The sequence below is a fragment of the Tachypleus tridentatus genome, chromosome 9 (assembly GCF_004210375.1).
Source record: "Tachypleus tridentatus isolate NWPU-2018 chromosome 9, ASM421037v1, whole genome shotgun sequence".
NCBI lineage: Eukaryota > Metazoa > Arthropoda > Merostomata > Xiphosura > Limulidae > Tachypleus > Tachypleus tridentatus.
The window spans coordinates 93,120,458-93,365,590 of NC_134833.1; the positions used below are offsets into that span (position 1 = coordinate 93,120,458).

A 245,133-nucleotide genomic window follows, 5' to 3' on the forward strand; every position below is an offset into this window, starting at 1 on the left:
ATGTCGATTACACCATTCAGTCTCCAGGACGAGGCCAATAGCTGTGGCTATTCTCGAGAGTGAAAAAAATCCAACAACGCTCTGCTGGAGTTTGACCTGTTTCTCTTTCAGAATCACATCAAGTGGTATTTTCATGGTAATGCAAGTACGCAAAAAGAGATCAACCAAACCCCCTATTTCTGTGCCGTAAAAAAATATTTCTACTTAGTTCATGTTCATGTGAATGTTCGAAATCTGTTGTCCAACAGTGGAATAACTACCTGAGATGTACACATACCAAATATTAAGTGTTCTAGCTTTAATGCATAATCATTATGACACTGCTATCAACATTTAAACTGTATGTAAGTTATTTATGAAAACTACCTCAGAAGAATAGAATAACCTAATAAGTGATTTCACTAGTGCATACATACACGTTGTGACACTTACTATTATACATTTATTTTAATATCGAGGTTTGTGTCAGTTAAATATATATTTAGAAATGCATGTAGCATATATTGTTAAACGTGTATTGCGAAACAGAATCTATTCCCTAAAACTGAAGGTTCTCGAGTGTAGAATCAACAATATACGTTATACGAAAGCACTAAAGTATCGTCAGTATTGTTATGCAAGTGGAATTTCTAGAAATTCGCCTAACGCTTATAAAAAGTAACCAACGCAACGTGCCAGGAGACAGTACACACTGTTGTATTGCTAAAGTTGGTATACTATAAACCTCGGAAATTATAACCGTGATTAACGCTTATCAATTAGGAACTTCAGATATTCATCATGAACATTTTTAGATTTCAAACTGTTTAATTTTAGCGAACTAACACCAGAAATTAGTAGTTTTACAAAGACATTATATAACTTCAGCGGTGAACAATTCACATGTGATCAGCGAAAAATTAACTACTTGAGTGAAATGTACTGATATAAACTCCAAATTTCTCAGCTAATCGTGAAACCTAAATATATCCAGTTCAAAACCAGATAAAAGACCCGGTATTGTTTGTAAAACTTTTGTATATGCATCATTATTTGCAATAACCGTTATTATAAATGGTATTATTGTTTGTATATTAAAATAAATTTGTATCAACCTTGTTAGCAAATATCATACATCTAATACGTATCGAAATTCAATTAACTTCTACGTCCAAATTACAATTGTACTCAGTTTTAGGCTAGTTGCTTTAAAGATTGGGGACACGGAAATTTATTGCATTTTATTATATCAATCAGTTTTCTATTATTACTTCACTTCTTAAGGCACCGCTGCTTCTTCATTATTATTACTACAGACATTGTACCATTTTATTTCGTTTGAGTAGCTTATTCTTTGAATAAATTAATCGCCGTTATCAGTTTTCATATGTCTTCGCTAGGTGTCGTTATCTTCCATTGGTTGCTTTGGAATGGTTTCGTTTGTCTTTTCATTCATCTTGCCTTGTGAATAGGTGTGTGTTCGTGTAATGCTGATACGTATGTTTGTGTGACTTCGGCTGTTTCCGGTATTGGTAAGAGAAGCTTTGTTTTATGGCTCCTTTAATGGTTCGTAGCTGTATTTTTGTTGAATTTCGTGCAAAGTTATACGAGGGCTATTAACGCTAGTCGTTCCTAAATTTGGAGCGATATATTAGAGGGGATGCAACTATTCAACACTGACAATTATTTCAGATCATATAATAAGGGTTGATTATCACTACACCAAACACACGACACCAAAGTATGCAGCGTTACAAGGAGCCTCAGGCCTACCACAGTTTGGTACTCAACCCCTAGTCTGCATGCGAAGCTACACGAGGACTATCTGCGCGAGCTCTCCCGAATTTCGCAGTATAAGACTAGAGGGAAGGCAGTTAGTCATCACCACCCACCACCAGCTCTTGGGCTACTTTTACCAACGAATAGTGCAATTGATAGTCACATAATAATGCATGTTTAGTGTGACAGGGATTCGAATCCTCGACCCTCGGATTACGAGTCAAGCGCCCTAGCCTCGTGTAGTTGTAAGGCCTATGGATCTTCATCCTGCTACCACTAGTTATATTGATTTAAAATGTTTCCAATAATGATCGACGATTTCTCAAAATTTCCGAAACACGTTAGTTTATTCGCGAAGATGAGTTGGGAAGTTTCCACATGGGGGAAAAAAAATCCACTTCAAATTTTCCAAAATAAACAATCATGTCAAGAAACGTATGTATGCTACATATAACCCTTCAGTGGAACGGGGTCATCTCTGAACTTACGGACAACACCAGAAATCGGGTTTTGAAACCCGTGGTGTACAGAGCACAGATAGCTTATTGTGTAGCTTAGTGCTTAATTACAAATAACCAACCAACTTCTTATAAAAATGCGTACTTACATCATGAAACGTGTTTACAGTATTGTGCTTTTAGCAATTTATTAAACTTGTACATTACCATTAAAAAGTAAAACATTTCATTACCAGCAGCTCTTCGAGGCAGTTATAAGTAAACTACCATACAGCCCGTCAAAAATAAAGGGGCGAGTAAACTAACCCCATCCCATAATTTTTAATTTACTGGTAAACTTAATGACAAAAATTCATAAAATAGTCTGATAAAAATTCTCAATACAAGTCAACAAATGTGATATGTCCTTTCACTTATGACTCCTCACACTTCATAGCTAACTGAAGTGAATACATTTTACGTGAATTCCTTTGCGAGTCAATGAAAATTAAGATCATTTATTAAATGAATTCGAAGAATAAATATTGTTAAAATCTGTTAGATTAACAACATCTAATACATAGAAAAGCAGTCTGTTGTCGTAACATTATGTACCATGAATGGATTTTATGACATATCGCTTAGCAACAAAAGTAACCTAATATTATTGTTATTAGGTTTATTAATAACTCAGTTATTAATACTGAAATAATGAAAGTATAAAATGAAATATGTAGACATCAAAATTGGAAAAACCTTTATCGATTTCTTAGTCGTCGTCGATTAAAGCTGGTAATATAAAATGGCTTAATTAAGAAACGATTTTAGTTTAAAATTGAATCGATAATTTTACTTTTATGATAAATTTAATGCATGTCTCAAGACTAGGTGATCCCACACTACGTTTTAGTATAATTCAGGCTTATCATATCAAGACGTACAAGGTTTTACAACTCCCTTCACTGAAATCGTGTTATAGGCAGACAGTTTCTTAACTGTTCTATTTAGATAAACGTATTTTAGCTTTCATTATGACCCCTATTTCAAGAAATCAAACGTGACGTAACACACACTGGCTTTTATGTTATATAGATCGTCATCAATACCTCTCCAGAGTTTATAGTTAACAAGCTTAGTTGGGATCCATGACACGGTTACTAAGGCTTCCACGATACACTGATGTAAAAAGTAAAACTGAAAAGTATAAAAGGCCTAATGAAATCCCACCATAATTAGTAAAAATCCAAGTCCTTGCCGCTATGTTTTGACAGATCATTTTATTTACGAATATTTTATTACTTTCCTTATTTTACTTCGTACTGGTAACGAAAGTATGTTTAATTAATAAATATACTGACGAAATACTAAACAATTGTCTGTCGTTATGTTTGACTGTCAAGTCTACACTGATAATTTTAGGCACGATTCAGAAAACTCAATAGCTAATAACGACATTAAACCTGAAGCATGTATATTACATACAGCAGCCTGTTCATGCTCTATCTGGTACACGTTTTTGTAATGTCATTTGTTGGATAGAAGCTCAATTTTTTTAACGTTCAAAACCACGAATTGAATTTGTAAAACCTGTAACAGCTGCCATATTGTTAAACTCTCCAACATTATACATGTACTTGAACGTAAAGAGTGAAAATCATGTGATTAGCATGTAGCTTATATCCAGCGAACGATTTATCAGAGAATGATTTTAGCAGCTTCTGTCGACCAGTTACAACATTAAATTCTCCGTATATCGAATTTGGGTTTCGATGCAGAAATCAGTTATTCGTGAATTAAGCCTATAGTTCAGCTAATTACATAGAATTTGTAGACGAACAAGACACTAAGCTGACAGGGTTTTGCATTTTCTTATCCTTTTACCAAATAACCCAAAATAATTCACTCAATATTACACACAAAGGATTGATTCCAAAATATAATAGAGATCGCATTTCGTTGATGGAGTCAACCCTTTATATTAGTGCTGTGTTTAGAATGTAACATAAGTCTCCAAGCTTTAATTTTTGTTTCTGTTAAACACTACACATCTTTGGAGCCAATTTAAATATAAATTGAAGGGCAACTTTTTACAATAAATTAACATGCATCTTTAAAACGAATCAATGTACGTCACAGTAAATTAACATTATTTTCTGTCGTTAAAACATAACTTCAGATGTATCTAGTCTCAATTTTGTTATAATTGTATGGTTAAAAATCTTAACTTGCCTTCTATAGTTCCTAAAGAGGTCAGTTTATTGTATTACAAACAGTAATATTTCCAGCTTAAAAAAACTAAAAGCAACTTCAATATACAGTGAAAATAAAAGCTGTTTTTCTGTATTACAAAACTTTCTTCATAAAGCTGAAGATCACAGGTTTCTAATTTAGAAGAGCTTCTAAAGTACTTCAGAACCACAAGTGGTCGTCATTTCTTTTACAAATTCCTTTTACCTTCAATCTTCCTGTTCTGAAGAATTACAGATATTCCTAAATATGATACACAAAAAAATAATTTTAGAAAACACAAGTTTTGTTACTTCAAGATTAGAGTATTTATAACATCAAATATCAATATAAATTTACCTCATTAGATGTATTAGAAAACTAAAAGTGTTATTAAATACTATATATTAGATAAGTAGCAAAGTAGATAAATAATCCAACTCTGCTTATAAGCAATTAAGAATAGTGTATATAGTTGAAGTGAAAAATAAAAGCTTTCAGTTATAAAAAATAACCTTCATACCTAACTCTTAACTAGAACTGTTATAAAATTCTTGGTGCAGAAGGAAGATGTTTCAGGACCATTACTAAAAATGGCAATTAATTGATTACAAGGTTCCATGTTTTATTATTCAGAAATCAACCTATGCCTGATGTTTAAAGTTTGTATATTCCACTGGCTTTGCAAGAATATAATGGGCATACTTTCATGTTTCTAAACTATACTTTATTACAAATGAAATGTCTAAATGAATAGCTGTGAAATATCTAAGAATTTTCCCAAGAAAATAAATATCTTGCATTTAAATGAAGTAACTTAGTGTATGAAATAATGATATAAACATGAAATATATATATTAAAACATAACTATAATTTTCAAAGAGGATGTGTGGCACAGATTCAGTAAAATTATTCATTGTTAAACTTCAAATAAATTGTCAGATAAGGTATTGATACATCTTGTTAGAATACTAGGGAGAACCTTCAGTTTTAAAGTTTTATAAGTAAAAAGAAACATACATGAAATGAATGACGGAGATAAAAGATAAAGTTGACATACATCAAGGATTACAGTTTACTTGGACCTTTCTCTCATCTTCCTCCTCTTGCGCTTCAACCTCCTCATACGTTTTTTACGCCACTATAAAACATAACTTTCGTTTCAAAAGGTTTTATACAAGAAAATAACCAGATCCAAATAGCTATACTACCATAGTTACACATTACTGTAAGAGTTTAAAAGAAGGTATTTGATATCTAAAATATTTACAGAGCTGAGTTACAACAGGAAAGAGCTACAAGACTCCTGGACATTTCCTCAGTGACAAAAACAAATCTATCCAAAGTTATGCATTTTTTTTAGTTACACTAAAATAGCTTTACTGTACTTTGCCATAAAATTATGAAATTTTATTTTCTAATTCCTTTTACACGTTAAAACCAATGATAAAAATTAAATGAAATTGTCAGTAACGTAGAAACTAATGTTACTGAACTGTATATGGTTAAAGATACTTTACACACCAAGATCAAGGTTTTAAAATGACAACAGTTAAACAAATTATCCTCAATGATGCAGACTAGCTGCATTTCACTTCCAAACTAGGGAGGATAAGCACAGATACCTTTCATATAAGATAATTTTCAGTATTTAAACTTGAATATGTATTTTCTATAATCATTCTAAGAAAAGATGTAAAATAATTTGCATATGTTGTCATATGTAAAGATTTTTTCCCATTGTCAATGGGAGATACAAAAACAGAACTGCATCATAAAAAAGCTGCTTTTACTTGTGTTGTTTATGTAAAGAAGTAGGAATTGTAAATCACTTTCTACCGAATTACAAACAGCAACACAATTGGGTATTGTTGAGGTAACTGATCAAGCAACAGCAGCATAAGAGTAAACTGATTTTACAGAGGATTTCTAAATATCAAAGTTATACACTTATAAGTATTCAATTCTTCAGTTTCAGAGGGGAGGCAGACACCCTAAAATACTTGGAACTTTGAATTAGCTCTCTTACAGTGGCAAAATACTGAGTGGAAGGTGCAAGTGAACCTGACATGAATCTTTCTCATCACTACTCAGATATGGACAAACTGGAAAAAAAAAATATTATTGCAAAGCTAAATATTCTAAAATAGGGTAATATGGAAAGGGTAAACAAATGGAAGTTAACCACATATGCTGAAACACAGGCATTATTTGAAGATTATGGTTGAAGATCATGTTTTACATGTTATGGTTGGCTGAAAGGACTTTTTGCTTGATCCACACTCAACTTTTAGAAGTTTCTGAACATTCCACAGAGAGTTAGAAGGCCACTAATAGAAACTTACAGCAGGCTGCAAAATCCAAGTATTTTTGGATCTGGAGTTGGAGAAAAGGGTAAATACCCTCATACATCACAGCTTGTGAGGAATTTAAATGGAGAAGGCCCTAAAAGAATTGCAATCCATAGGTTTCAGCTGACCAGGGGATATCAAACAGGTTGTAGTTTGAAATCATATGTAAAAAATTTCTTTGTCACCTTGCCCTATGAAATTTATAAAACATATCCAATACACATGGTCACAGACAAGTTTGTTTGTTTTTTTGTCAAAAACACTTGAGCAGTTTCACCCATAGCATTGCAATAACACTGCATTTAACTTAATGCCTATACACAAAAATTAACATGCATAAACATCTAGCACCTTGCATGCTAATATCCTATTTACAAATAACAGCAGATAGGTAGGTTTCTGTGTAGAGGATTCATGCTGAGTACAGCATCATCATAACAGTTTGATTTCATGAATATATTAACCCTTTCTTGTTGGGTGATAGATCAAAGGCCATGTCATCATGTTTGTTGATTTATATTCGAAATTTTACTGAACTACTATTTTATGAATTCATGTCAATAAATTTGGAATCAAACTGAAGATTATAACCCAAACTTTAATATGATATCCAGATTAATTTCTTAATTTGAAAGTAAATATTAAAAGAACACATCTAAATATAGATTTCAGTAAGTTATGTGGTATGTTAAAATACAGCACTGTTTAAAATTTGATATTTGTGATTTCAAAATACTAAGTCTCTAGTTTTTGTAAAAATTAGGAACTTAAACTGCCAATATTGACAAGCTGGAATATAAAATAAGAATCTCCCATCTTTCTGTTTTGCTGAAATATGTTTTAGGAACTGAATCAAACAGTGGTCCTGTTCACCTCTTTCTATTCTGGAAATCGTCCCTTATATACACTTCAGTATAACCAAACAACAGCTTAGAATGTCCCCTTGTGGTTTTTTTCAGCCATTTTAATTGTGAAAAGGCTACCATGTTCTTTCAAACCAAGATTTCAAGAAATTGTGTCTTTAGACTGCTTGAAGTTTTTTTTTTTTTTTTAAATCTAAATGCAGCCCAGTTTCTAAGCTTAATAAAATTATAGTGGAATTCTGATATCAGCATGGTAATGATTTTTTGGTTATTCAACTATATACATATAAAACCTAAAATTTTATATCCTCTACATGCAATATTTTAATAAGAGGTTCAGCAATATATGTTCAGTAGCAAATGAGTTTAAAGGTCATAGTTAGAAAAGATAGTTGTTTGCTTTACTTATTTATTTCTATGTATTTTAAGAAAAAATAAGTATTACTATTCAGAAATAAGTTGACAATCCACATAATGTATAATAATTGAAATATAACTCAATATTACAATACTAGTCTACTAAAACACAGCTAAGACAGGGAAGATTAGAGGCCAGTCTTATGTTGGATATACATGAGTAACATGTGCACCACATCAATGCAAGTTGTATGTAAGGTAGGCATGTCTGGTAGATCAATATAATAAAAATATATAATGCCATGAGACTTAAGCTACTTAGACTAAACATTTGTATTTTCATGTTATAATATATAGTCATTTTAGCATGAGAAAAAGCATACTTTATTTCCTAATTTCTCTAATGGTCATGAGATTGGTCAACTGACAGACCCTATGTAGTTAGGATACAGAAAATTTCATTATATTTTAAAATATAGTCTTACTGAAAACAAACATTTGAAATTATTTAATAGGTTTGAGTTTACACAAATATTAGATTTTTGGGATGAAGAAGAGATATTTTCAAAAACAAATCTATGAAAATATTTCATTAAAAAAAGACTGTGTATAAAAATTATAATCTCTACTAAACATCTACCAAATGTTTAATAAATATATACACATGCTATATCAAAAGTTTTAATGCAAATACTTAACATGTGCAAATGTGTAGACAAACTCATGAATATTATACCAAGCCCATAATGAAAAGGTAAATGGATCAGAATTGTGACATGAGACATTTTCTTAAAGAAAGGATGAAAAATGACATATAAACACTAAGAAATAGATTTAAAATATTAAGGAAAGTAAGTTTTAATAACAAGACTAAGGAGATTATGAAATTTCAAAGCAAGAATATTTTCATATTTTAAAATTTAAATAACTAATTAGTATTAGCCATTGTTACATTTATATTTATGTCACTGATTCAAAATACTCCTCTCCATTTTATTTTTTACCTTTTACAAAACAAACAATATCACCTTGATGCAATAACAAACCATGTGTATTAGTTCTTTCCTTCATTTGCTAAAATCACACAATAAATAATGCTGTTTAAACTGAAGGAACATTTGACAAATTGAAAAGCTTGATTTTTTTATAAATGCTTTTCCTTAGCAAATTGTTAAAAATATTTAATAAGATTACCTCAACTGTAAAATAGTAAAGACTACTTTTGTCCAGCGACATTAAGACAAAACAAACATGCAAGACTGTACAAATGAATATTTATGGGGGAAACTTCTCAGTAAGATGTAATGATTTGTAAACATTTTATCTTTTAAAAAAAATATCAAAAAATTTTATGATCCTTTTTATGTACAAATACTGTTTCCTTAATGAAACCCTTGCTGAAAACTGTCATGATGAACTTATAGAAAATATCAACTGTTTTAATGCTTGAAACTACTTCATTAAAAGAAAATTGTCTTTATTTAAAAGACAGAAGAAATGCATTAAAGGAATGACATCCATCATAGTTGTGTCATACATTTCATTGGTGGATCCACAATTTGAAAAGGTGAACATAAATAGGTCATGAAACTAAAAGAAGTAAATGCACTTGTCAATTAGATAGTTGGAGGTAATCCAATACCCAAAACCCTCCCCAATGATTTAAGTGGAAAACTTTTTCTGAAAAATTACATTACTAAATTTTTTTTAAGTCAGCATATCTTAAAACTTTTATACAAAACTATGCTATCATGATATATCTGTAAAATGCAATGGCTCTTACAGTATCTGAAGAAATCCCCTTTGCAACAAGTCTCTGAAGTGAAATGAGTATTCAATAAATTGCTTGTTAAAAAAATGAAGGATTACTACAAATTGAATGTATTCAAACTAGATTAATGCCTCTACTAGGCATGCCAACTCACTGTTAAGACTTTCCTTCTTTAGTTTGTGATTTAAATCAGCAAGACATAAAAGAAACAGTTAATACATTATTTAAATTTTAAGATATTAAGATTTCAGGAGTTGCTGGCTTTTAGGATAGTGTCAATGCTTTAAAAATAATTGATTTCTTCAAGGAAGTTGGAGAAATAAAAAAACAGATGGCTTTTAAATATAATAAATGGTGGTAATACATAAGAGTTATCATAATTAAAGTACGATTTTGATGGGAATAACCTTATAAGAAAAAAAAAATTATGGTTTTCTGCTTGATTAGTCTCTTATGCCACCAAAATAATGTGACGTCAGTGGAAAAGAAAAGTTTAACTCTTAAATAGTGGGAATGTTGTAGGTAGCAGCATCAATTAATGATGGCCGCCATTTAAGGGTTAAATATGTTATACAGTACAAGACACTGATTAAGCCACATTGAGTATTATTTTCACTCTTGGGCTTCTTAATTTAAGAAGGTTATTGCATTGTTGAAGGGTTAATAATAAGAGTGATATTAAGGCAATATTAGATATGAAGGTTGTCATACAATGACAGTTTAAGATATCAAATTTTGTTTTCTTTTGAAAAACAGTAGATCTAATTGACGTGATTAAGAAAAATGGTTTGAAATCCCTTGTAAATCAGTTATTTATATTTTGGATAGAAGGTTCATGGTGCTAATTTTTCATAACTGCTATGTTAAACAGTTTAACAGAGGTGGGTAGTATGGGCATTAAAACTTTTAAATTAAAATAAATTACAGAATGTTTTAACCTTCTTAATTCATTCTAATACCCATACCAACCATCTTATTACTTTGAGTTTCTTGTCATCGTTAATACATCAGGTTATAAATTAGTGTTCAGAAACTAAAATACTGCTTTTACTTAATACAAGTAAAGGGTTTACTTTCATATTTACAATTTTTAACTCTGTATTTAAGGTTGTTGAAGTACAAATCAACTGTGATAACCAAGAGAGATATTACAGTAAATCATTGTTACTTTTAGTTTTAATTTTCAGAGGCAAAATAGATTTATAAAAGTTTTTACAAACTTACTTGCATATTAAATATTTATGCATTAAACTTTCTATTTTATAAATTTCTCTGAAGTGGTGTTTATAGTAAGCACACTTTTAAATTATTTGTGGTATTTGAAGTGATCTGGATATTTCAATAAAACCTTCCTAATTATTACATACAATATTAACCACGGTATTTTGCATTTAGGTTTTTCTTCTGAATTTTTATTTTCCTTTAACTTCTATTACATGTCATTCTTTGAAGAAATAGAAACTAATTCTTGAGTTCTTACAACTTCATAATAACTGTTGGAGTCTAAGCACCATAATTTTTTTTTGTTATGTATAATCCTGTTACTTTTACTTATACAATTCAACTTAAACGAAGGATGACATGAAATAAGACAAAATAAAAGATGCACTGTCAAATGTTTACAAAGTATTCAACACGCCTAACACAGTAACACTAATAGTACACCGCATTTCGAAATTGGCGTTAAAAACATCATAAAACAAAATTTATTTTAAAACAATTACGATTTACAAGTTTATGAACGCTAATAAACTTTTAACTGTTACCTTTAATATTAACTTTTCTAAAATTACACTATGTAATTTGAAAAGAAACATTTTCTGATTTAGCACAAACTATTCACATTGCAATAGAAATACAATATTGTAAATTACAAGTAAGACACCACAAGCATGCCTACTCTCCACTATAATTATTTTGTATTTTCACTGTTATTATTATGACAAATTCTATATTTCGGTAAAACTTTTGTAATTACAATATTAACAAAGGAAATTACATAATCACAACAGTTAAAGTAATAATATTAATTATGGTTATTGTTATTAAAATTTATATTCTTACCTTCGCTCTCATTATCAAACGTCAACGCTGCGAAAAAGAAGTAAAATATGATTAAAAGTTGCGATATTAATGCTTAGAAACGTTGATGAACAAAGATTTATTTATTAACAATTTACAATATCAACCTCAAAATACTTTCATAACTTACCCCAACACCTAACGAAATAAAGAGAACTCAAAAACTCTACGAACGCGATTTTACGAGAACGAATCTCCTTTATCATCACCAGGGAAACAATAAATGTAATATAACATTTTTTGTACACTTTCAAAGTTACAGAATATTTTGCTGAAATAATACCAACATTCAATGTATTTTTGTTAAAAAAATTAGTAAAATTATTTTTATTAAACGATTGAAGTTAGTTTTAATGCTTTTTCAAATAAATGGCATCAGAAATACTGCTTCTGAATTTATTTTTATTTTTCCATGTGTAAACACTTCTGAAAGATTTTAAATGGTGGACTGTTTTATCACCAATAAGAAAAAGTAATTTACACAATAGCTTTGTTTGTTTTGGAATTTCGCGCAAAACTACACGAAGGCTATCTTTGCTAGCCGTCTTTAATTTAGCAGTATAAGACTAGAGGGAAGGCAGCTAATCATCACCACCCACCGCCAACTCTTGGGCTACTCTTTTACCAACGAATAGTGGGATTGACCGTCACATTATAACACCCGATGGCTGAAAGGGCGAGCATGTTTGATGCGACCGGTATTTTAATTCGCGACCCTTAGATTACGAGTCGAACGCCTTAACCCACTTGGCCATGCCAGGCCTTTACACCATAGAGAGTTATATATATACATATATTTCTTTACAGTAAAAACAAATGTATTATTGTGCTCTTAAAAATACATCAAATTGTGTTACCACTATCGAAAAACAAAAACAGATTATAAGTTGAACGGAAGTTACTACAACCAAACCTAAACAAAGACAAACTCCTATAAAAGCTCTTTAGTAAGGCGTGTTTGTTACAGATTAATTGGTAAAAGTAGTGCAAAGTACAATCCACTCAATTATAACTAAAGCATTTTATGTCTTCGTATCTCCCAATGCCAGCTTTAAATCTGCAATGCTTTTCTTCTGTAAATTTTAACATCTTACCACGTATTTTAGTAGTGGGCCTGGCATGGCCAAGTCGTTAAGGCACTTAACTCGTAATCTGAGGGTCGCTTGTTCAAATTTCAGTCGCACCAAACGTGTTCGTACTCTCAGCCCAGGGGCGTTATAACGTACTGTCAATCTCACTACTAATTTGTAAAAGAGTAGCGGTGGGTAGTGATGACTAGCTGCCTTCCTTCTAGCTATACACTGCTAAATTAGGGACTAGCGGCTAGCGCAAAATTCAAAAACGCATCAAAATTTATTTTAGTGGTTATCGTATTTACACACACATACACACGTAAAACTTACCAATAGGGACACTTCATAACTCTTTTTTTAATATTGTTAACAGGATCCATATGTGCAGTTTTGCTCGTTTGATATTTATTCCGGTGCCTCATTTTGTATTTACTGTCTGTATATCCAGTCAAACACATACACATTCAGCATTAACGAAATCATTCAAAAGCATAGTATAGGTCTTTCTAGATGGATAGAACAATAGGAACAAAGTAGCAGAAGACAACAAAAAGGTGCTTCTGTCACGAATAATATAATAGAAAAGTCAAATGGAAGTTTTAAGCACCGTCTGTGGATTAACATCTGAATACTTTAAAGCGTTTAAGGAACTAAGGTCAAACAGGAATGATTAAACCAGGACATGATAATCATTATCACTAAAACCATCTACATTTTTTCTTCCCTTCACAAGATCATATATTTATGTGAAAACACTGAAACGAAAGTCGTTATTAAAGGAAAAGTGTCAAGGCTTTTCATGTTATATTAGTGCTTATTTATTATATCTTCTCACCTCCTCCACTGGTAATTTGACAACTCATACACTGCTTCTATTCTCGTTTGTTACTGGAAGTTCCACCTCTGGTGCTATAATGGACGAGTGATGCACAGAGAGTTTCTGGTCATAGACTGTGTTTCGAAGTAAACTCTATTCCCAATGTGCGCTCGGCCTCAATATCAATTACTCGTATATCATATTGTGTAAAGCTTTCTACTGAGAAACTTTTAACATTCGTGTTGCTGGGATTTTATGACTACCTGCTTTTTGCATCAATCCATTTTCTTGCTTCGTCTCTGAAGATAATGTTCTAGTTTTTATTATCGGATCAAACCCACTATCGATAGCTATAAAACCAATATGTACCCAAGTGTTACAAGGTTTCTTATCAATGATCTCCCCTTCCTATAGCTCAGCTGTGAGTCTGAGAGTTCGAACTTTTAAAAATTGGATTTCGACGCTAGTGACGGGCACAACATCAGTTTTGTGCGTAATGTCAAATAAACATACTTTCCTGAAATCGACAATTAAATAAGAAAAGAACAATTGAAAATTAAACAATTTTAGTTTCCCTTCCCCTTGTGACTTAGCGGCAAGTCTGAGAGTATATAATACAAAAATCAGTTTTCGATACCAGTAATGAACAAAGCACAAATACTCCATTGTGTAGTTTCTTGCTTAATAGCAAATAAAAAAACTAAGAAATCCATTTTTTTCGGGTTCGAATGTCCGTCGCATCAAACATGCTCGCCCTTTTGGCCATTGGGACGTTATGATGTAACGATCAATCCCACTATTCGTTGGACAAGAGTAGCCCAAGAGTTGGCGGTGGGTGGTGATGACTAGCTGCTTTCCCTCTCGCCTTACATTGCTAAATTCGGGAGGGCTAGCGCAGATAGCCCGATAGTAGCTTTGCGCGAAATTAAAAAAAAACAAACCTTTAAATTCAGCATATTCCTGTTTTCCGATTTCTGTTTAGTTTTTATTGTTTCGTTGATTTATTTGGGATTTAGAACTTAGTCCTCACAACATATTCTTTTTAATTTATTATTATCCATTAATAGGTTAGTTTTAGATGTAATATTCATGTTTTTCACACACGCAATAGTTCCTCTTATTTGACATAACTTGTGACTAGTTTATGTTTTTACGACTTTTGTCTACAGTTCTTGAAATCATTTTCTTTCAATCTGCAAGTAAGTGAAATTCTTGTAAAAATATTCTGCGTAGCACTGTTAATTTAGACGTATTAGCGAACTTTAGCTGTGCTATCTTAAATAACTTTAAGTTGAACATGTAAACTTATCTTTTTCGTTGTAACTAAATTTACTGATATTTGCTATCGTTTTTTATTTAACAAAATAATCCAAAGAAAACCTGCTAAAAATACAAACAAAGATATCAGTATCAATAAAACGAATGTGATAACGAATTCATCCAAATGGTCGAAGTGACTTTGAGTGGACATCAACAGAAAATTTATGATGACGTCGAGATTAATATCTGGATTACTAGATTAACAACAAAGTAGAAAGATGTTTTTAAGTTTCTTATATGGACTTCTAACTGCTACGATTAAAAGCGTTACAGAATATTTAGTAAGTGTTTAAGATAATTATAAGAGCCTTCGTCAGCTACACTTTTAATTTTGGGAACAATAATAGAAAAGAAAGACGAACTCAGTAACACTAAATTAAATAATATGGAAGTTTTGATAAATTATAAGCAAATCTCTCTATATGCTTGGAAAAATTATTTTGTTTGAAGTGAGCTTTAATGTGATGGATCGTAAATCGTTTAAAATGCTACAGCAGTACTATTTGCTTTGTTAAAACTTTTAAAAATAGCTGCATTTTAATCTGTTATATAATACACTTATATTAATATCTTGAATCTCCTTCCTACATAGAAATATACAGACAGTGAATAAATAAATATAGTCTAATGTAAATTCGTGAGACATAAAGAAAATCGCAGCCACAATACAAACATCCAATACCGAGGCACAAATCTTAAGATTGATCGTCCTCCAGTGGCACAGCGGCATGTCTGCGGACTTACAACACTAAAATATGGGTTTCGATACCCGTGTTGGGTAGAGCACAGATAGCCCATTGTGTAGCTTTGTGCTCAGTTGCAAGCAATCAGTTAATAAGCTGGGTCATTATGTAACGTGTCCTGCTTTTTAGAAATGTTTGTGAAAATAAGACCCAGATTGAGTTGGGTTTATCCAGTTTAGTCATAATTTCACCAGCTGCATTATAAAAATCAACTGAACAGATGTGGGTGCTCCAGCCCAGAACGTTCCACATCTTTACCATCTTTCGCTGTTTGCAACCAGATGTGGAAAAGTGGTTGCTCATAGGAATAAATAAAATAGAAATAACAAAAATAAAGCAGCAAAAAGTAATAGAATACATCGCCAACCGTCCTTGAAGTTAAAATTACAGCCCCCAGTATGATGTTCAAACATGTTTTGTTTTTGAATTTCGCACAAAGCTACTCGAGGACTATCTGTGCTCGCCGTCCCTAATTTAGCAGTGTGAGACTAAAGCTAGTCATCATCACCCACCGCCAACTCTTGGGTTACTCTTTTACCAACGAATAGCGGGATTGATCGTTACATCATAACGCCCCAACGGCTGAAAGAGCGAGCTTGTTAGGCGCAACGTGGATGCGAACCCGCGACCCTCAGGCCTTAACACACTTGGCTATGCCGAACCGCTATTCAAACATAAATAACAAGATGTTATAGTATTACCCTCTTAGACCCGACTAATATTATAAATGTGTATAGTTCCTATCCTCCACCGTTACATGTTTTATCTAGATATTCAATAGTTATAAAGAGATCTACATAGTAGCAGGTCTTGTGTAAGGAAGGTGATAAAACCACCACTTCTTTAATCTACCCATACACGATATGAAATGTCCAATAAGTAATTCGAATTATTTTCTCTACAATACATTTTATAAATAATTTTATTGTAAAATTATACGCACATTATGTAATTACATGCACAAAGTGTTATTACATATAATTATACAGAAAATGATTTAAAATATTTAATTAACGTTTTCTCCTCGAACAAATTACAAATAAATTTATGTACTAACATTTTAATATTAAATATTAAGAAATGCGTATTATTAAAAGTTCTACAACACCTAGGAAGATGTGATTACATAATGTTTTGTATTGCATTTAATGGTTTGTTTGTTTGTTTGTTTTAGAATTTTGCGCAAAGCTACTCGAGGGCTATCTGCGCTAGCTGTCCCTAATTTAGCAGTGTAAGACTAGAGGTAAGGCAGCTAGTTATCACTACCTACCGCCAACTTTTGGGCTACTCTTTTACCAACGAATAGTGGGATTGACTGTAACATTATAACGCCCCCACGGCTGAAAGGGCGAGCCGTTTGGTGCGACGGGGATTCGAACCCGCGACCCTTAGATTACGAGTCGAACGCCTTAACCCACCTAGCCATGCCTGGCCACCTGAATGTAATATTAGCACCCTTCGGTATACATATCATTTGTTTATGTATGTACTCACCAAAATAAATATCATTATATATAGATAAAAACTGAAAATATTTTTTACTTTATTAAAAGTAAATTTTTTTTTCTATTTCTACGGGTAAATTTATAAATTTGTCTATTAAAGAATTTATCATTATTACCAAATCATTAAGAGGTATAGATTTAAACAGCCTAGTAAAATCATATGGTTCAGTTGTATCTGCTAATAGTCTTTCAATTAAATTTTCTAAAGTTTTAAGAACAAGCTCAATGTTTTTAATTTTTCACAGATCATGTTAATTACTCTTTTGTAATCTAAGGAATAACTGATTCAGCAATTTACTCAATAAAGCTTCAGGTTGTTTTGATTTAGTACTTACTGAACTAGAAATAAATCGAATGTAATAGATTTATGTGATTTAGGTGTCGCATATAAACATGATAATTCTACAAATGGATTTTTTGTAAATCAATTTTTTATAGTTTTTTTCAACAAGTTGTTAATAATATTTTCTTTAGACTTATTTTGTAATTTAAAAGTCTGTGTTCTATTTAGTTCATCTATATGTATAAAGACGAAATGAGCGTTTGTTTGCACCCTAATCCTTCCGAACCGTCTGCGCCAATCTCAACCAAAATTTGTACGTAAACACTGTGAATTATGGGTAATGCCCTAAAGGGACCAAAAATGGAATTAACCTATTTATAATTTGTAGATCCTGTTGGCAAATTATTCCTAGCTTATTTAGTCAATCTCAAATAATCTTAGACAATGATGAATATTTTAAACGCATTAAAAGTCAAAGTAAGAAAGTTGTTGGATTGTTTCTCAAACAACCATGCTTTTCTCGTGAGATATAGAGTGTTAAAGGGTTGGATTACTTCAGAATCTTTACATACTGGTAGATGGAAAGCAAACTGAAAGTGTTGTTTATGAAGAAGCTTTGTTATAATTTTAAAATAAAGTTTATGCTGAAGTTATTACTTTTAATATGTGAAATCTGTTAAACTTATGCTGTCGTAATTAAGCCTAAATATTCCACGTCAGATGACGAGTATGTCAGATGATTAGTTATAAGTTACAGATGAAGCCAAAATTACAGTTGGCCTTATCGATAGGTACAATAATATATTTCTCTTGTATTTTAGTTTTAAATTAAATAAAAAGAATTTAAATCTATTGGATATTTGATTAATTTAATAAAAGATCATTTTTTATCCTATTAGTAATATAATATCCCCATTCTAAAACTCAATTTGAAGGATAATGTTTAGAACAATTAATTATTTACCTTTTTCTTTATTGAATTTAGGATATTTACTTTCTTATATTGTGTATTTATTCTTTAGTGAACATCTTTCATTATGATTTCGTTTATAAATTGTCATAATTATATACAAATTTCCAGTAATAATATGCTTTTGAAAATAATTTGAGTAGCACTCGCATGGTAAATTATTCACATTATTAATATCGAAATTATTTAAAAAGTCTTTATAATGATATATATAAGTGGCCTTATTGGAATTTTATATTTAAATCTGATAATAGGTTTTAAGTATTTTAAAGGAAAATATTTCGTATTAAGAATCGTGCACAATTTTAGAAATTTGTAAGTTCAGAAATTAAGTGTTTAACATTATTATGTTGAAAATTAAATATAATTACAGATTTTTCTAATACTTTCAACTTTGAAGTGTTTAGTTTTTACATAGTTTTGTAAAAACAACTACAACTCTTAATAATAGTATAAGTAATCTAAATCTGTACATAAATCAATAAAATTAACCTAATTTATTTTTTAACCTTTCCCTTTTGTTTTTCTTTTTTGTCGGTTTATTGCGAATACTACCTAACTAAAATATATTACCAATTTAGTTAATATTATTTAAACTTATAGCAGTAGTACCATTATAATTTTAATTAAAAACATAAGAATATAAAGTTTTATATTTTATAATAAAACAATTTTCCTTTTCTAACTTATTTGTATCTGTACCAACGATTTCCGATATTATAATTACTAGTGAAGTGAAAGGGTGAATTGTGAAATGTTCTAATTCAACAGTATTTACCGCATTATTTTTACTTTGAGATCTATTCAGAGTCATGCAAATATGTAGAGGATCAGAAGTTTGTCCACATTTTGCATATGGCGTATATGTATATAACATGTTAATTAGTAAATAAATGATTTTAATTTACAAATGGAATAGTTATAAGTAATTGAATGAAAAAAAAAACTAGTCAAAAAGTAATGCTCAAACAAATGCTTTAATTTTTAAAATTAATTTTGCTTTCCTTGTGAGCAACCACCTACCCACATCTGGCTGCAGGTAGCGAAAGGTGGCAAAGACTGGGGACGTTGCAGGCTGGAATACCTACACTGCTGGCCAAAATTTTAAGGCCAATGAACGTAAAGAAAAAATATGCTTTGAGTTGTTGAACTCAACCACTTATTTGAGTAGAGCTTCGAAAGAGGAATATAAGAAAACGGAAAAAAAACAAATATTTTTATCATTTAATAGGGAAAATGTGACCACTATGAAATTAGCCGTAAATACTAGCTGGTCAAAAGTTTAAGACCATACCAAAAAGAAGTCCTAAACATGCTCGTACTCTCAGCCCAGGGGCGTTATAACGTTACTGTCAATCTCACTACTAATTTGTAAAAGAGTAGCGGTGGGTAGTGATGACTAGCTGCCTTCCTTCTAGCTATACACTGCTAAATTAGGGACTAGCGGCTAGCGCAAAATTCAAAAACGCATCAAAATTTATTTTAGTGGTTATCGTATTTACACACACATACACACGTAAAAGTTACCAATAGGGACACTTCATAACTCTTTTTTTAATATTATTAACAGGATCCATATGTGCAGTTTTGCTCGTTTGATATTTATTCCGGTGCCTCATTTTGTATTTACTGTCTGTATATCCAGTCAAACACATACACATTCAGCATTAACGAAATCATTCAAAAGCATAGTATAGGTCTTTCTAGATGGATAGAACAATAGGAACAAAGTAGCAGAAGACAACAAAAAGGTGCTTCTGTCACGAATAATATAATAGAAAAGTCAAATGGAAGTTTTAAGCACCGTCTGTGGATTAACATCTGAATACTTTAAAGCGCTTAAGGAACTAAGGTCAAACAGGAATGATTAAACCAGGACATGATAATCATTATCACTAAAACCATCTACATTTTTTCTTCCCTTCACAAGATCATATATTTATGTGAAAACACTGAAACGAAAGTCGTTATTAAAGGAAAAGTGTCAAGGCTTTTCATGTTATATTAGTGCTTATTTATTATATCTTCTCACCTCCTCCACTGGTAATTTGACAACTCATACACTGCTTCTATTCTCGTTTGTTACTGGAAGTTCCACCTCTGGTGCTATAATGGACGAGTGATGCACAGAGAGTTTCTGGTCATAGACTGTGTTTCGAAGTAAACTCTATTCCCAATGTGCGCTCGGCCTCAATATCAATTACTCGTATATCATATTGTGTAAAGCTTTCTACTGAGAAACTTTTAACATTCGTGTTGCTGGGATTTTATGACTACCTGCTTTTTGCATCAATCCATTTTCTTGCTTCGTCTCTGAAGATAATGTTCTAGTTTTTATTATCGGATCAAACCCACTATCGATAGCTATAAAACCAATATGTACCCAAGTGTTACAAGGTTTCTTATCAATGATCTCCCCTTCCTATAGTTCAGCTGTGAGTCTGAGAGTTCGAACTTTTAAAAATTGGATTTCGACGCTAGTGACGGGCACAACATCAGTTTTGTGCGTAATGTCAAATAAACATACTTTCCTGAAATCGACAATTAAATAAGAAAAGAACAATTGAAAATTAAACACTTTTAGTTTCCTTAGCAAAGTTTAACCGAGCTGTTTCGTGATGTGGGAGGAGGCGTGGCCTTTGAACACGTTTACGGTTTTTAAAGTCTTTTTTTCGTAGATGCCATCTTATTGTTCTTGAGGTGCATTCTGCATCCGTAAGGGCTTTAATCTGGTTCGACGATCGGCTGGTGTCTTGTCGGACAACCCGTTGAATCCTCCTTCTCAAGGCCAGAGAAAGTTTCTTGGGCCAATCACTTGAAATTATCGTTCTGTATTTCTCAGGGTCTTTTAAAAAATTTGCAACAGCAGTTTTACTATGCCCAATCTCATCAGCGATGGCACGTTGAGAAACGCTTCGTTTTAGTATGGTCTTAAACTTTTGACTAGCTTGTATTTAGGCTAATTTCATAGTGTTCACATGTTTCCTATTAAATGCTAAAAATGTTTTTTAAAATTTTTTCTCTTTTCTTATTTTCATCTTTCGAAGCTCTACTCAAATAAGTGATTGAGTCTAACAACGCAAAATGCATATTTTTTCTTTATGTTCATTGGCCTTAAGATTTTAGCCAGCACTGTATGCCTGATTAATTTTTTTTTCTTAATCATATGAGGCCATGGAAATTGTGGTCAAACCGATAGATGGCGTACCCCAAATACAATTCAGGTCTAAAACCCGAGACTCATAACATAATGACCGACCTTATGATTTATGTCCCGGTGCTGGATGTTTGTGTTGTGGCCGAGACCACAAGCCTCGTCTAGCATCTCAGGTAATTTCACCATGACCCATACTAACAATAACATTCATTTCTGTATTAATTCAAATACTTAGAAAAATGTATTTGTCCAGCCTTTCATTGGTTAAAGTTTAGACAACATTGCTCTATATATTTGACCATCTGATATATACGTTAAACGTGTGGCCAGGACATTTTATTAAAAGTGAATTCACTTAATAAATTATCACCTACTGGTAGCAAATATATCTTGATAAATATTTAAAAAATGACAAGTTAAAATTAACCAACTACTGTATGCATATATAATATATATATATATATATATATATTTATGTAAACTGATTGAATTGCTTCTAGTATGAGGGTCAATATATTTTATTTCATCTTTCTCTAGATAGTAATATAAACTCGATTCTTTGTTTGAAGTTAAGCACAGAGTTACACAATGGACCATTTGTGCTTTGCCCGTCACGGGTATCGAAACCCGGTTTCTCTCTTGTAAGTCCACATTCATACCGCTGTGCCACAGGAGCAAAAGTTGTTGCAAAATTATAATTGTCTGTTGGGCGCAAAGCTACACAATACCGAAACCCGGGTTTCAGCGATGTGAGCCTTCAGTATTGCCGCTGAAATTCTGGGGGTTAAAATGACAATAGAATGTTAAACATTAGCTTACGGAAAAAAATTTGGTATTATGCACACGAAGACGGAAAGAAGCAAACAAAAATGTAATTGCGTTTAATATACATTGTCATATGTTTAAACAGTATAGTTATTTGGGCCAAAATATCAAAATCAAAGCAGTTAACAAGTACATTTTTCAAAAGAAGAATGTTCTTCATAAGTTAGTTTTTAGGTATCAATACTAAGCGACTGATAATTCAAGAGAATTAAAAAGTGAGTAACTGTTTCTTATCATTAACTCATCTAAAATTATGCTTTTATTATCACTAAACAAAACTGAAGAGAATTATCCATTAGGATAGCTGTTGGAAGCAAATAATTTATTATGGCTAATGAAATGAATACCGTTATTATCGAAATTGAAAACTTAAGTCAGACAAATTAAACACTCTTTTTTATGTTGATGGAATAAAGGATATCTTTTTGTTTTAAGATCTTTAAATAAGGAATTGAAGTGACATTAAAATAATAATCTCTATTTGCACCACATATTCAAGCAGAATAGATGAAAGGAAAAAAAACTGAACCAAAATAACTTGATTTGCTGTAAATTAAACTGTTCTTACTTACTAAACAATAAACGATCTAAGTTACACTCAAAGTAATTTTTCGTTACACGAAAAATCAACTGAAACAATAATGTATTGAAAGAAATGTCCCATACCTGTACCTGAAGACTTAAAATGCATATAAGTTTATTATTTTAAAAATAAATGACGTATACACGATTTAAGCATAACGTGTTTATTTTTGTGTGTATATATATACACACACACATTATATATACACGTTTTTATATAAAAAGTGGCTTTTAAACCAGTAGAATGAAAAAACAAAACAAGCAAACTAGTTCAGGTCTTTTTTGATCATATTCATACATTATTTATATATTTTGTGCTGATTTATATGCATTCATTTATAGTTATATTTATTGCGCTCCATTCTGAGACTAATGAGCAGTCTTACTCTATAAGAATTAAAAATAAGGAAGAATATACCTGAGTTTATTATATAAATAATATAAAATAAGAAATGTAAGCTGTACAAATATGCTCGCCCTTTCAGCCGCAGGTGTACTCTAGTGCGAGAGTTAATCCCACTATTCGTTGGTGAAAGAGTACCCCCAAGAGATGGCGGTGGGTGGTGATGACTAGCTGACTTCTCTCTCTAGAGTTTCACTGCTAAGTTAGAGACTGGTAGCGCAAATAGTACTTCCATGGCTTTACAAGAAATTGAAACCAAATCAAACTGTAACGCCTTTGATACGTTTAACTTTGGAATTATCCATATCTAACTAAACTCTCTTCGAACAAAGATATAAATATGTTATAACCACATAGAACTTGTTTTAACAAAAGGCATGAAACATAAATTATATTGTATGAACAGAAGTAATTTCTTGATAGTGAAAAAATAATCTGTTAAACACTCAAACCCCAAGTGGTACAGAGCTATATTTTTGGATTTACAGAATTAGAAACCAGGTTTTGATATCCCTGGTGGACAGGCCCGGCATGGCCAGATGGATAAGACACTCGACTCGTAATCTGAGGGTCACGTGTTCGAATTCCCGTCACACCAAACATGTTCGCCTTTTCAGCCGTGAGGGCGTTATACTGTGACGGTCAATTCCACTATTCGTTGATAAAAGAGTAGCCCAAGAGTTGGTGCTGAGTGGTGATGACTATCTGTTTTCCCTCTAGTCTTACACTGCAATATTAGGGACTGCTAGCGCAGATAGCCGTCGTGTAGCTTTGCGAACGAAATTCAAAACAAACCAAACCAGAGCACAAATATTCCACTGTGTAGATTTGTGCTTAATTACAAATAAACAAAGTAAATTTAACTGGTAATAATGAATTGTAAGGAATTGAAAGTTAGTGAAGTTTATTGTTTGTTTGTTTTGAATTTCGCGCAAAGCTACTCGAGAGCTATCTGCTAATTTAGCAGTGTAAGACTAGAGGGAAGGCAGCTAGTTATCACCACCCACCGTCAACTCTTGGGCTACTTTTTTACCAACGAATAGTTGGATTGACCGTCACATTATAACGCCCCCACGGCTGAAATGGCGAGCATGTTTGGTGCGACCGGGATTCGAACCCATGAATTACGAGTCGAACGCTTTAACACGCTTGGCCATGTAGGGCCAGTGGAGTTTATTTTGAGAAGTAGAATATTATGACTTTCTATATTTTAATCAATTATTTTACAAAGTAAAACAAGTGGTTACTTTTTTACACAAAGAAATATTGCCGACTTTCATCAACTACTAGTTTCAATAAAATGTGTTCGATAGTTTATTAACCATTATTTGGAACAACATAATTTAGTATATATGTTACTTACCTAAACATTATTAATCTTATATTCTTTCGAGACATCATGTATTGAAACAAAATGTTTAATTAACTTTCCATATGAGGTTTCCAGTTTCTTGTGTATATAGTATTTTCCTGATTTATCTCATATTCCGAGTAATGAACGCTTGTAGATTTTCTACATTAATCCCAGTATTTATTTAGTTTGCTAAAAATAAAATAATAAATCTCTGTTGGTTGTACTGCAAATTAATACGAATTATTTTCAATGATTTGCATTTTAATGAGAAATTTTCAGCTGCTTAAACGGAATTATACCTCATGGTGGAGAACCATGTATAATTAAACTTCATGATAGAAATTCATACTGAAAGAGAATGGACGTTAAAAGCTGGGAAAGAGTATTATTTCATATGTTTTGAAACTGTCTTACAACAATTGTTTAAATATCAGACGTGGAAAGACAGGTGTACAACTTTAGAACATGTTAATATTTTTTAATGTTACAAGACTTTAGTCCAAGAAGAAAGTAATAAGTAAGAACGAAAGTCAACCAGGCTTTGAAAGTTTTTAAAAAAACGTAAGGATGTCATAATCACTAAACCAGAAAAGCAATGAGGTCTAAAGTTTAAATAAAGTAGATTACCCAAACAAGTCGACTTCCTAATGTTCGCAAATGGGAAGCTCAGTAGACCTTATTATTTACAGTAAAGGCACCTGTAATCAACAGTTAGGAAAATTTTTATCCTGTTTTCTAAAGTTTACACAGAATGAATATTTGGTTAACGATAGTAGTAAGCTCCTTACTTCATCAACCAAAGAATGTCATTTCACGCTCATTAGCTACCTGAGGGGATAGAGGAGTGATGCTATCGAACATGATGAGGTCATAGTTCCAGGTTGTGCCACTAGGTGACGCGTCATTAGGAGCTAGTTGCTAGGTCGCTATCAAAGGAGGCCATGATGTTTAAAGTTGCCACCAGGGGCACGTTATTGTGCCGGTATGGTGCCAAAAGTTATTCCGAGAGGGACATGACACTAGGCCATCATGACAGGCGGCCATGATGGATTATTACACAATAGTAACACGAAGTTGATAATGTGTTTCTGAGCAGCCAATACTCATATAATACATGCTTTAACATGAATATAATTAAGCATTAATTTGATAGTTAATTAATTCATTTATAATTATTTCCTTCTAAAGAGAACGCTTAACTAATTAAGTTAATTATTTATAATTAGTTAATCAATTCATTAAATCATCATCCAAAGGACACTTATAGATTTCAGTTTTAAATACATCATCATAAAAAGCACACTTACGGAATTCAATTTTAAATACATCATTATAAAAAGGACTCTTAACACTAATTTGTCATAAAAGAGTGCTTATCATTAAACAATTTACATTTCCTCACCATTTAATTTAAACAGTCCTGAAAGGACAATATCTTAACTAAAACTTACACAATCAAGGTTTCAGTAGTAATTTATTATTCAGTTACCTTTCCTGTCCTAAAAGGACTATATCTTACTCAATCAAGTAATTATAGGTTTACAGTAGCATAAACATAAAATTTTATTAATTTTCTGAACCTTGCAAAGCGATCTACGTTAACGTCTGTTTGGGACGTATTTACATTAAAACTTCAGTTAATTACCATTATTTTAATAACTGTCTATTTTAACAAATCAGAAGGTATTACTTGACCATCCATAAAACAGAGTACATATTCCTTGGCTGCCATGACAGGCATTCATGGTACATAACTACAAGTCGTTCATAGAGAGGATATCCTGTATTAATTAAAATTTGTACTTTTACTAGTTTATTTGTAATAATGTAACATGTTAATATCTGTTTAAATGAGATCACAATTTGCATTTTTATTACATATGATTAATTATTATTTTATAACAATAACACTTACCATAAACCTTTGAGGACCACATTAGTTTGTGTGTTTTCTTATAGCAAAGCCACATCGGGCTATTTGCTGAGTCTACCGAGGGGAATCGAACCCCTAGTTTAGCCTTGTAAATCCATAGACTTACCGCTGTATCAGCAGGTGGCGACCACATTAGTGATGTAACATGCTCAAAACACAGTTTCAATTATAATCTATAAAGTATCTGAGTTTTTCTAACTGGCATCATATAGTCATGAAACACATATATACAAATTTCTACATGTCGTTTCTCCACTTTGTAATACAATTCACAACTAACAAACATGTATGATCTCAAATGGATATCAAACTTGTTAAACCTAGATACTGTTTAACTTTACTTCATACACACACATTCTAAACACAGACTTTTAAGAATTACAAAGGCCATCAAATGGTCACACAAATAGAATTCGCAAACTTACTACAAAAATACTGACGCCATTACCGTCTCCACTTCAAACAATCTAAGAACAGAGGATTGTCACAGTTTGAAGTGTTTGTTATTCAAGGCCACTGACCTTCTTGCTTAAGAAATATAAAATTTATAAAACCATTGGATCCGAATGAGCAATTCTGTTTCACGATAACTGGCTAGCTAGTCCAAGGATCATAAATTATAAACGAAACGAAAAAAGAGTATGGGTAACATGAATTATACAACTCAGTGTGGATCATATGTTATCATACATATAGAACATCAGTTACTATGATCATTTTACAAGATTAATAATAAACTTTACAAAAGGTTAGTATTTACTTTTACAGATCTCTAAATATATTCCGTTAGACTATAATTATAGTCTTTATCTATCTATACATAACATATTTAATAATGAACTCTACATATATATATATACCATACTTTAATTAGTTTTATTGAAATGTAAAAGTCAGCAAACATAACGTTTAAATGATTATTTTATTACTCAGCATAGTTTATTATATACTGTACCGTAAAACTATTGAATATTTCAGTTTATTTAGAATAAAATGAAAGCTCTATTATACTTAAATGTGAGACATTTACAACACATTTACGGAAAAAGTTTATATACTGTTGCTATCTATGCATTTACCATGTAATTAAAATATATGATTCACTTTACAATACTGTAAATAAGTGGTGACACATATGACTTAAATACAAATTTTGTATCTAATTAAACTGTACATTTCTAAACTGTAATTATCAATGATGAAACATTGTCTCTATCTATGTCAGTTAATTACATAGTAGTACAAAATACTAATTCTATATTCTCAGTATTTGAGGGGCTAATGTACAATTATTGCATACTGTGTCCAGCGTAAGGCAAATGGTCAAAGTGTATCAATCGGCTTACAACAATTTTGCAAAATGAAATATTGATTATACATGAGTATGTGAGATTTCTTTATCACTTTAAATGTCTCATGTTTAGAAACATTAATGCTATATATGTATTACAAGAAAATTTAAAATAATTAAAATGGCCAGTTTTGTTTTTTTCTAACAGCAGTAGTAAGTTCATTTTACGATATTTTTAAAAATCGAAGATAAGAGAAATGTTTTGTTTACATAAACATTTCTATCAGGATTTTTTGCACAAAAAACAGTCATAACAATTACACAAAGAATGTATTAATTTTCTAAATAGAATGCTAGAAACTGGGTTTCGATACCCGTGGAGGGCAAAGAGCCGATATTCCACGGTTTAGCTTTGTGTTTAACTACAAACAAACAATTGTCTAAAATATCTTGAGGTATGCCAATAATCATGTTAATTATAGAAAAAATACTCTTTTTACCTTTGTCATTTATCTAGTAATTCATTTTTGCTACAACTAAATTAATAAAAGGATGACTTACTTAAAAGTTCACAAAACATTGAAATTAACTTATAGACCCATACGATATTGAACTTGTGTCAAAGATGATCATGCAACGATCATATCTGTAAACTAATGTTGTAAGCAAAGGATGATGTCATCATTTTCTCAACACGTTATCAATGATTAGAAAGAAGAATCTATCATTATCTTAGGGATCGTTACATATTGATACTTCAAATAGCAATTTTATCATTTCCTGTAGATTATTCCCTTTAAGTTTAGATCATACCATACAAATCAAAATTCGAAGCAATCTTTCCATGTCATTGAAAGCCATTAAATAAGAATCAAATGCAAAGTTCTGCTTGATCAGTAACATTTCAATCAAACTTTGGCTCTGCTATGTCCCTAGGTGGTCGTCACTTGGTCATTGATACATAACAGTTGAAGGTAAATATGTTTTTGTGTTTAATAACTACTCGAAATACTTGTTTCTTCATATTGTTGGCCCAGCATGGCCAGGTGGTTAAGGCACTCGACTCGTAGTAATCCGAGGGTCGCGGGTTCGAATTCCCGTCACACCAAACATGCTCACCCTTTCAGCCGTGGGGAGGTTACATTGTGACGGTCAACCCCATTATTCGTTGGTAAAAGAGTAGTCTAAGAGTTGGCGGTGGATAGTGATGACTAGCTGCCTTTCACCTAGCCTTACACTGCAAAATTAGGGACGGCTAGCGCAGATAGCCCTCGTGTAGCTGTGCGCGAAATTCAAAACAAACCAAACCAAACCAAATAACATTGTTAATGATATACAAAAATCACCACAATACCGAAAATTAGTTGACACTTATAATCGCAAAAGAACCTTTAGTTATAAATCAAGTATTATTTTTCGACTATTTCAAAAGAGTTATACATTGTACTGTTTGTAATTAAGCACAAAGCTGTACAATGGGCTATCTGTGCTTTGCCCACCATGAGTATCGAAACCCGTTTTAAGTACGCAGAGATCTCGCTGTGTCAATGGAAGGGGTCAAATTTTGAAAGTTGCACTCCTTTAGTCTTTAATAAATAAAATCTACTCAAAACCTTGATATATCGAGCGTTTAAAATATCAGGAAAATCGAAGCGTTTTGAAGCAAGAAGTTGAGAACATTAAACAAAACTTAGATAAATCTGTTTCTGTTGTCTTCGTAAATAGGAAAATTAACACAAAAGCTGAAAAACTAAATACAAAATATATCTTCATGCAAGGTTTTCCGAAGAAAACTCACTTTAATCATACCTTAATTAGCCACTAATTCATACATGATTAAAGAAAAAAATTATCAAACAGTTACAACAACAACTTCAGTTTAAATGCATATTTAAAACAAGGATTAAGGTAAAAGGATTTTCAATTTTAAATACAAACAACATCTATTGAATAACTTGCTAGTGGTGTATCAGGGTCGTGAGGAGCGATAAGGATAGTCAGGTCATGGCGTGACCACTTTTTTAAGGTAGGTGTAGCTACAACTTATGTATTAAAAATTGCTTCTTTTAATTCAATACATTATTTCATGTGTATGCAGGAGCTGTAATTAAAATGGCAAATAATTTAATCCCATAGCATTAAATTTTCAAATATGTTTCTGGTGGGCGTGCTTAATCCCTAGAAATAGCATGCTTTGCACACATTGTGTGTCACACTGATTAGGCTTGACCACTTCAAACCTGCTTCCCACGGCGATACTGCATGACCGAAGAGCCACAAAGTATACATTAGATTAACCACTACAAGGCTATACGTTGAATAAATGAACACTGTTACTCCAAAACCTACAATACCAATAGTGTTATCTACTCTTGTCTATACGACTGTAACAATGTGCTTACGTCCAGCATCATTCGTGTCATCCTTCATTGTAGGGAAAAATTCCACTTTTGACCGTTGTAATTTCGTGTTATTGAACTAAGAATATCAGGACTTAACCAGAAGATTAATTTATCTTTATCTTTAATTGTAAAGTAATAATAATAATAAACAGAGCACGAATTTCATTTGTTGAAGGGAAAACGAAAATGTTCATAAAGAGCCTACTGATGGATTCATTTATCCATCCATCTGTCTTTATTAAAACTAAAACCATTTGTCCTTCAAACTTAAAACTAAGGCCATTTTAATACATTTCGCGAATGTTCCAAATACGTAAGTTTTTAATTTTTAATTTCACTTTGAGGAATTATTTTCAGATTGATTTTTTTAGTAATTAAGAATTGCATTGAAATTAAATTGTACTTTTAGAGCATTCAAGATGACTTGCTATAATTATTTTTTTAAGTTGTGAAAACTTTAATGTATCTCAGTTGTTCAGCTCTGTTGGCTTCGTTCGTTTAGAGCTACGTATATAGCTTTAAAAAATTCGACAAAGCTGAATATTTCATTCTTCATTGAATTTTATTATAAGGGTAGAAGAGACTAAGGTTTAGATAAGGACGTTCTTTATTTTTGTTATTATATTAAGTAAGCTTCAACGTAGAATTTCGCTCACTCCACAAGTATTTTTCATCAGTGGTAAGTCATATTATTGCAGGGTCACGTGTTAAATACAAGAGGAAGGTTTGTAAGTATTGTCACTCTCAATGTTCTTATCAGTGCTTAAAATTATTCACGCTTTCCCAGCAGGCCTAAAGAATGTTCTGAAACTGATAATATTCCTTCCGTTGTAGGAGTATTCTAACATGCAATTAATGTGGCAGAGAGCAAAAGATAAGATCGTATTCTAGATAGAAATAAGAGATTCGCCGTAAATTTCGGAATGTTATTCAGATTAACGACCACAAGTGACGTTTCGTACCAGAACGTTTGTACTATATTAGCGATATCGAAAATTATACATTACTGCGGCTTTATCTAGATTTTCAAACTGGTTCTTTTGCAGTTATAAGTATTTCTCCAAGAAATTAATCCTTATTTTAAAGGAAAAATCAGAAATTCAGCCAAACTTATCGCAGTTGGATACGGCAAGTAAATAATATTTTAGTTTTTTTAATCGAATCAACTACTGCTACTAACTTTGATGTTTGAAATTAATTTCAAGTTGCACGTTCCTGCATTCGTTGGGCCATCGAAAAGTAACAACCTGATGTTCCTGCATATATCTCATTGACCTAGTAAGAGGGTTACGTTTATAAAAATACCTAATGTCTAATATAACATTTTGTGTGTGGTGAACTTTCGTGTTGTGTTTTATTTTGTGATGTTCTATTGTGGAATTAAATTATGACTGTTACAATTACCACAACTATTATTATTATTATTATTGTTAAACGTTTGTCATATTAATTACAGGGGATGCGTTTTTAAATAATCAGGTTAGATTTTAACTCCCCACGAAAATCAGCATATTTTATTCAGTCCTCTAGTGAAATAAATTTGATAAATGATGTTTTATTTCATATGCTCCCTTAACATTACTTGCTAATGAATCTTACATCGATTTTTCTAGGGATCATAAGGCGATGACTGGATCATTTAATTTCTTAGCGATTTTTAAAATGAAAGTTTTGTTTGAAAATCTTGACATCATTCACTATTACTTAATTTTCAAAATAGCGCGGATGCAGTAGAGCTAATAACGCAGCGTAAGTATTCGTTGCAGGTAAGATGTAAAAAAATAATAATTATAATAGGAAACAAAAGCTGGTTGCTGTTTGGCCATTGGCCTTTCGAAGTTGACCATGCAGATGGCTAACAGGTTACTATTGACTATATGAATGGCCAGTTGGCTGCTTATTACCAGTTATCAATTCGAAAGGACAATGTCCAACTGTCAGTCAAGTTTTGTTCCCTATTACAATGAATATTTGATCTAGTTATTATGATACGAGTCAAAGCAACCCTAAAATATCACCAGTGCCTTACAACAGCTCTCTAGTTAAATACATGGTGAAACATGATATATACACCACTTACAAACAATGTAAACATGGTACATAACCCACTTATAAACAAAGGAAACAAGATCCCTAAGCCAGTTACAAACAATATAAACATGGTACATAACCCACTTGTAAACAATGGAAACATGACCCCTAAGTCAGTTACAAACAATGTAAACATTGTAGGTAACCAACATATACACAGTGGAAACATGACCCCTAAGCCAGTTACAAACAATGTAAACATGGTAGGTAACCAACATATACACAGTGGAAACATGACCCCTAAGCCAGTTACAAACAATGTAAACATGGTAGGTAACCAACATATACACAGTGGAAACATGACATCTGAACCATTTGCAAACAATGTAAACAGACGATACGTAATCCACTTTATGAAGTGAATATCCGAGAATTCGAAGTTGCTGGCTATTCTTTATATTTGAACTGGTTTGGGAAAACAATCAACGAAGTTTGCACTGAACTACTTGTTGGTGGTTTCCTGTTTTAACATGTGAATTACTGTTGGCGACTTCCTATTTAAATACGTGAACTACGGTTGGCAATTTACTATTGTATTAAATGGATTACATTAAGTGATTACCTATTCTAGCAAAAAAAATAAAGTTGTTAATTTCCTACAGTAGCAGATGGATTAAAGTTGACAGTCTCTTTTTCTAAGAGATGAATTACAGACAGTGATGTGTTATTGTAAATGACAGATTGTGGTGTGATTAAATGTGCAACGAATAATTACAGTAACCCGTTTTAGGACTAAAAATGTGTGTTAATTCAGTTTTTCCAACACTCTGAACCGTAAAGGAAGAATATATAAAATATTCAGCCACTGTGAGAAGATTGGATTTATACATCTTAATAGAAAATGCTTTACACTTTCCAACAGGAAGTATTTTACACTCCCTAACAGGAAGTACTTTACTATAGTTTGCAAACGTTGCGTCTACGTAAACTCTATTGGATTTTTATATGATTAAAATATATTTGTAAAATATGTATAGCCTTGATAAATGATCAGCTTTGTGAATCCAACAAGTGACATCAATAGATATCACCTTAGAAAAACTAATGTTAATTATTTACCCATCTGCTTTAATCGTTGTACTATTTTAAAGTCTCAGGGAACTGAACACATTGTTGGGTTCAGTTCCCTAAGACTTTAGAAATGTCCAATGATTAAAGTCTGAGGGAAGTGAACACATTGTTGTGTACTTATGAATAAACGCGACCACTTTAATACACTGCATACAAAGTAGTGTTGTTTGAGGAAGGAAAAAAGGTTATACGTTTGAAAAGAACTAAATATTAGAGTAGTTATCCAGCTTGTGCTGTGATACTCTCGCTTTCCTTGATATACTATCGAGGACACTACAGAGAGCCTTCATGATTCTTCCTATTTCGAGTATCCCCAAAAGAAACTTTGATCATACTTCCTGACTCAGGATTAGTGAGTTTTGGTGAAGAAACAACTAGAAAGATAAAAAAATCTCTTAAACCTCTCTATCATGATGAAATCATAAAGATTGCATGACTTGTAACTAAACGACACGAGTTGCTAAAAGTTTACTCAAGGGAGAAAACTTTCTTAAAATTTTGCTGGTCGTTAAATAAGATGTATATGAAAGTCTTAAGTTTCATAAAATATTTATCAAAGTACCTAAAGATTTCATATACAAACATATACACACATTCCTGGTCGTTAAGCGCTGGTGCACACGTACCTCCGTTGAGATTGAAAAAATCCAATAACATTGGAAAGTTTTACACGTAAGTCAGAAATTCTGTCACGCTTAAACAAATCTGAATAGCATGCAAATATTTGTTTTAGTTTCCAGATTATATGTTTGGTTTGCTTGTTTCAGATTTTTGCGCAAGATATATAGGGTATATCTGCGCTAGCCGCCCAAAAATTTGAACAGAAAGACAGAGCAAGGGCAGCTAGTCAACAGCACTCACCCCTAACTCTTGAGAGCTACTCTAATTCAATATTGGAATTTGAACGTCACATTTGCAACATACCCAAAATATGAAGGTAGTTTTTATGCCTTAAAGGGGAGTAAATCATAATCCCTCAAGTCTACAGCCTGGTATGAGAATGAGAGAGATCGAAACATTGTTTGATTTCGGCGAAGTTTTTATCGTTATTACAATTTGAAGGCCAAGTTTCGACCAAAAAGGATATAGAGAGGTTTTCATTCTTAAGTCGCAACAAAAATTGCTTTTTGTTGTTTCTCAGCTAATCTTTGTCTAATGTGAAATAAAATATATCAATATACTTCGCCGTTTCCCCCAGTGGCTCAGCGGTATGTTTGCGGACTTACACCGCTAACAATCGGGTTTCGATACCCGTGGTGGGCAGAGCACAGATAACTTTGTGCTTAATTCAAAACAACAACGACAACAACAATATACTTCAGTAGAATACTTTGAAAAAACTCAGTTTTTAGATTTTGCGTTATCATCACGTTTCTTCACGTTTTTCTAAGCTTCTTATAAAATAATTCCGTTGTTTTGACTAAAGATGGCATTTCATTTTAATAAATTAAATTAATCGTATTTACTTCTAAATGTATAGTCCTTTATGTGTCATTAATAACTAAAATATTTAGAGTATTTAGATGACATATGACATGTGATCATAATTCATCATCCATTGTTATTCAACGGAACGACTTGTTATTTCTTTCTTTTCTTTTATCACTAAAATGTAAGGAAATTCACTGAAGAAAATATGTCACAGACAATATATACGTACAAGTCAAATAGACAAACTGTTTATATTACACCACTAAACGAGGTCTACTTTGTCTATTCGATTCATTCTTCTAAGCAACATGGCCCGGCATGGCCAGGTGGTTAAGGTACTCGTCACACCAAACATGCTTGCCATTTCAGCCGTGGGGGCGTTATAAAGTGACGGTCAATCCCACTATTTGTTGGTAAAAGAGTAGCCCAAGAGTTGGCGGTTGGTGTTGATGACTATCTTCCTCTTATCTAGTTTTATACTGCTTAATTAGGGACGTCTAGCGCAGATAGCCCTCGAGTAGCTTTGCGCGAAATTTAAAACAAAATAAATCTAAGCAACACTGACGAGCCGTTAATTCGGTGAAACTAGTCTGTTGCAGCGGGAGTAGCAAATAAATTAGACCTGTAGAGAATCTTTTTTTATAGTGAAATTCACGTTGCAATAATAAACTGTACTTAAAATAAGGAAATAACGTGTTGCGAATGTCTTATCACACTAGAAAAGGAGTTTTATGTTATCTGTGGGAAGTGCGAATTTCGAAGTACATGCTAACAGAATAATCTCCCCAGAAAAGCATCATTTTTTGAAATCTCAATCATTCTGTTCTTTTTAACTCAAAATAAATATTAACACACGTGCTCACATTTGATTGTAACAGTCTGTAACAAATTAGTCGTACTTTTATTTTGTAAGCGTTGTCACTTTACTCTTTATTTTTAACGTTTTAATTATGACTTCTTTAACAAATTTGCTGAACATATATGTAAAAGTATTTTAAAATATCCGTATTTTTACTATAAGTATCCGATAAAATTAATGTATGTATTCTTAAGTTGATTTTGATTATATTTTATGTTTTTACTGTAACCAGCCGTTACACTTTTATTGTACGTAACTGTAGCATTATAATGCCTTTTTAACTGTGACTAGCCGTTATACCTCTACTGTAATTATAGCTGTATGTTGCTATTATTATAACTTGTGGTCCAGCCACATTTATTTATATAAAAATATAAATTTTTATTGTTTCTTAGAGACATTAAATAATTGACCTGTCAATCATGGATATAAGATATATTTAATTCATGTCATCTCATAACAAATCTGGTACGTGCGAGAAACTCTCTTAGAGCGCATGTGACACACTATGATAACAAATGTGCGAACGAACCTAGTTATGAGTGAGTTATATTTTCTCAGAGCGTATGTGACTGAATATCTGTTTATCATTAAAACAAAGTTCCCGATGAAATTTGTACCAAACTCTAATGTGTGTTTTCGAGAAACTCTATGAAATGTATTAAGTTTTTGGTAAAATGTGTGTTATCACATAAGTTTTCAGACCTTTTATCAGACTGTGTTTAGATCAACTAAACCTAATAACGTGTATTTAAATCACTTATGATATGTATGACAAACTTTGTGACAACGTGAGTGACAAACTTTCTGTTTATATGCTTGACAGACTAGTTGATCAAATATATCACAATACTTTAACAACAGGTGCTGCAAACTGTGTGACAATATACATGCATATGTGTAACAGATTCTCCAATAACATGCGACATTAGTTTGCTGTGAATATGACAAACTTTCTTATTACATATGTTTTGCAATCATTTTGATACTAAATGTAACATATTCTCTAATGGCCTGTGTGACAAACTCTCTGTTAATAAAGCGTTTCTTTTGTGACAAAAACTGTTGAGAGTAGAAGCTAGTTTTCTGATAACATTGCAGCTAATTATTTGATCATACGTGTGACAAACGGCATGTTAGCGTGTATGCAACTTCAAGATATATTAATGTCACCTTATCATGTCCACAATGAAAGATGTTTAATGATAAAGCGGAAAATAAAATAAACAAATTTCAGAAATGGTTTGTTTCGGATATTTACGTAAAGCTAAATAAAGGCCTATCACTGCTAGCCACATTTCGTTTTGAACTGATAGACTAAATTACTAAAAGGTTTGGTCTGTTTTGAATTTTCGCGCAAAGCTACACGAGGACCATCTGCGCTAGCCGTTACTAATTTAGCAGTGTAAAACTAGAGAAAAGACAGCTAGTCATCACCACTCACCGCCAACTCTTGGGTTACGTTTTTACCAACGAATAATGGGATTGACCGTAACATTGTAACGCCCACACGTTGAAAGGGCAAGCATGTTTGGTGTGACGGGGATTCGAACATGCGACCCTCAGATTACGAGTCGAGTGCCTTATCCATCTGGCCATGCCGGGCTAAGACTGAAAGGAAGGCAGATAGTCAAAAGTATCCACCATCAACTCTTTAAGTATTCTAATGGAATAGCGGGATTTAATTATTATCTTATAACAAACGAATGGTCCGAAAATGCGGAACGAGATATTTTCTTCGATGTACAGGGACGTGAACCGTGGATCCTCACATCCAAAGCCCTTCACGCTAAGCATTAGACTTCGTCCCGCCCTGTCTCAGAAATACATTTCGCCAAAACTATTGCGACCATAAATGACGTAATGTTTATTTATTAGCTGTTTTTTTTAAGTGGTAGAATCTGACCTGTAACAAAGACATTATTAAAATGTCATTTTTCCGTTTCCCCAATGATTATACTTTGCACGCCTTATTTATATAGAGTATGCTAATATTTACTATTCTGATTGATGGTGTCAATAACATTAAAAAATATTTGAGTAAATTTTCCTTATCTTAATTACGCACTCGCAGAAATATTCTCTAGGTAAACTTCTACGACAGAAGAGAATGTGTTACAAATATGCAAGTCATTTTGACATAATAACACATTTTGTTGGTGGTTTCTGTCACGAAGAATCATAACAAAGATTACAGCATGTTTCTAACGGATACAATGACGATAAAAAATACCTCATAGTTTACTGCTTCAATATAAGCACTCCTAAAAAATGCCGTTAGTACAAAGTTTTATGTCGAATGTGATATAAATACAGTTATTTTCTTTTCCTTTTAGTTCACCACGTAACGTCATTAAGTTCCGGATATGAGACGCTCGGCGTACCGGAACTTCTAACAACCAGATTCTTTACGAATAGCATTTCGATCTTTTGAAAAGTCAGTAAGTTAAGTTTAATGTCTATCTTTGCCCAAGTGCGAATTAAATGAGTAAATGTCGGTAGCTTAAACTTGTAAAGAGCGTCAAATGGTTAGACGAAGGTATTACTGTGTAACAAATCATAACTTCTTGTAAAGAGCGTCAAATGGTTAGACGAAGGTATTACTGTGTAACAAATCATAACTTCTTGTAAAGAGCGTCAAATGGTTAGACGAAGGTATTACTGTGTAACAAATCATAACTTCTTGTAAAGAGCGTCAAATGGTTAGACGAAGGTATTACTGTGTAACAAATCATAACTTCTTGTAAAGAGCGTCAAATGGTTAGACGAAGGTATTACTGTGTAACAAATCATAACTTCTTGTAAAGAGCGTCAAATGGTTAGACGAAGGTATTACTGTGTAACAAATCATAACTTCTTGTAAAGAGCGTCAAATGGTTAGACGAAGGTATTACTGTGTAACAAATGATAGACGAAGGTATTACTGTGTAACAAATCATAACTTCTTGTAAAGAGCGTCAAATGGTTAGACGAAGGTATTACTGTGTAACAAATCATAACTTCTTGTAAAGAGCGTCAAATGGTTAGACGAAGGTATTACTGTGTAACAAATCATAACTTCAAACAAGTGATATTACACCACTCAGAAACAAATATTGTGTGTCGCAATCACTCGAGAAAAACAACAGATCTCATTACAAAGGTTTACCTAAGGTTTTGCTTTAATTTCACAAGTAATTTTATTGTAGTTTTAATATTAAATATGTTTTGTATACTTTTGAGACTTTCGAAACTTATTCTAGAATCAAGATGGTCGTTATGAAGCGAAGCCCAATTTTTGTCTTTACACACATTTTGCAAACTCTCTTTGTTAATTTGAAGATGACCTAGAAAGTCGAAACGTTGTTCTCTGCTTATCAATAAAAGTGTTAATACCCATACCAGCCGTTCTGAGATACATTTTTATTTTAAGTGGGTTTCTCGTCATCAAGAGTGAGATTGACCATTACATAATAACGTCCCCGTGGCTGAAAGTGCGAACATGTTTGATGGGATGGAAATTTGATCCCATGGCCCTCAGATTGCGACACGGGGACAGCGGAACGGTTTTCGTCAGTGTTATTTTCCATTCAAGTCTACTCCCTGTTGAACAGCTTTTTCATATTAGTGTAACTAAACTGCTCAAAAAAAAATTAAAGGAACAAGTACGTTTTATTATGTAATTTATCTCAGTGTTCCAAATGTGATAATATTTTTATTTTGTCAGGTAATTTGCTTCATTTCTGTTCCATCTGTATCCATTTTTTAATGTTGTGATGAACGGTAAAATATGGAGAAATAAAATTTAAAAAAATGACCAATGTCACTACAACTGATATCCCATATGAAACAATACTTTAAACAGTTTACATGCGTTTATTCAAGAAATGTTTGAAACATTCAATATCTAGTGTGACCTCCACGGGCCGTGACACACTCCTAACACCGACTTGGCACACTTCGAATCAGTCTATCGATGTTATCTTGGGGTATGGCAACCCACTCGTCTACCCGGGCTTGTCGGAGTTACTATACGTTCTGAGGAGGGTGCTGGCGTTCACTAACACGCCTCGACAACATATCCCAACAATGTTCAATCGGATTTAAATCTGTAGATCTGGCGGGCCACTCAAAAGTCTCTATTCCTTCCTCGTCAAGGAAGTCCATACACAGTCTGGCGACGTGGACTCGCGCGTTAACCTGCATGAGAATGAACCCATTGCCGACAGCACCGGCAAAAAACCTCACAATGGGTTCCAGAATTTCGTCTCTATATCGTCGTGCATTCAGAGCACCCCTGTCGAGTCCGTGCGGCCACCCAAGCATATGCCTGCCCAGACCATTACAGAACCACCTTCATAAGCGTCAACTTGCACAATGTTACAGGCGGAAAAATCGCTCTCCTCGTCGTCTCCACACTCTCGCACGTCCATCATCACGTGACATAGTGAATCTGCTCTCGTCTGTTCACAAGACGGTGGCCCATTGACGAAGTTCCCAGTCCATGTGCTGACGAGCAAACTCCAACCTGGCTGCACGTTGTCGCACTGTCAGAATAACGCCTCTTGCAGGCCGTCTGGCCCTAAGGTGTCCTTCGTGCAGACGATTGCGAATTGTATGGGTCGACACACGGGTTCTAGTGGAATGCTGAAGGCATTTCGCTGTAACCGAGTCGTAGCTACCTGTCCCGCAGAGCGGTAGTCACGATGTAACGGTCCTCTCTGGCTGTTGTGCAGCGATGACGGCCTTGACCTGGCTTCCTGCCATAAGAGTTCGTCTCCTAATAGCGTCACCAAAGTCGAATGATGACGTTTTGTGACACACCGACGTGTTGTGCCACCCTCCTTTTGGTCTAGCCATCCTCCAGCATCTGGACCGTTCTGGCCACCTCGTTTTCTGTCAGATGGCGCCTGACTGCTTGGGTACACAAGATGTAGGTACACATGACAAAACGAGCCACAAAAGATCCATGTTGGTGTTTGTTTCGAGAATTAATGAGGAATGCATAGTTTCACGTAACAGGTTTATTTTTATATACAGTACCTTCAGTTGTATTCTCCTTGAGTGAGGTAAGTATTAAAGTTGCTTCAAACTTCACTCGTAAGCTTAAAAACACACTTGTAGACGAACGGATATGTTTTTCATACATAAATTTAGTTATGACAAAAGTATACCAAAATATGTACTTTTTCCTTTATTCTTTCAGCAGTATATGCTATTTAACCTACAGATCTGGGTTTTCTGGAAAGAAAGCTCAAAAACAGGAAGGTTCATGACGATTAGAAATATTGATGTACGCAACAAACTAGTAAGAAGAGGTAAAGTTGAAATTTTATTTCGTCAGGTTTTTGATCTTAACGGTTTATTATGTGCGGAACTAACTGTAAATTTTAATGACGTAAAAGGAAATATTTTTGTCTTGAATATTTATGAATTATTTAAAGAAAAATTAGATCGTTATTTACTTTGTTTAAATCTATCACAAAATGTTTATTTCTTATTTTCAGTTTTAATGCTACTTCAATTAAATCAAAAACGAGATATTTAATATTGAATGATTTTGATAAGGGCGGGGGTGAAGTTGTAAATAATTACTGCTTACTTCATTAGGGTTTTATAGACACTATCATTCTCTAGCAATAGTGTATGGGTTGAGGTTGCGTGTTTAATATTACTTATGTAGAAATTATGAGTGTATTTCTTTTTTCCTTATTTTTTTAAAATTGGATTTCATACATTGAATTCTCTTAATTACATTTTTAATCGAATTAGGGTTAACTGGAGATGTAACTATATATAGATGAATACACAAATATCGTGTAATCCACATAAAGGATCAATACCAAACTTACATGCAGACGAGCTTCATTATTTTTAAGTGTCCTCTTTAGATCAAGTCATATGATGAAGTGATATATTTAATATTTTTATATGTTTTGTAATTAATTTCATTCAGTGCTTGTCTTGTAATAAATAGCTGTTTATCATCAAACCTGATAAAACATTTGAAACATAACTTTGGCCCAACAGTTAGTGTGTTCGAACTGTGTATCCAAGGTTACATATTTCGCTGCCCTTTGCTTCAAAAGTACTTTCTGATTAGATATCATGAGAGCACTATAAGAATGAACGTCAAATCGTAGTATTGCGTCGATCAGACAAAAGTAGCCAAAGAAATGCGGTGGTTTCTTTTGGTTAACAGTCTTCCGTTGTGTCTATTAGTTCATAGTTAAATAGCGTATTGTAGTTTAACTTTTATCTTTACCTTTCACCTTGAAAGTTGAAACTATATGTCAAAGTAAGATTCGTCTTCATCTCTAAACTTACCACAAGGCAGTAAAACTAAAACTGCCTGTTGACACTCGTAGCTCACCTATATCTACTTAGAAACTCGGAGCGTAGGCTTATATATTTACATACTGAGGTATTTTAATGGATTTATATATTTTATTTCTCAAAATGTAGATAAAATGAACAAAGTCTGACTAATTTTTGAAATCAGTACATTATATTACCCTGAATCAATTGCGTTTTATTCATTAGCAAATGTTTTGTTATCCAGTGTTAACTGCATGTGCAAAGTTCTGAGATGTTGTACTTGCAACCTGCGAAGCTACTGTAGATGCGATTAGGATGAACATTTTTGACAGTCCTGGTTGAGACAAATCCATCTGTCTAGTTCCAAGATACTGTAACGACATTTGAAAATAGTTTTGGTTCTAACAAAGACAGTAGTGGTAGTAGCCTTCCACCAGAACAAGAGATTAGGAATAAGGTCTCCAACTTCAAAAAGACAACGAAGAAAGGTCGCATAATTTAGTTTGAGAAACAAAAAAGAAGCTAATCAATTCGTGTATGTGACCTTTGCTGAAAATGTGGTGAAGCCGCTCCAAAACCTCGCGTCTCTTTGACTACACATAACTCCCGAAACCTTCAAAAAACAATTTTCAGAATTTCTTGTTCCTTGCATTGCCGTGCTATAAACACTACTTTGTCTCTGATTGATGGAGAGATATGTGTTAATATATTTTTTTTTATTTTCATTATGAACAATTAAACTTAAATATAAAACTACACAGTTGGGTAGCTCTGCTCTGCTAATTACGTGAATCGAACCTTGATTCTTAGTATCATAAGCTCTCAGAACTACCGGGAGGAGCATTTTGGTTGTTGTTTGCATTATGACGTTAAAATAATTGTTGTTAACTTTCAAATATGAAAATCGTTCAGAATTATCAATTTAATTGTATTTTATCAAGTTCAGTTCTGTTTAGAAATGTTTAATTTACCACACATTACTGTTGTTCACACTTTGTTAGCTCATTCATTCGATATCTGTAGAGACAGAAACATTTCAATGAAAGCTTTGTAACAGTTATCAGATATGTACCTCTTGTGCATCCAGAACCTCATAGACAGGAAGTTTGTTCTCTAACGAAACACGAAATCTGTCGTCCTAACCTAATAAAACGTCATTAACTTGGGTAAACATTTAGACCAACATGAGGGAAGTGCTTCATTAACGATGTATCATAGATAAATTGAAGTTGAAAGGAAAGATCTGCTAAGTAAACGAACAAGTCATTTGTTACGACCTCTTACAGCGACATGTTGGCTGGCTTCGTCCCAATAGCCGTGAACGGATCGATTTCTCAGACACTACAAGCTTGTCGATCAGTTGGAGTAATTACGTTCGCAGTCAGCGTTTGTAGTCAAGCTGTCTTTATACACCAGTTTCTTTCTTATTCTTCAACACTGTCGTGAGTGTTCGAGAAATACGGATACAATAGACATCATGACTCCAAAGAAATATCGTGTAACTCAGCTTTCTTTTCAAGCAGATGAGGTTGGGTTTGACGAGACAGTTGCTCGGGTATCGCTCAGTTTTCCTTATCTTTTGAGACTTAATTAAGATGCCCCATTTTCTTAGTTGTACGTCTTGGACACTATAGCAGATAAGCCACAACGTCAGAATACGTGAACTCGAGCTCTAACCATCCATGTATGGATCTAATGTGATGTTATAAAACGCTATACTATTTCCAGATGTTTTTTCCTCAAAATGTTCTCATCCAGGGGTGTCATTTACTATGGGTAATGAAAGTAGTTACCCCAGGCTTTGGTTTATTTGCACCTCCAGACGTTGTAAGATATAATCACATTGCGAGATGATCAAAATGAAATACAGAGAATGTTCAAAATGTTAACACAATTTTTTCCCCTTTTCTCCCTAGAAGTGTTTTTCTGAAATGGCGCCACTGTCTTTAGCTATACTTAGAACTTGGTATGCCTGGAGTTTTTTATACTATACTGTGTTGTTTATTCATTTAATGTTTAAGAACTTTTGCTTTAAAATTAATATCTTTTGTTATAATACTTCTAGCTTAATACGTTTTATAGAAAGTGAACTTATTGTTTCCACATTCCGAGTTTAATTAACTTTCATTCTCAGAGTGCAGTAAAACTAATTAATAAAGTAAAACACCTTTAGTCTAACGTCATGTTTCATAATGCTAAGCTTTCCCACAGTTACTTTTATCTGTTCATATTCGTTTTAGACTTTTCTGTGGTTTGTTAATGTCATTACACACACATAAGCTGTACTCATTACGTCACATACACAAAGTGTTACGTTGACTGTTTAGGATTTTACAATATAGATATCGATGTCAACTTTACTCATACAAAGCAAGCCATTCTCTTGTCACGACATAGTTCACTCTATAAATCTATCAGTTCTACATCGATTGAAAGTTCGGTTTATTATTTTGCTCTGTTACGTGTCATAATTTCAACTAGCCGGGAATTTTAATTTGAAATTACAAGTTAACTGACTATCGATATGTGTCAAATTTATGATATTTGCCAACAAGCTTTATACGCATAAATTTCTTCATTAATACTAATATATTATAATCATGGGTATTACAAATAATGATTTATATACAAACGTTTTACAAACTTACAAACACTACCCAGTCTTCTATCTGGTCTGGAACTGAATATTTTATCGACTGTTCACGATGAGCGAATTAATTCTACATTGATAGACAAGTAAACTTCACTTTAATGGAAACTAGGTAGCTTCTACACACGTGAGCTGTTTCCCCTGAAGTTACGCAATGTCTTCGCAGAAATACTAAAGTACGAAGTTAATTCTCTAAAGCTGAACCGTTTGTAATGTTCAAAATCTATAAACGTTCCTGGTCAAATATCTGTAGTCTTCCGATTAATAAGTTTATCACAGTTTTAGCTTTCGAGATTTTTATTATACTAACTGCAGCAAACAAACAACATATAACTGTTTCTTCGCGTATTGCGATTAATAAACTTTCGAGGTTCTCGAAAATTAAGTTGGCAATAATACTGGCAGTCTTTTGTATTTTACACATACGCATAGTACATTGTTGATTCTGACGCTCGAGAATCTTCTACAAATTTAGAGAATAGGCGGTAATTTCGCAATACACTTTTAATAATACAAGTTACATGCATTTCTAAATATATACTTAACTAAAACAACCATCGTTATTAAAATAAAAAGTCCTGAAGAGTAGCTTTCATTGCAAAAGGCTCCGTTGTAAGTTTGTCAAGTCCAAAGCACATCACTTAACTCTTAAGGTTTTCCATAATTTCGTTAGTGTATGAGAGTGGCAGCTTCCAACTGCTCTCTTCAAAAGTCATATTGCAAAGAGATCCGACGATTTAACTGGAATTGATTCGTATGAAAAAGCATGAAAAGTAGTTTCATACTCCAGCTGCGTTTGGTCTGAGACAGTTGAGTAGCTTCTATACATGCGACTTGTGTCGCTCTTATCAAACTTAGATCGTACCTGATTATATTGCGTACACGGAAGGCTTTGCTACTGAACTTTGTGTTTATGGATATTTACCTGTCTAAGACGTCGCGCTTTGTTTACCATAGCTTGAGTACGATTTTTTGCAGGTCAATTTCTAGACGGTCCTGGATTAATAAGTTGTTACATACATTTTTTTGTTTTCTAATGCCATTAAGTGTAAGGAATATCCTCGTTTTTGAAATTCTAAATGCCCGATCTGAACATAACTTTATAATTTGAATGTATGAATATTTTGCATTGAAGAGAGCTATTGTTACATTATTTCCCAAACCAGTCAATTATGGATGGCATCACACTACATTTCGTTATTCCGCTATTTTATATCAATTTTGAATTATACATGATTCGATGATTTTCGTATTCAAAAGTTATTTAACATGCGTCAAATCTCTGTATTTTACTGTACAATGTAGAAAGTGTTTACTGTTTTGAGGGGAAGAAAAAAGAAGATAACTTACATTATCCGGTAGAAGTGAACAAACACTTTCTATTTATTGTGTGATAGGTGTGAACATATATTTCACATTTCTTGCGAGTATAAAAAACTTACACTTTCTGTTATTTATGCGGTAGATTGGACCATATGTTCTCTGTTCATTATCCGATAAATGTGAACACATATTTTCTGTTCATTACGTGGTAAGTATAAATATACTTGTTCAGGTAACAAATTTGTGTTCACATTTTACTTAAACGTGGAAGCAACTCAGAAATTATGGTAACATATATTTTTGTTCTTAACCCTAGGAACAGATTCGCCACAAGTAATCTCCAAAAGATTGTATTCGTATGAATACAACCCCTAAATATTATAGTAAAAATATTTCCAGAAGCTGATAGCTGTATCGAGGCATTCCCACAAGTTGATAACCTTACAAGTTAGTCCCGGGGATAGTAATCGTGCAAAGAATTCCAAGAAGATGATAATGTAGCAATACATTCCCAAAATAAAATAACTGTATCAACAGATTTACAGAAAATGATATCAAGACATTTTCATAATTTATCAGATCTATCAAGACATCTCCAGAAAATAATAAGCGTCAGGAAGGAATGATAATCGAATATTTAGAAATATGCAACTAAAAACATACCAGAGAAGTACCGTAAACCTGTGAAACTAAATTTCAAAAACAAAACTCAAGAGTAAATATCTCACCTCAATACTGCACAAATATATACATTCAGCAAGTACCTCAATATTCGTTTCTACCTTCTGCTTGGTACGGTACGTTTTCAAATGGATTTGACTGTATTTCTCTGATTAACTCACTGGAGGGTTACAATAAGTAATTTACAGATGCGTCTTAACAATGATTATATTGCACCGGAATGGATAATAGAATTAATTGAAACTATTCAAATTGCTCCTCACTTTGATTAGAATGTAGAATCACTCCTGGAAATAAAGCTTTACGCGTCTTCTCCTAATACTAAAGTTATTAGAAAAGACTTAAAACGTCGTTTGAATATTTTATACAAAACTAGGTTAAACGAGTTTTTTTCCCCTCAGTTTATCATTAACATTCTCCACCTGTCTTTCCACCGAGAAACACGAAATCGATCACAACTGATTATTTTAGGCAGTATCCTCTAGCTGCTACAGAGTTCTGAATCTATGTGTACTTACACAAAATAGAGTTGTCTGTTCCTTACTGTCTGTTTGGTGTCATAAAGTGTTGTGAGGAACTGGTTCAGATAATATCGACGAACATTAACTGAGAAACTCGGGTGACCCTTTGAGAGGTCAAGATTATAAGGAGAATTAATCTATATTACTTTTATTGGCTTCATACCACCAATGAAGGATAATGTTGGTTGTAAAATACTTCAGTTCGTTTCCAAACAAAATCGACTTTGAATTTCGCGGTAGCACAGAAACATAAGTATTGAATAAATAGTCCAATTGCCAAGGTTCATAGGAGTGAAAGAAGGCAGGCTGCATCACTATTTATTACACCTTAATAATCGGAATAAATGCTTCATAATCTGATAAAAGCAACTTTTCCACAACTACAAATTAGAAAGACAATTAAAATGAACATCAACAAAACAAATTTTTATGTCAAAAACTCATTAAGATAACATAAAAATTAACACTCAGACACTCACTTGCCGTCGGGACCAATCAGAACGTGAAACGATCTAATCGTTGATGTTGTGATGGTTAGTAGTCTATGTGATTACGTTTACTTTCTTTGTAATTAAGCTAAAAGCTACATAATGGACTATTTGTACTCTGCCCATCACGGGTATTGAAACCCAAACTTTATCGTTCTAAGACCGCAAAAATTCATCTGTGCCATTGTGGGCTTAAAGAAATAATACTTAAATCACCTGTGTGTGTGTTTCAGTATAGCAAAGCCACATTAAGCTATCTGCTGTGTCATCGAGGGGAATCGAGCCTCTGATTTTAGCATTGTAAGTCCAAAGACTTACCATTGTCCTAACGGTGAACATATGATGGCGTTAAGTGTGAATATAATTTTGCTATTACAAGACACGGCCAGGTGGTTAGGGCGCTTGACTCGCAGTCTGAAGGTCGTAAGATTGAACTCCCATCCAACCAAATATGTTTCTTTTTCAGTCGTGGGATGTTATATGTTACGACCAATTCCAAGTTAAAATCAATAAGCAGTTAATATCATTTTAAAATAAGGAGTACATGTTTCGACGTGTCACACATAACCTTCAGGGGCTACGTTGGAAACGATAAATTTCACATTTAAATTTTCTTAAATATCACGTGACTTGTCTGTAATTTGGCATAAACATATCCACCGACTTTTGTTAATATAAATGTAAAATGTAGACATTTTTTTGTACATCTGTATGATATGATTCTTAGTGTAGTGGCATAAAAACAGAAAAATGTTTCCTATAAATAGGTATTTCTAAAGTTCCTGTTCATTCCTTTTTTACCAGTACAACTAAAAAAGGCAAACTATCATTTTCTCCAATTTCACGAGTAAATTGTATAGGATGTTGTATACTATTCAAATAGTTAGCAAATTCTGTTAATGCCTGAATACCATACTTACACAGCAAGAATGTATCCTCTACATACCTTATCCAAATACCTGGCTGTCTCTTATTCAGCAGTGAGAGACTAGAGGGAAGGCAGCTAGTCATCATCACTCATCGTCAACTATTTGGCTAGTCTTTTAGCAATGAATAATCGGATTGACTACCACATTATAACGCTCCCACGGCTGAAAAGACGAACATGTTTGATGGGATAGGAATTTGAACCCTCGACCCATAGATTTCGAGTCGAACGCCCGAACCCTCTGAGCATTCCATGTACGCTAGAATGTTGGGTTTCCAAAGTCAGAAGTAGAAACGATTTTCTTTGAAGCTTTATAAGTAACTAAAAAGTTAGTAGTTAATTATATCTTCATTTCATAAGATAAGGTATTGATCAAAATAATATATCAGTCGATATTTTTGTTTTTTGGCTCAATTGATTATCTTTGAAGCTTTATAAGCAACTGAGAAGTTATAGTTGATTATAAACGAGCTTCCTTTTCAAGCTTTCGGTGTTAATACTGTAACTTTAAAGCATAAATATTATTAGACGAAACAGTTCTATTTAGCTGTAAATTTTATATATTACGTTGTGTCTCATCGTCTAGTCATAAAGTTATGCTATTGTTTAAACAAAATGTTATAATAAAGTCACTACTGATTCATCATATGCGTTTTAATAACGTCATATTATTGTATTCAGCAAATTGTTCTTTATCGTGAAGTAATACTGCTGATTCAACAAATATGTTTTAATAAAGTTACACTATTGACTAAACAAACTAATTCTCATAATTACTTTTAAGACCATTTAATTTTAAGGAAAGAAATTATTTTAATTTAGCCACTCAATAGTTTTTAAGATTGGAAGATAAACATGCAAAGTCTATGTAAACCGAATAAACAGATTTCAGACTAAAGGTATTGAACCTTGGTTGAAGGGCTATTATTAGGAGATATACTTTTATTACATTATTGAGAACAACAGTACTATCCTACAGGAACATTTGGTAGTGTTTTTAATACCGATGTTTAAATATGGAGGAATTACGACAGTTTAAAAAGTTTGAAATCAGCTATTCTGAGGACTATCACCTTGCCTTTCTAATTCTCGTGTTATTCAGAAGTTAAAACTAATATAATGTTGATTAAGTTGTTCTGTGAAGTATAGTTTCTTAAATTCAGGTTTATATACCTACCTATATCCTAAGCATGTTTACTTATTGATTAACATAGCACTTTGTCAAAGCTTCTAAAGTTACAGTCCAATCACTTAAATGGCATTGTTATGTATGAGTCCATGACGTTGAGTGTATTGGTAATACTGGACTGCAGTGAAAGATTGGATCATTACTTCTCTTTGAAATCTTTACTGAAACTGGGAAGTAGACATAACAGATACTGAAAGAGAGATGACGTAAGCGAAGAACTAGCAATGATGTAAAACAACTAAATTAAATGATGCTGTGCTAGTGATGAACTAACTGATGTTATGAAGACAAGTTACTGATCAATATTGTTTAGGCAATGTATTAAGTAAAGAAATAAATGCCAGTTGTCGCTAAAAGTTTTGATAGTTGTAATCTCACTTCTGTGCGAAACATTTCTTCTTAACATTGATGACAAAAAGTGTTGGAAAAAAACGTCAGGTGAATAACAATAAAAAACAACTTTTAAGAAGAAAAATGAATTGTGATGTTTCTTCGTTTCATGTCGTAAGTATCAGTTTTATTTGGTTAATTGAGAGCTAAATCTATACACCTGAATAATGACATCATTAAGATCGTTTTGCATTGGAGAAAGTCTTGCCCGAAGATGACCAATATTCATAAGAATAAATCAGAAACGAACACCCCATATCAAAAAATGAAATACTAAAACCATTAAGACTCTAAATTGCGAATTAGAGCTTCTATATTTACTGAATGTCATATCCATGTTTCTTCGCGCTTTTTAGGCCTTTTTTATTGAATATAAATGTTTTCTTCTATTTTGTGTAAAACTATTCGTCACAATGAACTATTTATGGTTAATGTTTTCGAATCGTTTAACTCTCAAAATAAATATATTTTTACTTTCGTATTTACCACTTTATCATATTTTAAGGTAGCATGTTGAACGTAGATTGAAGGAATTCACACTGAATTGTGTGCAGACCTCAAGTGTGTCAAGATAAAAAGTCACAAATTGGGCGTTTTGATGTTTCTTAGGATTTCCTAAATAAGTTGAATAAATGAAAGTTATAAAGGATTCGGAGGAAAGAATAATTCCATTTGAATATACTGAGTATCAAACTTACCTCTAACTCATATTTAACTCGTTTTCAGAAAGATGATAAAGCGAGAGATTACAAAGGTGCTAAAAAATGTTATACTGTCTCAAGGTGAGAACGAAGAAAATTAACAAGTACGTACTAATGGTAATAATGGTTTTGATTATGTCACAATTAATCACTAATACATGCAATTTCAAATTACTCAAATATTTAAAATTTCTTTGGCCTAAAACGTGTTTATTTCGGTTACAAGAGAATTTGTTCACGTTGTAGAATAGAATTTCGCTTCATTCGTGAGCCGGGTGTGGCTTATTGGTTAGCTGCCTTGAATATTAACATGAAGGGTTTGTGGGTCACGAAGAGTTGCCGAAATAAACTAATTCGGCACTTCGTGATGACGAGAACCCACTTGAACTAAAAATGTATTATAAAGACAGCTAGTATGGGTATTAAAACTTTAACTAAAATAAACTACAGAATAACGTTTCAACATTCTTAGGTCATTTTCATAATTTTTCACTTAAGAATAGTGAATGCGTTATACGAGTAACGGTCAGGCCCCTCTATTCAATGAGATAATTTTAACCAAACAACCAACGTTGTGTACTGTTCTCTCTAATCTGTTAGTTCAAAACTAGGGACAGCTATGCACAGACAACCTTTGTTTCGGTTTATAAGAAAACTATAAAACAAACAAACACGAAAACAAGCTATTCGCGTTGTACTGAGTTAAAGCAGCGGAACGTGACACTGTAAATTAACCATATCCACCCGTATTCATACAACGCTGCACAGAAGATTTAAATAACTTATGTGCTATGTTTTGTCGCTCTATTTCTATGTCAAAATGTGTTATACAATGTAAATTTTTCCCTTTAAAAACTTTATTTTTACTTGATTACTCGTTGTTAGTAGATTCTCAATTTACAAGTAAAATATAGCAAGAAAAGAATTAGCGTTGTATGTAGACTCATTAGGAAGATTACATTTTTCATCGTCTTACATTGACATGTTGCTTTCCATCAAGTCGTTTGAATAATTAACAAACATCAAAATACTGCAGCTCGGAATGTATAATTTCAACTTTAACAAATGTTTGCATGGCAGACCGCAGATGTCAGAGAGAGAGAGAAATATCAATGTTCTGTAATTACAAGACAATTATTTTCACGAAGCTATGTTTCTAATTGTGGAGGATGAAACGAAATGAGAAACGAAAAAAAAAAGTTAACTGTTATGAGATAATAGGAACTGATGTGAAAAATCGAAATTACGTGTAGTTGATGACTTGGATCATTCGATTTATTATTATAATGACATACATTATCTAGCAATGTGCACATGAATATTTCTTTGAAAAGAACCTCAATCCTCACAACTCATCCATATCAAATGTCGTCACAACTTTTAATGAGCAATTTATTTCGTCCACGTAGCTTTTGTTTCTACATTTCTAAAATTATTTGAAGACATAATAATTGATATGGAAGTCGATCCACTCGGTTGAGGAACCTTTATCAAAGAATTACAAAAGAACAATAAAAGCTCAAATAACTTTCAACTGAACAACTGACAAAGAAATTTAAAGGGAACTGACAGCGAAGTACAATATCAACTGAAGTTAAGTAGGGCGAATTCTTCAAGCACATACCAGGATTGTTAAAATATTTTGACAGTTTGCTTAATAAATAAAAAAGTTGTTTTCTAAATTGAATTCATTAAATTAGTCTTAAACTAATTAACTACTTTTTACGCTACGTATTGTTTTTCAGGAATGTCATTGCATGCTAGTACAAATTTTCTGTCTTTCTTAATTATATAGAATTAGGGGAAAAGATATAATTTTAACATTTTATTGTTAAAATGTAAAACAAGGTTTGCCAAAATACATATGTAAAGTGCAGCAAGTATCTGTGAAAATTATTGTTTTTTACACACAACGACAAATTGACGACGGTGATCAATAATGACTAGTACATCAAGAATTGAAGCCACGCTTTATATTTGATTACTGTGAAGGATGTATTCACACATGATGATGAACGATGTACCTAGTACAACAAGAGCTCAGACTACAATTTACATTTAATGATGAACGGTGTGTTAAGTACAACAAGAGCTCAGACTACAAGTTACGCTTAATGATTGAACGGCGTGATAAGTACAAGAGCTCAGACTGCAATTTATACTTAACGATGAAAGATGTGGTAAGTACAAGAGGAGCTCAGACAACAATTTACGCTTAATGATGACCGATGTGTTAAGTACAAGAATAGTTCAAACTACAATTTGCGCTTAATGATGAGCGGTGTGATAAGTACAATAAGAGCTCAGACTGCAATTTATACTTAACGATGAAAGATGTGATGAGTACAAGAGAAGCTTAGACTACAATTTACATCTGATGACCCTATAAAGAAATGAAAGTAGATGTCATTTGAATTATTATGATAAATGTGTTGTTATACCAAACAAAAATAATTCTGTTTTTTTATATCTGTATTATTTTCTGATTTTAAACCAACTAAAAAGAGTTTAATTAGTTGTCCAGGATTTGTATTGCGTATTGTTATAAACAAAGTTGATCTTAACCCTAAAAATAACATTTTATTTATAATATTCTTTTTTACTTAGATTTAGTAACGGGAGTGACCAGTTGGTTAACGTGCCTACAGGATGAATCCGAGAATTTGCGGTTCGTCATTCATTGCTGCAAAAAGGTGTGCCTTACTTTGGAGTCCTGAGTGTGCTATAATAGTAATGGTAAAATATCCGTATTCGGTCGGAAAGAGTAGCCAAAGAGTTGGCGGTAGGTGCTGCTGGCTAACATCCTTCTCGCTAGTCTATTAGTTGAAAATTAGGGATATTTAGCACTATCATAGTGTTATTGTTTTGAATACTTCTGACCTTTTATATCGAAATCTACGTTTTGGGCCTTACTGTGATTTTCAGAAATGGTCCCTTGTTTAATATGTGCTGTGGTTTATAAAGTTTCATGTTCCATCTATTTAATTCCTCATACATGAGTTTTATTCCTTTTTACTTCTCAACACAGAGGTTTGCTGAAATATGTTTTAGTTTCTAATATTAAGGGGTTATAAACCCCATATACTGAAGTAGTTGCGCCCGGGTTTACTGTGTATATGTTGATCGGCGGAAGGCTGTGCCACGCTACTATAGCGTATCGTAGCAATCGAGCGCCAAGTGCCGGCGTGCGCACATGTATACATTGAGTATAAGCTCGAGATTTGAGACTGCTGCAGAGTCGACAAGGGTGTATTAGACTAAAGATTTCGATGTGACTTCCCGATTCCGCTAGGAAGGAAAGAAGGGAAGGCTTCTAAACACTACACTTCAGGCAGAAGCAGTGGACATATAAAAGGTGAGTACTAACTTCATACTTCAAATCAAATATAATTAGAAACGATTAAGGTCATATATTTTACGTTTCAAATCATGTGGAACTTTTAGCTCTAAAGTCTTACCATGTTACAGGAACCATATTCACATCTTCTACACGTTTTCCATGTCCAACGCCCCCCTCAAGTACAGCGGTAAGTCTGCGGATTTACAACGCTAAAATTAGGGGTTCGATTCCCCTTGGTGAGCTTCGTAGATAGCTTGATGTGGCTTTGCTATAATAAAAACCCACACACACATAAAAATGGCCTTGCATAGCCAGGTGGTAAAGGCACTCGGCTCGTATCCCCTAACTCCAAATATGCTCGTCCTTTCAGCCGTGGGAGCGTTATAATGTTACGATCAATCCCACTATTCGTTCGTAAAAGAGTAGCTGCCTTCCCTCTAATCCTACACTGCAAAATTAGGGACGGCTAGCGCAGATAGTCCTGGTATAGCTTTGCGCGAAATTCAAAACAAACCATGCGCAACATTAAAAGTATGAAGTAAAACATGTAAGTTCAAGAAGTCTCGATAGAAACGAATAAAAAAAACCTATAGCTGGAGCGCTTTATGAGGTAGACTTTTCGAAAGCGTTCGGATTATAGGGCTTTTATTCATTTCAAAAGTATAAAGAATGTATCTAGGCACACAGAAAACAACTTAGATCAACATTAAATCACGAGTTTTCTTCGATTAATGAGTAGATTTTAAGACTATAAAAGCACCTAGTGCGTGGGAAGAATATAGTAATCTGTTGCTTTCCAATATTTACAAACAGACAGTGGTGTAAAAAGTCATAAGATTAATTTTGATAAATTATAATAAATCAAAAACGAAAAGTAAAACCAGTTTCAACAATTTCGTACTTGGTTTATTAGATTATTATTCTGTTTGTAAATTTTGGCTTTAATATCGAGTGACATTTTTGCCGAGAAAAACGACAAAAAGCGTTTATTCTTAAGATGAATTATATTCATATAGTAAGTCGAGGAATACACTGTGTAAGCAAGAGCTTGAATACTTCAAAAATGGCTTTATTAAACCATGAAGAAAAACGGTATTCACCAAAAACAAATTAGAAAACTGAAGGATTACTTTTCCCAAAATCATCTTGGCAAAAAAAAAAAGTGAGTTGTGCTTAAAATCTCGACCGCAGAAAGGTAAAAAAAAGTGTCATTTTCTAAAATCAGATTAAACACTCTGGAAGAGTAGAATGAGTCAAAAACTGGAATGTAAAATAAAGAAGGATACTATTTCACAGACTGTGTTGAAAATTGAAGATAGGTAGTGTTCTCAAAAGTTGGACTGAAAAGTAGAATAAGGAAGACGTATCTTGAAGCCGGTCTGCAGTTGTTTTCTTATAGACGTTGTTATCTTGTGACTTGTACTTTCTTATAGACAATATGTAGATTATAAGCTACTGATAGTTTTATGGTACTGTTGTTTTGAAAATTGTCTTGGTGTTTCCTTAGAGACTAGGGGGAATATAAGTACTTAATATTTTTATGGTATATTGTTATATTGAAAACAATGAATATATTCCCCTACACAGACACTATGTGGAACATAAACACTTGACGTCTCTATGGTATATTGTTGTATCGAAAACTATGAATATATTCCCCTTTACAGACACTATGTGGAACATAAAAACTTGACATCTCTATGGTATATTGTTGTATCGAAAACTATGAATATATTCCCCTTTACAGACACTATGTGGAACATAAACACTTGACATCTCTATGGTATATTGTTGTATCGAAAACTATGAATATATTCCCCTTTACAGACACTATGTGGAACATAAACACTTGACATCTCTATGGTATATTGTTGTATTGAAAACTATGAATACGAGGTCTGTTCAAAAAATACGCGGACTGTTTGATTTGAGCGGCTCCAGTTGGTTCCAGGGGAATCCGCTTGGTGTCTCTAGGTTCGCACAGATCAGCTGATTACGACGCCATTTCCCGATTGCAGATATCTTCATTTGTGTATTAGCTACGCGGTTTTAAGTGAAGTGCGATTTTTTCGTTTGGCGGATTTCAGAATGAATGACCTGAAGGAGCAACGACTTGCTGTGAAATTTTGTGTTAAACTTGGAACATCTGCGACTGAAACTTTTGCTATGCTTAATACGGCTTACGGTGATGTTGCTATGAAGCGTACGGCATGTTTCAAGTGGCATGAACGTTTTAAGGATGGTCGACAGTCCATTGAAGATGATGAGCGTCCTGGACGTCCTTCCACGTCAACTGACGACCCACACGTCGGCAAAATCAACACTCTGGTGCGGGAAAATCGACGTCTGACTGTCAGTGAGCTTGCTGAAGAGTGTGGGATATCAGTTGGATCTTGTTACGAGATTTTGACCGAAAAATTGAAGATGCACCGCGTTGCTGCGAAATTTGTGCTTCAGAACTCGTGAGTTTTTGGCCAAACACTCGATCACTGTTCTTTCCCACCCCCCTACTCACCTGACCTTGCTCCTTGCGATTTTTTCTTGTTCCCCAAACTCAAAAGACCCTTGAAAGGAAGAAGATTTGAGACGATTCCCGAGATTAAGGCAAATGCGACGAAGAAGCTGGAAGACATTACAAAAGAAGCGTACCAGGACTGTTTCAACAAGTGGAAACAACGTTGGGATAAGTGTGTGCGTTGGAGAGGAGAGTACTTTGAAGGGGTTCCAGACCTGTAACTTCTAAATAAAGTACATTTTGTTTTATGACGTCAGTCCGCGTATTTTTTGAACAACCCTCGTATATTCCCCCTTATAGACACTATGTGGAATATATAATAAACTGTGATCTTATTTATCCTTACAGAAACCATGTGAAACATAAGCATTTGACACCATATACTGTAAAACATCAATTTGATACATTTATGGCATATTATTGTAGTGAAAAACTATAACTTGGTTTTCTCTTATACACGCTATATGGAATAAAATAGGCTGCAATTACTTTAGGAAAAATTATTTAATTTAGTTCTCTATAGAATCGACGTTCGGTAAGAAAGATAAGTTGTTATATCCAGGGGCGTAGATTTTTTACACCCGATGGGGGGTGGGATGATTTTTGCAACCAGTTATGTGGACTGTTCAATTTGCAAATTGGTAATCTCTGATTACATGAACCTGAAAGCTGTAAACATGCAGTCACAGAGTAATCTTGTTGCCACGATACTTGGATGTATACTTAGGCCTACTGACTGACACGAAGTTACGAACTATAACTTAGATCAAAAACTTAGAAGCACGCCTATATTATAGATGTACATTTCGGCGACTGAAAAAGCCTACATCTAGGCCTAATTATGTAATTCGATTGGTAAGAACACGAGAATCACAAGAACAAATACACAATTTATAGGCCTGTGATGCAATAAAATAATTCAACAGACCAAATTGTAGGGGGGGATGATTTTATGCACCTAAAATGGAGAGGGGAATGTATACCCTCCATACCCCCCGGGATCTACGCCACTGGTAAAATCCACATACATAAAATGTTGTCTTTTTTAAAACATAAATGTTTTGGTCAACGTTACTCCTCTATAAGTAACATTTTTACAATAAACCCAAGTTTGGTGCTTGAAAGAGTGATGAACAATGATGAAGAGTTTGGTGCTCAAACAGAGTGATGAACAATGAGTTTTTCATGTTCCTTGTTAAAGTATGAAACATCTGTCATAACTTTTTGTATAAAAAGAATATTAGACTTCACGTCTAGAAGAAAGTTAACTCTGGTACTGGGTTTACGAAGACTTAATTATGATTTCGCGCGATTTTGAGGCTTAACTTTATGATACCGAGTTATGTAAAGGTTTAATTATGGCATTCATTTATGTAAATGTTTCATTTTGTTGCGGCGTGATGAAAAGGCTAAAGTTTAGTGCTCTGATGTAAAAGGTGTAACGCTGGGATAGCTCTACGTGAACAGTCGTAAGGTTTGTTTTTGAATTTCACGCAAAGTTACACGAGGGCTACTTGCGCTAGCCGTCCTTAATTTAGCAGTGTAAGACTAGAGGGAAGGCAGCTAGTCATCACCACCCACCGCCACTTCTTGGGCTACTTTTTTACCAACGAATAGTGGGATTGACAGTTACATTATAACGCCCCCACTGCTGAAGTGGCGAGCATGTTTGGTGCGACCGGGACGCGAACCCGCAGATTACGAGTCGAGTGCCTTAACCACCTGACCATGCCGGGCTCTGTAGTAAAGTATTTAAAAGTTTAATACGGGATGGATGTCTAATGCAAGTATGGCCCAGATAGTCTGGTTGCTTTGCGCCATAAAACACCAATCCATCAAATGCAAGTATTTCACCATATTCTGAAAGTTTAGTATTGTTGTTCTTTTCTCAGGGATGTTTAGTTGAAAACGAAACACCAGATTGTAAAAGATTAATTGTAGTTGAGTTTATATGGAAAACCGCTATACACTATTTAAATCATTATTTTCTGAAAGATCATTTTTATTTTTAACTGCTGTATTCACTTCTTCATCTTCCTGTGTTGGTTTTTCCGCCAGAGCTAAAAGTTTGTTTTTATATTTCGTAAACTACGTTGTGTCATTGTGAGTTGAACGTTTCACGTTATTTTTTTCACTCTTGGACTTTACTAGAATTTCGGTTTCGTGCAATAAAGCAGATATAAAACAATATTGGATAAGTCGAAATCAGTCGTTGGATTTTCTTTTTATTTGCGAAAAACAAAACTAAAAACCTGAGTAATCTAAGACCTTAGAAGAAATTAGAAAATGAAAAAATCCATCCTCTTGGTAAGCATTTTTAAAACTTTAAACTGCAAGAGAAATACGTGTTTGTTTTTAAAGCAAAACGTTTGAAGCATGTTCTGTGTTTTTACAAGAAATTATCCGTTTTGACAAGATCTTATCCATCCAGGAGAGACTTAGCGGAACTAAATAATAAAGATAAGCTTTCCTAGTTGCGAGACTTAACTGTAACTACTAACTATGAGGCCCGGCATGGCCAGGTGGTTAAGGCGCTCGGCACGTAACCCGATGGTCACGGCTTCAAATCCCCGTCACACCAAACATGCTCGCTCTTTTAGCCGTGGGGGCATTATAATGTGACGATCAATCCCACTATTCGTTGGTAAAAGAGTAGCCCAAGAGTTGGCGGTGGGGTGATGACTAGCTGCCTTCCCTCTAGTCTTACACTGCTAAATTAAGGAGAGCTAGCGCAGATAGACATCGTGTGGCTTTACGCGAAATTCAAAACAAACCAAAACTAACTACGATTCATTGTGACGAAATCTTATCCATCCAGGAGAGACTTGACGGAACTAAATAATAACGATAAGCCTTCCTAAAAGTTGCGAGATTTGACGATAAATTTTAACTCTGATCCGTTGAGCGATGTTATTAAAGATGTGTTGTCCAAGAAATGACGAAGCAGCGTCAGTGTTGTCTGACATGCCTTGCTCGCCACAGATCGTTCTTCTGTGTGTATTAAAGACACGATACAACAAAAACAAAAATTGAGGTCAGTTTCTCGCAGCCTGTAATACGAATCGATGTAAGTTTAAAATGTTTAATGACAAAAACGATACATTTTTAACTCTTCTAGGCTTTCATGCTCAAATGTGTTTTTCCTCGACTAATACGTCTCTTTGAAATATTTTTTGATTGGTAATATTTTGATATTCCTCTATCTGTGTTGTTAATATACGTATAAATTAATTGGTAGTTTTTTCATCGTCTGCTATGTAATTTATTAAAATATATACAACAGAGTTATTAATTATTTTCCACCTCTTATTTTTCATATTGTTAAAACTGGTTTATCATCTGTTCAGAAAATAAACAATTAAATTTCAACTCAACGTTTTATTTTATTTTATTAATTTTTTATTTATTTATTTCAGCCCTCCCTCAGCATTACAACGCTAGAAACCTGAGTTTGATACTCGTGGTGGGCAGAACACAGGTAGCTCATTGCTGAGTTTTGTGCTTAATTTTAAACAAAAAACGTTTCTTATTTCAACACACTTAAGACGATAAATCCAGGTTGTTGTTTAGATTACTATTTCTTTGAACTTCGAATAATGAGCTTTTTTTCAAAAATATTATTTCACTAGTAGTAATATATTTCATTGTGCTATTCCTACAGATATTTTTCTGTTATGAGGGGACTGGCGTGGTGGTTAAAGCGCTCGACTCGTAATCTGAAGGTCGCGGCTTCGAATCCCCATCACACCAAACATACTCGTCCTTTCAGCCGTGGAAGCGTTTTAATGTGATAGTCACTCCCATTATTCGTTGATAAAAGAATAGTCCCAGCGTTGGAGGTGGGTGATGGTGACTAGCTGCCTTCACTCTAGTCGTACACTGCTAAATTAGGACGGCTGGCCGAGATAGCTCTCGTGTAGTTTTGCGTAAAATTAAAAAAACAAACAAAACTTTTTTGAGGATTGACATTGCAACTTCAGAGGATAAATATTACTCATCAATCCTCACTGTCCTTTTGTGGTGACCTCTTTTATCTTTTATTCCTCTTTCTTTTCTTTTATTAGGAGCAATGACCTTCCTACATCTGGTCGTAGACTCAAGATTATAGTTTTACGTGAATGACGTTGCGAGCTCAAGCATCCACATCTTTTCCTAATATTGTTTGTTCTGAGATTAATTCTATTCCAAGTTTGAGACTTGTGAATAGAGGTTAAGCCTGATAGGCGATGTATTTCCACAGGATTTTTCTATGAGCGTTAATGCTGCAGACACATTTCTTAGTTTATTTGTTTTTATCTTATGTGCAGCGTGTTTTATAAAATAGCATCCGCTGTAGTAAGTTGCTTTTATTTCATACTTTCTATACGTACCTTTCAAATAAATTAAAAATAAAGATATTTACATTCAACTGTAAAACGATGTTTCATCTTATTATATTTTCAGGGCATAAGTATAATATAGCGGATATAACGAGACGAAAGATTTTCTAAGGTTACAACTGTATAATCCTATACTGTTTAGGCTACTGTGTTATTTATAGAGAAAAAATATTAGTTTCAACTTTATTAGTTTTAGTCGACGTTTTCTTGCGTGCGTTAATGACGTCATCTAATTGCTCGAGCTCATGCAATATGCTTATTTTGTGTTTTACACGAATAGGACGACAAAAAGCATAAGAACAGCTCCTTGATAATTTCGATGGAAATTAATCGAGGTAGTTGTATTATATATTGTAGAAATTCGACGGAAAAGGCATTAGTCAAGAACGAGCTTTCGTGTATAGACTAAAGTCACGCCTCTTTTTTCCAAAACCACATGTATGCTCGTGTCCTCGGTATATTAAATTTAATGTATCGAAAGTTAAGCAAAAAAAAACATGAAGATAAACAATTATTTTTTTCATTATCGAAGTAATGGTATAATGGAAGCTGAACGTGTGATTAGTGACAAGTACGGCTGAGCATAACTCACCTTCTGTTAAACTTACTACTTCTAAACACAAATAAATTAGTTCTTAAATCAAAAAAAAGTTATAAATATATAGTGAAAACTATCAATGGTATTACAACTTATAAAGGTTGAAACTATGCTTAGGAAGTAAGTTGAGTTGTTTATAAACAATATAAACATGAATGGTCACATACCACACCGAGTATATAGTTATTTTGTTGTTTAACTCTCGTGGCTTTACAATAAATTTGACATAAGGCTTATCATTGGTTGAATTCTCGCTTGCAACAAAGTTAAAATAAGACTTAGTATTGGTTAAGTTCTTGCAATATACAGTTCTTAAACGAATCAACATTTTAAAGAATACAAGTATTCGTTCTCAACTCCATTTATTATTTATATCTTATGCAACAATTTTAGTAAAAAACATCACTAGTGGTTAAATCTTCAATTGCATGTATATATAAATAAACTTGTATATTTTATACTATTATTTATACAGTGTGAGAAGGTACTAAATAGGTCGAGTATGTTACATTAAAACGATTTGGAACCTCATCATGTCGTTATAGTTTATGTCGTCATGACCGATCATGTTCTATCCGACAACCATGTGTCTTGAAAATAGCCCTGCAGCATACCATCCATTGTAAGAGTCTCCCTCATCAGGCTGTTGTGTCAAAGCACACCATTCTTCTCTTCATGCTTTCCATGATTAACCTAGTGGCGGTTTTCAAGTGTTTGTTCCAACAGTTTGATCACATAGATTTCCATAAGCGTCATGTCCAGCGATTTGACCAATGTCTATTTATATGGTATAGTAAGAAAACATGTTTTATTCTCCACTTTATTCAGTAAGCAATTTCGTCTTAACTTTTATATTAATTCTTGTGACTCTTAACTTGTCTCTGACGTAACCAGTGACGATCACGAATCCCTTATAAAAGGTTTCACGACTTAACATGTGTCACTTTTATAAATCATTTTTACCCATTGTTGGTAGGAAATGATAGGAAACTTGTACACATCTGCTACCTCTAGTGTCACCATATACTGCCGTTTCGCTGGTCACACAATGTTATTACAGTTGGTCTCCCTTCTCAGATGTGTTGTAGAAACAGCTTTTGGAATTTGGATCACTGTTACAGACGAAGATAGTTTTTCTTTATGGAAAGCTTTTGCCACCGACTCTTGTATTTGTGGATTCTCACCTGTTATAAGACACCACGCTTTCCTTATCACAGCTGGGGCGTATGACTTGTTGCAGGCGTCTCTCTGAATGATCTTGGTATTCCGTTCTTTTTCTTCCCAACATCATCAAATACAAGGAATACCATCGTCTTGGCAATTTTAAATCACTAATATGAACACACTCTTATGATACGAGTGTATGAATATTTTGCCTATAAAGTTAGTAACATACTCTTCACTAACGTTATCAATTTTCAGTGTGACGACAAAACGTAGTTCTAATACACGGCGTTTTTATATCAGCTGTACTTGTTACGCAACTTACTGATTTATATCTTTAAAATCGGTTTAATGTAACGTATTCAACCATTTGTATCTGTATATATTAGGGAGAAAGAATAAAAGATGAATATACATGTGTATGTGTGTATCTTGTAAAATATTTACCTACGGATCTCCATTAGAAGTGAATTTCGACAGAGTGTATAACAGCACTTACCTGTCAAACTTTTAAGAAATCAGTACAGGCGTGATACATATCGCTCTTGGAAACTATGAGTCACTTCTCGTCAAGTCCAATCACGTTATATTTGGCCAATTATTGTATACGCTAATAGGAACCTACGTACAGGCTTAAACCAATTAAACTTGTAGTTTTGTTAAATTCATAAAAACTAATATTGACTTATGTTGTAAACTTACGGATCACCGTTATCGATCATAATGGACGGATTAGAGGCTGGCGCGCGCAACGTTTTACTTACCAAGAAATTTACATACTTGACTGAAAAGTAAGCTGACTTTATATACTAGACATAAAATTATTTCAAATGGTGTACACGTTCATGACATAAATCGATAAATAGGAAATTCTCTGCCATAATTCATTGATTCATCACTTGGGTAATCTAGTTTTCAAAGACACTTTCGGTCGTAGTCCCGATAATACCTCTCAAGGTTTGTCTAATTTAGTAATTCCAGGTTCGTCTTAAGTCCATATACGACGGTAACAATATAAGGTAACGTTTGTGAGAGTAGTTTTAATTCAGCAAATAAGTTATCAAGTACCTTAAACATTATGGCTATAAGGAGAAATTATCTACATTACTCGCATCCACATGTCTAAATATCATATCAATTAACACTAATTTTCAATGTATCTAACATTGTTAATTAATTAAAGTAGCATATGTTTAACATATTTATCGCAAGTAACATTAAGATATCCATACGGCTTCCATATCTATCGATCATTTCATTTCTACTAGTCAGCACAATTAACACTAATGCATTCAGGTATATCCTAATTAGTTGGCGTAGCAAGTGAGAAACTTTAAAGATTCTACACTTATATATTTATTAACATACAAAACTGCACAGTGACTTTCCGAACACACTGTACTTTATAACAGAAAATTTAATAGAGGCAAATAGTCTTCTTACAATTTTAAGTATTATGAAACTTTCTTATTACCACCTCGAATAAATGAATCTTTTCACATTTATTGAAAGTGAAGTCGTTGAAAGGAAACGAGGAATTACTGATAACGAGAGTGTATATTTATAATTAAACATATTACATGTTATTACTCATTAGTTTGTAAAAAAAAACACACAAAAAACACTAGTGATCTTGAGGTCTAACTGCAAAGTATTCTTTTCTTACAAAACATTTATGGTATAGCTGTTTGAATATCTCCAAATTTTCTAGTTTTAAAAGACCTTTCTGTTGCATATTAAAGAAAGGCATACCTTTGTACCATATGAATTTCTAGTGAACTGATAACAAACAAACCTGAAGTTGCACTATTAAATAATTATATGTGTACTAGCGTGTAACCCGCAAAAATGATTGGACAAGTACTACCCGTACCTTAACCTCATAACTATTAACTAATTGAAATAAATAAATTTTGCGAAACCAAACTTAACCAACAAAGAGGCAGAAAAGTGCAGTCGAGGCAGTCAGGTATCGGCAAGTTTTTGTAAGCCAGTCAAAACTAATAATTCATGAGGTATTCATAGAATAATTACTGGTGAAAATCAATTAGCTTAACAACTTCTGATTTATAAAATCGCCAGTGCCTTTTGGTAAGCGCAGATAGCCCTCGAGTAGCTATGCGCGAAATTCAAAACAAACAAACAAAGCCTTTTGGTGACGCTACGTTCCAACAATGGATTTAATATAATGTCGCTTAGCAACAAAAATATAATCTAGTATTGTTGTTAGTCTATGTACTGAACCATAAAATGAAATGTATAGACAAAAACCAGAACAATATTTGTCGTTTTCTTAATTCAGAATTTCTGCTGGTTAAAGAGGTTCGTTTTTCTTTTAAAAAAAAAAGTTTTACTTTCGTGATAAATTTTACGTACTTGGCTCTAGGCTAGATGATCCTACACAACTTTCGGCTTATTATACCAATACACACTACACTTATAAGGATTCTCGACACCAGGGGCGTAGATTTTTTACATCCGATGGGGGGATGATTTTTGCAACCACTTATGTGGATTGTTCAATTTGCAAATTGGGAATCTCTGATTACGTGAACCTGAAAGCTGTAAACATGCAGTCACAGAGTAAACTTGTTGCCACGATACTTCAAGGTTTCCATGTAGGTTTGTATAAGTGAGATGTTGTGAATAGTTTTCAAAATGTTAATAGAATAAAGACAAATGTATCACAAATTAACTGCCACATGAATTTATTCCTGCACACTGCACAGTATAAAAGATGGCCATAATACTTGACAAGGTTACTAATAACTTTTATTGCATGAATTACGTTTTCAAATATAAATAGCATTAGTAATTACCCTTGATAAGTTTATATCTACTGAAAAACTGTTCATATTGTTTGATAAAAATAATTAAAATGTCTTTGCGAACTCTTGAAAATTACACATCAATACAATGTAGCACATAATTATTCATACTTTTCATTGAAGTAAGATTCATTTAGTCCTCTAGTCTACATGCTCCCAAACGTAGACCTCCTTTGTGATGATCTGTTTATGAATTCTTTCAAAAGCTCTTCTATATTTATCTTGTCGACTTCATCTTTGTGAGTGTGACAAACTGCCACATGGTTGAGGCGGCACTGAGACATAGTTGACCTTAACCACGTCTTCAACCGTCTTAATGCAGAAAAAGCTGCGTTCACATTCGCAGCTGGATACTGGACATACAAGCAAAATTTTCATGGGAAGAAACACTTCACTAAACATCTGCTGGCTTGTTTTATGCATTTTACAGTAAGTATCCTTCGCACCTTTCAGAGATACTGCTTTTATTGTTCCTTTGAACATGGGCAACTGAAACTCGAGCCGTTGTGCAGAGATTTCTGGATAGAAGTTTATAACCGAGTTGTCAATCTTGCCAGATGTGATCAAGTGCCAGATATTGCCTCAAGTCATTGTTGTCTGCATTGAATCTAGTGGTCAGATGATCTATGACTGTGTCCACAAATTCAAAATATTGGCTTCTGTAATAATCTCTAGCTGTTGCAGAATGGTGTGCTGAGCTATCACCTGTGATCCTTCTGGGGGGTCTGCGAATGCATGGTAGTTCAATAAGCACCAGATCTAGGGAAGTTACCTTTTTCTCAGCTTCATCAAATATCTTGTAATTTTCCTCTGTTCGCAATACCCGCAATTGCTCAACTGTCATTGTAGATGCTTCAATCATGCCAGATACTGCCGCTGATATTAGCATCCATTAGCTGATAGCTGAACTATCAACAATCCTAAAACTGTCTTTCCTTTGTCTGACTGCCTGGGCATCGCTGGGACAATAATGTGTGCTAGTTACAACACAATTAATTGCAAGTTTCTTGAAAAATACTTAAACAATCACAAATATATTATATACCTGTTAAAGCTCATCAAAAGGCAAACACGTTGTGATATAATGTCTATAAGCATGTCTATTAAATAAAATCACCTAAACAAAAACTAGCAATACAATTCGAGAAGAGGCTTCAGGCCGTTGAAATCGCTCCTTTTGTCTTCTAATTATACAAGAAAATACAATATTTCTACTATCTATGATAAGAGAATATATTGTTCTTTTACCATAAAGCACCAACACTTTATTAGAGGGTGGTGATAATCTGAAATTTCATGGATTAATGAGGGCCACAAACACAGGTCTAATGAGCCCTGTTGTAAAATTGAGGCTCAGGCTAAAGGGAGAGGAGGGGGTGATGTAGGGCGCATCTGCATCCGAGCAGCCAGAACCTGTCGTTAACTGTACACTGAACGCACACTATGGTCAGCGCTTCAGCAGCTAAGGAGAGTAAGGTGTTCGACAATAAAACCGGCGAGACATACATAAGAACAAATGGCGTAGGAAAACCGCACAATATACGCATAAGATTGATGCAGCTACAAGCTACAAATGGCCTGTCAGATCTAGATCACAGGAGTTTAGGTTTGAGAGTAATATTTTCGAATTTCATTCTTTGTTCAATCTGTTGTGATGAAAATTTTACTTAATCTTACACTACGTACAAGACGTAGGTAGATTCTGTGACAGTGCTTGCAAGTCTTGCATGTATACTTAGGCCTACTGACTGATACTTACGAACTATCGCTTAGATCGAAAAGCTTAGAAGCACGCCTATATCATAGATGTACATTTCGGCTACTGAAAAAGCCTACATCTAGGCCTACTTATGTAATTTGATTGGTAAGAACACGAGAATCAAGAGAACAAACACACAATTTGTAGGTCTGTGATGCAATAAAACAATTCAACAGACCAAACTGTAAGGGGGGATATGTATGCACCATACCCCCACCTAAAATGAAGAGGGTGATGTATCCCACCCATTCCCCCCAGGATCTACGGAAATGCTCGATACCCTTCATCCTTGCATCTCCGTCATCACAATCGTAATAAGCAGACAGTAATTGAATTATCTTCTCTGGATAAATGCATTTTGGCTTTCATGACTCCTATTTCTAGAAATCAAGCGTTATGTGACGTGACACACAATTACTTTTATATAGGTTAGATCTATATTTACAGAAGAAACAAACAAACAAGAAGATTAAAATAAGGAAAAACTAATATAACCGCAATTATCAATATGAGTTTGGTCTAACTACGATGCATGCATGACTGAAGCACTCCATTCTTCTCTAGACCATCGCTGAACAGCACTTGATATAATTCTTAATTAACGTGAGAAAGTAAAATGAAAGTGACTTTAATATACGTATTTAATTAATGCGAGAAATGAAAATGGAAGTGATTGAAATTCGTATAGTTAATTAACGTAAGAAACTAAAGTAATCACCGTAATTAAATTATATGATAAACTAAAGTGAAACTGGCTACAATTCGTATAGTTAAATAACATGAGTTTGGTCTAATTACGATGCATGCATGACTGAAGCATTACCATTCTTCTCTCTCTAGACCATTACTGAACAGCACTTGATATAATTTGATTTAGGGAATCATGTCAATATTCTGGTTCCAAGTTAGCTCTCAAATAGAGTTCTGGATCATGGTAGAAAGTATCGGTTATTTGGATTTCTTATCGATAATTTGCCAATGGGAGTGACAGGAAAAGTAATGGAAAGAGTCAGGAACTAGAGTTATATTTGAAATCTTCAGGTTTTCAATTTAAGTGAAGCCCCTCTTTCATAATTTCCCATATTTATTAGTTTCGACACCATTTTATGAAGGTTTTACATCCAACCCTGAGTTTGCGAGTTACTTCTAAAGACGTAAATACTTGACAAGTACAAAAACTGTAATACATATGGTGCGACCTTACATTATGGAGATGAGAACATGTTTTACTAAACAAAAAAAAACAACAACTACTACTTTTTAAACAGGATGTTCACCATATTTATGGTTTGTGTTATTATTCTGAAAACCATGAATTGTATCCTATTTTATGCCAGTTATTCAATGGTTATGAAACAAACAGCCACATTTGTTTCAATGTTGGTTATCCAATAGCAGTGAAACGATTAGTCATTTCAATTCGAATGATAATTACCCAGTGAAATTGAAACAATTAGCCACACTAGTAAAACATTTCGATTCAAAATCAATAGGTATTTCTTTAAATTCTATAATAGATGTCACTGTTATATTGGTAAAATAAAAACAAAATATCCAACTGTCTTTTGATTTTCTAAAACTATTATAAAGCATGCAATTACTTCAAGCATATGATAAATGATACTTTAACGTAAACTCTATGTTTTAATATTAAATATTTTAACTATATAAAGTTTTAATGGAAATTCAAGCATGTGGAGCATTGTGAAAAGGGAAAATTTATATTTGTGTGTTACAGAACCATGATTTATGTAGACTAACCACGATTTTAATTCCTCGTAACTACTAAGTTACAATATTCTAATTCTTTCTTAATTAGCCCTCAGTGGCACAGTGACATTGTATGTCGACAGACTTACAATGATAGAAATTGGATTTCGATACTTTTGGTTGGCAGAGAACAGATAATCCAACTTTGTGCTTACTAACAAACAAATTAAACAAATTAATATTTACAAGATTGTGTAGTGAAGTTGCAGTATTTTGGACTTTACAAAATATCCGGAAAATTTACATTGCCTTTATACGTCATTTCGTAAAACTTTATAAACATTTAGATATTCCTTTAAATAATGCAACTATGCTTAGAAAAATTATCTTTATAAATAAGGCATCAGAATAAGATTATTCTGAAGTCAGACAAAAATGCGCCTTAAGTTATACACATATAAGTAACTATTATGATAATTTTAACGCTAAAGGCAAGAAATTACCACAAAAGAATCTCCATAACTTGGGTGATATTTTCAATTAATATTTCAAACAGTAAAGACAAAAATAAAAACTATATAAAAATAAAACTAGGTTAAAGATTAAATTATGAGAAATGGAAAGATGTTAGTTGATAAGAGAGGTATTTAAGAGAGATAGGACCCACGCAATAGAAGAGATATCAGGCGTTTCATTTGAGGTAAGAAGTATCATAAAAAGATTTGGTGGTTTATGAACATCACAATGTCTCATTTCTTAAACTAACCTTCTCCGTATGCAACTAGTTTAAAACAGTAGGTGTTCCAATTAGAGAAAACGTCATGAAAATAAAAGTAAAAAGCTTACAGAATCAAATGACAGGTAAGTAAAACAAGACTCCAAACATTGGCCTTCCAGCTCTCATAATGGTCACATAATTATGTGAACATTTATTATTATAACAAAATCTAAGATGTCTAGATTAAACTCTACTACTATTAAATTATGTCAAATGAAGTCCTAATAAATAGTGTTTAATATGCGATCAAATGTTTGGCATTAGTAGTAAAAATAAAAAATAAATGAATTTTTATCAAAACATTTAAGAGCAGGTTTTTATCATGCTACTTTGTACGAATATGTTTGTCAATACGGTTGGTAGTCTACACGTATCTATATATACTTCCATACTGGTAGCCTGCATGTTTGTGTATATTGTTGATGACCCAGAAATTTATACATAACTGTATAATCTTGGTGGTCCATATGTTAATGAGTATATATGTATTTATAACGACAATTTTTTTCTCAAAGAAATGTATAAAACGAGACAACACATTTAAGTATCACTTCAACTAAACGGATGTGTTTGGGGACTAACACTTTAACAATTAGCATGCTCGAGTCTGAGGGTTTATGGTTTGCGTTCCGTTGCTGTGCTGAGGCACTCCGCGCTTTGTGACCGCAAGTGCGCTATAAGAGTGACAATGAACTTATATTGCTTGGCTAGATAAGAATATACAAAGAGTTCTTTGTGGGTGCTGTTAACTAGCTGACAGACCAAAGAGATGGGCTAAGGACAGGTAGCTATTGTGTAGAATTATGCAAAAACTCTAAAATAAATTACAACAGATGTGTTGGAAGGTTCAAAGAATATGACTCTTTGTTTGTTTATAGTTTAAGCACAAACCTACTCAGTAGGCTATCTGTACTCTGCTCATCACGAATATCGAAAACAGGTTTCTTCTGTTTTTTCGTCCACAGACATACTACTGTTAAAGAATATAAACAAACAGAAGTTTGTCTGATAATATTAAGTTATCAAGAAAAAACTAATGACACTAGTTTCCAGTTCTTATGGCTTTCTTAGAAAATGACAAAAATAATAAATGTAATCTAGGAGGTTTCATTAAAAAAACAGAAGTCGCAACTTATGGGCTTAAAACATATGAGCCTGAAACTTTATTCTTGGGTCTTAGTAAAATAATGTCTGATCATTTAAACTTGAAAATAATTAGGCCTTATGTACATGAATTTTGAAAGTAAGACATTTCAAATATAATTAAAACACTGTTTTGAAAAAATGAATTACTATTCTGTTTAAAACGTAAAGAGTTTCCTCGTAGCAGAAGAAAAGTCTCACTTTCCCGACATATTCAAAATTTCAATTAAATGGTTGAAGATAATTTGTACCTTAATACAACACCTTTTGCTTTGAATTTTGCGCAAAGCTACACGAGGGCTATCTGCGCTAGCCGTCCCTAATTTAGCAGTGCAAGACTAGAGGGAAGGCAGCTAGTCATTACCGTCTACCGCCAACGCTTGGGCTACTCTTTTACCAACGAAGAGTGGGATTTACCGCTCCCACGACTGAAAGTGTGAGTGTGTTTAATGTGACGGGGATTCGAACCCGCGACCCTCAGATTACGAGCCGAGTGTTTTAAACACCTGGCCATGTCGAGCCACGAATCTTTCGCTTTGTTTGCAAAACCAAAATGCTTGTATTAAAATTTGCTTTGGATGAGTTTATTTTGCATGCCTAGAACGTTATATGCTTAACTATTAAACTTTTGAACATTTCCTTATGCTTTTAATATCAATCAGAGAACGTTGTTTTGTGCGGTTAAATACGATTAATTAAGAATGGAAAGTTACATAACACAGTTTACTATAATTCATAGAAATGGTTGTTTTAAATTGCAATCTCACATATTCAACATGTTCTCAGTTACGCTTTTTGGAAAACAACATGCATGTCCTTTGTCTTTATAAGAGAATGTTGCAGCAAACATACTGAATGGAAATGGGCAAGCACGTGCTTAATGAAAATGGAATTAAAGCGCACATATAGCATATTCGAAAGCCCAGAAAACACATCCGAAAGCGTGAAATGAGTTACATTAAACCAAGCATCTCGTCATAATGTGGAATTAAGTCCGTTAAACAGCTCACTGAATCAGTAAATTCAAGATTAACATCAACTTGAGTATCCGTCCCAGATATTTCTGACATCTGTACAATGTGATACAGGCAATAACAAACACAATGGCTGATATTCAATAGGATGCCAGAAAACACAACTCTCAGTTTCATAAATACCGTCTACAAAAACTAACATGATTTTTACTTTAAAATTGGTTTGGTTTGAATTTCGCGCAAAGCTACATGAGGGCTATCTGCGATAGTCGTCAATAATTTAGCAGTTATGGGCTAAAAAACGCAGCTGGTCAACATCATTCACTGCCAATTCTTGGGATATTCTCTTAGCAACAGACGGACAACTATGTTCGGCGAAGGGGAATCGAATCCGCGACCCGCAAATTCTGAGTCAAGTTTCCTTACCATTTTATTCTATAAACACAATGATATATCTCACAGACAACATTATTTGTTTCATAATGGGTTGTTATATATCATTATCAAAAATGATCAATATTCCATGGCACTATATACAAAACCCAAATAATGTTAAGATTTAGTTATGATGCATTCCGTTCTACCGCCAATGTGATTGTCACGTGTCTTGTCGACTTGCATATTCGATTTTTTAAAATATAATGTAGCTGGTTCTTTGTATAGCCTAAATAACTAACTTAAATATTATTGTTATAAATGGTGTTATGTGTTCCGTACACAATATTATTTTTGGTGTTATTGATAGAGTAATAAAGTCTGCAGGTAATGTTATGAAAGTGTAATCCTATGCGTGTATATACTAACATGAAAGAAGTGTCCACTTGACCTGCGATGATTCTCACATAACACGATTCACTAGTATATCATCCAATAGAATAAAGTGGATGATGTTGTTTTTACAATGAACTTTTACGCTACATCATTAGACCACCCAGTAGAATGACGTATTACTGTAACCGTAGCTTTGTTGATTCTGGTGTAAACTCAGTATCATCTTACAAGGATTGGCCGGAATAGAAGATTTAGGATAGTCTTAAATTCACATACTAAAAGTTATATTATAATATATATAAAAATACAATAATAATAAAATATATTTTATCTACTAGTGTTAATGAAGTTGCATCTAAAAAAGGACTATAGTGCAGCTTACATAACACGTAAGTACCGATACTTTTCACGATGCGTTGTGAAAATTTTAATACGTGTACGGTTATATCTCGAACACTGTTAAAATCGAAGGCACCCAAATGATGAAACAACGAATTCTAATATTTATAAGTAAAAACAGTATACTTAATTAGCTGTAACTGATTGGAAGTTCATTTTAATTGAATATAAGCTCTTTTACTTGAGAACAAAATAGGCTTAACTGTAACACAAGAGCGAAAATTACGCTATAGGTTACATTAAGAAAACATTTGATGTCATTTCTAAAAGCCAAAATTTAATATCGAGTAAATAAATGAATATGAATAAAGTGCGTAGTTTCTATAATACTGTACAGAATACATTAAACATTTAGCAAGGAACCACGATCTGATTAAAGAACTTGTATAAACCTGCTCATCACATGCAGCGAATATTCGTTTACTCAAGAATGGTAAAAAAGAAGTCTCCAAAGTTTGTTCCCTGGGGTTCCAGAGATACCTTACACATTATAGTACACCCTTTATCCCATCCACTTATTTTTATGTTCTTCTTCAACTTTTACCCCCTCTCGGAAATTGTGACTGGTGTTTGCTGACCGCAGCATAGTCGACTGAGTGCGTTTACGATCTACAGAGGAATATTTGCACAGCTGTTCTAGACAGCTCCTTAGTTTCAATAGTTCTTCCTCTATCTTCAGTGTCTGTTTCCTGTCCCGCACCGATACCTATCCTTGCTTTTTAGTTTAGACTTTTCACCAAAACATAGTGATAGCCATAATACCAGAGAATAGTTCACTTTAGGAGTCATATATCGCTTTTTTCTGCCTTACCAGTCCATAAATAATTGATGTTAGGCATGTAGTGTATAATGCTTTGAAGAAACATTGTAATTACCGTTTTAAAAATATGAATGGTATCATTTGTTTACGCACTTACTTTAAGTCCTATTTTACCGCGATAAACAAATGTTTACAAAGAAATAACCACATTTAAAAAGTTCCCCTGATTATAAGCTTAGGAACTATAATTGTAAATGCGACTTTGGTTATATACATGTTAATGTCATTTTTACTATTTAATTCTACTACTTATAGTTAACGACACTTTATAAACAATGTTCAAGGTTCTGTGCTGCCGTTAGGACCACATCCTCCATTGCCCGTCGTACTCACTTGAATGACTATTATTTCACAATATTGTTTGACACCACAACTGTTATTGTAACAGAATTCGGTGAAAGACAGTATAGTCCATATTAGACCTTACATGTTGACAAGTTCTACAGACTCTCCGCTGTTTATCTTCAGGATACATAGGAACGTATATTTTGACCACAGCCATCGGTATGAACATTTCCTCGCTTCGAATTTGTTTAGTTGTTTGTTTGGAATTAAGCGTAATAATACACAATGGGTAATCTGTGCCCATCATGGGTATCCAAACACGGTTTTGAAAGTTGTTAGTTCGTAGGCATGCCGCTGTGCTAAAAGGGGGCTCCGAATATGAACATTAGAGAGTGTTCTACAAAGTGACCTACAGGCCAGACTTTGCTAGTCAGGCACTTTCTGTTAGCCCTAACTGCTGCAGCTGTTAGATGTTTCAAAAGGTTTGTTTAGAGTTCTAAGTTAAATAATGGGCTTTCTAAGATCTGCTAACCAATAGTGTGTTACCAGAATTACAGCGTTATAAGATCTTAAGCTTATCGCTGAACCATAGAGGGTCAGGTTTATTGAAACAATAAATTGATATTACTGCTATAAGGCTACAGCAGGATCATTATGTTCCATCTTTTATTCTCATCTGAAACATCTACGAAAGCAATTAAATGCTCATTCATAGCAATATGAAGCATATTTTTGCAAATTTTGTGATCTTAACTTTCGTGATTAAACACAGAAGTTCAAAGTGGATTGGGCCCGGCATGGCCAGGTGGGTTAAGACGTTCGAATCGTAATCTGAAGGTCGCGGGATTCAATCCCTGTTTCACCAAACATGCTCACCCTTTCAGTCGTGGGGGCGTTATAATGTGACGGTCAATCTCACTGTGAGTTGGTAAAAGAGTATCCCATGAGTTGGCGGTTCCTTCTAGTCTTACACTGCTAAATTAGGGAGGGCTAGCGCAGATAGCCCTCGTGTAGCTTTGCGCAAAATTCAAAAACGAACAAAATGGATTGTCTATGTTCTGTCCAATGCGAGTATCGAAACCCAAATCATGAGTCCTCAGATTTATTGTTGGCTCATTGGAATCAATTTTTTAAAGATATTTACCATTAAAAAAGTACGACGTTTGAAAATTTACTGGTTGTCCTTTACTAAATTCTGCGAAAGTGAAAGGTTTAAACATGTTTTATTAATTTTTAGCGTTTTGTTTCCAGTCATTACACCATTCCAGCTGCGGAGGGATATTGTTTTCATTCTGTGTGTAAACAATATAACTCGAGAAAAAAATAGTACCAATCCATTAACTTTTGGTGGTTGTGATTCAAAGATCGAGGTTACACCAAAACTCAACCACATAACTTGAAAATTTTTCTTCTGATATTGACCAAATTTGGCTCAAAAGTTGAATATTTTCCAAGGAACAATTGTTAACGATTGGTGGATACATCTCAATTATCAATATCACAATGATGGTCAACTACTTTTGTTATAAGAGCAACGAATAAGGATTTAAAAGAAAAAAGAAGTCAACATTAGAAAACAAATAGAGATAGGAAGAGAATCTTAGCATTGTATCTACATTTTTGATAAATTTGTTATTGCAAAAGTTAAATTCATTGGACTCTATCGATGCTGTTCTAGTTTTTTATTCAGAAAAAGAAGGATTTAAAATTATCTTAATTTGTTTATTTATTTGGGTCTTCTATCTGCTGTTTGTAGTGTTTTTATTTTACTCAGTAAAAGGAAAAGTTAAAAATGTTTAGTATTTTGTAGAGTTATTTTTATATTTTATCATTGAGTAAAAACAGGAATTTAAATTCTTTATAGTTTTGTTTAGAATTATTTTTAGTTATTTTTTCAATAAAACACCGTTTTTTTAATATCTCGGACATGTTCTCATCTGTTATAAAACGCCACACTTGCTTACCGCGAGAGAGGTATGAATTTTGGCACGTCTTTTTTTTGTAGGGTCATGATGTCCCAAGTTGATCCAGATTCCTTTATTTTCCAACGTCGTTAAGTAAAAGGGATGTTACAGTCTCTAGAGTCAGTTAACGTTTTTATAATATTGAGTTCGGCTTGTTTACTCTATTCAACTGTACTTTTTGTCATTTTGTAATCTCTATTAGCATATATAGCTTCGGTATTAACACTAGTATGAGTTTTTACTTAAATGTATATGTTGCTTGTTAAATTTTAAGCTCAGTAATAATGGTTTTCCGGTAGCTAAGAAGTAAACTAAGGGCTTTAGCACCGAAATTAGCAGTTTGATACTAGTGATGGCAGAGCACAGATGGCCCATTGTGCTTAACAACAAACATTCTTAATGCCAGAAAGTGTTCAATTCTATAAGTTTTTCATACCGCCGTCAAGTTGTTGTTGTTGTTTTGAATTAAGCACAATGGGCTATCTGTGCTCTGCCCATCACGGGTATCGAAACCCGGTTTTTAGCCTTGTAAGTCCACAGACATACCGCTGAGCTACTGGGGGGCCCGCCGTGAGGTGTTTTTACTCAAGTCGAGTGAATGACGCACCAGAGTTTGTTCAATAAGGCTCAGTATCGAATTCCGGCCATTAACAACACAAAAATAGTCCTCCTCAGGATTTCCCTGAATACAGCAGCAGTTTAGAAGCAGGAACGTAGAATGCAAACTAGTTTGTAATTGGTACTTAGTTTTTAAAAAGGCATTTGTACATAATAATTAAATTTAAGCGTCTATATAGGCCACTAACCATGACAACGATTTGTATGCGACCGCCACAACCTTACCGAAAGTACCTTAGGTATATGTATCGTTCATACAATTTTCATATCAGGTGTAACGCCAGTAGGTGTGTTTGCCTATATTTATATATTAAATGTTTGTTAAAGTTCAATTATAAAGCCACCGGGAGTCTGTGTGCGTGTTATCTCTAATCCAAAGTTTGTTAAGCTCTAAAAATTTGCACTTATAATATTTCTCCTAACAAATACACGCCTAGATTTTCAGTTAGAACTAAATTAAAATAATTACAAAAGAAAATATGGTTCGAATTATAATTTAAAAAACAACAAAAATAAATACGTAATAAGTAAGAAGCGTATCTTTAATTATGTCTAAATGTAATGGCTGTAATGTTTTCTATATGCAACTTTAAAATATTCATTAGCAAATGATAAAATGAAACAATATTACGAAATGAAATCTACAGTCGTTGTATGTGCAATATTCATCAGTAGATCAGCTACAATACCATTCCCAGAAAAAAACATATAATAAACATTTCACATTATTCCTGATACGCTCGTACGTACTGGTTATTAATGAAATAAAACAAACTTACTCTACAGTATGTTATGTTTAAAATGGAACCTAATATTTCATTAGATTAAGTGACAGGATGTAGAAGCCACTAAACTATTTACACGCAACTTTAACGAGTTTGTACAGATAATATAGTCACGTCACTAGAATGATTACAACTTGTTACTGAGTGTTGGGTTAAGTTTTTACCAAGACTCAAAAATCCAAAAATTGTTATTCATTTTCGGATCAGAAAATTAGTGCTAAATTTCTTATATGAAGTTGTCACTAGAAGAATGTTGTTAGACTTCTTCACCTGAAAATAAAATGTATTTTTTATCATCAGAAGTTGGCTCAACTTTTTATATCAATGATTGTTGCTCATATTTATGATTCTACGATACGAGCTCATTTCTATCATCTAGAATCTGATGATAGGTGTTTATTTTCATCATCCAGTTATGCGTGTACATCATTATTTTCTGATGATGGGAGATCATGACGATGAGTTTTAACTTTATTATCTGATGGTTGGGATTCATTTAAGTTTATCATTTAACAATAGATATTCATTGTCATCATTCAATGATAGGCGTTTATTTTTGTAATAGAATCAGGGATGTTCATCTTTATCATCTAATTATGAGAGCTCGTCTTGATTTTTTGATTGTGAAAGTCATCTCCATCATCCGATAATGAATATTCATCATCATCACCCAATGATCGGTATTAATTTTTATTATCTGATAATGAGAACTTAACTTTATTTCTTCTTGACTGGTGTTCATTTTTATTATTCTATAATAGGTATCCATTTTTAACAGACAGTGATACATGTTGGCCGTTATCACCACATAATTGGTGTTTGTTTATCGGATGAATTCGTGCATATTTAATTTTTTTTTCTATTTACAAATTATTGAATCTGAAGTCGTCTACTGGTTAGCGCCATGGAGTTAGGATCGAAAGACCTGGAGTTCGAGATGTAATGTTGTTAAAAACAGCGTGAGCACGTTATAAAAGTGAGAGTCAAATTTATTATGCGGTTCAACAGTCTTGATAAAGTTCTTGTAACGAGGGGTACTGCTGGATCACTAGTTTCCATCTGGTCAGTCGCACAAAACTAGTATTTCCTATACTTGTACTTATGTGTACATGAGAAATTGTCCAGTTTGAAAATTTCCAATTTCACTATCGAAATTATTTTTTGTCGATTTTATCCACTTCTGGAACACATAAATAAAGGTTTCAAAGCCTTCTAATAAATATCCTGCATTTTGTTATTCTGAGACATTAATAACATTTAAAGCTATTTTAATCCCAAATGGATTTCGAAGTTAGAGAGGTTGATTTTATAGTTTCAGTCTTTACTTCCAGTTGCAGTATGAATGCTCATTGATGGATTAACTTATACATTCTATTTCTGACAACCAAAAGTTAAAACTACAACTACAACAGTGTTAAAAACAAACTAAAGTGTAGCTGAGATAAAGCTGTGATTAACACGCAGATCAGTTCTCAGTATTACTGAGCCATGTTGAGAAGAAAATCTTTAGACTATTGTGCTTACAGCATGTTGTTACATCGTTCTAGGTGACATTCTCCAGTCGCAAAGAAGTACATATGGACGTCACCGAATTTGAGCAGCAGTTTATGATAACCTTTTTTTTTTACTTGAATGTCAATATTTACGGGAATAAAAACACTTTTGAAACAATCCAAAAAAATGCCAAGCGTAGCATGGCGATACGTTTTTTATGTTTTTGACATTTCCCACAAATGACGTAAAGAAAAAAGAAATTAGCATTTGTTTTGAAAATTGAATGTGTAAGATGGTGCTTTGTTTGTTGCAGTGGCGTTGCCGAGCAACAGTTTTCTTAGAGCTTTAACCGTGAACATTCTGAACTTATGTATAATTTGAGTTATAGTGTTGCCATGCCGGTGATAAAAGAAATTAAAAAAGAAAATACGTTTTTGTATCTTTACTCAAGACGTAATGCTGTGTTTGTAAATATCGATTTGAAATCACAAACACAAAACCTCTAGAGAAATAGCGCATAAAGTCAGACATCAGACTACTGTTCGCACAGAGTAAAAATAAAACATTTATTTCTTATTTTCAAAACATTCTCACGATATTAATCTAAAATCAATATGTAAACGTGAAATGCTGAAATAAATAAAACACAAAAAGTTTTACTGAAAAAAGTATTTTTTTTCTGAATGATAAACCTTAAGTCAGTATGTTGTTTTATGGAAACGATAAGTTTTAAACGAACTTTAGGCCTGGCATGGCCAAGCGCGTTAAGGCGTGCGACTCGTAATCTGAAGGTCGCGGGTTCGCATCCGCGTCGCGCCAAACATGTTTGCCCTCCCAGCCGTGGGGGCGTTATAATGTGACGGTCAATCCCACTATTCGTTGGTAAAAGGGTAGCCCAAGAGTTGGCGGTGGGTGGTGATGACTAGCTGCCTTCCCTCTAGTCTTACACTGCTAAATTAGGGACAGCTAGCACAGATAGCCCTCGAGTAGCTTTGTGCGAAATTCAAAAACAAACAAACAATCTTTAAGTCAAATAAATATTTTAGCTTCTAATTTAATGTCATAATCCATCCTAATTTATAGCTTTCTTTTAATCCAATTAACCTTCTTAATTCCAGTCTAACCTTTAATTTCCTGTCTTATTTTTATAACCTTATCACCTGCTTTCTCTTTTGAAGTCAATGTTCAAATTTTTACCGTAACACGACCTGCATAATTATTCATCCTTCTTCTCTAATGAACCTAATATTTAATTATATGCATTACTCCAACTTAATTATTAGCCTTATCCTTTGATGAAAGCTAATGTTCAAATTTATGACTCAATCTACTTTTGACTCTTTTCTTTCAATTCGTTGAAAGCAAGAAAATTCCCAAATAAGTGGAATAGTTAGGTTAAACCAATTTTTCGGTGAATATTATGGTTCGATAAACAAAATCATAAAATTTCTTGAACTTATACTTGAAGGAAAAGAAGCTTTCGTTATTATTAAGTGGGCTAGAATTTTACAAATAAATCCAAAAGAATAAAACCAACAATAAAAACCTTTACAACACTGGTGTCAGGAATAGGATTATCTTGGTAGGAAAAATATTTAATTTTAACTTCTAGAGTCTTATATTGCATGTATAAACATCCTTCAGAAAAGTCGTCGTCTCTCATTATCAAGTCTCATGCAATAAGTATGTTTAAACGTGTTTTGTTTTATGTAATTTTCTAAAAGTTTGGTCACTAATACAATGGTTTATTGAGTTCTGAAAATTATGTTAATAAGTGCAAAAACTTGGATGACTAATTTGAGCTCTTGAAAGAGGGGTGTCAGAATGTTGTTCTGCTGTTGACAGGAACAACTAGTTAGAAGTTTTGGAAGTGATGTGATTATTCACCGTATCAACATTGCCTTAGATTGTTTTTAGTTTGAACAGAACTTTTTAAAAGAGCATATTTTAGTCAAGGTTCGCCAGAGAAGTTCTATATTAAGTTGCTACCCCAGATCCCGACCCCCTCTCACGACCACAAACATCCCCTTCTCTATCACAGTTTGGGCGCAATTTTTTGTTCCAAAGTTTACTTTTCAAGTCTAATCCTATTCTTTTTACCTATGCTCCTTTTCTATCCTCACTCTCACAACTGTCACCACCCCTAACGATAACATTTGAAGTTGACATAACACAGAAGTTATGAAAAATATTTTTATAATAATCGTATGATTGAAATACATATCAGTAAGCAGTAAAGAGTTTAGGTTCATCGATTCTTCAGGTCGTCTGAGGTATAATACAATATTTTCTTCAATTATTATCCGACGTGATGAAGGAAGCGATTTTTTTCATTATATCTCTTTCTTTCTTGGCCCAGCATAGCCAGGTAGGTAAGGCACTCGACTCGTAATCCGAGAGGCGCGGGTTCGAATCCCCCATCACACCAAACATGCTCGCCCTTTCAGCCGTGGAAGCGCAATAATGTGGCGATCAATCCCGCTATTCGTTGATAAAAGAGTAGTCCCAGAGTGGGTGGTAATGACTAGCTGCCTTCCCTCTAGTCTTACACTGCTAAATCAGGGACGGCTTGTGCAGATAGCCCTCGTGCAGCTTTTTCTCGAAATTCAAAACAAACAAACACCCTTCTGATGGACCATTCCTTTAATGGCCAAATATTCGATTTTATATTGATAGATAAAATTGCAAATGGAGAGAAATATGTAAATTATATATATTTTGTCGAATTTCGACATGTTCTACTTGTAATATTAATATTTTAAATATGCATATATAATCATGTTTAGTCACTGATAAAAACACGTACATGTCCTCACACAAAAGCAGTGTATACCCAAGTAGAGTCAAATACTATTGTATCCGAGATTGAAAAATTTTTAATTCATAATTTTAGTATATTACAAATATTAATAACTTGTGAAGTGAAATGTAGAGATCAATTTCAATAAGACGTTTTGAAAATTACGTTGCTCCAAGATGGCGCCTTTCTCAGAAAATTGATAGAATAAGAAACACATTTCGCTGTTGAGTAACTTGACAATACTGCTAAGTTGTGTTAATGGACATCAATAATGCCAGTAGAGCATTTTCCTTAATGTTTTTACCACCACGCGACTTCAGCTATTCCGTAATTACTAGCGCCTCATTTGTGTTTCCACCTCGTGATTCTAATAGATATTGACAATTAGTACTCTAATGGGAGCGCGAGTCACGTGTTAGATTTTCTACTTCTTGCAAAACCATTAAGATTTCTGTATACTATAGAGAACGCCAGAATATGTATTCCATTACATAAATGGCCTCCAAACACAACTTTACTGTATAAGAGTGAGTGAGGGGTCTCGTCGCGTGGGAGTGTACTGTAAGTAATATTGATGTTTATTTAGTTATACGTGGTGAGCCCAGGAAGCTAATATGGAACATCTTCCATTAAAATGTTCCGAATTACAGCCCTCTAATTGCATACTTTCTTTTCATGGTTGTGCATACTCTCACCGGTAACATCCGGTTCACTGGAAAAACGATTTTTTAAAAGGCAACTTTCCATATAGCAGGATGTATTTGGTACATTTTATATTCGAGTGCAGTCTTTTATTGTGTAGCAAAATTTGAAACAGAAATTCCATGTTTTTCTTCTTTCTTGAATTATGTCTTGATAAAAAAAAATAGAAATCTTATCTCTTGATTCGCTATTAAACTAAAATTCATTTTACTGGAAAGATCCATAATGGTTCAACTTAAGCTCAAGTGTGTGTGTTTTCTTATAGCAAAGCCACGTTGGGCTACCTGCTTAGCCCACCAAGGGGAATCGAACCCCTGATTTTATCATAATAAATCCGTAGACTTGCCGCTCTACTAGCGGGGGGCAAGCTCAAGTGACAGAAAAACTACTGTTTTAAAACAATTTCAAGATAACGGTTCTTTTCCCAATTCCGTCAGCGCCACAGCGATATGTCTGCGTATATCCAACGCTATAAATCGGGTTTCGATACATGTGGTGGATAGAGCACAGATAACCCCTTATGCAACTCTGTGCTTAACTACAAATAAACAAAGTGTTTTCCTGAAATTACGCTGACTACATATTTTCTCTATAAAGCAGCTTTGTTGTTGTTACGTTGATTTTCGCTCAAAGTTAGTGGAGGATTATTTACGCTGGTCGTTCCTAATATAGAAATGATATACTCGAGGAAAGACAGCTAGTCAACACCACCCACTGCCAACTCCAGGACAACTCCACTCTCATAGTGGGATTGACCGTAAAATTATAATGCCCCTACGGTTGAAAGGACGAGCAAGTTTTGATCCTGCGTTTTAGAGGCTGCCAGTCGATTGCCCTAACCACCAAGCCATATCACGCTAGGAACAATATCTTTTGTATTTGGTATTGGTATTTGTGTTTCTTTGCTGCTTTTAATAATCATCCACTACAAGGGCTTTTTCCGAATATAAACCGAATAACGAAACTGACTGTCGTCTTATGACACACTTATAAGAAAAAGTGCTGAGCGCTTTCACGATATCGTCATGCAAACATTGGACCTTCCGATAGGCAGTCCCACTCAGTAATCATCGGCTCGCATTAGGCCGCCTCTTTTGCTTTGTTTATTGGTGCTCTTTTAAATCGTTTCCTTTTGTGTACTTTTAGTTTTTCGAGGTCGATATAAAATCATTCTTATGAATATAAAAACACAGTTAAAAATGAACAAACTGAGGTAATATACTTTAAGTTGTTCTTCCTCTGCTATAAAAACAACACTTATATAGTTAGTTCCTTCTAAGTTCACTTAAACTCCTGAAAGTTACTCTGCAAAAGTCCCCAAACTTCTGTTTTATTTAAAAGCTGCACATCTGGATTTTCCCGTCACTTCGGAGTGGAATCCAACTGAAAGCGAACGAAGAACAATGGAGCATACACAGTAATACCAGCACTGTTGTGATTTGTTTCTTTCGCAATATAAAAGAAGCTAACTTTTGTTTTCAGAAGATTACACACTAAGTATAACAATACGAACTTTGCCTTTGTCCTTAGAAATAGCTGTCTTTAGCGAGGAACATAAAACATCTAACGTTTTCAGAAGAATGTATTGTGTTTGGTTTCTTTATAACCTGATATTCTTGTTTTAACTTGAACTAATGATTCATGTTATAGCTAATATTTAGACGGATATGAAGTGGACCACATTTTAAACTGAAGTTGCTTTGGTCTTTATAAAAACCAGCTTTTAAGAACTGTTTCCTAAGAGCTTAGTACATTGTATTTTAGCCCAATTGATCCCTATATAATCGTTATACAAATCTGTGTAACAGAAAAGATCTGGTAAATATGCTGTTAAGTTGGGCGTTCATGAAGAACGAACACACTCTAGAGGAGGAAAAGTGGTTTACGGTATATTTTGTGTGTGTATGTAAAAACGAAAAAAAGAAAGAAATATATTGAATGTAATACATTAAGTTGTTTGTGAGAAAAAAATATATAGTATAAATTTTTTCATAAACATTTTAAAAAGAATTACCGAACTTTTCTAGTGCTGCTAAGCTTTAAAAATGCCCCCTAGTGGCACAGTGATACATCTGCGATACCTGTAGTAGACAGAGTACAGATGGTCTTTTGTATAACTTTGTGCTTAACTACAAACAAACAAGCTTTCAAAACCGTTTGTACACCTTTAAAGTTCGACCTTCATAATGTGGGTAATATTGCATGAGAATACCCGATTTTAACAGAACATATTGGTTTTATTCTCATTTTCAGGATACTGGATAATAATAATAAAAATACCCAGATCTTATAGATTAAGTCATTTATTTGTGGCTAAACAAATCTAGTTATTTAGTTGAATTAGAAACTGGTCAATAAAGTACTTATTAGTCAAGAATTAGTTGATTATCCTATGAAAACAAAGCGGCCAAGGTTCAAAATAAAACACCCAAGTTCTGTTTTTAATTAATCATTTCTTCATTTTAATTCTAACGATGTCGTTCCTTCGCAGTTTTACAAGCGTCTGTAATAATAAATTTCTCGAAACTCGTTAGTTACGGTACACAATCCAAGGTAAGACTCAAACACGGATGGAAAAGTTTCTAATCGTTTTCTTTGACTTACTTTGTTTTAAATCAGGCTGGTGACCACTGAGGACTGATATACGTTTGACCATTATTCCTATGTAAGATACATATAGTGGTACCACTTAACCTCCTTTCAATTGTCAGTTTCCCATTATTCACTACCTTTTTTAATATTCTACATTCTTCGTGAACTATGGCTAGACTGTAAAGAAGATATTACAATGTTTTACTCATGATGAGATCAAAGACAAAATTTTGCATTCCCTTTCAATGGAAGGAAGTGACATATGTTATGATGTTGGAAGCAAAGTGTGACCAGAAATAACAACTGGTAAATATACAAGCAGGTATCATTAATTTCTCACATTGTAGGAACACTTCCTATCATCCTTTAAGCTCTATATGCTGCTGCATTTGTGTGTAACTTTATTATGGCACATTTGAATGTTATTACCACTTCTTGTCAAGATAAAGATGAGCAGGAAACAGCCCTTTCAAAGGAGCAGCCAGGTATATCTCAGGACCTCACTAACATCTGATTTTAAATTTCAAGAGCTGGCGACAAGCTGACATTCTGTTTTGGGCAACCTTATCTCATACTTTCATGCATGAGCATAGATGAACGACCAATTATTTACATTTTAGATTACATAACGCATCACCAGATGTCTCATCTGAATAAAAATTAATGGAAAAGAGCTTCCAACCTCATCTTGTAACAGTGTTTTGGTCTTGCTAAAGTATTAATAAATTCAAATTTTACATTGTGGTTCACAATTAACGGTAGTCTTATAAATCCTTACATCCATTCTCGTTTTTGGGTCCTTTAGCACCATCTAATGGTCAGAATTTGAATTTAGCCATAATTTTGCATCGAAATTATTTTTCATCGACACAGAAAAGACCAAGGACCTATTTTGAATGGCCATCTTTTATTCCTTTTTTTAACTTTAATTTACCCCAATTAAATCTGTAGAAAACAATCTCCAGCGAACAAATTACAGTATGTAAGCCATGATTTATAATTTATCATAATCACAATTCAGGATGTAGTTTGATGAATGCTATTGAAGGTACATGAAATAAGTTTAGACCTGATTTCTATTGATCAGTTTCAATGAAGCTTTAAATCCTTATTTAAATAATAAGTATTCTAAAGTCATTTCATTATGCATAGAGAAATGTAAGAGTACCTGCGTTTAATCAGATTTCGTATTTTGCCGAAAAAGATGAACACATTGAAACTTAACACTTATCAGCTTTGCTTCACTTATGTTTTTGAATGGTTTTCCAGAAATGTTAGGTCATCGTTGCCGTTCTTAAACACTATCAGAAAATCGATTATCAAATACACCAAAGTTAAATTATTCTGAGTTGGTAAAACACAAGAAACCTAAACTAATATTATATGTATAATTTCATTTAGCAGTACAATTGCGTTGCGTGTCATCAAAAGTATTCCGGGTATAGGAAGAGCAAAGCACGTTTATACTGCAACTATATGGATACGTTAACACAAGTAACTGTTCCCTGTTGGATAAGATAAATCAGGTAAACCGACATACTGTCTTCCTTGATGAGAAACGCACGTTCTATAGTTTACAAAAGATTGGTGGTGTGTACAATAAATCGCAGTGAATAAGTTAAAGATGCTACAAAAGGTATATGACAGTTTAAAACAAATTTATTCGTCTGTTTGTCCATTTATTGCTTTTTAACCCTTGGCAACTCTACTAAGGAGGGTTAATATAACAGTTTTCGTAGTATACACACATATGTACACTTCGTACTCGAATGGTTTGGAAAAACTTGATCATTTGTAGCATAAGGGTGTTTTATACGATTTTTAAGCCTAACTGAATCATTTATAAGCTAGATGCCGCCACAAGCTGCAGTCTACAATCCTATGTGATTATTTGCTCTCTTATATAAGCACTTTTCTTTACATAAATAACAAGGTACAGAGACTGCTTATTTTTACTTTTAAGAAGAAATGTATTTTAACTGATTGCAAAACATACCTGTGTATTCTCAACAGACCACTTACAGGTCTTTCCATTTGGAAAGATTGACCAAAATATTATTTAGCACGAGAAAATTATTAGCAAGAAATGTCTGTTCCGTTTCGTTGATCATGCTGCTAGAAAAATTTATTGCTATTACAAAAAAAATTAATTGCATTTACAGATATCCTACATTTAGATGAAATGTTCTTGAGGTGAGTAATAACAATTAGCAGGGATAAAAGTAAACCGGAGAGTAAAAGTATTACTGAAAATAGCTCTCTATTTATTTACTTATGTTCAGAATTATTTATGTTTCATAATAAAATGGGATTAAATGTTTCATATAGATTGCTTTTTTTGTATAATTGTCATTCTTTATTGACGTGTTTCTTTCGTTTCCTACTATGATTTCTAAACCAACCAAATAACGCACTCTTTAAAAGATTGATAGACAGAAGTTCGAACTTCACTGTAATAGAAGCATAGCCGTTGTCTGGATTCGACGAAATAAAAAAAGATTAAATAGGTTGATTATTATTTGAATACTGTACCTCTGAAACCTTTGTGAAAATAGTAATATAAAACATCATGTTAATGGCATCTTCATAAGTGACGATAGTGTTTGCTGATGTTGCCATGATAACAATTATTTTGAAACTCAGGTCATACTCCATTTATAAAATTGGTTTGTGAGACAGCACGTGTAGGGTGAAAAAGATCCTTCGTGAACATTTCGAGGACTAATTATAATATTCAGACTTAAGTGCATTGCTAGCAATACACATAAACGTATAAAACTTAAATGTATATCAATATATCTAAACTCTGTGTGAAAAGGTGTTTATTTTGAACATATAAATGTTTTCATAAGTCTATTTCCCAACAAAGTGGAGTAACTAAAACCAAAGAAACAGACTTTCTCTCAAACTGTTGTTTGTTTTTGTGGATTACTTGGATTTTATTGCAGTTTACTGGTCAATAAGAAACCGTAATTTCACGTAACGTTTGGCATAATAATGACTGTTCTTTTAAGACTGTAATTTTTGAAAACTATTAAATTGTTTATCAGAAGCAAAGTACGCAAAGAAAACTCACATTTACATATTGTTTTATCATTTCATTATCACTATCACATAAAAAAGAAGAAATCTGAGACTAAGTTGTCGAATAGTTTGGGGTGATGTAAACAATAAGCGCAAGACGGTGCGGGCCCGGCACGGCCAGGTGGTTAAGGCATTAGACTCGTAATCCGAGGTTCGCGGGTTCGAATCCTCGTCACATCATACGTGGGAGCGTTATATAAAGTGACGGTCAATCCCGCTATTCGTTGGTAAGAGAGTATACCCAAGAGTTGGCGGTGGGTGGTGATGACTAGCTGCCTTCCCTCTAGTCTTACACTGTTACATTAGGGACGGCTAGCGCAGATAGCCCTCGTGTAGCTTTGCGCGAAATTAAAAAAAACAAACATAACGTACGATATTTTACAATACTATGAACAATAGCAAAAAGTCAGTTTTAAAGTATTCTAGAGTTAAGGAAAACAATTTTTAGTCATTCAGTTGTTTTTACCAAAAAATAAAAGTTAAGACTCAAAACCAGTTAAAGCGTTAAATAAATTGAATTTATTTTATATTTAGTTATTTAACAAAATATCGTAATATTTCACCTTCTTTGATGAGATTATCAAAGGTTACGAAAAGGAAAAGATATTGTTCGTTTGCAAAGAAAACTGGATTTTTGTTATTTTTCAAAATGTAGAATGTTGTTGAACTTATTGTTCACACTAGCCCAAACTATTTGACAACTCAGTCTTATCTGTCTTCCCTTTTATATTACAGTAATATTGAAATGAGAAAATAATATGTAAGGGGGAATTCTTTTGAACAGAAATACATTAGGATTTCTTTGTTTACTTTCCTTCTAATGTAAATGAAGCCTCTCAGTGGCTAAGCCGTAAGACTGGAAGTTTATAACTATAAACATCAGGCTTCAATAACCGAAGTGGACAAAGAACAGATAACCCCTTTGTGAAGCTTAAACATTGCAAGAGATCCTTTCTTTGAGAAATTGTTATTCAAAACAGAGACGATCCGAGATGTTGTAAGAGGTGGAGAGGTTCAACTAAACTTCTGTTAACACTAGGGTTAAATTTATATATGTTTGTTTGTTTGTTTTACGTATAATTATATACTACTAGTAACTTTACTATTAAAATCAATTGTAAAGCTTAAAAAAACATCTGAAGTAGCTCACTCGGGTTATAATGTAACAATTTCACAGCCTATATCTTTATTTCTAGTAGTGTAACCGATATAAAAATAAAAAGTTAAAGAAAACATTTCAGATTTCGAAAATAAATAGTTATACTTATGTGTAGCGAAAAATATAGTCTACACCTAACTTTGTATTATAGTGTTCTTAAACAGGATGTCGGTTTTCATTTCTTAACTTTGTATTATAGTGTTCTTAAACAGGATGTCGGTTTTCATTTCTTTTTAAGAAGTTATTTACACAGTCGTAGCACTGGCATTTTCCCTTCCTCTGGATATCAACAGTACAAAAACATCTTTCTCGCGAATACTTTAACTTCCAAACAATGAAAAATCGATTTTGTAACAAGCGTATGTTAAACGGGTAGTAGGTCTCCTAAGAATACTGATTCTGATGAAATTAACATTTTAAATTTTAACGTGTTAGAGTGTTTGGAAAAAGACAAGGCACTAAAATGTTTTATGATAAAATCCAATTACTGTTAATATTGTATTGATTTAAATATAATGAGTTATACGATGATGTTGTAACCGATTTCCTGTATACTTCAAATCTCCCGGTGGGATAGTGACAAGTACACAGACTTACAATGCTAAAATCCGGAGCTCGATTTACCATGGTGAATACAACAGACACCCTAATGTTCATTTGCTCCAAAAACGGAAACAAGCTGTAGACTTCAGCGATGTTAACTTCAGAAAAGCCCCACTCCCCAATGGCTCAACTGTAAGTCTACAGGCTTACGACACTAAATTTTGAGTTTCGATACTCGTTGTAGGCAGTGTAAAAATACGCTATTATATAGTTTTGTGTTTAACAACCAGTAACATAATTATTAACTTTAGGAAAAAAATTGTAGGGTTCGCATCTTGGATTATTTTACTAGATCTACGTCTGTTTAAAGAACATTAAAGAATACAGTTTTAATTTCTAAAACATAGGAAAGTGCCTTGACCTCTTCCCCAAATATTCGCCTGCCTATCCAGTATTAAAGAGTAGAGCTACGTAGTTATAATTAGAAACATAACACGGTGTAAAAAACAGTAAATTTTCACTTTATTTAACACCAAAGTAACAAGAGAGTTGGCGCTGGAAAATTCCAGCCAATAGTTAAAAATTAGTAACAGTGGTAAGTAGCTTTAGTAACTTTGCAATAACTAAGACAGAATAAATGGATTTAGTGACAATAGTAATAGAACCCGAAGCATTCAAATCACAAAGCTTTCCCCCTACCCGCCAATTATGTAGCTTTGCTCTTCACAACAAACAAACATAATGGTAATATTTCCATTATCTGGATTTTTCGGATAATCTACCACCTTAAATTCAATTAATTTATTAACTCTGTGACAGTCAATTTAATCGTACTACTTTCGATTTATCGTCACTTGAAATAATTGAAAACAATAATAATAGGAACAACTAATTTCGATTATTTTCTAGACTTTAATTGATTATTTTATGAGATACTAGTCGATGTAATCCGTGATCATAGAAAACCAGTTAAACCCTCCAGATCTAATGAATGGGTTGCATTGTTTTTTTTATCTGTTCATGAAAACAATTCACTAGCGTTCTTGATCTATAAAATGAATACAAATAACGCTATAGATGTCAGAGAAATTATTAACTTTGTTTATTGGACACGGTGTCGTTATGCTATATATAATGTCTATGTCATTGGTCACAGCGTCGTTTATGTTGCATACAATTTCAAAGTTTTTTTTCCAGAGAACTATTTTTTATTGGACCTAATTTCGGCAAACACTCTGTCTTTTACTATAAATCTTTTTTTCTTGTATTTTACTGATATTAAAGAAGAGTTTAAGAACAAATTTGGATATTTATATTCCTGAAATAAGTGTTGAGAAGAAATGAAACTGTAGCTCTGATTTCAAGGTTTTATATTTTGTTCATCACGTGATCCTGAGTTTCAGCCGTGGAAAATAGTCATAAATGAATATTTTCTCTTCGTAAGATCTTAACCATCAAAATCGAAATAATTATGGTTTTGTTCTCTACTTATGCGTTTTATACAGAGATTAGAAACATCAAATGTTAAAATATGTAAAAGATTTAGTTTCTACTTAAGTTTTTCTTCATAAAATTTTGAGCTACAAAAGTGAAGACACATAGAGTATTTGTCTGGTGCTAGTATTTTTTATTTTTTTACAGAAGACTTTAGATTATAAAAGTGAAGATATGAAGTTTTTGTTCTTTACTTGGTGCTTTCTAACATAAAACTTGGAACTTCAAAAGTAAAGATATATGGAATTTTATTCTTTGAACGGTTTTATATGAAACAATACTTCCGTGGGACGAAGTTTCGTTCAGAATAGAACCCAGGAAAATAGACAATATTTCCAAGTTTCTTTGACATCATTATGATATATAAGCCATTTTTCAAACCATAAAAATGTTTATATATTTCAAAATGAGTAGCAAAATACATAACAAACATAAATAGTTTTGGGTTTCTAACGATAATCCAACATATCGGCGTCGTTCAATCACAGTTAATGTAGTGGTCCGCAAAGTAGTAATTAGAGAGTTGTAAAAGAGATTTTTCTGATATACAGTTGTTCTGGGATTCAGATGAGTTCAAAGCCTTATTCGTTTTTGTTGTTTTTCTTTTCCTCGAGGAAACAGACTAAGATGTTGCGATCTTACGGTGCCTTTGGGAAGCCACTAAAGTCGTCAATCAATGAAATGGGCTTGTCTTAATGGGTTGAAGGCAATTCTCCTTTTGTGGTTTGCCTGGTGTTCCTACATTGTGAAAGGTCAAGGAAGAAGAGCTACAGAATATCGAAGAGTGATTTGTTATGTGTTTTGTGGAGTTTGTATTCCAGAAAGAGACTTCATTGATGTCGTAACCAGAAGTAATGCTCTAACCAATTTGCGAGAAAAGATATATTTTAAGATTTGGATTATAAAGGGGTTGATCTAGTGAGGACAAAGGGCGTGAGATTTTTTTTTTACTTTGTGTGCATAAAGGGTTATTCATTCGTATTCTCCACAAAATAAAACATTGAATTTGTTTTCAAAGGGAAATCCTTTTCACTGAAGTGTTATAAATTGTCTCTGTCAGAAGTTATTATAGGTAACTATACTGCACATATTTCATCAAAAATGTACTTGCCAAAAAGGAGTAAAAACTCAACCCTTAACGCGTTGAAATTCTTTCACAATAACTTTGTGTGAGGCATTTTAAAGTTGCATTTAGGTTTTTTGTAAAAATAGTTAAGAGATTCAAGTAAAGCGATAATTATAGAAACGTATCAACTCGAGTACTTTGGGAAGATCTTCCTTCGTTAGGTATAAAACTACAAAGAAAACGAAGAGATGAAAAAACATTAAAATGGTAGTGTTCAATGACTCTTAGGCTACTATGTGGCTACCTTGACAACACCGAAGAGTGATTTACTTTCTTTCCATTTTCATCTGATGAGGTGAGACCATATCTTTCTATAACGTTCGGATTATGAGTTTACTTTAGTTAGTTAATTTACTTTTCAAGTAGAATATTAATACTTCCGAGATATCTTTGTTAACAGGAGTGAAATACTATAAAAGCACCAGTCAAAATATGTGAGTGTTAAGTATATCAATTGCGACCATTCGTTTGTTAGTTATCCTGAACCAGTTTCCCTACTATTGGAAACGTGGCGTTAACTTGTACCTCCAATAGATTAATATACAAAACTTACCTAGCTACATCACCATCATTACAATGTACACAACTTACCTCCATAAGATGTCTGCATTACAATAACATACACTACTTACCTACATTACAAAAATATACACAAGTTACTGACCACACAAAATCATATAATTTGCCTTTGTTGCAATGCAATATGAATAACTTACATGCACGGCAACAACATACGCAACATACAACAATTAAACAATAAATACGTACAACTCACTCAGAGTTCCACTCATGTTTAAGCTGCCCATATGACAAAGATAATGACACACGCTACATCAACGTTGACAATGTACACAGCAGTGTATAAACTACCTAATCTAATGAATTATATCGCAGGTCTGATCTCATAAGGATCTGCAAAATGCGACTTTTTTTAAGATCTTTTGTAACAACACAATATAACAATTCGAATACAAAGAATGTCTGTAAGTAGCAATATTCCAATGAAGTATGTTATGTTAGCAAACGTGACAAACACGCAGTAAACTGATAACACAACAACATAAAAAACAGCTTTCGACGAAAATATGTGGATTTGCTATAAGAAAACACACACACTCGACGAGAAAAATATCTATACATCTTAAAATTCAAATAATAATAACTTCAGAATTTTCTTGGTCAGTGTTCCTAATCGTTTCTGGCTCGTTTTTTGTTTAATGTTTTAAAATTAAAAACCTAAGCCTAATTTTAAAAAAAGACAAAAATTCGTATTTTTAACACTTACCAACTAATGCAAAGGATGCGATTGTTTTTCTTGTACGATTAATGAATACGTGGTACCATTGTTGTCAATTTAAAGGGAAGAAAGTACTGTCAAGCCTTTTACGTAGAAGGTGAGTCTATAAGTGAGGGGAATGGTATGTATTTGTACGTGGAAAGCTCAGATATGATTTATTATAAATAGTACGAGTACCATATTTAGTGAATACCTATTCTTGTGTATTGTTCCTACTCGGTATTAAAGGTTTTTTTGCAAATATTGTTCAGATCTTTTAACCACTTTGCTTGTTTTATTTGTTTTTGAATTTCGCGCAAAGCTACACGAGGGCTATCTGCACTAGCCGTCCCTAATTAAGTAGTGTAAGACTAGAGGGAAAGACAAATAGTGGGATTGACCGTCACATTATAACGGTTCCCCAGCTGAAAGGGCAAGCATGCGTGGTGTGTGTCGGGGATTCGAATCCGTGACACTCGGATTATGAGTCGAATGCCTTAATCACCGGTCCATGCCGGACCCTAACCACTTGCTTCTCGAGAGCAAAAGGGACGGAAACAGTGATACTTTTATTGCATCTCACGATACATTTTCTCATCAGTCTATACAGAAACGTCAAGGTCTTGTCTCTCAGTGGCATAACTTTATGTCAGGTTTCGATACCCGTGGTGGAAAGAGCACAGACATTTCTTGTAAAACATAAATATGAAAATATTACAGAAGCTCTTTTTTTAACAGTCTGTTAGATATGAAATAAATGTTTGTTTGGAATTAAACACAAAGTTGCACAATGGGCTTTCTGTGCTCTGCCCACCACGGGTATTGAAACCCACTTTTTAGCACTGTAAGTCCGCTGTGCTACTGAGGACAGATATGGAATGAAAGCAGAATGTGAACTGACTGTTGCATGTTTTTAACACCTTTATGCTCTTCAGGTCAATGAGTTAGAATATGTCTGTAGCTCTTTGTGAAATATATAATACAGCAGATTACTCCAAGTAACCTTACAGTTTTTCAATCATTAAAATAATGCTTACAGCTGTTTAACTTTTTCTAATTTTTAAGGAGGTTAAAACATGAAACAAAGCGGCTCACGTAAATAACACAACATAACACAACCTATGGGGCCCGGCATGGTCAAGCGTGTTAAGGCGTGCGACTCATAATCTGAGGGTCGCGGGTTCGTGCCCGCGTCGCGCTAAACATGCTAGCCCTCCCAGCCGTGGGGGTGTATAATGTGACGGTCATTCCCACTATTCGTTGGTAAAAGAGTAGCCCAAGAGTTGGCGGTGAGTGATGATGACTAGCTGCCTTCCCTCTAGTTTTACACTGCAAAATTAGGGACGGCTAGCACAGATAGCCCTCGAGTAGCTTTGTGCGAAATTCAAAAACAAACAAACAAACACAACCTATGTCGTAAGTAGCTGAGAACAACATTTTGGCATAAGGTAAGTTAGATCAAGACGAGGTGTTTTCTACTAGATTGGTATCTACGTTTTTTTGTTGGAAACTTTCTCTTACTGTTCACGATTTATGATTTTTTGGTACAAGATGATATTACTTTTTTCTTTATAGATAAATTCGTTTGTTTTCAATATTCACGCAAAACGTTCCTGATTTTGAACTGATAGATTAGGGTTAAGTCAACAGCAGCACCGATCTCCAACTGTTAGGATACACTAATCGAATTAAAGTTTTAATACCAATACCAGTTGTCTTTAAAATATATCTAATCCAAAGGTGGAATTTGACCGACACTCTTATAACGTACTTACAGCCCCAAACTGCGCAGCGCAATTTTATTGGAATAGAATGTGAGCTATGAACCTTTGAATTCATTTTCTAACATTTAGGCCGCACCTTATCTTCTAAATAAGAACAAATCTTAATAGAGTTCTTATCAGTATTCACACATTTCAAACAGGCACGTGAATTGTGAGCAGTATGTTTATATTGTTTTTCTCTTGGCATGTCGTGTGAAGAAAGGCTTAGTTACGGTAGTTGGTAGAATGTCATGGGGTACGAGAGAATCTTCAATCCTATATTGTCATTTTTCATTTACGACGCGTGCTTTACCACGCTGTTTCCATAGTAACATCTTACGCGATGAGATAAGGGCCTTGACGTTTCGCGAATATAAACGAGCAGGACAGCTTATTGGACACGAACTACCCCAGAAGCGTTAGATTAATGGAGACAGAACCAGATTTTGGTGTTGGCTGGGTAAGATATTTTTTACGGGTTTTTGCGCTTGTTTGTTAGAACTGAGATCGTGGAAAAGAAAATACTTTTGCAATTTTCCGCATCTCATGATGTCAATTTTTTTTATTTTTCTTAAGAAACAAATGAATTTACAAAAGGCCACCACAACCATCTGGTACATGGATCTTTTTTTACGTCTTTTTAGTAATATTTGTATCTTTAGGTTTAATCAGTCGATTTATATCTTGCTATAATTCATGGGTTTTTATTTGTCTTATTGCAGCAATATCTGAGGAAGGCCGATAGAAAATGAACATATATTTATATCAAAATCATTAATTTGCATAGTGCATTTACCACTAAAACCGTTTTCTGTATTGTTTCTTATTAACGAGATGACATTTATTTTAGAGACTAAAAAAAAATATTTTTTATGAGTCTGTTTCTGATTGTTTATGTTGGGGAAACTATAGCAAGGAAAAATTTAATATTCATTGTGATATATAATACCATATGTCAACGATGCATGATCTGTATATTCGTTATTTGTTTGATAAGACATCACAACAAGACTAATGATTATATGTAAAGAAATCTTATAAGTTTTGGTATTGAAGAAAATTTCAGCGGCTTGTGTGCGGTAGGAATTATATTATGTTTTCCTTATTAGAAATCCGAAAATCTTCAGTTAAAAAAAGTATATGTTAAAACTAATTACCAGTGCTATTATAATGTAATGTCACATACAACGAGGTTACAACTCACTGTTATTATAATATTACATTATAAATGGCTGATATAAATAACGTTTTGATAAAGAATTTATGTCTTGTGTACCTACTCAATCTGATGAGTCTCGGTATTGTTTGATTTAGCATAAAGCTACAAAGTGATACCTGCACAAGCCCTCTCCAACTTTGAAGTAATAGACTAGGTAGAAGTCAACTATTCACCGCCACCACCACCCAACTATTGTTGAATTATTGTTGTCAGACTGAAGGGTGGGATTTGACTTCAGCATCCACAGCCTAAAGTGTGAAGTGTAGTTTATTTTTGGCTGCAACAAAAGGCAACACTCAATATTTCAGATCCACAGTTCGACACGATAACCACTGGGCCGTGCCGTGACCTGACCCTCTAATATTGAAAGAGAGGCTTCGTCGACAGAAGCTATAGCACGCAATGAATGTGTGCGATCGATATTTGTTATGGTATTTTTACTGAATAGAAACCTGCATATGATAGGTAAAGACTCTTCACGAACAACTATAAGTCTGACTGCGATGTAATGTCACACTAACAACTGATCTGTAAAATGTAATTTTCTTTACTATTCTGAGATTTTGTTATCAACTCTTGCCTGTTGTTTGTCTCAATTAAAGACATTCCGTTCAATAATGAAATTTGACACCAGCTGAAAAAAACTTCAGTGATAAGAAAAGTTTCATAATGTTAAATCGTCAAACGGCACCAGCACTTACATTTGTTGGTCATGATGCCTTTGCAGTTTATTCATCAAGATAAATCAGCACTTACAGTTCTCGATTTTACGTTTTGTTGTTTGTTTGTCAGAAGGGATGAGATTTTACAGTTTGGGCCCGGCATGGCCAGGTGGGTTACGGCGTTCGACTCTTAATCTGAGGGTCGTGGGTTCGAATCCCAGTCGCACCAAACATGCTCGTCCTTTCAGCCGTAGGGGCGTTATAATGTGACGACCAATCCCACTATTCGTTGGTAAAAGAGTAGCCCAAGAGTTGGCGGCGGGTGGTGATGGTTAGCTGTCTTTCTTCTAGTCTTATACTGCTAAATTCGGGAGGGTTAGCACAGATAGCCCTCGAATAGCTTTGCGCGAAATTCAAAACAAACAAACAAACAATCTTTTACAGTTTGGGTTTCAGAGTCGGCTCTTACAGTAGTTGATAACGAGTGCTTGTTATTTGGTCGTTAAGCGAATTGAGTTCATACAGTTGTTGATGTCACGTACTTGCTGTCTGGTCGTTAGAGAGAATCAACACTTACAGTTTGACCACATGTACTTAAGTGTATTTGTCAAACTACGTCAGCACTTATAGTTGTTGATAACGTATAAGCATTTGGGTCGTCACAAATAATTACAAAGTTTCTGAGTTATTTCTTTTTTTATTAAACAGTCACTTAATATTCAAAACGCAATATATATATCTTATATCTTCTGACAAGACTCATATTGACTATTTTGTTCTACAGCGTGTGTACCCCTAAATCAAGTTGTCCACTTTTGTCCCCGTTTCAACGTGTCCTTAGTAGAATTAGAATTTGTCTATCTAACCTGTCTATTTCTTCTCAGCAGTCAGTTGGGCCTTAATGACCTTGGTGTTAACCTTGTGAGATTCCAACTAGAAATCACTTTGAAAACAGACCTGTTGGTATTCCTGTCTGCCCAGTTATGATTAACTCAGCTATAGAAGATGTGGGTACTTGCCGGTGTAAATTGTCGTATGTGTGAGTTTAAATCTAAGTATATAACAATGTACACTTTTTGTGCTTTTTTTCCTGTATTTATTTAGCTCATCAATTTGTGGATGTTTTCTACTTTGTTCATTCCGTCTGCCACCACATAGCTCACAAACTTATTTATCAAATCCTTTGAATATCCAGTTATTGCAGGTATTGAATTTATAGGTTTATTGCCGCTAGAAATACAACGATTTAATAATTTTTTTTAATGACCAAATGACGCGTTTAAGTTTGGCAAAATAAACCTCCAGCATTATGGTACTCAAACACAGCCTAAAGCTGACATTATTCCAGACTTCTACTTTAACATTGAAGAAGGTGTCAAAATAGCTTTACTAGGACAAGATTTTCCTGTCACGTTTGTCTAGAGAATAATCTCAAATAAGACAAAAACACTATTTAATCTCATCAAAATAAGAACAAAAAAGTTAGAAGAGGAACAAAACTACATTAAGAATGACATCATATAATGGTGTTGCAAGTAACAACTGAAGAAGTAGAAATTCCATCAATCGTAGGCATTTAATGTTTTAACTGTCAAGGCTACAGTTGTACAACCCAGACGTGTAACATGCGTAGAATATCATAACGTCTTAAACTGTGCCAGTACGCATTACAAACCGACCTACTGACAGTAAAAAAAAAAAAAAAAAAAAAAAAACACCAAAAACTACAAAGAATAAAGGAAACATTAAAATCTTTCGAAATAAAAGCATTTGAAACACCAAAAACACAACATCAAATAAACTTTAGCATCATATTTAAATCACAATCGCTGTCTCAAACATCGTTTACAAATGCTGAAATCTCAAGTAATAAAATGAAGCAGACAAATATCACATACAGTATAAACATAATTGATTAACCTGACGAGCAGATCAGTGAAGAAGTAACTCAATAACTTATGCCAGTGTTACGAATACTGTAACTGATTTGTTCACCATTCTAGCCCAAGAAGAGCAGAAAGACTTCTTCACAATAATTTCATACTAAAGAAGTGATATATCTATTATCAAATATTATATTCGCTGTTTGAAAATATATAATTACATAAATGGAAAATTACATAATCTCCAATGTGAAAATCCAGGGTGGTCTTGTCTGAAAGAAACACGAAATTGGCATTCTCACACAACACATTAAAATAATTGTTGTTTGTATCACTGAAATCTTGCTTTATAATAATCAAATACTAAACTTTAGTAAAAGTGTACCGTGTAGCCAAAATTTCGTCAAGAAAGGTATTATTCTCTTAGACAAACACATCGTAGGTAAAGAATGACTTACTATAGTCAACAAATGAAAGTATTCTAATGAAAGTCTTATTTAAACAATTATTGACTATAACAATACTGGTATTTATTGTTCTCTGACATGCCATTCAGACATTGACTTAGTAAAATTGCAACACCTAGGAATAACTATATCATTATTGGTGATCATAGATTTTGTTAGAAATGTTACAAATGTTAGAAATCGTGTACTAGAATTCATTGGGAATTACAATGAAATTCTACATTAAACAACACTTCTACCAAGACTTGCAATTTTAATAACACAAATGATATGACACATTTATACATATGCTTACTAGACATATCAAGATATTTCGCTTCCTTTAGTCTTAGCGTGACGACTTTAGTATTAAAACTCTATAAACTGCAACAAATGTAATAGAATTACAGTTATAAAAATATAAGCTGGCCTGAATGCACATCAATTATTGGTGCTAATTTCGAGAGTTGAAAATTCAAGAAACATCGACGAATATTACTACTAAATGTCTCATTAAACATAATATTTCCTAGATATTCACAACACATAAATCATAACAACTGACAAACTCGAAAACTATGAATACCACCATGGAAAGATGGAACAACTCCAGAAGAATGATTAAGACAACCTCTGCTCCCAATTGAAGTATAAAACGGACACAGAATTTCTGAGTCCATCTGAAAGAAAGATATACCAACGGTTAAGAAAACAATGCTAAAACCTCACAATTACACTAAACAGCACTACTTGTTCTCACCCTTATTCATATCAACACTAAATACACCGAATTTAAAAGAAACAATACTAAAGCAGCCACAAAAAAGTAAAAAGCAGATTTCTTCAAAACTCAAAAATAAAATTTAGTTAAAACGCTAAATGAAAATTATACGAATACTTTATTCTATAACAAAGTAAATACCTTTGTAAAAAATAACATGTCATTATATACTTCCTCGTTCAGAAACAGCAGATAAAGATTTAACACAAAATAAAGAACAAAATCACATTTACACCATTTGATAAAACAATAACAACGGAAAAACACCAAAATAATTAAAATATACAAAGTAAAACTCCAGTGAAGACAAACTAAAAATAATTATTATCAAAAAGGACACTCAGAGAGTATAGGGACAGGTAGAAATCTTCTTGTAATCTTTCTATAAATTCAGGCTACATACCCCACTTAAACAAATCTTACTATGTTTCACAAAGAGAAGAAATACCAGTAGATAAATCATAAAGTTATAGACCTATTAGCTTCACTAGCCGCCTAGACAAAATCATTGAAAAAAATATAACAAACAAACTATTAGCCTTTCTAGAAACGAGCATACAATTATCTGAATTACAAAACTGGTTTATGAAACTACGACAAACCACCGATCATTTTATCAGGCTAGGGCCCGGCATGGCCAGGTGGTTAAGACGCTCGAATCGTAACCTGAGGGTCGCGGGTTTGAATCCCCGTCACACCAAACATGCTCGCTCATTCAGTCGTGTGGGCGTTATATGTAATGGTCAATCCCACTATTCGTTGGTAAAAGAGTAGTTCAAGAGTTGGCGCTAGGTAGTGATGATTAGCTACCTGTCTCTAGTCTTACACTGCTAAATTAAGGATAGCTAGAGCAGTTAGCCCTTGTGTAGCTTTGCACGAAATTAAAAACAAACAAGCAGATGTTCTTGATGAAACCACATGGGGGTATTATCCTTTGGCTTTCTAGCGTTATGAATTATAACAAAATTAGAGTAAACGTAGATGAGACCAACAGTAAGGCCGGTGTACGACGGGAAAGGCTAGATAACCCTATATTATTTATTATGTATAAAAACGATGCCACATGGTTATTAAGAATAATTGTTACGCCTCACAATTTGTGGATGATGTCGTTATATGGAAAAAGTTCCTTAAACCCAGCAATAGCATCCAAAAATCCCTAGAAAGGAGTGCAATAAATGGCATATCAAAATAAAAGCTCAAGAACCCATATGGTATGGTTCATAAAATTTCCAAAAATTGATAAATATTCACCAAATCTATACCTTGACAAAATTCTTCTCCAAGTAACCATCTCAAACAAATGTCTTGACAGTTCATATAAAAAGACAAAATTTAAAGAAAAGTAAATAGCTTCAGAATTCTAAGTAATATTCGAAGTGAAATTATCGAAGGATAATTGACAGAAAGCATAACAAAATTTATAAAACGTTCATAAGATCTATATTTTAATATGACATTGTAGCATGGACAAACATTGCTAGAGTAAATCAATCTAAGTTACAAACCATTCAATATATAATTACTTTACGCAGCCTATACCAGTTACACCTCCATGAATTTCTTACATAATTATGCCAACATCATGGTGGTGTCACGTAGACTTCTACAACATCCAGTAAAATATTTTAAGTAGAATATGAATAAAAAATAGCTCTATAATACGTGGTGAAAGTTGGACTAACAGCATATTCCCACCTAACATCTATTCTAAATTTAGTGTAAATATCACCTGATTGTAGATAATTTAAACTCTTACATAACAAAAATATAAAAGGACCACCAGGTTCGAAATACTATATTCTTTAATATCTTCAGTTGGTTGGAAGCGCTTTCGCAGCTTGTACAGCTCTTCAGCCAACCTACTTAATTACAATAAGGCCCGATCTGACCAGGTGGTTAAGGTACTCGACTTGTAATTTGAGGGTCACGGATTCGAATCCTTGTCAGACCAAACATGCTCACCCTTCCAGCCGTGAGGGCGTTATAATGTGACGCTCAATCCCAGTATTCACTAGTAAAAGAGTAGCCCAAGAGTTGACGGTGGGTGGTGATGACTAGCTGCCTTCCCTCTAGTCTTACACTGCTAAAATTAGGGACGGCTACCGCAGACAGCCCTCGTGTAGCTTTGCGCGAAATTCAAAACAAACCTATTATAATACATAATATTTTTTTAACAAAATGCTTATATTTTTATTAAGATAAGCATTTTAATTTTATTATACAAGTATTATGTATTGCATTTAATTAACATACACTTCCCTTCAGCCAAGGAGCAGTGTATTCTGTAAAATCGCTTCCAAACAACTAAAGATATAAAAAAAAATACAGTACGTCGGACGTGGTAGCCATTTTAATATTTTTGATATATTATTAGACTCGAGAAGATCACTCCTCTTACATATATATTTATATATTTCATTTTATATATTACATTTACTTAAAAGCAAATGGAAGATAATTTAAATGTCATTTAGCGTCAAGTACACGTGAACATGGTTGAAAAGAATAAAGTCATTTATAGAAGTGAAATCTATTCTATTCGGAACCATTAACTGAATCATTTGTCTTTTTGTTTGTTGAATTTCGGCGGAAAAAATTACTCGAGAGATATCTGCGCTGGATGTCCCTAGTTTAGAACTGATAGACTAGAAAGATAATAGCTAATCAACATCACTCTCCACCAGCCCTTGGGCTACTCTAACTGAATAATGGGACTGACTGTCACATTATAACATCCCCATAGCTGAAAGGACAAGCATGTTCGGTGATGGAATTCGAACCCACAATCCGCAGTTTGCTAGTTAAGTGCCCTAGTCACTGGACCATACCAGATCGGCTGCAAGGAAATAGATACTAAAGCCATGAACATAACAATTCCCTCCATCCGCGTAATGGAGGATGAACGAAGTTATTCGATTAATCTATTTACTAGGTCAACTAAATGGTCCAAAATTCCCGTGTCCAGAGTTCTGTATAGATGAACAGATCTTTTATTTCCTTCCCCCCTGATCACCAAACATCGACTTAAACGAGAGTATAGAGGTAGGTTTGAATAGATAAATATCTGATTGCAATTATAGATTATCTACTCTTTTATCTCCAAATTATTTAAATAATAAACCATTATACCCCTAAAGAATTTTATATCATTAAATAAATCGACCTTATGGGCTTTTCAGTCATGTGAAAAGTTAGGACACCCCATGAAAGCCTGTGTATTTTGTAATATTTTTGGATTTATAGATATTTAATCTCAATTTCAACATTACTGAGATATTATAGGAATATAACTAAACAATTAAAATTGAAGAAAAGACTTTTCAAGATTTTCTGTAAATGTAATTCTACAAAAATGCATATTCTAACTGAGGAAAAAGTTAGGACACCCTATCCCCTAATAACTAGTGTTACCCCCTTTGGCTGAAATAACTGCAGTGAGACGCTTCTTGTAGCCATCTACCAGTCTCTGAGATTGATCTGAAGAAAGTTTGCCCTACTTCTCAATGCAGAATTTTGTCAGCTGTGAGATGTTAGAGGGGTTCTTGCATGTACAGCCCATTTCAAGTCACCCCACAGCTTCTCAATGGGATTAAGATCTGGGCTTTGACTCGGCCATTCCAGGACTCTCCATTTCTTAGTTATCAGCCAGTCCTTGGTGGATTTACTGGTATGTTTAGGGTCATTGTCGTGTTGCAGGGTCCAGTTCCGCTTCAGCCTTAATTTTCGTACAGATGGTCTCACATGATCCTCAAGCCCCCTGTGATACACAGTAGAATTCATGGTGGTTTCTATGATTGTGAGCTGTCCAGGTCCTGCTGCAGCAAAGCAGCCCCAAACCATGACACTTCTACTCCATGCTTCACAGTTGGTATGAGGTTCTTTTCTTGAATCCTGTATTTGGTTTACGCCAAACATGTCCTCTGTTCTGGTGTCCAAATAATTCAATTTTGGACTCATCTGCCCAAAGTACATTATTTCAGAAGTCCTGGTTTTTGTCTACATTCTCTCTGGCAATCTTCAGTCTGGCCTTGATGTTTCTCTTAAAGAGCAAAGGTTTCACCTTGCACACCTCCCATGCAAGTTAAACTTGTGCAGTCTCTTTCCGATTGTAGAAGCATGCACTTTTACATAAACAGTTGCCAGAGCCTGTTGTAGGTCCCGTGATGACATGTTAGGGTGTTTGGAGACCTCGTTTACATCTTGCGGTCTGCTTTCTGGGTAAACTTGCTTGGACGACCAGATCTGGGCATGTTGGCAGTTGTTTTGAAAGCCCTCCACTTGTTGACTATTTTCCGGACAGTGGAATGGCTGATTTCAAAATCTTTTGGGATCTTTTAAAATCCTTAACCAGACTTATAAGCTGCTACAATTTTCATTCTGAAGGCCTCAGACAGCTCTTTCGCTCTCACCATGGTGCTCACTCTCACTCAACAGTCAGGAAAACACCAAACTAAATGCCTGAGGTTTAAATAGAGCAAGCCTCATTCGAAATGTTGAGTAACAATCTTCTACTCATGTGCACCTGGTGTGATACACCTGTGTGTGAGTTGAACCATTTTAAGTGGGAATAAATGTGTCCTAACTTTTTCTCAGTTAGAATATGCATTTTTTGTAAAATTACATTTACAGAAGATCTTGAAAAGTCTTTTCTTCAGTTTTAATTGTTTAGTTATATTCCTATAATATCTCAGTAATGTTGAAATTGAGATTAAATATCTATATATCCAAAAATGTTACAAAAATACACAGGCTTTCATAGGATGTCCTAACTTTTTCACATGACTGTATATTTCAAGTTGATAGTACTGCTAAGTTCGATTTATTAATTGTTTCAGAATTTTCGCTTAAAGCTACACAAAGGGGTTGTATTTTGCTTTTTAGACATAACCGTTCTTAATTTTAAATTTATAGACAAGACAGAAAGCAATTAATCAGCAACACTAACTTTGACTGAATACTGGGATTTGACTGTCACTCTTTTGGTTATCTCACCACCAAAAAGTACAGCTTGTACTTTTGCGGCAACATTCGCAAATTATAATAAGTACTTTGATTTACACTTTGAACAGACTAAACTAAATCGCACGAGACTCAGGATTGCTAAAATATATAATTTCTCCTAATTCAGCTTATTACTACTATTTTTACCTTTCTAAAATGAAAGTGAAATATATTTGAATTTGGGGAAGATGTGTCGACGATAGGTGGCACCTGATCTACTATGTTATCCATCACTATTGAATTTAGTATAGAAATAGCAACTTTCTCTGATAATTATATACACGTCTCTATTACCTTTAAAGAGGCTCTTAGCTACTCAGTCTCTATAAGATGAAGTTTTTTTTTCTGGCAAAACCACAGTCGTGGCAAATAAAATATTTGTGATTCATACAACTGTTTTTGTTTTCCTTAAGTCTGCCATCATGAAGTTTCACCAGATAGTAACAGTTTAAGAATTAGTTATACTCATGTGTTTAGTTTAGAGGTTTATGTTTCACGTTTACACTCCAGTTGTTTATCTTCATTCTGTACGTATCTACGAGTTTGTTAATAAGTACCTGGTCATAAAATCAATCAATTTAGATGTTCTGTTCGATACACCTTTCGTGTTGTTTTGTGTGTTATGAATCTTGTTTATGCAGAGCGATTAATATGTGATGCCATTCTAAACTACGTTACTTTATCACTTTCATTGAAAAGTGGGGCTCTAATTCACCTATATTAATTTTTTTTTCTCTTTTATAGTAAGATGAAAAATATGATTAACACCCGTGAAGATAAGTCCTTGTGTGAAAACTGGTTCTGAAAAATCCGACAAACGTTTTATGCCAGAAGTCTCAACTTTGTTTAGACATTGGTGTTACGTAAACGTGTGTTCGTTATAATCCTTCTATGTGTGAATATATGTTAGAAGTAACCCTTCTATCCGTAAACATATGCTAAAATGCGATCATTCTTTATGCCAGTAATTTGAGCAAGGCGTTACATATACAGTTGTTGAAAAATTTTGCTGTTACTTTAAAAACGTAAAGGTTTTCACATTCTGTATATTCGCTTTTCATCATAACCTAAAGTAACGAACTGAGAAATACAAGTTATCTCTTAACACATTCTCTTTTGTCGTCTTACTCTTTTGTGTTAATTTATGCTTAAAGTAATTCAGTGTATTATATACTTTATTAAATTGCATCTAATGTTCTAAGCATTTTTGTTTGACGTTTTAAAAATACCATTATTGGTGGTGTTAAGTACAAAGCGACACAATGGGTTGTGGGAACTGTACCTTCCCATGGGTATTGATAGCCAGGTTATAAAATTCTAAGTCTTCAGAATTGCCACTTAGCCACTAATGAAGCTTAAATTAATATACGATTAACTTCATACAACATCGAGGCATTTTTACTGTCGTCTAAAATATAGTGTTTCATAAATGTTTCCAAATACAGCTTTAAATACTGAAGTTACGTATACATAAATCTTTCCAATGTATCTTTATAATTTAATGTGGTTTTGCAGTATGATGGTTACATGCGTTTTCGGTATGCGAAAGGTTTCACGTTTACTTCTCGGTGAATAATATATACATGTGTGTGTGTGTACATGTTAATAAAATGTTCACTCTCCCCCTGATAAGCATCAATAACACGAAAATGTACACGTCACAGCGTGATCAAACTCGACACTTCAAATTAATTAGTTTAATGATTTTGGAATCATATCAGAAACAACACCTAGTGTTATTGAGTTTAGGTGTCAAAAGCTTAGTAAAAATAAGACAATGAAGTATTTGTCCAAATGTTTAGTTTTGAACCCAGTTTTTAAGAGCCTACCATAGAATTGATAGTTAATTACCTCTAAATTATGAATGTAATAACTAGACCACATTGAGAAAAGCTGTAAAACTAACTGTTAATCATATGTAACTTTTACACTAAAACCAACATAACATACTTTACGAACAGTGTAATTTCTATACGATATAATAGACGTAAGATACCATATACATAAATTAGGCAAAATGTTTTATATTGTAATCACGTGTGTTACCTTAGTGAAATCTATTTTCATGAGGCAGTGGTTTCATCTATCTAGGATTTGTTTTTGCTGAATTATACATTGTGAATTTGTAATTAGTCAATGAGAAGAAGTAAGCAATCCACCTCGAGTAATTTAACTACAATGTTGAATCCACTCACTTTGTTCTGTACAACAACATATGTTGCCTAATGTTCGGCTTTAAAGCATGTCAACTGTGATGTTTCTTTGATTGTTCTTTTATCTGTTCAATCTCCAACTAATTATAATGATAATATACAAATAATTTAGTTGTATAACTCATTCTTGAATAATGTTAGCGAGAATATCAATATATTTTATTTTTCTGGTTCTTTCTCAAGTTATCCTAGCGGAAACATTCTAATCCTTTGTTTGTATATTTCATCTTCGACTTGTCCTTTAATATAATTTCTCTTCGAACTCTGGCATAGCCTTGTGGTGAAGACGATAGACTCACAATCTACGAATTACAGAATCGAATACTGTTGCCGAACACGCTCATCCTTTCCACTGTGGGGGTGTTATAATATTACTCTCAATTCTACTGTTCGACAGTAAAGGGTATTCTAAGAGTTGACGGTGATGGGGATAACTAACTGCTTCTCTTCTAGTCACTTCATATACTTGAAAATTAAGGAAGGCTAATGCAGATAGATTACAAGTGTTTTTCGTATCCTCATCACACCAAATGTGCTCGCCCTTTCAGCCGTGAAAGCGTTATTATGTTTCGGTCAACTCCACTATTCGTTGGATAAAGAGTAGCCCAAGAGTTGGCGGTGGGTGGTGATAACTAGCTGCCTTCCCTCTAGTCTTACACTGTTAAATTATGGACGGCTAGCGCAGATATCCTTCGAGTGGTTTTGCGCGAAACTCTAAAAAAAACAAACTATGAATTCGAGGGTCCATGGTTCGCATTCCTTTATCAAAAAATCGCATTCTGTATTTTAGGTTCGTGTGTGCGTTACAAATGTGATGTTTAAATCCCACTACTCGACGATGGATGCTGTTAAGTACCTGCCTTCCTTCTAGTCTGTTAATTAAAACTGTGTAGCTTTTCGCGAAATTCTGATAAAAAAGAAAGAAAATATTGAAGTTTCCATCTGAAAAGAACAAAAACCAGTAGTGATTATAAAGTAAATAGGTTTATCACTGATCTGCCAGTGAGGCAAAGCCGTTTGATATGATTGATTTCCAATAAAACAGTTTAACATATTTTTAATGTTACATTAAGCAGTGTATACTAGAAATTGAACTATTAAAGGCAGTTTCCATGAAACGAGAACACTTTGAAACAAATTTGAGACTCTACTTCTATTTTCGGTTTTAGTCTTACATAGTTTTGGCATTTGTGGTGTTACTAATCTATATATAATAGTCAAATATCTGTCTGTCCCTCACGCTCTGTATCTTCTCAATAGTTAATCTTAGAAAAAAGTACATATGAAAATGCGTCTTTTAAAAAGTACATTACAAAAAATATTCATTTTTTTTGTAAATCTTAAAATTTCATATCGACATCAACATAAATCTGTGAGATAAACCATTAATCTGAGGAAAACCTATAGAGAATAGAAATGTTTCTTTTGCAAAAAAAAAAGTGTTTGAGTGTATTATATTTGTTGTTCACTTTATGTTTATATATATATGTTTCTTTTATTCTTTTTTTCATGTTGATATGCATAATTTTACTGTAACGGGTCGAATAAACTAATTTAAATTGATTATATTGACACTTTTTACAAAAAAGACGACTGTAAAACAAAATGCGTTTATTTTGGTGGCGGTCTTTTCTTGCGCTCAGTAGAATGACAAGGAACCGCGATATTCAGTTGAAAAAAATCCCACAGATACTTAGCAAACTTAAGTGTTCTGTTGTGCTGGATGCATCAACTGCTTGAAAAAAACAACGATTTTTACCAATAATTCACTGTATTCAGTTCCCTTTACATAAAAACAAACGTTATGCAATTTTTTTTTTGAACTAACACATAATTACAAAGGACGGTTTTAAACGCCCTACTAAATAATTATATTGCATATCTGCTCTCATCCAAGAGATTGAGTTGAATGCATATCTTATATTTATGCATAACTATTTTTAAGAAAATTACCTGTAAGTTGTTTCAACAACCATATGCTACTCTATCAATAAATTAAGAGATAGAACAAATGAACGCAAGGTGGTTAAAAACCATGTTAACATGTTCCAGCAATGATAAAATCTAATAACAATATTTTTATGTTTAAACAACTTCTGCATGAGACTCTTATATCAATTAATGTCTGACATAGTTAGATCAATGTTTCCTTTGCTAAAACACTTTTACATTACGTCAATGTGGCGTCATAAATACGCTGTTACATGTGAAATCTATAACACATATAACTGTTGCAAAATTATATGTAAAATCTCAGTGCAACAGAAAAGAGTTAATGGTGATATTAACTTAAATATTAACATAACAACTGCCTACTAAAACACAGAGTTAACCATAGAGTTTCCGGGATAAGGTATAAGTCACGTGCTCTCTACTACAGACGGTTCGTTACAATTTATAAAACGATTAATGCACATTAATTAATACAGTGCTGACACAGGCGACATATGTAGAATATATATATATATACTTGGTTCGATGAATTCCCGGCCATTTAACAGTGTAGTACACCAAGGAAAAAAATATAAGATTATTATTATTTCTGTGTGGAAATTTTCTATAGGAGGACTGTTGTACTACGTAAGGCCAAAGAACAACATTTCGGGGAAGGGAGCTGTTAATGTTCAACATTCACGCAACAGAATGTTTAAGAAAACAACTGGCTCCAGAAATCAAATAATTTTGAAGGAACTCTATCATTCGTAAATTAAAGGTTATTATTATGAAAGATATGTCTCCGACCGAAAACACCGTTACGATAAAGCTAAGCATATCTCCCGGTACTGTTAATAAGATAATAAGAACATGTTTTTTATTTTGAATAAATCCTGTTATATCCTAGCAACTGTTGTTATATTATTGAAATAACTAGTAACAATTAGATACTTTTCAGCTTTTACGGAAATTATTATTAAGATGTAGGATTTTAAATTTACCTTTAGTTTTCCGTCGTATTCTGATATGTTGTAGTTTAAAGCTTAGATTTGGAGTTTAAAATAGTTTTATCGTCTTGAAGACGATAATAACTTATAAATTTTTCATTTTTGCATAATTACGAAGTAAAGCCCACCTATATATGGGTTGGCATAAAAACATGGAAGAAATACAGAGCTAGTTATTGTTGGTAAATAGATTAGAATACGGCCCGGCATAGCCAGGTGGTTAAGGCACTCGACTCGTAATCTAAGGATCGCAGGTTCGAATCCCCGTCCCATCAAACATGTTCGCCCTTTCAGCCGTGGAGGCGTTATAAAATAACGGTCAATCCCACTATTCGTTGGTAAAAGAGTAGCCTAAGAGCTGGCGGTGGGTGGGGATGACTAGCTGCCGTCCTTCTAGTCTTACACTGCAAAATTAGGGACGGCTAGCGCAGATAGCCCTTGTGTAGGTTTACGCGAAATTAAAAACACAAACAAACTAACATTAAAATATCAACTTTGTTTATGTAAAAGTCATTAAATATGATTTGAAAACAATAAATTAAACTATCTAAACGTACCCAAGCTCTCAAAAACAATAAATTAAACTATCTAAACATACCCAAGCTCTCATTCGCTCCCATAATAGCACGAACGGTTTTATGAAACAAAATGTCAGAAGAGACTAGAGACACAACAATTGCTTTCGACTACACACCGTTAGAGTCCTTCTAAGGAATAGGACTGATGATGAGAAAGGGAGTTCTAATGCAGCACGAGACCTAGAACACAATTCCTATAACATGAGATTAGTTGCCAATGTAGCATAAACGATTAGGTAAACAACTTTTCATTTTTGTACAAATTGAATGTATATATAAATATATAAAACAGTAAGATAATCTTAAAACTACACCTATCACCTGAAGTATTACATCAACAATACATTCAACTACGCTTGAGAGGGTTGTACAAATTATCTATGTATGTATAAGAAAGGCAATTATTTTCATAGTTTTGTTCATGTTATTCTATGTTTACTCAACAAACAAAGAGATTCATAAATAAAATATTTTGTTTGGTGTAGATATACTAGACGCAAAAAGGCTACATTAATTCTTAAACTCTATCAACGGCGTGCTTTCAGAATCTTTAAAGGTTTTTCTACAGTTTTAAAGCCCGCCGGTGGCTCATTGAAATGTGAGGTTCTTTCAGAACCATTGGTGTTCTACAAATATTATGTAACAAAATTATCTTTGATTATAATTACTTTTGTTTTATGTTAACTTTAACCAAAGTACAAAAATAAATTACTTGGTTTGCCATGCAGGAAACAACAAAATGCTGTGGATCCTGTAAGAACGTTAAGGATACTCCAACTTGTAGTAGTGTCTGAGAAAAATATGCGTCGGCGCCGTCTGGTGTTTGTTTGTTTATGTTGTATCCCTGCTGTGCTTTTACTGTATCTCATTAATTCTCACAGAGGTAAGTTTGTTAGGAAGAAGAAACAACTTGGATTTTTGTAGCATCAAGATTTTAAGGGCTTTTTTGGTAGATAAGCTAAAACCTTAAGATGCCTTTAAAGTAAATATTACTAATACACTATACATATGTACTGAGTAAACATTTTGCTGAGACCTGTTCCTGCCGCTCACCATGCACACCAAATATATATATGTCATCCTTATTTGTGATAAGAGCCTCAACTGGTCTCGATATAGACTCTACAATATACCAGAAGGTGTGTGTCTTCTTTCAATACATCACATTCTTTGTTAAGTACAATCTATAATTCCTTTCAGGTCTTAGTTGAAGATTACAATGGCGAATGCTATATTTAAGATTAAATGATTACGTTGAACAAAGCGAAGATTAAATGCACATAACATTTTAATAGTTTCCAGAAAGTATTACCATAGAGAACTGTTACATTATATTCGTAGAACTCTGATCCATTAACATGGAAATGGAGTAGTGTAGAAAGACAGCGATTACCAGTAACGCTCAAACAATTTAGATGTTACTCATATTTCTTTTAGAATCAAACGATTCAACGCTTGCTACAAGAACTTTACTTTACATTCAGCGGATTCTTCTGGGGAACTAAAACGTGCAGGATTAAGTGCTTTATCTGGCTTCTTAATACTTTTACTGCGTGTACAGAAAGTGGTGAAAAAGAAACTCGTTAGCCTAAATCATGACAATATAATTATTCATTTTGTACGGCGTGCACTCTATACACTGCTAAATTACTGTTTTTCTGTATAAAAATTACATTAGTAATTTTCATACCGGCTGTCGATTGCCATATGGCAGGTTTTGGAATGTCTTTCACGTGGTAAAATTGAAAACAGTTGTTTTTGACTCTGTTGAAAGAATCAAGTGAGACACGTAATGATGTCAGTTGCATTTTATAAGTTTGTCCACTGTCACTGAGCTTAGTTTCTTACCAGTTGTTTGCAACCATAGTACTTTGCAGTGACACAGATGAACGTTTCTCAGCCTTTTTGATACCAGAGAACCAATGCGGACCACAAAGATGAAGGTACAAGAAAAACCATTATCATTTACATAAGAATTTTATCTAGTTTTTGTTCATTTATTTCAGTAAAATAGTGACAGACCGGTAGTTGTAAAACATTAGTGTAGACGATACGTTGCATTTGACTACTATTTCTTTGAATAACTAAACAGAGTATCAATTCTTTTCACTGGATAGATCCTATAATAATGCCCTTTTGAGAACTGAAGAGAGGTTTGTTCTTACCCACCATTCTTCTGACTAGTCAGGAAGTGATTACATTCCAGCTTTAGTAGAGCTCTTGCATTCATTTGACCTATCATGTGATCAGTCTATTTTTTCATACAGAAATAAGGATTATTATATACAATTGTGGTCCCCCGATGAGACAGCGTTCAGTGTACGGATCTATAACACTAAAATCAGGGGCTCAATTCCCCTCGGTGGACATAGCAGATAGCCTGATATGGCTTTGCTATGAAAAAAACACACATATCTGTATACCGTTTCATTCGATAATCAATATAACTTCTTTAAAATGATACATCAGAAACATATTTCAAACTGTAATGTTTTAAAAAGCACAATCAATTTTCACATCAATATCATAGAAATAACATCATTATAATAACACGGGATCTTTCATCAAAAGATAAGAGTTCAAGTAACTACAGTATTAGTATAAGAAATAAACTTGTCTTACAATATTCTCTTAGCTGTTATTAAATGATGTAAAATTAGTTACATTATATCAAAACAAAGGCACATAAATTACGAACAAATACGACTTTTAATCACCTATTTAGAGTTTTGCTAAGTAGCTAGTTATAAAACACAAGGTTTTCAACATGCTATAGAAATTACTGTAATTTAAAACGATCCAAAATTTATTTATTTTTAATTGCAAAGATTTTTGTAGTAAGAAAAGCAATCTTATTTCTTTTTAGGATGTCTTCTATATCCTAAACCTAAAAATAGGCCCGGTTGTTTCTTTCTCGAATAGATATAACTACCGTTAACCTGTTGGGTTTCACACGAAGAGAAGCAAAGTTAGCAGAAAGAGTTCGGGAAGTCGAAGAACAAAACCAACTACTGCGACGACAGCTGAGGTAACCATTAGCAACATTATGCTAGAATTGTTACATATTCATTTGATCTTTCCGTGCTTTTCTTAGAGTTGTTAAGGAAAACAGTCTTTATACGACAATCTGGAATATGTACAGATGAGCATCTTACCGATTTTATTATTATTAATTTCTTTTGGTGTTGAGATCTCGGGTTTTTTTGCATTTTTAGGTTTAAGTTTTCTTCACAAGATTTCATAAATTTACTAACCAACTCGGCCCGACATGGCCAGGTGGTTAAGGCACTCGACTCGTAATCTTAGGGAGGGTTCGAATTCCCGTTACACCAAACATGCTCGCTCTTTCATCCGTGGGAGCGTTATAATGTTACAGTTAATCCTACTATTCTTTGGTAAAAGAGTAGCCCAAGAGTTTGGTAATGGGTGGTGATGACTAGCTGTCTTCCGTCTAGTTTTATACTGCTAAATTAAGGACGACTAGCGCAAATAGCTGTCGTGTAGCTTTACGCGAAATTCAAAACAAACAAAACCTGACCAACTGGTGTGGGCTACTAATCTTCTGAATCTTAGCTGTTACACGTGTTACAAACAAATCAATTTCTTCGGGTTGGTACACCGTCCAATTTAACAACTTGAATATGTCATTCGACGGTAAATCAATAGCATGTGGAATGCGATAGTGAACTGTTTCACAGGCATTTCTTTTTTTATATCTTAATAAACTGTACACATAAAATAGTTCAAATAACTTTTTCATTTTGCTCAGAATGGTAACAAACTGTTAGTTTCTTTATGAGTGTCACACTCGACTTTTGCGGTATTTTACGGAATCAATATATTTGTGAATAAGGTAACATGGTGAACAGATCAATATATCGAATGCTCTTCGTGACATTAGAAACGTTCACATTTATAGTAAAGACATAAAAAAAACATGTGAAATAAAATAGTGGTTTAGATTCAACTATGTGACAATTAAATAGTAATAATGGGAAGTATTTATGATTAATTTAGTATTTCGGTCTAGTGGCCTAATAACTAGCATGCTCGTGGGTTCCAAGTTCTCATACCCTTACCACAAAAACGCATTTCGTAGTTTGAAGCCGTGGGTGCGCTATAAGAGTGACAGTTAAATCATACTATTTGATGAGATAAATGAATGTGTTTGTTACTAGAGCAAATTTACATAACGGGTTATTTACACTCTGTCCAGGCACGGCATGGCCAGGTGGTTAAGACGCCCGACTTGCAATCTGTAGGTCGTGGGTTCGGATCTCCGTCACACCAAGCATGCTCGCTCTTTCAGCCGTGAGGGTGTTATAATGTGACAGTCAATCCCACTATTCGTCGGAAAATAAATAAACAAACAAAGACTCTGTCAATCGCATAAAAACGAATCCAGGATTTTAGTATTGAAAACTGATAAGCATGCCTCTGGAATGGTGAGATAAAAGTCTCAGTGGATGCTGTTAACTATCTGTATTTTCTCTAGTCTACCATTTCAAACTTAGGGACGGCCATGTGCTGATAACAGCAGCCCTTTTTGTAACTTTATTGAAACTTCTATACAATAAGAACAAAATCGGATAACTTGTAAAATTTAGCAAAAGGCTACAAGCATGGAAAAATGATTTATAATCTCTTACAATATTTCGCGAAGCTGTCTCTTATACATGAAAATCAAAATAAGTTAGAAATCATATAATACTTAAGTATCCATAACGATAACCTAAAACAAAGTAAATGCTTATATTACCATGTTAATATCCTTTTAAGAATATTCAACTGAGAAAACGTTCATACACGAATCTGTTCGACAAATCAGGATCTTCTTTGATATTTCTTCCGGAAATGACGTAATATCACAGTGTTAACAGTGAAACAATTTGTTAGAAAAGTCCACTTTCTTTCAATATTTCAATGAAACGTCCACCCTATTACTTAACCTAACATCATTTTGTTATAATGATGTGCACTTTGTGATAGCATTCTGGGTAGAATTACATCGCAGTAAGATTGATAGTAAGTTTAATTGCACCATTCTTTACTGACCCTATACAGATTTTGAGTAAAGAAACCTGTATAACAACTGTATCTTGTTTATTGAAAACCGTTGCCTATGATGCCATACTTTTAATACTAGAATCAGGCTAGGTTTTAGACCAATACCATACAACCGTTGAAATATTATTTATAAATCGCTACAACTAAAACTGTATAATCTAGCAACTGGAACCTCGAATGAACCAGTAAGGAACAGAGCTATTTAAGATCAGTTTTATTGTCACGTAGACGTCATGCTATAACAGTATAGGTGTCCTACGTAGTAAGCAATATTTGCTTTTTCTCGAAATATAAGGGCTTAGATGTCTCCCCCTTAGTGACGCAGTGGTATATCTGCAGCCTTATACCACTAAAAAGCTGGTTTTGATAACTTACGGAGGGAAGAATGCCCTTTGTCTTCCTTTGCATTTACTAAGAAACAACAACAGGCATAGATAATCTAGTTTTGTTTAAACAAGCTATTTCATTGTTTTCGTATACGCTTCGTAAACGATCAAATTTCAGTTTATTTCATTCTGAAATTTTTATTTGTTGAACTCAATAGTTATCTATAAGTACTTTAAATACCCTAAAATCCAAATACTCTAAAACGGCTAATTCTGCGTCATATTAGAAGTAAGCGCTTTATATAAATTACTAACTAGACGTAATAATGGAAGTGACTTGTCTACACGACTAACAAGACGTAATGTGGGAAATAAGAAATGTTCTTTCTGATTTTTTCAATCATTGTGTAAAATGAATTTGTTCATGTACCCCACTATCAAGGCAATGTGCAGATATGCACTACCAGATTTATTTATTTTTTAGAGTTGGGGCTATTTTTAGACCATCGACACTATGGGATCATTAGGCCGCTTCACATTGCTAAACGTTGGTTATTTGGGCTTCAGGTCTATCCACTGCCAGGGTCATTAAGACCGTCAGGGGTTTATATTCCTCACCATTACTGAGGATATACGCGGCATTTGATTGGTTGTTTTGTGGCCGTACAGCTCAGAGGAAACACTGGAAGTAAGTGCTTTAGCTAAGTGACTAGTCCGATGTAATGTTACAAGAAAACACTTTACCTAAATTACTAGCTTAGAAGAAGTACACTAAAAGTAACTGCTTTTTATAAATAATTAGCCAAAAGTAATATTGAAATAAGCACTTTATCTAAACAACCAATCGGATGATATATTGAAAGTAAGCGCTTCATCTAAGCTACTGGCCAGATGTGATATTAGAATAAGCGCTTCATCAAACGACCAGCCAGACGACATATTCGACAGTAAGCACTTTTTTAATGCCCAAATACATGTTTATTTCTTTGTAATATTTACAAAAAAATAAAATAAAATGAACTTACATATAAGTTGGATTATTCAGAAAACTCAGTGTGCTAATTCTTTACTGTAGTGTTCTTCGTTATAATTTATTTTAGTTTGTTTTATTAACTTGCTTAAATAATTTCTACAATTGTTAAACTCAACAACTTTATCATAGGATGGTAGTTTGATTTTTATATTTCTATAAATTTTAAATTTATGTTGAATAGATTGCAGTAATCCATTTGTTATCCTTAGTTTTAACTTTTTTTCTCTTTTACTTTTTACATACCTGGTAGATGATTCAATTATATTTTATAATTTTGTAATAAAATATTTATATGCACCTTGTATGTTAAACTTTCATAGATACCACTGAAATTAGTAATAACGTATTTAGTTATTATGTGAATAGAAAAGAAAAGGAGTTTCCCAGATATTTCAAAATTTACTGTTATTATACTGGCATTAGAAGGAAGAAATAGTTGATGATTTAAGTAATTACTAAATGATCGCTTTATTATTAGTTATATCAAATATTCTTGAGAAAATTGTTTTTGGAAAAAAAAATCAAATTTTTAAATTCGATACAATTTTTTTCAAATTGTTAATTTAGATGTCGTAAAGACGTGAATAAGAGAGATACACTTATTACAGTGATTAATAAATTAAATTAGTCGATTAATGATGAAAATCTAATATATGCTCTTCTTCTAGGTGTATCAAAAGCTTTTAACATGATTTAGCAAGATCGTTTACTAAAAAAACAAATTTCATAAAGTTGGAATAAGAGGTATTGTACTAAATTGGTTTAAATTATATATATCAAATAGAAAACAAGTAGTTAGAATAAATATTGAGTGATGAAATGAGCTGAGCTGCTGAATTACTTCATGGATCAGTATTAGGACCGTTAATATTTTCAAATAATTTCTGTGAAAAAATGGTTTATGGAAAAATAACAAGTTTAGCGGATGACTCGGTATTAATTTATAATGGAAATTCTGACAATAAGGTTACTAAAAATTAACAGTGATTTAAAATATATAAGAAGGTGGTTTAATGAAAACTTATTATGCTTAAATGTAAAAAAACGGTTTTCATGAGATTTTATCTAAGAAAAATATGTTCGAATAATTTTAAACGAGCCAGTAATTTATGAGAACTGCATTTGCAAACATTTATCTATTAAGATGGATATGAATAATAATAATTCGATTATACAAAAGTCAGGAAGTGTCAAATTTCTTTGACTAATATTAGATCTTAGACTAGTGTACGAAGACAGTGAAAATGACAAGAAACCATTGTTAAATGATTATCTAAAATTATACTTCTTCAAATAGCACACCTGTTTGTCTGCGAAATTACAACGCTAAAATTTAGGTTTCGATATTAGTGGTGGGCAGAGTACAGATAACCCATTGCGTTACTTTGTATTTAACTTCAAGCAAACAAACAAACTAAAATTTTTCTCCAAAATGAATCGCTCTTCATTTATTTCATCAATTTCGAAGTACTTCGTTAATCGTCACATTTTTAGTAAAAATTATGGAATAAATAAAATGTTATCGTGAACAAAAGTAGTTGTACACTATTGAGACTTTTCGCTGTATTGTAGGTCAGGAAGTAGAAAACATAGCTCGGACATTTCTAAACAAATATTTAAATTCTTTCGACTGTACAAAGGATAAAGATATTTACTCTTAATAAGCGTTTACTTTTCTTCATGTTTTAAGACCAAGTATATAATATGTGTTGAAACACCAAAATAATATTAATATTTATTTACCACTTAAACTTTTTTAAACACTTACTCTATGATAGGAGGTTAGAGCACTTGACTCGTAATCTGAGGGTCTGAGGTTCGAATCCCTGCCATACCAAACATGCTCGCCTTTCGGCCGTGGGGATTTTATAATATAACGGTCAATCCCCCTATTCTTCAGTGAAAGAGTAGTCAAAGGGTTGGCAGTGGATGGTGATGACTAGCTGCCTTCCCTCTTGTACTACAATACTAACTGAAAGACGGATAGCGTATCGTAGTGGTTCTCATGCAACTTTGCGCGGAATTCAAAACAAACAAATTTAGTCTATAACCTCAGTAAGAAAAGCCTTCAAACATAATTTACAAAACACATTTAAAGCACACAATGACTCGGACATGAACAACTATTACCACAATAAAATAAATAACCACGTAACAAATAACATAGAATTATATAAATAACGTTTTCCAGTCAACATTATAAACAGCAACACTAATAATACATATGACTACAATACTCAACTACTCACCAAAAAAAAAATCAAACTAAATGAACTTGAACAAGCAATCAAAAATTCAAAAAACAAAGCACCGGGAAATGATGGAATACAAACAATTCTTCTCCAAAAAGGCACTCCAAAATTATTTGACCATCTATTAAATATATCTAATTTATCTCTATACTCTGGATACATCCAAATTTCTTGGAAGCAAGCTAACATTTTAATGTTCCACAAAGACGGAAAACCAGCCAATAAACCAAACAGTTATCGACCGATCAGCCAGACCAGCTGTGTAGGCAAAATTCTTGAAAGAATAATAAGTAGTAGGCTCTCCACATTTTTGGAGATTAATTCAAAATTACCAAAAGAACAAAACGGGTTTAGAAAATATAGACAAACAACAGATCACTTAATTAGATTGACTGAAGCAATAATAAACAGCTTTAATAAAAAAGAATGCACTGTCGCCTGCTTCCTTGATATCGAGAAAGCATTCGACACTGTATGGCACAATGGTCTTCGGTTTCGTATGTAAGAAATGAGACTACTGCGTGAAATTATTCGCTGGTTATCTAACTTTTTGGAAAATAGAAAATGTACAATAAACGTAGAGGGAACTTTATCGGAGTTCTTCACTCCAGAAGCTGGCGTCCCTCAAGGATGGGTGATTAGTCCTATTCTCTTCATCATGTATGTAAATAATATGCTACTCAAAGACCCAAACCATGGATACGCGTCACAGTTCGCTGATGATGTAGCAATTTGGAAAAGTGCACCGACATCAGAAATAACAACCACTAACTTACAACCACAACTAAATAGATTATGTGATACTGCCAAAAATACAGAATTAAAATAAACACAGCGAAGACACAATTAGCAATATTTTCAAAATTAACGAAACATCAAAAACTTCAACTCCAGATCTACATGAACGGAAAGCTTCTCCAAACTGCTACATCTGCAAAATTTTTAGGGTTAACATATGATTCTAAACTTGCCTGGATAAAACATGTAAATAACATAAAAACTAAAATTTGGTGAAGAACAAACTATGCTAGGAGTCTAACTGATAAAAACTACGGAACAACACCAGAAAACATTAAAACATACAAGACATACATTAGACCAGTAATAGACTATGCAGCTCCTGCATTGATTAATGTCAGTGAAAAACAAATACAAACCAAACTCCATACATTACAGAATACACTAATTACATCAGCATACAGAGTACCTAAAACCACTTCCTCAAAGTTCATGCACAATTACTCAAATATACAAACAATACCAGATAGACTTCTACATAGCACAATAAAATATTTTGATAAAAATTGGCGAAAAAATGCGTTGTTATGCGAACTAGACAGATATTGCATATATGAAGAGAAACCTAAACACCCCTCCCCGTTAAACTTGTACATGAGATCTTTAAGATAAAATCAAATTTAAAATAATAATAATAAAATAGTGCTAAAATAAAACAGGCCACCAACGTTCTAGACTTATTAAAAAAAAAGATAGAACAATATAAATGGGCATTGCCCTGAAAAGGACCAGATTTAAAGTTATGCTATTACTTCAGCTATTTTGTATTTACTCTAAATGTATTAATCAGTCCATTTCAACTACGTAATGGAAGGAGGAAGAGGTATAGTGTACCTAACCCTCCTGGGGATACAAAATATATATATACCCAAACACCGAGAGGGAGAGAGTTCACTTTTCAACATGTCTCTACAACCTCAGTGATTGTAGGCCTATTTATAATCTAATTTAAGCATTACGCCTAATACTTAAACGTGACGTAAGGCTTAATTGAAACACTAATTGGATTGGTAAAGTTTATTTTGTTTTTGGCTTCAGATCAATGTTTTAAAACTTTTGAATTATACTATTTTATTGTCGTATTACCAAAGCTGTCAAAATATAAAGAATAAAAAACGGATGTTACTCACAAATCAACATCAATATTGAGCATTCAACTTAAATACCTCAGTTGGCCTAAGAACGATCAAGAGATAATTTTGTTGCTAAGCGACAATGTATATTGTTGAGCATTATCAAAAGAAGAATGAAAGTGTTCCCGACAGAGTAAAAAAGGGAATAAACGTTTTATAGCAAATGATTAAATTGAAAACAAACACAAAAATAATAAAGAAAAAATTAAAGATATTATCATTAGTAAGATTTTATTATATAAAAAATTGTCTAAGAATGAAATGCAAAATATTTATTGTTAGCTGGAGTGCCGTCTCCTGGACGAAGGGTACTTGAATTCATGATTGATGAAAGATTTTCTCAGGACATCAAAAGCTGTTTCTCTTATATTTAATTGTAATGAACGCAAAAAACGACCATAAAGATCGCAAGACAAAAAATATGAAATTGCAAATTTGTTTTTGTGTCTGCATGAATCCAACAAACCTTCATGCTAAATTTGGTTAAAATCCATCGAAAGGAAACGAAGTAATAATAAAAAACGTGAAATCGCAAAAACGCCCATAAAAACCACAAATGTAAAACTGAAATTTTCTATTTACCTCTCCGTGATTCCATTTAATCTCCGCATCAAATTTGGTGAAAATGTATATACACCCCACGAAATAGGTACATGGACATACAGCAGACAGTATTATTATATTTATATCGATACTTAGTTTGAATCAATTATACAATATGGTATCCCCTGCTGGGGAGGTACCTATCTAATAGAATTGTGAGATATTACATAGTTACAAAATATATTATCATTATCACAGTATGACGACACTAAATTGCATTTTTAAAATTAAAATATATTACCATTGCGCAAATGGTATATTTATAAAATGCTAAATAGATTCAGTAAAGATATCCAATGCTGATAAAAAATAAAATCAATATACGAAACATCAGCTGAAGTACATGAAAACGTAAAACTTCCTAAAATATCAAGCACTAAAATTATATTGTTTGTTTTCGAACTTCCCGCAAATCTACACGAGGGCTATATGCGCTAGCCGTCCCTACTTTAGCAGCTATTCATCACCACCCACCGCTAATTGCTGGGCTATTTTTTACCAACGAATAGTGGTATTGATCATCACATTATAACATCCACACGGTTGAAAGGGCGAGCACGTTTGGTATGACGGGGATTTGAACACGCGACTCTCGGATTACGAATGGAGTGCCTTAACCACCTGGTCATACCAGCCCCTAAAATAATAGTCCACATTAAATGTGATTATTAAGTTAGCATTAAATAAACATGTATAATATTAAAATAAGCCAAATTGTTAATAATTTTGTTAGGATAATATCTATTTATTGATTGTTTAATGATAAATTTATTCAGAATCTTTTTCTATTAGAATTTGTTTCTATTCTATAGAATAGTAAACTTCGTATTACTTATATTGTGAATTGATTGAACTGAAAACTAAGTGTGAACGTGAAAATCTACGTAACTGTGCATGTTTATTTGTATGCATGCATATAGAAATGCGTAGGATTTACAGTCATGAACAAGAGATTTTAACATCATATTGATCGTATTACAGTGCAAAAGCTTCGGATATAGCATGTCACTAAAAATCGCAACAACAAAATAAAAATAAAACACACATTAAGCCTCAAAACGACTGAACTACTTTTCCTTCACGAGGGATTTTCAATAACGCACAATTAATGCGTGATAAATTAATTATTTTGAAAAAAATAAGTAATTTGATCACGATAACGCTATATTTCTATGAACCTTTATTTTTCAGAGCTAAGCGGCCATAGTAATTACAAGAGCAATTAAAGTGAATCTCTTGTGCCTTGGACTCTTTGGAATTAACTCACATTTTCCTAGCGAAAACATATCAATAAAGTAATCAAGGTTTGCATAAATCTACCCTTAATAACAAGAGAAATGTTCGTTTCCTACTCACAAAAGCAAGAAATATTATCATACACGTGGTTTATTTAATAGTACTGTTTTATTTGGTTTTTCATGAACGAGGATGTGGTGATTGTTGTTATTGAATAAGCACGAGACTATACAATAGTCAATCTGTCCACCGCGGGTATCGAAACCCGGTTTGTAGGAGGGTGAGTCTGCAGACATACCGCTGTGCCACTGGGATATTGGGGTAAGCATCCTCCTGCAATGTTATGAACGATATGGCACGTTCAAGGTAATTACAAACTGACTAATTTATTTGAGTGTGTAAGGTAATAGCTAGAAACTAAATTTATTAAATAATAACAGTAATATACATGATAACTCAATCAGGATTATAACAGTGGAAAAAGGAAAACTCATATGAATTATATTTCTTTAATTTATTTTCTTCCTTCCTGTTTCTTCTATTATTATAGCATATCACAGAACGAACTTGTAAGCGTAATTAGAGAATCACAACAGAATCAAACTGGTTTGGATAAGACCGAGAGATCTGCAAAGATGTCATCAATGAAACGACCTCAAAAAACGGGTCGTCAGTCTTTGGTGTGTTCTTATCGCGAACCGGAAGTGCCAAAATGTGAAACTATTCATGTTGCTATAGTCTGCGCAGGCTATAACTCTACCAGATCCGTCGTAACCCTCATGAAGAGTATTTTATTCTACAGGAAAAACCCTCTTAGCTTTCATTTCATATCGGACTCCGTAGCTCAGCTAATTCTTCATACGTTGTTTCAGACTTGGTCTGTTCCAGGAGGTGAGTTGAATGTTTCTCACTCAGTGGTGGTTCGTAATGAACTCTGTAGCTCAGTTTATGATTTAAGACTCAATGTATTCTTCAAGTTTGGTTGATCTAATTATATAAGTAGTGGTACATATCGGATTCTGTAATTCACTTTTGTTCTTACAGGTGAGTTTGTTTGTTTTTTTTCAGTGAGTCATATCTCATATCCAACTCTGTAGCCTACTTAATTCTTTACTGGACTTTCAACTTTTGCTGTTCCCAGAGTTACATTCTAGGTATTTTAGTAGGTAGTGCTTTTTGTTATATTTCATAGCCTAGTTAATATTTTCATTATTGCCAGAGTTGAGTTAAAAGGCATTTTAATTAGTAGTGGTTCGTATTGGACTCGGACGCTCCAGCCTCATTATTTCAGACATGATCTGTTCCCAGAGGTAAGTTAAATGTCTTCCAGGAAGCAGTGATCATATTTTATCTCTCAAGTACTTCACTATTACCAAGTTTGTTTTGTTAGTGGTTAATGATTTTATTGAAAGAAAATGGAGATGGTTTTGTTTCAGGTTGGCAACAAGATTACAGGAATTTCAAAGCTTTGTACTATATTTTAAAGACTTTAAAGATTGATTTGTGTATTAACTTTTGATAGAAGATCAAAACATGCAGTTGTGTGTTATGTGGCCATAGCAACCTGCAGGTCAAACTATGTGTTATTAACAGGAATTATAGTTTAGGGGCTTTCCATTTTCTGTAACTCGGATTGTAGTAACCAAAACTATAACATATTTTCAGTTGATATGCTCTGCTTGACACAGACTTTACATATGTATCAAATTTAAAGACATTTCATTAACAAATACATGAGATATAGAATCTCTAATTTTAATTCAATTTCTTCTTTTTTCTTCTCATCGGAAATACGCAAATTTCATTTAATAAAAAACATACTTAACGTTCTTGGAGATTTACAAATATGATAAACTAACAGATCTGTACAGCTTACAATTAGTTGTCAATCCTGGTTGAAATATATAAGCTGCATATGCAAAGATATTCAACAAAACCCGTCCACTTTTCACCAATTTTTTTGCGCACACCAACACAAAATGTCATGTGAGCTATCGGTCTAGCATCTTTACTACAGCTTCATCCACCAGTAAAGAGATTGTTTTTAGGTTTTTTTGTCATTTGGATTAAAGACAGCTTATTTCGGGCACTAAAACTATAGGGTGAAAGCACGTGCAGCTACATAAATATTGGTTAGGCCAAGCAAACTAGGTTAGCACTTTTTAACTCAAGATTTGGAAAGAATCATATGGGTGAACGGTTATTATTCTTAATTCACTGCCAACTTTTAAACACAAATATACAGTATATAATGATATTAACCTAATTAAAGAGTGCCACGTGATATTAACTTAATTAGCATAACTAATGATGCCTGATAAGGCTGTATCGAGTGCATGTAGGTGATGACAAGAAACTGTTAATCTAGTTTCCATGGCGTTATTGTGAAGGAAGTTATCAAAACTGTTTTAGAAAGGAAAACTACAACCATAATTTTTAAAGAATCTGGTAAGTTTTGTAAATTACAAGTCTGCTCCAAATAATAGGGTTGTAATCCTAAAGCTAATGGTTGTCACTATTGAGTGTCACTTTCTTACTTGCTGTGGTTTGTTGTTGTGCATTGACAAAAATTCATGATACCTAATGCTTGGAATGAAATCAAAATTGTTTACCCACCACCATCATGCCCCATGTTGAATTTAAAAAGCGGCCCGGCTAACTAATGAATGAATATTTGATCTAAAATTCCTATCAGTGCTCCAAGTGTAGTTTGGTTGGCAGTTTTCGTTTCATTCCTTTAAGACTCACTCTCAATCTTTCTTTTTTCTACCAAACCTTTATTACACACTTAAACTGTTAGATAAAAATAAGCAGTTGTTACGCATTTCTTCTCTAAATCACGAACTAATGTAACTAGTATTAAGGAAAAACTCCTCAGGAAGACCAAAGAAAATATTCAATTATTTAAGAAACTAAAAATTCTCATGACCCTGAAAAAAATCTATGATATTAAATAGAATTTTTGGAAGTCGTTTCGTTTACATATATAGATATACAAGTGTTATAGTAGTAATTAAATGGTTCAGAGAACCTGTACTTTATTTTGTAAAAACACAAAAATGTATGTGATAATTGCAAAACATTTATTTTGATAAGTAATGTAACATCTGAGGACGTATCTTTTAAACAAGGTAAAAATGAACGCTTACAGAGAACTTGGATATGAACAAAGCCTTCTGGTTTGTCACATGTACTCTATTATCAAATTTATTCGGACAGCAGCCTGAAGAAAGAAATCATGTTGCCATTGAGACCTAGTTCTTTTCGAATATAAATTTGCCTTTAGAGTCGATGACGGCTCATTCCCTGTTGTTAAAACTAAAAATGAGCTGGTGTAATAGGTTACCACTCGACTTTAATATTAATTAAAGTGTGATTTCACCATACATTGTAGTGTTGTTTCAACATACATTAAAGTATGATTTCAACATATATTAAAGTGTGATTTCAAGATATGTTAAAGTGTGATTTCAATATATATTATAGTGTGATTTCAACATATATTAAAGTGTGATTTCAGCATATATTAAAGTGTGATTTCAACACACGTTTATTCTCCATCATATGGAATTACAAAACATCTCCGAACGGTTCATTTAATTCAGGACGAAAAACTAAGTAGAACCAGACATGTCTGTATGAAATTGATGCGTAATAAACATGCTATAAATGCCATTAAAAACATAAAATTTACCATCTTCAATGTTATCAGTATATAGCTGTTTTATTACCAGTGGAACCAAGCTTTACTCTTTTACTGACACATTATAAATAAACAACTCTACCAGTATCGGGTTACTTTTTAGATACAGAATAAACTAACGACAATAAAAAAAAAGACATATTTTGAATATATTAGAAACCTACTAAATCTGTCTGCTGCCGTCCCAAATATCTAATTGCTGATCAGGGGAAAGACTCGCACAAACAAATACAAAGTCTGAAACTTAAAACTTGTAAACTTTGAAAGTTGAAGGACGCTATCTTTTCATCATGGTGGTACCAGTCTCACGTGTGATAATATTACGCTTTTTAAGACTGAAACAAGGTCAAATAGTGTGTTATGTATGTAGTGCTCAGGGCAATGAAAGACTTGAAAAAATCACTCCATACTATTAACCTTTATGGTTACACAGTATACTGAGACAGTAAGATGATTCATCATTCAATACTCAACATGAATATATTCTGCTGTTCTTCACTGTGATTTTCTAGGTTCGTTGAAAGCTGACGCTGTGGAAAGCCTGAAACCCTCTGTACACATTGCTCGAGTTGACCTACAGTGCTGTATCCTCTTCAAATTTATGAGTGATGGATTTAAGTCACATTTTAAAAGTTGCCGGGATCAATTATCGACATTTGAACTGGTATTGCCACCTGAGCACAACTTCTAGTTTTTAATTTCTCCATTATTTACAATGGATTTAAGCATGCCTGAGAAGCTGTTTCTAATAACCGTTAGCCCTTGAAATTCACTGAGCCTCTTGATTCGTCTTGACTGTTTTTTTTCTTTATGCTGAAGATCAAGTAATAAAATAAAAGCGATTATAAACAGAGACATGTAGCTTCAAAACAAAAATATCTGTACGTGACATTTGCTGGTCTTCATAAAATACCACGAGATTTAGAACACGTTGTTCTAGTTCTTTTGGAAATATAATGTGTAATTGATTAAAATAGGAATTTCCAATAAGTATATATTAGATACTTGTTAAAAATGTGTTTAATAGTTCAAAAGTTTTTACTTTCAAGCTGAATTAAAAATAAAGAGAAATAATTATAAGTCTTAATTTCAAATGTTTTTTATGTTAGAAAAAGTGTAAGAAATTAGGTAATCAAATGTAAGTTTTAATTTCTAGACACAAAGCTGTCAAGTGGACTATCTGCGCTGTGTTTACTGCAGGGATCAAATCCCGAATTTGAGCATAATAACCTTTAATGTTACTGCTGAGCTATCGGAAACACAAGCAAAGAAAGGGTTGAAATGATGTAACTGAAGTAAATTCGTGCGTTAAACATTGCCGGTAAGAAAGCACCATAACACTTGCAGAATTCATATACGCTGTTTACACGATCTAATTTTTCAAACAAAACATTTTGGTTGTTTCCAGTCGTCTTAATTTTCTAAAATGTAACTAAACGTTTTTTGGTTGCGCCACAATAGTTTTGTTAAACTCATCGACTAAGATAATTAACATTATTATGTATATACATGAAATATCATTACCTTTGTCATCATATGAACGTATGTTTTTTCTAAGCTTGTTATGTTTTTTCAGTATTATTCCACCTTTCGGAATACTGTATTATCTGTAAACTTCATCCAGTACTTTATTAATTAAGTTATATTTTTTAATTGCATTACGACATTAGGTCATGAACACACCAGTTTTGTTGAATTTTTTAGTTGATGTTAACTTCTATCTTGCTGATAATGTGCAAGGCGAAGTCTCGTGGATACCAAACAAACACTACTCTGGTATATATGGTCTCATGAAGCTCGTGCTTACGAAAGCACTGCCCGAAACGTTGGAAAAGGTGAGGAAGATTAGACTTTGGTTTTCGTTAACTGATTTTATAACGTACTTTTCATAGTTCTCAAAAGTACAGCACATACATAAATAATGATTTTAAAATGACTTTTATTCGCGAGCTCGTTTGAACTGAAATTATAATATCAATCCTAATACAAAAGTATAAACCCAGACGCTCTGCTGATCGAAACGGAAGTGATATATGTGGATTAAAAACCAAGTTTATCAAGAAAGAGAAATTTAAAAAGCGAATTGATAAGTTAAACGTGATATATTGATCATTACCTTTTTTTTCAAAACTATGTAATTGAAAAAATTCTGTTTTTGCAATAATCATTAAAAACGTAGTTAACAACTAATAATGTTAACTGATTAGCAAGACGGAAGTGATAGTTGTCATTCAAAGATTCTGATTATAAAAACAACTATAATGTGTACAACATAAGATTTGCAAATTGTTTTTGAAGTTCCATTACTAGAATTTAATACTTACTATTCTTTAGGGTTTCTTCCCATCTAATTAAAATAGAATTAGAATGGTACTTTAACTGGTTGTACACCGTTTTAAGTGTTCATTATTATAAAAATTAACGCCTTCTGTAAAACATCAAGACTAGCTGTTTGGAAATTCATCAGACTACGAACACTTATTCTGAATAATTTCACTTTGAAATTACAAAAAAAAACCTTATGGCGAAAACATTTACACTTATTTATTTATGTATTTACAGACCTTAAGGACCACCACTAACATAGAGCTTCATGATTTATTTCCATTACTAATATGTTATTTCATAAGAGCGATTTTGCAGCAAACAAATTCAAACCCATAAGCTTAAAAAAGGCAAGTTAAAAGCCTGAAATAAAAAAATAACACGTTTAATTTAAAAAGTTAGAGTAACACTATGATTAAACCCAACATATATAGAAACAAGAAACACACACAGAAATAAGAAAAACCTTCAAACACTAACATCTCCACTTAAAGAAACTTAAAATTGTTCCGTATAGTAATATTCATAAAATAATCTGTTGTTTTTCTGTTTTGCTTTTAAAAGAGTAACAATTAAAGGTTGGTTCAGGTGTGAATGTTTGCTAAGATACATAAGATAGTTAAAAAGCTCCGACAGCAATACAAAGGAATCACGCTTTATATACTTTAAATTTTATAAGTCAATACAGTAGCATGTAGTTTTCAGATGCCAGATGCGACATCACAAATGGCACCTTTATATTTAGTTCGTTGCGAATTCTTCAACAGGCTTACAGTTCAAGGAATATGCCAATGTCTTTTTCGAGAAAATGTTATTTATATAGCAAGATTGGTAAACGATATAAAAACCAAAGAAGAAAATATTCTTCAAAAAAGCAGACAACTTGCACAGCGAAATGTTTAGGAAAGCAAAGGACTCTGAAACAACAATCCGAGCCAATCCGAAAGATTATGGTTATGAAAGAGAATCTTTTAACCCAAATTTCATTGCGGTGAAGCTGAAATACATCCTGGTGTCGTTAACAAGATTGTAAACAAGTATTTTTAAATGACGACGGCTCACAAGCTTTCAGTCATATGTAAAAAAAATAAATGATTATTTTCATTAGAAAGGAACAGAAAAAAGACAACCTTATTGGACTACATATATGTTCATTTCTTCAGTGGGCCTTTGTTCCTTTGGTGTGTTTAAATGTGATCTTAAAAACTGGTGTTTACGTTCAATGGAACCTCTGAGAAAAGTTTATCAGTATGTGTGGTCTAAGGTTGACCTCGTTGTCCATCGCAAAGACTCGTTAGATTAGAGACTGGGTCATCGAGAAATAGAGAGAAATTACAGTCATCATGTAGAAGGAGCATGATCGAAGATCGAAGAAGCAGTTCCAAGTGCAACACAGGACGTTGGACAATGTGATGAATCATTCCCCGAGTATTCTGTTTATGGAGATTATAATATAAATTTGTTACCAAGCTCATTCTTCGCTGCTGTAACAGGTATTTAAGTATTAAAGTACCAGTAAAATAAGCATAGTTTTCACAAAATGTCCCACGACCTAAAAGTTGGATCCACTGTTGAGTGTCATTATGTTTCATTTTAAAATTTTTCATTGAACTTATAATAAATAGAAGAATGATCATGGAATTAGTCTTAAAAGCAATGTATTTTATTTTAATGAATAAAAATGTGCGGATATATTGCTAGGAAAGCGATTCCTTGAAATAAGAATCTACACTATGGTCCAAGATAACGTAGGGGAAAAACAACAGCAATTCTGTTTGGAAGTTACGATAGTATTGTTTTTATAAATATTGCTGGGCATGGCCAAGCAGTTAGCGTGATCGGTTTAAAATTCGAAGACTCTGTTTTGTTGCTGCTAAATTACGATCGGTATTTGAATCATGTATGTTATAAGATTGACAGTTAAATCTCACTATCCGTTTATAGTAGTCCAACAATTGGCTTTGGATAATACTGACAAGTTGTCTTCCATCTAGATTTTCTGGTTTAAAATTGGGGACCGCTATATAGCACAGTAGCCTATATTTTAGCTTTGTGTGAATATCCAAAACAACTTCAACAATTATTTTTATTATGGTGGTAAAAGTTAAGAATCTAAAGCGTTTTAAAGACATTTTGAAAGATTAGACTTAAAGCTAAATTTGTCATTTTCAGAAAAATTTTAAATGATTTGAAAAGATTTTGAATGGGTATGTTCTATTATTTATTTTATATATTGATCTCTTACGAAGTAAATTTAAAGGCGTTTTGTATGAATTTTGATTTTTTAAGATTATTATGTCTGGGAAAATCATAGCGCTAAAACAAGAGGTTTGAAAGATATTCTGAATTATTTTAAAGATAAAAAAACGTTTCACTTGGGATCAGAATAAAAATTAATTAATTGTTTTAAACATCTCTGTGATTAAAAATCAGAATGATAATATCGAAATTAATATTCTTATAGAGTGACACCTTTGCTTGTAACTATCACACAAAATTTACGAAAAGAAACCTCTTTATTTGATTAGGAGGAATTTTGAAATTTGTTAACATGAGCAAGGTGTTCATTATACTTTCTTTAATGTAAATAGTATACAGAGGGCATGTTTGGTAGTAAAATATTTTATGCTGAAGATTTCGATTCCCTCTTTCCAGTTTGAATAAACTTATTCTGCTACAGGTTACAACGTTCTGTCCCTCACAGAAATGAGATATTTACATATGTAAATTATTTCTCTCAAATTGCTAATAATTTTATTAACAATAACTTAAATATCTGTGGAAAAACTAAAAACTGGAAAAACGATTTTTTATTATGTTACTTTATAACAAGATAAAGAATATGTTTATAAATTGTATTAGTAAGGGACGTAAACAGTATCAAATTGTTTCAAATATTGTCAGTGCTGTTGTTGATGATAATGGATTGATGTTTTAGGGCTAATTTAGCCAATAAAAAGTATGTTAAATCTAGTTTAATCAACAAAATTAATTTATTTAAATATTTTATTTGTACTAAGTAATATAAAACCATATTAAACTGACACATTACTAAAATTAAAATGTGTAATAATTATCGGTATTATTCATTTAACTTTTTATCTAAAATATCTAACTTTCCTTTCAACAATCTTGGGGGTGTCTTCGGGGGAATAGCAGCAAGTCTACAGATTTACACGACTAAAATCAGCGGTTAGCTTGTTTTCAGTGAAAACAGCACATAACCTGATGTATCTTTCCTATGAAATTTACACGCGCATACAAGTTGGAGAGTTAAAAAGAGCTGCAAAATCGCTGTCATGAACATCATAATACTAATGGAAATAAACAATGCATTATAACATTAAAGCCTTTGATAACGGTTTAACATATTTTGATGTCTGAGTTGGAGTTTAGAATAGTTTTACTATATATACAGGGTGGCCCGTAAGTCCCTACCCATCCATATGTTATTATAAATAACGTTATAATACAAATGATGGGTTGAAGGCAGATGTTACCGAAGCATTTGGAACAATAACCCCTGCTATGTTGAGGAAAATGTCTCACATAACATGGCGTCGCATAATATTATGCAGCGAGAATGAGGGACAGCACACAGATACACTGGATACATAAGATATATGGATGGGTAGGGACATACGGGCCACCCTGTACACTGCTGGCCAAAATCTTAAGGCCAATGAACATAAAGGAAAATGCATTTTGCGTTGTTAGACTCAACCACTTATTTGAGTAGAGCTTCGAAAGATGAAAGTGAGGGCCTTCAGTCAATAAGAATGCTCTCTCCAACATGCCAATGTAGCCAGCTGCTGTTTGACGCCCCTGTATAACCTGAAGCCCTATTGTTCCATGGAAGTAGAAAGCACCTTAGATCACGATGGAACCTCATACACTGTGTCGTGTAGAAAATGTCTCCGGTGAGATATCGTTATCGTGCCAGTAACGTTGGAAGCCATCTGGATCGTCCAGGTTAAATTATTTCTCATCAGAGAACAAAACCTTCTTCCAGTTTTCTACGTCCCATGTTTGGTGCTACTCAACAAAATTTAACCGAGCTGTTTCGTGGTATGGGAGGAGGCGTGGCTTTTGAAGACGTTTACCGTTTTAAAAGCCTTTCTCTCGTAGATGCCGTCTTATTGTTCCTGAGCTGCATTCTGCGTCCGTAAGGGCCTTAATCTGATTCGACGATCGGCTGGTGTCTTGCTGGACACCCCATCGAATCCTCCTGCTCAACGCCGGCGAAATTTTCTTGGGCCAACCACTTAAAATTCTCGTTCTGTATTTCTCAGGGTCTTTTAAGACATTTGCAACAGCAGTTTTACTACGCTTAATCTCATCAGCGATGGCTCATTGAGAGAGACCTTGCCTTTGCAGCTCGACAATTCTGCTACGTTCAAACTCTGTCAACTTTTCAGCCTTTGCCATGTTTTTACCCAATGTAACACAGAAGATGTCAGTGGGAGATGTTGACAACGCTAATGCTTGAACACAAATGACTAAATTTCGTTACGTGTTTACCGATTAACGCTTCGTTTCAGTATGGTCTTAAACTTTTGACCAGCTAGTATTGAGGATAATTTCATACTGTTCACATTTTCCCTATTAAATGCAAAAAGTTTTTTATTTTTATTTTCCCTTTTCTTATTTTCATCTTTCAAACTCTACTCAAATAACAACGCAAAATGCATATTTTTTCTTTATGTTCTTTGGCTTTAAAATTTTGGCCAGCAGTGTATAACTTAAATTCGAAATGGTTTCACTTAAATATGTATATGTACAAGAAAATTCTAATCGTTTCTTTTTTACCAATTGTTCTCTATTTATCAAACTTTATTTAAGCTGTTTATTAGCGTCACTGCTGTTCTGAAACATAAAAACTAAAAAACACAATTAAACACTTTGAAAAATAACAAATTTAAGTTTGGAATGAATATAAATTATATGAGCTTTAAATATTTTAAAATTTGTTTATTATTGTTCTGAGAAACTCAGATTACAAAATGTTATCTTATTCTTAACATTGAAATTGAAGACCTCATAAAAAGTCTAAATTAACATCAACATTAAATTATATTTAACAACACCAATGAAATTACTACAATGCACTACCCACGATTTACAGGACTTTTTTGAAAAATATTTCATTTACTTTTTCGAATAACTTAAAGTTTCTTTGTAATTTATAAATTTGATTGATGTTTGGTCGCGTTTGTGGGAGGATCAGGTGATATGAGACCTTATCCCCTCTTTAAAGGTGTATGTATTTCCTATTTAATGCTAGACGATATACACTACGAGAACAGGGCCCATACACTTCGAAGATAATTACTTTATTTTTGGTAAATGACTGCTTTCAATAAAAAGTTAGGAAAATGTCAAAACATTCAATAAAATATCTTTCAAATATTAATTTCTTCATTTTCTTACAATTCAAAACACTGAAAAGGATTTGTTCAATAAATTCAGAAATTATTACTATAGAAAAAAAATATTTACTCACTGAGAAGAAACAATTTTCCGATTTTTTAGCATGATACCTCAGTCTCAAATTACGAGAATCTTCAACACGCAGTTCTTCAAAAATAGAACATCTTTAAACCTAAGCTCTATTTTTGGCATTACATCAAAAGAACCTTTACCTTAAATAGTTGTCACCCTTTTGGCCCAAAAGCTAAATTTGGTAGTTCAAAATACTTATTTGTATGTTACAAACAATTTTATTTATTACATAGTAGATTATCTTTTCCATTGTTTACATTACAATTTTTAAATTTTAACAATTTATATAAATTTGGAGATTGTCATTTCGCTCAAATTATGTTACACTTTTCTAAATCATTATTTAATTTCTTAGTTACAACTTGATCAATTTTTATTTGAATAAAGATGATATTAAGCGATACTGTCGATAATAAGATGTGAACAGTGATATACCTATTTCATTGTTATACTTATAGTTAATTCTCCTTTCTCCTTTGAGATTTTCACCAAATTAAAACTTTCATCAAATTTCTTCTCTGGATAGTGACATTTTATGATAAAGTGTTACAATTCCTTTAATCTGGGGTTTCTTACCTCCTGATTAGATATCAGAGTGACAGGAGTACTTAACTCTATTGATTTGATATTATTGCTAAAAAATTCTTAATACTTGTGCGAGTTCGTTGATTAATAATAAACATTAGTTATTATTTCATAATTTTCCAACCTCCAAAAGAACATATAAGAAAGATATAATATTTTCATTATATTAATAAGAAAATTTATTTATTCCATTTAATCTATTTAAAATCTGAAAAAAAATCAAGTAATAAAACAATCTTCCAATCCAAATAATTATAAACATAAAATTCAATTACTTTTAGTTCAAAATATTGTTAAATACTTAGCTATAAAGAAAAACATCCAATGGCGGTAAAAGATGAATTATTTCTACCTTTTTGACATAAATGATTTGTAAATCTTTATTGGCTTTAATATAACTTTAACATTGAAAATGGAAGATATAAAAAAATATCCAATAAATTAATCAACTAGTAATTTTATTTTTGCCTCTTACGGCAGCGCAAGTTATTTAAAAGGTTTGGTAACCAAAGATGTTCCAATTTTTCTCTCTAAGTATTCTTTTGTATTAGTTTTGGTAATACATAAAATATTCCCAATTCCATTTGACTTAAAATAAATTTAATTTCTTCCTCATTAATTAAACTTCCAAAACTCGCAAGTATTCTATTAAATTTGTTTTTATATTCGTTATTTAAAAGTTCTTATCATTAGTAGACAATTTCTCGCAATAATTACATTTATTAAAGTATTCTAACGTCATATTCTTTTCATAACTAGTTTTTCATTTCAACCAAAGTATTATTGTTATAATATTTTGAATAATTCTATCAATTCTTTTCAATTTATTTGAAGCTTTTGTGCTTTCTTACATTATTTCACCTCCTCGTAAGAAATACAAAATGTTTTAATTTTCTTACGAATCAAATTTAATTCCAAAATGATTCCTGCCTGTAGTTAAAAAGTTGAATATGTGTAAATAAGAGATTCATACTATTCTTTATTTGATTGTAAAACATTATTTTAACATTAACTTTCTAGTCAGTTCATGCATATTTTTGAATATCGTTAGGTATTTAGTGTAAAGTTAATATCTCGTTTTAAAAGTCTAACTTCATTCTCCTCTAAATCTTTTCAATTATTTTGAAAATCTTAAGATGAGCAACCAGAAATATTAAAAGTTTTTGTACCTTTCAGAATCAATATTTTTTGGTTTACATATTTAACCTATATGTTTGTATTCCATCTTGATTTCAACTTTTGAATGTTCAAATATTAAAAAATAACATGTTGTATGTTAGTTGAAAACATAATTTTATTGCTTTTGAAGAACAGGTTCAGTTGTTTCATGTTTGTTTTTTACAGTTTTATTCTAAAGAGTAACCAGTAGCCTACAAAATCCGTTAAATAAAGAAAACATTGATAAATAAAGAACGAGATGGTAAAAAGAAAAGGAATTTATGAGAATTACGTGCACATAAGCAATATTTGAAAACAGTAATTTACTCATAATTACATGAATATTTATTAGTTTAGTGTTTATCTTCTTGCTCGGCATGGCCAAGCGTGTTAAGGCGTGCGACTCGTAATCTGAAGGTCGCGGGTTCGCATCCCGTCGCGCCAAACATGCTCGCTCTTTCAGCCGTGGGGGCGTTATAATATAACGGTCAATCCCACTATTCGTTGGTAAAAGAGTAGCCCAAGAGTTGGCGGTGGGTGGTGATGACAAGCTGCCTTCCCTCTAGTCTTACACTGCTAAATTAGGGGCGGCTAACACAGATAGCCCTCGAGTAGCTTTGTGCGAAATTAAAAAAAACAAACAAACAAACTGTTTATCTTCTTGCTTGTTAACCTTCTGTATGGATTATGAGATTCAAAAACATCTTTTCTAACTTTTATCTCAGGTTATTGTATTAGATACCGACGTTACATTTGCAACTGACATTGCTGAATTATGGGGAATTTTTAGAAAATTTACTTCAAAACAAGTAAGTTAAGAATTTTCTAGATTTCAGCTGACCTTTATAAATTCAGTTCTAGAAGAATAATTAAGATGGGTAAAAAGGAAAAGATAATTTTTCTTTTTTTTCAAGATTAAATACATAACATGTTTGCAAAACTTCTACAAAGTTCTATTTCCTGTTGTAATTTTAAACCACTGATTTTTTTTTACAAAAGAAGTAACAAAATGAATTAGGCTTAGCTTGTTTTTGCTTCTTATATCCACAGGGAGCTTTACTTTTACAAGATGATTTTTTTTCCGACAGGCTATAGGTTTAGTAGAGAACCAAAGCGACTGGTATTTAGGAAAGCTGTGGAAAAACCACAGACCTTGGCCGGCTTTAGTAAGTATTAAGTTTAATTGATTCTAAAGTATGTTATAATGTAAGAATGGATACAATATAATAAAGAAAAACTAAGAATACAAACTTAGGACAGTGCTCTGTCGAGTAAGGATAAAGCTAATAATGTAGTATTGAGCTACGTGGAATAAAGATATGATTACTCTTAAATATTGGGTTATATTGAATAAGATAATAAGATTAGGAGTTAATATAATGCTTTATAAATATGGATCAAATGAACACGCCATTATAGTACTGGTGGAGGCAAGGTTAGGAAAAAACAGGAGTAAGTGTAGGACTATTATACTAAGTAAGGTTAGATGTGTGGAGCTAATATAGTGCTCTACAGAGTCAGATTAGAACTAAAGACTTAACGTACAGATGGTTGAACACCTTATACTAAAACTATTTTCAAGAAGAAACCAAGTAAGTCACGTAACAACCACAGTTGACAGAAAATCGTATAACTGATGTACCATAAGTACTTCTTGACTTTCTTTGGTGTTTCCTACATAGTGTGATGTCACCAAAGGTTGGATGCTTTGCGAAGGGTATGTTGCAAACGTTTTCGATACAAAATATCCATATACTCATATCATAAAAATATGTTTAAATTGGGGGTTTATAATTTCCAAAACCTGGATATCCCTTGCTATTAATGGCATTGGGAAACAAATGAATGTGGATCAACTTGGTGATCCAGAAGAATTGAGAAAGAGACCTGCAAGAAGTCGTACCTCAGCCATGGTATGCAACGTGCGGTATTTTGTCACAGTTGTTAAGCCAAGAACAGATATATCAGCGGCAAAAGCCGTCTATGTGCCCCAGACAACAAATTACAATACAAACAATAAAAATCTCCTATTTGAAAAACAACACAAGTCACTAGTATACAAGTTGTTTTCAAGACATACCTTTCAATCTTTTTTATATACCTCAAGCAGCTGTAAAATAAAACAGGTATTTAGGCTATTCCATACAAAGACACACCGGTCAAGTCGCCGGACGCAATATTTATGGATTTATGTGCAATCAGATTGTTGAAACGGGCTCTGGGAAACCGTCGCTTTCGTATGCTAGACATATTATGGACAGTATGAAAGAGTATGTAAGTGCTTTGAACATTACAACCTTACAACAAAACCTTTCTGAATGGAAACTATACTGTAGAGCTACTGTCAAGATTCATAGTCGTCAAAAAGAGAACAACAGGACATGCGTCACTGGCTGTAATGACGTGGCGAAGCTCTAAAACCGTTTGATATACGGTATTCAATCACTTTAGCAGATCTGCACGTAAACACTCACTCACACACACACACATATATATATATATACTTTAGTTTACTTTCACTTTCTTCTGTTTCTATCAAGATTAAAATGCACCTTTCAATTATAGTTCTTCTTTAAATATGCATAAGTTCATGATTAATTCACAGGCGTCTGTCAGATACCATTACTGTTCAGATTGTACAACAGAACTTTTCAATCAGTAACTGTAGAGATATAGGATTTTAATCTAGTCTTATCGTCGATCCTTCTCTGAATCATCATCAGGTTAAATATTTGATTAAAGAAGGAAAAAAACACTCATCAGACTGATGGCATGGCAATAGCCACGTATAACTGTATTGGAACGTATAATAAACTTGAATATTTCCAGATGACCGATTAATGAGTTGTTTGTTTGCAATAAAACACAAATCTACACAACTACCTATCTGTGATGTACTCACCATAAACATCGAAACCCTGATTTTAGTGTTGTAAGCCTTCAGACTTACTTCTGAGCCACGGGAAGGGAGTGGACAGAGACATTAAAGTAAGGTATAACAGTTATTGTTGTTTGTTAATTTGTTATAAAATGATTACATTTTATTTTCTGTACTAGGGACGTGGCTTCAATACAGGAGTGATACTTCTTCATCTGCAGCGGTTGCGGGAATTTTCTTGGATGCAGATGTGGCGACTTACAGCAGAGAAGGAACTTCTCAGTATGCTAGCTACATCATTAGCAGACCAGGTAATGTAGTACGCTCTATCGTAGAGCACTTCACGCTAACAGGTGTTAAAATGGACTTCATCATACTTGCTGCTGATGCAGGTGTTACAGTTGGCTGTACTATATATTGCTTCACTATAATATATTTTTCATACAAGTTTCTCACTGATGTTGCTGTAATCCGTTTTACCACATCGTACTTCGCGCTATCAAATTACTACAAAGAACGCTCATTATAAACGGCTTCTTGCTAATCGAATAGTTACTGCAATGACTATTACAAAGTATTTTACATTAACCATTGGACGGTTATTATGAACTTCACGTTAGCCAAGTACTGCAATAAAACCCATAATAAAATACTCTATGCTGACTATGTACTGCAGTGGCTATTTATAGTAAAGAATTTCATGGTGACCAGTTACTGCAATAGACCTTATCAGAAAGTACTCCACGTTGACTAAGTACCGAAGTGAAGTTGATCATATAAGGTATTTTCACTGATCAGGTTAAAAAGCAGACCTCATCATACAGATGCTCAGACTGATTATGTGCTATAATAAATGTCATCATAAAATGGTTTGCAGTAACTAAATACTGTAGTGTTTATCATCATACAGATGCTCTTACTGACTAGGCACTATGATGAATGTCATCATAAAATGGTTTGCAGTGACTAGATACAGTAATGTTTATCATCATAGAGTGTTTCACACTGACTAGTTATTGCAACCAACGTCATTATACAATGGTTTACATTGACTAGTAACTGCGGTGGGCATTACCATAAAATAGTTTACGCTGACTATACACTGCAGTACATATTGTTATTAAGTAATTTACGCTAAGTACTGCACTGGACATTATCATACAGAGATTCAGGCTGGACAAATAACGTAAAAAATTTATAATAAGGTACTTCACATTAATCACATATTTCTCTACGCACGTACTTAAATTTACTGATCAGAAGTTGGTAAAAATTTATCACGAAATGTAACAAGTGTTTTAGATTAAAATTTGCAATGCCTATATCACAAGCTGTGTTGAATCTTCTTCAGACAGACTCAGTTCACTTCAAACTTCAGACTTACACTTACAACATGTTGGCTGAACAAATAAATTTGGCCTTATCTCAAGCCATATCAGCAGTGATAAGGGCTCCCTTAAACAGTTTTAATTGAATTTTGACCTGATACTCTAAGAAAATTATTGTTTTTTTTTATTTCAATGTTTCTTATTCCAGAAGTTAAAAATATCACCAATCTTTTGTTATAGAACGTTGGTGCTTATTACTTCAATGCTATTGACTATTTCCTGTTATAATATATATTTAGTTTGTTAACATAGACAAGTAATTAACATACGTATCTCTACAGGACATCATAAACGCTGTACTCAAACAGCATCCTTATTTGATATATCGACTTCCCTGTCAGTGGAATGTACAACTCGGTGACAATACATTAAGCGAGGTTAGTATATTCTCTCTTTCTTATAAAAACAGTATTTTTGACGAAGATAGTATCGTGTGAAGCAGAACTATCGTAATCCACTCATGAAAAAAATAAATGGAAAATGTAGTACAAATAGTCTTCCTTGGCCATTTTTGTTGATATCTTGTAAAATCCGCTAACTTAAGCATGTGGAATTGATCGCTGGAGTTATATCTACTGAAAGAAGAAATGACACGTGGTTTCTTTTCTTATTATTATCAATCCGCGATACGATCACTATAGCAATGGTGAAGCTGTTTAATTCCTCATGGAATAACTTTCAGAAATGGTGCTGCTTATGGGCCCTATAGCCATATTGAACTCACCGCTACGTGATCTTAAATCTTGCTAAACTAATATTAGTAACGGTGGCATTGTTTAATAAATGATTAAATAACCTAATATAATAATATCAATTGTTTACCACTATTATGTGTTCTCCTTAAACCATTCTAAAATGAACTTAGTAATGGTGCATCATTTTCATTTTGATGAGGTTACTTTATTATTATTTCAACGTTTAAAATCATTATGAAACCATCTTGATGGATTTTCAAATGATAATGTAACCATAGTAATAGTATATTTTTCATAAACAGTGCGATAATGACAAAGAACAAACTCGTTCAGTTTTTGATTATAAAGATATATTTACATAATTTTTATTTTACAGTTATGCTATACAGAAGTTCAAGATTTAAAGGTAAGTATAGCCTTGTTCATAACCCTGTAGTGCCTTTCGTAATCCGAACATTTATTTTGATACGAGATTGTTCTACCAGTTTTTATTACGGTGACTGAAAATTATTTTCTTATGTGTGAACCTATAATTTAAATATAACAAATGAGAAGGTGGGGAAAATGCAAGAGTAATAAAGAACGAATACAAAATGCTGAATTTAAAATACTGATCTGCAAATTACATGTAATTTATACCGACTTTGATAGAATATCGAAATTTTTAGACGAAATAAGAGCTGTCATTTTTTTAATAAGAAGTAATAAAACAAATTTTGTAAACATAAAACGTTGTAGGGATTGTAATACCAAACATAATGCAAACAATAATATAGAGATGATACAGCTATACATGGATCATCCTTACATGACTGAATATTAACAATTAATGTTACACTGTAAAGTACACGATTACGAAATATATAATAGGCTGGTAAATTTGACCTACCTCGTAGCGAGAACTTGTAAAAATCTGTTATAATCAAGACATGTTTTGATTCAACTTAGTTTTCCTTGTACATGAGTCTTATGCTCTTAGTTAGTTAGTTATTAAATTTTAATATTGAAAGTCATGTAGGGATAATTAATGTATAGCTGTATCATCCCTATATTCCTGTTTGCTTTCTTTGGGCGTTGCCATCCCTACATCATTTAACATTGCAAATTGTTTTTTATTACTTGTTTTGTGACGTTTCCCTCTAACTAAAAGTTAGTGTATTGAATGATTGCGTGAAATAAAATTTAATATATTTTTTACTCTTTCTCTGGTAATATTATGTATTATCATACATAGTATGGGGTTTTGATCCCTAAAAAAACACCGATTACATAGTGTACAAAGTAGTGAGTATTCTACAGGCTACAGTCATCTAATACTGATTGGTTATTCCTTTTCATCCTGTACTTAAGCTTTTTAAAGGAACACGAGATTTCTATACAAAAGCTAACTTCAGGGTATGATTATTGCACCATTTACACTAAAATTATGATTTTAATTTTTTAAATTACCACTACCTGTTACGACTAAGTGAAGATATCGTGCACTAACCAAGAATATACAGAGTTAATTTAGGTTCAAACTGACGTTAGTGATAAATTAGTTGTAGAGTTAACTCGACTGAAACAAGAAGAAAAAATATGAAGAGTTTAATGAGCAGGTAACCTTTTGGTTTGGTATCTTCACGATGTTTCTTACCTCTATTTCGGGCTTTTTGGGTAGAGAAACGAATAAAAGTGAGTGACAATTGTCTTCTAAAGTAAAACTCTTTGTCGTAGTTGATTTTTAGCGTGCATATTTGTATTAGACCTATTGAGTACCTTTGGCCAGGGGTCATACCTTCACCTAGAGTTTACCGACTCTATGATAGTTAGAGCAATGTGGAACTAATATTCTTAAACAGATCGTTACAACATAAACAGCACATTAATTCAGAATATACAAAGTAATGTAAAAGTCGTGCACTACTGTAATATTTTAAAATCCTACCCTTTATAACTGTTTGAAAAGTGCGCCGTTGATATTATTTAATTTCTGTAGTGCATACTGGTGTATAGAAGACACACTAATAGTGAAAATAAACAACTTCATAACATCAAAATGTTGTTTTTATTTAATTAAGTACTAGACGTTTCGCTTTACAGCTTCTTTAGGAGCGTTCACTGAAACACAAACCGGTTCATGTTTTAATGAACTCTCCTAAAGAAGCTGTAAAACGAAATGTTGAATGCTTAATTAAATAAAAACAATATTTTGGTGCTATAAAGTCGTTTATTTCTAGTGTCCGCCGGTGAGGTACCGTCAAGTCTTCGAATTTACACTGCTAAAATCATGGATTTAATTTTCCTCGGTGGAAACAGCAAATAGCTTGATATGGCTTTGTTATAGGAAAACACACGTACACACGTTATTTCTAGCACCGTTTATATCACAACACTTTGTCACATCAAAACACTTCCACGTATTTCTATTGCAAGGTTAGTTTATTAACATTCAAGTCCATTATTGTAGTGAAAGAAAAATAAAATATTAATGAAATACAATAATGGCTAAGATGAAATAGAATAAGAACGGGACATAGAAATGTCATTGTTGTGCGTGACTTTTCCATTACCCCGTATTCTAAAAATTGTAAACAGTACTTGTATTTGGGGTCGACCAGCCACAGTCTATTAAAAAAAAAAACTTAATGAAACTTTGTCCACTTCAATGTACGAATAAAATATACATAGTAAAAACTGAACGCCTAGCTTTCGTAGGCCAATAAATAAGCGGTAGATGTCGCTGTAATTCTTCACAAAATAACTAAATAAAATTTGTTTGTTTTGTTTCTTTTTTAATTTTGTCCAAAGCTACACAAGGACTATTTAATTTAGTAGTGTAAGACTAGATGAAAGCAGCTAGTCCTCACCTCCCATCACCAACTCTTAGGCTACTTTTTTACCAACGAATAGTGGGTTTGACCGTCACATTATAAAGCCCCCACGGCTGAAAGGGTGAGCATGTATGGTGTGATGGATATTCGACCCCAGGGCTCTCAGATTACAAATCGAGCGCCATAATCACCTGCCCGGCACTAGATAAGACATACTAACCAGATACGCACTAGATAAGATATACTAACCAGATACGCACTAGATAAGATATACTAACCAGATAGAAGTATTTGACGGGTAATTCAGAATTATTATTACCGCCCCCAGTGACAAAGCGGTATGTCTGGGGACTCGTACCACTAGAAACCGGGTTTTGATACCCGTGATAGGGAGAACACAGCCCATTGTATAGTTTTGTGTTTAATTCTAAAAAAACAAACAATTATTATTACCTGTAGAGAAAAGTAATTACTGTACGTATTTATTCGAAACATATGCATTTTTAAAATTTTATTCATATCATATAGATTAAAAATTGTTAAGCTTTGCCAATTATTTAACCTTTTATAGAAGAACGACTACCGTACATTTTCATATACGAACATTTAGCCAGCACAATATCAACCTTTCAAAAGTTTTGATCTGGATATAAGGCAAAACATTACTTCAAAGTCATTCCCACTTTTCTCATATTTAAACCTGTCTCCTGATTTCAGTTAAACACTTTTGTATATCAAAAGTTCCTAATAATGACAGTTAGCGCTTACGTTGAAAATGTAATTTCTAATGACCTCCGAAAGACAGAAAACTTATAGAAAACTACAGTACAACAAATTAATAGATCTTCTTAAACTTAGAGAAGGACAGATTTAAAAGTAACTAATGATTCTCTCATTTAAATATTTATTTATACAGGGTGTTCGGAAAGCCACTGTGCACTTATATATTTATTAACAGACATGTTTCAATATAGAATACAGGAGGTAAATATGAATGACAATTATAAACAGTGTTGAAAGTGACCCCCCGTTGGCATCAATACAGGCCTGGATCCTTCTTATTTTGTTTCTAAACACTGCTATTAGTTGCTGGCTTGAAATAGACTGAATAGACGTATGATTACAAAACTGTAAGTGACTTTCCGAACACCCTGTATATGAAATAACATCAGTTTTAATAGTTTCTATTTCAGTATTTTGTTACTTGTGAATCCCTAATTGTGTAACAAATGAGAGAAAAAGAGAAATAAGGTTAAAGTTTAAACACTTTAAGTAAAACATTGAATCTAAACTAAGAGCCTGTAAATTTACATATGTATTTCAGTGGCTTTGGACAAAACTCCGAGGGAAACTAATACAAACTATAGTATAACAAATTAATAGTTTTTCTTGAAACAACAAAAATAAAAAAATGGAATTTATCTAGCTAACGGTCGAAATATTAAAAACTGATTAATTATCCTCCAAGTTTAATGTTTTACTTATTATTGACAAAAGTACGGATGGAACACTGAGAAGTTTAACAGAAATTTTATCTTCCTTTGTGATAGGTTATACACTGGAACTCTCCCAAAAAACTTAAAGTGAAAAACAAACACGTAGAATTTTTCCGCAATCTCTACCTGACCTTCCTCGAGTATGACGGAAACCTGTTGCGTCAGGAGTTGATTGGGTGTAACAAAAGTAGGACCAATCATGTGGAAGATGTGGTAAGTCAGGCATTAATGAGTAGAACACAGTTAAGAGCAGTTATGTAGAAAATGTGGACATCCACGCGTTGCGTAAGTATAACAATAATAGCAAAAGGAAAGAAAAGATGTAAGAAGTCGGAAGTTGAACAGTTGTAACAAAAGTAAGACCAGTCATGTGGTAAATCAGGTATCAGTTGGATGAAATAAAAGTTGAAGTAGTCTGAAAATTTTGTCGATTTATTTATTTTGGAATTTCACGCAAAGCTACACAAGGGCTATCTGCGCTATCCGTCCCTAATTTAGCAGTGTAAAACTAGAGGGAAGGCAGCTAGTCATCACCACCCGCCGGCAAGTATTGAGCTACTCTTTTACCAACGAATAGTGGGACTTACCGTCACATTATAACGCCCCCACGACTAAGAGGGCGAGCATGTTTGGTACGACAGAGATTTGAACTCGCGACTCTCAGATTACGAGTCGAACGCCTTAACCCATCTGGCCATGCCTGGCCATATTTTGTCTAATGTGTTTGCAAGATCGAGAGAAACTTCATGCGGATCTTTCTAAAAATGTAGTTTGGGCTCTGAAAACAATGTTAACACAATACCTACTGATGATAAGTTTTGTCATATATATTGTTATCTTTATAGTAGGATGAAGACAGTACACACAGATGATATTGTTTGGTAAGAAAGTCAACGTAAAACACATAGAAGATAAGGTTTGTCAAGTATCGTTGACTGAGGTTATTTATAGATGAAGACAATACGCGTAGAGTACGTGGTTTGTCATATACTGATGGTTGTCGTAATAAGATGAGCATCATACACATGGAAAATGTGGTTTGTCATATGTTGTTGACATATGACAATATGTCATAATGTGATAATACAATTAACATAGCATAAATTACTTGTTTTTTACACGTACTCAAAATAATATATATACAAAATATGATTTATACATGCTCAAAATAATGTCTGCAGGATATGTTTTTTATGTGCTCAAAATAATATACATGTGCAAGACATAGTTTGTTATATACTATTAATTTTGATAATGAAATTGCTATAATATGTTTGAAATATGGAGTCAGTCATATATTTTTGACTGTAATAATAACATAAAAAATACACAAAGAAGATGAGTTTTGTCTTGTATTGTTTACGGTGGTAATCAGAGGAAGATAATACACACGTGGACAATTTGATTCTCATGTTGACTTTGGTTATAACACACATAATAGATATGTTTTTTATATGCTCAAAATAATACTAAGATATGTGTGTGCAGAATGTAATTTTTTGTCTGTTATTGACTACAGGTGAGGATAGTACATGCAGAAAATATGATTTGTATATTGTTGACTGAAGTAACAAGATGAATACCACACGTAACACAGGTTTTGTCATGTGTTGTTCGATTGTTTGTTTGATTTTGAATTTCACGCAAAGCTACTCGAAGGCTATCTACGCTAGCCGTCCCTAATTTAGCAGTGTAAGACTAGAGGGAAGGCAGCTAGTCATCATCACTCACCGCCAACTTTCTGGCTACTCTTTTACCAACGAATAGTGGGATTGACCGTAACTTATAATGCATTCACGGTTGAAAGGGCGAACATGTTTGGTACGACGGGGATCGGAACCCGCGACCCTCAGATTACGAGTCGAACGCGTGTTGTTCGCTGTGGTAATATTATACACGAGGAAAATATGATTTGTCATGGATTGTTGACTGTGATAATATGATAAAGATAACACGTGTGTGAGACAGTTATTGGTCGCTATGTTAATAAGATCAAGAGAATGAATACACGTGGAAGATGTGTTTTGTCACATATTATTCGTTGTGGTAACAATATGAAGATAGTACATGTGAAAGGTATGATTCACTATGTGTTAATCATCGTAAGTTAATTGTACTTAATGCTTTCATAACAGAAAATTCTCGCTCATGTTGTAGTTCACATTGTTTTTTTATTAGCGTCCTAAAACATACTACACGTCTTCTTATCAACTAAAAAAACAGCAACAACATTTCTTTGTTTTAACATTACACATTTTGAATATAAACTCAGTAGTTGCACTGGACTAACCCATGTTACCAAAGTACAACACACGTTTCGCATATCAATGCTTTGTAAACAACAAATTTGTCATTAAATTTTCCGTTTTTATTCTGTCTTCTTCTTTAAAGTGTATGTTAGTTAAGTGAATTATGTTATTTTATATGATAATTGCCATATATAAATACAATAAATGTTTTATTTTATATGTTTAAAAGTCAGTCAAGTACTTGTTTTTCCAGTTGAACACTATAGATGAAGATGACCCATGTTATGAATTCAGAAGAGCTAGAGTGGTCCAGCACAGAACCCATCTCTATTATATAGAATATGACTATGAGCCTGTGAGTCTTTCTTTTTTGTATAAATTTCAGTGTAAGGTTACATTATATAAGGAAGTTGCTCAAAATATTTTTTTTCAGATAGGGGGCGAGGTGGAAATTATACTTAATAGCGTATACTTAAAGAATAATTTTTAAGGTCTTCTGTTAACTCCAGTTACATTGGTGTTTTTTTAGTAATAGTTAAAGTAAATATATAATCTTTTACTAACTTATTTTAATTTCGAGCTCCTTGGTCATCGGTTTAATTAATGCAGGTCACGCATGAGCTGTCTTCAATCAGATTAGTGGATTAGTTGAAAGGCTTAACGAGTTTTTTCCATCTTTAATTGTTAAAAGAAGTAACAGCTGAAGTTATATCAGACATTACTAGTATAATCAAACTAAAAACAGACATAGATATACAGGCATGGACGTATGTATATATGTTTATTACAGATATAAATACCTCGAAATGAACAAAACAGCATATTTTTCCTGCTTCTTTAAAAAGTAATGGTAAATAACTTTAGGCCATGTGAAACTGAATTTTGTGTTCCATATGTCATGATTAGTGATTATAATTTTCGTGTAATTAAAATCATGTACTTAGTTCAGCACTTATTAGTTTAGATGTGTTGTGAAGGTTCAATGTGTAAAATTGCAAGTGTGACTGAAATAATAAAGAATCAGATATTAATTTCAATCTTGAATAAACTATTACAGTCTTCCGACGGAAATGACGTCACTTTAGTTGCACAGTTATCGATGGACCGGTTACAAATGGTGGAAGCATTGTGTAAACACTGGGAAGGTAACGATGAAGACGCTCCTAACTCCTTCAGAACCTTAACAGACTAGATGTTGATTTGTATATTTCTATTTATTAGTAAAACCTCAATAAATTTCATAGCGGATTGGTTAAATGGAAAATATCTACTGTTTTACAGAAAGTTCAATTCGGTAATCTTCGTATCTTTTCGGTTTCGAAACTACTATTTATGAAATATTTTTACTTAATATCTTAGAAATGTAAAGAGAAGTACGAATTTTTAAACAATAAATAAGCAGAAATTCTAAAGAATTTAAGAAAAATTAGAAACTAAACTTTTCCCCCCGAATTAGAAAAATAAAGCTGTTAACATATTTTTATTACCATAAAATTACCAACATAATAATTTTTATGCTATTGAAATTATATAGAAATTTCCAAATCAATAAGAAGTAAAAGTTATTATGACGTAAATAAATGTCAATAAAAAGGTTATTAGAAAGTCTGGATATAATAGGTTTATTATTGTGGTTATATTACGTATAAATAAGTTTGATTTTTATGTGACCATGTATATATAAAGACATATATGTTTGTATGTACGAGTCTGTGTCTTTATTATATGTTACTACACTATGTTAAAATATAAACTACAGAAATATTTTAAAAGAAAGATTTCAAACAAAAAAACGTTTCAGAAGTTCACAGAAGTCACTCAGTCAATTACGATTTAATTAGATGTGGATGCTCCGCCGTTCCTAGAACATTTCTTTGTAAGGTTATTATTCTATAAGCTTTAATTTAGTCTTATATGGATCTTCCGAGAACTGCACAACTAATTAGATTTTGATCAGAGTTCCATCACCGAATCAATTAAATATGACGTTTGATGAACAAGTATTTTCTTCTTTAATTAGCCTTTCGTTTTCTTTTTTGCCTAGGTACCCGTGTTAAACTTTATTTTAAAACTTCTGATTTACATATAAATGCAGTGTTAACACTCCCTTTTAATCATCCATTTGATAGGTTTGAACACGAATAATGACTTGTGATTTTATTTTAATTACGTGTTTGTTCAAGTTGAACATGAATAGTGATTTAATACTGTCTTTTTAATTACGTTTTTTAAGGTCCAATGTAAATAGTGATTTAATACGTTCTTTTTTAAAACGCATTTTTATTAACACCCAATATAATTAGTGTCTCTGCCACTCTGTAGCCTGGCATGGTGTGATGGTTAGTGCACTTGACTTACAATCTACAAATCGCTGGATCGACTCTTGTTACCAAACACGCTCGCCTTTTTAGTCGTATCCCCCGGTGGGGCAGTGGCAAGTCTTACAACGCTAAAATCCGGTGTTCGATTCCAGCAGTGAACACAGCAGATATTCTAATGTTTACTTTTAAAGAGAAGACAACTATAAAAATCCAAGATATTATATTTGTTCATTGTTGGTTTCAGGTTCAAATTTCTTGTTAATGATATGTGGCTGAATTTATCTGTTGTTGGTGTTTCGCTAAATTTGTCCGTTATTGTTGTATGACTGAATTTGTTGGTATGCAACTGAATTTGTCTACTGTTTTTGTGATTTTGAATTTATTTATTGTTGGTTTGAGGCTGAAACTTAACTAAGCTCGCACTTCTGCTTCCAGGTCCTATCAGTCTGGCTTTGTACATGTCTGACTCTGAAGTCCAGCAGTTTCTTGGATACACACTAAGTTCGGAGATTCTACGAGTTAGGAAAAATGTTGGTTATCACATCGTATACAGAGATGGAGTGAGTAGACGTTTGTGCCACTAACATCGTTATTTTTGGTAGTTTTCAGATTTTAATTACCGACCGATTTTCATCTTCATTAAAATTGATTTTGTTCTTTTATTAAACTATACTGTTGAAAATGAAAAAAATATTTTTACATTAAAACCATTATTTCTGGAGTTTTCAATCTCCATTTGTATCTGTTTATTGTAGAAAATAAGGAACTTAAAATCTGAGTAATTTACAACACTAACCGAACTTATCACTGTACCATACAATATTATAAGAAGCTCCAGCTTAATCTAAATTTTGAAGTTATAATTTTGAACACTAGATGGTAGCAGTAGACAAGAACATAGTGATATTGATTTTGTTTGTGATTAAGCACAAAGTTACTCAATGGGGGGGGGGGGCTCTGTGTTCTGCCCACCATGAGTATCAAAACACTATTTCTAGTGTAGTGATATTGAATGCTATCTAGGTGATATCACTTCGTGAACGTTGTTTTTTATTATCGAATATACAGAGTATGGTGCTTATGGTTACATACAACGTTTCACTACGTCAGCCTGACATCATCAAGTAAAATAACTCTGTGCATTCAGCAATAAACGTGTTTTCAGTTTTACGTAACAGGATACTTTATTTAATTAGTTTTATACCAACTGAAATAGATATTTGTCAACTGAATTTGTACAGAAGGAAATGGGTTGATGTCATTTCTAAACATTAAAATTTTATAAGAACTATTCTTCTCAAAGAGTAGAATTCTGGCTTTAATGGACTACTCATACCTGTTGCTACTAGCCCTTTAATGTTAAAATTCTACCACGTATGACTACATAGCTTAAAATATCCGTGAAACATCTTTTTCTCTCTAAATTAAAAGATAAAACACTACAATAACAAGGCGAACCGAAAGCTTAATTGTCCTTACCCTCGAGTACCTCCCTATTCTTACATTTCAATCTATTTTGCATTAGTAATATATGAGATGCAGAGGATGGATCTGATAAGAGCTGTTTTTGGTCCTGCTGTGAATTTAATTTGCCTTAACATACACGACAGTCTGGCATGTACAAACCACAAAAATACATTTGTTTACCTTATCAAGTTGTTATTAAAGAAACACATATGTGAAATTACAATGTTATTCCAGTCGCCCACAAAAAACAAACAAACACAACAATAAATGTAATGTGAAATAGAAATGTTTAAATCCATAATATTCGTAGTGTGTTGTTACTGGCACATTAGTCATCAAATGACGTGATCTTGAAAGTTTCCAGAAGCTCTGTGAGTCTCGGTGAACCGATGTCTCATTATACGTATTTAGGTACGATTGCTAGTCAATATTTGAAATCAAAGAGAATGAATATTACGTATCACAGCATTATGAATATCACAGTGTACATGAATAATAAATATCTCAGTTACTGAGTTTCTCAGTGTTCGTGACGACATTTGTTGTCCTTATGCTGAACCACATTTGTTTTTATATATTAGGTTGAGGAATAATTCGTGAGCGTTTTTAAATAATTTAATTCAAGCATTACATGCAAGACTATACAATACTTCAATGCATGAACACATTACACCCAAAACATTGATTATGATACTTTATTTCATGTAATACCTAGGTATATAGTATGCATTGTTTTAAACGAAATTGCAAGAAATTAAATGCGAAAAGCAGATGGTGTCGAAAATGCTCGATTTTGTCCACTTGACATTCCACTTAATGAGCTGAAAATGAAAGCAAAAATTAAAGACATATGAAAATCAAACACACCATCTATTAGAGAAAAAAGTTATCTACCAAATGACATGAAATATTTTGCGAAAGCGTTTCATTTATGAATATATTTTTTAACTTGAAAAAACGCTCACGAATTATTCCTCAACCCAATATAATACACCTTTTGTCCCAGTATATACTATCCAAATGTTATGATCAATCTGTTCAATGTTAAAGTCAAGTACATTCACGCGAAAATCAATATAATACTCGCAATGTATATCCCTTACTGTTTCCTTTCTCTGTACTTTAACGCTCACTAGATTTTAGGGCCAAAAACGGCCTGTATGAGACCCATCTTTTGAAGCAACAGATCTCATTTGTCCTTTGTCAGTCTGTGCGATATGCCTATGTTCTTTTCAAATTCATTTGCCCATTGATACTAGTTTTGTGGCTACCCTGTTTAGCTGCACCCTTAAATTTGAGAACGAATATGACACAAACAGGTTAAGTAACAATAAAGAATTATAAAGTCGTATTTCTTAAGTATTATTTCATTTCTGTAATTATGTTTATCATGGATTATTTATACTGAAATTATCAAAATGATTCTCCATGTCCTGCGATACCCTTGGGACTATTTCCTTCGTCGACCGTACTCAGTCTAATAGTGGACTCGAAGGATATGTGTCAAACAGGATTGCAGTGATTCCGTGTTTGTTTGTTGTTGTTGTTTTCTACCATCATTCTCAACAAAACTGTAAGTGATTTTGAGTCGTGACCTTTCAACTCTTAAACTTTTATTTTTTTTAATTTTCGTCATCTCCAAACTCTGAAGATCACCTCCATGCTTAATCTCAGTGGCTTTTTGGACTTTGAAGATGTGGCATTGTTCTGGTTTTAAGTGGAGAATAGTGTAAGAACCCCATTACCTCACTCTATTATCTGCCGTCCAAGTGTGTCTGTTTCCCTGGAAAATACTGAAGATACCCTTCATGTCGCGTCTTTTGGCTCTACAGTATTAAAAACCTCGTTATTACTGTATCTTTTCTCGGAATAAACTATAACAAATATTTTCCAGACGTAAATTTACTAGTAGACAAACGTATTTCACGTCAGTTGTCGGGAATTCCCCGTGAACTAAACATACAGGTGTTAAATATGTAGCCTGTGACGTCACGCCAAAGTGTTTACGTATGTATACGAATCGCCCATAAAAGGTATTATTAGCTCTCAGTTTGATCATATAAAAACACCTTACTGATAATGATTGAGACTTGTAATGAAGTCAAGCAAATAAAGTATTGGTGTTAGACCTCATGAAAAGCAACTACTAATGTTTTTTTTCTATTTTGCAACAGTTATCCTGATGTCATAAAGAACCAGTACTATGTCTATTTACACTGAGTATATACATGTATATATATATATATATACAGGCGTTTAGTTAAGTGGATTTCACACCTCTTTAATAACATATTAATGAACAAGAAATAATACTGAGTTGGAATAGTTTGCTTCAATTTCACAAAAAGTTGTTCCCGTGACTGATATTTCTGTATTCAGTCTTTATTTTCAAAAGTTTAAGATAATAAACTGATCACAAAGAGCTACAAGATGGTATTAAACAGACTCAAGGATTTGGTAAAATATAACTTGAGCATTTGACCGTGAGGTTATTCAAGTTTTGATTATCAATAGCACCAGTGGTACCGTGACAGTACTATAACTATAAGTGCTATAACTGATACTGTTATGAATATGTGTCAATGAATATTATTATGGTTACTGGTATCAAAGGTACTGCGGCAAATATGTCATTGCTGCAAGAAACATTTTATAATCCATTTTAATCAAACAAAGAATAGCCACATGTACCAAACTAGGCTACGGTGTAATAAGTAACCATAATCAATCTCAACTCAATGAATGTTCCTGTTCAAGCAACATGGCCTTTATGAATTTGTAGATGAGCTAGTGTGTGCAAAAATCAAAAGTGAATTATTTCTCTTATTTTCTAACCTTTAACTAATAAAGCATTAGTTTGTGGATAATAACTAGTACAGCAGGAACAACTCTTCAGATAAACATAATGTTGAAAACCAACTACAGCTTTTCTTCTCAAACTCATGCCAATACAAATAACACTAAGATTAGACCAAGGTACCAGGACCTCACTAAAAACGTACTTGTTAAAGGAATGTTCTTCTTTTGCTTTCTGCTTTTTCTACTCTAAGTGTTACTTTTACTTCATGTCACTTGCTTTCTAGAAAAACACACGCACATAGTTATTAGTAGCATTCTTAATTAGAAACTTGGCATGTAGGAAATTATAGTCTATTCCAGTTTAAAGTTAACTTTGAGTTGTTGGTTTTTAATCTTTAAGCGCACTCTCATATACAAGAGTTTTGCAAACTTACAAACATTAGCGAGTCTTCTATCTGATCTGGAACTGGTGTCAGGTTAAGAGATTTTTTATCTTCAATAGCAAACTAAAGTGTCAAACTATTAAGCTCAACATAATACGCCAAGCGACATAAATATCTCTTATGCCACCTTGGGAAAAATCATTCTAAAATTTGACCTTAATCAAGATATGTGACTCTGTTATTGATCATAACAAAAAATAAACTTTGTTAATCTTCAAATTTATATCTGAAACTTGAAGTTCCAAGAGATGCAATATTTCAGCCATGCATTTTACAGATCATATATGTTAGCAACAGTAAATTACTAAAAAAGATATTTATGTTAGCAAATGTGTCAGTGAATATGTAATAATTACTGTACCAATGGTACTATTATGACTACTTGTGTTGATTACTGTATCAGAGGTACCGCTATGACTTTTTTGTTAGTGAATATTTTGATGATTACTGGTATCAGTGGAACTGTTATGGCTTTTTGTATCGGTGAATATTGTGATGATTATTAGTATAAGAGATAATGTTACGACTTCTTTTGTCGTGAATATTGTGATTATTACTGGTATCAGTGATAATGTTACGACTTCTCGTGTCAGTGAATATTGTGATTATTACTGGTATCAGTGATAATGTTACGAGTTCTTTTGTCGTGAATATTGTGATTATTACTGGTATCAGTGATACTGTTATGACTTCTCATGTCAGTAAATATTGTGGTGATTAATGGTATCAGTGATACTGTTATGACTTCTCATGTCAGTAAATATTGTGGTGATTAATGGTATCAGTGATACTGTTATGACTTCTCATGTCAGTAAATATCGTGGTGATTAATGATATCAGTGATACTGTTATGACTACTTCCGTCAATTATTTCATTGCAGCTTAAATAAAAGTCATTTATTTTAAAATAGAAACTGATAAAGACATAATACTTATGCCAACGGTGTCTACACTCTTGCAGCTTTTATACTAAGAAATGGTATAAACTAATTAACTACCCCTAATCAGTTACACGTTTTCTTTTCGATACTACAGAACGCCTACTAATCACGTAAGTCTATTAACTTAAAATTTACAGCCAGCTCAGTTTTATACTGAATTATTACACTCACATGTGATAATTTCAACAAGGCATTTTAGTGCTGTATATTGCATTAACCAACTTTCTACTGAACGTTTGTAGTTAAAAGTGACTACGATTGACGCCAATGGTTAAGAACTTTTTTATCTTCAATACCAAACTAAAGTGTCAAACTATTAAAAATCAACATAATACGCCAAGTGACATAAATATTTCTTATGCCACCTTGGGAGAAATCATTCATTATATAAATGTTTAATATAACATTGATATAGAAGCTAGTGAAACATTAGTGGAAATTCTGTTATTTAAACAAATATCCTTGACAACTTCAGCTTTAAATGTATGTGTTTAAATGTTACGCCATTGCTATATCACGATTTGTCTCGGATGAGCTTCCAATTTATTGTTTCGTATCACGATCTTAAATAGCCTGGAAACGAATTACATTTTAATTTAGAAGTTAATTAGATGTAGAGATGTATCGAAGTTATGATGTTTCCCAACAAGATTGGTACACACATTTTTTTCCCTTAATACAAATATATTTTAATATTCAGCTAATAATACAATTTATAATATCGGTTATTATGAACAGTTAATACAAATGATAATTTACATATAAAGGATTTACAAACTTATAAGTCATATTAAGTCTTCTTTCTGGTCTGGAACTTCCTTGATATCTTATCAAGGGTTCAAAATAAATGAATCAATTCCGGATTAACGTATATACAATTCAGTTAACAGGAAGCTAGTTAGCTCTAGTCTACATTTTCCTCTGGTCTCACGCCGTTTATAAGCTGACTTTACACCGCTGAAGTTATGTAATGTTTTTCTAAAATGTTAATGTTCAATGTGAATTCACTGTTCGAAATATATAAGCGTTCCTGGTTAAATATGTGTAGTTTATTTTATGATTAATAAGCGTTAATCGCATTGATAGCTTCTGAGGTTTATAGTATAAACAAACAATATAATATTGTATTTAGGCGCGTCAGTTTATAAATGTTAAAGAGAGGTTCTAGAAATTTCAGGTGGCTCAACAATACTTTAGTGCTTTAGTAAAAGATATATTGTTCATTCTTACACTCGAGAATCTTCTACAAATTTAGGGAATAGGCAGGAATTTTACAATCCATATTTACCAGAATAAGTTACATGCATTTCTAAATATAGATTTAACATCGATATTGAAGTAAATGTATAATAGTTAATCTATTCATGATAGATTACGTCAGCCAGGTACTAACTGTGAAAAATAAGCAATAAATCAAAAACATTTTACATAAGTTGATTCATATTCCCTTTCCTAGAATTGTCTTGACGAGAGCCGCTAATCGATTAGATCTTCGTGTGACATGATAGATAACACTACATCGAGTTCTGTTTAACACCCATCATTCACTATGACAAATGTATGGTATGTCTGTTATTGAAAATGGGTAGGGAGGGGCTATGGGTGTGGTTGATGGTTCGGGTAAGGATGGTAACTTTGGGACTGCACAGTAAACACAGGGCAGAGTCCAGAGTATTTCATAATGCTTGGAATAAATTGAATAAAATTATTTGACCTACTTGATATATTTGTATTTAAGATAGATCCAAAATACAGTTTTAATTGGACATAAAAATAATGCCTTTTAGTCTCAAAATGTGTTAAGTTATAACATTTATAACTTAACGAGTTATAAATCTCGGCAGAAAAGGGTAATTCATTGCAAAGGTTACATAATCCTGCCTTATAATTAATGATCACGTAAAAGAAAGCCTCTTCCTTCCCTTTAAACAATGAGTTGTCCTTCAATCACCATAGTGCACTTATATTTATACAAGTATTTAAAGAGTAAGTATCATTAATATTTACAATTTGTAATTTATTTGTATGGTTCAGTGGAATTCAATACAGCCACATTGTAAATAATACCGAAATGACGTAGATATTGTGATCATTACTGGCATCATTAATAACTTTATGGTTACTGATGTCAATGATGGTTACTAATGTTAACGATACCGTGGTGGTTCCTGGTTTCAGTTGTTATATGACGATTATTATTAACAGTAAATATGGTAGTCATTGTTGGTTTCACTAAATATTTTGATGTCTCCTGATGTCAGTGATAATGTGGCGACTCCAGAGGTTTGTGGTGCTGTGAGGGCTAATATTATTAGCAATAATGCGGTGTCTGGTAGCATCAGTGATACTATGTTGGCTAATAGTGTTAGTAACATTATAATGCTTAGTAGTTCAAGTGGTACTGTGATGGTTAATAGTATCGATAGAACTGTGATGCTAGATGTGTTAGTGAAACTATGCTGACTAGTAATATCAGTGGTACTGTGATGTCTAGTAATGTCACTGGCATTGTGGTTACTACTGGTGCTAGTGGTAGTGTGATAATTACTTGTCTAGTTATGATTACTAATGTGTTTAGTTCCGTTATTGATGTACAATAATATATTGATATTACGAAACAAAGTGGGAACCTTTTTATGTAAATATTCGTAATTTTGCTCACTAACATTAAAACAACGTTTTGTATTAATTCTAGCTGCTTGAGTTAAAGTTAAAAATTTACGTGTGCAGTATAATATGTTATTGCGCCAACGTTTCACTTACAACCGTTTATCATGTTTGAAGCGTTTCGATAACGACGAAAACTTCGACTTTTTTTTTCCGAGATAGTCTCTACTTGCAATAACACAGATACTAAGATCTGAAGTCAGAATTTAGTTGTTTCTCTGTGGATCAGCGGTAAGTTTAATGACTCACAATCCACGGTTAGATTCCCCATGGTGAACAAAGAACAGATAGCTTATTTTGCATCTTATTCGCTTATATACATTATCGACATTAAAATATGAACGTAATTTTTACTGAGATATTTATTGTTTCCTTGGTTGATTTTTGAACTTTGTTACCAGATATTACTCTTCCACAGAAATATTACTACGTGTTTTTTTCTTTTCCATTTCAGCCATTTTACCCCATTAATCTTCTGAGAAACGTAGCCTTACAACAAGTTACCACACCTTTTGTATTCCTGACAGATGTCGATTTTTTACCAATGTTTGGTTTATACGAATACTTGAAGAAGTCTGTGATAAGTATGGGTTTAGAAACGTTTAAAAAGGTAAGTGAGGGTACAACACTCATTAACTTCCCTGTAGCCTCTTAGTGTTCTTTAAATTTCATCTGATGGTTATTTACGACACAAAGTCCACAAACTTAAGTTCATCTTGTTTGTAATATATGTACGTGCTATATTCAACTTAATCTCATAGCGTTTGATATGTCTATTGTTGATATCCGTTTGAATATCTTATATGAGAATGGTACGAAATCAGATTATTTCAAGTACTTTTAAAACTACATCTGAAATTAATAATTTGGCTGCTTTTGTTTGTTTGCTGTTACACACAAGTCCACACAATGGACTGTGTACCAAGTACAAACATTAAAACGTGTTTTTTCGAGCTATAAGTCTTCAGACTTACTGCTGAGCTACAATAGGGCAAAAACTTGATTGTTTTAAAAATGATTACTCATTTCTCGAAAAATACAAGATAAATCGATTTCTTTAAAGCCAGTTTTATTGCAGAACTAAACCAGGTTAGTTAACGGACCTAAAGACTAGACATTTATAACTTCACATTTATCATGAACCACGATATTGATTCATAATAGGGATCGTTCAGGAATTTCAGAAAATTCTAAAAGAATATAAGTCGAAAATTATCTTAAAAACAGTTTTTTTTTCATGAAACAACGTTCAAAACCGCTTATCTTGATAATAGAAAAATTAAGTTGATATTTCGATTGTTAGACAAAGTGGTTGTATGTATTTTAGTATTATTCTATTATTGTTATTATTTATAGCTTTGTTCCACAAGCTTACAGCAAAATAGGCTGGATAGTTTGCACCAAAATATAAACAGATATACTATGCGAAACGTTGTGAATGTCCATGGCCTATTTAAAAAGTCGGTTATTTTTATTTCGAGATTGATTTACGTGGTTATATATATATACATAATATACGCGATGTTGTTGTAAGCTGCTTTCTTTGTACTCGACGCTTGTTAAACGCGTATTTACACGAAACCTCACATACAAAACCATCTGGCTCAGTAGAAAGTGGATGGACGAGAAAAAGAAAACCAATGCAGCAGTAAACTGGTGCAAACCATGTAATAATCATCCAAATGCATATGCACTTATGTAGCTTGAAATGTATTATCCATAAACGGACACAAAAACTTAAGAAACAAGATAATTAAACACTCTTACTTTAAAAAGGGATATAGATACCGTCAAAAAGGTAAAAAAACAAGTTGAATCAAAATGCAAAGATTATATTTTCAAACATACAACGAAAGAGTCTTTGAAAATAGTAAAAAAAAAAAAAACTTGGCCGGAAATAGTGTCTATATTTTTTTCAGAAGCTACGAATCCTAATTTTGGCTCCGCTAAAATTAATAATTACTGTTTACATGGAGTCAAAATAGGGATTTGTAGTTTAAAAAAAATATAGACACCATTTCCAGCATAGTTTATTTCTTTTTTAGAATTCCTAGTTGTAGGTTTGAAAATATAATCTTTGCATTTTGTTTCAACTTGTTTTTGTACTTTTTAACAATTCCTATCCTTCGTTTTATGTTTTATTTATCAGTTTGTATACCGTTCTTGTCTTAACTATTAAGCGTCAAATCGAAGTAACTTGTATGTAAGCAATACTACGAGACAATTTAGTTCACAGTTTTGTAGGACTCTAGTACTGTGTGACAGCTTAGATTTGTAGGACTCCTGTATTACGAGAAGGCTTAATTTATAGTAATGTAAAATTTCGGTAACATCTTAGTTTTGTAGGACTTTTGTTTTGAGAGACGGCTTGGTTCATAGTTTTGTAGAGCTCGGGTACTGCGTGACAGTTTAGTTTACAGTTTGTAGGATTTTCAAACTACACGATACCTTAATTCAAGAAATGAATAAAACAAGTAGGTTGAAAAATCAATTAAAAAACAAAACCAAACCCTATAATCTGAATACTTTCTAATGATGGACCTTCTCAGTTTGTCCCTGATGAAGAAAGGTCTTATTTTTGAAAGCGCTCAGGTTATAGTTTTGCATTTCTACGCGATATCCAAGTTTATTATTTTGTAGGGTTTCGATACTGTATAACGGCTTAGTTAACAGTTTTGTAGGACTCTGATTCTGTGTGACGGCTTAGTTTATAGTTTTGGAAGAATCCAGTACTGCTAGACAGCTTAGTTTATAGTTTTGGAAGAATCCAGTACTGCTAGACAGCTTAGTTTATAGTTTTGGAAGAATCCAGTACTGCTAGAAGCTTAGTTTATAGTTTTGGAAGAATCCAGTACTGCTAGACAGCTTAGTTTATAGTTTTGGAAGAATCCAGTACTGCTAGACAGCTTAGTTTATAGTTTTGGAAGAATCCAGTACTGCCAGACAGCTTAGTTTATATTTGCTTGCAAGTTTTCCGTTGACACTCAACATGTCGTTTTCTATCTTTGCAGGCACTTATCGTTCCGGCCTTTGAAACACAACGCTATCGGCTCTCCTTTCCAAAGTCTAAAGCTGAACTACTTTCCATGCTCGATATGGGAACTCTATTCACATTTAGGTATGTCTGCATATAAAATTATGCGCTTATACTAATCTCGTTCTACATCATAATGTGGTGGTTATTTTGCTTGACAGAGCAGATTATGTGTTGATAATGGTTCCTCAGTATTCACCAAGAACATATTTTAACGGCGATATTTCAGGGTTCATTTTATTATTTTCATGCTTCTAAAAGACTCAGGAAGGAGATCTAGAAGTATTCGAAACTTACCCTAAGATAACAGTGTTAACAACATTTAGGCAAGAAAAAGACCTCTCCCTCATTACCATAGCGGTTTGTTTATAGACTTACAACCCTAGAAAACGGCTTTTAATACCCGTGGTTGGCAGTTCAGATAGCCCTTTGTGTAGCTTTGTGCTTCACAACAAACAAACGGCATAAAAAAGCTAACAAACGATGAGATAAGAGAAGACCGAAATAATATTTTTAACAAGACTTGAGGCAGAAGAGAGTCAAAATAGTATTGTGAATCAGAGAAATAACAAAGTTAACTAAAGATGGGACAGAAGAAAGTATTGTGAGACAGAAAAACAACAAAGTTAACTAAAGATGGGACAGAAGAAAGTCAAAATAGTATTGTAAGACATAGAAACAACAAAGTTAACTAAAGATGGGACAGAAGAAAGTCAAAATAGTATCGTGGGACAGAGAAACAACAAAGTTAACTAAAGATGGGACAGAAGAAAGTCAAAATAGTATTGTGAGACAGAGAAACAACAAAATTAACTAAAGATGGGACAGAAGAAAGTCAAAATAGTATTGTGAGATAGAGAAACAACAAAGTTAACTAAAGATGAGACAGAAGAAAGTCAAAATAGTATTGTGAGACAGAGAAACAACAAAGTTAACTAAAGATGAGACAGAAGAAAGTCAAAATAGTATTGTGAGACAGAGAAACAACAAAGTTAACTAAAGATGGGACAAAAGAAAGTCAAAATAGTATTGTGAGACAGAGGAACAACAAAGTTAACTAAAGATGGGACAGAGGAAAGTCAAAATAGTATTGTGAGACAGAGGAACAACAAAGTTAACTAAAGATGGGACAGAAGAAAGTCAAAATAGTATTGTGAGACAGAGAAACAACAAAGTTAACTAAAGATGGGACAGAAGAAAGTCAAAATAGTATCGTGGGACAGAGAAACAACAAAGTTAACTAAAGGTGGGACAGAAGAAAGTCAAAATAGTATTGTGAGATAGAGAAACAACAAAGTTAACTAAAGATGAGACAGAAGAAAGTCAAAATAGTATTGTGAGACAGAGAAACAACAAAGTTAACTAAAGATGGGACAAAAGAAAGTCAAAATAGTATTGTGAGACAGAGGAACAACAAAGTTAACTAAAGATGGGACAGAGGAAAGTCAAAATAGTATTGTGAGACAGAGAAACAACAAAGTTAACTAAAGATGGGACAAAAGAAAGTCAAAATAGTATTGTGAGACAGAGGAACAACAAAGTTAACTAAAGATGGGACAGAGGAAAGTCAAAATAGTATTCTGAGACAGAGGAACAACAAAGTTAACTAAAGATGGGACAGAAGAAAGTCAAAATAGTATTGTGAGACAGAGAAACAACAAAGTTAACTAAAGATGGGACAGAAGAAAGTCAAAATAGTATTGTGGGACAGAGAAACAACAAAGTTAACTAAAGATGGGACAGAAGAAAGTCAAAATAGTATTGTGAGACAAACGAACAACAAAGTTAACTAAGGATGGGACAGAGTAAAGTCAGAATAATAATTTTAATAATATTTTAGGCAGCAAAAGGTCAAACCAGTATTGTTCACGAAATGTGAATCAGACGGAGGCCAAAACAACATTGCTAATAAACCATAATATAGAAAGAAGACCATATAATAATGTTAACAACATAGAAGGAAGAAGCAGACCAAACAACAATGGTTTAAAAAAAATCATTGAGAAGAAAACTTATCAAAACGATAAGTTCAGCAAAGGATGTGGCAAAGGAAAACCAAGAGAATAATGTTCGTGATCAACGAATTAAGAGATCAAAATGACATCAGTAAAATATGAGAGAGGTGAAACAAATGATAGGAATATATGAGAAGGGAAGAGTCCAAAACAACAGGTTAAAATACAGGAGAGAAGTTTTTTTGTTTATTTTACGATTACTCACGGTGTTATAACACCTGGAAATGTTACTCATAAAAATGTTAATGTTAGCTGACACTAAAGTTGATTAAGGAAAGTCAGCTTAGACATTTCTCTGGGGCAACTTTATGATTATTAGTATTTTTGTTTGTCTTAAAAATAAATAAACGTTCAAATGATGCATTTTAGCAAAGAGAATCACAGAATCATCACGTCTTTCAGCTTCATCAAATTTTAAAGTAGAATTAAGTTCATGGAACATTTGTTCAATTATACCTTGATAATAACTCACATCTCCCTCGGACTTAGTAATTATATTTTGTTTGTTCAATAATTTTTGTTATAAGGTACACAAAGGACTGTCTGCGCACAGTCGTAAATAATATTTAACTGAGAAACAAGAAGGTAGACAGTTAGCCAGATGTACCCGCCACTAACTGTTGTGCTACTTTTGTCTTGCCAAATAATAGGATTTAGCTATCTATTCTTTTGAGCATCCATAACAGCAAAATGCGGATTGAGTTGATATGGCAACGGGTCTTAAACAATAAGCCCTTGTCTAGTTAGTTTTAAATGCGGTACGCAATGTGAAATATGAATTTTAAATTAGATTCAAAATCCCTGTATTTAATATCTTACCTTCAAAACAGAGATAGAGGAATCTTGCAAACATTTGTTTATTATAATTAATAAAAGATAATCATATCTGATTGTATTTGTCAGTTTTAACGCATGACAGAAAAACGAAGAAGGAGCCACTGTTTTACAAACTTTTTCTAAATAAATCTTACAGTTAAATTTGTAATTAGATGGATTTTTTGGGGTTCACATTACTGGTTTCATTGTTGTTTTTTTTAATATATAGGTATCATGTGTGGACACGTGGACACGCCCCAACTAATTACGCGAAATGGAGAACTGCCACCACTCCTTACCGAGTCCTTTGGGAACCGGACTTTGAACCTTATGTTGTTGTCAGACGAAATGTTCCTGATTACGACAGAAAATTTGTTGGGTTTGGCTGGAACAAAGTTTCCCACGTGATGGAACTTCATGCCCAAGGGTAAATATTCAGTAACTTTGGTCATCATGGTTAATGCTATGATACTTGAAATGTCATTATTTTGCAAAAGTATATGTATGTGTGTTCATACATGTATGTTATTACTGACGAATCGCTGAACCTGCTGTCACTAAACGTGCATGTATGCCCTTCAGAGTCGCCCAGGAAGTGACGAAGGGGCCAAAGCTTGAATCTGTATCTTCTCTATTTCATCATCCCAGGTTTTATATGTCTTTCTTGTGCGTTGAATTGGTGTACAAGCTTGTACGTGAACAAATATAATGGTCAAACTAATCCTAAATAAACAAAGTCGTTAAACATTTTGAAAATGGATGAACAAAGAAAATTGACATTGGTTATGACAAGAGACTTAAAATGCTCTGCTGCTCACGGTTAGTTTTGTTTATTTTATACAAGATAAGATTTTCATGAAAATAGAAAAGTAAAACAAAAGTTTGTTTTTGTTACAAAATTTAAACACGAATTGGAAAATTTTGTTTTATTCTGCAAACACAAAAAATTGCTGTTAATAATTTAAAAAGAATTTAGTTTACTTTTATTACTGAAGAAAAATGTTAGCATATTAAATGCTCTGTTGTTGAATATGCTAAAATTATTGGATTTTGAAAGTATAAATTTATTAATATTTTGATGTGAATACAATTAAGTTGATATCCGAATGTTTACGACTTTTCAGAAATTTCAACGTAACTCCATGTAATATGATATCTTTCATTTCAGGTTCGAGTTTATTGTGCTACCCAACGCCTTTACTATTCACATGCCTCATGCTCCAAGCTTTGACATAGCTAAGTTTAGGTCCAGTTCACAATATAGAAAGTAAGTACACGATTAGGTCACAGTTTAAAAAATAATAAAGTTAATAATGCACAGCATGTAAGTAATGAAGTAAAGAAATGTGAAATATAACTTATAATTTAGTTTAATACTTAAATTAAATAATTAGAAACTATCTAATTCGATTACTAGGGTATAAACTCGTGCTTTCTCTACAATTATGTATTAATGTTGACTACATAAACATTATTTGGGGGGGGGATGTATATAAACGGTGTTGAATCTTTGACCTCCGGCGTACGAAGTGGATGCTGTGACATATGGTCAAAATATGTTTGCACATATGCAGCATTATTCAGTGGAATGAGAAGACTATATATGTTAAATGAACAATTTTTTTAAAATAATGCTAGTGTTGTATTATGTATTTTGACATGAACGAAACCAAGTTTGTTTTGTTTGAATTTAGCATAAAGTTATGCGAGGGTTATCTGCGCTAGCCGTCCCTAATTTAGCAGTATAAGACCAGAGCGAAGGCACCTAGTCATTACCACCCATTGCCAAATATGGGGCTACTCTTTTACCAACGAATATTGGGATTGACCGTAACTTTATAATGCTTTCTCGGCCTAAAGGGCGAGCATGGTTGGTATGACAGGGAATCGAACCCGCGACTCTCACATTCGAGTCGAGCGCCCTAACCATTTGGTCAGGCCAGGCCTGAAAGAAACCACGACCTACTAAGTAAAATAAAGAGTGGTGTTCAAATATAAAGTAAATAAGTTAAACTATGGAATAATTACAAACTAAATATAACTCTCTGCACAACATGTAAATACCTTATCTTTGTGGATATCTGTTACCTTTGACTAATATGTTGAGATTTTTTCTTGATCGAACTCTTGATAAAGCAATGATATAAAATAGTGAAATCTTAAAATATGGTATCAGGAAATATCAAGAAACTGCCTTCGTTTGTCGCTATTTCATTTCTTTTCCTTTTTCCTTCTGTAATATGATGACCGTTTTTACTTTTTTACTCTTTCCTAAAGTATTAACAAAGCGTTAGGTCCACTACCACCAATAACAAATATGGTATAATGTTATAATCCCGAAGCAGGTAAATTCGTTCTTCTTCACCTCAAACCTCTATTTATTTCGTTCAGTGTGTTTGAACAGGAAATAAATGAAGTTGTGACAGTCAACTAAAACCAATAGCCTTAGATTGTATTACATGGACCGGCATGGCCAAGTGGTTAAGGCATTCGACTCGTATTCTGAGGGTCGCAGGTTCGATTGTATAATATAGGGGAGGGGGTGAACTCGTGCGTGCTTCACGTAGGAGGCGTATTTAAATTTTAGGCATAATTGCCGATTTTTAACACCTTTTGGAATTTGTATTAAGATGTAATGGTATTGCGTTATTTATAAGCAACGTTTTAACAAGGTAAAGGGATGTATTTCTTTGATGTTTGTTTACATTACTGACATAATTGATCTAATTAATATTAGAAACGTGCTTTTGCATTTTTATAGACATTGTTCACTTTTGGTTAGTATAAATGCAACAGAACTACAGTACAATAAACCAATAGGAATACTGGGTTTCTATATGAGCTAGCAAACATAGACGCATGAACAAATTGGCACACACTGTTCTTTTAAATACATATATTTTTCACAGATCCAAATTTATAACATTAATTTAATTTTTGTTTATTGCAATCACTAACCTGGATTTTGTCGTGTTTTACCTGCTGGATCAGCGACAAGCTTAGGAACCCCGAACTTTATCGTTCAGGTGTTCAACCTTTGAGGTTGGCATAGCATAGATAGACCACTGCGTAGCTTTTGCGCTTAACAACAAACAAATTGTCGGTTACTGAAACAAAAGGTATACAATGTATATAAAACATGATTTCTTCATAACATGTAAAGGCGCAGATAGCTCAGTTGCTTTGCGCCAATAAATGCTAAACAATCAACCATAACATGTGGGAAAAACTTTATGTTAAATAATGTTAAAATACGGACTTATTTTACACATTCAAATATCAGTTACATGAAGTTTACTGAGTAATGAAGAGCTTTAGTTTTCATTAAGCAGTTTTATCGTATTTTTCACACTTAAACTTCTTAACCTGATCTTTGCAATGGACTTATCTTGTTTCTTAAGCAGTCTGGTATTTATCTCTCTGTGCTGAAGCCTTATTTAGCCCTAAAGGTGTTAATGTTTGTGACGAACTGCTGTTATCTTGTTTCTTGGGTGGGGCAATGTTTCACTCCATGTTGAGACCTTCAAGCCCTGCAGGGTTGATATTTGTCTTGTTTATTAAGCAGGACGACGTTTCGATCTTCACGTTAACACCTAATTAAGCTCCACAGTGTTTGCATTGCCTGATTTGAAACTGATCAGTTCTTGTTATTCTGAAAGTTTTTAACGAGAAAAGAAAGACGTTTGTACAATAAAATGTTATTGAAAGGAAAAGTCCCATTATCACTGATATAAAGGTTGTTTAACGTTCTTACCATAGGATACAGCAGCAAGAAGTACATGAAAGGAAATAAACACTTTTTTTATTGTATATTTTTAATGCTGGTTTAATATGTTTGGGAAATAGAGATGGCATTAGTAATCCCATGCAGTTATACTCAGAGGAGGAAAATTAAACAAGTAATACAGTAAAGTAATATTGATAAAATAAGTATGAAGCACTCGTCACTTAGTTATACCGGTTTCGGGGAATCCTACTGTTCATCAGCAACCCTTGACAAGGGCAAATTATAAGAACAAGACTGGGCTTTATACAGTTGCACGAGTGAATGTTACCATACAATATATATAACGTTATAATTACTTTTGAATATTTAAACTTCTTGTCTTAGTTTTGTTATGTTTAAAGATTTGAATTTAAAGTTATAATTATTTCTAAGTATCTAAACCTCAAGTGTCATCTTTGTCATATTACAGATGCTTGAAGATTTTAAAACAAGAGTTTGTGAAGCAGCTTTCAACAAGGTACAGCAAAGAATTTAACGTCGAGAAACGGAAGTTGAAAAGATAGTACGTGTTATATCCTGATATATGTCGGTGGTGAGGAAGCATATGTGGCAACAGTTTTCTTGCCAGTATCTATTGAAACGGTTGCCTTACATCAACTTGTAAAACGTGTCTAAAGCGCTTTGTGAAATGGTTCGATATGAGATCGAATAGACACAGGTCTACACTGCTGTATGAAATGGTTCGAAATGAGGTCAAAAACATGTCTACAGTGATGTATATAATGGTTCGATATGAGATCGGAAACGTGGATACATTGTTCTTTGTAATGGTTCGTTATGAGATTTTTGTTGACTGTGATTGTAATGAACACGATCCAGAAATTCAAAACAACAAATTCTCTTAGATCTAGAGATGTATTAACTTTAGATATTAAATCCTGAAAGACCTGAATTTACTAAATAAGGAGTAACTTACATTATTACATAATTGTAATGTATATATAATAGGTTGTGTATATCTTATAACAGAGTTTGACAAAAGTAAATGAAAAAAACAACAAATATAGTAGATATCGTTTAATAACCTGACTATTTTCTTGAGATGTAATTTAAAAAAACATATAATAGCGAAATACGCATACTCATGTTGATAAAGCAATTAAAGAATAAATCATTCGTATTTTCAGCTTGCTGATAAGAATGTATTTGTATTTTGAATTTCGCGCAAAGTTACTCGAGAACTATCTGCGCTAACCGTCCCTAATTTAGCAGTGTAAGACTAGAAGGAAGGCAGCTAGTCATCACTACCCACCGCCAACTCTTGGGCTACTCTTTTACCACCGAATAGTGGGATTGACCGTCACATTATAACGCCCTCACGGCTGAAAGGGCGAGCATGTTTGGTGCAACCGAGATTCGAACCCGCAACCCTCAGATTACGAGTCGAACGACTTAACCCACCTGGCCATGCCGGGCCTTGTTTATAAGAAGTGAGAAAATAAAATAACATCGTACTTTCAGTATTCTTATTAATGCATTTTGTATCAGTTACATACTAATTGGCAACAAAAAAAGCAACACGTCCTTAAAGATTACATACTTTATATAAATATTACTTATAAGAAATGTTTACGAACAAATAAATTCTTCATAATAATTTTGCAATACACTTAGTCAACAGAGTCATCATACTTAAGTCTAACCCTTTACATGCTTTGAAACTGCTATATCTGACCTTGAAAGTACGTTAACTGCAAGCAGAATAAGCTCAGTAATATATTATTAGGTTATTTGTTACTCTGTTCATATTTTATCTCAAGTTATAAAAGACATATGGAGCGGCGTTCTAACTCCTTGCTTAACAGACAGGGAATAAAGATTTTTGTGTATAATGTCGGCCCTACAGATGTGACTTTTAAGGATCTGAATTATGACTGGGCAAAACATACGCAGTGAAAATTATAGCTGTTGTGTCGTGTCAACCAGTCATATTGTTGTAATGTATTCTATTGTTGGGTTGATTTTGTTGGATTATTTACTAATAGCAACAGTAATTTACGTAACAATCACGAATTAATTTCTTTCTTTCTTAACAGGTTAGTTTTATTTTTGGTTCTAAGTGCACAAACGACGTTTCAACAGAAATTCTGAGAGTAATGATAAGTATACACTGTACTTAACTCACAAATAAACTTACTTACAGAATTTTCTCGCTAATCGATCGACGACATACCGAAGTGTTTGACTGGTTTTACTAAGCCTGATTAATCCAAGTGTGGGTGTTTTACTTCTTGGTTGTACAAATGCTATCCTTCATGTTAAACCTCTGGAAGAGAAGGATTTCCTTGTCACAACTCTAAAGCTATTTGAAGCTAGCTTAACTTCGCATCCAAGTCTCCGCATGAAGTCAGTTCTCGATATGCACTTTTCTTCGAGATCAGTAAGCCACATAACATGTAGCGAAGAGAAGCTTTCTACAGTAAAAACAAAATTCCAGTTTTCTTCTTGCTGGGATATTAAGTCGAACTGCTGCTTGTATCAAATTGTCTTCATCTCTGGAGGAAATTCTCCACTTTCCATTACTAAATAGGGTCGAACGATTTCAGCAATCTAACAAACTTTCATCAATGAACCCATGAACTCGTGAACTTCTAATTTTATTTGGTAAGGATGGGATATTCTCAGCTAAACGTGGCCTCATAAATTCAGTCGATTCCTGTTTTCTTAAGGTTTAACTCCTTGTTGATCCTTTGATATGATTAGGTTTCGTTTTCTTGATTTAATTAAAGCTGTTGATTTCTTACAGTCTCGATGTATTTACGATGTATCAGTTACTTCTTTCCTGTATCTTCTGACAGGAGTTACTGTTCAATATAGACGTTTAACTGCAGTTACGAGCTGTACGTCTTTTCAAGTTACACGTGAAACATGTATTGTGTTGTTGTTATTTCATCCATTCTGTGTACCTAGTTGTCTAGCCGATACTTTCAGTTTTTTTAAACCATCATTAGGATGGGTTTATGTTTCAATACTAGATAGTTCCGTAGCTTCTAGATGGTGTATTTAGTTGTTTATGTGCGACTTTAATGGATTCAAGTTCAACTGCTAACTACAAAACATTATTTAAATACACCTACTATGCTTCAACCTAGTTTCTTATATTCACATCTGTTACGGAAATTATAAGTTGGGAAGGTACCAGCGAATCCATAATTTCAATGCCGTCTCTATCTCAGCAGTGAGTATCTAGATTTATGACGCTAAAACTCGAGTTTCGATACTCATGGTGAGCACAGTGCAAACAAATCATTCTTTATTTTTGTGCTTAGCAGCAAACAAACAATCATTTCGAAAGGAGCATTTGGGTAAGATAATTGGGCAAGCCTTTCCTCTGCATCTTAGACTAATGTTTCTTCTTTTCGCCATATCCTGTAACGGAAAAATTTCTCTGGATACTTCCTTCTGGCATGTCGTTAAGAACCTGTTGAACAAGACAGCTACTAATGTTTAGAACTTGTTACGGCTCTCAACTGAAAAAATTAGTCATTGTTGTTAAAGCTAGTCCTTTTAGATAGACAATAACAGGAATAGCTTATTATTCATTGTTCAACCTGTTCACTTCAGAAATTATTTCAAACTTAGCCTGATAGGCCTCATATGGTACCTTTACATCATATTTCGTTAATTTCTTAACTAAGTAATATTGTTGAATTATTCAGCTAAATTCTAAAGTTGAACTTGAGTACTGAAATGGTTAGGTTACTTCAGGAAGGTTCTGTAGTAACAGAGGTACCATAAGTGGTGGTAATAGATGTATGTCATACAAATTCTTCTCATACCATATTCTGCAACAAATGTTATTTTCTGTGGTTGTATTTTTATATTTTGTCACGTTCTTCTTTTAAGTCCTTATCTTTTTATTCTTGCTATACTTTCAATACTATTCTTTTTTCTATAGTTTTATCACCTGCATCAGGCTTTCTTTCTCGCTTTGTGCGTTATGACCATCTCAAAAATTGAAGTTTGGTCCAATTTACAGTTCGTTTCCACGAAAGCAATCCCACTTCTTACACTAATATTGCTTTCTATTGTTGGGCGGGTGCTGCCTAATTATTTGGTGAAAATAATGTCAAGTTCAGTCTATGTAACGATAACGAATTAATATATTTCTTTCTTAAGATTTATTACAGGCTATTACCAATTGTATTTTTAAGCCTAATTGCACATATAATATTTCAACAGAAATTCCAAGACTATTGATAAGTAGGACTGATACAAAAATAAACATATTTACCGAATGCTCTCGCTAATCTATCTAGTAGCTAAATGGGAGCGATAACTTTCACTTCTGATTATGATTCACTTTTCTAACACTGAAATGATAAGCTTGGTGAATTCTCATTAATTTCACTATCTCCTCAATCGCGTTTCTAGCCCCGGCATAGCGGCTTATAGAATGGCTCTGCGTTTTTGTTTTTATTATTAAAGTGCAAACTTTAAGCTCACAGCTCTGTCATCTCTTGACTGATTTGGGATCTACTTACAGTTTTGTACTCAGGAGGTCAAGCCCTTTAGACTGAAGCATTTTATCATGCTTAGGGGCTTGTAGATTAATGACTAATCTTGGCTAAAATAATTTCAATTTGAGGATAGACTTCTAGAGTTCCTAATGAGTAATAAAATTTAAACTTGTATACTCGTGTCCCACATTTGGCGCACGGAAATATTGCTATAAAAAGGTAAAAAACAATCTCATAAACCAGTTTAAACTAATCCTGCGTAAAAAAATTTCAAGTGATCCTTGCTAAATAATATACCATTAGCTGTTGATAAAAGACGAAGGTTTCTATTATTACTTCACAATCGCAATAATCAACTCCCTCTAGCAAACAACTAAATTATAACATTAAGATATTGCTTATAACAATATAATATAAATGTCAACTTTGGCAAATTTAGTTATATAAGTTATATAAAGCGGAACCTTATCATCTAACAAAACTGTTTTTTTTCTTCTTATGTTCTATTACTTTCTTTAAACCAATCAGAGAATAGGGGTGAAAAAATTATATAACCAATCAAAAATACTGCACTACAGGACTTTAGCCATAAAGCAAGCAATCAAAAACTAACCCTTATAACAATATTTTAATCGTAATACAAACAACCGACAACACCTTATCTTGTAAAAGACCCTGCTCAAAGTGTAAATTAGCCAAAATACGCTTCAGAATAACTATGATTATTATTGCCCTCTAGCGATTATTCGTATAATTATCTTGTTTATTGTATACTTTTAGATTTTAAAACGGAATGCTTGACTTTGAAAATGATGTAATTTTTACGTAAAGTATTATGTCACTTGCCTTTAGTTTTCTATTTTCTGGCTTTCCATAATTCTTAAGCCGGATTACAAGACAACTGATCATAGTACAGAACATAATGAAATACTAAATATGTAGTTAAAACACGAGACAGTAAACTATGTTTTGAAATATAAATACTTCGTTTAAATCTAAGGGCGTGTATGTGTGTAGTAAATGCAAACATACACATATTAATAAAATAAATTTAGCAAACTAATTTTGTACAGCGTCTTTATGGCGTTGTATTTAAAAACAACAAGAACAACATAACGTCATAATGTTTGTTTTTCTAGAATTTAGTTCTTCTAAAGTACGACATGTGGCAGCAGTACAAATGCATACTCAACTTTCCCAATATAATCATTCAGTATTTTAAAAAGTTTAATGGGAGTTTTATTGGTTATTTGTAAATAGATAATATTATCAGCCTGCAATATTAAAACTGTTAATGAATTTGTCTCTATAAGTTAACAATAAAAATACACGTATGACCGAAGGTTCGCTATTAAATTTGACGAACTCACGCAAACTTTATACGTTTTCAGAACCTAATTAACTTATTCTGTTTTAAGTGTAATAGTTAATGATCATAATAGGCTTTGATTTAGTTGAAATCTCAAATACTTCCTTTATGTGCTGATAATGTATGTTTCTTAAATTAGTTTATTTCCTTTTTAAGTAATTTTCACCAAAAAAGGATTATTTAATCGAACAATTTCGCCACTTAAAAAAAAACGACCAATTTTTTTGTACAAGCCTTCTCTGGCCAAACCCTCTTATTATTGTAACTGCTATCCTCGGGCATCAAATCATTTGACGACGGCTGCTGAAGCCACCTAGACGAGACCTTGTTATAAACAGAGGCGTAAGATCACGTGCTCGGCGTCATTCATTTACCAAGTTGCCAGTCTCTTCCCGCCTTCTAGGAAGAAGAATGAGGCACCTGAGTCTGAGGAAATAGCTCTCGAGAAGACTTCAGGGTTATAAACAATAATTTTGTTGCCTCTTTTAAAATTCAGTCTGGCTGGATTGTAAATTATCGCATTACTAAAGGTATCTGAAAACGACTTGTTTTTCGAGTGTTTACTTTCTAACAGCAGTCGAGATTACAATGAGAAATGATGTTGTTCAGTGTTCTGCCTATTGACGTTTTTTGTGTATCGGTTATTTTTTGCAACTGTAAACCAAGAATATTTGCTCAAGAAAAAAAATAAATCGAAGTTAGTAATGAACGGTCTCTAACTAGAACAACCACGATTGGAGCAAAGCGTACCAGGAATGTAAAACCATTTACTACAATATATACATAACAAACACAGATGTGTAATCACTTTTAACTGATCTGACGTGGCGTATTCGACATCGTGCTAGTACTATAACTCCGAGGATTTGTGGTTCGTAACCCGTCGTTGGATAAATGCGCTTCACGCTTTAGGCTCTTGGGGTTGCTATGAGAGTGAAGGATATTCCAACCACAAAATTACCAGAAGAATGGGTGAATGGGTGACGACTGTGGACTACCTATATCCTTTTAAATGTTTAGGAGTTTAGAATTAGGGGCGACTATGCACAGGTGCTCGTGGGAAAGTTCTAAGTTAATCAAACAAATAATTTAATATGATAGAACAGTATTTGATGGTATGATAATAAATATCTTAAACAACTAATGTTTGTGATACTCCATAAAACGTGTTAGAACTTTTTTTTTGGGAGGAGGGAAGAGGAAGCTGTCATAAGATAAATTTATGATAGCATATTATTCGAGAACTGTTGTCTGTAATTTCAATTGCCAGATGTAAAGCCCTACTTTACAATGATTATCAATACTATATATTGTGTGTCTTACCTTTATTGATGTAACTAGTCTCTTCAACAACACATTCATACGCTGTTCCGTAACATCAGGCCCAGCATGGCCAGGTGGTTAAGGCACTCGAGTCGTAATCCGAGGGACGAGGGTTCAAATCCCTGTCACATCAAGCACACTCGCCCTTTCAGTCGTGGGGGGCGTTATAAAGTTGTAGTAAATGCCACTATTCGTTGGTAAAAGAGTAGCCCAAGAGTTGGCGATGTGTAGTGATGACTAGCTGCCTTCTCTCTACACACCTAAATTAAGGATGGTTAGCGCAGATAGCCCTCGTGTAGCTTTGCGCGAAGTTCAAAACAAACCAAACCGTAACGTCATGTTTAAAATAATTCGTACCTATTTTCAATCGGTATAAACGCTTCCATAAAACAAAAATTTACAAAAGCAATACAATGTTCATGTGACCCTACGATAACTGCAGTAAATAGACCACTTAATTTAGTATATCACGTGAAACTATTTAAATTTTTGTTTGTCTTTAATTAAGCACAGAGCTGCGCAATGGGCTATCTGTGCTCTGCCTATCACGAGTATCGAAATCCCAATTTCTAGTATTATAAGCCTGTAGACACACTGTTTAATTAGTCATAAATTTTCAGGCCAAGAAGAAAGACTTCTATAAAATATTTAATTTATAATTATGTAAAGAAGGGAAGAAAATTCTTAACACTTCAGAAACACGTACAGTTAACTACGAACTCTAATAAATATGTAATTCTTAGAAATAGCGGACAGATAATTTGAAATACGAATTCGTGGCAAACATTAATCTCAATATAAACTGTATTTTTTATATACGTTTATCGCCCCCCGCTAGTACAGCGGTATGTCTCCGGATTTACAACGCTAAAATCAGGGGATCGATTCCCCTCGGTGGGCTGAGCAGAGAGCCCTTTGTGGCTTTGCTATACGAAAAACACACACATATACGTTTAACACCCTTGCTCCTGCTCGTATATGAGTGACGTTTTACGGTAATGTACCGCGTCAGTCACTTTCGAGTGTCGCATAATAAGTTAACTGCATGTCATGCAAATATGATTCACAGTACTTTAAATCTGCGAGGAGGTATTTCAGTCTCGTTCGTAAAGCTAATTCTTAAGCTTTCATTATGGTTTAAAAATGTTTAAGCAGAAAAACATTTACTTGTGTACTCATGTGTTATGTCACAATACACAACATGGTTATACGTATATATTAAAAACAGACATTTGAATTGTAAGTCCTTGTCAAAAATAATGCGTCTGTCTTTTTATTTCCCAGCTGGATTATTTATTACAAATATAAAATATATCACTTTTTTAAAACAAAAACGATGTAAGTGGCACGGTCATAGAAATAAATATACTTTAACAGAGGCCCATGTCACTCATTTGTTGAAATTAACAGAATGTGTTAAATATTTGGGTTTCAACAACTCCATGTCATGTTCTAATAACACAAACTCACTTTAAAAACCATCCGGCCCGGCATGGCCAGGTGGTTAAGGCAATCGACTCGTAATCTGAGGGTCGCGGGTTTGAATCCTCGTCACACCAAACATACTCGCCCTTTCAGTCGTGAATGCGTTATAGTGTGACGGTCAATCCCACTATTCGTTGGTAAAAGAGTAGCCTAAGAGTTGGCGGTGGGTGGTGATGACTAGCTGCCTTTCCTCTAGTTTTACACTGCTAAATTAGAGACGGCTAGCGCAGATAACTTTCGTGTAGCTTTGCGCGAAATTAAGAAAAACAACAAAGAAACAAAAATCATCTACCGAGGAACCTCAGAATTAAAGTCATTGGGAGAATGTTTTTGTTCAATTATTGATAACATGTATTCTACTTTTATTTAAACCCTGATGAAAATTAACAACAGCAACAACAACAACAATAAAGAAATCACGAAGTTTAATTGAGAAAACTACCGTAAGAGAAAAAATTAATTTAGATTTTTATTCGGTTTTGTTCGCCTTCTTCCACTTTCTCTATATTGAGAAAATAGTTTTTATTCACTTCATCATGCCTATGACCGAAACGTTAACTTACACAAGTGGCTGTTTATAACCTGTGAAAAAAACAAACCAGTACCTAACCTGCAAGAGAAGGTGTACTTTATATACACCTTCGCTACCCCCTGTCGTGTTAGGCGACGACCTTGAATTACTGTAAGGTGAAAAGTGTAATCAGGCTTCATTCTATTTATTAACGTGTAAGAGTCTCATCTTTTGAGACGGCCCCCATACCTTAGGGTCGTAAAAATAAACAACGAAACACTTCGTGTTTTTTAAACCCTCAAAGGGCTACGTTTCCAATTCTGTTGTTTCTGGGTGGTACTCACGTTTTTTAGAATAGTAAAACTATATTTACCTTATGTATAAAAAGAGGCTTTAGAAAAAGGCCAAATAAATATTATAATACAGTAAATCAACTATTATTTTGAGCATCAAACTCAAGTAAGCATTGATTTAGTGAAACAGTGCTTATAAGATTTAGTCACCAAATTATATGTTAAAAACAAATTACATTGAGAAGTAAACTTATACAGTAAAACCTGTCTAAGGCGGAATCGCACGGTACCGAGTAAAATTTCAGGCTTAAGCAGGTTTTCCGACTAAGACAGTGAACATGCATTTCTTAATTATTTATAATTTTTGAGCGGAACGTTATAATTGCTTGACTCAAGGGAAGTAAGATGTTACTGTACTGTTTATGCTATATTTATTAGAATAAGAACAAAAGTAGACATTCAAAATATACATAAGTACACAAAATCTTAATCAAATTTATTTGAAGAAATTGCTCAATTTCAACTGTTTCGTTTTTTTTTAATGAGCTTTCTCATACGGTTAAAAGAGAACACCAATTCTACGACCTTTTTATGAAGTTCATTTTCCCTCTTCATTTTTACATACAATTTGATAGCGTTAACACTTGTGATTAAGTAGGAATTTCTATCTTCTCACTATCTTTTCCACTTTGTTCATCTTCTGAATTTCTCACACTGTAACTATCTTGCGATTTTATTATAGATTTTAAATCAATTTCATCAGTTTCTGTTAAAACATTCTTGTCAACGTTCACAAAACTTTCCACGTTCACAGAATCATCTGCATCAGTCTTCTCAATCAGAGTTTGGATTTCACTAGAATCGTCATAACAAACAACTTCTCCACAATCTCCGCCATTATTAAGAATAAATCCACAGTTTCGAAAGCACTTTATTACGCATTCATCTTTTACGTATTTGATTGAATGACTTAAAAATGTAATTGCATCTAACACGTCAATTTTTTATGGTCATTTAAGATGCTCTCTTACACTCGTCCAGGCCCGGCATGGCCAAGCGTGTTAAGGCGTGCGACTCGTAATCTGAGGGTCGCGGGTTCGCATCCCCGTCGCGCCAAACATGTTCGCCCTTTTAGCCGTGGGGGTGTTATAATGTGACGGTCAATTAAAAGAGTAGCCCAAGAGTTGGTGATGGGCGGTGATGACTAGCTGCCTTCCCTCTAGTCTTACACTGCTAAATTAGGGACGGCTAGCACAGATAGCCCTCGAGTAGCTTTGCGCGAAATTCAAAAACAATCTTACAGTCGTCCATGTTTGCAATAATATGCTGAAGCATTAGTTTTCTGTATTTTAATTTTATACACTGTATAATTTCATTATCTAGTGGCTGTAGAAGTAATGTTGTACATGGAGGTACATGGAGATTAAATGAACATTTTAAAGTTGAACTTTTGGGTGATAAGTTATATTATCTAGGAAAAGTAGAATATACCTATTTTCTTGTTCCATTCTTTTGTTTAATTTGTTTAAAAATTCCTCGAATATATCACTTGTTATCCATACTTTATTATTCGCTTTCCATTTCACAGGAAGTTGATTTTTCCTTAAGTTTTTGAAACAGTGCGGATTTTCACTTTTACCTATTACCCATGGTTTCTCTAGTTTTCCGTCAGCAAATGCGACCAAACGTACAGTCAGTCGTTCTTTCGAATAACACGACCTCCGGAATAATGACGGCAGAAAAAAGAACAGAATATATTTAACCAATACTCACTGAAACAAAATATCCAAGAATTTATTAATATTTAAATAAATTATTAATTAAACAAAGTATTAATATTTAATCAAAACTATTTTTTCCGCCTCACTCAGGTTCTAATCCCACTTGTTGATAGATTAGGAAGGTGAAAGCTAGTTTTCCGTTCGCGTTACGCATGTTCCGCCATATAGAGGGCCTTTTATGAGAGAAATCTTAAGATAATGTTGCAAAATTTTGATATTTCCGGCTTAAACAGGTCTTACTGTGTATATATGTGTATATTTTGTTTTATAGAAAGTTAATACTAATGGAGTTAAGTAAACAAAACTAAAAGGAAGAACTGCGTTAAAAATAACAAATCCAAACCTCTGATTAATCATGTTAGTTTGTTATAATAAAAAATTAGCCGAAACAAATATAAATGAAAAATAAAAAACGTTGCACTAATTGTAAGGATCCCAGGGTGCAAGCTATAATGTGGGCTATAAAATGTGCCCTTAGTTTTGGAGGTGATTTAAAAAATAGGACCCACATTGCGGTGGGGATACACCGTCTATCCGTTTTAATCTTCATTCGCCAGTCTCACATAAAGAAAAATAAAGTAAAGGAATAACAATAGAAATAATAAATATAGAAATTCTATTGTAGGTTCTACTACTGCAGTTACTTCTAGGGCACATTTTATATCCCACATTATAGCTTGTACCCTGTGATCCTTACAATTAGTGCAGCGTTTTCTATTTGTTTTTGTTTCAGGTTGTTTTCGGTTATAACAAACTATTATATACATATACATTTTATATTAATAGCTTTCATTCTTGTGTGTTATACATAAAATATATAAATTGAACACACTACTTTTCTAAAACATCTGATGATATTTTTAACTTAAGTTCATATAAGAAATCAAGTCTAATTTACTGAGTTTAAATTCATTGTAATTTACAGAGTTCAGTTTTAATTGTAATCAATCACGTGACATAGTTTGTTTGTTTGTTTTGAATTTCGCGCAAAACAACTCAAAGGCTATCTATGCTAGCCGTCCTTAGTTTAGCAGTGTAAGACTAGAAGGAAGGAAGCTAATCATCACCACCCACCGCCAACTCTTGGGCTACTCTTTTACCAATGAACAGTGAGATTGACTATAACATTATAACGCCCCCATGGCTGAAAGGACGAGCATGTTTGGTGCGAAGGGGATTCGAACCCGCGACCTTTAGACTACGAGTCGAACGCCTTAACCCACCCGGCCATACTGGGCCGCGTGAGCTAGTGACAGATGCAGGTCAATATTTAGTATCTGAGTGCACGCATAGGCAGTTTTCATGACATCACCTGGTTTAAGTCTAGGAAGTTCCAATAAATTTAAAATAACAAATTGTACAGTCCAGTATTTGCACAATAAGTAATTCGATCATTCTGAAGTTTGAAACCATTATGCCTTTTTATTGTTCAAATACGCTGAAAAAATAATATTTTCCTATAATTTTTTTTTTGAAATTGTGTAAGTATAACGCATTGACTCGAAGTTTTGTAAATAATTAAAGTCAATGCGTTATACTTACACAATTTGTTGTTGGGTCGTTATTGAAATATTGGTTTTACTGTATTATCTAGTTTTATTTTACTGAAAGGAAGATATAAAAAAACAAGTCAAACAGGATCAGTTTTATGTTAGGTTTGCATGTATTTAAAAATACGTTATTTTCTCTAGATACCATATTCTATTTCATTCTATACTGATGAATAGCAGGTAATAATAGTCCTCGACTGAAGTTTCGGTATTTAAATTTCTTTTTAACAATACAGCCCGAAAGATAGGTTACCGGAAAAGCGTGTAGATGGAGAATTTAGGCTGCAATGTACCAATTACCACTTTCGCGTCTAACCATAAATCCTCTTGACATGACGTTCATCCCCTTACTTCATCAGAGACCTTGAGAACGCGATAAAGAAGACAGCCCTCAGAAGTGATAGATTCTATTTTGGTTCACCTTTGAAACACTAAAAGAAGTTAAAATAGATGGTTAGATAGTTATATCAACTATCACTGTGTAACGTCCAATGTAGAATTAAATTTTTCCAGTGTTCTAACAGTTGTTGTTGAGATAAACTGATCATACTATGTTTGCCGTATCTATTTCGGTTGGATGAGTTTTAGTATTGGCCCAAAGAATTAGTTGGCACAGAATATGTCAGATGTAGTTTGGTTGCAATGCTTTCACTCGGGTTCTAAGATAGATGCTAAATATAACCGATGATTTAGAAGTAAACTTGACAAATTATGACGTTGAATATCGAGGTTCGATCCTTATGGTTGGTACAGCAGAAATAACTCATTGCACAGCTGTGAAAAGAAATAACTTTAAACTAAGCCATGAACATAATCTCCAACTGACAATCAGTTAAGCCAGTGACAACAAATCATCATTAGTTAGTATGAAATATTTCAAACAAGTTGTTTTCTGATCGAATCAGTCCATTATTTTTTTTTTAATTTCGCGCAAAGCTACACGAGGGCTATCTGCGCTAGCCATTCCTAACTTAGCAGTGTAAGACTAGAGGGAAGGCAGCTAGTCACAACCACCCACCGCCAACTCTTGGGCTACTTTTTACCAACGAAAAGTGGGATTGACCGTAACATATAACGCCCCCATGGCTGAAAGGGCGAGCATGTTTGGTGCGAGGGGGATTCGAAGCCGCGACCCTCAGATTGCGAGTCGAGTACCTTAACAATCTGGCAATGCCGGGCCACCAATAATCTACATTAAAAAAAGTGGAGTACGAGTAAGTAATCTACACTATTTTCATTTCCTTCTATTTTAGTTTAATAAGAATAGGAGATGCGTTGGTCATGCAGTCCATAATGTTATTTTTCTCATTTATACGAAATCCCTAATGAATCCATATATATTTACGCATATAGATTGCATAAAATTAGTAAACTATAGCTCAGCATGTTTTGTTTTTTTTGGTAAAAACACCCTCAAAAATGTTCTCAGCAACTTTCGTGTATGTAATATATTCTGACATCGAAAATAAGAAACATTAATCATTAAGATAAAAAACCTCATTTAACAAAAATCCATTTATGTATTTTATAGAAAATGTGCACAACAACAACAAAATGCAATTGCTGAACAGAACAGATTGCGGGGGTTTGTCTGTCCTGATTTTAAATAATAGTAAAAAAGATCCCCTCTCATTTTTCATCCCTACCGGGGCCACGTCCCAGGATCTGCTTATCTCGCTGACCTGTCACAGTTTTTCATCGATTCACTGGTTTCCGCTCGAGTCTCCCTGGCGTGTTAGCACGGTTTGTTCGCCTCACGTCTTCTTATCTAATAGGAAATGATAATTTATCACTGACGCCTGATTCTGTTAGACAGCACAAACTGCGCGCGGCCTGTTCAGGGCCACAGAGGGCGGTAGTAGTCGCTGTATCACACATTTGCTCGGCGACGGTAACATGGTTACAGACAGGTTGGCTAACAAATGCAGTTTGGTAAGACGTAGCTTACACAGAGGTCATTAGGTTTGGGTAAAAGCTAGAGGCAGCTTGAAAAAAATAAATATCACTTCTGTCTGCCAAAAGGAATTAGCGAGAAAGAGATTCACTGAGGACTAGTTCATCACAGCTTTGCCTGCTCTGAGTTGGTGTAAATATTCATACTAAATATTCAGGAGATATTTATTGTAATGCGGATTTTTCGTTTCTTCCAATCCAAATATTTATTTTCGCCACAAGCATAACTAATAAAGCTTATGACATATAGTTGAAGATCTACTCTTATAATAACATTTATTCTGTCTGGTAACCTCCAGCCCAGAATCTCTTATAATAACGTTTATTCTGTCTGGAAGCTCCTAGCTCAGAATCTCTTATAATGGCATTTATTCTGCCGAGTAATTCAAAGCTCAGAATCTCTCATAATAACATTTATTCTGCCTGGTAATCACTAACTAGGAATCGTGTTTCATCATACCGCATATTCTGACTGTTAGCTCCTGTTCAGAGTCAACATTTTTTATAACATCCATTCTAAATCTTAATCCCAATTCAGAATCTACTCTTATCATAACATTTATTGCTCCTGGTAACATCTGATCCAGTTTCTGCCCTTATCATAAATTGTATTCTGTTTAATAACCTTTAATTAAGAAAAGCTCGTTATCAAACATCTAATTCGCAGGATAACCCATAACTGATAATTTCATGTTTTCCAAGATCTGTTCATTTTTGTGTTATGCCATTTTCTTCAGAGCATGTCGTTTTTGTAATAAACCATCTCCGTAATTCAGATGTTCTTTTCGGGTTGAGCCTAGTTTATCTAGTTCACAAGAATATTTCTTTAGTCTGAACCTATTTCATCCAACTCACAATATTTCTTCATAAACACTTCAAGCAACAAAAGAAAGGGTAAGAAAAAAACATGATTCAGTCAAATAATTTAAAGCACAACGTGTATAAAACCTAAGAAGTACCAGCTGAACACACGCCTATGTATTACACACTTGTGCGATATCAAACTAGTATTGTGTATTCAAGGCACATCCTTTTGACTTTTTGTTAACTTATCGTAGATTGTTCATAGTAATTAAATTTGGTTTTTATTGTTTTCTTGTTTGAAATTGTTTGAGATACTTTAATTAAGATGTCAGAGTGCTAACAGGACAGCTGCAAGTGTTAAGATCATTACTGTCAACAAGTGAAGTTTTAGAATTACAGAGTTATTTTAGGTGCTTGAGGCATCCGACACTGATACCTAGTTTTCACCTCGTTACTACAATCTTTCATAGTTTATGCACGTGTTTGTACATACGAGATGTACTACTAAAGATGCCTAGAATATACTTAGAAAAAGTGAATGATCCATTTTTTAACAGAGGGAAAAGAAATCGCCACGAATCTTAGTGCCCGTTTCGTACTGTATTTGTGTCACCTGAAATCACGTAATTCTAAATCACTGTGTTAAGTGTGCTGGGCTGCGAATTTGTGATTTTGCGGTTCGCATCCCGCTGTCACAAGATCGCGTTCGTCACTTTATAGACATAGGCGCGTTATAAGAGTGACTGTAAAATCCTACTGTTCGATTAGTGTAGTCCAAAAGTTAGCAGTGGGTGCTGTTGACTAAGTGCCTTCCCTCTAGTCTAGCAGATAAAAATTAGAAATGACTGATGCAACTAATTTTTTGTAACTTTGCACGAATATCCAAAATAATTTAATAAATCTCCTTGACTTATCATAACGAAATTTTAAACCTTCGTGACTTATGGTGATCTAACCTTCAATGACTCACTGCGATGAACCTTCAATCCCATGACTTGCGGTGACGAAATTCGAAAATACTTTTTGAGAAACCTCAACTACATCCTACTCACTCAGCACATGTGATGTCAGTAAGTCCTTTATCTTTCACACATTTAGTCTCCACAATACGGATACTACTAGTACAGCCGTTCGTTGTTTTACTGTAAGCCCGCCCTTCGCTCGTAAAACAATTCTAGGGTCGATCTTACAAATAGATACCTGTAGATAACGTATTGTGCAAGTTTCCACTAAACGTAAAAGGAAAATAATAAACGTGAAATTAACAGCAGAACATCGATTGTAATTGTAGAAATTTTACTCAGAAACATAATACATTAAGAAACGAGATAATGAAGTTACTAAAGTCTTGCTTATTTAGTATAATACGTTGTTTCTGTTAGAATTTAAATATAAACTAACTTGATATTAAGATTATATATAATTATTAGAACGTTGAGCAAAATAACGTATACCTTCATTCATGGGCGCCTGTGGGAAGGGTTTGTTTGTTTGTTTGTTTGGGAATTTCGCACAAAGCTACTCGAGGGCTATCTGTGCTAGCCGTCCCTAATTTTGCAGTGTAAGACTAGAGGGAAGGCAGCTAGTCATCACCACCCACCGCCAACTCTTGGGCTACTCTTTTACCAACGAATAGTGGGATTGACCGTCACATTATAACGCCCCCCACGGCTGAAAGGACGAGCATGTTTGGCGCGACGGGGATGCGAACCCGTGACCCTCAGATTACGAGTCGCACGCCTTAACACGCTTGGCCATGCCGGGCCTGTGGGAAGGGAAAGACTCGACATTTGTCCCCCTCACATTTCACAAAAAAAAGTGTACGTGTTATGATGTAAATTTAACATCTTAGTTAAAACTAAATATTCTTTTGTAATGCTTATTAAAATATATATCTTTGTGTTTTTGTTTAATTAAATGCATATAACACATATTTTTTTCGTCTGTTGGTTTAAACTGAAAAAAACTTATCCCCTACATAGATATTTTGCCCACACACCCAACCCGCTTAAAATATCAAAACCCCAAAATTTACTGTTATATCAGTTAAATTTTATGGGACTTAATATTGAGGCCCGGCATGTCCATGTGGTTATGGCACTCGATTCGTAATTTAAGGGTCGCGGGTTCAAATCCCCGTCACACCAAACATTCTCGCTCTTTCAGCCGTGGGGGCGTTATAATATTACAATCAATCCCACTATTCGTTAGTAAAAGAATAGCCCAAGAGTTGGTGGTGTGTGATGATGACTAGCTGCCTTCTCTTTACACATCTAAATTAGAGATGGCTAGCGCAGATAGCCCTCGTGTAGCTTTGCGCGAAAATTCAAAACAAACAAACCTTAATATTGAGCTTCTGAAGACAAAAGGTATAGACATTGTAAAATAAACACATACACGAAATGCCCGATTGTTTTCACCAAGAGTAAACAAACGAGAACACATTGTTTATCACAACAACAAAAAGAATTAGTTTGGAATAAAAGACACAAAAATTATCAGTCGTTTTAATCCTGATTATCGAGAATAAAAAGTAATTCATCAGTAATAGGTTGTCGGTAGTAAACAAATTTGACGGCCATGTTTATCATGACTAATGATAATTATCAGTCGTGGTTGTTGGGAGTACAGAAAATCAGTTCAACAGTAGTGATTACATGCCTGTGGTTTGAATAACAAGGGGAACAATATAGATTCAAGATGTTTTAATTTCTAATACGTTAAGCCTATTTTCTTTTTTCTAGTCCTCTCCACTATGCTTTCTAGTCTTCTTCGGGGGTCCTTTGTTTATTTGCTATCAAGTGGAAAACCGTACGCTGGGCTATCTGTGCTATGTCAATCGAGATGAATTGAACGTTGGATTTTAGCGTTATAAGCTCTCAAGCTTACCGCTGAATCACCAGGAGGATCTTTGGGGTATTTTAGTGTTTTTTTTTCAAATTAAGTTTAAAAATATATTTTTATGTGTGCGCATTTTTTATAGCAAAGCCACATTGTGTCCACCGAGGGGAATAGACTCTCTGATTTTAGCTTTGTAAATCCGAAGACTTACCGCTGTCCAACCAGGGATTTTTTTTTTAGTTACCAAAGGAAGAATAAGTACAAAAGACGAATTTAAAGATTTTGAGTAAGTTTCATTAAAGCCAAATCCAATTGAATCTCTCGTTTTAAAATTAGTTTTGTCTGGTGTGTCAGTGAGAAAATTATCAAAGAACAAACCTCCAGATGCTACAGAATACTTTATATGATAACTGAAGGGATTATTTTGTGGTACCTGTCTTAGGGTAAAAGTTAAACTTGTTTAAGTACGATGAATAATGCATTTTTTTTTTAGCATTTGACGTAAAGTTTCACCAGTCAGTCGTTTTAAAGGGTGTAGAATAGATTGCTTTTTGGTTATCATTCAAGTAGGCCGTAACATTTTGTGCGTTTGCTGAACGTTAAAGAGTCAGCTGTCTTATGTTTGTGGTGAACCAATTATCAGTTATGCCCACATCTTCTCACCGCCAGATGGCAGGAAAGGTGACGTAATATAAACGAGTTAATTAAATTAACAAAATAAAATAAATATATTCGCTCTTAACTGAGTTAATAGACTACTCTGAGAAAGTGATAAAGAAACCTTTAGATTCAGCTCGAATAAGCGTCACCTACATGACAATTTTGGAATTAATATTTCTTTTAAAGTTCTGTAATCGTTATGTATATGCCTAATTTAGTTTTTTAAATATTAATTGGTTGGATATTTTTTTTCAAACAGTGAAATATCATTTGAAAGAAGAGGTAAATGTTGAATGTTCGTAAAAACCAAAAATAGTATTTAGTATTTAACGAATAAGTAAAGATATAAATGTGTGGGTGAAATAATAAAATTCAGGTTACATGCATCGAGTTAGTCAAGCGTAAAATATCGTTTTATATTAACCGTTATTTTCTTTCAGATTAAGTAGATCGTTTTTATTTAGTTTCATTTTAAAAGGTTAAAATACTTTTAAATGAATGACAGCCGAAGTTGAACTGGAGAAACATGGTCTTACAGATTGGAATGAAGAAGAGCAGACGTTAGTTGGACACACATGGAAAAAGGAAGTGTGGATAAGATTGAATAATATAGTGATAAAGAACGATTTTTATGTAAATTATTGTAGGTATATAGGCGTCAGTTATTTGTAAAATTAGACATCTTTTTTGTTATATATAATGAAAGGAGATGGGAAATAACATACTTTAGAGAGTATATTTTTTAGTTATGGTTTACACTGTAAGTGAAAAAAACAACTAAAACATAACGTATGACAAACTCACTAAATATATGAAACATCATAGATGTGGTGAACTATGTTTCAGTCTACAGCGTTAATAACCCTACAGGCGTACATAATTTACGACTCAGCAACTAAGTTAGTGTAGTTTTATTAAACCTCTAACTAGTGTGGTACTCAAGGAAAGAGGGAAGAAGGGTTGTAACCCGCAAGCAGGTTTGTACGCGCGTTCGACCCAACGCGGTAGAGGGAAGAGACAAAAGAGTGGGTACTCACGCGGTAGATACAGCAAGACAAGCACTGAGGCGTCAATACGCGCGCTGGTTATACTAGGCCTAGATTGGGGTGATGCGTTATTTTTCGAGAAAACGAACTAATTGTTTTAATACTTGTGATAGAGTTTCGAAGAAGTAAAATCCAAACAGGCCATACTTGAAAGAGATGTTAAGATGTTATGTTTTAGGTGGATATCAACAACGTTAAATTAAGTCTGTCAAAGTAAGAAACAGTTTACGACGGCATCGACTCAGAAACCCACTTCGGTTTCGACTTCGAATGCGGGTAATGTCTGTCTTGCATTTCGTTCGACGTACAACTCGGTGACTCTACTTTCTCTAGCTTATTTTCGTTGTTCAAATTGCATGAAAAACTAAAGGTAAGCTATTGTACAGGTAGCCGATTCTTTTGATCATAATAATATCTGTCACTTGTCATAAGAAATATCACAGTTTAAAAAAATAGCACAAGTATTTTTCTTTTTTGTTCTACATGAATGTTCCTGTAAGTTTAAAGTTCAAACGTTCATTGGTGAACTTTCTGATGAAACTTACGTAATTCTTTTTTTGGTATTTCTAACTGCTCTGGTACGTTTAAGCCCTAACATTCACAGGTGTGCGAGATGATATGTGTTTTGTTGTGAGACTAGTTAGTTCTTTATAACTCGTATTCCATGTGCCTTAAAGAAATAAAACTTTGGAACAATTTAAATAACAGTTTCATTGGTTTGTTGTCCCATAACTTCACTTAATAGAAAACTATCATCGAGTGAAGTTTTTTTTCTACTCACAAAATCGCATTCAGATTTGAACCAGATCTTAGCCTACTTACAAAATCACGTTCAGGTTTGAACCAGATCTCATCCTACTCATAAACGTATCTTTTTTCCTTACTGCTCTTAAAATAGGTTTTGTTTTTCTTGATATCCACTGTTATGTTTGGTATTAAAGCATTTAAAAAAAACAACTACCAAAATCACGGTCCAAGTTGTCAGAAGATATTACTGTAAGTCAAGTATGAATTACAACCAACCATCTCGGGGGAGGAATATATTATATACCATCCAGGTTACTCTGAGTATATAAGGTAGCAGTTGCAATCGAAAATGTCATTTGTTTCTTGCATAGAAGTGCCGTATACGAGTGTGTTTATTATATATGATAACACAATAATAACTTTTATATTCCACAAGTTTTGAGCATATTCCTCAGTTCGAGAAAAAGAACCCCAGTCACGAAAAACCGACCCAAATTTAGGGCAAAAACGTCAGAGCCGACAAAATAGTCTAAAAACGTTCCTTCTTCTAATTGAAAAAGTATATTCTCATAAGTGAAATCTGTAAAATTCCTTGTCAGGAACATAAACATAGAAGTAAAGGGGACTGATTTACGTGTGGCATTTGTATGTGTTGTCTGCCTTTGAATTCATGCTTGAATAAAATAAATTATGTTAATTGAATGTGAATAAATTATGCTGAAAGTGAAAAAAAAAAGTAATGAGAAGGACAAGTTATCTGAGAAGTGAAAATCAGTTAAACTAGAAGAAAGCAAGATGTATGATATTGATTCTGGAGAATATGGGAACGCTGAAGCCTCTAAAACCATTACTGCTATATACAACTATATCTTTTTTATATTTAATAAATTTTAAATTTGAAAAAAAAAGATTCTGAAAAGTAGAATCAAGCAGTTTATTTCTACCAATCATCGCCTTCCTAGACTTAATATTTCCAAATCTGGTGCGACGCTTAGATGGTCGTTTTTTTTTTTGTGACCGGGATCTTAGTTAAGGGTTTCTTATAACTGATTGCGTTTCAAGATTCTCAGACTTTTAGCAATATTTTAAAAAATTTTAGTCCTGTATATAAAAGTTATTAACTTTTATTTGTCACACGTCAGATTTCTGGTAATTATTGTCTCTCGCTGGTACGGTGGTATGTCTACGGATTTATAACGCTAAAATGAGGAGTTCGATTCCCTTCGGTGGACTCAGCAGATAGCCCGATGTGGCTTTGTGATAAGAAAAATACCATTATCAATTACTATTGTTATAAGTAGAGCTTAAAAGGATATCTCGTGGTATAAGCAGAATTATTACAAATAGTAGTTACTATTTTTGAATGGACTCGTTATTTTCTGCATCGCTATGTTAAACGTAAGTTATCCAATGTGTCATGTATTGCGCACAGGGAAATAGACATCTGATATATTTTTTACACATTTTCAAAATTGAATGATGTAAATGTTCTTTGCGCAAATTAATTTTCGCAATAAGCAACAAATCACAAACGTTTTATCTTGAGAAAAATCAAGATGTAAGACTGTGTAAAAGGCAAGACATCAGATGTGTAGCAGGGTCATTAGTGTTGACACTGTGTTGAACAAGGACTTACTTGTCCAGGCCGTGTGACAGTCGCAGGACCGCCTGGTTAGATGATTGATTACACGGATCGAGTTAATGCTTCTGTCGCTACGATCCGTACTGTTTTCGCTCTCAATTTTTCTAAGATTTCAAACGATCGGTCATTTTAGACGTTTCCTTTCATTTGATGTTCGGTTCACTTATAAGATAATAAGGAAAAGTAAATGACAAAGGAGACATTGTTTGCAGTAACCTGTTGACATTCAAAATGTTTCCTGATAGGTTCTTACAAGAATAGAGAAGCAGAACACAAAATGTTGGTTCTCAGTGATACTCTGGTTATTTGAATTCTATCTGACTATTAATGACAAAATGCCCAATTTTTATTCAGAATTAAAGTTGTCAGAACAAAATTACTATTGCTCAGCGCTCAAGGAAAGCCGCTGTACTTAGGGTTAAACACTCAGTTGTAAAGATGTATTTAGCAAATCACATATTGGAACACGAACCAGCAAACCATTTAATACACATTCGAGGTTAAGCGATTTGCCATGAGTACACTTCCTCTTTAACTAGCTTTACAAGCAACGTTTCGTGGAAAATTGGTACGGTGATCATAGATTACAAGGTCCAGGGGATTGCCTTCTTGTCGTATGGGTAGAATTAAGTTCCAAGGGACGGGAATCTCGCCCGTGGCGCTTTGCACATTTGGGCTGGTTTCGTTCTAAGCGTAGACGTTTATTTGAATCATCGCCACTGTAAAACATCTTTGTTGCAGAATATGTGAAATACGTGTGAAGAAAAGAAGTTACAGATGTGGTTGATTTAATATCACGTGACTAGAACATAAATCTTGAACATCTATTTCATCACATGTTATTTATATATATTTCTATTTGTTTTTTAACCACGTAGTTATTAACTGGTAAGGGAGTGGCAATTAAGTTGAAAGTTGTTTTGTAACGTCATTAACACTAAAAGTGTTAAGTGTTGTTGCTATTCGAACACCACATCAAACACGATTAAATATAAAACATTATAACAGACTGTTTAGCAGTCAACCTATTTACTACAGAACGTTATATTTGACAAAGACTCTGGTATATAATAACGTGTTTAAAAGTTAATGTAGTATATATACATTGTATTTAACAGAATATGTGGCATTAATAACGGTGTATTCAGCTGTGAATTTGGTATGCAATAACGTACTTAACAGTGAATGCAGTATTTAATAGTGTTTGTTTATAGTTAAGCACAAAGCCATACGGAAGGGCTACCAATGTTATGCCCACCACGAGTATCAAAATCAGTCTTTTGACGTTACAATCCCGAGATTTACTGTTGAGCTACTGAGCTATATTTGATAGTGAATGTGGTACACAATAACCTTATTTTTAATAGTAAATATGGCATTTACTATCATCATATTTAACAATGAGCGATGTATATGCAATAACGTTATATTTAATTACAAATGTGAAGTACAGTATAATTATATTTTTAAAAACGAGTAAGGTATACAATAACGTTATATTTAACTGTAAATATGGTATACAATAATATTGTATCAAATGATGGATGTGATTATAATGTTGTACTTATTAGTAACTGTTCTACACACTACAATGTTACGTTTAACTATGAATGCGATACATCGTATAACGTTGTATTAGTAGTGAACGCAATGCATTCGATAACGTTATAATTAACCGTGAATATAATACACCCCATAATAATCGATTTGGCAGTTAGTATAAAGCGCATAATAAGGAATAACCGTATTAAAGTGAATGTAATAGTCGTAATTATGTTATATTTAATGTAACATATTCATATTTGATAAATATTTAATGTGAACGCAATACGCATAATAACTGCATTTAACAATGATTCTAAAATCCATAATTATGGCAAATAACGTGACACACGCCATAACGTTATATATGATAGTAAATGTGACACACATCGTACTTGTATACGAAAGTGAATGTAATACACACCATACCATTATATATGGTATTGAACTTGATGTATACTGCAAGGTCATATATTGTAGTAAATATGATACACATATACACAATAATGTTATGTTTGGCAAGCATGTAAAACATACCATAATTCTGTATTTATCAGTGGACGAGCTAATTCATGAATAAGCTAATTCTTGTTTTCTAACCACATTTATTGCCATAAGCTGAAGAAAATCGAAATGTTAATTTTCTGCGCTGTTTTCAAACTTATATTTATTTTTATCGTATTTAGTACTGACTTGCTAAATCCTATAAAAGTTTGATTTTTCCGATAAACAGGTACTTTTTTAATCCAGCTTCTGTCCCTGTTTTGAACAAACGATTTTCGAATCACATAATAGGTTAGCATCCACTTTTAAATGTGATTTGCATTCTTATAAATGGTTTCATATTATTTCTCCAAAATAATTTTTTTTTAAGTATTGCCCAGTAAGTGGTGCTGGAGCCGAGCTTTCCAGGAGTGTAAAATCAATCTTCTTACAAGCAGGGAAAATACAGTCATAAGCCTCTCCTTCTGAGAGATGCGTTCTATTTCAGTATCCATATTTACATTTCACGGCTCTAGTCAATCCTCTATTTGTATAGGATTCATTTTCGCACAGACAGTTCCTTGGGTCATGTCGGTCGAATCCTGGGTGAGGCTTGTCTTAGGAACTATTTCGGTTTTGTACGCGTATGAAAAGGTTTACTGTCAGCCGGGAATGAAAGGAAACGAAACACTCCTCTTTGTGTCACCTCAACCTGTCTTATTTGTTCAGAGTCAGGACAGTACACCCTGCACCACCTGCACACAGCAACAAATTCTGGTGGACTGTAAGCTGTTCTAGGTAATGGATTTCTTTCCCCGTTCCCCCATTCTTCTCTTGTGTTCTCACTGAAAGTGCGCTGTGGGAGGTCAAAAGATGCAACCAAAAGCACTTTATACAGGGTAGCGTTGTTGTAGAAGACAAATTGAACATAAAAGACCCTGTCAGTTAGCCCTGGGGTTCGGGTTTGCCGACAAACGACAACGGGAAGAAATATAGTGAAGCAACAGCCATCTGTTAGTCCAGTATATATCACTTTAAACTTCAAGTTTAAACAAGCCATCATTGTTTCAGCACTTACAGTATATATTCAGCACGCGGACTGGACTCCAGGAGCGTGATTATAGGCATATCATATCGTTACTCGTTCTTGGTGAAAATAACAACACATGTTTTAAAATAAGAGAGGGGCTTCATTTCAAACCACATGTTGGAAAGACGACGTCTGCATGGAATATCTGTAAGTTAAAAATTGAGAATGTGATTAGTTGTTTATAAAAATCGAACATAATGAACAGTAAAACCAAACTTTTACAACATCCCGCCAGTTCATACGTTAATTATCAGTTATGTAATCAGTTCATTACATTTAAGTTCAGTTTATTCTATCCAGACTATCTCTTTGAAAGGTTAAGTGGGTGGTAGATAAGAGAACAGAGGAGAATGATGTCTATTTTTCATTTTTATCTGCTATGTTTTCAACTAATGACATATCATCAACAGGGCTCTAACCCTATTATTTTCTTGTTCCCTATACTGTAATATGCCATTACTTTAACACGTACTTTATGACCGTCGTAATTGTGGGGCTACAAATTGTGACAAAAGAAACGAAAACAATTTTGTAAGATATTAAACTAATGACATAAACCAGTTTATTGCTATTTCAGGAAATGAGTTAATAAGACACTTATATAAAGAGTTTGAAAACATTTGACAGCTTTTTTATTTAAATTTATTAAATTATATTCATATGACACTTGATTTGTTTACTGCTACTGAATAAATAGTATTAATGGGTTACTCCTGTAAAAAGTTCGAAAATACGTTTCGTTCGAGAATGTCATTCCTGGCTTCTTGATATTTCTATTTAACCTTTCGTTTGTGGATTGTGCAAATTTGCCTATCAACCCATGCGCAAATATTCGCGAATTTTTGCGATAGACCATTTAGAAATGTTGCGCGTAAAATGCTTGCATTTCATGATGTCAAACGCAGCCGTCTACGCTAGCATTGATCGTATTATGTCAACTGCAGTTGAAGAGTTAAAAATACAACTTGCATTTTTTTGAAATTACATATTGTTCTTTTAAAGCGTTTCTTGAACATTCCTGTACTTCGTGCCAGATACGAGCTGCAAGGGAACTTAAAATCAATTTACATTCTACTAGTGGTCGAAAAACGTGGTTATAAGACTAAAGTTCAGCGCCCTTGCCCCGTCTTAGAGATACTATACGTCCTATTTCAGTATCCGTATTTACATTCCACGGCTCTAGTCAAACGTGTATTTGTATAAGATTCGCTCTCGCACAAAAAAGTTGTTTAGGCCATGTCGGTTGAATCTTGGGTGAGGCTTAGATTAGGAATTCTTTTGGGTTTGTAAGAACATGAAAACGTTTACTGGTAGCCAGGAATGAAAGGAAACGAAACAATCTTTATTTCTCCTCAGTCTATAGCATTGGTATAAGAAGTTTAAAGTAAGGAAACTGGTGTTCCTCTAATTTCGTTTCTGGCTTTTGTTTTCCAGTGTTGGCCGTACTAAAGGAACATTTTATATTATAATTTCGTAAAAATGTCTGGGAAAGAAAAAAAATGATAAAACGTTAATCAAAAATATCCATAGAAATGGCAAAGAAATAATCCATAGTTAATGATAAACTGCCAATTGGTAATTTAATACATTTTGTTGTCTATAAAATAATGACTAGTCATCCGTGAGGGTTAAGCAGAAAAGTTTTAAATCAATGTATATTCTATGTTGATACAATTTAGGATTTAATCGACATATGAACAAATGAATAAATGCATGTGTTTATGTCAACTAACAATTAATTAGACTCATCAAGACAACCGAGTAGTTGTTAAAAAGTTTTCTGTGAACTTTCGTTATATGCAAGTGTGAAAAAAAACAACAACACTTACACAATACTAAACACAGACAACAAAGCCTGGATACTTCATATAGCTTCAATTGTATTTATATAGTTTTACAGCGGAGACTCATTAGTTACGCAGGACCTTGTCCTCTCACTTTTTTCCTCAGCACTGACACGCAGATGCTGGTCTTCCAGCATTAGTGTGCTTTAACATACGCTTCAAACTGGAGTTCGAACAGGATGTGAGTAATATTTCATTATCTGTGCACGTGCACCACTTCCCATCAATAATCACGTGTAAAACTGCTATGAAGAAACTCGAACTTCATCGCCGATGTGTGAGAGACTAGTATCTCCCTTCCTTCTTTTCCCTAACTCTGAAGTTAAGGTGCAACTTTCAAGTGGTGTTGAATTACAAGCATGCTCAGTGGAGAGCAAATGAACCTTTAACGTTTCTGTAAAGCGTGTTAGAATCATCGTAAGAACTTTCTCAGAATAGCTAGAAGTCGTTAAAATGCGAGTATTCTCCTTACATTTCCTTACTTTATTTTCCAACATTTCCTTGTATAGTGTATGCTTTTATCTTTATCTTTAAATAAATGTTTAATTCACAAATGCAGCTGCAGGACCTGTTGTGAAAGTAATTCGGACTACTAGTGTCTCACATGTTAGCGGCTCACAAATTATTAATTGTAGAAACAACTGTGCAAGTAATTCGAACTAACAGTATTTCACTAGTTGTTAGCTCTAGAATCAATTGCACAAGTAATTCGTGCAAGTAATTCGAACTACTGGTATTTCACTAGTTGTTAGCTCTAGAATCAATTGCACAAGTAATTCGTGCAAGTAATTCGAACTACTGGTATTTCACTAATTATTAACTGTACAGTCAGTTGTGCAGTAATTTGAACTACCAGTGTTTCACTAATTATTAGCTGTAGAATCAGTTATGCGAATAATTTGAACTTAGTGTTTCATACGACAGTGCTACGCTAAAAATTAGGTTTAAAATCTGTTGTATATCTGATATGAGTTTTTCACACAACAGTGCTACAATGGAATTTTCTGTAGTTAAACCTCTGATATTTCATATGGTAAGAAACTAATTTTGAGCTTTACCACAACTCAAGAACAACTACCAGATTCCGTTCTTTATAACCAACGAAGTGAAAAGTGAAATTCGAGATGTGTTATTTGTATTAAGGAAGAGCTTTGTGGGCAAGCCCCACCTATCTCAGTTTAACTGTTCAGAAGGCATTCCATAGTGCAGGATCTCTAAACGCCAAATTTAATAGTTTGGGAACTTTTGTATAAATAGTAGTAAAAGTTAAAAAGTACTGTTTTCTCTTTTATGTTTCATGTACACATCTGAAATCAGAAATATTTCCCATGAGGCTAACGCACTTTGTTAACCCACACTGTCTGGCATAATTCTTGTTAAACATGTCTGCCTATTTTTTTAAAACTGTATTTCTTCCTAACTGAGATATATTAATGTTAATTTTGATATAGAATTTTCTCCCTTTGTTCGTAGAGATGCGTTAACAAATTTGTTACGAATCTTTTTATAACTAGTAGTGTGAGTTCTTTCTGATAGTTTGTTGAGTTACATAAAATAGTTTTTTGAGAAAACTTTAACGATAACTAATAACAAAAATTAACTACTGAAAGTAACAGTAAACAGAGAACAATACCAATGAAAACAATGAACGACAACAATTAAAACAATAATAAAACAAAAGACGACCAAATATTTGTAGCAAACGAAAAACATAGGCAGATACACATCAAAAGTTGACAAGAAAATTGTACCAAACTAAACTATTGTGTTTGAGTATCAAACGTATCTGTTGCACTTGACTAAGTGCTCACACAATTAAACTATTCGTATTGTGATGGACCAAGTGACTGCAGAACTAAACTGCTGTTTGACTGAAGGATTGTATAAATAAACTCAACTATTGCGTTGGTCAAAGTGATTGTGCTACCAGATATAACTATTGTGTTTGACTGAGTAATTGTACAAAGGTAGTACGTTGAAAGAAACACACCATTCTTAAATTAAAATTTTTTGAGTGTGGTAATACAAAGTAATCTTAGAGTTAGACACCCAAGGCCGGTTACCAAACAACTTTGCATTGTTATGATATGAAGAACTGAAACACAGGACCAGTTAAAAAACATTGCATTGTTGTTACTCTGCTTTTTTTTTTTGAGTTAAACATAAACCTGCACAAAGGGCTATATGTGCTCTGCATATCAAAACTCTGTTTCAAAACCCGTTGTAAGTCCACATACATATCGCTGTGCCACTGGGGGTCTTGCGTTGTTCTAATCTCAGGAACTGACACCAGGGCCAGTTTAAAAACGATTTTACGGTCGTCTGCGATTTAGAAGCTGACACCCTATGCCTGTTTCAACTTGTCCTCTTCTATAAAATTATATAATAAAGTTGCGTTAAAACTTGAAGCTCAGTTTCAATTAATAGATAATAAACTTCATTGGAATAATGTAGTTTTCGAAGCGGTATCTCAGAATCTACGTTTGTTAATCTGTGACACACTTATATTTTGCAGTAACTGATCCGTGCTAGAATATCGAGTTACTGCAAAATATAAGTATATCACAGATTAATGAACGTAGATTCTGCAATACCGCTTCGAAAAATACATTATTTCAATAAGGTTTATTGTCTATTAATTAAAACTGAGCTTCAAGTTTCAACACAACTTTATATAATTTTATGTGTGTTTGTTTGTTTGTATTTCGCACAGAGCTACTCAAGGGCTATCTGCGCTAGCCGTCCCTAATTTAGCAGTGTAAGACTAGAGGGAAGGCATCTAGTCATCACCACCCACCGCCAACTCTTGGGCTACTCTTTTACCAACGAATAGTGGGATTGACTGTTATATTATAACGCCCCCACGGCTGAAAGAGCGAGCATGTTTGGCGCGACGGGGATGCGAACCCGCGACCTTCAGATTACGAGTCGCACGCCTTAACACACTTGGCCATGCCGGGCCTGTATAATTTTATAGAAGAGCACAAGCTGTAACAGTGTGTTTGCTGAACTTCTTTGAACAACAATATTTATTATTCCTTAACTGAAATATTTGAAATTACCATATTACTCTTGTTGACACTTCTCACAGATGTTTACTCTAAGCATGGTGTTGGATGTTTCTCTGAAAGTGCTTTACTGGAACTTTGCTGTAAAATGGGAACCATTAAGACTTTCCTCGGTTACGCACCATGAGTGTATGTTGAAACTCACTTCATTAAGTTCTCTCTCGGATCCAACAGCGGGAGGGTGTACTGTAAATATGCACGTGGCGTTACGTGTTGAAGTACTCGCTTGTCGACATACTTTCAAGACGCTTCCTTCATCACAAATGTGAAAGTTCTTCCTTTTCCACAACACTCTCAAATTGCTAACTTAAGCACATATAAACTTGCTCTCTAGTATTGTTTATGTAGTATGTAATTTTGTTTTGTTGTACTTTGAAAATAAGTTTATGTCTAAGATTTCAGAACTTGTGTAAAGTACATCACGAAAATCTGAAGGAAAAAAAACAGGTAGGTGATAGGATAGGCAAGAATAACTTGATAATTTCTAATAAACTAACAACAAGCTTTGCGGCAGCTAATAATTAGAAAAGAAAACACATAATTAATATATTAATTCAGCATCATGCAAATAGTGTTGGATGAAAGGGTGATATTTCATCAGGAAAATGTATTGTTGTGGTGTCAAGGGCGTGTTGGTGCCCGATAGAAACAGCTGCACGTGTTGTAATTTACATAAGGTTCATCGTTTAGCAAATATAGAACTACAACATAGACATCTTGTGTGAAAAGGTTTACCTTAACTGTTATTTACAAGTAACCAATTGTTAAAAACTAAAGTCGGGCTATTTTTACGAGGTGGTCTTAGATGAATGTCACATGTAGTAATTATAAAGTATAATTGAATCAATACAGTGATGTATCTTTTAAATAAATGCACTTACGTTTACTTGAGGATATGAGTAGGCACAAAAAAAATTAAAAGTGATTTGGTTAAAAAATTTTTTTATTTATGTGCCATAATTGAAAGATCTTGCATTAGTGATGGTTTCACTGCCTTTCTTGCAGAAAATGAAGGCAGAGCTGTGGAAGTGAACTTGCACCTTCCCTGAGGAATGCTCATCCCACCTTTTCTATTTTATTGTCGGATTCTCGAGCGTTTGAAGATGCGATGAAATTTTTATCTTCAGCTCCACCACATTATGGAACACTAACACTAGAAATCAGCTAATCCTGTGCGTCTTCACCATGAAAGTGTACACGGTGCATAAGTCTCGTGTGATGGCGCTAATTTTAGCGCTTGTTTTAGGCTGTTTGATAGTGTGTATGCTATCAGTTCAGAATGAACAGACAGGATATCTCCGAAGTGTAACTTATTTCAGACATCAAACAGCGGGGAATCATAAAGGAACTACTCGAAAGTTACGGGATTTTCTCGGTTTCTTCTTACGCTCCGAAGGTTCCGACGTAGACGATGGGTCATACAGAATATCTCGACAGAACAAAAACACAAATTACTTTCGTAAAACTCAAAGAGATACACAGAGTCTTGATGAAGAAGAAGATGACTTCGAGGAGTATGGTGAAGAAGACATCATTGATGAAGATGATGATACAAATGAAGAGTATGAGGAAGATTATTATGATGAAGATGGAAATCCCCCGAACCCAGTGTTTAAACAGGGAGATTTTGATTATTCAAACATCACGTTTTTTCATAGTTTATCCCATACCCCTTACGACACTGTTACAGTCAACGTCAGCGATGTCGTTTCGGTAACAAATATATCGGATTTGCCAAAGCATTTTACACTAACCTCAGAAGTTGTTAGAGTATCCACAAACGTCAACCAAAAACTGGCCCATGTAGCTCTTTTAACCACTACAAGCTCAGCGTACAACAACACCTTAAATGTTTCAGAAACGCCCAAGTTTTGTGTCCCGTTTCAAGTCTCCCTCAAAGTAAACAATATGAGAAATACAACTCTTAAAAACAACGATGGGATCCCACTTGTAGATAGCGCCATCTATTGGTCGCAAGAAGTTGAAAACATCGAACCCAAAGGTACGATTCAGTTTAATATGAAAAACATACACGATTTTGCTTACAGTGACATCTATGTTTATAAAGGTTTTAATTATAGATAACATCAAATGAATAAAAATATACGTGAGCAGTTATGTCTTTATTCAAGCTGAAAACCATTAACAGAAAGGTTAGAAGAACAGATACAGATATTATATATGTGTTTCTTTAGCGTCTTCTTTACTTGAAACTGTGATTTTATTTTCAATCACTACTTTAATTTCCCTTAAATTGTAGTCTTAGAAATATATGAAATGTTTAATGTTTGCTTCTTGCACTTGGAATGGGAACAAATATATTGTCATAAGCCTGTGAATGAGAGACTTAAGATGATAATCTCTTAACGCAGGGACAGTCGGAGTTTTAACCACTATATGGGTACGAGAGTACGTTCTAAAACAGTATTCAGTTTGGTTTGTCTCATGAGTGAAAAGCTAAGTTCCAAATCAGGAGTCATTCAGGTTTCTCCAAACCACTACAGGGGTATAAGGGTAAGCTTTAGAGCAGAAGTCAGTTTTATTTTAACCACTAAAAGAGTATCAGGGTACTAAAGCGGTACTCAGTATGGTTTGTCTCATCCAGTATATGAGTACGAGGGCAAGTTCTAAAGTAGGAGTACATACAGGTTTTTTTTAACCACTATAGTGGCACGAGATTAAGTTCTAAAGTAGGAGTACATTCGGGTTTGTTTTAACCACTATAGTGGCACGAGATTAAGTTCTAAAGTAGGAGTACATTCGGGTTTGTTTTAACCACTATAGTGGCACGAGATTAAGTTCTAAAGTAGGAGTACATACAGGTTTGTTTTAACCACTATAGTGGCACGAGATTAAGTTCTAAAGTAGGAGTACATTCGGGTTTGTTTTAACCACTATAGTGGCACGAGGTTAAGTTCTAAAGTACGAGTACATTCAAGTTTGTTTCAATCACTACATTGGCACAAGGCTAAGTTCTAAAGTAGGAGTACATTCGGGTTTGTTTTAACCACTATAGTGGCACGAGGTTGAGTTTTAAAGTAGGAGTACATTCAAGTTTGTTTCAATCACTACATTGGCACAAGGCTAAGTTCTAAAGCAGGTGTACATTCAAGTTTGTTTCAATCACTACAATGGTAGAAAGATAACCCCTTACACATGGATCAGTTACGATTGTCCTAACCCCTGCTTTTATAGAAGGGTATTTTTCAATGCAGGAGTCACTCAGGTCTCTTACTTGAGTAAGAGGATAATCTTTTAATCAGGGGTTATTTTAGTTTTATCATGACAACTACTTAAGTGTACGTAAGGCTAGTCTTGGCCATATAATGGGCAGCAGTTTTTGTTCGAGATTATGTACATAACTGTTACTTGCGAGACAATATATTTCCATGGATTTATTTAGTTTACGGTATAGTGTTAAGGTTTTGTTTTCCAGACCTGGGAAGAAGTTAGACTTAAGACACTGTTACGAGCAACCAGAACGTTTTCTACTTTCATATATTTTGACTTTTGTTTCGAGTTAACGTTATTGACATTTCTACATTTCATTCTAAAATAGCTGTTTGAATAACTTATTAATTAATCCAGTTGACCAACCTTTAACAGCTGGAAAGCTGCTATAAAGTAAACAGTTATTGAGTGTGTGAAAGCTGCTATAAAGTAAAGGGTTATTGAGTGTGTGAAAGCTGCTATAAAGTAAAGGGTTATTGAGTGTGTTCATCACACTTCACTATTTCCAGAACTCTTCATTCACCAAATCCTATAATATCTTATGTGGAGCTAGTTTACCTGTGCATGGTTCTAAAGAATCCTATAATATCTTATGTGGAGCTAGTTTACCTGTGTATGGTTCTAAAGAATCCTATAATATCTTATGTGGAGCTAGTTTACCTGTGTATGGTTCTAAAGAATCCTATAATATCTTATGTGGAGCTAGTTTACCTGTGTATGGTTCTAAAGAAGGGAAACTACAAAACTAGTTAACTATTATATTGACAGATTTATGTGTTTGTGTAAACGAAACGTTGTTAATTATGACATAAACAATATAATAAATGGTTTACTGTTTCAACCTGAAAAACTATACAGTGATTTTATAAGCACAATAAAAAATGTTATTAGACGGCACACATCTTGCAATCTCTACATATTTCGATAACAGTATATTCTCGCCATCGTCAAAATGTAATGATAAACAGTTATATTTTGAACCTCGTAATTTTTATATGTATATAGTATGTTCTGTTTGTTGTTAAACGCAAATGGTTTATGTGCTCTGCCCAACAAGGGTATGGAAACTCGATTTTTAGCGTTATAACCTCTCAAACTTACATTTAAGCCATCTTTGGGCTGCATACAGTTTATAATAACAAATCTTACGTTTCAACACTTATTATTCAACACTAGTAATCAAAACCCACCGCCAACTCTTGGACTGCTCTTTTACCAAAGAATAGTGGAATTGACCGTCACCTTATAACTCCCCCACGGCTGAAAGGGCGAGCATGTTTGGTGTGACAGGGATTCGAACCCGCGACCCTCAGATTACGAGTTGAGTGCCTTATCCACCTGGCCATGTCGGGTCCCGTTTCTATAGGACTCGTCACACGTTCATTTAGTCAGTCTAACAAGAAATATATGTGAACTAAACATGAGATAATCAATATAATTTTTTTTTAAAGTTAAATTAGTAGATAAAGATTTCAATCCAACTAGCCTATAAATAGCTCTTTGAAGAAGATGGATAATTATATAACAATCTGTACTGTACTTCATTACTGATATTATTGGTTTACTGCTAGTGTATGGATTAACTACTTTTGAAATGTATATTTATTATTATTTAAATTCTAACGATGGTGAGAGTTTATTCTTATCAAAATATATAGAATGACAATTTTTGTTTTCTAATAAGTCATTTTATTTCTATCGTACTTTTAAAAAGTTCATAGTAGTCGATATCAACGTCACTCAACAACATTCAATTTACTCTTATCTGAATAATTGAACAATTTAAATAAAGAAATATAACCTAAGTTAATTTGTATTATCTTTTCGAAAAGAAAATTAAACGCAGTATTTGAATCATGCAATGAAGAAAATATTTTTGGGCGTGTTCAACTATAGATTCTCTCTCAATAGCGTTGGTTGGGCGATCTATCCATAAAAGAAAGCAAAGAAAACTAGAATCTCAAACAAATGTATGAGGACATAAAAAGTCTTTTAACTTTTGTCACTGATAAAAACCGCTGTGTTTATTCTTTTCAATGTGACACAACACATTACATGTTACTGAAAAACTAATCGTTTGATATTGATTTTAGGTATAAGTGACGCTGAGGTGGATAAATATATTCGACAGCTTCGTCATCTGTCTGTGATACGAGCAGATCCATCAACGTGGGACCGTTGTGGGAGACCAAAGAACTTATATATTACGTTAACAGATGGCTCTCATGTTTGTGCTCGTTATAGAGCACCTCATGATTATTTAGTGCAAGGTAAAAAAAACACAAAAATCAAACAAACAAAAACTCTTGGTGTATTTTATTTAACAGAAATACGTTATTCCTTTTACTGACTCTTTTTAACTGAACATATAACTCCAAATTATTGACAGAGTTGTTATTGCAAGGTTTTCAATATTACGTGAAGTTTTGATGTGGTGTATTTGTATGTCATGTTAAGCACGTAAATGGAGAATTAAATGGTTTTATTTATCACAATTGACATATCGTATGAAATATATATTCAAGTGTTTTCATATTTATTTGAGTCTTTCTCTGTCTGCTTATTCGTGTGTGTCCATCTGTCTATTTCTCCAACTAGATGTTTGTATATTTACAACATAGTAGATATAGCGATGTGTTTTATTCAACAGGGGAGTTAATGTCTTTCTATCTTGCTCGGCTTTTGGGGATCCACAACGTACCTGTGGTAACACTGTCAGCTCCTGATGTTAGTGGTCAGTGGAGAGAACCACATGTAACCAAAGCTGTGGTGAAAGCGGGTTGGGCAGGAAATGCGACAGTAGCGTTGATTCAGTGGATAGATAACCTTGAAAGGTGAGACTTGTATGTTTACGTTAATATGAAGAGTACAAATAAAAATTCCTCATATTTAAAGAACATATTTTGAGAATACAAAATCGGTTATCGGTTTTGTGAATTTTAAATTCAAACAGCTTTAGATATTTTAATCAAATATTGAAGTTAAACAAACTAAAGAAAATAAAACCTATCTTATTGCCATTATTAACAACAACTGTAGAAATCTAGTATAAAAAACAAATAAGAAGTTTATTACTTTGAAAATGTACTTCTAATTACTTGAGTTAAGTTTGTTTTACGATACCAACATTTAATATGTGGTTTTTATTCTGTGAAAACTGATTTAAAAATAGAGTTGGTGCTGCCATCTATCATAATACATATCGCATAATTATATCGAAAATAAATTAAAGTTCAATAAAAGGTTTTCAGTGTATTTGTAAGAGCGTGGTGGGAAGGCATTTTTTATTTATTTATCAACATACAAGGAAAAAGAAGTTCAAGGAGAGACATGTTATGTGTCAACAGTAGAATTGTAACTTTAAAAACGTGGTCGCTCAAGACTTGTTGTAGTGCTGAAGTAGCGAATTCACATGATAAAAAATAAAATGTTCGAGGTCTTTTTCGTTTAAATGTTCAACTTAGCCAAATGAAACAAAAATAATTTTCAGTTTCTCTTTACTTTAAATATTCAAGTTAGCAACTGTCAGTTTAAGAGTCGAGAAAAATATTTAATGTTCTCTTTCATTTACAACTGAATTAATATTTTTCTTTTTTTTTCTCTATAATATCAACATAAGTTGATTTGGCACTTACTTTTGTAATTCAGAATATGGTTTTTAATTCCAGAGATCGAATGCCGAAAGTAATACTCGAAGCTCTTCTAACAAACAAAACTATAAATTCTCGATCGTCTCGTTTGAAAGACGTTCATCTTGTCAACGCCGTCGAGTTACTCCAGTGGAGTGATTTAATAATGTTCGACTACCTAACAGGGAATTACGACAGGTAAAGTTTGGTAATTATAAATAATCATAATTATTACAGGTTGAGACTAATGACTTATTGAGTGAAACATTATAAATGATAACAATTACATGGAAGGTGTCAGCTGAGATAACTGAATATTTAAATTAGAGATAATCCACAAGTAAGTTAAAAATAGTGAGACCTAATAAACCTGGGATAATAACCAACTTTTAAAGGAAATCTGTATTGCTAGAGTACTGGAATACCAGTTAGTTTTAAGTCGACATATAATTAACTTTTCACCGGATCAGCATCCATGAGAGTACCAATATCCCAGTTCCTTCCTTTTCTCAAAGTTAACACATCGTTCGAATATATACCTTGATAACCGGATTTGGCCTAGTGATTCTTATGTTGAGCTACATATAAAAAGTCCAGAGTTTCCTCTAAAATCCCGATCTAAACTTTCAGCTATGAGCGTTGTAAAATTGACAATCAAATTCAGGTTAAAGAAAAGGATGAAGGCGGCGTTTGCTGTCTTCTTTCTTATTAGTAAATTAGACAGTCACAACTATCCTGCTCCCCAGTGGCACAGTGGAATTGTCTTTGGACTTACTCTGCTAGAACCGAGTTTGGATACCTATTGTGGGCAGAGCAACAGTTAGCTCATTGTGAAACTTTGTGCTTAACTTCAAATAATGAAATCACAACTATTCCTTCACGATAAACTTATGTGACCTGACTATATACCACGTGCGCTTGTGACAATCAGGTTCAAAATTACGACATGTCTCTTGAAACAAAAGTAACAAGAAAACTTGAACCTTTGTATTCTTGATTGGTAATTTATAAACATTTCTACCAGATGTCGTTGTTGCTAAAAATTTAGACTTCGTATCTTATGTTTTGAATTATATTTTCTGCTTTGTTTTTGATAACTCACTCGATTTGTCCGTTTTTGTTTTAGAATCATCGTTCTGGTTTAGTTATTATTTTGACTGTAATTGTTTTCAGAGTAGCAAGTATGCAGGATGCTGCCGACAAAGAAAATAATTCTTTAATCCTTCACGAAACTATTCACAATCTCGTCAAATCTCGAAAAACCGGAAGTTTGTGGCTTATTGATAATGAGAGTGGTTTATTGGATAGCTATTCGCTGATGTACGGGGAACCTAGTCTCGGACCCGGAGAACAAAATCGTCGCTTCGTTACGTTTCATGAAAATATGTTAAATACTATCTGTATATTTCGTAAATCTACAGTACAGCGTATTCGATGGTTGTATCATCAAGGAGCCCTCTATAATCTCCTGGTAGACTTTGTGAAAAAATACGAACCTCTGTTTACGAGATTACCTGACGTCAGTCATCGTCAGGAACTGGCTCAGAAGCTACAGATGCGTCTCAACAAGTTATATTTTCATATCAAGAGCTGTACAAGCTTTATATAAGTTTTATATTTATGTAAATAAATAAGTATTTATTTTCGGTTTATGTTGCGTGACTCTCAAGCTCTTGTTTCACTAATCATTTGCTGAGTAAAACGCTCGGGTTTATTGAACAGTGATATATCGTATATATATATATACACAGACATTTACCTTTATGGCAAAAATACAAGACCCATACACGCACTTTTAACATATGCTTGTTCCAGTAAACCACAATGCAACTACTAATGTTGATAATAAACAAAGCATCACCTTTTAAGTTGTTATTAAAAGTTGTGTAGTAGATTAGAAGAAAAAAATCACTACAAGTGTAAGACATTCTTGTACATAACTATTTAGTACCTTATTTTTGTGTTTCATGTTTCATTTTGCATCGTGGCTGATAAAATTAGAAGTACTTTAAATGGCAAGAGTTGATTGTTTTAGTTGTCACATCATGATGCAAGTGAAATGGTAAACCATATAAACCATCATTTCAATAGTGCATACAAGTTGGTGATCGAGAAATACTGCAATATCTTCAGAATTCAATATCTTAAAGGAATAACTTCAGCCGATCTGGCAACGCAAGCCATTTCAATATCAAATAACAGGAATTTGTACTTACGTTTGCGAACCAATTTTCATCCGAATTCTAGTTTAGTAGCAGAGAACTAAACGACACGAAGCGTAATTTATTATACGTTCTTGCTGTAAGGGCATCACTAGTTACGTTAAGTCCAACTTTCATTTAAAATAGCAGGTATAATATACCCTAATAATTAGCGTTGCGTGACTACTATGAGCTGTTTTTATAATTCTCCGTTATGAGTTATGTTTATCAACATGTTAAGATTTCTTGATGTTATTCCCAGTTATTAAATATATGCTTCAGTCAAGTGAAAAATCCCTAAATTAAGAAATATTTATTGAAGTCCCTGGGTGATTTTAACTCCTTTGGTACGAAATAAAATGTGCTTCATCTAAGACAAAGTTACCGACATCATATGTCTCTTCATACAAGAACTGCTCTGTTATTAGAGTAATGAAGTGTAAAAAGTTACTTTCGACACTTTTAATTATTTAAAAACATCACACAAATACATGCAGTTCTGCTACAAATTCGATACAATACCTTCAGAAAACTTAATAAATATGGTCTGTTTTTTATTAACATTCAGGTTTGCTGTAGTTATAACATATGAAACAGATTAATTGAAAGAAACCTCTATAAAGATCTTAAACACTCCGTAAAGATTCTCACTTATGCACCATGAGTAAATATTATATAGGTTAACACGAGTTTAGCTTAACATAACAGTACAAGTGGTGTGGAGTTTTGGTGACATTTGTACCAAAGTTTTTACAACAATCCACTTTTTCTTTTGCAACAACGTTTAACTAGTGAAGATATTTATAAATTAATGCTAAGGTTTCTTTTCACAAGCGCAAAATGTAATATGAAAATGTAACAGATTTTACTACTTGAAATACGCCAACACCACCCATTGTCTTTCCGACTAATCAATATTCCGGATTTCTAGATGAAGCCTATTATCGTTCTTTTTATTTTTTCATTAATCTAGTGATAATGGTTACTTGAATCATTAATTCTGACAAGACTACAAGTACTACACTAAGAAACCACTCAACTGGTAAACTCAGATTTATTACGAAAGTCATTTAATGATTATCATCTGATCAATCCCCATAATCGTGTCACATTAAACATGCATCCCATAGACAACTTTATTACCAAAGTAATCTAGTAATTATCATCCGCTCGGCTTTCACAAAAGTGTCACATTAAATACACACACACACACGCACATGGTAAACATATTTCCATGTTCAAACAGTTAAGATTCTTAACGAGGTTATTGGTTACAAAAACTGTTCATCAAGGACTTTTTTCCTACACTGTGTATCGTCACGCTTATCAGAAGAAAAAAAAGATATATAATAAAGCACATTGATTAAAGTGTTGGGACACACCTAATACGAACATGCACATAAATATATTAAAACAGAAATTAACTATAATGGTAATAAATAAATCTCTGTGGAAAAGTGTTATTGATTGTTTCATGGCAACGTACATGCTTAGGTGAAAGTGTTATATACAATAACTCGCTTCAACAGAAATTAAAAACTACTTTGCTGTTTATGGTTATAAGTTCAGTATCTAACTACCGATTAAGGACATTGCATGATTTTTAGTTTTTTACGGATAAACTGTTTGAAAAACTCATAAGCAAATTTATTGTGGAAAAAAAAATCTTAAACTAAAACACATAGTTCTGAAAGACATCAGTAGAGTGCGCCTAAATAACCTCTTTATTGGTGGATCTAACAAAATCACTATATAGTTTGTAAACCCATTTATCATATTACTTTTACAAGATTGACTTTTATAAACACCAAGAATTTCAAGATAAAATTAATTTTGGCATAGATTCTCAAAGTGTGTTAACATTTAACCGATGCTATTATTTTAACTCCATTCTAATATTATTTGGTTTAAAAATATAAATATCAGTACATTAAATAACAATTTAATTGTTATTGCAAGACATTTATATGTTAATGGTAAATGACGTAAGAAGACAAGCTAATAATTTTACAACAGGTAAGAAGATACAAAGTTTGTACAGTAATATAGTTTGTCAGATTTTAAAATTACACGAGGTTAAGGAAATAAATTAGTTAATAAAATATGAATATTTAATAACACGTGAAGATGAAAAGTAAAAATAACATTTTAAATGTCTTGCCACTATTTACCTTTAGAATAGCAAACAGTAAACTTAAATAAATACGTCAACCAACAGTTTATCACTCAATGCCAGTGACGTCATCTTTAAATATTTAGTTGCTGTTTTTTCACACAGATTCAGTTATTTACCGAAACGTTGTTTTTGCACTAATAATAGCGAGTTCTAATCCATACCCCTCGCTAGTACACCGGTATGTCTCCGGATTTACAACGCTAAAATCAGGGGTTCCATTCCCCTCGGTGAGCTGAGCAGATATCCCGATGTGGCTTTGCTATAAGAAAAACACACACACACTCTAATCCGTGTTAAGAAGTATTTGGAGAAAAATTTCGCAATAGAAATGAATAACCTAATTTTCGATATTCATTTAAAGAAGCAAATAAAAATTATTAATGTTAATTTTTTAATTAAAATTTAATTAGTATTTAGAATATCAGACAGATGCGATCACAGCGCGATGAAATCTAAAATTACAAACAAACAAGAAGATGTTATAAAGGTTATGTAGGAGAGAAAAATATGCTGTGACGTTTCGCTAAATTAGTAAGTAGTCTTGATGATTTATATAGCTAAAATTCGTGTTTTGAACTCTGCGACAGTCACAGAAAAGACAGCCCATTATGTATCTTTACGCATGATAATAAACAAGTAATATATTCTGTTTTTAACATCGTTCTTATGGTTTACTTCATATTGAGTTATTTTGTTTAAATGAAAATCAAGAAAAGCAAAATATATAAATTAAATCAATAAGACGTGAGAAATAAATAATACAAATAGATTGAAATATGTTATTTGTTCTAGTGTTAAAACTATTTGTAGAGAGTTGTAAGCGTACACAACAAATAGTGCTCGTTTGTATTACGCTAGTTTTTACTTGTGCATTGAAAGATTATAACAATTCGCAAACTAGCCTACGAGAATATAGTTTGTCTATTTTGGATTTAAAAGTAAAATAAGTAATGACTAGTTTGATCTGAACTAGTCCTCAAATACACGTTTAGTTTTGTTGGGTAATTAGTATTTAAAGTTTAAAGAGTCTTGCCATATACCTCAACATCTATGTGTTAAATGCTATATCGCTTGCTATCAATAACTAGTGTTTCTCACTGAGACAAAAATGTTACTGTACTCTCATAACTTATTGTTGTAAACATTATACACGACGTAAAACTCTAAAATATTCAGTATGAAGAGATAAGTAGAGAACAAATGCTGCAAGAAAGAAAAACAAACACAAAACCATAAGCTTCGTAACTTATAAACTCTAAAGAAAACTTGGTATTAGCCAGTGAAATGTTTTAGAATCATATTATCTGAAATTAAAGTAAAATTTGTTGTAAATACATTATAATGTAGATAGATAACTTTCATTATTTTTTCATGAAGTTATTCCACAATAATAAAAAATTAAAAAAACATTTTACTTAACTATTTATAAAATAAAGTTTGTATTTTCCACACAAAAAAAAACGTCTCTCCTTATATCAAGAGAAAATCTTTCTTGAAGAAGGCACTTTAGTTTTTCTAAACTGTAAAAAAATGTATTCTGTTGAACTTTTTAAAGTTTCTGATCTTGAGCTGTTTCCTCTCTTTCTTTTCAGAAACAGCGTTTTCTTCCTGATTTGAAATAATGTTTATCACGTATTCTCTTGATCTTTCGAGAATGCAACAGATTAGAACTTAAAACTGCAATTAAAAAAAAATGCAAAAATTGAATAGTGTCTATGAAAGCCACCAGAGGTCGTCAAAATCAGGCTAGCTATTTTCTAATCATCATGGTAAGAGCACAGGACAAAACCATCCCGAGGATCTAAAACAAAATAAAATGATTGATTAATGTCTTGGACATATTATATAAGAAATAACTAAATAATTCAAGCGATACAATATTTTGAGAGTTAAGAAAACAATATTTCACTATAGCTTACTAACCCAAATATAATGATTAATGCACAACAGCTTCTAAATTCAATTAATAATGCATTTATTAATAATTAATATTAATTAATTATTAATCAATTATTAATCATTTAGTAAGCACATTGTAAATCAAAACTGAAATTACTATGAAATTATTTTGAAAAACTTGTGAGAGGTATAAATAAATGATAAAAATTACTATAAATAATGGGGTCAAACTACACGTGGTTACGCTTGTTTTTGAATTCGCCTAATTTAGCAGTATAAGACTAGAGAGAAGGCAGCCAGTCATCATCACCGCCTACTCGTGGGCTACTCTTTTACCAACGAATAGTGGGATTAACCGTACGTTATAACGCCCCCACAGCTGAAAGGGCTAGTATGTTTGATGTGACGGGGATACGAATCCGCGACTCTCAGATTACGAGCAGAGGGTCCCTAATCACCTGGCCATGCCGGACCAAATGTAGTTATGACAATAATAATAGTTAATGATACGGAACAGGATTGAAAATGGAACTTATTACCTAGTTTTCTGCCAAGTCACATGAAATAATAATGCTTAAAATTGTAGGAAAAATATTAAATATCAAACATAAAAAGAACTATCTTACCAAAACACACGCGATACCAACACCTACGCCCCCAATGATCAAGGCATGGTCTTTGACAAACATGTCAGCTTTCTCGTAACAATCCTAATGGAAAAATATTCTTATTTCAATATATCGGTCAAAACATAAAGTTTTGTACATTTCTAATCAAAACAAACTAATATGACTACAATCAAAGTATCTTAGAATCCAAGTTAAAACAAACTAGTTTTATTTTACTACAATCAGTTCTCAATATTTCTAGTAAATAAACAAATTTAAGTATAATAATAGTTTTGTACAATTTTAGTTGAAAAAGTTAATTCGAATACAATCAGTTTTGTACAATTTTAGTTGAAAAAGTTAATTCGAATACAATCAGTTTTGTACATTTATTGTACGTAGACTTAGTCCAACACTGTGGTTGCAACATAAAAGTTTACCTACAGTTGTCAAAATACCCCCATTGTAACTACCTCCATAATAAATAGATTAGGCCTAACGCAACATAAATCTAAATATCATATCGCAAAGTAACGTTTCTACTGGCTTTATATTTGAATCCTAAATGATATTTGTACAGCATATATTGAGAAAAACTATTACATACCACTTATGACACTTTTCTGTTTTCAAATTTAAAAAGAAATGTGGCTCCGTTTTTGTTTTCTTTTATCAAATTATTTGACAGTTTGTTTTTGAATTTCGCACAAAGCTACTCGAGGGCTATCTGTGCTAGCCGTCCCTAATTTAGCACTGTAAGACTAGAGGGAAGGCAGCTAGTCATCACCACCTTAACACGCCTTAACACGCTTGGCCATGCCGGGCCTAAATTTGACAGAGTACAAACAACATTGAAAATTCTGATGTAGATAAAAATAAATTCAAAAATTTATGTTTTGCAAGTTGTTTCGTTAGGTCGCTGTTTCACTGTTAATCTTATAGTCAGTGAAAATAATTAATCTTCAACCTTATTTTTTTTTTTTGCAATTAAACATTAAATATAACAGATTTATCTTATGACATTAGAGTAATTAAACATGAAAATAACAGGATATCTTACTACATTAGAGTAGCTAAACATGAAATATAACAGGTTATCTTATCACATTAGAGTAATTAAATATGAAATATAGCAGATCCATCTTATCGCGTTAGCATAATTAAATATGAATTTTTTAAATTTCTTGTAAAGAATAAAAACACATCCGAGTAATCAGAGGTTAAACATGAAATATAATAGATCTTATCATGTTACTCTTTAGCGTAATTAAACACTAAGTATAGCAAATACATCTTACCAGAAATTATAGTCAAACGTATAATATACAGTCCAATCTTATCACGTTAGGACAATTAAACATGAAATTACAGCAGACTTATCTTACCACAAAATGGTAATTAAATATAGTAGATCTATCTTATCACACTTGCATAAACAATTTTTAAATACGGTATATCTTCTTGTCACATTAGAGAAATCAAGCATCGAATGTCGTTGATATACCTCATGATGACGAAAACTCATATGTGTTGCAGAGACGGTTGGTAAGTGTATTAAAAACTCTAATTAAAATAAAGTACAAGAACATTGTTTCGACTTTATCATGTTATCTTCAGGTAAAGAAAAAGGTTACATCTTTTTTTCTTTGTGAATATGACGATGACCGAAGAAGGTCGAAAAGTTGTTCGCTCCTCTACATAGAATTTTCTCAACCCATACCAGCCGTTTATATATATACATATTTCTCTACAAGTGGGTTCTCGTCATCAAAGATCAAAACGTTGTTCTTGTACTTTATTTTAATTAAAGTTTTGTTTTATGCCTAGACCAGTCGTACTTGCAACACATGGTGTATATATCTTATCATATTATTGTAATCAAACATTAAATATAGCATATCTGTCTTACCACATTAGCGTAAGAGTTTTCATCATCAGGCGTTTTTCTACAAGTTTCGGTCTTATCAGACATGCAACAAGAATCAGGGACTTTCTGAGCAGATCCTTCGAAAAGAGAGTTTCTCTTCCAAATCAGATACGGCCTGTTAACGCCTTCAGTTTTTAATCCACAACATTTCATCTAAATAACCAATTGTGAAAGCAGGTTATAGTAAAAGTACTTTAATACAAAACTGGTAAAGTTCTGTGGACTCGACAGAACGAACCCACGCTTCTTCTTATTATAAAAGTGCGACAGTTGCAAATATATTTTGTTGTAAACAAATACCAGTTCGAAATTTATCAAATCGTCAAATTTCATACGGATGAAAACTCAAACATTGTGATGAATACTGATTAAAGGTTACTTACAGAAAGGGAAAAGTCTTATTATTACGCGTGTCCACCAGTGAACGTAAAAAGAGTATGGGAGAATTTGTTTGAAGCCAAAAGAGAAGAATAGGAGAAGTAATACTGTGATTAAAACTTTAAAATAACATGGTTTCATGGCTGAATTTAAAGGCAGAGAAAGAAGATGTAGTTTTGCTAGGAGAAGAGAAAGAACAGGAAGAGGTCACATGACAGAAGTCAAAGGGAAACGAGTAACGTATGGTTTACTGAAGAGTAAAAGAGAAGAATAAGAGAATGAAGTGGATAGGGTAGACAGAAGACAAAAACGAGTGGATATCTAGAACCCGAGAGATAACGAAAAGGTTGATATTCAGATAATATTCTTTCAGGTGATAATAATAATATAAATATGTCATTGATTTATTTACGTATCCTGTTGAAGTGCAAAGAATATGGTTGAAAGCTACTCGCACATTTATACACGAAACTAATAAAAAGAGTAATAATTCTGTGTTAGGTTCAAAAACAAAGTAGAAAACCAACATTTGTTTCATAGAATCTGACATAAATATGCAAATACCGAAGTTATATATTACTCAGAAAGACAAAGTAATCGTACTGCTTTTAATTATCATTGTTGAACTAAGAGATTTTATTTTACTCGACTTATTTTACTGTGTAATACATTAATCAAATGTTTGTCTTTAATGCCCGTTGTTGAGTTAAGTATTTGTTTTCTTGACTCAACGTTTCTCATGGAGTAAAATACGGCGTAATATAAGATACTACCCAATTAAGCTTTACGAAAAACTATGCTTCTAACAGCTTTTATAAATTATATCATGTTATTTCGGTTTAAAACTGACTAGCAATGAATCATGAAACGGACTATTTCCCTACGTTTTGTTGCACACGATCCCAGGTTTCGGTAACAGTAGAATCGTTTCCATAGAGAGGTATACTCTCCAACATTTCTTCTTTCATCTTTTCATCGACCTGAAATCAAATCATTATTATCACGGATAATGCTTTGCGAGAGGGAAATATGAAAGAAATTGCGTTGCTAGTTATTTTCTATGGCTTGAAGTGTACATTATCTATAGCATTAGAATATTTTATCTCTTGAATTGGATGTCGTGTTTACGTTATTGTTGTCATGGAAACTGTGGAGTGTTTACACATACCTCATCTCTGAAGACGTAACCAAGAATCCCTCCGACTAACATGATGATGAAGATGATGAAGAGGATGACGAAGAACTAAGAAAAATAAACATAAGAAGTTTTATTAATTAACCTTCATTGTTAAATTTGGTTCTAGTCCTGTTGTCTTGTAACAATGACTGTCATTGTTACTTACGGTTACAGTCCTCCTGTTTAGCGGTAGTCGCTATGATTGTTATTCAAGGTTTTAGTTTTGTTATTTTGTAACAATGACAATTATTGTTAATCGTGACTACAGCCCTGTTGTCTTATGACACTGACTGTCATTGTTACTTATGGTTATAATCCGCCTGTTTAGCGGTAGTCGCTATGATTGTTATTCAAGGTTTTACTTTTGTTATTTTGTAACAATGACAATTATTATTAACTGCGAATATTATTTGGAAAGCTATGCTACGGTACCTCTAATAAAATGCATGTCTCCGTGGTGAAACAACTGATATATTAATAATGCAAGCTGCTTTTAACTCTTAAGGACAATAACAAGTTTCTAAGGTTTAGTTGTATTTACGTGCATGAAAAATATTAAGTGAGTGAAAATGTCTTCATTATCACCATTGTTAGAACAACAATGTATAACCTTAGAGATTTGAAATGTTTAAACAATAGTACAAAACAGACTGATATCGTTGTATTAACGTTTGATTATTTGTATGTGTCCAGCTATGTTTTTCCCAAATATATTCACAAATACATGGCCCTAATTAGTTTAATGAGACAAATATTACACAAACAGTAAAAATTGCTTTTAATAATGTATTATAGAGATCTAGAAGGTGTGTTTAGAGTTACTTAGAAACATATGACGATTGAAATTTTTCGTTAGAAAGGTTATAAAAATTCGTACGTTGGTCTGAGTGATGAAAAATAAATTGTAATGAAATTTTATTAGAACTTGAAGTAAAGTACGAACCGCAATTAGCATGCACTTCACTTCCTTGTAAGCCCCCATGCAGCCCAAGAAAGAGATGATAACCACAATAACGCCACTGGCGATGAGAATGGCGGCCGAGCTGACGTACATGCTGGACCCTATGAGCCGTTCCATGTAGGACTTATCTGCAAGAATCCATACTCCCACGGAAAATACGGCAACACCACAAACCTGAGGAAAATTGGCATAAAAATAGTATCAAGAGAGAGATGTAAAGAAATAAAGTATATTAATCTATACATAATATGTAGTAAACAGCTAGACGTACTTATAATAAAGTATATTAATCTATACATAATATATAGTAAACAGCTAGACGTACTTATAATAAAGTATATTAATCTATACATAATATATAGTAAACAGCTAGACGTACTTATAATAAAGTATATTAATCTATACATAATACGTAGTAAACAGCTAGACGTACTTATAATAAAGTATATTAATCTATACATAATACGTAGTAAACAGCTAGACGTACTTATAATAAAGTATATTAATCTATACATAATATATAGTAAACAGCTAGACGTACTTATAATAAAGTATATTAATCTATACATAATATGTAGTAAACAGCTAGACGTACTTATAATAAAGTATATTAATCTATACATAATATGTAGTAAACAGCTAGACGTACTTATAATAAAGTATATTAATCTATACATAATATATAGTAAACAGCTAGACGTACTTATAATAAAGTATATTAATCTATACATAATACGTAGTAAACAGCTAGACGTACTTATAATAAAGTATATTAATCTATACATAATACGTAGTAAACAGCTAGACGTACTTATAATAAAGTATATTAATCTATACATAATATATAGTAAACAGCTAGACGTACTTATAATAAAGTATATTAATCTATACATAATACGTAGTAAACAGCTAGACGTACTTATAATAAAGTATATTAATCTATACATAATACGTAGTAAACAGCTAGACGTACTTATAATAAAGTATATTAATCTATACATAATACGTAGTAAACAGCTAGACGTACTTATAATAAAGTATATTAATCTATACATAATATATAGTAAACAGCTAGACGTACTTATAATAAAGTATATTAATCTATACATAATATGTAGTAAACAGCTAGACGTACTTATAATAAAGTATATTAATCTATACATAATATGTAGTAAACAGCTAGACGTACTTATAATAAAGTATATTAATCTATACATAATATATAGTAAACAGCTAGACGTACTTATAATAAAGTATATTAATCTATACATAATACGTAGTAAACAGCTGGACGTACTTATAATAAAGTATATTAATCTATACATAATACGTAGTAAACAGCTAGACGTACTTATAATAAAGTATATTAATCTATACATAATATATAGTAAACAGCTAGACGTACTTATAATAAAGTATATTAATCTATACATAATACGTAGTAAACAGCTAGACGTACTTATAATAAAGTATATTAATCTATACATAATACGTAGTAAACAGCTAGACGTACTTATAATAAAGTATATTAATCTATACATAATATATAGTAAACAGCTAGACGTACTTATAATAAAAGTATATTAATCTATACATAATACGTAGTAAACAGCTAGACGTACTTATAATAAAGTATATTAATCTATACATAATATATAGTAAACAGCTAGACGTACTTATAATAAAGTATATTAATCTATACATAATATATAGTAAACAGCTAGACGTACTTATAATAAAGTATATTAATCTATACATAATATATAGTAAACAGCTAGACGTACTTATAATAAAGTATATTAATCTATACATAATACGTAGTAAACAGCTAGACGTACTTATAATAAAGTATATTAATCTATACATAATATATAGTAAACAGCTAGACGTACTTATAATAAAGTATATTAATCTATACATAATACGTAGTAAACAGCTAGACGTACTTATAATAAAGTATATTAATCTATACATAATATATAGTAAACAGCTAGACGTACTTATAATAAAGTATATTAATCTATACATAATACGTAGTAAACAACCAGATGTACTAACAATAATTTTGATAGACAAACAGGTGAGTGAAATACCTCAATATTCAAATAAGAATAGACAGTTAGATAATTAGATAGAAGTACAGACAGGTAGACAAACAAATAGAAAGCTACACTGATACATAAACAAATAGAATGACAGGTAGATAGACAGAGAAAGAAAAGAAAGAGGTTTGGTTTTGAATTTCACCCAAAGCTACGTGAGGGCTATCTGCGCTAGCCGTCCATAATTTAGCAGTGTAAGAAGACTAGAGGGAAGGCAGTTAGTCATCACTACCCACTATCAACTCTTAAGCTACTCTTTTACCAACGAATAGTGGAATTGACAGTACATTATAACGCTCCCACGGCTAAAAGGACGAGCATGTTTGGTGGGACGTGGACTCGAGCCAGTGACCTTCAGATTGCGAGCTGAGCACCCTAACCACCTTTTCATGTCAGTCCACAACACGGCAAGAAAAAGAGAGATATAGACAGATGTGTATAGAGAGAAACAAACAGACAAATGAAGAGAGTGAGACCAAAAGGTATTTATAGACTCTTGATATATCAATTCATGTTTATTTCATTAGTGTGAATGATCTAAGGAAAATAATTCTCAATTTATCTTACATATAATAGAAACTTGAGTTTTTATATTAAAAAAAGACGATCATACTTACGAGAATAATGAAATTCGCTATGATCATAGCATATTTAATAATCTTACCACAGCCTTCTACTGTCATCCTGTAAAGTAAGATAAAATACTGATTGATCTCGTTTTAAACATTCTATAGACATTCAAAAGTAAAGTGTTTTAAAGCTTATTAAACAGCGCTAAATACAGTAAATTATAATATTATTAAACACGTAAATAACTATTAAATAATAATTAATACCATGGGAGTTATTACGTAGTTAGAACTATATAGCTTACGATCAATGTATTAATAGTTATGTTCAAAATGTTTATAAACGTAAACTGAGTCTGAAAATGTTTCTTAGAAATAGCAAATTCATGAGAACATAAGGACAAACAAAAACATCACATCGTAGAAAAGAGTATATGTTGAATTCAATGTAATGCAATATATATCAATATTACTAAGGCAACGTGAGCTGTTTAACAGTGAACTTTCACAGAAAACATCCTAAACATGGAAAATACTATCGCTAGTAGTAAGTTCTTTCAGAGAAATATATATACTAAATGGAAATTTTAAACGATTAATATTATATTCCTGGCAAATATAAAAATGGAATTATTTGTTTTTCGTTTTCTGATAATTAAAAATTGACAAGTCTAGTTCCTTGTTTATACATAGTGTTTCCTCTGAAAGTCAGTCTAAAACTATTTTCTTGTAAAGCTAGTTTTGGTAGTGCTTACACTACAATACGCAACAAGACAAAAACAGGATTTTAAAAATGTATGTAATCGTGTTAGTTCTGGAAGTAACTTGTCAAACTGAATTTTCCTTTTGTTGAATAAAAAGTATATTGTATGTCTTCCCAGAAGATATGTGAGAGTAAAAGTGCTAAGAGATTAAATCTGGAAGTAAATTTACATGACATATAACTTAAACAATAACATGGCTGTTCACACAAACATCCAATGAAACCTCAAGAAATTATTATTCTATTGTAACGCTACCTGGGGAGCTTGAGTTACATTAACATAAATATATATGTTTCATTATAGTACTGTACTATCTACATACAGAGTAATTATTGATTGTTAAATTATGTTACTAATTTAAATAACTCTGTATAACAATAGTATGTTAGCTATTTCAATCATTGATTATTATATACGTGCATATGTACCCTACTAAAGTAATATATTAACATGTTCTAATCTGCTGGGATGCTTTACCATAAATTACGTACATACAGTTTTAATACTGATAGAAGTGTCATAACAATTATGTCGAACTTCGCAAGAACATGAACTTAGTGGAAGTGTGGCAAAGAGTTTCAGTAACATAAAGATATTTGGTATACTAAAGCATGCTTACAAGCAGTCAGTAAATGTCTGTCCTGGAGAGGTGTAGAAAGTCATCTTGTCTTCCATCGGTGAAGTTCTTTATTAAATGTATAAGGATTTATCAAATCTTCCACGTAAAAATCTATAGGCTGTTTGATATAAGAGATAGAAAACTCTTATGTTAGTTTTGATGGGATAAGTTTTTGAACAGACGCTGCTTGTTGTACATGTGCATCAGATCTGGAGGAAACATAACGTGGTCAATGAAGGGAATGTTTAGAGTTTTTTTAAAGTAATTTTTCACAGAACCATATTCTACACTTACACGTTGTACTTGTAGTTGACTAACTTGTGGCATGCTAAAATTAATATTAGATTTGTTTGTAATATCACTGCTGTACTTGTAGATACGATGTGAATTATCATCGCTATTAGTGAAGACAGTTCTTTATAGCATTCTTATATTAGGGAAACCTCCTTGAAGGCCCCTTACTTGCGTGCAAGAAAGGATCAGTTATTGACTAAAAAAACAAACTCAGTAATAACTTTAGGCTACAGAGATTAGCTACTGGCTGAAGAGACGAGCTTTAATCATAATAATGGACTACAGAAATTAGACAAAGACTTAACAAATCAATTTCACTAATGTCATTCTGTTACGAAAATCAGCAAATGGTTAAACAAATCAGTTTCAATAATAATATTGCGTGATGTAAAACAACAAAATAAATTTCAATACCATTATTTACAGACTAACCCCGCAGTGGCACTTCAGTGTGTCTGTGGCCTTGAAACCGGGGTTCGATACCAGTGGTGAGCAGAGCACAGATAGACCATGCTTAACAAGAAAATTATTTTTTTTACGAAATCACATTTCATACTAAAGCTATTGAGTAGCTGTTTTTTGTGAACTTTTGTAAACTATGATTAAAAATTCTTTGTTGTTCTGACATGGGTGAAAGCGGAAAGAACTATTAGATCAGAATTGATTTAAAAGTTAGACTTGGGTGGATCCACGTGAAAGATTGGTAGGTTAGACTCTGAATAATTAATGAGGTGATCTTTAGTAAAATACAAAATTTAATATTTTTTGTTTATTTTTCTATTTAAATGGGAAGCAAGTCGATAAAGTGTAAACTGTGTAATTCAAACGTCTTGCGCTCAAGGAATCATTTAAAAATGTAATCTCTTGCAATATACACTTGCAATATCAAAACAAATAGATAAGATGTTAGTGCAAGCATATTAAATAATAAAACGAATTTATAAAATATTCTGAGACGTATATTAGATGTGTTGAAATAGCTTTTAAATGATTTAGTGCAAATATAAAGATCTTTGCTTTACACAAGCATTATAGATTGTTTCCATGCTGCTTGTCAACGTAGAATTGAGAAGTATTGCTTCAAATATCTTATATCATTTTTCTCAATTCAGAAAAATCGTCTGGTTGCATTCTGACCTTCTCAGGATGTTCATATATGGCAGGTTAAGCTATTGGTGTGAGTGTTCTATCGTCCTCTTTATTATGAGGCTTCTGTTTCAGTAACCTTTCCTCTTAGTGGACACAGCAGATTGCCCGATGTGGCTTTGCTGAAAGAAACACACGCACACACACATTCAATAACATTTACTTTATTGTTGCAATCTCTGTCTTGCTGGAGGATGAAACTCTGTCAGCTAAGCCTTGTTCCTGAGAACATAGCTTGATGAATCAAAGCATACTTGGGCATGTCAGCAGTCAGAGTGTCATAAATTTTGTGTAACACACAGACTCCGTTACTGAGATTTAGCCCCGAACTTGAGCTAAGCAACCATGTGTTCCCGTTAGATGCTGAATATTGGTTTTCATACTATTCTCTTCTCTGCCATGGACCACTCTGTTACTGATTTTGCCAAACTTAGATCCAACTGTATAGAGATCACGTCTTTAATTTTGGTCGTACCATTGTTGTGGTTTGATACCGATTTCACTTCAGCTGGAGTTTGAACAGCAATATGACCGTTTGAAACAACTTTATGTTAACGAATATTTTACGATTCTCTGAGTAATATTTGCCTCCGTGTTTACAGTAACGTCATTTGGAAAGATCGATCATGTATGGTTCATAAAAAACATGTCCCGAAATACTGAATATACGTTTAGAGAGTTTGATTTTCTACCCTGACCACTTTTATAATTAACAGTATCGGTCTCATAAAGTTTTTAGAGTGTTGCTTACAGTCCCTACAGGAACAATGAGTATTTCCACAAATGTTGGCATGAAGTATTGTTGGTCAGTCTAAACTGTATTTTTTCAATATGTTTGTCGTGTGTTATTTCAGTCCTGGGGCTATGAATAAAATCAAACTACTACTACTAAGAAGATAAAACAAAATTTGTGGTAGGAATTTAGGCTTAAAAAACTTGCAAGCATAAACAAAAAAGATTTTGTGGTCAGAAACTTTTGTTAAAAGGTTAATGCCGAACGAATTTTGATAGAGACTATGGGCTAATTTTAATTTTAACACCTAATAGAGTGGATTGTCGATAGGCGAGCGGAAACGAGGAAGATGTCGATTCAAGTACGCCTGGAATTAAAAAATCGAAATTCGTGGTTTGAAATTATTTGACCTTAAAAAGAAACTGGGGATGTTTAAAAATTTATTTCTCTTCGCCCCGCTCGCCCCACGCTAATACAACGGATTTACAACGGTGGGCTCAGCAGATAGCCCGATGTGGCTTTCATACAAAACACACACACAAATATATACACACACTCACTGAGTGAAAAAGGTATAAAATTCAAATATTTTGTAAATGCCACATTTTTATCATGTGAAAAAGAACGTATTGTTAGTTTACACTATGATTTGAGGTCCTCCGACCAATCAGAAAGTGCCGCACCAGAAGTCTGACTAAAACACCAAGTTGTCCTTCTTCTTTCAGCCCACATCCATTGATGATGAAGACAACAGTAGAACACCTATCCAAAACATCGCCTCAGACACATGTACGCCACGAATGATTTTCAAAAACACTAATCCTAGTCACTGTCTTCTTCACCAAGTCAAGTCTCACAGGACATTATCTGCCATTACTGGCGCTAGTAAGTGAAAGTTGGTTTTCGCAAGTTCCTCCCGGCTCTTCCCACATCCAATTCGTGAAGTAAGATCTACAGATCCCCGCCGCTCTGAAGGACCCTAAGTGCCATATGGGCTGTTGTTTTTGTGCTGCCCGTCGTTGGTTTTTCGCCTTTGCTTGCTTAATGGAATGTTTGTTATGAAGCACAAAGCTACACAAAGAGCTGTCTATGTTCTGCCCACCACGGGTATCGAAACTCGGTTTCTAGATGTGTAAGTCCACAGACATACCAACGTGCCACTGGGGAAGGGGTTCCTTACTTGTTTCAAGTTAATAATAATTTCCTTTCGGTTGTCAAATTTTATTTATTTTTCTCTCATCTTGTTTCACAATATTAAACCCACTAGGATATTTAAATTTCTGAACCTTATCGATTATGCTTGCCCCTAAATTAAATAACTTTAAACCGAAATACCTGCCACGATTTTGTTTCGCTGTTCCCAAACTTTTTTTTCTCGGGGTTCTCCCGCTTTTCCCCACATCCAACCCTAGTAGTTGGATCTATAGATCTCTGCCATCCTGAAGGACCCTAAATCCCATATCGGCCACTGAAGTTAATTTACTGTCCATTTATTCATTTTCTGTTTTTGTCATCATGCTCCTTTATCATTTAGCTTCCCATGTTCTATTAAATCACGAGCGGAGCTCGTTTGTGTGTTTTTCTTATAGCAAAGCCACATCGGGCTATCTGCTGAGCCCACCGAGGGATACCGAACCCCTGATTTTAGTGATGTAAATCCATAGACTTACCGTTGTATTAGCGTGGGACCTTTCACTCACTGATTCCATATTTATTTATCATTCGGTCTATATATATATATACATATTGTTTTGTTTTAATATCATGTCAATATATACTCATATAATTCAGTTCGGTTTGCTATCATGCAAATATATACACATACAAGTCAGTTCACATTGATATCATGCCTATATTTATATATATATATATATATATATATAAGTCAGTTCGTTTTGCTATCATACAAATATATACACATACGAGTCAGTTTGCTTTGCATTCTTGCCCATATATATGTATATAAGTCAGCTCCTTTTGCTCGTGTAGCTGTATGTACATGAACACGTAACTCATGTCGTTATATGTCTATATACACAATGAAACTCAGTTCGTTTTGTTCTCATATTTATGTATACTTACATAAATCAGTTCATTTTACTCTTAAGTCTAAATGTACATGTATGATATCAGTATTTTTTTCATTTATATTTTGCTTTCAAGTCTGTATATACCTATAAACTCTGTTTTTGTTGTCATTTCTATACATACATATACAACTACTTGTTTTGCTCTATCGTTCCATTTCATTTGGCATTTAGCAATAACGTGAAACTATTTCTATCAAATTACGAATACCATATACAGCAGTACAGTACAATTTTTAATACTATGTTGTTAAATTATAAAACGCATTCAATTAAAACCCCGGGGGGAGAGGACGTGTGTGTGTGAATGTATTCGTGGGTCTTACTGCAAAGTATGTGATGATAACCAGCAATTTTTTTTTTTTTTTTTAATTTGCATATTATGGATTGAAAGTATGGAACTACGCACGTGAGGGTGGGGTCCAAATTTCTACTTGCACGCGACAGTACCTTACATTCAGTGCAGACCCGCGTGATATGAAGTTTTCTGTTCTATTCATCAGAACAATGCCCGCATTATCTCATTTATCTCTTGGGAAAAGCATTCCACGTGGCTTATGTGTTATGATCGTCACTTTCTTCCGGATTCATATTTGTTGATTACAAAACCACAAACCGAAGTAGAAGAAGCTGGGTAGACCTTGTTGAAAACCTTATTCATGTTGTCATGTTATAACTTATGTATGTTGTTATGCTAACTTACGTATGTTTTTCGTAGTGGGTTACATATATTGTCTCGTTGTAACTTACTAATAATCTCATGCTGTACCTGAAGCGTATTTTCGTGTTAGTTTATTTATGTTGTTACATATTAATCTATATACGTTTTTTTGTTTGAATTTCGCGCAAAGCTACACGGGGGCTATATGTGCTAACCGTCTCTAATTTAGCAGTGTAAGACTAGAAGGACGGCAGCCAGTCATCACCACCCACCGCCAACTCTTGGGCTACTCTTTTACCAACGAGTAGTGGAATTGACCGTCACATCATAATGCCCCACGGCTAAAAGGGCGAGTATGTTCGGTGTGACGGGAATTCGAAACCGCGACCCTGAGATTACGAGTCGAGTCCCTTAACCACCAGGCCATGCCAGGCCTTCTATGTACGTAAAGCAAAAAAAAAAAAAAAAGTTTGTCTGTTACGTAACTACTCCTGAATCTTTTGGCTAATCCCGACCAAATCTTATAGAACAATAGTTTGGAACAAGAAGTATGTTAATTCTGGTTAATTCTACTTATATATACAATGTACCTTGTCATAAGTATGTAACACAAATATTGACAAACTCTGTAGGTTGTAAATGTTTGGTATTTCCCGTAATCAGTTTAAATAGTATAATATAAGCCCATAGAAGCAGTGCTAGGTGGAGGGGCCCAGCGGGCGATAATAAACTTTTATTAAAAATGTGGCTTTTCGAGTTAGGTGGTCTTAAAATTCATTATATTATGTAAAATATATGGCAATGAGTATTGAAGAAAGTGATCTTACAAGGCAGGAGGACTTAAAATGTAATACAGTACGATGTGATATATTGTAAATTTACCGCTGACAGAACATAGACAATAGGCCTAGTCACTGAAAACAACTTTGACTTACTCTTTAATAAGCCATGTAGTGGGACGTTTTGTACACTTCCACATTTTAACATCGTACATCCAGTGGTCATAAAATAATTATAAACATTAAGGCTTTTATGGGCCTTGAACTGTATTCCGGTGCAAAAACATCCTCAGGACTAAATAATTTACGATATCTATATTCTCAACCTGTAGGGCTTTAACGTTGGTTTGTAGGCCTAGCTCGAATAATTTACTGGCATCTAGCGTGATTGTCAGTGCTGATGGTACGGAATATGAATTTGTCGTGTCAAGACTGATTTTTCTACACTTTTCTTCATTTCTTGACTTTCATATATTGTCTAATAATGTGTTCGTAAATTTGTGAGAAATGAACCGAGAACTAGGTGATTGGGTAGCGGAGGCCATGTTTAAACGAATAATGTTTACGTTCAATATGGCAGCAAATTGTTGCTGTGTTTACTTTGGTGACGTGACTGCTTATCCTTTCTAACACAACATACACAATGTGTGGGAAGGGTATCCAAACGTTTTATATATATCATGTGAAACATCGTGCAAGGACATTAAGAGCTGAGTGTTGAAAAAGGGTAAAAGAAAGTACCCCTACCGTCAACTGTTTCAACTACGTCTTGCTACAAAGTCACCCTCACCATCGCACAGTGTATAACATGTTTAAAGTATATAAATATTGAGTTTTTAAAACTTATACAGAAATTTTGGTGAGATGATAATAAATACTATAATAATTTATTATGTTAGAAATGAATCCTGTGAAATTTAGGATTTTTGTGTTAGTCAACGTAGCATCCACCGACATAATGTTTTAACTTCATAGCCACGACCTCAGCTTCTTTATCTATATTGCAAAGAATAAGCTTACATAACAGGGCGAATAAAAGTAATCTATTTTCCATATGATAACTGAAATTTGTTGTTACGTAGTAATTTATATGTGTTATCTACTAATGTGTGCACATTGTAATATTGTAACATATTTATTCTGCTGTGCAGTAACTTGGCATAATGTATAGCAATGACTTATGCAGGTTTCAGACGTCTGCACATATTGTTATGCATTGCTTTGGTATGTTGCCAACAGTAGTATATCACGGGTTGTCGTGCAATAGTTTACATATGCCTTGAAAACGAGAAACCCAATTGAAATAAAAATGTATCTCAGAACGGCTGATATGGGTATTAACACTTTTATTGACAAGCAGAGAACAATGTTTCGGCCTTTCTATGGGTACTAATACTTTCATTGATAAGCAGAGAACAGTTTTGACCTTCCTAGGTAAACCTGAAGATAACCAAGGAAGGTCGAAACGTTGTTCTCTGCTTACCAATAAGTGTTAATACCCTGCCGTTCTGAGATACACTTTATGTATTCGTTTGTACAGTAACCAATGTAGTATGCTGTACAGTTGTTATTACTCACCAATTTATATATATTGTGATACATTTTAACAGAATAAGTTGTTTAGGTCATAATAGAAAATTCTGTATTTTGTCATAGAGTAGATTAGATACACGCCTGCAAAATTATATGTATATTATCTTCGAAACTTTTATACAATGGGATAGAAAAGTTTATGTGAGTTTTCAGAAAGCAAGTTTTATACAAGATGTACGTATCTTGTGATACAGAAAATCATGTATATATTTCATTGTATAGCAGATTAGGTTAGTTTTTATACAGTGAAGAGGACACTAGAAACCAGGTTTCGATACTCGTAGTGAGCAGAGCACAGATAACCCCTTGTGTAGCTTTGTGCTTAACTACAAACAAACAATCATATACTGATTGCTTTCGTTCAGCTTCCTGTAGTCAATCGTATTTATATCATGTTTAAGTTAGGTTTAAAACAGTTTAGAGGAGTTTTTGTTTTTTCTTGCGAAAGAAACATAATAAAATATCAATCGCATTTCTTGAATATACATTTACTATGGCACAAAATCTTGGTAATTTACAAAAAATCAGTTAGTGGTAACGTATATTCAACATGAAAACGTCTTTAACGATTGAGAGAAACTAACGTTTTTGACAAAAACATTCAGTGTAATTAGTTTGTTTTAAATATACACGTAAATATTCTATAGAAGCTGTTTCATTTTATTTAAACATCCTATGAAATTTAGTTAAAACTCGTAAATCTTATAGTAGGATTGAGTCACTTTGGTATTTTTAATGAATTAAAAGGTTAAATCAATATGTTTATGCTTTAACGTATAACATCGAGATAGAGAAAGTTTGCAATAATGATAGTGACAATTAATCTGAGAAAAACTTATTGAAAACAGAAATGTTTCTTTTTGTGAAGGAATTTTACGAGAAAAAACGGGACATCCTCTGTCGACTGATTAAAGTAAAGATTTTGAAGATAGAAGCATTAATGGAAAAAAAATATCGTAAAGAGAGGAAGGTGTCCAATCATATATTTGCATATTCTTGGATATAGATGTATACATATATACATCTATATTCCATGTTGGTATTCATACACGTATAATTTTATTGTACTAGGTCAAATAGATTGATTTAAATTCAATAGAATATATTCCCTTTGACATTTCTTATAGAAACGACAATTGTCATAAAGCACTGACAAAAGTAGCTATACTTCTGTGTGCTCAGTAAAATGACAAGAAACGATGACATCCAGTGGAGAAAGAAAAAAAAGACACGAAAAACAATGGCTGCTTAGCAAAGATAAGCACTCTATTGTGCTCTATGTAACTATTACATCCAAAACCAAATATTTTTTGCCCACAATGCACTGCATTCAGCCTCCTTTGCTCAAAAACTGCAATACGTTTGTTTTTAAGAAGTAATACGTGGAATGATAAAAGACAGTTGTAAACAGTCCACTAGACAATCATATTGCATGCACGCTTTGATCCAAGTAATTGGGTTATCTACACGTTTTAAAACATTTAGTCTTTACAATTTTTAGTAATATTACAACGGGCATCTACTAACGGAAATATAAACCTTGCCAGTTATTCGTAAATAGACTTTAAACGTTTTAATAGTCTGAAACAGAAGTCAAAACATCACTAATTAGACTTAAATAGAAACACAAACCTTATACGTTAGTTCTAAACAGACCATAACTTTTTTTAGTTGATTCTAATTAACAATCAAAGCAGTGTTGGTTAATCGTAAATAGAATCCCAAACCTTGTTAGTCCTAAGGAGAAATATAAACCTTACCAATCAGTCCGAAATATAAGTCAAAACTTTGTTAGTTAGTCTTAAAAAGAGACATAAACATTGTCAGTTAGTCATAAATAGGCCCTAAATGTTTCCAGTCAGTCCTAAACAGTAGTTGAAACTTTAATAGTTGGCAATAAATAGAAGCTAGTATTTCATTAGTTAATAATGAGCAGAAACGTAAACCTTACCAGTTAGGCTTACATACACCTTAAAAAATTAGTTAGTCATAAACACATTTCAAAATCTTGTTATTTAGTTCTAAATAAAAGCAAAATCTTCTCAGATAGTTCTAAATAGACCCTAAACGTTTTTAATTATTCGTAAATAGAAGTCAAAATTTTTATATTTAGTTCTAAATAGAAGCCAAAACTGGTGAGTTAGTCCTAAATAGAAACCAAAATTTTGTGAATAAGTCCTAAATAAAGCCAAAACCATGTCACTTAATTATAATTATAGACTAACGCCTTGTCAGTTAACTTTCAAAGTATGTTTAGTACATTTAGGTTATTAACTTTCCCGTTCTTTCATGTTCGTGGAATTAAGAGTGAATGTAGATTAGACAGTAGTTGTTTGTTTTAGAATTTCGCACAAAGCTAATCGAGGGCTATCTGTGCTAGCCGTCCCTAATTTAGCAGTGTAAGACTAGAGGGAAGGCAGCTAGTCATTACCACCCACCGCCAACTCTTGGGCTACTCTTTTACCAACGAATAGTGGGATTGACCGTCACATTATACACCCCACGGCTGGGAGGGCGAGCATGTTTAGCGCGACGCGGGCGCGAACCACGCGACCCTCGGATTACGAGTCGCACGCCTTACGCGCTTGGCCATGTCAGGCCCACACTAGTTGTACTATTGTTTCTAATTATGGTTATCGCTTATCATACCTATTTAACTTATAAAACACACGTTTCAAAAACTAATTCTTAACGAACCTAAAGTGAAAAAACATAGCATTATATTACATTTTCCATAACCAATATGATTTTTATTTTATTTTAAAGATTTTATGGCTTCCAGTTTAGAATATGGTTATATAGATTTATTATATCAGTCTTATTCAAGTAGTATGTTACTTTATGTTCTATGGATAGCATGTGTTGTGAAAAATGTATTAACTGTATTTTTAAAAGTTAGATTACAGGACGATAATTCAATATTTGTTTGTCTGAATAATATTTAATTAAACTTCGACGCCACTGTGTAAAGAGCCAAGAGTGGAGATGCTAGGATTACATGGTGTTAGTTTAGGTAAGTTAGCTGTAACGTTTGTCGATTGTTTGGTAAAGGTCAACAATGTCTCTTCTTCGAGGATATAAACCATATCAATTGTTCAGTAAAGTTAACCTTGTCGCTTGTTCGAGAAAATTAACCATATCTTTTGTTCGAGTATTATGTTGTCCAGAAATAAATGCCATGTTTGAACTGCGAAGTTTGGAAAAGTATAAACCAGTGTTGTAAAACATGCTTTAATCAAAGTAAGCACCATTTCTTTCAACACACTTTTACCAATGTGTAACGATACTGTTTATGCCCCTTCTGTAGAAATCAAAATTTCTGTGGTCAAGGAACTCCCTGAAAGCTTCTTCTGCAGCTGCCTGGTTTTGAAAGCATTTATTGTTCAAAAAGTTGTCAAAGTACTTGAAAAATAAAAATCTGTAGGGGAAAAGGTCTGAGGAATAAGGTGGATGAGACAGAACCTAGATTCCGAATTCGTTCAATTTTTTGGAGCGTCATCCTTGACAGGCCTCATAACGCTGGTCTTGTTGATCTTCAGTCAGCCCAGCGGAACCCATTTATTTAAGTTTTCGTCTTTCCCCTCGCACTCAGGTTGTTGGCAATGCTTGATTTGCTTATGCCTAGCTTTTCTGCAAGCTCACGTACTGTTTTGCGAAGGTCTGTCTCAACTGCTTCCCTTAATGCGTTTTCATCTAAGGTCTTGAACACATTAATCTCCATGTCAAAACCTATGGAACCAACGCTTAACTGTACGTTAAGTAACAGATCCATGGCTGAATGTTTGGCTGATGTTCCGTGTAGTTTCGGTAGCTTTTCGTTCAAGTTTGAAGTCGTAGAGGAAAATAAGACAAAAATCTTTCTTGTCCATGCTGCCTTGGGGGTTGTGAAACTTACTTTGAGTAGAGTTGAAACAGCAGACAATTAAGACACCTTGTAAGCGACAAACGTTGGATTAAACAAACCAACCAACCAACCAACCAACCAACGATAAGTTACTCAATATTCAGCTTCTAAATATCATCGTGAGAATTCCAACTATTATTTCAGGACAACCTAATAAATTAACCATGTTGGTTTTTCAGTAACGCTGACTTTGACATCTGTCGATTTCGGTGGATTTAATAACATGTTTTATTCAAATGACGGTAACCGAGCTGGTCCTATCGTGTAGTGAAGAAAAGTGAAAACATTCATTCACCAAATATTCACATCTAAATAATCATCTGTTTCAATAACGATTGTTTGTCGCAACACTTTTAGCACCTCGGTGCTCTTTGTTTTCCAGAAAGTGCATTCTTAGTGTTTCCACTATGTCCATACGCTTGACAACGTTTCAGCTCTAAATCAAACGTTTTTCAGCGCACTTTATGGTACATTACATATATCCAAGGAAATATCACGTTATTACACTGAGATTCTCAAAATGTGTTATTAATGGCGTGAACTCGTACATGTTTCGATGTGAAGCTGGCGAAAACATTAGCGTGAAATCCTACAACAAAATAAATTATACGAAACTGCTGCATGAAAAGTAATTAGTGAGACAGCTTCTCTTTCAGCGTTATGAATCTTAGTCATGCTGAAATACATTTCCTGTTATATACTTCTCTCACAAACAAATTACCGTAAGTAAAAACGAGCATTTAAGAGATAAAATAATAATCTAATGAAAACATTCAGACTTTTACCACTTTGTGCAAGACAGCTTAAGATGATCATCTAGGTCACTACGGTCTAGTATTAAATCATTTATTTGTCTTGAAACATGGAAATAACATCTTCTCCAGAATAGTACAAAGAGAGAGAAGGAAAAAAAAACATAACTACGAACACTTCATTCCATCTCAAGCAGGAAAAAAAAAATACAAATACTATCGTTTCTCTTAGAAACAGGGAAGAAAACATGACCAAGATAAACTTATTCTTTCTTATAAACAGAGAAACTATGGTTAAGATAAATTTATTCCGTCTTACAAAAAGGGAAAATATGGCTAGTATGATTTATTTCGTCTTACAGACAGGAGAAACTATGGCTAAGATAAATTTATTCCGTCTTCTAAACGGGCAAAATATGGAAAAGGTGAATTTATTCTATCTTATAAACTGAAAAATATGGCCAAGATAAATTTATTCCGTCATACAGACAGAGAAAATATAGCAAAGCTAAACTTATTTTGTCTTACAAACAGGAGAAACACGGTTTAAATAAATTTATTATTTTCTTACAAACAGGGAAACTATAGCTAAGATAATTTATTTCGTCTTACAAACGGGCAAAATATGGAAAACATGAACTTATTCCATCTTACAACATGAAAACATATGGCTAAGATAAATTTATTCCGTCTTACAATCATAGAAAATATGGTTAAGATAAATTTATTCCGTCATACAAATAGGGAAAATATGGCAAAGCTAAACTTATTTCGTCTTACAAACAGGAGAAACACGGTTTAAATAAATTTATTATTTTCTTACAAACAGGGAAACTATGGCTAAGATAATTTATTTCGTCTTACAAAAGGGCAAAATATGGAAAACATGAACTTATTCCATCTTACAACATGAAAACATATGGCTAAGATAAATTTATTCCGTCATACAAATAGGGAAAATATGGCAAAGCTAAACTTATTTCGTCTTACAAACGGGAGAAACATGGTTAAGATAAATTTATTATTTTCTTACAAACAGGGAAACTGTGGCTGAGATAAATTTATTTCGTCTTACAAACGAGCAAAATATTGAAAACATGAACTTATTCCATCTTACAACATGAAAACATATGGCTAAGATAAATTTATTCCGTCTTACAGACAGGAGAAACATGGCTAATAGAAGTTTATTCCGTCTTACAACCAGGGACACTATGGCTAAGATAAATTTATTCCGTATTACAAAGGGGGAAAATATGGCTAGGATGAATTTATTCCGTCTTACAAACAGGGAAACTATGGCCAAGATAAACTTATTTCGTCTTACAGACAGGAGAAACATGGCTAATGGAAATTTATTCCGTCTTACAGACAGGAGAAACATGGCTAATGGAAATTTATTCCGTCTTACAAATAGGGACACTATGGCTAAGATAAACTTATTCCATCTTACAAACGGGAAATATCTGGCAAATATATATTTATTTTGTCTCTTCTTCGTGCTGTTCTGAAGAAATAAGACGTTGATACGAGCATTTTCTTCTTCAAATTGGGAAAACATGGGTAATAACGTATAGTCCATCTCAAACGATAACTCATGGGTTTACTTTTCGAATTTCTTTCAGAAAGGTGAAATACTCACAGACACTTTATTTCAGAAGGGAAGAAATCAGAAGCAAATTATTTTTTCTCAAAATGAAGACGTAAGAGAAAATATCATTTAACAAAAGGTAAGAATACAAACTGTTCAATTGTTTCAAGATGCAGGAAAACAACACTTTTTATCTGGAAATAGAAAATCACTTTGCTTCGCACATTTAACGTTAAAACAGTCAAACGCTCGTCTTTCTTTCATTTTGTATATAAAGTCAGAACCTCCCCCCTTTGTGTTTGACATACACAGTTTATAAAAGGTGAACAGCTTCCATTTGTTTGGAGATATAATGTATAACATTTCAGGCGAAGAAGTATATCGATTTTCTGTAACAGGATAGCAGTTTATCAGAACTCCATGATTTAACTCATCACATATAGCACTATTCCCAATAGGAAATGGAACTTTCTCTTTCATATATTGGAAAATTTAATTAGGTTTGTGTGTGTTTGCTAAATCCATAACTAAATAGTTTTAAAAATACTTTCTATAAAAACAAAATCTAACAAAACATATGAAACACAATGGCCATTGTTCCTCTTACTTTTGGAGTTTCTTATACGTATAAGACGTGTCAAAAACTTTAGAGTAGAAGAAAAACCTAACTGTTACTTCAGCTGCTTCAATCAATGAAGAGAATATTCAGTTCAGGTTTATCCTGTCCACCTAATCAATCCCTAATTTTCTAAACATTGGTTTCGTTCTTGTTTTAATTTACGTTATAATCTCTAAAAAGTGTAATCATATTATTTTATTTTATTTATTTGTGACCAAAATCTCTGCTCAGTTGATTTTCTCCTATTATTCTTTATGATTAACATCTCGTTCTCCTAATTTATAATTTTCTTATGTAAGACTAGCGAATTGGAGTTTAAGACTGATAGACGGTGTATCCTCACCGCAATGTGGGTCCTATTTTTCAGTCACCTACAAAACTTAGGATAGACTTTATAATCCCATGTTGTAGCTTGTATCATAGGATCATTTTTTTTAAATGTACAGCGTATTTTTAAAAATTTCATGCTAATGTGTTTTGGGTTACAGTTATAATATATATATATTTATATAGAGATAGATACAAGTCAGATAATCTTACAAGAAGGCGTTACAGACGACGATAAGAATGTTCGATAAAACTTACTGAGAGATTTCTCACGTTATATATGTTGAAATTATTACAGAATCATAATAACAATTTATTAAGTTCATACGACAGACTGAAGATAATCAGCTACGTACATAATTAATGCTCTGTAACATAATGGCCATTATTTTCGAGTCGTTACTTCATTCTCTTTGTAATACCTGATGTCTTTATTTTCCCTATTTACTCTTCGACTGTTGTCCTTGTCAGGAGAACGTAACCATATTAACACCCAGTACAAGAGACAAACAACATTAAGAAATTTATAATCAAGGATCGTGATACTTCTTAAATACGCTTTGCGTGAGAGCTTAAACATAAAGGCTAATACTATCCTAATAGAATTAAGTTGAGGCGAATATATTTAAAGTGTTGCATCGATTTTTACCAGCTTAAGTCTCATCGCAGCTTCTTATACGATATTCACGTGATTCTTAATATAAATAGCACTTGATGGTGCATGATTTGACTATATTTATGTGTATGTTGTACAGAGAAGCATTGCTCTGTCCAAGAGAACATAAACAACTTATCTTTCAAATATCCCCCGCTAGCACAGCTAAAATCAGGGATTCGATTCCCCTCTGTGAACTCAGCAGATAGCCCGACGTGGTGTTGCTATAAGAACACACACACACACCCTCTCTCAAGTATAAAAAATTTACTCTTCCCCACTTTTTCATGAATAATTTACTTTTAAAGTACATAAGCACTTATTACGGTTCTGTATGTTTTGTTTTCTTTATTTTAGTGAGATGTATTACGTTCTACTCTTCTTTTCGAATTGTGTTATATAAAAACATATGAATTTTTTTACGATGTAATATAAAATATATTATTAAAAACTCGCTTAAATTACTTACTTACTAGGATAGCTTGCGAAAACATTTGTACAACTCATGAGCAAAAAACGAAACTAACAGAAAAGAATGTTTAAATAATCACTCAACTTTTCGTGTGATGTTTGTTCTCACAGGATATAACATGATGATAGGAACAACACATTTTTTTTGTTCCATGGGATATTCCAGTAGATCGTTTTTACGTGGGTGATTTCAAGCCATTCAAAATCACTATCTATTTTAACGGACAAAATAGCTACGAATAATTACTATACGTGTGATGGAAATTTCACTTCTGGAGTTTCTAACCTGTTGCCTGTTGGAAAACTGTATGTCCTTTCGTTAACATTAACGCTAAATGTTTCTCTTAAAATCTCTTCTCATCTGACACTTGAAACGGAGAACCAAATGAGAGAAACATTATTACATTTCCGAGCTACATTACTGTAGTATAACTAATGTTGAACGTAATAAAGTTCACACTGATTGCTTCAAACATGTCTCCCACAACAGCTAGTTCTAACAAAGGCGTTAATACGTGTACTTTTGAAAAACAATAGCAAATTATAGTTCTTTCTAATAACATGTAAACAATAAGTCTCATTTTTCAATATTTAAAGCGTGTTAGTTTTACGTGATGTAACTAATAACAAACATAAAGCTTGATTAAATAAAACATTTTGACATTCAACTAAAACTGTAAGTCACAAAATCGGTCATGTAAATATTCTTAAATAAACAGCAGGTTAAAAGATCATGGTAACAGTTTCATTACGCAAATGTTCGTAAGCTAAGTAAACCGTAGGTTACAAGTTAAAAGTGTTTTTTTATGCATATATTTGTAGTTTAAAATAATAATAGTTTAAAATATCGAGATTAAGTTAAAAGTCTTTTACTCAAATGTTCTTAAGTAATAGGTTAAAAGACTGATATTAACATATTAGAATTGTTATGGAAATGTAGTTAAAAGAACCAAAGCTAACTTTAAATGCTATTACTTGTCAATAATTCCTACTTACCTCAACAAGTTGGGACAATATTATTATTCCAGATCTTCCAATATCAAACCTGACGGTCTGCTCTTCCAGACGTTACACACAGAGACTGACTAATGCTTTTAGGAAGTTATTTGTCGTAGTTATCATGCGCGAACGCGGTTGCCTTATAACGTTTGTTGTCTTCTGGTTACCTAGGCAACGCTCTTTCGAGATATTTAGGGATGCACTATGCTCACTATGATCCAACAATACCGCTCAACCTATTTTAACAAATTGCAACCAATAGGAAGGCTGGCATACTTTTCCGAAAATAATGATTATGCTCTCTCTTCCAAACAATGTCCAGCTTTTATGATAAATTGTTACAGCTTTTATTACTTCAATCCATAGACTTTCAAAGTGAAGGGTTAGGCAACCTGTTGCTAAGGTTACATATATTGTATTCACTTATTTATCTTTTCTTTGAAGAATAATATTTATTCCTAATATCAAAAATGTACGAGGGAAATTACCAGTAAAAATACGTATTACCAATAAACTTCACAAGAAATACGCCGACAACTTGCGTATTATTATAATTTATATTTTCTAAAATATAATAAGAATAAGAATTCTTGTTTATCAGCGGACCTACAAACATGTCGCTTACATTCCAATGTTCATTGTACACCATTCCAAAATTTGTGAGAAGTTTGCAAGACAGAAATATCCAGATTAAATCAGCTCTTTGATTTATGCTGCATCAAAATCTGTAAGTAGTTTGCGAAACAGAGATCCTAAGATTAACTCAGTTGTTTGACTTATTTTGACTCAATATTCTTAAACAGTTCACGGATGAAAAAGAACGACCCCCAAGAATTAACTCAAAGTTTTACTCAACATTGTTTCCCTTAAGTTTCTAAAAGTGATTCCACGGAATTCTTTCCATAAACACACCTCATTGATCAAAATCGTACTGGGAATTCAAAAACGAAGCACGTATAAGACAAACTTTATTTCGTTTCCTAGACAAGGAAAACTCAGGATATGTTTTTCGATTAATTCATATTTTATTAACAATTCGACTGTTGAGCAGTTTTGGCAATTATCTTTTCAAACATACATGCCTTCGAGGAAAGGACTACGAATGAATTTTACGATAATATGTCAATCAAACCTATGATATTGTTTATGCATTCAATGAACAAGGTACTAATGTTAAGCATATGTAAAAAGTATTTTAGAGTTTCATCACGTCGCTAACAATCCATTTCCCTACGTACGTTCATGCTCTATCTGACTCCCGACCACTTTGACAATATCTTGTAGCGTGATATCTATCGTAAAAGTTTCCATCCTAAGGCTGTCATGTCAAAAGCTCACCACTATTCTCTGCCTACATTTCATAAGCAATCTAGTGTGTAAGAATGGTGGTTTTTCCAGTGACTGATTAAACAGTTAACCGAAAGGAAAGCCATATCTGAGATGTAAACGCCATGTCTTCATATGGAATATCATGAATACTTGCTTCATTCTCCAGTTGTTTGATGTTTGTGTTGTTTTTCGAGATAGAGATCCTTCTTGATTATATTTTTTAACGTTGCCTAGGACACGTGGTCAGCTTTTGCTCAACACTGATCTTTGCGTTTGTGAGCTCTCTAAATGATGCACTTTATTTAACATGGTTCCTGTTCACGTTACATGTATCTTCCTGGATTGTCCTGGTTCCACAAGTTTTTTTTTTTTTTTTTTTCCAATGCCATTAAGAATGAACGATATCCTTCTTTTGGAAATTGAAACTTACGGTCTGAAAACACTTTTAGGATATGATTATATGTATGTTTTGAGGCAAAATCTGTTATACACTTTTCCCGAAAGGGGTCAGTTTTCAGTGACATAACACTTTCTGAAAAATGCTAAACAATGTTAAAATTTAGGTCTGATACATGCCGTTTCGCCACGACTTTACATTGTCTGTGTTTGTCATTTGACTTACTGATTAGTATATTCGAAAAAAATTAATATAATGGTTGCAACCATTGTATGTTATATTATTTACTTACGTTAACAGTTTTGGTTAAAATCTTCGAAATATCTATTTTATTATTTCAAATTTCTATTTTTATATTTTTATAAATAAGATCATTTTACATAGCTTCTTTTATGAATCTAGAACTAATTTAATATCATAAGATGACCAGTCCTTGTGAGGGTACCAAAATGATTAAACAATTCATTCTAATGATTTATATGACGAGTGAGTGCTTTACTGAAGAAAAAGAACAACAATAATAATAATGAAATAACTTTTTGTTAATATAAATAATATTGTGTTATTAATCCTCACACTGATTCTGCTTTTTTCAATTACTTCGAAACAGCGCTGTTAAAACAACAAATTTGTTGATTATGAATATTAAAATGAATACTTGTTGTTGTTTGTTATTAAGTACGAAACTACATAAATCTGGTTTATAGTAGTCAGCGATCTGTCAGCGGATATACCGTTGTGCCACCAGGGGACAAAATGAGCAAAGCCTTAAATGGTATGTGAATTGAATTTTGGGTATTACCATTATAAATTCTCAGCATTACCGCTTAGCTACTGGGGGTCGTAAGCAAAATATTTATTTATCAAATAACAACGCTATCTTAGTTAAGGTTTTGCTCATTTGCCTCGTAGTCCGAGGGTCACTGGTTCGAATCCTCGTCACACCAAACATGCTTGCCCTTTCAGCCATGGGGACGTTATTATGTGATGGTCAATCCCATTCTTCACTGGTAAAAGAGTAGCCCAAGAGTTGGGGTGGGTAGTGATGACTAGCTGCCTTCCCTCTAGTTTTACACTGCTTAATTAGGAACGGCTAGCGCAGGTAGCTCTCGTATAGCTTTGCACGAGTTTCAAAAACAAACAAGCAACAGATACAGACTAGTTAGTATGTCATATAGCTTAGCGCTAGAGTATGTATAAACTGTCTACATAAAGTTTTACACTGAGATTTATATCTTGTTGAAATATTGGATGGTAATAATTAATTTGTGTTGACTGGTTAACGCAAGTCACACATTAACGACAAATACCATTTTATTTTTGTAATGTTTCATTTTCTTTTTGCGCTATGTGTATTTTGCATTCAGTAAATAAGCCCCCATTAAAATGTTGTGCCACTAAAGATTAATTAACGGAACAGATTAGAATAAAAATAAGTCAAAAATATTTTTTTAAGATACATTAGAATTGTGTAACTTTATGGCTACGACAAAGTTAAACCACCCTTCTATGTAGCCCATTGTCTTGCACATAAAACATCTGATGATTGGTCATGTAATTTTAAATGCAAATGAAGGGCCATTCTCTTATTTTATATATAATTATCTCACTCAATGTTGTTCCCATTTGCACATTGAAGTGAATGACGGTTTAAACTGTTTTAGTTTATCCATGAACCAATGTTGTAACTTGTTTAACACATAAAGCATTCAGCGTGATAATACCTGTTCATAAACCGAAGAATGATCGCAGATTAGATGGAAAGTTTGCCATGAAAATTATGGTCAGTAAACGAAAACCGACTGTAATAGTACGAAGAATAAGCTCAGTAGACCAAAATCGTCTGCAGTGGTTAGATATACACGACTGTTTCAGTTTAATACGACATTTATGATTTAGATAGTTTACATAGTGCGAGTGTTAAATTTATTTTTAGAAGTGATAGTTTATGTCAAACATGTTTACGTAACTGTATGTTGTGTAAATCAACTGTTGTGAATTAGCGATTGTTGCATTATTGCTCTATGCTACTAGAACTTTCAGAGTTTTTCTCATTGTTTTAATTGAGTATTACTTTATCATGATGTCTACTAGTGTTTAGAACATTGTTCGCTCTATCTGATCTTTTGGTCTGAATTTGTTGAACCTGGGATCAGGTACACCTTCAACCCCTTCCCCCTAACAGTAGATTTTTTGTCTTTTATTCTTATTGCTGTTCAGGTGTTTTAGATTTCGTGCTTAATTTGTTTTCCTTCTGAAATGATTTTCCGTATTTTTTATTGTTTAAAATTTCTGTTTTTTGATAACGTAGTTTGGTAGAGTTTACACTGCAAGATGTTTCCACGGTCTTTACGCTAACGATTCTGTGTTCTGGATGCTGAGGTTCTATTTAACCCACAATGAACTTTTCCGGTGATTCTACATTTATTTTTTAGCGTCCATAAATAAAATTTCTCATTGGCTTTTGAAGGCCTTGCTCATATTATGAGCCGATGTCATCAATTTTACATAATAACACACACAAATTGCTGATGTAGGCTTGTTCAATGTCCTGCGTTTACGCTACAGTGAATTGAAGTAATAATGTAATATGAACAAATACAGTTTTTTAGCACACACAAACTAAACCCTTTTAAAAATAAATTTATAAATCTATTGGAAAAATTCTATAGTGCCCGTTTTAATAATGCTATTTATCTTGTTTAATGGTCAGAGACTTCTGATTTTGTCCATCAGGTACCTTTACAAACTGCTCGATACGTCGTTTTTTTGTGTTTTTTTTATTTTCTTACAGTATATGAGTTTTCAAGGAGTCTATCAGGTAACCAAGGGATGCTCGAACTATGTGTAGAAGGTTGTTTAGTCTGTCATAGGCCTTTGTGAGTATAAAGATTTGTGTTTTCTATGGATGCTCAATCTGTGTGTTATAAACGTTTAACCATGTAGGTGTAATCTATGACAGGCCTAATGTATGTTTTATAAGTGTTGTATCTGGTAAGACTCCTTGATTATTACCTACCAGACTCACAAGATATCTCGCTCTATGCCAGCTATGATTTCTAATATTCTTTATATGTTCAATCCACATTAGTTTTGGAACGAAAATTAATCCTAAGAATTTTGCAGATGAGGTGACTTCGAGGAGTGTCCCAGCTATATATATAGTTATGGTTTTGTTCTTCTTTGTCAGTTTATTTTATGAATACAATATTACCCGTGTTTTGTGGCTGTTCATTTTGATTCTCCATTTGTTACAGAATTGTTCTCTTACATTTATTCTGTATATTGTATGATGTTGCTATAGGATTTTGGGCACTCTTTCAAATGATCGCATCATTTGAGAACTGTATTTTCTAAAGGCATTTCATTTACATATATATAATAAAGAATGTACTTTCCACGCTTACTCTGATGCTCCGACCCTTTGGAAAGTTTTAGCCAACGAATAATTTTATCAGGAAATCCCATTTTGGAAAATATATATATCTAAGACCTTGTGCCAAATTTTAACGAATGCTTTCTCTAATTCGAGGAAACATCTGATCGTACAGTGGTTTTTATTAAAGCTATTCATTATTTCTTCTGGTAACGTAAGTATCTGTTTTATTAAAGATGTTCGTTGTTACTTCTGTTAACATGCAATGGTTTGTATTAAATCTCTTTATTATTTCATCTGTTAATGTTCAGTGATTTTTACTAAAGTTGTTTATTATTTCCTCTGTTAACAAGCGGTGTTTTTTTTATTAAAGTTGTTTATTATTTCTTCTGATAACGAGCAGTGTTTTTAATTAAAGTTGTTTATTATTTCCTCTGTTAACGAGCAGTGTTTTTTATTAAAGTTGTTTATTATTTCCACTGTTAACGAGCAGTGGTTTTTATTAAAGTTGTTTATTATTTCCACTGTTAACGAGCAGTGGTTTTTTATTAAAGTTGTTTATTATTTCCACTGTTAACGAGCAGTGTTTTTTATTAAAGTTGTTTATTATTTCCTCTGTTAATGAGCAGTGTTTTTTATTAAAGTTGTTTATTATTTCCTCTGTTAATGTAATTAAGTAATTAGTAGTTTGTCCGTATTTTCTAAAGTCAATTTTAATTTATGGTAGTTTTGAAATTAATTATAGATAATTGAGTAAAGTTGAGGCAAATAAAACTATGCCAGCGACATCGTGCAATTTTCACCATGTTGTCATCTCTAATAGCTCAATCTTATTAAAGGCCAAGGGTGTGCCCACTAGAGTGTTTTCATGGCAGAAAAAGTAACTGTCTTTGACATTTCCAATGAAAATAATCAATTGTTTCAGCATAAGATGTAACAAAAAGGACGAACGTGGATACTTTACTTTAAAGGAAGTATTACACATTTTCCACATACCCGTATGTTTATTTGGGATTGACATAAGATTAATCGTTTATTATTAATTAGCGTCCTCGCTCAGGTGTTAACTTAAGCGATATATTTCTCCATACTTTAACTATAAACACCAAAATTATACCACACCTTAGCTGCTGGGCTGCATGTGAACCTGTATTAATATTGTTCCAGGTTTATATGTTTACAATTCGATCATTCATCTTGACACGTTTAGACCTTAGTTTTAGTTTTAGCCACAAGTAATATAATTCGTACAAACAGGTTTTGGTTGGTATGCTGTTTGGTATTTTTGGTAGTACTTTTTTGAGTATGTGGGCTAAGTGGTCAAGTCAGAGACCCTTAGGGTCTTCAGATAAAGTCGTCTTTATTTTTAAACTAATAATCAGAGTAGAGGCGCCTAGTCATAAACACCAACTGTCAGAAGGGCTTTTCCAGTATTTAACTAA

General features: G+C 33.3%; 3 protein-coding genes and 3 long non-coding RNA genes across 17 annotated transcripts; 3 read left to right on the top strand and 3 right to left on the bottom strand.

Annotated features, from left to right (window-relative positions):
- The first annotated feature begins 1,352 nt into the window (after positions 1 to 1,352).
- Positions 1,353 to 41,254, top strand: LOC143225767 (uncharacterized). The gene is made up of 3 exons (XR_013014063.1): positions 1,353 to 1,511; positions 38,293 to 38,397; positions 41,142 to 41,254. It is a non-coding gene; the product is annotated as an uncharacterized LOC143225767 (long non-coding RNA).
- A 12,477-nt stretch (positions 41,255 to 53,731) lies between these two features.
- Positions 53,732 to 170,247, top strand: LOC143225769 (xylosyl- and glucuronyltransferase LARGE2s-like). Of its 5 annotated transcripts, XM_076455745.1 has the most exons (20): positions 54,169 to 54,479; positions 60,396 to 60,457; positions 112,444 to 112,598; positions 114,638 to 114,743; positions 124,714 to 125,054; positions 129,571 to 129,701; positions 138,162 to 138,245; positions 138,525 to 138,602; positions 140,494 to 140,625; positions 141,984 to 142,079; positions 142,774 to 142,803; positions 146,761 to 146,919; positions 149,209 to 149,310; positions 150,013 to 150,100; positions 151,712 to 151,836; positions 160,048 to 160,203; positions 162,605 to 162,711; positions 165,688 to 165,885; positions 166,627 to 166,725; positions 169,655 to 170,247. In XM_076455745.1, the coding sequence occupies exons 3-20, from the start codon at positions 112,517 to 112,519 to the stop codon at positions 169,746 to 169,748; spliced, it is 2,208 nt and encodes a 735-aa protein (XP_076311860.1). In that variant the 5' UTR covers positions 54,169 to 54,479; positions 60,396 to 60,457; positions 112,444 to 112,516; the 3' UTR covers positions 169,749 to 170,247. The 5 variants fall into 5 exon arrangements, with proteins under 5 accessions (XP_076311859.1, XP_076311863.1, XP_076311860.1 ...); XM_076455744.1 differs by lacking the exon at positions 60,396 to 60,457 and having other exon boundaries at positions 53,732 to 54,479; XM_076455746.1 differs by lacking the exons at positions 54,169 to 54,479; positions 60,396 to 60,457 and adding an exon at positions 96,167 to 96,447.
- LOC143225774 (uncharacterized) lies at positions 100,428 to 143,820 on the bottom strand. Its single transcript, XR_013014070.1, has 3 exons — positions 143,287 to 143,820; positions 111,736 to 111,895; positions 100,428 to 100,877 (listed from the first exon to the last, which is right to left on the bottom strand). It is a non-coding gene; the product is annotated as an uncharacterized LOC143225774 (long non-coding RNA).
- On the bottom strand, positions 165,878 to 183,789 carry LOC143225773 (uncharacterized). The gene is made up of 3 exons (XR_013014069.1): positions 183,664 to 183,789; positions 168,417 to 168,565; positions 165,878 to 166,181 (listed from the first exon to the last, which is right to left on the bottom strand). It is a non-coding gene; the product is annotated as an uncharacterized LOC143225773 (long non-coding RNA).
- Positions 175,462 to 208,249, top strand: LOC143225771 (four-jointed box protein 1-like). 8 transcript variants are annotated; one of them, XM_076455753.1, is made up of 6 exons: positions 175,462 to 175,604; positions 200,743 to 201,739; positions 205,062 to 205,238; positions 205,619 to 205,802; positions 206,637 to 206,795; positions 207,771 to 208,249. In XM_076455753.1, exons 2-6 carry the CDS (start codon positions 200,923 to 200,925, stop codon positions 208,204 to 208,206), a joined length of 1,773 nt encoding a protein of 590 aa, XP_076311868.1. In that variant the 5' UTR covers positions 175,462 to 175,604; positions 200,743 to 200,922; the 3' UTR covers positions 208,207 to 208,249. The 8 variants fall into 8 exon arrangements, with proteins under 8 accessions (XP_076311868.1, XP_076311866.1, XP_076311870.1 ...); XM_076455751.1 differs by lacking the exon at positions 175,462 to 175,604 and adding an exon at positions 185,341 to 185,844; XM_076455755.1 differs by lacking the exon at positions 175,462 to 175,604 and adding an exon at positions 187,060 to 187,690.
- Positions 208,250 to 210,504: 2,255 nt separating this feature from the next.
- LOC143225772 (CD151 antigen-like) lies at positions 210,505 to 238,771 on the bottom strand. The gene is made up of 8 exons (XM_076455757.1): positions 238,587 to 238,771; positions 220,644 to 220,710; positions 217,907 to 218,098; positions 216,955 to 217,029; positions 216,671 to 216,766; positions 215,391 to 215,561; positions 213,500 to 213,583; positions 210,505 to 212,775 (listed from the first exon to the last, which is right to left on the bottom strand). The coding sequence occupies exons 2-8, from the start codon at positions 220,707 to 220,709 to the stop codon at positions 212,725 to 212,727; spliced, it is 735 nt and encodes a 244-aa protein (XP_076311872.1). The 5' UTR covers position 220,710; positions 238,587 to 238,771; the 3' UTR covers positions 210,505 to 212,724.
- Between the last annotated feature and the right edge of the window lie 6,362 nt (positions 238,772 to 245,133).

Bases quoted from the DNA above. Each gene is read 5' to 3' on its own strand.
- LOC143225771 (XM_076455753.1), top strand. From the start codon at position 200,923: ATGAAAGTGTACACGGTGCATAAGTCTCGTGTGATGGCGCTAATTTTA. The intron at 205,239-205,618 runs GTAAAAAAAACA...TTTATTCAACAG, and splicing joins TCATGATTATTTAGTGCAAG to GGGAGTTAATGTCTTTCTAT. The intron at 206,796-207,770 runs GTAAAGTTTGGT...AATTGTTTTCAG, and splicing joins CTAACAGGGAATTACGACAG to AGTAGCAAGTATGCAGGATG.
- LOC143225772 (XM_076455757.1), bottom strand. From the start codon at position 220,709: ATGACAGTAGAAGGCTGTGGTAAGATTATTAAATATGCTATGATCATA. The intron at 218,099-220,643 runs GTAAGTATGATC...AATTTTCCTCAG, and splicing joins TAGCGAATTTCATTATTCTC to GTTTGTGGTGTTGCCGTATT. The intron at 212,776-213,499 runs GTAAGATAGTTC...ATTTTGTTTTAG, and splicing joins TTGGTATCGCGTGTGTTTTG to ATCCTCGGGATGGTTTTGTC.
- LOC143225769 (XM_076455744.1), top strand. From the start codon at position 112,517: ATGCGTCGGCGCCGTCTGGTGTTTGTTTGTTTATGTTGTATCCCTGCT. The intron at 146,920-149,208 runs GTAAGTCAGGCA...TTGTTTTTCCAG, and splicing joins CCAATCATGTGGAAGATGTG to TTGAACACTATAGATGAAGA. The intron at 160,204-162,604 runs GTAAGTGAGGGT...CTATCTTTGCAG, and splicing joins GTTTAGAAACGTTTAAAAAG to GCACTTATCGTTCCGGCCTT.